This window comes from Caloenas nicobarica, chromosome 5, assembly GCF_036013445.1.
Source record: "Caloenas nicobarica isolate bCalNic1 chromosome 5, bCalNic1.hap1, whole genome shotgun sequence".
NCBI lineage: Eukaryota > Metazoa > Chordata > Aves > Columbiformes > Columbidae > Caloenas > Caloenas nicobarica.
The window spans coordinates 59,297,387-59,585,744 of NC_088249.1; the positions used below are offsets into that span (position 1 = coordinate 59,297,387).

The 288,358-nt window shown below is 38.1% G+C and overlaps 4 protein-coding genes across 18 annotated transcripts; 1 reads left to right on the forward strand and 3 right to left on the reverse strand.

Annotated features, from left to right (window-relative positions):
- The first annotated feature begins 1,142 nt into the window (after positions 1 to 1,142).
- Positions 1,143 to 22,534, forward strand: LOC135989592 (NADH-cytochrome b5 reductase 2). The gene is made up of 10 exons (XM_065636540.1): positions 1,143 to 1,205; positions 1,289 to 1,435; positions 3,265 to 3,337; positions 5,097 to 5,203; positions 6,251 to 6,380; positions 7,169 to 7,252; positions 7,793 to 7,878; positions 8,722 to 8,821; positions 10,585 to 10,782; positions 22,448 to 22,534. Exons 1-9 carry the CDS (start codon positions 1,191 to 1,193, stop codon positions 10,755 to 10,757), a joined length of 915 nt encoding a protein of 304 aa, XP_065492612.1. The 5' UTR covers positions 1,143 to 1,190; the 3' UTR covers positions 10,758 to 10,782; positions 22,448 to 22,534.
- Positions 11,854 to 120,275, reverse strand: PPFIBP2 (PPFIA binding protein 2). 14 transcript variants are annotated; one of them, XM_065636525.1, is made up of 32 exons: positions 120,197 to 120,275; positions 119,796 to 119,924; positions 99,776 to 99,873; positions 85,817 to 86,031; positions 61,781 to 61,870; positions 57,373 to 57,486; positions 47,654 to 47,785; positions 42,340 to 42,522; positions 40,239 to 40,331; positions 37,647 to 37,755; positions 36,100 to 36,132; positions 34,348 to 34,409; positions 32,447 to 32,522; positions 30,679 to 30,738; positions 28,757 to 28,854; positions 28,488 to 28,552; positions 28,159 to 28,227; positions 27,710 to 27,770; positions 25,846 to 25,887; positions 23,733 to 23,877; positions 23,161 to 23,193; positions 22,439 to 22,577; positions 21,630 to 21,758; positions 20,916 to 21,066; positions 20,632 to 20,743; positions 20,101 to 20,189; positions 19,064 to 19,186; positions 18,306 to 18,431; positions 17,267 to 17,455; positions 16,711 to 16,881; positions 15,000 to 15,065; positions 11,854 to 14,322 (listed from the first exon to the last, which is right to left on the reverse strand). In XM_065636525.1, exons 3-32 carry the CDS (start codon positions 99,840 to 99,842, stop codon positions 14,251 to 14,253), a joined length of 3,114 nt encoding a protein of 1,037 aa, XP_065492597.1. In that variant the 5' UTR covers positions 99,843 to 99,873; positions 119,796 to 119,924; positions 120,197 to 120,275; the 3' UTR covers positions 11,854 to 14,250. The 14 variants fall into 14 exon arrangements, with proteins under 14 accessions (XP_065492597.1, XP_065492596.1, XP_065492605.1 ...); XM_065636524.1 differs by having other exon boundaries at positions 19,058 to 19,186; XM_065636533.1 differs by lacking the exon at positions 42,340 to 42,522 and having other exon boundaries at positions 19,058 to 19,186.
- Positions 120,276 to 134,282: 14,007 nt separating this feature from the next.
- Positions 134,283 to 142,521, reverse strand: OLFML1 (olfactomedin like 1). 2 transcript variants are annotated; one of them, XM_065636196.1, is made up of 3 exons: positions 142,102 to 142,521; positions 139,761 to 140,049; positions 134,283 to 136,707 (listed from the first exon to the last, which is right to left on the reverse strand). In XM_065636196.1, the coding sequence occupies exons 1-3, from the start codon at positions 142,225 to 142,227 to the stop codon at positions 135,929 to 135,931; spliced, it is 1,194 nt and encodes a 397-aa protein (XP_065492268.1). In that variant the 5' UTR covers positions 142,228 to 142,521; the 3' UTR covers positions 134,283 to 135,928. The 2 variants fall into 2 exon arrangements, with proteins under 2 accessions (XP_065492268.1, XP_065492269.1); XM_065636197.1 differs by having other exon boundaries at positions 139,761 to 139,859; positions 142,102 to 142,188.
- Positions 142,522 to 212,635: 70,114 nt separating this feature from the next.
- SYT9 (synaptotagmin 9) lies at positions 212,636 to 279,466 on the reverse strand. The gene is made up of 7 exons (XM_065636752.1): positions 279,319 to 279,466; positions 245,152 to 245,503; positions 241,757 to 242,303; positions 215,633 to 215,753; positions 214,405 to 214,576; positions 213,634 to 213,763; positions 212,636 to 213,056 (listed from the first exon to the last, which is right to left on the reverse strand). Exons 1-7 carry the CDS (start codon positions 279,464 to 279,466, stop codon positions 212,949 to 212,951), a joined length of 1,578 nt encoding a protein of 525 aa, XP_065492824.1. The 3' UTR covers positions 212,636 to 212,948.
- Between the last annotated feature and the right edge of the window lie 8,892 nt (positions 279,467 to 288,358).

Genomic DNA, 288,358 nt, shown 5'->3' on the forward strand with positions numbered 1-288,358 from the left:
TATTTTCTTTTAACTGACTTTTGTGACTGTCCCAGACAGTGTGCTCCTGTCCTACACTCTGCAAAGGGAATAACGATACTTACTCTATTTTAGGGTGGTTGGTTTTTTTGGTTTTTGGGTTTTTTTTGTTGTCTGTGTGGGGGTGGGTTTGTTTGTTTCTGTTTGGTTGTTTTTTTTTCCCAAGCAATTTGAAGTCCATAGATACTGAATACTTTGTTAGAGCTGCTTGTCATGAAGTAAAATTTTGGCCCAGGGGATGGGGAAGAAATTGGGAAATAATTTCTGTTTCTCTACTTATTCTAGCTGAAGGTCAGCCTTCTTGCACCCCCTTTCCCTAGTTAATTAGTTGTTTGCCAGTATTTTGCAACACGGTCTATGCACTGTATGCACGGTCTGCAGAGAAAAGTCAGAAATGCAAAGCGAAGCCATCAGCAGTGCCTCTTTCTGGGGACACTGGCATTGTAATGCAGTCATTACCTGTGAGGTGCAGCTTTCATGGCCTTTCCTTAGGATTGTACCTATTGCAGGCTTCAGGGAGGTTGGTTGAGCATGAAAATGAAAAATGCCACTTCTACCTCTGTTGATAGATGATAAGGTTGCATGCTGCTTTTGCCCAGAGGACTTGAGCTTTGTTATTTTACAGGAGAGGCTGCGGCAACCTGGGACTGGAGGCCATGAGATCTGAGGTGGGGTGATGCAGGGGAGGAAAAGGACTGTAGCCAGTGGGTGTCCACCTGCGTAACTGGATTTTGCGGCTGTTTCTATCCCGCTGTTTTGTGCAAAAGGGGTCTGGTTGCTCGCAGTGGCGTGTGGTGTGACACGCTCCCAACCTGGGGACCTGCTGTCCAAAACAGTCCTGCAGTGAGATCTGTGCACAGGACACGTGAAATGCTGATACATCTTCTTAAATACGCCTTAGCTTCACGAAACAGACGCTCCACGTGTGACTTATTTCCCCAGGGTGCCCTGTTTCAGGCGGGGTTGTGGGAGGAGCGGCGCTTCGAGCAGCGTCGTGCCCGGCGCAGCCTCCGCCTTGCCCCCCGCCAGCGCCCTCCCCACGCGTGCCCGTGGCACCAGGAGGCGGAGCCGCGGCAACAGCGCAGCCCCGCGGGGCCGGGGCGGTGCGGGCTGCGGGGCGGAGGGTGAAGGTGGAGCGGTGGCTGCTCGCCGGGGAGCCGCTGTCGACCGGCATGGAGGCGCTTGCGGTGAGGAGCCAGGAGGGAGGCGGCGTGTGCGGGTCCGCGTGTGGCGGGCTGTTCCCCTGACCGCCTTGCCCTTCTCCTCGCAGGACGCCCCTGTGGCCATCGCCGTGGCCGTGGTAGCTGTGTCCGCCCTGCTGCTGCTGCTGCTCAGACGGACAGGGGGGAGGACGAGCGGCCCCGTCACGTTGCAGGACCCTGTCGCTAAATACCCGCTGCGGCTGGTGGACAAAGAGGTGACCAAGCTCCGCGGCTTCTCACGGGCCTGAGCCCCCACCTCGTGCCGGCTCTGCGGGGGGTCGGTGCTGCCCATCGGCCGGGGGGCGCGGCTGGCCCCTTGGTTTGGGGGTCTCTGAGGGGTGACTGGCCCCTTGGTTTGGGGGTCTGAGGGGCGGCTGGCCCCTTGGTTTGGGGGTCTGAGGGGCGGCTGGTCCGTTGGTTTGGGGGGGTCTGAGGGGCGGCTGGTCCCTTGGTTTGGGGGTCTGAGGGGCGGCTGGTCCGTTGGTTTGGGGGGGTCTGAGGGGTGGCTGGCCCCTTGGTTTGGGGGGGTCTGAGGGGTGGCTGGCCCCTTGGTTTGGGGGTCTCTGAGGGGTGACTGGCCCCTTGGTTTGGGGGGGTCTGAGGGGTGGCTGGCCCCTTGGTTTGGGGGTCTGAGGGGCGGCTGGCCCCTTGGTTTGGGGGTCTGAGGGGCGGCTGGGCCGTTGGTTTGGGGGGGTCTGAGGGGTGGCTGGCCCCTTGGTTTGGGGGTCTGAGGGGCGGCTGGTCCGTTGGTTTGGGGGGCTCTGAGGGGCGGCTGGTCCGTTGGTTTGGGGGGGTCTGAGGGGCGGCTGGTCCGTTGGTTTGAGGGGTCTGAGGGGCGGCTGGTCCGTTGGTTTGGGGGGGTCTGAGGGGCGGCTGGTCCCTTGCTTTGGGGGTCTGAGGGGCGGTTGGGCCGTTGGTTTGGGGGTCTCTGAGGGGCGGCTGGTCCGTTGGTTTAGGGGCTCTGAGGGGCGGCTGGTCCGTTGGTTTGGGGGGTCTCTGAGGGGCGGCTGGTCCGTTGGTTTGGGGGCTCTGAGGGGCGGTTGGGCCGTTGGTTTGCTGGGGGTCTGAGGGGCGGCTGGTCCCTTGGTTTGGGGGCTCTGAGGGGCGGTTGGGCCGTTGGTTTGGGGGGGGTCTGAGGGGCGGTTGGGCCGTTGGTTTGGGGGGGCTCTGAGGGGCGGCTGGTCCGTTGGTTTGCTGGGGGTCTGAGGGGCGGCTGGTCCCTTGGTTTGGGGGCTCTGAGGGGCGGTTGGGCCGTTGGTTTGGGGGGGGTCTGAGGGGCGGTTGGGCCGTTGGTTTGGGGGGGCTCTGAGGGGCGGCTGGCCCCTTGGTTTGGGGGCGGTCTGAGGGGCGGCTGGTCCCTTGGTTTGGGGGCTCTGAGGGGCGGTTGGTCTGGGGTGGGGGGTCTAGGGGGCGGTTGGCCATGAACTGCCTCAGGCTTCGGGGCCAGGGCAGAGCTCAGAGCCCTGGAGGGGCAGCTGTGACTCCCACAGCCATCTCGCAGTGTTTCCCTAGGGTAGAGCAGGATTCTTAAAAGCATTTACGCCTACAGTACCGTGTTACGCTTGTTTCAAGAGGAGGGTGGGCTCATTTCTTTGTGTGTTTAAATCCTAGTTTAGAGCTGTGCTTCTCTCTTGGTTTCTATCCAATGCGCATCAGTGAGAGGTAACCCAACAGCCTGTGCTGCTGCATGTGGTGTCTTGCCTGATCTTTGGACACACATTATGCAATGTGCTCACTGGCCTTGGGCAATAGAGGGTTTACAGATTTTCTTTATGTAAAGGTGCTCTAGGGATTGCACAGGCAGGCAGAAGTCACTTCTTGTGCAATTAATGAGGAAAAGACTGCTTCTAAAACTTCTGATCTAATTAAACTTTATTTTTCAATGCCATTTCTGCTTCCCTTCCTAGCATTTGGCTTGCATGCTGACAAAGAACAGGCTTACTAAAGAATATTGTGTTGAGCAGAGTTTGAAATTCAAAGCAGTGGGGATGTTGACTGTTGGCCTCATTCTGATTTTATTATTGTTGTTTTTTTTTTTTTTAAGGAAATCAGTCATGATACCAAGAAATTCCGATTTGGGCTACCTTCACCAGATCATGTATTGGGATTACCTGTAGGCAAGTACTGAAAACACTTAATTACATGTATTTCTGTTTTTAGGATTTACAACTCCTAGTTCTTGGACCTCTGACTGTTTGGGAATGTAATGCTCAGGAAAGCAAGGAGTTAAAAGCTGCATCTGAATGCTGCTAAGTCAGATTTCCTAAAGGGTTGTATTTCTGATCTTTTGTGTGTACTTTGTTCTGCTTGTGTTAAATTGTGTGGTGTAGTTTAGAACAAGAATAGTGAAACTGAACTGAGTCTGATGAAATTCACCACTGGTCAGGATATAAGCAGAATGGTACCTCTCAAAGCTTTTTCATGTTTCTTATTTGCAGTCTATTTCCACCTAGTGCCCTCAGTTTACTGTCAACTGCCCTCATGCTTTGACGAACATGGTCACACTTGTAGATGAGAAAGACGCTTCTGCTTGGGAAACCTGTAACTATTTTGTGTGGAACAAAGGGGAAAATACAACTACTGTATATAGAAAATGCTGCAATATTCAGAGCATTTTCTGTGGATGCACTTACCCCTGATTTACAAACATACGTGTACAAGTCTGTCTTGCTTTCTGTAGCATGAAGTGCAGTTCAGGTTAGGGTTGGCACAGCCTTCTTTCCTGTACCCTGCAAAACTGATGGCATTGAACCTTGGACCTTGAATTAATGGTAATCTATGCAGGGGAAAGTCTCCCTTTCTGATCTGCAGATGTGGCACATGTAGTCCTGTTCTGTACTGTGTTTGTTTCCTGTGCTGTATGGCAAGTGTCAGGGTCTTTCCCATTCCATGCTGTGAGCACGTGCTTCTCACATGCTGCCCGTCAAGGACAGCAGTCTTTCTCCTAGTTCTCTTCTGGCATGTGTGGGAAAGTGTACTTGAACTGTCCACATTAACTAGGCAAATGATAAATTCATTGAGATATGCCCTGCGGTGCCTGTGTTTATCTAGACTTTATTCTTAGGAATTTAAGAATAAGATCCTGAAACAGTGTGGGCCAGATTACCTCCTGCAAGATTCCTGCCTTCTGCTTTTTACTAGGATCATTTTGGTAAAAATAAATGTTTTCTGCCAGCACTGTTCCTGCTTTTTGTTTTTCCATACAACCCTGTAGGTTAGTGCTGTCTGGCTGAAGAGAGTACTCTTGGCAAGGAGTTTCAGTTCTTTTAATCAGCAGAAAGAAACAAGTGCCTTTCAGAGTCTGCCTCTTGGAGCCTTAAGTTGGGCAAAGAGCTCTCTGTGGGCAGCAGTGTCCAATGCTGTGGAAGCCACAGCATTATGGAGGCAGGAATTACGGAGGAGGAATATGGTCCAAGGCTTTGTTCTTGATGTCTTGGTGCAGAATCTCTGAGAAGTTTGCTCTGAGAGGTTGCTGCCATCAAACTGTAATCTATATTTTTTTCTTTGCCTATGTGAACTGGTGCATCCTTACTTTCACTTCATTAATGAACATGAGAACAGCAGAACCCAAAATACAGAGCACTTAAGAATCAGCAACAAACTTTCTATATCTATTTTACTATACATTTCCTATTCTCCTGTTATAGTATCTTAACCTTGATTCTGTAATGTAGCCAGTCTCTTCAGTTAATCTGTGCTCCAGAAACATTTGTTGAAAAAAGAGGCTAGATGTCTTATACAGCATTTTGATGGTAAAGATTTTCTCTTTCATTGCTTGTGTTTAATGGGTTATAATACCTGCTCCTTCAGGCCTGAGAAAAGTTAGAAACTGGGGATGAAAAAATAAATAATCAGATTGTAATTCCCTCTCCCTAGGCCAACATGTTTACCTTTCTGCCAAAATCGATGGTAATCTGGTGATTCGAGCCTATACCCCTGTTTCCAGTGATGAGACAAAAGGTTATGTTGATTTAATTATAAAGGTAATTTTTTGTTTCCTTTAATATAGATAAATTGCTAACTGGAAGGAAGTATTTCATTTTAGTGAAATATAGGGTTTATTTTGATTGATCTTTTTTTGAATAGAATGACTGCACGGCAAACAACTCGTTTCACGTTATCCTTGAATAGTAAGTTGTGTCCCGTGTATCTGCTGTGTGTCACTGAGATGTAGCTGAGGTAGGGAAGATGGAGAAAGGAATCACTTCTTTGGCAGTACTGCAGGAACCTCCCTAGTGTGTATGTGTGTGTGTGTATATATATATATTTTTTTTTTTTTTGGCAACACACAAATAGTGATCACTCCAGCTGCTTATGCTGGTACTTGTACTTAACTGCTAATAGCTCTAAGTAGAAAGGAAGTCGATAAGAACTGCTATCGTTGACCCTACAGAGTTTGCAATTTTACATCTGTAAGCATGAGAAGTTGTGCTAATGTGTTTATTGATTAAGAAAATGGTATACAAAAAACTGGGAAACCCTTTAAGCTAGGGAATGCAAGATGGTTTGATCCTCGTACTTCTGGATTTTCTAATCCTTTTCTACAATAGAGTTTATCCTTAGACAAAAATCTGGGCTTTTTTGCATGCTCTGTTCTTCATGTTACAAGTATGGTGAATTGTTATTAACCACTTAATACTATGTGCTTTGAAAGGTAAAAAATCCTGTCCTGTGGCTGAAGTCTCTTCTTACAAAGAAAAAAAAGAAATGCTATTTTCAGAAGGAGCAATTACAAAAATGGGGTAACATAAGGTTCTTGTCAAAGCATTAGTGAAATGAGTGTACCAGTACATAATTTGCCTGCCACCTATGCCTGTCAGCCTGGCTGTTTGCAGGGAGCGTAACAACATGTGCATGAGAGGAGGTTTTACTTGCTTTGGCAGCTTCCTGTTGCAAGGCACAACAGATAACTGAGAGCAAAGAATTGTCTCTTTCTCAGATGTTAACTTTCAGACCTGCAATATTACAGTTTGTAATACTGTCTGCAGCAAAACTAGTGGCTGATATCCTACAAATTATTGTATTTACAGGTCTACCACAAAAATGTAAATCCCAAGTTTCCAGAAGGTGGGAAGATGTCCCAGTACCTAGATGACATGAAGATTGGAGATGTTATTGACTTCAGAGGGCCAAATGGGCTCCTTGTCTACAAGGGGGCAGGTACTGTGACATGAAGGTGGGAGAGCAAAAGGGAGGAACTTTTATTGGTTGTTTTCAGAGGTGTTTTATAAAACTTGTCAACTTCATAGAGAATCCTTTATTTTTTTAAAATGGAAAAGAGAAAATCCACCTTTTCTGGTCTTGACCAAGAGCCCATCAGAGTTGATCTGATGGGAAAGAGTACTTTGTGTTTACTTTGTGTGAAGAATAGCAGGTTATTGTCTCACTCCTGGGACTGTATAATTAAATCTGAAAAAAATTTTATTGCATTATATTACTGAGAACGCTGCACTAGAAATAATACCTCAGCTATACATATGGAAGGAGATGTTCTAAATGCTTCTTAAACAAGTGAAGTTGTGGCCTAAAATGCGCTCTGGGAATCTCAGCGCTGTTACTGAATAACCTGCTGACTGAGAGCCAGCTCTCTTTCATGATTAAACCAAGTCTGAGGTGACTGGGAGGAAATAAGTTTAGAGAAGTAATCCTCTTTCAAGATATATGTGAAAGATTTTGCTTTGATCGTGACTGAGAGGGACTGTGCACTTAACTCACACTTCAGGGGGATAAAAGCCCAGTGCTCCTCTGGATCATGATGTTTTATGATGACTAATATACCAATGAATCTGTTGTATCTCAGATGCATGTTTTACAAATGTTCCTTTGTGCTCTGCCTGCTATAAACAGTAGTAGCTATGAAAGCTTGTTACCAATTACAGGTCTTTTAAGATTAGGGTATGTCAAGTGCTTTTCATACAGAATACTTTTCATAGAAATATTTCTTCTAGGTACCTTTCTTATCAAGCCTCAGAAGAAGGCTGAAGCTGAGAAAAAGTTCGCAAAGCATCTTGGGATGATAGCTGGAGGCACAGGTAAGGCTATTCTCATCGTATGGAATCTCTAGAGAAGAAAGATGGCTTTGTGGATGTGAGTGAGGAGTATCAGACACTGTACTTTCATAGCAGAGCACTTGCACTTGTATTTCCTTTCATGAGTGGCGACACTGAGGCTTCCCGGTGGCTTGAGCTCAGTCCTGGGAGCTAGAAACTTTCCAGTTTTAGTCTTGATTTACTGTGTGACCTCTGAGAAGTCACTTCATCTCTCTGAGCTTCGCTCTTGACAACAAAAAATACTGTAGGAGAATGTCTTGAGGGTAAAATTACTGTATGTGGTAGAGAATGCTAAAAAGGAAAGCCCCAGATACAAGTATCGTGGTTTTGTTTTGAAACTATGTGTAATAATAGAAACCTCCAGCCTCTGCATTCGGCATGGATTAGAAATTCAGAGATGTGTAGCCCTGTGCAGACTAAACTCCCACTGAAGACTGAAGACAGGCAGCATCGACATTGAAACTGCAGCCTTATGCTGGTTGAAAGAAATACCTGGTTTTTAACCACTTTGTTTTTTAACAGGAATAACTCCTATGTTGCAGCTGATACGTCATATCACAAATGATCCTAAGGACTCCACAAAATGTTACCTTCTCTTTGCTAATCAGGTGAGTATACTGACACATCTGTTTTCCTTTTTTAATGGCCTACCCTTTTGCTGGCCTCTGAGCTTTTTAAACTGATGGGACATTGACCCATGGAAAAAATACTGCTCTACATGTTTCACACTCTTCCAGTATCTTTGGGTTTGCATTGTCACCCAACCGTTTATGAGAAAATATTATTTGAGATAGCACATTTAAAAATGATCAGTATAGGAAGGAGCAGGAAATGGTTATTATGTAAGCTCTTAATGTATTGTCTTGTGTTAAAATGATTTAAGAAGGAAAAACTAAATAAAAAAACTACCCATAAGGCCCTGTATAAATATTTGTGTGGTGCTGTCATAGTTCCATGATTTTTTTTTTTTTTTTTTTTGTTTTGGAGATGGCTCCTCATAGTTTCACTTGTACTCCCTAATTCCTATATTAGGGATAAATAGTGGGAACAGATCCTGATCCTTCTAATAATTTTACTCCTTCACTGATTTCAAGGAAACAGGATTTTGTGCTGTTAATCTGTTTCTACAGTTAACCTTCACCATGTCTGTACAGGACTGTATTTGCCACGGTCAGAGACAAATCCAGCTGATTGTGACTTTAGTCTGGATTTAAAGTTGTTCAAATTGCCATCTTTAAGACAGTGTTTAGGTGGCTATTAAGTCTCATGGTTTGTTTCTCTTAATCTGAATTTACAGAAGCCTGTAATGATAATAGCTATCATGTAAGGGGAAAGGAAAATCACTTTCTTGGTTTGAATGAGTTACCATTGTACTTGCTGAATGCCAGATGAGCTCACGTTAGAGGGCATCTTGAGGTGGTTTGGAGCTAAACAGTGGTCTCATTTTGCAGACAGAAAAAGATATATTACTGAGAGCTGAGCTAGAAGACATTGCTAAGAGGCATCCTGATCAGTTCACATTTTGGTATACATTGGACAGACCTCCACAAGGTAGGCTGCTGGTACACACTGGAAATGCCTTTGCTCATCACTATACAACAGTTTCACTCTTGTTCCAGGGGCCATTAGTATGACATCAAGTCTTGTCTTACACTGTTTTAAACAACAAAGAAACCCCCCAGCTCCTCAGAAACAAGCCTTACCACACCACCTCTTTTGAAAACTGTTCTAAACCAGGTGGGCTTTAGAAAGTGTGAGCTAATAATTAATTCCTGTTGGGTCAGACATGTTACTCTGTGGATCTTCTGATGTATATCAGAGTGTGCCAATTTTGACTTTTCGGCAAAAGTTACAGCTCTGGCTTAGGCTCTCTACCAAATCAGGTTATGGTAGCATTTTGTTGGCATTAAATTGCTTAATATCTGTAAATAGTACATGCACCTCTTCATTTTGCAGCAGCTCTAGATTAGATTGTGGTAAAACAGAGCTGCGATGTGTATAGATTAAGGCATTAGCTGTAGCCTGGTGTAGCACTGAATTGGAAATGGAGGGAGAGGTTGAACTCTGCTGAATCTCCTGTGAAACTTGGGTATTCACATTTGCACATGTTGTAAGTGATCTGAGCTTTGATTTAACAGATGTAAGAGCCAAACTGAGTCAGGTCAAAGTCCTGTACCTGTTATCAGCAATAGCTGTGAGTAGATGGCCAGAGCAGAGTAATCAGCTTTGATACTCTTTCCAGTCTTTAATCAGTTCTGAACCAAATGTGTCCCTATGAATACAATAACCCTCAGTGGACTACTTCTGTATGAACTTACTGTGTCTCCTTGGAGCCCCTGTGAGTTCTTTGGCAGCCTGTTGGTTCCATAGGATTAGCACTTGTGTGTGAAGAATGACTTCCTGTGGTTTGCATTTACCTCAGTTTTTGTGTTGGAAGAGAGTGTGAACAGGTCTTCACGTTACTAATTTTACAGATGTATCAATCACGCCACTGCCCCATCTTCAGTATAGAGAAGATTGCTGCTCTTCCCCACGCAGCAGTGGTTACATACCTGTGCTCACATTCTCAAAGTTTTCCAACTCTGCTGTGTCCCTTTTTGAGCTGAGCAGATTGGAACTGAACAGCAGTACTCAAGATGTAGGCAAACTCTGTGTTTTCACTTTGACATGGTGTTCCCTTTTCCTTTCCTACTACTAAATACTAATATGCCTTTTGACTGCTGCTGTTTTCATAACCCCAATATCTTGCTCCTGATAAACGAGCAAAGCACGTATTTTTTTTTGGTATGCGAAGGCAGGATTATTTTTCCTACTTGGCTCACTTTAAATGGAAGATGTGTTCAATAATATTATTGCTTGAAATAATGTAGCTTTTTTTTTTTCTCTCATCATTTAATTACACAAGAGAACTTTCGTCATCAAACTTTGTCACCTCATCATTTGATCTCTTTGCCATTTTTTTTTTTTTAAGATGTTGGATGGCACAGGTCTCAATATCTCTCCCTGCACAACTGCCCCTGGGTGACCTCTCTTCACTGGAAAAGCTGATTTATTCTTCCCGTGTATTCCTACCTGCTGTCTAATTTCTTTTGAATGTCTGAAAGTCTATATAAAGCCTTATCAACCAGATCCATCCCTATCAAAGACAACCATTAGATTTGAGCTCAGTGATAGATTTAACCCTCTCTTTGCTTGCAGTGATGGTGGCAGACTTTGCTGATTCTTCAGCTACTTTGCAGTTTAAACACATGCAGTTTAAAAAGGCTTCGGGCTATAGAGAAATTGAAATTAATAGTTTATTTTCTTTATTTCAGATTGGAAGTACAGTTCTGGCTTCATCACTGCAGATATGATTAAAGCCCACCTCCCTTCCCCTGGCAGTGAGACACTCATTCTCATGTGTGGGCCACCACCTATGATTCAGTTTGCGTGTCAGCCCAACCTGGACAAACTCGGCTATCCCAAGAGCAGTACATTTGCTTATTAACAGCGATGTCGTCTCATACCTTTTTGTAAGTAAGTTCCTACAGGGACAACTGGTATGTAACCGTGCAGTATTTCTTATTTTTGTGTGTGTTTTTATAATTTCTGTGGTTTTATAACTTCATAAATACCTTTGCATGTTTTGATACTAAGACGTTGAGAGATCATCTTGAATTGTGTGGAAGTAACTTAGTCTAAAAAATTAAATGTAATTGGAGAAATAGACAGAAATAAAACTACTTGTTTGTCAACATGGGTATGGAATTTGGGAGAGGGTTATAAAACTGGACTAGGATTATTTGACTGTGCTCTATAGGTAATTCATTTAGTGCATCCTGGGGACGAGAGCACAACAACAGGCTTTTTTTTTTAAATGCTATTTTACAGCCCTTTACCAAGGGACTAAGAAAGAAGTCACCGTATGCTATTGAGAAAGCGAACAGAATTTGGGTAACATGCAAACTGCTTATTACTGTAATAGATATTCTCATCGGTGTGAAATTTATTCAGAAGGATTACATAACTTCATGCTGTCTTCTAATAGCCTTAGCTAAACTATCACTGCCAACTATACATGGAAGCTCTGGGCTGCGTATACAGATGTAAATATCCAGTGATGTCATTCTCCAAGTGTAGTGCTTGCTCTTTTGGCAGTTTCAGAAATTTCCTTTGTTTACAAGAAAACATGGCTTCTTACTTCCTTTTGCAAGCTATGCTGAGTCGATTTTAAACTCAGCTAATGCTTCATCTCAGTGTTTTTACCACATAGCATTTAATTCTTAATTCAGTGCCTGAAGTACTACATGTTCATTTCCAGGAATTAGTTTATGTTACATTTGTTTTAGGGTCTGACTAATCCCTGAGCCAGAAGACTTGTTTCTTCAGATACTAAAGAATATGTTTACTAAATATCTTTATTCATCTAAAGCAAAACTAAAGGAATCTACTAGTTAAAAATTGACATAGTGGGTTTGTACTTCATCTCGTACGTTTGTAGCTGGAATGCAAAGACAGACAGGGATTCTGACTGTGAAATCTATCCCTGCTGAGAAATCAACCACATGTATTCGTGTCAGAATCATTCCACAGTCAGCAAGAGATGGAGGAGCATTCAGAATTTATTCATAACAGTCAAAAAATAAGCATTTATGCTTGTATTATGCTAATTAGGATTTCATACTGTTATATATATTTTTTAAAAAACCAGTAATTTTGTAGATTGACTATTCACAGCCAAGTTGGCACAGCAACACACTGAGTTATAAATACATCATCAAAAGAAATCTGAAAATCTGCTTGAAATATCCCAATGGTACTAAGACTGCTTCTGTTGGAGCAGCTTGTCCTACTTGTAGTGCTGTAATAATTCTGCTGGCTACTTAACCTGACAAAGTATTGCAAATGCCTGTAGTACATGATCTGGTCACTAGTGTTGATTGTCCTGCCAGATTAGAGATGTACTTGACTGGTATGTTTTATACCTTTTATTAAGTATTTTTAGGTTGCTGATGTTCTCATACCTTTGGATTTGCCACTATCATTTAATTGTTTAGTGACTGAAAAAAGCTTGCCTTGGTTTTACCATTTTGGACAATAAAATAACGTGTTTAGCTTATAAAATCTGGCAATACAGAGCAGTGTCCCTCATAGAGTGAGGACCAGTGTAGGTCACCTTTGAAAAGTGCCACTGAGAGCTCTTGCAGAGCCCTTGCTGCACATTCCAGACAGTACCTGAGATTTCCCCTTCCTTTGGGAGGGTTGTGGCTGCGAGTGATCTGTCCTCAGGCTCTGTTAATATGTGAACCAACACCCTGCAGCCAGCAAGCAGAGAGTAATGCAAACCATCCATTTACAAACTACATCTTTTCATCACAATTGAGCAGATTTCTTTTCTGCCTTTTCTCTTGTTTACTAAAATATCTTGTTAATACATGAGAGGCATATGTCAACAGATGCCAAGTCATTGCAGTTGCAAAGGAGACACTATCACCCTTGAACAGCCCCTCAAGTAGTGAGAAACCATATTTCCCTCTGTTACAGTGCTGCAGTCCCACCTAGCTCAGTAGAGTAGCAACAGATCTATTTTGTCAGGTGTGTTAAACAAACAAAACTTGCTTTATTATGGTACTTGCCTGATATTCCTTAGTCACATTTTACACATCACAGAGCAGTAATGTTGGTCTCCTATTACTCAAAGTATTATATGAAAATTTATCTGTAGCTGAAAAGAGAACTGAAAGCAAACAGCAATATTGTTTACAACATCACCAGTTCTCATGCAAGCATTACAAAAATGTTTCTACTGCGATCTCCAGGCTTCAGGGCTGTTTATGTGGCCATATGTTTAATTAGGTGTACCTATGGAAAGAAAATAGGTTTACAACTGTCCCTGGCTTCCTGAGAGCCTGTACAATGTTTCAGAGCAGCCAGGTATGGGTCTCGGAAAACTTTGTCTGAACAATTTTGACTGTCCAGAAGAGGCTTCTGAGCATCCCAGTGTTTGCACATATGCATCAGTACTAGCCATTTTAGACAAAATGTCACTGTACAGAAAGAGCCCATTCAATAGCTCTAGTTAAAGACCTGTCATTTTAAACCAAACAATGGATCATGCTGGAAATCCTGTTGCGCTCACCCTGCAAAGTACAGTGAACACCATTCTTAAAGTTACATTTTAAATTAGTTGGTGTTGTGATTGCTCCTTGATTGTGAATATCTTAGTGCACATATAAAAATCACGCAATAATAAACTCCCTTTAAAGGAAGGACCAGCTTTTAAGTCTGATCTCAAAGTTACATTTCCTGCTGCAGTTGTTCAGCATCCTTTTGAGTTAGGTAAAGATTTGTGAATGTGCCATCTTGATTGTCATCCTCCTGATAAAAGCAAGGGCTTGATGGATAGTATTATGTGCCATTCTTCCCATTCTATACTGCACTTGGAGAAAAAGAGGGCAGGACATGTGCTAATAAAAGGGATGATAGATTAAAATCCTTTTACAGGAAACTGTCTTTGACAAGACTGCAGTAGTAGTTAGGGGGCCGTTATCACTGCACTCACCAGCATCCATCTGAATTTCTAGGTAGCTCTGATTAGTCCACATGGTACAACAGAATATTAATGATTCCTACATTACAAATTAATTATAAAAATTAAAAAAAAAAATTAACGAAAGAGTTTTCATATAATAGTATGTAAACATACCATGTAAAAGACAACTGAATAAAAGGGTAAAACATGGTTCCAGTCTTGGCTTTGCAGACTCTGGATACGAGTACCGCTTCTCTCTCAACACCTATTTTGCATTATGTAGTATGGAAAACAGTGCGGAGGAGAGCTACCTGTAAATGCGTTGCTACCTTGACAACATTAAATGTTTGTGTAGCAAGTGTCACTGACAGAAAAGAGGTAAAGCTTTTCTGCACCACAGCATTAAGCTTCTCCTGGCCACCTTTCTAGACAGGCATGAGGTATTAGTGTTCTTGGTCATGTTGAAACATCATCTCCAGTCATCAAAGGTAGGTGTTAAAAATCTGTTGTCATTCAGCATTTCATCTTGGCTTAACATAGTCTGAAAAAACAAGATGTGAACGAGTAAGCATATTCAGTTAGACCCAAAAAGAAATCCAACTGCAATGAGATCAGACTCACAACAGAGGGGGTTAGAGCCGCAGAAAATTAGTAAGAATTTCTCAAAGGCAGCTTTAGATAAACTTGTTTGGTTGAGAAAATTCTCACAGAGCTTGTGTGTGGCATGTGACTTCACAGTATTAATTCCTGACTCTATAGCAGCTGGTTTTTTTAAAGAGTTGACTGAAAGGTATAAGGAAGAAATATGTAACACAGTTTGGTGTGGTGTGGTTTTTCTTTGTTGGTTTTTTTTTGTTTGTTTGTTTTAGCTCATGTAAATTTTGAAGGCTTTACCTCTTCGCTAGACTTTGCTGTGACTGAGACATTCAAGTAGTGGTTGCTTGCAAAATCTTTGAATTGTTTTCGTTTAAGGGGATGAATATCTGTCACTGGGTCAAAGAGATATCAGAGTTCATGAAAACTTAAAATAGGCCTAAATGAAACTTAATTGCTAGTGCCATTTAAAAGCAGGGTTTCTTTGGGCTGTGAATTTGCAATTAGGCTACAAAGAGGTATTTAACAAGAATAGTGACTCACTTGCTCTTTAACTACTACCAGCAAGGACCAACTTTAACAGAATACATTTGTGTCTTTAAAATGAGTGAAATTAGTACGTACCGTAAGATGGCTTATGCCTTGAGAAAGAGCCCCTATTTGCATTACTGTTCCTTCTGAATGTTCCATCTGTAAAAGTATTCAGGAACTAGTTCAAATCAGACAGTATGTGCAACTTGATTCATTCTACATGCATCTTTGGGTGGTATCTGTGCCTGGACAAATGAAGTTGTGGTACGTTTAAAAGCTCCAATTTCTGCACATTAACAAACATGCCTCCATGCTATAAGGTATATGAAGACACTTAACAATAGGAAGAGTGAATCTTGATTAAGACTGATTCCATGAAACTTGAGCTGTAATTCACAAAAGAAAAAGCTTAACTGATACTATCAGTGAAGAGTAATATTTTCTAGATGGTGTAACACTTAAACTTCTGGTAGTCTTCTTCCACAGGCAAGTGGTAAGAGTTCTTCGTGATATAGTCTCACCTATTCTTATATAAAAGGATTATCAGTTCTAGGGCATAGAGCTTTTCACTGTCTGACCATGTGCTCCAATGTCATGCTTCATTCAAAGACCATGCTGCTAGGGAAAAATCTCATGTTGTTACAGTGCTTGAACAATGGCATAGTGCAAGCTGTTGGCTCAAAGTTAATACATTCACTTGCAACTCGTAACTGTGCAAGTGGACATCCGTACTAAATTAGAGTCACAATTTGGTATTGTCCCTGCTTAGGAACATTATTTTTTTGCTAAGGTTGGAAAGGAATTTGGTATTGTCCCTGCTTAGGAACATTATTTTTTTGCTAAGGTTGGAAAGGCAATGGTTAGATAATGAACACAAATGAGATGTTAAGGTGCAGTAAACCATGCAGATGAAAAAAATTAATTTCACAGTTAGTCTTTTCAATGTTGTGACACATTCTCTTATTGGGCTTAAAAAGTTTTATCTCAATTAAGGTCACTGGAGATAGGACAGTTTACCCCAACTGCTTCTGTCTGGCTCTTGTGTTTGCCAAAGCTCACACCAGCCTCCAGGAGCTCCATTTTTCAGGGTTTACATCCCTTTACACAACAGCAAAGTTGAATCAGATTTGATGGGTTTCAGTTTTCAGTCTTCATCATTTGCCTATATGATGTCTAGACACAGTTTCATTCACAAGTTCACTACTGCATAACAAAAGGAATTATTTAAGTATTGGTTTATTAATAATCTTGTTTATTACTGAGGCATTGTTTTCATGTACACTGTCTAAGCATAACTACTCCCCACTGTACATAATGAAAGAAATTCAGTTGGATTCTTCGATTAATTCCTGTTAAAATATACAATCCAGTTGTAATTTAATACATAATGTGATAGCTTTGTACAAATTAGACCAAATAAATTTATTACATTAAAAACCACCCATAAAGATAATGAAAAATGTAGTGAGCCATAGTCAGACTATGAAAGCTAGAAGTACAAAAGTCTTGTGTTTACTGTAACCTCCACCTTAATTGTCAAAATACATCGATCCTCATAGTGTAAAGGTGTTATATTCCTGAAAAAGGGCTTGAAGATGGATGAGTTTATTATTATGTTGATTAAAAAAAATTAACCTGACATTCTTAGTATAGAACAATTTTCCAGTGTCCATAGCCAATACTTTCTCAATGAGTTCATGCAGATGTAGCAAATACTTTGTTATGTGCTGATATTTGGTTATTTGCAAGCTTTGGGATGCATGGAGAGGATGAGATGAGAATGGCATCAGTCTGTCTGTCCCACCTGATCCAGTTCCTTATCCGTCAATGGACTAAGTCCTTTGTATCCACCGTAATTTTTCTGAGTACCGTTCGTAGCAGCTGGGGTGGTATCCATAGGACAAATGTAGTCTGTTGATTCGTCAAATTTCTTTTTTCGTAAGTTTCCAAAATGTGAAAATCCAAGTTTCTTTGGCTAAAATAAGATGACAACAAATTTTAAATAAAAAAATAAGGTTGTCCTTTAAATATTAAAAAACCTCTCCTTTTTGATTTACTGCCATACCCTCATCCTTTAATTTATTTAGTTCAGAATTACATACTTTAACTGTTTTCAAATTGGGAGTTACAACTGATTTTTAATACATTTACATAGCATTCTTTCTAGGAAAAGACAAAGTATTGCATGCATATTTTGGAAGCTGATTTAAATAGATACAAACTAGATGTTTTGGTATCTAGAATTAAGGAAAACATAAATACCTCTCCCTGCCTGTGTTTGTCTCTTTATTTTCTTTATAAGACAGGGGAGAGGAAGTCTGAAATTCTGAAATATCTCCTTTTTGAAAGCAGTAACATACCCGAACTTTGGCAGTGGTGGTCAGAGGTGTGTATGCTGTTGACTCTGTTATTTCTCTTTTTTCTTGTTGTACCTCTGGTCCAATTAATACATTAAAATTGGTTGTTAAGTGGCGTCGCAGCAGGGTCTTTTGAGGTGGAATATTCAGCAGCATTGCCAGTGTGTCACCATTGAAGCGAGGCTCGAGAATCTATTAAGAAGTAGCAGAATATTTATTTTTTTAATCCGGTTAAGTATTTGCAATAATAAACCATTTCAGTGCTTGTCAGAGGAATTTCTTATGCTTCCAAAGCTACATTAGACATTTTATAACTCACTCGTAGGGTACTCACTAGGGTCTGATTGGGAAATATGTGAAAGTAGGCACTAAAAAATGCAGAGTGATGAGGCAAATATTTAATTATGTTAATCATAACCTTACATTTGTTTGAACAAATTTGTTTTCAGAATTTTCTGTTCTACTTTTAGTGCTGTACCTGAGAGTATGAACTTAATCTTAGCACAATTTTTTCTATTTCCTTTTTGCAAAAATGCTACAGCACTAGAATCACAGTATTTCAGACCTCTGACTTTACTAAGTTGCAAATAGTTCTGAATGTTTCGAATTTAAAAAAAGTGATTCCTGATTAGTGGGCAAGACTGCTGCAAGTTCAAGACAGATACTTGCTGTGGCTCAGAACTCTACTGGAATCACTCAAAGCAGCACTCCGTGATGCCTTATGAGTAAATCACTTTCCCAAGGTACAGTTTGGGTTGTGGTGTGTTTTTTTTTTTTTTTAGGTACTGCTGTTAGACACTCATGCACAGCTCAACTTTGATTATAAAAATGTTTTAGCAGTTCCTTTTTAATTTTAATTTTCCTTTGTAAAATTAAGATGCATGGATCAGATAAAGAGGCTGTTTAGAAGGCCTAATCATGCTGTCATATTGAAAATGTATTTTTTTCCTTCTGCTTGACGAACACCAGACAAAAGATGTTTCACATTACAGCCTGGCAATTTTTAGTAGATATGTGGTAAAATGTTAAAAAGAATTCTTACAATCAGGCCACCATGTACTCCGCTTCCTCGAAGGTTTGGTGCATATTCTGCCAGATCGACTGATCTGAGCCATTCCATCACTCTGTGATTGGACCACTGAACTACTTCAGAAGGCGAAATGTTATTCTGTTAAAGTAACCAGAAAAGACGATGACAATATAGCCTGCACTGTTGCTAAGTGCAGTATTTTTTCCCAGATTCCAAGGAATAGTTTCTGTTCAAGGCCTCTTTCAAGACATCCTCTGATGAGATGGCAGGCATGGTGCAGTACAGATGAACCCCCCCCAACATTGCATCAAGTAGTATAACAATAGAGATTACAGATGCTGGGTGTAGAACAGAGCATTTTGAGAAGAGCATTACTGTCAGCCTTTAACACTAAGAGAATAAGCTATGCTGACCAGACCTTACAGTCTTTGAGTGTTAAAAATTAGGACAGGCAAAGAAAAAAACCCACATTCCAAATTATTCTTTCAGAAGCTGAATTAACTTCCTTAGACTAAGCAAATAATTTCAAAAGGAAGGTGTGTGAGATTCAACTAGTAAGTGTCTCAAGCACTTCAAGACACTTGATTTTTATTATTAGTGAGTACGCATTACGTTCCAGAGCTGGAAAGCAGCATAACTACTGCTTCAGACACAATTCCCTAGTAGCAGCGATTCTATTTTATCATGTAGACTGCTAACTTTCTATCCCCTTTGGCTGGAAGCAGGTAATTAGTACTTGTTTAAATTAATTTACTTAAACATACTTTTACCTCCTCAACTGGTCTCCTGCGTAGACAGTGGGGGTTAAAACCATTGACATGCAGCACATGAATGGCACATTTAATACTCAGATGATGCAGCTGACTGGTGACTTTCAGAAAGAGTAGGTCATTCTGTAAAGGAGAGAGCACAGGTTAGATACCAAAACAGGGAGTTTACCCAAGAAGATTTTAAGCTTGCTATGCAGTATTATATAAACCACAATAACTATAAAAGTTTTTATTTTAAAGAGGAATTGTTAGGGTGGGGGCTTTGGGGGCTCTTGTCTCTTTTTTTCTTTTTTTGTCTCTTTTGAACATTGCACCATAGCAAGACCTGGCTAAAAAAATTAAGAAGAACCTGTAGCCTATTAAGTAAAATCTGGCTCAAGGATAGTTTTAAAATATTTGGACTGGTTCTGATCTGGCTAAGATCATGTTGCGGGTATGATCAGTGGGTATGATCACTGCAGCTGGCAACACATACTTGACCATGGAGCAGTAGGGACCACGCTCCTATAACAAAGGCTCCTTAAGCAGCATAGACAAGGCTGTACTTTTGACAACAGTTAACTTAGGCATTTTTTTCATAGCACAGTTAACAAAAACAAACTTGATTATCTAAACTTGGGCAGCAAAACTATAAGAAAACACAGTGGCTATGTGTAGTGCATGGTTTGCTGCTATTGTGGTCAGAGCTGTACAAATAACTATTTGCTGCTTATCTTTAGTTTTCTGAATATTGTTGCTAACATGGTGTGGAGAACAACACACTCAGAAGCTGCATGCAAAATAGGTCATTTTACTTTTAATTGTGGTGTACTATGCGATATTGAAAGAAAGACTTGCAGAAGTTAAGCTATGACATGTCTTATTACTTAAGCACCTTAGGAATAGAAATTGTACACTAGACACCACAAGTGAGTTACTAAGTGCACTGTTTCCGTCTTGCAAAAAATTCTTTAACTGCTCACATTCAAAGGAAAATTGTAAAATTCTTTGCTCATTCTGAAGTTTGGTTAAATGGAGTAAAAAGGATTTTAACTTACCACAGTTAAGTACTGCAACATTCTCCCATCAACTCTGGATTCATGAAACTGGTCTTTGTACTGAGGTAAACCAATATCATCAAGCCATCCTGCAGGTACAAGAACAGTGGTGTACCCAAATCTGGAGCAGCGAGAATGAAGCCCTTCTCCCCTCCTTGTCTGGCCTGGCTGTTTCTACCTATTCACCTTTCCTGAGGACAGCCAGGAGCCTAAAAGCAGTTCTCAAACAGCTCTCTCCACAGACCCACTGTGATATATTTTACATACAGTGTGTGACTGAGCACATCCCTTCTGCAGCTTCATGGAGCTCTTGCTAGATCGAGTGCCTCCCTGCCATTTACTTCCCTGCAATCTGAATGACTGGAGTTTCCCTTAGGAGATCATACTGTATAGCTGTATATTTGGATGTCAAGAACAACACACAAATCCTCATTCTGTACAAAATTTTACTATGTTGAAACTTAGTGCTCTTAAAAAAAGATGTGGGGGAAATTCCTTTCCAAACAATTCCATGACAGTTCAAACACTTACGTGTCACCCAGATATGATCGAGTTGTGCAGACTTCTCATCTTGTTTTGCATTTATTGATTTAATGGCCAAAACTAATTTTTTCCTGTGCAGTGGATGCTTTATTCCCATTTCCTGCAACAACAACCATCAACAGTTTGCCTCTGGCTCTTTTCATCTCATTAGGCATCTACAGAAACATATACTACATATTTCAGAAAGGTACAACTGCCAATTGTTTGAAGGGGGCTGGCTGTACAGAAACAACATGTATGGATGCTTGAGAGAAACAGTTACAGAATATTACCTTTTCCATGTCCTGAGGCGTCGCAGTTAGCAGAGTGTGGCCTGAAGTCACCCACTGTCGTGCAAAAATGACGTACTGACCGAGACCAAAGTCCTCAAGCCAGTTACAAACTCTTTCAGTGCTCCACTGAGCAAATGGAGCATTGTAGTCACTGAAAAGTAAAATAAATATTTGAAAAAAATCTTAAAGGAAAGAACTATGCTTATAATCAGAAAGCTCATCACGTGCCAGAGGCAGTAATATCAGTGTGCTTTGTTCTGTGCAATAATAAAAGCCAGCAGCCATCCTTGCAGCACATGCTGTGGTACTGCTGTCCTGTTCATGTGGCTGCCCAGCTGCCACTTGTGAACAGTTGGTGGGGTGGGGAGGTGAATAAGAATTTTCTGATTTCTCTTTGAAATAAAGAGAAAGGGAATTGCCGAATCCTCATCTCTTTGCAGATATTCCCACAGGACGTAAGTTTTCTTCTTTAACAAGGTGAAATTTTTGATGCTTCAACAAACAGGTGGTGCTGCAACCTGCAGTTTAAGGAGTGCAGATAGGCAAGCTACTCAGGATATGTTTTCTACCAGAGAAATACTTTCCAGTTGTTGTGGAATCCCACGTCATTAATGAAGTATGTTGGGAAAAACGTACTCCACAAGAGGGTTTGGATGTTCAGCGTATTTAACAATACCGCATAAATGCTGTGCGAGGTAAAGAAGGAACCATTACCTTTTCTGGCCTTTGGTTTCCTTTGATCTGGATAAGCGAGGTCCAGCTGTTGCACGGAGACCACCTCTGCGAAACTCTGCCAAGCCCAGGTCGTCTGCAGGGAAGTTACCCGACTGAGTTCTTCTTATTCTTTCAAGACAAGAGTGCCAAGACAGTACTATTAGCTTGCAACAGAGAACATTTGTATCATATGGAAACTATAATGACAACTAGAAGCTCTATTCTCCCTGTAAACCACAAACATCTAATTCAAGTGGTAGCTGAGAAAGTTCCAGGCAAACACTATCTAGCCTCAGCTCTGAGAAAAGAGCTCTGCAGAACAGGCACAACCCTTCAGCCCCAGTAATAATCCACACTGAAGGCCAGAACTCAAATGTCTGCTGGCCTGAAGCTGATAAATAAAGCCAACCCAGTAAAACAGTCCCCCCCCATGCCCTTTGTTTCTTCTGTTCTCTCTCATTTTTTACCTGATAGCTTCTCCAATGAAAAACTTGCTATCATTTAATTTTTCATAGCTAATGAAACTGTTGGCATTCTAAATTAGTATTATAATAAACCAGCAGAGTGTATTATTTCTTTCAAGAGCATGATGCTGTGAACACCAACATCCATTTTCCTACACCCATGTGTGCATAGAAACACACCCGTACAATCATTGAGCTGCTTTCTCTCCTTTTCCTGAATTTTACTTTATTCTCGCTGTAGATATCGTAGCTTTTGCTGAGAACTGGATTCATTCTCAGGTGGAATGCTTTGACAGGGAACTAATAAATAAATAAATAAATGACTATTTTAAAAAGAAATCTTACTTTCCCCAGATTTTCTTGATCCCTTTTGGACTCTTTCTGTTTTCTGGAGACAATGGAGATTGTGGACCTGAATCTGTTCCCGAAGAAAGAGGTGAAAGCTCATCCATGACGACAGTACCAGCCCCGTTCTCTGTTTCTCCTAGGTTAAGAACAGTAACAGTCACATTTTATACTAATTATTAACAAAGTTGTTATCTGGGAGACTAATGTTTAAATGCAGAACATAATAAAAAAGTAAAGATATCTATAAAATTGTTCTTGTATAAAACAACACAACATGCTCAGAAGGTGAAAAATAGTAGCTGTACATTTGATACAAAAAAAAGAAAATAAATCTTTGGGTAGAACAGTATTGCTATTTCAGTCATTTGTATTTAAATACAGTATTTTAACTAATTCAAAGTCTTCAGACTGAAGCAGACTCTTCACATTCTTGCCTATTCTTAATGCCAAAACTCCTCCATGGAAATCGGTGAGAATTTTTCTGAGGACTTCAGTGAAAACAGAATGAAACAAGGAATAAGTATCTTAAAAAAAAAAAATCCCATCCACGTGCCATGGAGCAAAAGCTATTACTTTCCTTCAAGTACTACACTTAAGGAATTCAGTCTGCGTGGGCCACCTGTTATTAGTATTTCATGAAGAAAAGAAGGGAAAAAATGAAAGGAAAGAAAATAGGCAGCAAAATTTCTGTTAAATTTGCATCTTGTTTGATACAGTACCTAGCACTGGTGCACTGACACTCCTGATGCGATCTTCAGTCGTCCCGAGAAGCAGAAAGCCAGATGAAGAAGCAAAGAAGATATAAAACACCAGCAAAACAAAGTCACAGAAGAGCAAAGGAGTAAGCTAAGCACTAAAAGCAGAAACAAAAAGTCAAGAAGCAGTTATGCTTGACATGAAAGTGAATATGCATTGGGGTGCACAAGCCCCAGGAATTCTGTACAGGTCATCATTTATGTATTGTGGTCTTTTTTAACTATTCTTGGACAATTTTAACACATTAAGCAGGTACTACAGAGCTCCATAAAGCATGCAGAATATCTGAAATGCAGCAATGTCTAAGATTACATTGAATTCCTCTGAAATATAGAATTAGAGGTATAATGAGCTTACTGCACATGCATGAAACAAACCAACCTGTGTAAAGACTGTTAATTCAGTAGAACTTTCCCTAACTGAATCATGTGAACATGATAGTCGATTGTTCTGGCACAGCAGATGATGTACTGTGTCATGGCCCAATCCCTCCAGACCTTTCCACAGGAGCCTCTCGGGAGGCAGGGATACCTACTGAGGCCCTGGATGCTGTTGTCCTCCTGGTCAGTTGTGCCGCACCCATCCTGCAAATTACATGTTCCCTGCTCTCCGTTCTGCAAGGGTCGAGGCAGCTTTCCTGGCAAGGTTTGGTACTTGCTGCCTTTCACAACTGGCTTACTCTGTTTTTTTTTTAGAGAGGGAGGAAAAAAAGGAAAGGAAAAAAACCCGATCACTCATAGCATTTGCAATCCAGTACACAATATTTTAAGAGTTGAGAAAAAGTATCTGAAGTTTGTGATTCAAAACAACACCACTCCCTCCGTGTTCCCTCTTACAGATAATTCAATTTCTATCCAGTAGTCAGGTGACAAAGTTTTCTAGCTAAGACAGAGCCTTCTTTTCTCATATGCCACTTCCACTTCACCCAGACTGTACATTACATTAAAATATAGTATATATTGAATATTACATGGTCTTCTCACAAGAATGTTTCTAGGTGTCTCCCTAGGACTCTGGCACTGGATAATAATTTGGTCCTTCCAAGGTCAACTTTGATAGTGCCAGAAATGCGTTTAGTTACTTCTCAGCCGATTCTTTGTGCTCTCAATTTTTCCCCCTTTATTTCACCAGACTGTCTGTGTTTCTGCCTCACAATTGTATCCAGCTGGAATTTAAGCCAAAAGTATTTGTAGAACTCAAATTGGGTCAAATATATTTGCCCACCACTGTTAATAACAATAAAAGAATCAACAATGAAGTCAGGCTACAGAAATTTCACTTTTCTAAGTATTAAGATCTCTTTGTATAGGTAACATTACAAATGTAAGGTTTTAAAAAAAGCTATAGCTGAATATACAGTTGCCAAATATATAGCTAAATATAAAATTGCCAATTCTGTTATAGTACCTAAGCATAAAGTTTACTTTTGATATATACTGGGGAAAAAAAGCATAGACTGACGTGTATTTTAGGGTAAGTCTGAACAGCTGCTGACTCTCATTTTTGTCCATGTGAGGCTGCCATACTCTCTTGCCTGTTTGCCCACAGCGATGGGACACGCACACAGCGTCACTGGCATCAGTCAGATTACTTTGCTGGAAGGACCTTCCTCCAGCAACAGAGCTCAGAAGAGCTGGTCCTCAGAGTCTCAGTGCATTGTATTGAAAGGGAACTGGTGTGGAGGGTTTGCTAAAACTAGAATATCTCTTGATTTTCCTTGCATTTAGTTTTTCAGTGATCAGTTACTTGGGGACATTGCTTTTTGTACAAGGGTAGATTAGAACTTGTATATAAATCAGATTGTTTTGAGCCTAACAAGATACTTTTCCAGCCAAAGCATGTGTTTCGCAGAGGTACTTGACTACAGTTTTGGAAATGGCACGCTGAGACTTCTTCAAGACTGAATCCAAATGAACAGATGAAGGAGCTATCACTCTGGACAAAAATGTATATCCCACAACTGTCGAACCTGTAGGGATATAGAGGCTTTTCCAGAGAAGCAATGAACCTGCAGCTCCAACTGACTTTAGTGGGAGTGGTGTACATTCAGTGTGTGTTTTGGAATAAGCTCATATCAGTAGATGTTGCAGTATCAGAAAGGAGGTTATGTAGGAAAACATGTACCAAAAATGTACAAAACATTTAGTATACAGAAACATATAGTATGCTCCTATTTAGTAAGCCCATTCCAACAAAATTGTTTTAAAACAAATAAAACGTCGTCTGTGACAAAATGATACATGAAATATTTAATGAGATAACCACTGGTTCATTTATTCTTATTTCAAGGCCTAAAGGGATCTTTGTAATACTATAACTGCAGTCCAGATTCCTCAATTCCTGCTCCTGTTTTGTCAACTGCAGGAGCTCATCCTGACTTGTGCCAAAAATCAGATGAGTAGAGAAATTGCTTATTACATTAGCACTGTGTTTTCTGAAACTGATAGACTTCAGCTTCTAACCTCACACAAAAGCTTTTAGATAAAAAAAGATTCCCATCTCAAATCCTTTCCCATGTTCTCAGAGTTTGTCAGTACTTGAACTATGCAAACATTTTAAAAAGAAAGTGAATATAAAATTTAAACACAGCCATACCATCGCAGCACATCACAACAGAGAAATGTTAAGAGAGTTCACAGTTAATATACCTCTTGTTCTACAACAGGCCGTACTGGTTTTCCGTCTACATACTACAGAGTTGCAGGGAGGGTAATTTCAATGTTTTATGGAAAAAAGCAACAGACAAATGTTAGTATTAACATACATACGCAGAACATCAATTGTTGTCTTATTACTATAATGATGCTACTTAATGCATTGACAATATATTACATGGTCTGTTATCTCTTTGTTTCAATAAAATACTTAATACTGTGTTTGTTCAAACCACTCTACAAAATTTGGGCCCTGTTTAGGTTCTGTTGTGATAAGGAATTTTTCTATTTTTCAGGCTTCTGGGTGGTCCCTTTAGACTGACTTTAAGTAAGGAATGTAACAGTTGTTTAACAGTTCAAACAATATGAACATGACAGACACAGAAAAAGAACATACACAATATTGTATGTATCCAGCTGCAACCATAAAGACTTGTGATAGAAATTATGCGATAAAAATACCAGCACGGCTAGGTCAGAGACACCAATGCATTTTATTATTATTATTGCTAGGCGTAATTGGAATGTGAGTTTTGTGCAAAGTAAAATAGCTCGAGTAAACCATGCTGCTAGCACAGGTTGTCTTGGCCTCAAAGAAACAAAGTCTTGTCGTGCTGAGCCAGCAAAACAGTTTTCTTGGTCTTAGTTTTGGTTGTAACTAATTCACATTTAGCTACTCACTCGCACACACAGGGAGGTCTCATTTATTTCACTAAGCAGCTTCATGCCTAAATTAGGGCATACAATTTAAATGCCTTCCTACAATTCTGTCATATCCTTGGTAGTTTCTTGTTCCTCTATGGACTCCAATTTAACAGGTAGAGCAGATTTACAGCCTAAATGTGTAGGTACAGCCTTGTCTCATCGTATCATAGAGACAAATTAAGTTTTTGAATGTAAGGAAGATAATTTAGAAGTTATGAAAAGAAAACAGACCTTCATAAAGTCCACATGGAATGAAATGTTAGTTCTGAACTGATTTGTCGCATGTATGACCACAATCAAATAAGTGCAACACAAATTTCAAACATTCTATTTGGTCGCTGACATCTTCAGAGATTTAAGAAAAATTTGAGAAAATTTGAAGAATGGAACAATCATATTACCCATTTCCATTATAAATGGCATTAGGGTGTGGGTAATCTAGTAGTAAGCCTAATCTGAGTATATGAAATGTCAATAACAGTCTCACAAAGCATAATTACAAGTGCAGAACAATTTCAGTGTACATAATGACAGAACAAGACTCTGGACCATAAGGTAATAAGACTTTGTAAAGTGGAAAGTCTTTATTCTGGAATGGAGTTAAGCCTTTCAGTTAATAACAGTGCTCCGGCTGTTAACTAAGGCAGCATCATTACCATCTTCAAGAATGTCACTTATATCAGAAGTATAAGTTAGGGAATGATACTCATTTTGAGATGCAAACATTCCAATGTGGAAATACCCAGTCCCAATATCTAATTAGATTCAGGATTTGCTGCCTTAACATTAGCAATTTGGGAGTCAAAAATATTTTTAAAACACCCATACACAAAATAATACTGCAGTTCAATAATCACTCCTCATTGACATGATTTGTTGTATTTCTCTTGAATATTTTTCTTCGCTTTCAGCTGAAAAGATGAATTTGAGGATGTGTATATATAGGTGTGCCATCTAGTTCGTTTATTCTAAAATTGGCAATGGGGTTAAAAAAGAACCTGAACTGTTTCATCATTAGGGCTTTTTTCTCCCACATCCGTTGTTAGTGGCAGTTAGGGTTACTATATGTGCAACAAAAAGAATATTTATACTTGACCTTTATCTTTTAGTCATGATATTAAACACCAGAAATTGTGATTACAAATAAACCAACCTTTTCCAGGGATTCACTCTGCAAGTCTTCTAAACTACTTGACTTTTTTTTCTGTGGAGCCCTTAGAATAATGGCAGGCAAAAAACCAACAGTTAATACAACATAGTGTGTTTGCATATGCCACAACTGCGTCATACAACAGCTGTATATGTCACATAATGTCTAATTCAGAATTAGGAGATTCTTTTGTTATATTTTTTGGCCTAAAACTGCAACAGAAGTTGCAGTGTCAGAAACAGCAACAAGAGGTCCCTTGATCAACAATGGAAAGGCAACAAGGTGACATTTTAGAAGCTCTCAACATGCAAAAGTAGAGAGTAATAACTATCTGTGGACAGAGTGCAACATTAAGGGCTTTTAAAAAGATTTTTTTAAATGGAAAAAAGCAGAATTATTTAAAAAATTCTGGATATATGTTTAATATTTCAATTAAAGTTACTCATTCTTACCTATTTGTGATTTCCAAAGATTCTTCTTGTGGAGAAGTTAAATTGGTTGAAGATACTGGAGTGCTTCCACTTTAAATCAGAATAAAACATACTGGTTTAAGTACTACAATACATAGATCTTCTGACATAGAAAAGTGCTCATTTTTTCCTGTAATTCAAACCTTATACAACTAACTATTGTAAGCTCCCACGGCAAACACTGTTTTCACAACTACTCAAAAGTTCTTGCAAAGCCAAGAAAAGCCAAGACAAGATGTCAACAGTTAAACAGATGAAGTAATACAGACTTCAGACAACTGACACAAAAAACCAAGAAGCAAAGGTCTTGCCTGATTTCCATGGCTGTGTGAGGCACTGGAGACAGCATGGCTGGTGACAGTTCTCCTGAAGAGGCCTATGTAAAATATGTAAAGTATAAGAGTTTCAAGCCTGTAGCTCTAGTGCCTGATTCTGAATCTATAGTGCCTATACCAAGAGTCACAAAAATTCAGCGAGGGCCAAACTCTCATCTACATTACTTCAGCTACTACAGAGAAACCAAAACAAACAAATCATGTATACAGCAGAACTTGCTTCTAAGCCATCCTTGACTAAGTACCTCTGTTTTAAATGATTCTCCTTGAGGATTATTCAAAATATTCCACTTCCTTATAGTTGTCTCGAGTTCCTCTTCACTGCCACCAGAGATGGAAGAGCCTGTGAGCATTAAAGGTTAGAATCACAGAATCATAGAAGTAGAAAGGGAGAGAAAGAGGCCAAAAGAAATAACATTTAGGATGATATCAGACAGCCTCAATACTTTTGTATATAAATTCCCCTTCAGTCTTCATCTGATGGGTGTAGTTCACCAGCCTCTCTGCTCCCACCCCGCCTTCAGCTATGACTTACAAGTGAGTGGATTTATACTAGACCAACAACCTTACCACTTCTAGTTACACGCTGTGCTCTGTTGTGAGTAGCTGAGCTGCTTATGGGCACTTCTGAACCATCTAATTCATCATTTGGTGTTCTGAGGCAAGTTCAAGTTGGTACCATTTTTATACTTGCAGTCCATCGCTTTACAGGGAGTATATGCATGTTTGACATCATCTGTGTCATAATGCAGTGCCCTATGCTCAGTTCAAGGATGAACATCCTAAATACACTCCGGGTTTTTCTGGATCTAAACAAATACCGAAATACTCCATTATTTAGTAGGATTTTTATTCTGAAATTGTCCAAGCTGCAATACTAAATCAGGGTCTGAATATTTAGTGTTCAGCAAACTTCCAGAGTATTTTGGATGGAAAATTTTTTCTGAAGATCTCTTATGCATAGGGTTGCATACAGGATGTGGAACGGCTGCTATGCCACGATGAGGAAATTTAGACTGACCTTTAAGCACATTAGTAATTCCTAATTTATGTGATAGAGGTGCAACAGCTCCAAGCAGTGATGAAAACCCACCAAATCTTATGGTTTAGCTTTGGCACTATTAGAAGAGACATCACTTGATGACTCATTAGACATGAGCTTGGTTATCAGGCTGCTCAGCTCGCAAGGCTGCCGACAAACCTGATACTGAGGATCTGAAGTGAACCATATGCTGTGGTTCCCGGTACACAGCCCTGCAGTTGCACAGATCACTAACACCAAAAGAGCTGCCCGTAGTCAAGTTCAGGATAGTGCCTTTACGTTTCACTCAACTGTCAGTGGCTGTTCAAGCAGCTGCCCTATTTTAATCCAAAGCAGATTTTTTTTTAAAAAAATGTATGCGCTACCTATGGTGAAGAGTCAGTTACCTTCTGTCAACGTGATTTGTAGCTTGCCTTAGCAGAAGTAAGAAATGCTTACAATATATTGTGCTTCTGTCAATTATTTGAAACAGTTATCAGAGACAGAAGATTTCAGCCCATGGATTTTACCAAGTTTTCAAGCAGGGATTACACTTCAAAGGGAACCTTTAAAACATACTTCTAGAGATTAAAAAAAAAAAAAACAGGGAGCTATTTCTTGGCAACCTAAACATGAGACACACCTAAGGTAACAAGCTCATTTGGGCTGTGATAATATTGTAGCCATCACAGATGCACCTCACTGTGGGCAAGCTCTGTATATACTCTAGTTCCTATGCAGATTTTGGGGTTGTTTTTTGTTTTCTAATTATGAGCCTCACTGTTTATTTACACTGTACTGAATATCTCTCCTAGCATACAGCAACACTTTCATACTCCCTGCAGTATCAGTTCAACAATCCAGAGCATCATGGCTTGCTCCTTGCTCATGCACACAAGTGTCCTCCAGAAGCCACGTCTCATGGGGTGGTGCACCCAAACGTGTACAACCAGGATGTGGCCACTGGGAATGGAACTGCGGGCTTTACTGTTGAGAGCACCTACTCTCAGGGTAACAGTGGTGTAGCTACCTGGGGAGTTAACATCAATAGGTATCTAAAAGCTACAATCACGCCTTTGGATTTCCTTGCAGAACACTTTCAAGTGAGAGACTTTTTTTAAAAGGAACATTCAGAAAGAGAATTACCTGTCTCTTGTTCACTATTCTTGTGTGTTAAATACAAGTTTCCATTCTGCCGTACAAGACCTGAAAACATTGTGTTTGTTAATGTTATCATCTATGTTGAAGAAAACTCTCAGAAGGTCAAGTTTGCCAGACTAAATTTACTACTGAAAACTATGGTGGCAACTTAAAATGAGATACTCCTAAAACCCACTCCAATCACTGCAGCAAAACTGATAAATGGGATAAAGATTCTTCCCCAGATTTTGAAAGTTAAATATATAATATTGTGTGCACCAAAGCAACCATCAGTTTTCCGTTGTTTCCTCCAAACCAGAACTTGCCCGGTCAGCTGTCAGGACTTTTCTTAGTTGGATAGAAAGGCAACAGGAATTATTATATTCATTGCAACTCTTTTTAACAAAGAAGAAAAGTCCTCCTAACAGTATCAAATTGCACCCAAGATCAGCTTCCCTTTTATGAATGCCGTATAAAAGCATGAGATAAAAGGAAAACCTTATGTCATTAACACTAGCTGGCTGGCAGCTGATCGTTACTGCCATTCATGAATTGAACTGTGATATAGGAAATCTGAATGTAGGATGGATTTAATTAATTAATGTTCATCATCTGCTAAGGTCTCCGGATATCATTTTACACTATAAAAAGCGGTTACTCATAATGGTCACAGGAAATGCCATACAAACTTAATACCTATCTGTATGCTTAATTCATCTCCTAAAGATGAATTAATTTAAATCAAACTTAATATCATTTTAATTTTGGATAATAGATTCTTCAGAGGGATATAATGCAATTTAATAAGAATACTGTGAACTCATACCTTTAGCTAATTTGGATGAACTTTCCCAAGTGCCCCCCAAATTCTGTCTGCATGAGTGTCCTGCTATTTGCTCTCTCCTTTTCACCTTTTGCTGTAATTCCTTTTGCTCTGGCCTCTATAACCCATGTACAACAGAGGGGATGGCAACCAGCAGCAGTGCAGGTGGAAGTATGAAGCTCTGGCCAGGAACGACATATATCGTAGGCCCGCACTGTGGGAGACTTGCAGGAGTCCCAGCCGTGAGGGACAGGACTGTATGAAGTTGCTAATAAAACCATGGCCCCAGCTGCCCCCCGGCCCTCGCTCTGTGGCTGTAGGGATTCTGCAACCAACACTCCTGCCCCACTGCAGGACACAGCAAAGTGTTTTAAGGAAGCAGCCGCTGGTGTCATATTGCTTGGCATTGTAAGGAGGTAACTGCAGAGCTTCAGACAGTGCACACAGCTGTGCAGCCAGAGCTGTATCGCATCAGTCATCCTTCCTTATCAATCAGAATCCTTAACGACACCATCTCAACATGTGGCACCAAAATAAGCCTCCAAGGAGGGATTTACTATTAACTGATGAAGAACAAATTTTAGGTTATGACTTATGGAGTCAAGCATAAGACTCAGTCACAGAAGTCTTGCTGAATAGTAATACTGTAACTAAATCTCCAGACAGATTTGACCCTATTTTTTTGTATTGCCTACAGCATAGGAAACAAAAAGGAAATCTCCACAAACTACAGGCAATAACACACAAGCCTTGTCAAGACATATTGTGGTTCTCTCTGTATCTTAAAGAGCGTATACTTACTCTTACAGCACTCCAGCATGATACAAATATATGCATAATGAAATATATATTACTTATATACATATATTTAAAAGGACAACAAACAGCAGTTGTAGCACATGCAGTTTTTAAAAGACCTTATATCAGGAAATTATTCACAAGACATTTTACCGTGAGCTGCAATCATTATCTCTTTGACCCTCCTGTACTGGCTTAGCAATAGTGTTAACTCCTCTATTCGACGGTCCTGTGAAAAGCATTAAATAATATTTAAAATCCTACAATTTTAGCCTGCAGAAACACTGTATTGCACAATAATTTCTGTGATTTTGGCCTGGTCATTTCCCAGAAAGCAGGAACAGGTACTACTCACATGCCTTGTAAAGAACATTTCTTGTCTTTAATTTGCCATTGTACATAGTATCTGCTGGACAGTGTGAAATTATGGCTATAGGGAAACCAGAGGAGTTTGACGTTACTAGTAAAGTTGTTATTTGCAGAAGCATAATCTGGAAATCTGCTTTCACTTCTAAGAGTCAAGGGAATATTCTGGAGTTGAACCTCAGTTGCCTAAATTGGGCAGTGTTTGTTTTTTGCTAGCATCCTACCTGTAATCGTAAAGTAAATAATGTTTATGTTTTGTATAGTCTAGTCAAGATCTCTAATCCTCTCCTGCAGGGTATCTTCTGCATTCCCACGTCTACGCTTAGTCCAGTTTTGGACACACCTGTTTGAACTGAGGCAGTCAAACCTGTAGCGTACCCAAGAAATGAGGTCTCATGAATGTCTGATGCATTATCCCACTCTGCTCTTTCTCTTACACCCAACGCTTTCCTTTTATGTACAGAAAGCATCTTGATTCATGTATTCAGGCAGCGCACTTGTGTTTTGTACAGATACAACACAGCGATGGGTAGTAACCATAGCGGATTGGATCTGTCATTTCTCTCTCTATACAATATTGTGTCCCTGATTACAATGAATTCTTGCTGTCTGTCGCTAAGTGTGCGATCTTACAATCGGCACTCTTACAGTTTGTCCTGTTTCTTTGACCCCAGTTCAAACAAACAAAACAAACCAACCCCAGAAAACATGAACCCATCTCTCCCTGTGAGTATATCCACATATTAGGACATTAGCAACAATATTTTGTGTTCTCCTCAAATGCAAAAATCTTACACAGACTAGAATAACTTTGGTAAGAGATAATGCCACATCTTTTAGTTTCCAGATGTAAGTTTTGGCTTTTTGAGTTTTTAAGAACTAAAGGTTGTTACGAGTCACATGAACGTTCTCCAGAATTAACACTGCCCTGTACAAATTCCTCACATACTAAAGGAAGCTTTTAGGGATGTATATTATTGTCTGTTTGATCATACATGAGTGTGTAACCATAAAGATAAATCCAGTAACCTGGCTTATTATCTTAAATCAAGAATTACAATTTCCTCAATAATTAATCCCTCTCACCCCCCACCTCCAAAAAATAAGGGACCAAGACCGAGCCCTTAACCCTGCACTTGAATTGTCCAATCAACAGGTAAACAGCACACAGGTGATAAGAGACAAAACTCATATTTACCATTTAAAAGGGTGTAATTTCACTCCTCCTCCCTCTTTTTTTTAAATTTTTTTTTTAGCCTTTGTCTCTTTAAGTCCTGGTCCTTTTCTCCCAAAGTTTGTGTCTAATTCAAAGGTCAGTTTGACTTCATTCTAATATCATAATCTAAACTGGGGATATCAATGCACTTCAGATTAGGTTGGCAGATGAAGAGCTGCCAGAGATGACCAAACCTTAGTGATCTTTTCAACAGCACAAACCAGGAGATGCTGCTCATTACAGCCTCGGCTTTCTGCTCCCCTCTGGAATCAAATGAGCCTCCCAAGTTTTGCAGCCAGGTTAGCAAGGGCAGCCACACTTTCCACTTCAGAACCAACCTTCTGTCACAATCTCATGGGATAATCAGAAAATCAGAGCAATACTACACTTACAGAAAGGTTATTCAGATAATTTCAGAGATTCAAACCCATAATTTCATTCTTGCTATGTAGAACGAAGTTTATTTTCTCACCTTTTCTTCATTTGCAGCCAATAATGATTCCATTCCTATCTTCAACCGTTGAACTTCTTGATCTAGAAATGTTTTAAAGATATTACAAGAAAAATATACTTGCTATATTTAGTGTAAACAATAGATATTTTGTGTTACTCTCCCTATGTTCCTATGAGTAACCAAAACCATGTCAGTGGCATGGCAAATGCACTATTAAACTACATTTAAATTAGAGCTTTTAAAAAGCTGAAATATTAAAAGCATCACACAACACAAATGTGCTGGTTTTGCTCATAAAAGCATACATAATATTATTTTATACTCTAAAAGTTAATTAATAAAAAAGGGAAACATTGAAACTTATTTTGCAAAATAAGAAAGTGCATTTTCTGTTATACATTGAAGGAAATAATTTCAAGTATGATTGAAAAATTAATTAAATTCCATCTGGGAAAAATATTCGCCAGCTTATGAGAAGTAGTTCAAGGACATTCATGAAGCTTGAAAATGAAAAATAACAAAACCTAATTTGATATGAGGATTTTTTTTTTCCTTAAAGCATTTCAGTATGGGTAACTGAGTTAAAATCTACATCGAGAGCTAATACAGAATTGCCTTCCGCACAATTTAGTGTTACAAGATAGAGGTTATTCAGGAATGTTATAGCCAAAACCAATTAAAACACACTCTGAAAATTTATAAGGTGTTTAATCATGTCATCGTAGCTTTGCTGAACCCAGTCTTTCATTTCTTCTGTACACACTATTCCTAGCAAGTCCTTCAGTAACAGCCCACACCAAATAAAGTCTAGATGATGGAGATAGAACCTGAAATAGTTTATCTTGTAACTGCCACTCAAGGAATTCATGTTTTGACATTAAAACAGACCCACTTGTTTCACAAAAGACTATGAAAACCAGATGTGGCAGGCATGAAGTGAGAGAGAAGGCAAAAAATCAATAGTGCTAAAGCGCATCTTTAAAAAAATGTTTTACAACTAAATGTTGAACGTAAAATGTCTTATCTACACTATTGGCAAAAACTATAATTAGATTTTTTTTTTAAAATACACACCTTGTAATTATTAAGTTTTAAAACATGTAAAAGAACTTGCAAACATTTCTCTCACTGAAGAAAATACTTAGTAACAGAAGACATGCACAGACACAGCCAAATCAAAAATTAAACCAGCAGGCAGTGGGCAAGCAAGTGAAGGATTTTTAAAGAGCCATTAAAAATCACAGTCCTACTAATTTCTCTTTATAAATTTTAGACTTCAAAGAGAACTGGTGTCAAGGTATTTTAAAGCACATTAAAGCAAACCTTACTTACAGTATTTATACCAACATCAATATGGAAACATTTCTATTCAGACTGGGTTTTTTTAATTTAGTGCATTGATTGAAAAAAAAAAGCCCAAATCCTTCCCCTCCAAGGAAGGAGGCTTTCCATTAAAACCATCATTCCAGACAGTATATGTACAAATAAAATGAGGTAAAGGTTAAGTTTGGGCTTTGTTAACCTTGACAATGGCCCTTTGAAGTCCACCTATCTGATTTGTAAACCTCTGATTTTTTGTTTTCTGAAGTGAAATCTTACTAAACAGGGCAAGTAGCTGTCTCCTTGCTGCAAGCAATGAAAGCAATGCCTCATGTATTTTAAATTAGACAGCCAAATCTAAACAAACATTGAATTATTGCTGCAGAATGCATTTATGATTCGTGTGAAAGGAACAGTGAGATAAAGCCAAAAGTGAATTGCAAGGCTTACGTTTTTCTTTTAGCCTTCTCCTATAAACTTCCTCTACGATGGTAAATGGTGAGGGTCAAATAATGCAGAAAAAGCACACATTAGATAAATTTTGCAATTAATTAGAATAGGCATTCTAGCGTACAAGTACATTGATATTCTTTTTCAACTTTATTTGAGAAGACCACCTAAAAATCTGATAAATCAGTATTTTTTTGCAGAAGAATTATTACTGTGGCATACTGTTTCCATTCAAATATAGTCTAAGTGGTTTCCTTAAATGTAGCCTAAGGAGTCTGTACAGGGTTTGATTCTTCTCCCACTGGAATCAGGGAGAGTTTTGCTCATCTTCAGCCTGAACAGGAACAGACACACTACTAGAAGTTGAAAGATGCTGCGCTCTTGATTTATTGTCATACCACTTCCTTTCCCTTGAAATATCATACATTATTTGGGAATATCATAGAAAATACGAAGTTCTATTAGTAGAAGAGTTCCTCCACAAAACACTGCTGTTAGAAAAACTAATTTTCTAGTTAGACATGCAGTTCTCCACATGCACAAGCTCTACAGCTGAGTGAAATCAGCACCAAGTATATATGTTAAGTTGCTTCTTTGGAATAAACCACAGTCACAATACAGAGTCTTCTAGAAAAGACACATCTACATTAATTCCTGTAAGAGGATTCTTGGTAAGCACCAAGCACCTGTAAATGTCACATCTCAACAAGGGCTCTCTTTGGAAGCGTTAGTTAACACCCACAAAATAAGTTAGTGCAGCTAAGCTGATGCACTGTGGTAAACTACACACAAATATTCCTGCACAGGTAAGTGTCGGTATTGTGGAAGAAAAAGGTCACCAGTACCATACTGCTCACAGCCCAGCCATTGACAGAAGCTCCAGGCGCTCAGTATTTGAGAGAACTGTGACATGACTGGTTGAGACCAAAGGCTAAACAAATTGGGGGTTTTTGCCACTGACCTGTACCAACACTGCAGATTTAAGACAGAAACCTGCAATAGCATAAAATCATAGAACAGCCAAGGCTGGAAGAGACCTTGCTAGACCTCTGGTCCAACCTTTCACAGGAGAGGGAGCCTAAATGAGATCTAGTCCCAAAGAAAGGAAAGATGCAAATCAACAACTGCATTTTAGAATGTTTGGACATTAAACCATGATGCTTTGCTACTACCATGACAGGGGGTTTTTTCTTAAAAAATTGAAGCTGTAACGATTTTGCAAAGAAATTTTGAAGGTATACACAAAAAATATATTCCCACTGAACTACAATGACTCTTTCAAATTATAAATAAAGTTCCAGTAGAAAAAGTTTCAGTGCTCTTAGGATACTTATTGCAATTTGTGCTACCTCTGGATGGAGAATTTCGCACATTAAAGGCCTCTACCAGAAGACAAAATAAATTTGCACCATTTTTCCTTCAAAAATAAATTCTGTAAGTCTGTTCTTGCATCTCCTTGTGTTACTTTGAAATACTGACCCAAGCTGTTACCAAAGTGAAGTTAAAGCAGCGTTTGGGATTTTTAATTTTAATTCCCCTCCTCTTACCTCTTTCTGCCACTTCACTGTGGGATGAGGTCCTAGACAGTTGACACTGTAAGCGTTCTATTTCTGCATCTTTGAGAGCTAATTCCTCTTGAAGCTGGGCTATCTCAGCCTGAAAGAGAGAACAACAAATTCACAATAACATCGTCACCGATTCTCTGTCATTCCTTCCCATGAACCAGAGACTTCCAAGCAGAGCACTTTACTTTGACTGATGTCCTACTCCCAATTCATAAACACTGATTTCATAAAACCAGTTTCATAAACACTATAACAACCTTACATGTTTCATGGGGCTATTATCCTGTTCCTTATACAAAAGCTCACTTTGTCCAATGCAATTATCTCTTGGAGGAGAGAGACTTAACAGAAAGGTAAATTTTTTCAAGGATTCATGTAGGTAAAGAAACTCTGGAAAGCTCTCAATGCTACAATACTGGTCACATAATAATGACTATTACAGGACAATTCTGGAGTTTTGCATTAAGACCACTAAAAGATAACAAAGCATTTTTTTAAAAGATTTTTTAAAATCCTAATTATTACTTATTAATATAAATGAGAATCTATTAAGCTGAGCCCTCAGGAGCATGACAAAACCATTCTCCCTCACATTGGATCATGCCCCAAATAGGCCAGAAGCAAAGCGTGGCTTGGAAAACCTCCACATACACGCAACAAAATATCAGGGGTTCATTTACACTTCCTGCAGTTTGTGTTGCTGCCAGGTTGGGACAGAACATCACACAGAAAAGACATCGACAATTCTGTGATTGTCCAGCTTGAGATACAGTGACTTTCATCTCTTTTCTGTATTTATGAGAAAAACTGTCACCAGCATACTTTACTAAGTCAGTAGCTTCATTAGCGTTTTCTTCAGCAGCCTTAAAGCCTTTGTGTATCAATATTCTGCATTTCCCCCAGCAAAAGCATAACCAAACCTTGCAGTTGGAGAAAACAAACAAACAAAAAAATCAGTAATGTGACTAGTTTCTCAAAATACTAAAATAAAGCAGGAAAAAATGTAAAACACTGAACAACATTATCCAAACAGGGGAAAACATGGACTAAGCTACTCTAAGACACAAACTTATTTTCACCAGGAATCAAGCAGCTGGATGGCAGCAGCAGATCACCCTCTGCCTGCAATTCCATATGGAATAGAAGAATCTGCCTTGTTGCATCTCTGAAGGGCTCCTAGACTCCCCAGTGACTAATATGCTTTTTATATCCAGCCATGGAAATATTCCAATTTCTCATCTAAGAAGCTGGAACAACAGGAAGACAAAAGCTGCAGATCTCTTTATGCCAGATTTGGATTTGCCTCCCCTGGTCTATTTGATCTCATAGCTCTTTTAAATGCCCTCTTTGCCTTTCATGTCCATTCCTGTCATCTCTACAATTATTTTTTCTTCTTCTCTCTTTCCCTGTACTTTTCTTCCTTTCTAGTCCTGTAGTCTCATGCAATGGTTTTTACAATTCTTCTTTCTTATTTTCATTCTGCTTATACACTTTCCATAATCATTATCTGTCTTGGCAGCTGGCCACATACTGCTTGAGAAAATATTTTCGCAAAGACTGTTCATTTCCACCACGTCAGAGAAAACATTTTCATGGATACAAGAGCTATTATCTTAATAGGAAAAAAGACACGATAGCAACATTTCAAAATTCATCTAAGAATTCTCAAAATAAAGAAATGCTAATACAAATAATAGCTGTCATTCCTGGATCAAGCTATAAAGTATTAAAAAGAAAACTCAGTTTAATAATTTGAAATGTTTTTCCAATATCCAGCTATGACTCAAAAAAAAAAAAAAGTCAGTCGTTTATATGAACAAGGATTATAGCACTACACAAACAAAAGGAGGTGTGATTGCAGCACAAAAGCGTCCCTCAGCAGGGGAAAATAATAAAGTGCTTTTTAATCTAGTGGAAAAAGACTAAAAATTCAAACTAGAAATAAAGTGCAACTGTTTAACAATGAGAATGTTCAACTACAAAAATTAATTCCTGAGGAAAATGATGAAAAGTTTCAAAAGTTGAGTTTCTCCAGATTACGATCCAACAGCTTTCCAGGATTTAAGGTCAACAGAAGGGTAAGGCAGCTATGCACTTTCACATACACACAGTCAAAGCAGATGATCTAATGGTGTATTTTGGGCTTAATGTCTATTAAAATAAATTCCATAGTAAGTGAACACCCAACCAACTTTGCATGTCTCAGTCTGGAAAGCATATTCCACAGAGGCTTGTCACCATTACACAAATAAAAGACAGAAAACCTTCAAAGAGGCCTTGCCTCAGAACAGGTCTTTTGTAAGTCAAAACAACCCTTTTTTTAAAGAAAAAAAAAATTACAAAAAGCTAGAAGACTGGAAACAGCAGGGAGGGAGCTGTAGGAACAAAAAAGAAGCTACAAAAACTTCAACCATAAGTATGGAATAAGTATTTTGGTTTAAAGAAGACTCGACTTTAAAGTAGGCCCTGACACAAGGCAATTGTAAGAAAGGTAAATATTGATGAGAAGTGGAACATGGCTCTTTCCAGCTGAAGTATGTCTTGTCATTAGTAAATGCCAAGTATTCTGCTTACTTTGGTTGCTTTTAATTTCCACTCATATTGATTTCTTTCATTTTCCAGTTCTTCCACTTTAATTTTGAGATGTCTAAGTTCCTGTAGTAAACCCTGCAAAGGAAGAATAACAGCTGAAAGTAAGATTACTGTGGTAGACTTTAATTTTCCATAGTCTTCAATTAAAGCTCATGCATGAACCATACAGTAAGGAACACTGAACCAACACCTTAAAAACTGGTGTAAGAAGACAAAAACTATTTTGAATTGAGAGATAAGGACAACTTTCTCAAACTCTCCACCTGAAATTACGAGCAAATTTCTTAGTCACATTAAGGAAGAGAGCTGAGCCTGGTAAAATCATGTGTGTCTCAGGGAAAATGGGCCAAAACTGCCACAACTGCAGTCTCATATAACATTAACTATTGGGGTTTGGGGGGGCGGGTGTTGGGGTTTTTTTTGTCATTGTTTTGTTTGGGGTTTTTTGGTTTGGTTTGGTTTTCAGCCTTCTCAGAAAATAAGTGGAAACATGCAGTGCTAAAAGATTACTAACTTTCATTAAAGTGACGGTCCTCTCCTGAAACAAATGTTTAAGCTGCTTACCAAGAAAAATAACACTCGGATTAAATAGTATCTAGGCAAGTTACAGGCATTTAATACTGCACACATTCAGTCCAATATGATTACAAATATGGCACTTTGAGCACTGATGTTTGGCACTTCGCAAACTGAGATGCTGCAGCCAGCCAGGGCTCCAACATTCTCCATCTGTTCCTCTGATAATGCTGTCTCTTAAACGTCCCTTCTCCCTTTCCTTGATAGAACCATATCTTATTGTTCATTCTGAAGGACGACACTACTACATCCTTGATGGAGCTCTGATGAGACCAAATGTCTTCAAATGAACTGAGGAGAGGAAAAATTTGGAAGCGTAACCCAATTTCGGAATCCTGTGCACTGTAAGCAACCATACTAATATCTTGGATTAAATTAATGTTGATTTTGAATGACTCCCATATTTGATTGTCAGATTATTTTTCCAAAATGCAACTTGTGCTGTAGTCTAATAGTTCAATAATTAGTTCTAGACAGAGGCAAGCCCAGAAACAAAAGCAGTATTTTCAAAATAAGAATCATACCCAGAGGAGTTATTTTTGTAAAATAAACCTATTAGAAAAATTACTGAAAAACTCCCTCACAATATAAGCAGATTATTTATAAAATGAGTTCTAGGGATCCAAGATTTAACCAAAGAAATGTGGCAACTAAAGCAAACTAACTTAAACGCAAATATTAAAAAGGACTTTTTTAGACATACCAGTATCATTCCACCTTCAGCAAATTTAAGCAGTTTATGCAGAGTAGCTTTTGTTTTGACATGTGACACAGTTTTGATCAATTACAACTAGGATCTGTAATGTTAATTCAAAAATGCTTTTCTGGCAACTGCTAATGTGAGAGAATAAAAACAAATGTGTTGCATTTGCTGTTTTAAAGGTACAAGCAGATTATTTTTTATTATGGCTTTTTTCATTCACTTTAACATTATCATTCTAACAGAATACATTTCAGATACTTGAAACTGTGTTTTATACTTGTGTTAAGCTTTTAAGATATTCAGGAATTAATCTGTGATCAGAGGACTGGTAGGGGTGCACCATCATGCACAGCTAGGGTGACATTGTGAGGAAGATTAGCAAACTACCAAACCATGCCAGCATGCTGCATATCACACAGACAAATCTCAACTAAGGGAAAAAAAACCCCAAACCCCAAAGTAAGAAAACCAAACAAACAAAACAACCACACCACACCAGCAGTGCAGACCTACCAGTAAAATTAAAACCATTAAAAAAAAAAACCTGAAAGAGGTGACTGAGTCTTAGAGATATCTGTGCTTTTGTAGACAGATATCAATGGAGAACAAATTGGTCTCAGTAAGCAGGGGTGGGGTGTCTGTTGTTTTGTTTTTAATTTTTATGACCACCTCACTCTTTGCTAATGAAAGCCACAAAGATTAATGCCAATAATTCACAACATAGCTCTGGTTAGTGGAATTTAGTTTCTGCAAGAGGAGAGAAGAGGCAATACACAGGCTTCTGCTAAGGTGTACTGCTCGTACATCACACTGAGAACAGTTGTTCTGGCTGAGAGTCTCTACCACTGATCTTGAACTTGACTGAGGACCATTAGGTGTCAAGTCTGGTTTCCTATCTTGAGACTTTCTTTCTTGGATTCTACTATTAATTTCCAGCTGCAGTCTACACATCTGCTCCTGTAGCTCACTGATCAGGTTCACTACTGACTGAAAACATGGGAAGAAAAGGAAAAAAAAGAAAAAACAACAACAACAAAACATGTGAGAAAGAAAATGACACAAATAAGATATTTCTGTAGTTGCAGCCCAAAGAAATACATGAAGCACATAAAAAGCAAACTAAAAAGAGCCAGGTTATGTGTTTCTCTTCTGATAAAGTAAATGTAAACAGGTATAAATCTGGAATACTGCAGAAGGCTACAGTTTAAATAGAACAGAATCTATATTCCAGACTAATTCATGATTCTGATTCTAATGTGAAGATCAGAATTTGGCCCCTCATTTTTGGAAACGTACACGGTCACATGAAGTCAGATATGAGAAAAAATTGGAACATATTTTAATATGCTGGCTCAGAGGCACACTTTTGCTGAAATGGGACTTGTTACATTCATTTACACCTCCAAATCATCCACTAGGAAGAAATTGCTAAGTGCTCAGCTGAGGCCATAGCCGACTCTTTCACAATTTATACACAGAATTTACTAGTAAAATAGTTCTGTTTCCAGGTCTAGCATGGGTCAGAAGAATGACTCCATTACCCAGCTTGTCAGCTGGGCAGCATCTTGACATGGAGAAAGAATTAAGCAATATACATAGGAGAAATCAAAGGATACTGCAGAAGAAAAAGTAATGACTTTAAAGTGCACTGAATTGCTGGCCAGCTTTTTGGATTTGTGTGCATCAGTGACACACACACAAAATCCAGCTGTATAAAGCAGACCAAAGGCAAGTATTAAAATCTATCTAACATTTCACTTAAATTCCATAACTCATTAGCAAATAGCTCTGAGTATTTTCCCAGGTATTACAGGTTTGGAGTGCCTTTCTCTTAATTTTCATGTACATTAACAATATGTTTACATGTACATTAACAATATGTTTTATTCCTCAAGTGGAATAAATTTGATGAGATTAATCCGTCTCCCATAATAGTGTAAAAGTCTTTAGTGGACAGAAGAACATAATTTTTTTGTTGTTGTTTTCTTCATTACAATGCACAACTGTGCTCCTGTAACCACAACTCCCTGGCTGGAGACTTATATGTATAAATATGTGTGTATATTTATATAAATATATATATGTATAAATAATCTCAAAGCTAGGGAACGGCTACTGCCTCACTGAGATTGGAATCAGCAGGACACACATCCATCTCTTGCTTTCTTAGGCAGCACGGTTTTAGTCTCTGCTCATCTTTGACAGAGAACACTGATAACCCATTCGAGGTTCTGGAGAACCACTGCTCAAACAAGCTGCACAAACTGGCAGCTGCTCCAGCTGTGGCAACGTGGGAGAGTTCAGAAACGCTTGTGCTGCCACCTTGTAATTCTCTTCTGGTTTGCCTTACATTAAAAACAGGAATGAGAAACACTCTGTGTCCACACAGACTTCCCTCAGGGCAAACTCAGGAGTACAGAAGTGGCAGAAATTCTTATTCCAGTGAAAGATAAGAGGTTGATGGTGGAGAAACAGTTGAATTCCAGCTGCACAACTGCCTGACAGTTGTTTATAGTTTCAAGGTAGAAAAGGCTTCTCATGTTCAAGATGCTTTCACAGCATGAGAACTTACTAACACAAACATACTATATGTTGAATTTGATTCAGGTGAGACAACACACCAACCTCCCGAGTGGGAGTCAGTGGCTCCAGTTTCTTTGAGATTACAAGTAACTACGCACTAGGTACTTAATTCAGAGGCGTCCACACAAGAGTCACAAAACATTTCCCAGCAGCTTATAGCAAACTTCAGATCCTCAGTATGAAAAAGCAAAACCCACAAAACTTATCCCATGCTAGGAAAGAAAAAGTAGGGGAGAAGAAGGGCTGTTAAGCAAGTTGAAATGAACAATTAATCCCCCAGTCTCCTGATAGTGACAGGTGTTTCTTTTGTCTGTGTTCAGGTAGAGCAGGCATCTGGGCTGCCATTAATCACTCCATAATACTGCTCTCTCATACATCACTACATCAAGAAAACGCATTTCCAAAATTTCTAAGGTTTCTCAAGTAAGAGAAAAGCTACACAAACTTCCTCAGGTGGGATTTCAGAAACCAACCTTTACCGCATCGTTGTGGTGAAAGTAGATTATAAAAAAAAAAAAGGAATTAAAATGAGAAAGCCAAGAGCGAGACTGTCCATTTACGACCAACTGTTCTCCTGGCCCCTGTGTTATATGTATAAATAAATGGCACTTTAAATTTAGCATGTGCTTTTGAAGAGCCAGAGACAAGTGGCATCCAGTGTGAAACTGATACCTTAGAGAGGAGGTTAGAGATGCTTGATAAACTCTTTGCTGCTAAGTAAAACCAAAACTAAACCACAGCTGCACAAGATAAAGTGAAATGAATCTTGAAATTGAAACTTGCTCATATTTAGAAGGATATCTTAATTTGCTTTATTTCCTCCCAACCCAACCAGAGAAATAATTCTACAGATAAATTCTATATGACTGGAAACAGCTGCTGTGATATAAGCTGACACAAAATGAGAGTACAGAGCAAATATGTTTTAGCTGAATTATTCTGCAATGTCACATTTAATTTTAAACATTTTAGAGCCTGTTATTATATTTAGAAATGGCAGGGTCAGCTATGAAGTATAATTAGCAGGCTGTTTAAAATGGTTTAACTACTGGATGCCTCTGTAACAAACGCACTAGGGTGAAAACTGAGGACTATTACTTCTGACAGTAGGAAGTATATCAAATCACTCTTCTGCTCACCTCTGTGAGCAGACAACTCAGTCTTGAAAACAGCAATTGGCCAGCTACAGTCTCTGTTCTAGTTCTGTCACCCACAGCTTTGTTCCACTTATGTAAAAATACTAATTGAAATTTTGAGGCATTACATATATACTGTAAGAGCAAGCTGTAGTAGCCATGACATTGAGAGATACAAGTACAGCAAGATTAATGTCATTCAGTCACTGTCAGTTTGGAGAACTGTCTCACTTGAAGCAATTAGGTTACCACAACACAACTGTGTATGTATGAACAAGAACAAACTAATGGTAAACTCTGCACATACATAAGATCTTTCACTAGAAAGATCTAGTTGGGCAGTGGAGGCAAGGAGTTCAGGAAGACACGCGAAGATATTACCAAATTTAAGTAGCAGTTGTTGTCTAATAGTATAAAGAAAATATATTAATAAATTTCATTCTGTTGTTTGAAATTATGCTTGTATTGAAAATTAGTAAAATTTACAGTAAAAGAAGTTGAAATAGGGTTAAAACATAGAATTCAAGTAGGCATCCAGTTTGACTGAAAACAAGCCCTATTTATCTTGACAAGCTGGATTAAGGTTTATTCAGGACAATCTGAAATAATTTGGAAAATGGCTCAACGAGCAAATCAACAATGCTGCTTATTTCCCACAGTTTTACTTAAAACATACATTTTCCCCGCTTTGTATACACAGGTTTGTGACTTTCAACAGGCCAGAAATCTAATCACATCTTGGGGTAGTTAATAATTCAGGGCACACTTAACACAATGATTCTCAACTTTTCCATCAGATTAGAGTCGTTTTCCATCTCAGCAGGAATGTTTCCTATCACTTAGCAATACAACAAAGGCTTCCAGGCCAGTAAAACTCAACTTTTCCATCCAAGGGGGCCACACACCTTGTTGCAGCAGGTCATAGCCTCACCCTCATCACAGGCCCAGACCTACGGGGCGCTTAAAAGTCCTGTTAGTGCAAATACACTCAAAAGCTTTGCTGCTTTCCAGGAGCCAGGCTGACTGTGCATGTCCTATGAGAATTTAAGCAGCCCGGTCCCAGTTTTCGACAGGTAATGAATGGGAGGTGCTGAAGGCCCCTCCAGAAGGTGGCTGCTGGGAGCAGGCTGCCATCTGCACAGACCTGTTTAGATTTTCAGGTAGTATGAGAGTGAGTGCTTAGGCTTTCTGTACACAAGACACTGACAATTGTGGGGGAAAGAGCATCAGAAGGCCGCAGCTGGTAAAAACAGCAGCTGGTGCAAACAGCAGCTGGTGCCTCTCTGGCTTGCAACCTCTGCCAGAAATTGCACTCTTCAAGCTATCTTTTAATCTCTAAAGAAAACTTCAGAGGATAAATAAGTCAAAAAAACCCAAACACACCCCAAACATATTATGTCACTGCAGGTAAATTACTTATGCATAGATATCAAATATTCCACTAGCAACATTATGGAGGGCAAACATTTTTCTAACACTGCCTGGATTTCAAATTTTCCTAAGTCAATGTGGAAAGTGGTTTTTTTTGGTCAACAACATATAAATCTTGGACCAAGCCACAGCCCTAGTAGTCCTCCCTGGCCAGGTAATCCTTCGTGCTAGTTGGTCCCTGTACAGGACCACTGAGTAGGGCAACACATGACAATTCGTGTGAATTACTGTTGATCATAATCACTTTCCTTCCCAGCTCCCACCTGCTGTTCACTACCATTAAATGGATGTTGTTCATACGATTCCCTGTTTCACGCTGTCTTTCTTAACAAGCACCGTAAAAACCAAAGCTGTTTTGATGTCCAGAACTCACCACATCTGAAGGGGAGTAAAGATTAGAATTTCCTCTAATGCAAGTAACTTTTTTTTTTTTTTTCCACTATTTATTATGTAACCACAAGGGGAAAGGCTCAGTTGGGGAAAATGCCCTGCCTCTCACCTTTCCTTCCCAAGTGCCATGAACGCATTAAAATGAGAAAGGGTCTCTACACCCTGCAGCACCCCTGACACTACTGAGCTGACAGTCTTCTCTGCCACATGAAGAAGGAAAGAGAAGAGCTCTGGAAGGCCTCACACGGCCAGGCCAGTGCAGCTGCTGTGGAAAGGAAAGGGTTAAGTGAACACCACTTGTAACTTATGCTTCTGGAAGGGACTTTGTGCCTTGATTAAAGTCAAACAGCAACCTCTGAAGTATAATGAGAGAGGGGAAAAGAAACCACATCCCAAAAATGCATAATCATATTCCTCATTGAATTCACAGCACCAGTGATACAGACTGTGCTGTAAGCACAGAAAATGCTATTGCATGCTGATGATTTCAGCCTAAAGTCCAGGTGTATGACAGCATACCATGGACATATGATATAAAGAAAAAAAAGAAATAAAACAAGCTAATGAAAGAAACTTACCTCAGCTTTGTTCTGTTTCTCTTCATATTCACTCTGTTCCTTTTCCATACCAACCAGCTTAATCTTCAGGTCTGAAACTTCAGCCATTAGATCTAATTTCTGAGTCTCCAGTGATGTTCGGCTTAGCAACTCCTGAAACCAAAGCAGAACATTTTCTCCGGTTACTTATTTGAACACAAACAGAATGCTATGTGATTTACTGGCAGACCCCTAGAAAAGTCTCTACCCCAGTGTTTAATGCGTTCAATGCAAAAGCAAAATTATTATCTTTTTCAAAATTCACACTTGCTAGTTCTTTACAGTGCAACAAAACACCACAGCAAGATATTTAAGCGCTTACTGCAAGAAGAAAAACTAACTAAAATCTAAATAATTGAGTGATTGGCAAATTCATGTGAAAGCAAAGTTCTCTACCTCTCTTCACGGTGTGTACACTTGGAACTGTTTGAACTCAGGTTCTGCAGATATTTTCACCTAAGTGGTCTCCTGTGTTAATCACTAAACCACTGTGTCTCACTCCCCATTTCAAGAACATGTGGCAAAGTTAATCCCTGGGTGCGACATTAAATCAGAAAACAATACTAAGGCTGAACAAACATAAACTGCATAACACCGTAGAGACCTTCACGTGACACATTACAAACCGGTTCACTACTTCCTAAAATACTCATCAGACAAAGCAACATTTTAGTATTACAATGAAACATTTTAGAACTTTTTATCATATGTTATTCAAGGAAGTATGTACTACAGAATGAGCACCCTAACCAAAACAGAGTGCCAAAGACAAGCAACATTTCTTCAGTCATGCTAATAGTACATGAGAGTTTACACCATGTAGTACTTGTTAACTTTTGAAGGCTACACACCATGGAGAGAACAGCAGTGACTGAACAGTGTATGCCCTAACTGGACTCTAAAAGGCAGTGTCTAAACTGAGTAACAGTGTAAAGGAGGAGCAAGTGGCCATGACTTTTGCTTGTGTGAACCAAGACTGTGTTTCAGATTGCAGAGAAAGGCACACTTTGGACAGAGCGATATCACTGTATTTGGAAAACATTCAAGTCACACTTTCATTGTGTCTTTCAGTTTTCAGAAAGCAAAAAATCTTCCAAAATTTAACAGAGTGTATTAGATATGTAAAATGCTTCTGTTGGCCTCTGTTTTCAAAGAGGAAAAAAAAAAAAAGCCATTCGGGAGTTTAAGCCTTACTAAAAAAATCAATATGTAACTTTCCAAGTGCTTAATTAATTTTTGCAAAAGAATGTAGGTTTCTAAATGGTTGCAAAATTTTATGGCAACTCATAACTCACAGTGGTGTTTTGATCATATGAAATGCACTGAGGAATCACAGCAGATTCTGCTTTGAATTACATGGAAATGACTTAACGGAAGTTATTCTGGATCTATGCTGATGTTATTGAGTGATCAGAAACTGCCTCGTCCATCACCCTTTTCTCAACTCTTCCACAAACTGTATCATATGTTGTAGACTATGGCTTAGAGCCAAGGAAGCCACAAAGTAAATTTTAAAAATTATACGGTTAAAGTTTATTTGGAACCCAAATCTGCTTTACATGTAAATTGTTTCAGTCTGGTGGGGAATACTGTCCAAATTAAAAATAGTGCTAAACTTGCATCTGCATTGCAACACCAATTATCTAAGCCACCCACTATTCCCAGTGCCATGCCCATTCCTGCTGACATTGACAATTATATTTGCGTATGGATGGGAAAATAAACAGAAATGTAGCCTCTCTGTTCTTTTTTCCTGAATGAAATAAATCAAGCACTAATCAGGAAAGATAGCGCACTGACTTTTTTATTGAGACACTCGAAGTAGCAGTCACCTAATGAAATCTCACTAGTAGCTGCTTTCTACAAATTACAATTAAAAATACAAATAACTCCTCTATCTTCCAGAAACACACCAATTTGCATGAGTTCCAGAAGCCCATTCCATTCCAGATTGAAACAGGAACCATACAGCTGTTAACGTAGCAGACTTTGCCAATGAAGACATAGCTATAAATGAGAACTTTGACGTGAAATAAGGCTGCTGAACATCAGAAAGGTGAGCAGGATGAAGTGACTTTGGCCACATGGACCAACTCCATGCGTTGTTGAACTGAAACAACATGTAGAATTTTTTTCTGACACTGACATGGTGTTCCATGATACAACAGGAAGATTTCTTAATAAGGCAAAGAGACATGGAATCCCCTAGGGATTTTTAACAGAAGATCTATCCTTTGCGTGCACCATCTTGTGTTACCCCTTATTTTTTCTATAGGCTCCCAAATTACACTTCGTTATGCAATGGAGAGTAACACCTTACTCCTCTCATTTCGAGTTCGGTAGTTCCATGTGAACAATAAGGTGCTGCCTGGTATAAATGAGCACAAAAAGGCAGCTGACTTTTTTTTTTTACCAAGTCAAACAAATTTTTACTGTTTTCTCTGCAGCTGGAGAATCAGATTCCCAGCTAGTGTAAACTGGCATAAAACTCTTGCCTTAAAATAGACAAAATAGCTAACTATCCCTTGTTTGTTTTCCAGGGAGCTACACTGATTTAAAACAGCTGACAATGTCTCTTACATCTAGAGAGTCTAACTTTTGCTTTGAAAGAAAGTGCCCTTTAAAGTAAATGTCCCCTCTTGAAATGGTAACATCTGGAAGCAATTATTTTCATCTTCAAGCAGATGCTCACAGTGAAGAGCTCATTAAGAATGTGACCCATTTTGTTACAGAGAAATTATAGTGTATTTCAGTGGTATGATGCAACTTGAATTCAGCCAGAATAAATATGCAATTGTACAGAAAGAAAATACAAATTTATGTTATTGGTTTTAAAGCAAAAAGGATAATATAAGACATGCAAAATGGTAATTTGGACTGTAGCAGCTTTAGGGGAATCTTAAAGAGCTTAAATACAGAACAGAAATAGAACATATTCTAGGGAATCTTATTTATAAACAAGATACTTGGTTTTAATTTTAAAATGTATTATAAATTAATTTGTCAAAGTTCTTTTTTCTTTTTTTTTTTTAAATCAACTTTTGACTTTGAAAACTAAAGAAAAAAGCTATTTTAGAGTAGAATAAATACAAAGATAAGTCACGCAGAAGCTACAATATGCAGGTACCAGACACATGAATAAACAGTAAACTATTTGTAAACACAACTGTAGTTTTAAAATTCACACTATATACTTTTAAAATATTTAATCATGCTTTTCAATATTCTCAATGAAACTGAAGCACGTGCTGTATATCTCACTTTCACATTTTGTTGTCTTGGAAATACATAACTCTTATAAAATTTAGTACGACAGAAAATAGCTGAAGAATAGGACACTGCACTATTCTAGGCTGCCAGCTGCAAGCACAGAAGATTCCAGGATATTCAGCACTCCACAAAACAGAAGAAACAATCATGCCATACACAGATTGAGAAACCATAAGTAAGATTTTAGTCAAGTAGGAGAAAAAATACCCCAAAGATCCCATTTTGCACTTGTGCACCGTATAAAACGCAACACTCAAAGAATTTCATACTTTTCACCCTTATTAAAATAGTAGAGACAGACAGACAGACCGACCAACCAAGCTACCTACCTGGTAAGCAAAATTCAGCAAGAACCACCACTAATGAGGACTGCACTTTTCAAGTGCTGTGTGTCAGCTGTGGTAGAAACAAGATATTTGCTTAACTGAAAACACAGCTGAGAGCAATGTCCATGTGTAATCACCATGAAGTGGTGCAAGTCAGTGGCACAGAGTGAATTACAGCCCTCCAAATCATCATTTGCCCATTATATAGTTAAGCAACAGAAAGGACAGAATTTCCCATTGCGCTGCCAATTTGAACAGCCCTTTGCGTACGCCCGATGAGCAGATTCATGCCTCCGTTAACTGTAAAATAACAAAGCAGTGTAATGCTCACCTGTATAGATAAGCTGTACGACTTGAGAGCACACTCAGAACCTGAACGCCTCACAGCCAGAGCGGCATGGAGCACACTTCAAAATCTGAAACACTGAGCTAGCTGCTGGAAAGAAGTTACTGCATGCTATAAACAAGTGCTGAAATTCATCTAAGATCAGATAACTCAGGCAATTGAAAGCTGAAGGAATGATCTTTGCCAGCCAGCGAAGTTCCTGAGAAGCAAACAGATACATACCAGATTTATACTCTCCAACCAAGATAGAATTCTGGCTCCCCTGAGTATCAGACAACTGCAAAACCAGAACAGGTACACACTAGAACGCATTGGATTCAAGTTCCTACTCTTGTACAGCTCCTCCCTGCATTCTTTTAACCTGCTGGTTTTTAAATAGTTCTCCACTGTGCCTCACAAAGGGCACTGGCTGCCACAGTGTCCCCTACTCCTTGCACCCAGACAGAAGTTGGCCATGAACTGATGTGAGAAACAGAAATTCACTCCTGTTTGCGAGCATTTTAGTTTCCGTGTGTGTTTTTAAGACAGAAGGAAGCCTAAAGCCAAGTGCTTTGTACTTTGCAATAGAATTTACTTGATAGAGGACACAATCATGTTTACACAATGCAGCCATCAGACAAGAGTCCCCTGGATTGCTTCTTGCAACTATGTGTCAGAAATAAGATGGAAACACAGAGTACAATCACATGTAGGATTTGGTACAGGTCAGGTACAGGAGAGACATTTCCACATAGACCAGCATTCTAACCAGCAAAGTGTCTGCTGTTACATGTTATGCCACAGAGCTTTCATGGGAACTAGTATCTGCTAAATAAATCCAATGTAGCGCTGGAGTAGCAAAGAGGTAACTAACTATTCTAACTCGGGAGAATTACCATAACAAATGCACTCAAAAGAACTGTGGAGTGAAATCTGTATGTGCAGGAAATTCACTTTTCAACCTGACTTAACACAGCTGCCAAGATTGACAGCACAGACTCCATAACACCAATGCGTTTACATTATGCATGGCTGGTACTTTCTGTTATGGGACAATTTAGGCTACTTTATAGAGCAAAAGTCACTTTTGCTTTCCAATTCTGTTCTACATTTGTACATGGTACACATGAAAGAAAAGTTGATAGCAAGTTGATGCGAGGTTTCCCTAAGGCTAACATAGCAGATGTTCAAAATCCTCTCTTCTCTTAAAAAAATATTTCTTTCTTAAAATTGACTGGAAGAAAGTACTTAGAAATACCACAAACTAACTTAGAACAAGACATGTAGACATCATTCTCTCTAAAATTGGCTGTAATTTTACATTTTAAAGCAGCTGATATACTTCAAATGGACTGTGACAGCAGAAATTGTTTTCATAGGGTAATTCTAGTTTGCTTGTGTTTTTTTTCTCTCTTTTTTTTTTGTTTTGTTTTGTTTGGTTTGTTTTATTTCAAGACATTAATTACAATATGCTAAGGTGCAAGGCAGGAACTTATTCACACAGGCTGGCATTTCCATATACTTTACACATTCGATGTGTGATGGAGATCCCACCGGAAGGCAATTCAGTGAGATGTCTTGCTCCCAGTCATGCTCCAGAAAATTTTCTCTTAACATTTACTATGAAGTGTGACCAGGGAAACGTGTTTCTTGTCCCAAGGAGGAACTATACTTAAGGACTGATTTAAAATTTTACCATTGACTTTCACAAGTTTTCGAAATACCTACTTTGTTTAAAAGAAAGCAAATGCAAATGCCTTCAAGGTGAAAAATGCCTTTTCTTCATTAGAGTCTGTAGTGGAACAAATATCCTTACAAAAGCAAAGTGTTGAGTTTGACACCATAAGCACCATATCTCATGAAAACACACAAGCATTATCTGTAGCTGTGCACACCAGGGCATCTCTGCATCTGTTACACAGGATTCTTTTGTTTCTCAAATGCTGCTGAGCTGTATTTTCTTTGGCTGTGGTTTCATAAACAGCCAGGTCAAATGCACATCTCACCATCGTCCTTATGCCACACCTTGACCTCTTCTGTGAGCTGTTTCAGCTCACTAACCCAGCAGGAAAACATCCACTTCTTTTTAAACCCAAAGTTAATTTTCTCCTAGACATTGAGGAAAAAGTCTGATGAGCATGAGAGTCAGTATAAAATAAGTTGCAGAAGCAGATGGTCAAGAACAGGTAGAAGGATGAAAGGAGAATGAGGCCTTCTCCTTTTTGTAGCAGTAGCCTTTAGATTGGCTCAACCCATTTCTTGGAAGCTCACATTTCGACCAAGGGACACTGCGCTGTTCTCTGAGAGTGATGAAGAACCAAGATTTTCTGCAAAGAAGCAACAGTGCCTGCTGCTACTATTTCTCACTCAGGATGTCCACCCTAAATGCTGAACAGCCATTTTATGTAATTTGCATAAAGTTTATTTTAGCTGTTGCTTCCGGAGTGTTTCCATGATCACTTTGTAGCAGGGTTCAAAACAACTGTGCATAAATCATAAGCCAGAAGAGTTTTAGCCAGTAACCCCACCCTGACAAAGTGGACAAGTCTCTGCTAGCACAGATTCAGCAAAAACTGTATTGCAGGGTAGCATTACATATCTGGCAGTTCCGCAACAGAAAGGGTATCTTAATTAAATGATCTCAACAAAATGTATGATTTTTGTTTTTATTGTAGCATTTTGGGCATAGAATTAATTAAGAGTCACTTTTCTTATAGTTCCCAAAATTTAAAAGACAAAGCTTATCCTGGACTCAAGTATATGGTTTCCCAGATAAGTAAACAATATGCACATCCATACTGCAGTTACCTTAGTTCTACCAATATACATTAGAGATTTTTCAAGCTAGGGCAATTATCTTTATTGTTCCATTTTCCATCTAGAAGAAGCAGTTGACTTAAGTTCACAAAGGTAAAAAAAAGAGTTTCTCCCTTTTTAGAAGTGGGGTAGGGGGGAGGTGACGGGGGGTGATCAGCAAGTGGCTATCATGGTTTCGATTGCTAGCTCAGGTTAAACCATGACATACATGGACCTCAGGAAGATAATAGAAGTCTTTCTGAAAAGAAAGATGATTTGTGTAAGCACATAGCACTAGGTTATTTTTTCTTATTAGAAATACATTTGTTTATGGTAAAAATAAATAAATACTGTCTTGAGAGACCCACTAGATACTTTTGACTGGAAAAACTCAGTGACAACTGCAGTATGTTTTATCTCTCTGTTAAGCATCATGAGCACTTGTACAGGACATTGGCAACTGCTGGCTGAGAAGGTCTGAACCCAACTCTCACCAAAACCTGACTGATCCATCAATCTGTCGAAGTCCCTGAGGCCAGATACTCACTCCACTTTTGACAAATTAACTGCAAGAAGGCTTGTTGGCCACATATCTCACATGAACGTCATCATCCTCACATTATCAAGTCATTCTTTTCTCTCCAAATCTCAACTCATTCCCTGCAGATGATAATCTTTTCAACAAGATGAACTGAGGAAAGAACCTTGAAAATAAATTAAAGGAGATAGGGCCCTCTTTTGAGCAATAATAAATGTGTAATTTCTCTGACTTGAGATTTTGAGGGACCTAACTTGGGTTTTCCATATCTCACTGTCTACTGGGAGATGTAAGCCATGTGAGAAAGACACCATAACTACCTGTCCCTCATCATCCTCTACTATTTCACTTAATTTTATCTTCTTACTGTTCACAAAACTAAAATTTTAACTCAACATCATTTTTTGTCATTCCAGTGAGAACATAAATTTAAATACATTCAGTTTAGAACTGAGGTATTTTTTAATTTTGGCTCAGTTATTGAAAATACATCATTCACACTAAAATTAAAATCCTAAGCGTATGTGTTTGTTTATGTCTGTCTCTGCGCAAAGTTCAAATGGACAAACTCATAGGATTAAAATGAAACACAAATCTTTGCCAAGTTGTGGCCTAGATAATTCTTTCTTTTAAAAAACCAAACCAAACCAAACGTTGAGCTATCATATATGCTGTAAGCATGACAGATCAGTCACTCAGGAATTTAGCAATCAACAAGCACGCTTGTCAATATTTCTGTAAGTTATGTTCAAATGTAAGACCTCAAAACTATGACACAAAAAAATCAACAAATTTGAGCTTATTGCTAATATGTGTACAGAAAATAATATAATTTGAAATTACTTCGATTTGACAAAAATTACAACCTCTCAAAGTGATCTCAAAATACAGATTTAAGGTTTATGTTAAACATATTTGGAGATTCTCTGACTTTCTTAGCTTTAGTACAGACTTTTGTAGCTTATCCCTTTAGGATCAGCTTTGTCAGCAATTTGTGCATGTGGTTAATGCCAGACAGGTAGATTCAAACGTTTTCACTGAAACAGCAATGTACATGTATATTATATTCTATTTTCAGATGCTTCAGTGTTCTGTTAAATCGAGCTTTAAATTCACAGTTTCCTCAGAAGACTATCAGAGCAGAAAATTTTAAGTCAGAGAAACAATAAACAGTTTTAGCAGAAGTCACAGAAAAACTATTTAGTTTTAGACTGAAATAGGAAACTTCTACACTCTATTGTGAATGCCTTCCTGAAGTTTGAAAGCAGATTTTCATAATTTAAACAGTTACTTTTCTTTGATTTTCACTTCAGATCTCACTGAAAAACTAAATGCACTCGCTATTTGCATTTTTTAAAAATGTCCCCTCATTTGAGAATAAAGCTTTTCCCAGCTGGAGGCATTTTGGGCTGCAAAAGTTGTATAAGAACAAGTTCTTTTGTAGAGAAGCTTGGAGAACTATAACTTTAAAAGATTTAGGATACAAGTTTATCTTATAGAAACTGCTACTTTTACATACACAGACCCTTACCATAGTAAAATAAGTTTTGTAGATTAACGCAACTATAATTTAAAGCTATGAATAGTTCATAGAAAGAAGTGTCTCTTACACATAGACTAAAAGAGTAAATTTATAACACATTTTGGGTGGCGGGAAGAAGTTCATCAAGAGCAATATCTATCTTGCAAGTTTCTGGCGTAAATTTTGAGGGATCTATGTACTGTATTACCAGTGGATGATCTGCACCTGTAATAACAGAAAAATGCACCAGGAAAGTTCTTGTGCATCAACAGACCCACGAGCTCTGCAGTAACACGTGCAATGTGAGGTATTTAATTTATCATTTGTTGTGCTCCCTCAACATATAACATGAAAGAGCAAAAATTAAATCTCATAGCCTGAAACTGTGATTGAAACAAAGAAAAATACATCTTTATATCTTAATTTTCTTTCAAAAATAAGGGGAAACCTTTTAAATTAAGCAAAAATGGTTATCGAACCAAACCTGAGACAGTAGTTAATTTCAACTTTGTACCCGTTCAGCTTCAAAGTCATATGAAAACAGAAGATGTTTAAATAAAACTTCTTAATTCTATAACTCCTGCATATATTGGATACATTTAACCTGTCTAACCAGTTACTCAACCATGTCCAAACTTAATTCGTCAGCACAGTACAAATAAGACACAATAGTTTCATTTTACATGCTGCCACGTAGAGTATTATGCAACCAGGCAGTAAAATGTCTCTGCAACAAGAAAACAAAGAAACATTTCTTGCAAAAAAAAAAAAAGTGCAAAGCGGCAAGAGAACAATAAAAGAGGCTTTTTTTTCCCTCTTTTATCTTGTTGCCAAAGTCACTCAGACATGCAGGCAAGCTGACCATGTATGTTCACCCTCTGTTGGAGAAGATTATGCAATAATTTTTCCAATACAGATTTTTACCTGTTGAAGCATTTCTTCTGTAGCGTTCAGTTTCAGCTGATGCCCCTCAAGACAGATTTCTAAGTCCCGGATTTTCTCTCCTTGAGCTTCCACCTGGTCTGTAAGAACGCTCACCTGTAATTTGAGAAGAGAAGCACAATGCTACTGAACTGACTGTAAATAAGTTTCAATTACCTTATACAATCAACATCCAAATGCACATTTTTAAAAGCAAGTTCTTCTTTAAAGTCCTTAGTGGTTTAATAATTTTGTGCACTGAACAACCTGTTCTATCAAGATAGACAATTTTTCAGTCTTACCTATGTTTTGCTTCAACCCCGCCTTCTGCCCCTCCCCACCCGCCAATTATTTTGTTTTAATATAAAAAAAGAGGAGCATTTCTAGAAGAGATGGAAGACTACTTATATGTAGCCCGAGTCAGTTCATGCAAAAGTCTGAAAAATTACAATGCAACAAACAAGAACATAGGATACTAAAAATATTTTAAGTGGCTTTGGAGCATGCATTGCCATTTCAGGTTCCATTGGCATTTCACTCCCTAAAACGGATAAACAATAAAACTGCTCATTCGGAAACCAACCAATTACTTTACTTCTTACAAGAACAGAAATACAGCTTACCTATCAATAAAGCGTTCTGAAGTTACAAAGAATGCAATGAGTAAAAGGCATGTTTTAGCAGAGGCAAAGTTCTATTCCAAGAAAAATTCCCAGGCTTTGCAAGCCAAAACATGAAAGCAAAAGAAGTGAGATACAGACAATGAATCCCAGGAAAAGAAACAATAAGCAATACTGGTAAAGAACTGTGGGAATGGTGGTACAGACCAGTGAGGACGTAATAAGAAAAGCCCAGCAGCTGAACTCAAAGCTTGCAAAGCTGAAAAAACTACACTCAGGGTGACATTAGAAAGATGTGAAGAAAAACAAGTATTAATTCCTATGTTAAGCAGCACATACACTTTGTATATTCATTGTTACTATTTATTTATCTAAAAGCCTTGATTATACTAGGAAAATGTTATCTCAAACAAAAAAGCAACCTTAGGTGTTTAAACTCCGAATGAAATGCCTTAACAAAACCTTATCTATGCTCTCACATCCAACCCTGCAACACCTTTATTTAGAGTTAAAAAAACAAGTACAATATGTGGAAGTGAAACCTTTAAGATGTACCCACTATGCAGCATTTCTAAAACCCAACTGATGAACAACCGAGTTCACTTCAGGGAAGCTGCAGAGGGTGTGACTGGGTGATCTGTATTTGTTTTACCTGCAAACATAATCAAAAGCATGCCTGGGAAAGAAACAGAGAAATGGGGGGAGGGGGGGAGAAAGGTCTATTTATTTTTATGCCTTTAAAGTAGTTGGCTCTAGGGCTGAGTACAGATGAATGCAGGAGAGAGATGATAGGAAGGAGTGGGTGGACACAGATGGCAGGAGGACACATCCGAGCTGGGGCAGGGGAAGAACTCCCCGCAAGGAAGTCTGTTGTTTATCTACTTTTTTGTTTTGCTCCCATTAAATAAGTGATGGTACACACACAAACTCTGCGAGGTCAGAAAGCAAGAAGAAACAAACTGAATTCTCTCCTTCAGTCTGATGCAGGTTTCAGAGAAAGAAAACAAGCTCTACTTAAAGGGTCCTGTAAGGGAAACTCTGTATCTTAAATGTGACCTGCAAAGGAATTTAGTAAAACCTTAGCAGCTTTAGAAGCATGTGCTAGATGTTCCAGTAGTTGGGCTGAGAGGCACATTAGCCACTTTGAGCTCATATTTTCCCCTTTGTTCAGGATCACATCTGCCAGACTCTTCAGCAGGCTGTACACACAACATAACCTCAGCGTACGCTACGCTGGCAAGTCCGTCTTGCCTATAATAGTGCAACACCCACAAAAGTCAGCCCACAGATAACACTTTTTCTGTAAGTATCTATAAAAGTGGGGCATATTGAACAATTCGCTAAGAATCAAGTAGTATAAGGATTTAAAACATCTTTGTGAAAAAACAACAACAACGAAAACAAACAAAACCAAACCAAACACCTAAAGAAGTATATTAGCTCCTCTATGCAGGCGCTGAGCTGTAAGAAGGCATCCCAGCTGATCCCCGCTGCTGTACCATTTCCAGCCTCCACTACAGACTGAGGAGTGGACACAGGTTTCAAGGTGCAGTTTGACACATTCCTGGGGGACAAAGATCGCGGGCACTATCTGTGCCCATGACAAGGTGCCTTGTACTGCAGCTTCTGCAGCAAGTCTGATGCAGGATTGGAGTGTTCCCAGCCCCGTACTCCCTACAGGTTCCAGCTGTGGACCACAGGCACTGGCACAACACAGCACGAGCTATAGAATAAAGGTGCCCTGTTTCCCATCACTTTCTCATCCTTCATGCCAATGGTCACACCCAGAAGCCAGGTTTGTACCCGTAGACTCCCTCAGGCCACAGTAACCTCATTGTGAGACTTGCCTGTGTTCCTCATATTCCACTGCCTAGATAGCATATACAGAACTGGTGTGAACCAGGTTCTGACCCCAGCTCCACCTTGGCACCTTGTTGTTGATGTTCATCTACCAGACTGAGGTTTTCATCTATCTTATTTGCCTGGGGTTTTTAGAGTTCTACTTCAACACTGTGCAGTGGAACAGGAAAATGCATAACTATTGGCTAAGCCTCTTGATTTGATGGGGGTGTGATGGGAGTAAAAGGCAAGAAAGACACGATTTCTACATCTGATTTTACTCCACTTCTTTTGAAAAAAAACTAGGCAAATCTTCAGTCTATGTTATAAAAACCCCTTCTTTGTGAGCTTGGCTGGCTGCACTTTTTGGGTACATACCTGGTTGGATAGTTACTAAAAATCAGCAGCACAAAGACAGGAAAAGTACATACTGAGCCATAGCCTGGAACAGTCTTCAGGAACTTAAAAGCACTGGAGAGTAGCTGTCCTGTTAAATCCACAAAAGCTGATACACTTTGAGCACCAAGATTCTGCCAAATCTGTACAAGCCCACCAGCACACATGACCACCACCAACCAGCTGTATAGCATGAACCACATCCAAGATGACAGTGGCTGCTATCCGCAGACAAAGATTACAGGACTGTACACACATGTGATGAAACAAAGGCCTTCAGGGACACAGCCACAGGTGCATCAGTACAACCTTCTGCTTCTGAGTAAACACTTGGGTTTGGCCTCCTAATTGTTGCTCCAATTATGAGTTGCTCATGTGTGAGTGAACTGTGTGAGAAGTGAATGTACTGTGTGAATCAAGACATGACAGTTAATAACCGCTTGATTAATAAAAGGTGTTCTAATAAATCACAGTTGTGACATTGTCTCTCCGAACCTGATTCTCCATCAGAAAAAAGGGAATTTGCAGCACACACTTAAACACTCAAATTCCAACCATAAGTTTGTTTTTCATTCAGGACTTTTTTTTTTTTTTCTAAATTTGGTAATAACAATTTTAGTTTAACAGTAACAAAAAATCCAACCAAGCCTAACCTTATGTTTCACAAACCATTTATTGTTTGTTTAAAAACAGCAGTGAGAATTCTGCTCAGTAAATTAACACAAGTGAGAACAGAACATACAGGATAAAACATGCTTACAGAAACTAGTAACTGAAAGTAGGGAGGACACCTACCCAGTATAGTTTTGTTTGATATAAACATATATGCCTATAATATGCTTTTGTAAGTGTAAAAAGAAAGTATATGGAAAGACCATTTAAAGAATCTCCACCTTCAGTTTTAAAAAGCATTTAACATACAGTTTAATAATAGTGAAAATATGCAGAAAAAAATAATTAAGTTTTATTATTTTAAGTTGTACAACATACATTTTCTACAGGAGGAAAAATTACATGGGACACGGCATCTGTTTGAAAAAGGCTTGGTAAACTGAGAAATGGGAAACCTGGAAGAGCTTAGATATGCGTTTTACTGTCAAATTTTCTTTTTACCCATTTACTTCCCCTTAACCTTTTTGATGATGTAAAGCAACTTTGGTATAGTATACAAGCAGGAAAAATATCAGCTCTATCTGCCTACCAGTCTTCCGGTTAATTAAAAATGGTGGCATGCAGAACCCAGAAACTCAGCTGGTACAACCTAGCAAACCTAGAATGAGAACCACTGCCACAGCACTGTCTTGGGACTTCACAGCTTTATTTTTAAGTTGTTTTTCTTCCCTTGTCATTTTTCTCACTCTTATTGTTGTTACTCCCTGCTCCTTTGCCCAGTTACGCCACCGCGAAAACAATCACATAGATTATAAAAATTATAAATTAATTCCTGATTGAATATCAGTTAGATTTGGTGACTGCTAACATTTATTTAACAGAAAATACACTTGTCACTTCAGCTTTTATTCACTGAATACCAACTACATAGCTTTAAGACATACCTGCAATATGAGCGACTCTTTATCACCTTCTAATCGTGCCAGTCTTTCCTGATAGGTTTCATGATTAGATGAATGATGATTCGCCTGTGACTGAGGGGAAAAAAAGTGCTATAAGAATTTTTGCAGTTAATATTAAAAATTCAAGTAATAGTTAATAAAAATTGACGTAAAAATGTGTCTATGGATCAAAACTGTATTTCCTATGCATGAACCCTTTTGTAGTACCTTTTTTAGATGGATTTTGATTACTTTCTCATTTCCAGTAATCAATAATGATACAAGAATAGATTTAATATTTTCTAGCAAATTATCACTTAATTAGGAAATACCATCTTATCAAGACATAAAACATTTAATTTGAAATACCTGGTCTCAACAGTGTTTTGCCAACATCAAGGAATCTTAATGTTTATTTTTAAATGGTAAAGATCGTCATATGTATTATACTATTCCTAGAAATTAGGAAAGAAAAGTCTAATTTTTTTTGTTAGCAGTTAACAAATTATTTAAATTATCAAATTCAGGAGCTACTCTAGCCATGTAATCACTTATGGATTTCTAAATGGCTCTAAGGAGCAAGATCTTCTAAAACATAGCCCGTTCCTGACTACTATGTCCCATTTCCTATGAATTTTAATACTCCAGAGACTAACACCACAATTAAAAAAACAAAGCAAAAGTGCAAACGAAAACCAAACCAAACAAACAACACCTCCCCAGAACAACAAACAAAACTGCCGATTTATTTTAAAAAGTTTAGAAGAGTCCCACCGCTTCATCCTGATACTAAAACATTGTGCAGCTGTGGGAAGGGAGCTCTTTGCTTAAAGCATCAAAAGTAACATGAGCCCTTAGTGGTTCATTTCCCAGCTCCATCGCAGGCAAAGCATTTCTGCCAGGGAATAAACCACTTTGGCTGACTTTTCAGCCAATGCAAGTATCCAACTTCACTGAGTTCTCTTCAACTACAGCAGTCTGCAGCTGACTACTCATTTATAGTTGTTTGTACAATGGCACCAATATAATCATAATCCTCCTTTCCCAACTGTCTATTTTTTTCCAGCTGAACATTTGTGAATAGTATGTTTTTAATATTAAATATATTAATGGCTTCTTAATCTCCACTGAGGTCTACAGGCTCAAATGTAAAACAGATGATGAAAATAAACATGATGTTAATTAACATAAATCAAGAGATCAAATATTTATCCAACCAAAAGCCATAAAGTGCTGAACTAGATCTAAGTGTGACATCTTTATAAGCTGAGCTGTGAGGAGCTGGGCACCCTTATCTCTGATGTTTTTGAAAGGAATTGAGAGAATCACAAAGACATCAACAAACAGGACTGAAAGGTGCCTGAAGAGGTCATCTGGTTCGTTATTCCATCCTAGGACAGATGATTATTTGCAATATTCTTGTCATGCCCACTCCTAAAGACCTCCAGAAACGGATTACACAGCCTCCCCAGATAATCTACTTCTTAGCTACCCATCATTAGAACATTTTTCTTAATGTTTAACCTGAATCATCATCTGTTCAGCTTCAACCTACCATTTCTTATACCACCACAGACAAGAAAAAGGTCCTTCACTTCAGAAATTTTTTACATATTTGAAGACTGTAGATGTCTAAATTAGCAAGTCCGTCTTTGGGCTAAAGAAACATGAGTTTTCCTGTCTTCCTCACAGGCTAATTTTTCAGCATCTCTTTTGTTGCTTTCCTTTGGTTCCTCTTTACCAATTTTTCTTTGACTTTTGAAATTAAGTGCCTAAGAGTAAACAGAGGAGTCTAGCTGAAAATAGCAAGAGTGGAAAAAAACCTATTCACAGACCCTTGGGCATATTTATTTTTGTGCCAGCCATATATTAACACTGATATATTTTCAGTCTAGGACCCATAACTTCCAGATCCCTTTTTAATACTCTTATTTAGCCAGCATCCTGTTCTTCATCCTGTGTTTACTTATTGTTTCCGCTTAAATGTATAACCTTGCACTAGTCTATACTGAATAGCATCCTATTATTTATACTGTTTTCCTGTGTATCGGGCTCTTCTTAGGTTTTCATCATGTCCTTTAGCGTGGCTGAAAGGCTCTGCTTAACTAGAATCACCTACAAATTTACTACGCTTGGTCCTTATTCACTGTTTTAGAGGGTCAACGAGAACACTGAAGAACAGAATGTGTAGAACCTCACTCCACAACTTACCAGCATTGATCAAAAGAATATCTTTAATCAGAATGTACTTTTCTCACTAGCTTTTGACCAATTTATAGCAGGTCCAACTAAGATTCAAGACCTTACAGAAATGGCTCTAAATATGCACGTCTGAGTGCATAAGTTATACACAGAGGTGTCAGACAAATTAATACATTTTACAGTGGCACTGTGTAACTACATAATGCCCTTAAAGGAATTGTGATTTTACTCCCTCTTCCTCTCCTGACTAGTTTTCATTTTGCATAATTTCTGTCTCGTAGTATTTATTTCCATATTTCCTAGAATGTGAATGTAATTTTTATTTAAAAAATTAACTTTTATTTAGAAAATGCTACACCCAGACATACCCCCCCCACACACACACTGTGTTTATTAAACATGCACCTTCAGTTTAACCTTTTATATTAAAAGTTGGTCAGTCTATCAGTCCATATGGTCTTAAGAGTTCATTCCTTATTAACTTTTGTGGTACTATAATGAAAATAAAGAATGCCCATAAGTAAACAACATGCATGTCTGTAAGTCTGCCTAGGTAATTCTTTGAGCTCAGCTATGCATCCTTAATCGTACTGCCAGCCACTCTGCCTGAGTTGTTAATCCACGTGCAGAGCAAATTCTTATACTGTACTTTAGAATCCAAAATCTTTAGCCTTGCCAGTTAGGTTTCCATTAGGGTTAAAACTCCATTACACACCATTAAATGAGTTTTCTCAATGGAGAGCCCACAGGCTTTCCCCAGTATGTCTCTGGCTCATATGATGGTAACGAAAACTATCTTGCACCTAAAACATCAGGCATTCAGGGAAGAACGGCACACTGCTAGGCAGGAAAATATCTTCTTAATGACAAAAGCTAGTGATGAAGATCGTCTAGCCAGGCAGATTTGGCACCCATTCTGCTGCTGTCATTTGCTGTTTTCCTATGCCAGATTTAAGAAATATACCTGTAACCACTTGTGTAACCATTCCCCCCCCCAGCCTTACAAGCATAGCGAGTTAACTTACTGCCAGCACATTTTTATGTAACCAATCTGTCATGAACGCAAAACAAGAGTTCAGCATCTTATATAATCAGTAATTAAGGATTAGTTCAACACCCAATCACAAATAACATATTTTACTACACTCACATTTACCAAAGGTATAGCCTCCAATGATGTCTGCTGCACTGACTGACTGTGAAATATCCTCTGCTGGAACTCCAGTACTCAATACCCATGTAAAGCCCACTGAATCACACTTGTGTGAACAGTAAATGGGGAAGAAAAAAAAAAAAAAATCAACGCTGCCAGTAGATCAGCCAGAGCGTGCTCAGATAAGTACAACAAAGTACAGTAGACAGAAAATGATCTGCTAAATAAAAGTGGCTGATTGACACGCAGCAGTTGTTTAAGACTTGGGAAATCTTTGTGGCACGCATAAGACAAGATAAAACAACGTAACATGAACCAAGGCCATCTGTGGATGGTTGGAGTGCATTCTGCAGTTGTGAAAGTCCATACCGAGAGGAAACCGAGCAAGTGTAGTTAGATATCGCACGTACCAGCAGCAACTAAATATATGACCTATAACACTAAAGTCATAAGACTACAGACGACTCAAGTTGGTGTAAGAGCTCACAAACAACAAACATTAGGCTTGTGCAACCACATGATCAAAAGGCTGAGTCACCAAGATTTTCCACAGATATGTTATTTCAGAAGATGTGGCCTTAAAGACCCAAAATCATTACCTTGGCTCCACAAATCTAAGCTAAATATGTTGATTATATTTCTTACAAAGAAAGAGAGAAATTGCATAAAACATGTAAAAAAGTTTATGATATCATATGATAACAAAGTAGAAGAAAAGATATGCTGGGGCAAGGTGGTTGAAACTACGTTGATGGTAGTACCACTGCAGATGAAAAGTCACATGTATACCATAAATATTTGTTCTAAGGGAGCTGCAAAGCAATTTCTTGAAGTACCTCTATTGTAGTCTCCATAGAGATTTTGGATACAGTTTAATGCCCATCAGATTGCATCAGATATTAACATAAAATGTTTCCTGAAACAATTCCAAATAAATGGTTGCTCCTAATTCTATTAAAAAAAAAAAGAAACAAACAAACAAAAAAGGCTTTTGCATTCCATAACCTGCTTCAATTTCTTCTTCATCTTTAGTTTCCAAATCTCTCTCTGGAACATGCTCTTTACCCCAACCCAAACATAATATAGCTAGCTGCTGGGAACTTGACTGCTCAAGTATCGCATACATGACCCAGTCATTACAGAGTCATTTTCCAAGAAAAAGGCTTAAATATTCCTCCAGAATATAGGACACAAAAAAATCAGACTTCAGAGTATGATTCAACAGTTTTAATTTAAAATAGGGAAAATGAGTAAAAATATAAAAGCCTATGCCAAGGAAGGGAAGAAAAGTTTGATCGACTCAGCTCTTTTTATTTTCAACAGCCTTCTCAGAGAATAGTAAGAACGGAAAGTTAACTTTTCTTGCATGTTATTTTAATAGGAAACAATTCAGAATATAGCTTGTTGTCAGAACAGAACTACACTAATTGTATAGTGCTTCTGCACAGATGTTCTGTTCAGAAGCTTCTGTAACAGAACTTGTAGCTCAATCTTGATAGCCTCTAAAAGTAAGCCCCTTAAAGCAAGTCCATACGCAAGATAATAAAATCAAATGCAGCCCAGTTTATGTTCTTCTCACGTGTGCTGTTTCAGTTTCAGCTCAAAGAATCTCCAATACAGCTAATTTTAAAACAAAAAATACCAACTTCTGAAGTTGATCAGCAAGCTGTTACACTGAAATCTGTCACCAGTACCATGGATCTCGTGTTGTGCTGTGGAGAGGGGAGGAGCTGGGAAAACAAATCTGGCAGTCAGTTCGAGTGGTGATTTGTGAGCTTTTTCAACAAGTCGCTTGCCTCTTTTAGAAGACAGATTATGTCATAACCCTCCTCTCTTCTTATTCAGTCACATGAATCACCTTCAGTTCCACTGATAATTGCCTGTGGCAACTATAATACTTGCATTAATTGGAAAAATTACGGACATGCTTGGTGCATTGTCTTTTGTTGCAGTTTAGAAACTGAAAATAAGGCGTATAGCTACAGAGTCCAACCAGTCAGTTTTCCCACAAACTACTAGCAGCACAGAGATCATAGTATTATATTTCTGAACAAGAAAATGTACACTACAAGACTTTTTATAGCCTATTTGGAGTTGATAACATTTAGAAGAGTATGAACTCTTCATCTCTTTATTAGTCTTTTGGGTCAGCAGAATTGATGTTATGAGTCACAGTAGTTGCTATTGTGTAGTGATGAGTGAGTGGCCTGCACAGTAAACATTTTTATTTTGGCTTCTGACTATGGATGTATAATACAACAACTTTAATCTCTTGACATGTTAGAGCTACCTCAGATACACACCCATCTCAATATACTCAGTGTACTTGAGGAGGAAGAGAAGGCTGGAACATGATTTCTGAATCTATAATTCTTGCCTTTCATCTGAAGGCAATTAATAATGCAACGACAGGATTTTCTATTTGCTGTTATTCCTTGTTGGTTCACTGACAGTGGCAGTCACTTTGAAGAAGCTAAGAGCATAAAGTCTGAAATTACTTAATTTACTGAATTTACTTAAAGACAGAGCCAGGTAAATTTCTGTAGCCCTTAAAAGAATTTTGATCAAACATTTATATTTTATCTGGATAATTTTTCCCAATACTAATACCTATTTTCTCCTCCAGTTACATTACTTAAAGGAAGATACCCTTACCAAAGTCATAAGATTCATCTTCAATATCATGAGTTTAATGGCTACAGCATGGGTTTGATTGCTCCACCTCTTGCTAGTACAGGTTATGAACAGCATCCAGAAAAAAGGGAAGAAAAGCATAAGAATAATGTATACCTGTCTCAGGTCAGCCATCAGCTCTGTGCTGCATGCCCTTCACAAACTAAGTCTAAAGCAAGCTACAAGAGCCCTCAGTTGCCTTCCATTTCATATGAAGGCATCTTTCAAAACAAGACACCTTACCACTGTACAAAGTTTCCAGAGGCAAGAGACCTTCCATTTTGCTACAGACCATTCACTGTAGTTCCAACAGCACAGTTAATTTACAGTGTCCTTAGAGAGCCTGTAATACTGTCTGTAGTAAATATTACATTTGTGATGTTTGTTAATTATTTGTGGCTATACCTACATGCCTAAGTACCAAAATGGTGGTTGTGCCATTTTTATTCGGAATGGTGTGTTCCAATTAAGGCCAGATAGAAAGATAAGAATAAAGCAACAGAAAACAGAAGAAATTTTATGTGACCCCTCTAACCCAAATCTTTTGGGAGAACCAAAGAAAATTTGCTAAAGATGACACACTTTCAGCTGCAGGTGTGGAGAGCATCTCAGGTTGCTTAGCTTGCAACAGACACTTTTGACAGTGACAGATTTATGCTCAGGCCCTGTAAAAGAACCCAACACCAGTTATCTGCAAAACGCTTCCCACAAACTGCCCACCAACTGCTTCAAGAGAACTGTAGGGGAAACTGTATGAGGAGCAGCTAAAGTCACCTGGTTTGTTCAGCCTGCAGAAGAGGAGACTGAGGGGAGACCTCATCGCTGCCTACAGCTTCCTCACAAGGGGAGGAGGAGGGGCAGGGCTGAGCTCTTCTGTCTGGTGACCAGTGACAGAACCCGACGGAATGGCACAAAGATGTGTCAGGGGAGGTTCAGGTTGGACATTAGGAAAAGGTTCTTCCCCCAGAGGGTGGTGGAGCACTGGAACAGGCTCCCCAGAGAGGTGTCACGGCCCCAAGCCTGACAGTGTTCAAGAAGAGACTGGACAACACCCTCAGACACACGGTGTGAACTGTGGGGTTGTCATATCAGGGACAGGAGTTGGACTCGATGATCCTTGTGGGTCCCTTCCAACTCAGGACATTCTATGATTCTGTGAACTACACAAGAACTTTTCCATATCCTCCTAGAAACAGACTGCTGAGAGATGTGCCTTCCTTAATTTAAATTCAGGGACCTCCTTAGCTGCGCTTTGTGTCTTACTAATAACGTATCCTTGAATATCTGCATTGTTACAAACTCTTACAACACTGCATGAAACCAGGGCAGTACTATGTGCCTATGTCAGATCTCATTTAGCTTCTCAGCCAGAATAAGCTATGACAGTTCTGAAATTGTCATCAAAGTATCCCATGCCAAGAAATACAGTACAGTTGTACCCATTGCATAGTTTTGTCTTTCTGATATTAGGTAAGATATTATCAGAGAAAGTTCTTTCCCTTGTGAGAAATACTGCTCCAGACTAATCATCTTTATTACTGTCAAAAGGCAGAAAAAAGTAAAATGAAGAAAAAACAGTAAGCAAAGGAAAATACATTAACTGTGCTTCATATACAACCAAGAAAAGGCTAACTTGTTTATTGGCTCTGTCCATCTGCTATTACATTTTGTTGCCTACTCTGTCCATATCTATGGCCATTCTTGGCACAGCTCTTTTCACAGGTCATGTTAATATCAAGAAAGAGCTGAAGTGTGGTGGAGAAGCAACTGGCTGAATGGTCACACTCAAGCAGTTGCGGTCAATGGCTTGATGGAGACCAGTAACCAGTGACAAGTGGCGTTCCTCAGGGGCTGGTATTGGGACAGGCGCTGTTAAACATTTCTGTTGGGGCATGGACAGTTGAACTGAGTGCATCCTCAGCACGTTTGCCAATGACATCAAGCTGTGTGGTGTGGTTGACATGCTGGAGGGAAGGGATGCCATCCAGACGGACCATGACTGGATTGAGAGGTGGGCCTGTGCAAACCTCATGAAGTTCAAAAACACCATGTGCAAGGTCCTGCACATGGGCTGGGACAATCCCAAGCACAAATGCAGACTGGGCAGAGAATGGATTGAGAGCAGCCCTGAGGAGAAGGACTGTGGGGAGTTAGTTGATGAGAAGCTCAACATGAGCTGGCAATGTGCGCTTGCAGCCCAGAAAGCCAACTGTATCCCGGGCTGCATCAAAAAAAGCGTGACCAGTAGGTCAAAAGTGATGATTCTGCCCCTCTGGTCTGGTGAGACCCCACCTGCAGTACTGCATTCAGCTCTGGGGCCTCCAACATAAGTCGGGCCACGAAGATGATTAGAGGGTTGGAGCACCTCTCCTATGAAGACAAGCTGAGATAGTTGGGGTTGTTCAGTCTGGAGAAGAGAAGGCTCCAGGGTGACCTTACAGCAACCTTCCGGTACCTAAAGGGGACATCCAAGAAAGCTGGAAAGGGAGTTTTTACAAGGGCATATAGTGATATGACAAGGGGTAATGGCTTAAAACTGAAAGAGGGGAGATTTAGATTAGATATAGGAAGAAATTCTTTACCATGAGGGTGGTGAGACACTGGAACAGGTTGCCCTGAGAAATTGTGGAGGCCTCATCCCTGGAATTGTTCAAGGCCAGGTTGGATAGGGCTTTCAGCAATCTGGACAAGTTTCTACTAGGTGTCTCTGCCCACGGCAGGGGGCTTGGAACTACACGACCTTTAAGGTCTCTTCCAACCCAAACCATTCTAAGATTCTATGACAACTTATTTCTATTTAATCTAAATATTGCTTTGTCCCTGCTGTTGTTTCATGATGCTACTAGATACATTATGTTACAAGACTACTACTTAAAACCAGATCCTCTATTCTAAGCATCTGAAAATAGCAGTTGTATCTTTCCTTTTGCCCAACTGGATCTCATGATTTTTTTGTTTGCTGTCCTAACCCAGTCCAAGCCGCAGATACCATACAAATCTAGCTTAGCCAACCAATTTCAACATCAAAACTGATTCTGGTCTCTGAAGTGATTTCTGCTAATGATGAAATCGGAGCCAGCTTCGGCAGATTTCATCAAGGGTTTATGTAAGTCTGTTGCAGTTACTCTCTGTTAAGTGCCATTTGTTACTCTGGAGGGTACTCATACTTTCATTATCAGCCAAAGAGCAACAGTTTATGACTGCAGGGCCTGAAATCTTCATATGCTATCACAATCAGAGCCAGACATGTGACATTAGGATTCTTGAACATGAGAATTAAATAAGCAACTTAGATTGTTCCATTTTTTTTTTTTTTTAAAATCACTTGTCAAAGGAATTTGGGAGCAAACTGCTTAAGTTCCCCTGTGAACAATGCAAGATCATTTTCGGTTCTTCCCTTCCCCCATGTGCTCACCCCCTTGAAGAGCTTGCAAGGAAAAGCAGCTGTATTGATATTGTCCTTTGTGTACCCTACAGAAAAAGAACTACATGCGACTATAGTAATATTATTAATTTCTGTAAAAGCCTGTGCTACATTTGAACACAGTATTATTTCTAAACACAGTACTTGAAAATCATCTCAAAGACACCCTGTATTACTGAAGGTATTTCTTGAAGGTACTTGAAGGTATTTCTCATGTTATTGACCTCAGTGCACTCTGAATGCTACACAACCTGATAACAGCACACCTTAGCCTTTTGTTAGCGAACCTATCTTTTTAGAAATGAAATTTTAACCGGGAAGCAGAGGTGGCAGACATACTATAGTCAAAACCTCATTTAAATAACAAATTAATATGTGATGTAAAAAACACTAAGAGTTATTTAACTATAAGTGTACAGAGCACAGGTTAAACTAATAGTACAGTGTTACCAACTGCTACTGCCTATTGTCTCTTCTCTTTCACTGTCCCACTCACTCCCCATTTATCCCCTCCCCATCTACACTCCAGAAATGTAAGAGCTTCCAGAACCTGATGTAAATATTTTGTAAATTAACATCAAGAGTCTCAAGCTTTTACTAAAGACTAACATTATATCATTAATATTTTATATTCATTCAAGAAACTACCCAAATTAAAGTTCTAACCACATTTCATGTAAGTATTTACCTACACTTTATGTTTCTACTGCTAGTAAAAAACCAGATTGCATATGCATATATATACGTGTGTTTTTAATCCAGTGCCACACAGAAACACTAACATAAATGGCATGCGTAGAATTTGCAAGTACACACAGGTTCATACAGATTTTAAAAGTATAATGAGAGGGTGTGCTGCTTACACGACAATTAAATTAATATTATAATTTAATAAACAGAATACTGTGAAGGATCTATTCACATTGCATTCACGTATTTTTCGAACACTGAAAATTAAATAAATACTTAGAATCTAAAAAATCTAAAAGCTGACAAAGATGAAGTGATTTTTCCAAGGTGACAATACAACTGCACAAACCTACTTTTTTCTTTTACAGGAAGACAAAAACAATCTCAGGCAGTTAATTCATGTCCAGACAGTTCATCACAAAATTATGATTTTAATAGCACTGTGTCTTTTTAAAAAAAATAATTTTGTCAGAGTAACATGCGCAGGAAAAATGTACCAGCATTTTCATCCAAAACAAAGGCATCCTAAAAGGTCTCATACACTTACTGTGATGAAGAGTTGATTAAGTGAACTAGCGCAAATCATTTTTCATTTTAAAGCACAACGTGGTAAACAACATATTCTCCTTTTTTTGCTATACATTCCCATGCAGGATTTGCTTTGTTGTATTACAATCTCAGGCAAGCACGAGCACTTGCTAGAATCTATTGCCATTTGTTCAAAGTTTAATCCTAGAGTTTCATTTTTAAAGACAAAGACAGCTGATTCTCTCCCCCCTCCCTAAGCCTCTTCCTCCTACATGAAGAAAAGTCTTTAATTCATTTCTCATGAAGAAACTTACAGTATTTTATGTCTGAGGCACTCGACACGTTCCCTTTCGCAAAGCTGAGAATTCTGACTAAGATTTGTTAAAGTGCATTTACAAAGAGAAAACAAAGCCCAGCAAATCACTTACCCTCTTTAGCCACGTGAAGTGCTTGTAGATATCAATCTCACCATCCATGCTTTGGGCCCATTGCAGCAGTCACATTCCCAGGGTTAAAAGAAACTTTTGGAAGCAAGCACACCGCTTTGTTCTAAAGAATATCGCTGTGACTTCACCCCCTTTCAACCCTCAATTTCTAAAATCTTAAATGTGTGTTCGCATTTTAAGCTAAATCTGCCTCTGTCCCACACTCTTATCCCAAATGCTTCCCACAGATGTATATATAAAACACAACTGTATAAACTTCAGACTCTCCTCCAAACATCTGGTTTTTTTAAACAGCAGATTGGTTAGCAACAAGAACAATGTAACTCTAAAAACGTCAAAAATTTAACTTGCTAAATGATCTTTTAAAAAGGATCTTTCAAAAATAGTATAAATCCACAGAAACTGTTCCCTTTTAATGTTGAATAACAAGCTAAAAATTATTAAACTGTCACTGAGAAACTATTTTCAAGTAATGCCTTCTCTGGCTTTCTGTTTCAAGAGTGCCTGGAACTCATTACTAAGACCCCCTATTTCCTGTCTCTGTTTTACTCCCTGTTTATCGTAACGCTACTCAGCCTTCTCAGTTTATTTCAGGCTCAGACTAAACCTAAAAATAAGTTTTGCTCTTTGAATTACTTGCCTGTTGTCTCAAAAGACATTATAAAAGAGGAGGAATTCAAGGACGAGTCTGTGGATAAGTTAATTATCCCATAAATACTGCTATTGCCAAAGAGGCAATTTTCCATCTTAACAGAAGATGATGATACCCTTCGAAGATTTTTGTCTGCCTCTGCTGAAGCTGAAGTCTCACAGCATGGCAACTTTTCAAACTTGCAACACCAAGATAAATGCTTATGCAAAGCAATGCTCTGGCAAGAAAGGAAGTTTAAAAGTATTGCCTGTTACTGGGGTGTCCTCTAGTGCCTCCGCACAGTAATTATGATTAAGTTTTATTTTCTCCTAATAAACTCCAGTTTTAATGTGGTATCTCCCACTGGTTAAAAGTGACTTTGGTCTTAAACTGGGAACAGATTGTTGCACACACAAGGACTGACTGCTTGGACAATGCCTAGTAAGAGCAAACCACAACTGTCCCCATGGGATTTTTGTGATGATGTCAGAAAATTTACTTATCTCCCTGTTTTCTTCAGCTTCTACAGCCAAACTCACTCCTGCATTTAAGGCGAAATAAAACAGCAATTTGGAAGAGCCAGTGTCAAACCTGCCCATCATACTAATGATCTATGTAATATAAAGAACGCAAAGTCTGAAGCTGTTTAATACCCTGAAAAGCAGTTCTTATAGGGACCCGCCTCAGCCATCTACTCACATTCCAAACTGTGAAAGTCACAGATACATGAAAGAGTTTCTGTAAGGGATGTGGGGTTTTATTATCTCAACCATTCTCAAAAAGTAAGAGGGAAGGATATAAACCTAGACTTCCAGCTTTCTTCATGTATTAATTACCTGTTGTTACTTAAAGTCACGTGACAAGAAAAATATGAATGCTTTTTAGAAAGCTAGTCCTGCAAGGCGTCTAAAGGTGCTAGGATACCTAAAATCCTCAGTAAATGTGACAGGATAAAAGAGCAGTCAGTTTCCAAAAGTAGACCATGCCTCAAGACTGATATGAAGAGGACTTGTGTTGCTCTATACATAGAATGTACTTATTCTACGCTAGTCGTACAAGTTTTTATGCTATCTTAAAGTTGATGAGAACAGCTATTGCTTGGATAGCTCACACCATCTGGCAAAAGCTTTAGCATACTGTCAATGGTCCATTCTTAAAAAAGAAAATTATAAAAATTAAGATGTACTTAATATAGTACACTTCTCTATGCACAACAGCCTCTGTCATGGCTGACAAACTGAAGACTGAATAGGGGTTTTCTTGACATTAAAACATGAACTCCCTACACCTAAAGGCCTTTTTCTTTTTTTCACCGGCCAGAAAATAAGTTAGCTAATTATAGAGAACAGCAAATACATAAAACTTTATCTCCAAGTACTGCATATCCTATAGCACCCCCACTACAGAGCCACAAGTTCCACATTTCACCCATTTCGAAATACAGGCTCTACGATTCATTTCAGGCTTATTTAATGAAGGAGGAAACATACCTGTCTTAAAACATTCCACCACACATTATCTCTTAATGATTTTGCTTTCAATTTTAAAAAAAGCTACAGGAAAACTATAGCATTCCACTTATTAGTGCCTCAGTGTAGTGTCTGCAGCTCGGTGAGTATCCATTTCTCCTCTTAAAAGTATATAAAATGACAAACATACCTTATTTCTGCCTTGTCATTTATCCTGGATTTCAGGCAAGGGCCTCTTGATTCTGTTACAGTCATTCTTCCTGATTAAAAGGTAAACGTGTCTGAATTTTCTGCATCTTATCAGCCATGAATGTTGACAGCATACATTCCAGACAGTCACATGTTCACTTCTAGCCTGTCACCTGCATGCTGAACTTTACGGCCTGTTTGAGCTTTGGACTGAGAAAGTTTCAGACATCACCTGAATGCAAATCCATTGTCCCAGATTTGCTTAGTATACTTTTCCGTTTCGCTGGAAAAGCAGGTTAGCTTCTCTGGGCAGTGTGAAAATATGGAAAATATGTTGCAATCTGGGGATTGCTTCATCGGGTTACCACTATTTTTTTTCTTATTTTTGGAATTCTACGTCTGTGTTTAGTTCTTCACTAACTTCTGGTTCAACGGAGAATTAAAAAAGAAACAAAAATCCCCCACGATCACTGCAGTACCACCATCCTCAAGTGTTACCCCAGAGAGAAGGATCTACCTATTACTCCCCCCACCAAATAGTTTGTTTTCTTCAGTTCCATCTCCAAAAATAAATCAAAATACACATTATGGCAATATAAATGCCATGTTGAATGTCTGCTGATATATAACCCATAAATACACTCAGCTAAGCAACCCATTACTTTATTAGTCAGAATGTCAAGTATTTCAAACGAGATTTTAAATCTGTTTCAACTAGTAAACAAACATGCTGTAACTGCTTTGAAACTGAAAGTAACAGAATGCTTTAAACAAGCAGTTGCCCTTCTCGCATCCCTCTACACCAGACCTATGAAGAGGCAAGGGAAACATCCACAAATCCTCTTAGAACTGTGAAGGAAAGAGCAACCTGACTCTCCAGTGTTTTCCCCTTCTCCTACCAACACTGGAGCTGAAGAAGCACAGAGCTGTTTGCTTTTCCACTGGCTCTCCCACCAAGCTAAGGCCCTATGGACACTATGAAATTATATTTATTACTGTTATTCTAGCAATTTTACCTTTTATTCACTTAAATTTGTGCTAAAACACAGGTTTTTGTGATCTTTCAGAGCAGCACAAATGCAAACTGTCAATAGGGTTCTGGTGTTGGCACTGCCTTGTCTGGGAGGTTGGAGGGCAGGGGATCAGGCAGCAGAGCAGAAGCTCTTCAGCCTCCACCAGGTCCAGGTCTGTGTGCACAGCACCTCTCTTCCTTTCAGCAATGACTTCTGGGTTATTTTGGTTCCAAACCCATCAGTGTCTGAAAACACCAAAAGAATGTACACTTGGGCTTTTCAGGCCAGGAATTGAAATGACCCACTATGCATATTTCCAACCTCATCAGGAGAGAGTCCAGTATGGACATACAAAAAAAAAATTACTCATTACCGAGAAGTAGTATCAACTTTTCCTACATCCATTACTCTGTGCTCTTCCCAAGCCTAGTGTTTGGACTGCTTTGGAAACAAAGGGAATAGGACCAGATTTTAAAAGGGAAAAATTTCCTCAGCATGTCAATTCACACACCTGTCATTCTCATGCAGCAGAAAAAGGAGAGAGTTTCAGAGTGATGAAAGAGAGAGAGAATATGAGAATATGCCTGCACAGGAATACTTGTGTAAAACGAAATCCAGGCCATTTGCGTAAAAGACAATGGATGAAGAAATCCTTTCTACATAGTGAAGAATGGCTTCAGAAGTCTAGATTAAGCATTTCCAGCAAGATAATTTCTCTTAATCATGACTAGCTGATAATGCCTAAGTGACAAAGAAAGATGAAACTCTTGGAGGAAAAGGAAAAAAAATACTGCATTCTGTATATGGGCACATTTGCTTTATTTGTGATAATTTAAAAAGCAAACCACAACAAATATCCTGGGAAACGGACGAGAAATAATGTTATGTAGAACCATGAACAAATATTCCTTTCCCGGCATAAAATGCGCTCAATCCAAATGGCTTAATTCTTTGATTAAAATCTGTATTTCAGAAATAATCAGACTTAAATGGCCATTAGTTCCAAGCCAGCACGGTCAGCCCTCACCCTTGTTGCGTATTTGGGGGTGGTGGAGGGGTGGGTAATACTTCAAACAGCTGCTGACATCTTTGGAGTCATCCCCATCTGCAGGCTGTGTGAGATCACGGATCTCTAGCTCTACTGTTCCTCTCTGGTCATTGCTCAAATAATAAGTAGGTTTCTTCCCTTGGCTTGCATAAAGAATGTATTACCAATACTTAGATGAAGTTACTGTTTATTAATTCATCCACAGACATTTGCACATTCTTGGCCGTTTCAAACATTCCTTGCCATATGCTGAAATACTTTTTCCAGCCCAAGTTCTAGAAGAACTGTAAGTTTTTGCATGAAACTTATTTAGAAGAAAATGTAGATTGTAAGAAACTTGAGTACTATGTTTTTGCACAAAAACTAAGAAATATTTTGTACTTAACAGAACAACAAAATGACTGTGAACACTCCCATCCCAGCTGCTGTAGGCAAGGAAAGAGTATACTTATATGTAAAGGAAATATTTAAAGAAATATGTTTACGTTCTACCAGACAACATATTAAAATAATTCAGTCTGAAAGGTTTCAAAGAAATGCTGAAATTACTAAGTAAACAGTAAATAAGTATAAGAAATATTTGAAACAGGATATTTACCAAATATTTGCACATACATTAATCACATTACGAGGTAATATTTTGCCCCTCCTCAATATGACACACATCAGATTTTCTCTTTTAAATTTCAGAACAAGAAAAATTATTAAACAAACAAACCACAAAAAGCCCAAAACCAAAACAAAGAAACAAAACAAAAGCAACAAACCAAACCAGAGTAAGCTGCAGATAAACCTTTACAATCCCTTATTTCTGATGAGGAATAGACAACCATTATTTTCTTAAGCTTTTCATTATTTCAAGAAAATTGTGCACATGTTTATCTACATATGAAAAAGAATAGCATGCCAACATCTTGAATACTATGTCTAAAATAGGCATGATTTGTTTTCATTTTTGAAAGATCACAAAAACTGAAAAGTATATTTACTAATAGTTGCATTTTAAGTAAATACGGGTCTGTTTACCACTAGTATTAGCATACTATTCAGAAAAAGAACAAAATATTTTTGTTGTGAATTATATTATTGCTATGTTTGTCATAACAGATAATATTTAGCAAATGAGAAAGGTTGACCTATGCAAATTCTGTGAAATCTGAATAAAGGTTACAGACAGAAATACTTCAAAATTATGCCCTTCTTTTAACATTCAAGTAAGGCCTCCAAATTCATACAAGACCTTTAAGAAGAAAATTTTGCCCCTAGCTTCTTTACATGACCATTACCTTTATACCTTATCTGTTAGCACCATTGCTTAATGAAATAATTCTCTTACCATACCTGTTAGCATCACCGTTTAATGAAATAATTCTCTCTTACCAATCCCTCTGTTAATTACTTTATGGAAAACATTTTCCAATGTTTCTTCTAGCTACAGTTAAAAAAGCAGATACTTTATAGCACTTACTTTTATACATTTATGCTTGTTAAATTAATCACAGAACGTTAGGAATTGGAAGGGACCTCAAAAGATCATCTAGTCCAATCCCCCTGCCAGAGCAGGAACACCCAGATGAGGTTACACAGCAACATGTCCAGGCAGGTTTTTATTGTCTCCAGAGAAGGAGACTCCACAACTCCCCTTGGCAGCCCGTTCCAGTGTTCTGTTACCCTCACTGAGAAGAAGTTTCTTCTCATATTTAGGTCAAATCTCCTGTGTTCCAGTTTGTACCCATTGCCCCTTGCCTTATGATTGGTTGTCACCAAGAAGAGCCTGGCACCATCCTCATGACACTCACCCTTTACATATTTATAAACATTCATGAGGTCGCCCCTCAGTCTCCTCCAAGCTAAAGAGACCCAGCTCCCTCAGCCTTTCCTCATAAGGGAGATGCTCCACTCCCTTCATCATCTTTGTGGATCTGCACTGGACTCTCTCCAGCAGTTCCCTGTCCTTCTTGAACTGAGGGGCCCAGAACTGGACACAATATTCCAGATGAGGTCTCACCGGGGCAGAGTAGAGGGGGAGGAGAACCTCTCTCGACCTAATAACCACAGTCCTTCTAATACACCTCAGGATGCCACTGGCCTTCCTGGACACAGGGGCACAGTGCTGCCTCATGGTCATCCTGCTGTCCACCAGGACCCCCAGGTCCCTTTCCCCTACACTGCTCTCTAACAGGTTGTTCCACAACTTATACTGGAACCTGGGGTTGTTCCTGCCCAGATGCAAGACTCTACACTTGCCCTTGTTATATTTCTTTAAATTTTTCCCCGCCCAACTCTCCAGCCTGTTGAGGTCTCGCTGGATGGCAGCACAGCCTTCTGGTGTGCCAGCCACTCCTCCCAGTTTGGTGTCATCAGCAAACTTGCTGACAGTGCACTCTATTCCCTCATCCAAGTCGTTGATGAATATATTGAATAGTACTGGTCCCAGTACTGACCCTTGAGGCACTCCACTAGATACAGGTTTCCAACCAGACTCTGCCCCATTGACCACAACTCTCTGGCTTCTTTCCTTCAGCCAGTTCCCAGTCCACCTCACTACCCGATCATCCAGACCACACTTCCTCAGTTTAGCAGCGAGGATGCTGTGGGAGACTGTGTCAAATGCTTTACTGAAATCAGGGTAGACCACATTCACCTGGTTATGTCCTCAGAAAAGGCTATGAGGTTGGTCAAGCATGACTTCTCCTTGGTGAAGCCATGTTGACTGCCCCTAATGACCCTCTTATCCTTGATATGCCTTGGACACCAAGAATAAGGTGTTCCATCACCTTTCCAGGGATGGAGGTGAGGCTGACTGGTCTATAGTTAACTGAGTCCTCCTTCTTGCCCTTTTTGAAGACTGGAGTGACATTTGCTTTGCTCCAGTCCTCAGGCACCTCTCCCATTCCCCACGACTTAGCAAAGATGATGGGGAGTGGCCTAGCAATAACTTCAGCCAGCTCCCTCAGCACCCGCGGATGCACCCCATCTGGATCCATGGATTTATGTATATCCAGATTGCTTAATTGCTCCCTAACCCAGTCCTCATCAACCAAGGCAGACTCCTCCATTGTCCTGACTTCCTCTGGGGCCTCAGGGGTACGGGGCTCCTCAGGACAGCCTCCGGCAATGCAGAGACAAAGAAGGCATTCAGTAACTCTGCTTTCTCTGTATCTTCTGTCACCAGGGCACCCACCCCATTCATCAGTGGGCCTACATTGCCTCTGGTGTTAGTTTTATCTGCCATGTATTTGAAAAAGCTCTTTCTGTTGTTCTTGACCCCTCTCACCAGGTTTAATTCTAAGGAGGCCTTAGCTTTCCTAGTTGCCTCCCTACATCCTCTGACAACAGCCTTATATACTTCCCAAGTGGCCAGCCCCTCCTTCCATGATTTGTAAACTCTCCTCTTCCACTTGAGCTTACCCAGCAGTTCCCTGTTTAACCACGCAGATCTCCTGGCTCCCTTCCTTGACTTCCTACGTGTCAGGATGCTCTGATCTTGAGCTTGGTAGAAGCAGTCCTTGAATGCTAACCAACTATCTTGGAACCCTTTACCTTCAAATATCCTTGCCCATGGGATTTCCCCTAGTAATTGTTTGAAAAGGCCAAAGTTCACCCTGCTGAAGTCCAGGGTTGCGATTCTGCTTGGTATTCTGTTCCTGCCACATGAGATCCTGAACTCCACCATCTCATGGTCGCTGCAACCAAGGCAGCCCTCAACCTTCGCTGCTTCAACCAGACCGTCTTTGTTAGTGAGGATGAGATCCAGCAGTGCTCCTCTCCTAGTTGGCTCATCCACCATTTGCATAAGGAAGTTATCGTCAGTGCACTGGAGGAACCTCCTGGACTGTGGATGGCTGTCTGAGTTGTCCTTCCAGCAAACATCAGGGTAGTTAAAATCCCCCATGACAACCAGGGCCTGTGACTGTGAGGCTGCTCTCAGCTGCCTGTAGAAGGCCTCATCAACTTCCTTAATAATACAGGGTATTATATTTAAATCAGTGAAAAGCAATGCAGCTAGAAATCCTAGTGACAGATCATAGTGTGAAATGAAAAAGGGACACCATGCATAACCTTAGACACAAAAGGAAAGACGAACTAATGCGATATTCAGTCACTTAGTGTGAAAGAAAGCACTGAAGCCAACAGCTGAAAGAGTCTTAGATAAATGGAACTGAATAAATTGTATTAATCCTTGTGAAGGCTAACATGGAATTTCTGTATACAATCATGGCTTCCTACAGAGCAGTCCTCTATTTCCTCTGCCAGTATCAAGATGTGGACAGCCCAGGTAGGTGAGGATTGCCTCCTGGGCTAAACTTCACAATATGTTGGTAGACAACCTTGAAATCTTGGAAAACAACATATAAAAATACAGGCCCTGCTATTATAACAGGAATAACACCTTTCTCCCATGAGCACTCTAAGCCTAAGGCCATAACATAATTCTGTTTAATCACTTCTGGTCGTTGTAGTTTAAAGGTGGCATTACTGATCACCACATTGGTGAAAGAAAATGCTGAAAACCAATCTCACCATGTCATTTGAAGAAGGAAACCTAAATCAGCCCTACTCACTTTTAAGCTTCTATTAGTTCTTCATGCAGAGAAGATTTTCCCACCTCTGCTGTCATAGTCAGAGATATTAGGGTTGACTCCCAGACAAAGCAACCCCACAGGACATTAACAAAAATAGGCCTGGTTCAGAAAAATCCCATGCAAGCTGTGTACACCCCTTTTCCACTGGCTCCAAGACACTCTCTAGTATTCATAAATAGCTGCACACACGACGGACACTTCTCCGATATCTCTTGTGCGCTGTGAATTGCTCCAACATGCTTGGGGAACTCTGAGAGGACCAGATCTCCCAGTTCAGGCCTTGCATCATCAACTCATTGAAAAGGAGCTGAAGCACAGTGGAGACCTGGGTCATACAACTTTCAACTCTGACTACTGCTCAGAAAACACATCCATCTAATGTTTCAAGTTGGCAAAAATAAACACGAATGCTTGCAGAATGACGACTTTTCTGCACTGTCCCAAGCAGGCTCTACTGGTCCATTTTCAATTTAACATGTGTTAATACCACTTGGCAATAGGAAGATTCAGCTATATATAGCTCCATCGCGGCTCTCAACAGTTGACTAGTTCCACAGTCAAATCGACCAGCAGATAAGTGTACTGGCTCTAACTGGCTTTGCTCAGAATATATTCTCTTCCCACTCAGCTGTTGCTGAAAAATTCTACTGATACTTTCATAAAAGCAAGTTTGCAAGTTTATCGAAGTGCCCTGTATTGCAGTCATTTTCTGTCTCTGTTCTGCACAGATAACTCTGTAAAACGAATCTTAGACAAAAGTGAAATAAAGAGACCAGTGATTATGTTTGAGCGGAGCGCTTTAACACATGCTTAACAGAAAGCTTTGAAGTAATTTCAAAATTCACAAGCTCCACTTAAGTCAGAGTTCTGAACTGGAGTTTCCTGGCCCTGTGAAGCCACTGGAGGGGTGGGAAATTCCTTGATTTTAACACGCAGTGGAAACGATCTCTTCTGAATGTTAATTGTGACCAAATGGCAATAAAGACTCTAAGAAACTTATCATATTTCTGCTAAAAAGCCTGGTTTTACCACTTCAAAAACACAGAGAATGAAATCAGACAAAGCAAAGCATATATCATAAGGCAAATAAAATTATTTTAACAAACTACCTCTAGAACACATTCCTCTACTGTTTTTTCTGCTCTTCTCTCTGTTTCTTCAAATTTAGAACACTTAGAAAGGTTTTCAGAATTAGGCTTCCAAGAAAAAACATGATCAGGAAAATACTAATGAGGTTTCAAGAATCAGCACTTTAAGGGTCAGTATATAAAGATACATGGTGAAGTGACTTGCTTTAAATATAAATGTTCTGCTGGAAGGAAGATCATGTTTTGTGATCCTGGAAATGAGGCTTTCACTCAGGTTTAAAATAATTTTAGGACCACTGTAAGAACATTAGGGTTCCTCTTTACTCAGAAAAGGGTTCCATAAAGATGTATAGCATAAAAAAAAAAAGGGGCTAGAGTTATGAAATTAAACTATAACTAAATACATTCTCTCATAGCTCATTGCGTCAAACACAGTCAGTTGTTACTGCAGCAGTTAATTTTTAATGCTGAAATTACTACCTGCTTTGTGATATGTCCTGTGGTGACTTGCAATACTAAAATATTTAACAAGAAGCATTGAAACTGTAAACAAAACCGTTTTATATGAACTCTCCATAATAATCCTCAGGTATTTTTGTTCTGTTTTTAAGGCCAAAGAATTTACAATTGTAAAGCATGTAAAACACTCCAGACATTCACTTCGAGGCAAAAATTTCAGTACAGTTCTTAAGTAGTTAAAAGTCTATAATTAAATGATGCAAATACAATGTTGCTTTATTGCATTTTAGCTTTGTTGAAAGATTTGTGCAGTTCCAGCAACTATTAAATCCTCATTCTATGATATTTAGTAATTATCTTTCTAAATTCAGTGCTAACCTTGTCAAATCCATTTCATCTATCTGAAAGCAGTGGCAGCACAGTTACTGTGCCTAGTTATACTGTAAACTCAAGAACCTGATACATTCACAGATCCCAGACCACAGAAACGCAAAAAGAAGCCTTTTTGAGTAGCACACCTTTAGTTCCACAAATGGTGTTCCTTTTCCCTTAGAGGATTGTAGATGATAAGAACAAAATCCAACTCCACCAAATCACAAACACCAAATGCCTATCAATGGTTCCATAAAAAAAGGAATGAAGCCGATGTTTTCAAAAGAGGGAATAATCAGGGTAGTATCAGGTATGAAACACAATGTCTAAAATTTTCACAATCTAGGCATATGTAAATTTTCCCACATCTTTGGTATTCACACCTATAACAGACAGACCAAATAACATAACAGTTACAATTGTTTTAAAAAACCCAACCAGCCAAAAACCAACCCAGCTCTCACCAAAAAACAAATCAAATCATACAAATAAAAACTAAAAAACCCCCACCTAAACCCCAAACAAAACCAAACAAACACCACCCCCGACCACCCCCACCTCCCCCCCATAAAACAGAAACAAACCAAAAAAAACCCCACAAAACACAACTTGGTGATATTTAATGTCTGAAAAATTCCAGCGTTTGGTACTATGGAACTGAAGGAAGGTAAGACTCTAGTGAGACCAGCTATGGCATCTGTCATCATCGCAGAAGTTCCTGACTGAGCAGTAAAAAGCCAATGTGCCTCAAAGCTGACCAGATGGATAAACTCCGCAGTCTGGTTTATTTAAACATTAGGTGTAGTTCAGCACATTTAAGTGGCAATTACCAAAGCTGCTTGAATTATAAGGCCAAGAGGCACTTTTCTGTAGAAGTTATTTTTCCCATTCTAGTACAATTGAACTCTAGTTTCTAGATGATACTCCAATACAAACAAACAATATAAAGAAGGTTCAGTCATCTTCTGTCCTCAAAACTGCAATCCCAACTATGACTGTGTGCTCATACTCTGCCTCAGAGACCTCCCAGGGCTTCCAGACTCAAAATTTAATACTATAAATCAGAATTTAACATTGCCTCCACCTTTTGCTTTCAAAGCTGGTACCAAACTCTCATTCCTTTCTCTTATATGGTCCCAAACAGGACTTCGCAGCCATAGACCAGCGCTCTGTGGAGAATGCCAACAAACCAGCAGTTGACAAGTAAAAGCAAAAGCAGAAGCTACAGACACGATTACATACAAGTAACATGCATTGAGAAAGCCAGAAGAAAATCCATTCATCTAGAAAACTTATGTGAAGTTGAGAAAGTGATAAGTAGCTTTTACTCTTTAGGAAACCACCATTCACTTGCAAAGGCAGGTTTGGTGCAGAGGAGTGTTCTGGCAGGACCTGCTGTTTCTCCTCCTTTGCATCCAATAGGTCTTTTCTTTGTAAGGCCTGTCTGTTTAAAGATTTGCTTTTCACCTGGTGAGCCTCCATCTTTTCCAATATAGTCAGATGTTTATTCCTCATCTATCTCAATATGAATGTCTCAGAAGTTAGAGCTTTACTGCTACCACTGCCTGGTGTACAAGGTACTCTGGAGATTCATACTGATAGTTATGGTAAAAGAAACGTAGCAAGGAAAAGCACAGGAGAATGATCCATGTTTTTCCTACTTGTCCCTTCAACAGACAATGCCACTATATTCCAGATGGGTAGTTTTAAAACGAAAAGTTATAGAACAGTCTGTTATCTCCAGCAAAGGTCCAACAAACCAAAACCAAACAACCAACCAACAAACCCTACAGAAAATGTGACTTTTTTTAGTAGTTCATTTTTACTGTATTTTCTCTCACCAAGGAAACATAAGGTCTGTTACCAACTTCTTATACTCCTATATCTGCATTGTTTTAGTAATCAGCACATGAAGTGGTAATATCTTCAGCTTTCTATGATTGCTTGCCATCCCCTGCAGTTCCCTAAGGATGCAGATTTCAGTTATTACAAAAATAACAGAAGTATCAAAATGCTTGAATCAATTGTGTTTGCAAACAAAATGGAAAAATTATAAGTTACTACTCACCAGATTATCTTCAAGCCATTCCCGTATACACACTGCTGTGGCCCCTGGAATTTGATTCCGCAGGGCTTCTTTCTCTTGAGGATCCTCTAGCATTTCCAATGCCATCTTTAGATCTTCCAGGAGATGCAAAATTTGAAATGTGCCCAAGTATACTGATGGAGCAGGTGACACAATATCATAACCACTATTAGCATACTCTGTAGCTGACTTTGTACCTAAAATAAATAAAAACAGGAGAGACAATAATATTAAATAATTGTTTTGTAAGTGGCAAATATATAGGTTCCACACACTACAACTTTTGGGCTTCAGATGCTGACAAATGTCTGTATTTCAGGCTTGGAAATACTTGAGTTAGTCTCTAGATATTTAACAAATACTGGAGAATTCAATGTCAGAGGTACATACAAGCATATTAAAAAAATATTGTTGAGTTAGGGAACATTTGCAATGTCCGTTAAATTACAAATACAAAACCCTTACCACAAATCACCTGTAATTTTCCATGGTTACCATGAGATGTCACTAACTTCTCAGCTACATAGTTACAAGTCCCCACACAGAGCAGTGTTAAGCAATGTAAGGAAGATTGATGCAGTCCTTTGACAAGAAACTTAGATGAAAATAGATTGTGTTACCAGAACTAGAAAAATATGTGACCTTGAGTAGTTTTAAACCCCTCCCACAGAGAACAAAATCCAAAAAGTTAGCAATAAAAAAGGTTCATGAGAGTTTGCTAGCTCTCTAAATTACAAATAGCTCTCTAAATTACACCACCTCCCTCCCGCCAGCACTCCAGCACCAATATTATTTTCTTGAGAACAATAAGCACAGCAAACATATCTCACTTGATGGAAGAATGATAAATAACATAAATTCTAACATCACCAAATCTTTTTGTCTTAATAATCTGTGTTTCAATGAACTTCATGCTACAATGAACCATCTTTTCTCAGTCCTGAATTTCAGATCTTGATTCCATTTAATATCCCTTTGTTTCTTTAAGAACTAGTCAGATGGAAAACTTCTATTTGGTCTATTTTTTACAGTTTTTATTTACAATTCATTGCCTCAGGTACATAATAGATTGTACTCACGTCTTCATTCCTGTTCCTCTGGCATAAACAGTCAAATTTTTCCTCTTTATTTGACTTCATGCAAGATTTTTTCTGAGGATTTTGATCATTCTTATTGTACTTGTCACATCCTTTTATTTTGTAACATATTTTATAGGAGTATGTTGGATCCGCACAGCATATAGCATTCCTTAGAAGACCGTATCATTTATCTACACAAGGGGATTATAATAATCTCCACACTATTCTTCATTTTACTCCTGTGTTTAATGTTATTTACATCTTAGTTATGAAAGGAACAGAAATCTTCACCTTTTAAAATTATTTGCTAAGATTTTTCCTGAGCAGAAGTATCTAATGTGAAGCCCAAATGTAGAATTCAAATTTTCCTCTTGAATGAACACTACTTTGAATTAATCAATGTTAGTTTGCCTGCTATAGTTGTTTATCTATCACAATTTGGACATTACAAATTATGTTTGAACCCAGTGGTTCATTTTATGTATAGTCTGATACACAACAAATACCTGCGTATCACTCCTGAATACTCTACTCTAGGTCTCAGTACACTGGAATGCCTTCAGCACCTAGATGAGCTTTTAACCAAAATGCTAACTGATCATTTAATCCTGTTTCCCATCTCAATCAGTTTTTGATCCAAGACCATATTCTGTCTCTCATTTTGTGAACACTTTATGCAAAATTTTTGGGAAAATTCTAAATAATATTAACCAGGTGTTCTTGAACTACTGTCTTAATGACACCAAGAATTCTGTCAGATCATTTATCTTTGCAAAAAAATGTGTGGTTTGAATTCTACTCTATGATTTATATTTTGTTTGTTTTAAGCATTGAAAAACCATCCCTAGAAATTTCCAATGTTTTGCAAGGCACTGTAGTAGGGATTTTATTTTTTTTTTAAATTTTTTTTTAAAGCAACACTCTTTGTTTTCTCTACTGGAGCGTTTCATATAGTCTTAACCTCTTTTCAAACTCAGAATATTCCCTGTTTGGTCCTGTTGATTTCTGCTGCTTACGAGTTTATTTTAATACCTCAAGTGTGAGATCTCATCTTAATTTCTGGCTAAGACCATGTCTGAGATAAAGTTTCTTCAATATCCGGTGCTACAAAGACTGCTACACAAGACAACTTCACCTCGTAAACCACCTTGTCTTCCTGACTTTTTTTCCTTTTGGGAAGAGGATCAACTGACTGGCTTGCTGCATTTGAGTATTCTAAGCACTAAGAAGATGTTTTCTTGTGTATTTCTATACTCCCAGCTACTTATGCCAGCTTTGTTGTTTCTGTTTATTTACTTCCTAATGCAGATTAATGTTAAACTCTAGCAACTAAAAATAGCACATTTCCAGATTGTGTAAGAGCTATTTGGATCATATAACCTCATAAATCTTTTCATTCACTCAGAGTGGCTCACTACTTTCCAAAAGAGATACATACACAAACCGAAATCTGGCATTGCCTTCTCAAGTAGCATTGCTGCCATGTTTAAGGATGTGTAGTGCTTGGTTATTGTGACATTACGGCTTTTAAACTAGTATTCTCACTCTTTTTTTTTGAAAACTCTGTGCTATTTTTTTCTGTTTGCTCAGCAAGTACTTTTCACGTCAGAAAAGCAGACATGATCCAGAGTTACTACATGATCAGCTTTGCTAGCTACCCTTCCAATGAACTGACAATTTAAAAAAAGATAGGAATGGGGAAAACTTAATGGAGCATTCTGCTATAGCATTCTTCATGTTATTTATGTGAATACTCTTTATATACAGATGAAAGAAAGAAAGAAACAAACAAACAAAAATCCACACAATCCAAACAAACCGCACAAACTTTCAGGCCCACAACCAATACTTCAGGTATGAAGTAAAAGTCATAATCTTTAATATTTTCTTCCATTCAAGTTTTTATGAAATAAGAAATAAAAAAGAAGTCAGAAGAAGGAAATATTTTTCTATTCATTGCTAACAAAAAGAGATGCAATCAGAAAATAATGAAAGACATCCTTATGGCAAACTCATGTTCCCTGAACTACCTAAAAACACACAAAAGTTGGTGTATCTGATGACTTACCCCATACTTATGACTGGGAATTCATTTTGAGCATAAATAGTAGAGGATTTTAAACTGCAGAAGTCAGTAAAGATACTTCAAAATTTTCTTAGCTAATAATAGTAAACGGACAGCACAGTGTTTGCTTACATGAATAAAGATGCAATGATCGTACAAGTGAACTGTCTGTAAATTCTTACATGCACTAGTTCCATTAAACCTTGAAAGGAAAAACATCTCTGATTAATACCAACTAAAGTTAAATGAAGGAAGTAGAGACTGAAAGGCTTGATTTAATTCATAATTTTAAATCTTTAACTGAGGTTATTATCCATGAAAGAAATGATTAAATATATATATATATATCAGTACTATCCAAGATTTGTGTTTAGACTTCGAAAAGCAGGCACTGCTGAGAGAAGAATGTACCCACATCTGATGCCATCAGAAAGAAAACCAACCAAAAACTCAAACCATATCTATACCCTTATCATGCCGAGAATAGAAGGCAGAATTCTGACAAGTGCTAAATGTTCTAACTTTCAGCAATCAAAATTCCACTGGTTTCAAGTCACTGGGATCCAAAATATTAAGCAAGGACTTAAAAGTGCTTTGCTTTGCTGGGTTGGTGCCAGAGTACTCAACAAAAGTTACAAAGCCCTCCCCTTGAGTAACTCTCCTTGTCTGGAACAGGAGCTGCCCACAGGCCTCAGTGCATCGCTGAGAGAACATGACCCTTAACACCTCCCCATCACACACCTGCATACATTTCTTTGTGAAATTATTTTTAAACTGGTTTGCCTTGGGTTGCCACTGTAGTCTCTTTTATTCTCCTCGCTGAAAATGAGAATGAAGAATTCCTCTGAACACAATAACTAAAGCACAGGGTAAAGAAGTGATATAAAAGCAGAAATGCAGAGTTCAACTCAGCATTTTAATTCAGACAGCTTCCTGTTTCACTGCTTAAATTCAAATGAATCACAGGCTTGCTTCTCTTATTTGCTTTCCATGTAGTTTCATATTAAGTAGAATATATATTGCTCGCCAGAAGAACAAGAACACACCCTGAAAAACAGAAGTAAAAGTGCATAGGAGTAAATCATTATATTTCTTTGCGTTAGTTGAAACCTTTACATCATCATGCTACAAAGCACATTAAGTTTTAGCACCAGACAGTAAGAATTTGGATCTTCTTGCAGACTGATACAAAAAAAGCCATGCCACAGTGCAAACAGAACACTACAGGTTACCAGTATAATCTACCATTAACAATGATTAATTTGTGTAGCTTGATTATAGATAGTTGAAGTGGAGAAGAACGTGGTTCAAGCAGTAGAATTTTATACTCAGGAAAAATGAGTGCAGTTTGGAACCCTTGAAAAAAGACTCACTGTATATCCTTGAGCAAGTCACAATCTTCCTGTGCCTCATTTTTTTCCAGGGGTAAACAAGACATGGGGGAATCTTTTGTCATTATGTTTATACAATACTCAACACCATGGTTTCCTAGTGTACAACTGGAATACAATTAATCAAAGAAAGAAAGAAAGAAAGAAAGGAAGGTAGATATTGGAACCAAGACATTCCAATCAGCTCAAGAAGCTCTGGTTTCCACATACAGACAGCAAATGAAAGAGGTTAAGTGTTGCTGCACGGTATATGTATCGTAGAAAGAATAATGAAAGTAATAAAAAAAGGAAAACAAAACAAAAAAATTTACACATTTCCTACACCCTGACCACACAAGCACCTTTTGAGTTCAAAGTTCCTTGCAATTAGCTGAACGGCTTCCAAGAAATGTTCCTTTTAAGCACATACATAATCTATTCAGAAAACAGTACTACTAGTAACTCGCAAAAAGAAAAGAAAGAAACAGAAACCCTTGCCAGTCTGAAAATCCACTCTCCTCAGCTTACATTCATCCGTTGCCCATCTAAACCCACTCTCCTCAGCTTACATTCATCCATCGCCCAACTTTCATCACTTTAGCAATTGATATCGTTTCTGATCTGTCACCTTTCTTGCCCCTTAACTTCTGATCCCCTGCATTCATCCTTACTATCTCAGTCTTCTCACTCTAAAACTGGCTAAGTTTTAGAAAAAAAATGCCTGGTAATACACAACTCAGCCATCGGTGGTTAAAAAGAGATTTTCCTAAAACTGCTGACTCCTTTAATCTAGACAACAGCAAAAAAGCAACAAATGCCCACAATAACCCCCAAAAGCTACTTCTACGCTGGAGTAAGGAAGACTTTCTGTAAAGCTGAAATACTCAAGCATAACAGTTTTGATATCTGACCAACAGTGGTTAGAAGAAAATTTTAAACATGCATTTTCTCTGGCCTTTCAGCCAATCATTATACTGCTAGAAAACTTTTTTGTTTGTTTTTGTTTTGTTTTTTACCTGAGTTTTTACTCAATGAGCATATAGGTTGTCCAAGTTCTTCCTCTCTCCTTGAAGACTACAATGTGTAATTTTCTTTGAAGTACAAGTCTCTCTTTCTCGTGAAGATAGCCTTGAAAATGTGAATTTATGTAAACTAGTAGTAAGGTCTGGATGGGACATAATTCAGCCTCCTTGTCCCTTTGCCTTCTGTCAAAGGAGTGAAGAGGTAGCTCACACAATCCTTCCTTTTAATAGTGTAATGCAAAATACATCACAACTGGTGTGTTTTGAATCATAGCTCATATTAGCTTCTTCTCAAATCTCAGCTTTTAGATCTTTAACTACAGGGAACAGTAACTGTTGAGCTGGATTAGCAGGAAGCCCTAGGAAAAAATTTCCAAGACTAGAAAAATTAATGACCACATTCAGGTGCAAGTTTCATGCAGCCTGGATGATTTTCAACTGAACTTCATTTACAACCACACGTGGAATCTTTGAGACAGTTTTCAAGACCTGTCTATAATTTCTTATGCAAATTATGTGATTACTCAACCTTTTTTCTTTTACATGCTTATAGACTGTAAGCTGTGATGTGCAGCACATTAGGTACTGTATATACAACCGCAACAAAGAGATCTCTCTTATCCAGAAACACAAGCTAAGCAGCCTTACAGCTGATGAAAAAAGGAAAATGGATTATGCAGCTATGATGTGGAGATTCGAGGCAGATTCTCAATCACACGGGAAAAACAGGATCAACACATTTTATTAAAGACAAAGAAGAACAAATACTTGCACCAATTTTCTACTCCTTTTTTTTTTTAAAAAAATGTATTTACGCACACAGAGAAAAGCATATTTAGGGCTAGCAAAACAAGTAGTCTAAAGCAGTGTTGTGAGACAACAAATACATCTTTTTAGTAAAAAAATCCAGAATAGTTTGTAGTATGCAGTAGTAAGCTACTGGTAACATGCATACTGTTTAACGAAAAAAAAAAAATCTCTGAAAGCATTGGGAAGATAAGAGCATTCAGTTTGTGAGGAAATAAAGGCATCTTGTTTTATAAAAATTACACTATTTTCATTTTTTTAAAAGACTCTTTCGAATCAATTTCATTGCCTTAAAGTAGGAAGTTGAGAAGCTATGATTTTGAATTTAAAGAAATCTTGTCTAGTTCATGCTTTTGCCAGGAAAGGCTGGACCAGATGATCCTTGTGGTTCTTTCCAACCTCGTATTCTACGTTTTGTGCTTGATAAAATTTTCTTAAATTTAAACCTCAGAAATCTGTCCACTAGTCTGTTAAACAACTGAGTGACTCATGTACTGAAAAACAGATCATGTCATAAGCCACAAAAGAACCTTTGTGTCTCAGATTTTCAGTCCTATGGGATTATAGCCATCATGGTTTAATCACCTTTCTTTGCTACAAATTGTATCTGCAGCTTTCTACAGTTCTGTTTCTCTTCCATCCTTTTTCAAAACTTAATACAAATACCTATGATGTATGGATTTTGTTTTGCATAAACACAATGCAGTACTGCATTTTAGGTATGTTGATGTAGATGTCTAGGACATGACTATTTTTTAGTTTTATACTGACAGAACTGTTTATCTCTAGTCAGAGATAAAGAATTTAAAGAAACATATTTCAGTTGCAAAGATTTCTCCATTTTGAATTAATCTTAAATGTTATTTTCAAGAAAACTTCTAATTCTTTTGTTTTGCTGGAAAGGCAGGAACACAGGTAAGGGAAGTCGAAGACCAACTTGATCAGTACACCGTTTGACTTGGACCTTCGAAGGACAACTTTGTCTTATACAAAACAACGTTAAGCAACTATTTTTGTAAAAGATCATTAAGTGTTTATAGAAAACAAGTTCTCAATGCTTTTCAGCATAAGATTCTGTAGTACTGCCCTGCTTACAGAGGGAATCCGTCAATACTACAAACAGAATTCAGGCAGTCTTCACTCTATCTTGTGCTCAGACCGCCACTATCTATGAGAAAATATGCTTGGGATAGTGAAAGTATGGGAAGCATGTTTTGGAACAGTAGCCCAAATAGCTATAATGACCTCTTGCAAGGTTAAGCACTCAAAATTGAGGAAATTCCAAACTTCAGGTTGCTCTGGTAACCCTGGGTAAGGAATGAGTAGAAAATGCTTGCACACACGCAATCAACATGCAAGTTGCCATGATTTCCACATGCTTTTAAAACACAGATCAAACCTGCACCTGAACAGTTACACAAAGTCTTAACCTGAAGGCTATGGTCTGTGTAAAGCCCCTGCAAAATATAGTATCAAATGGCTGTAAAGGTTATTCAAGTGTGCACATAGTTTGTGAGGCCATGTCTTAGATGTTGTTAACAAATGTAAAATAAAGACCACAGACAGCTGACATGAAAATATATGGATTAAATACATAGAAAGGCAGTGAACTGCAATATTTTCAAAGTTTGAATTTGATTTTAAATTGTTATAAATCTGTTATTGCTGCAACATCTAAGGAATTAGCTAATTAGCTTTTCCAAAGTTGAGTATCTGAAACTAAATGTCAGCACCTAACAAGCTATGAGAAATGTTATAAAATAAATGTAAATGTTGAACTACAAATTACAAACCTTAAATGTTTGTGGTTTTATATTTTCCCCTTTAATTTCCAGGATAGTTAAAGGTTGCCACTTTTGTACTTTTTTTTCCCTCACAATATTCTTGATACATAATTTTCTGGAACTATTATGACAGAAAGTTACTTATTTCTTTATGAAAGACCTGATTTAAAGTAATTTATTATTTAATTTCCTTTTTCATATCTCTACTGCTATAAGCTTTATGCATAGATATGCTCTAGATAATGGTTTCAAAAAGTCACTATAGTATTTGGTATAGTAGAACTTCACAAATGCTCACCTTAATGCATAGCAGTTACAAGACAGATGACAAGATAGATATAGATATTTTATTTCTTTTGTTCAGAAAAAAAAGCTTAAATTACTGATTGAAAAAGGGAAAATAAAACCAAAATACACTAATCAGAACTGAAGCACAGCTCACCAACACAATTACAATTTATTTAGAATATACACAAAACCCACTGCACCTGTTGCTGTTCAGTTACTCTGATCTATAATGAAAGCAATTGCTCATTATTTAAATTATTCGGTTTCTCTCATCTTTATTTTAACTAAGGTCTGTGTCAATTCAGTCGTCTAAAAGGAAATTCTACAAAGATCTCTGTATTAAAATTATAAAAAGTTATACACTTTTACTATAGAAACTTTAGAATTTTGAATTTGAAAGCACTGTGAACCTTGAATAGGACACAAATGATAAAAATATAAAGCCATCTGGAAGTATACAAATCGAAAATACAGAAGCTATTCTGTAAAATTCTACACAATCACAAGAGGCTTGTACTGCTCATCAGCTGCATGTCACCCAGCGTGTATTTCAAATAAGACCCACTAACCCCCGCAACACACACCACAAAAAACAGGATTAAGTGCTCTCTGTCTGTTCTGGACAATTTCAGCCCCTTATGAAGCAGGACAGATTTGTCTATCTTCTTCACTTGAAGTGCTGTGAGACCAGTCCTTACATTCTGAATGAATCCTGTGATGATGTGTAATGACTATTCACAGGTAAAGGATGAGGCCACTAGGAAATATTTTGATTTCCTATTATTTAGGTAGGAACTCAGGGAAAACCTTATTCCACAAAACCTAAAAATCATCCAAAGGGGTTCAAATGAGAGTATTAGTATTTTTGTCCACTCCTACATTTGTAATCCAAGTTCTAACTACTTAACTAGAGGTGACTTAGTAATCTAACACATTCAAGAACATAGCATAGCTCTGGAGCTTGAACTCTATAGTTTTCATAGTAAAATTATGAACAAAAAAACAATGAAAGAAAAAAAAAACACCAAACCAAACACAAACAGGTTCTCCTTCAAATTCTGGCAAATAGATCCCATGAGGAAAATATATTAAACTTGAATTCAAATCTTGTTATTCTCTTAAGTATAATTTCCTGTTAAGGCCCGTTTTTCAGCAAGGGTGTGAGAAGTGGTTGGGTTTGTAGCACACAGCCAAAGCCATGAACTGGACACAAGCGTTCTGCCACCTCAAGAGAAGGGAATTTTAACATGCATAGTTTTTGGACAGCTTCTTGAAAAACTTTTAAATTGTTTATAGTTTTTAATCTTTCAGTACTAATATGGAAATATCAGTACACACCCATGTGATAACACATTCAAATTTCTCATTATTTTTCAGTAGGCAACAACTGCAGGAGCTCTGGTTAAAAGGAAGCTCAATAATTACACTGATTACTTAGTGAATTTGAAGAGACTCTGGAGCTGCACCAGGCTGTAATATTGTGACAGGATTTTTTAGATCTTACCATCATGGTAATTATTGACAAAAGGAAATACGGGATTTCCAGATTCCTGACAGAGAAAAGCAGTTTGATATAAAATACAAGTAAAATAAAAATTATTTTAATTCATTAGGATATATTGCAAAGAAAAAATAATCAAAATCTATAGTCCTATAAAGAAACACATTTTAATAAATGGGTACAAGCTGAATAAAAGGGAAAGTAATGACTTGGTCCAGCCTCAGAGGGAAGCAACACCCAAGTCACGCACCTCAAATAAAGAATACGTAGACAGGTCTGACATACGAGTGCTTTCTTTAGAGAAAGCCTCTGTTTGGAGTGCAAGTCATTCTAGCTAATGGATAAGTCATGTTCACTGACAATCACATTAGCCCTTTTTGCTATTTTAGTCAAATAAGGCTAATCATTTACCATGCCTAATTTATGTAGCTATGAGGGTGGGTTATCAGTACAGATGTACTGAAGCATAAAAGACTTGGGAACACTGACCTATCTGTCAAATTTGATCAAGCCAAATGAAATTCAATTTGTTCATCTTGCTTCACAATCCTACTCTCATGCACTCTAACAGTAATATATTTTGTATTGCACTGAGATGAACAGTCTACAGTGAAACTTTTTATTTGGATTAATGAGAATCATGTATAAGCTACAATAATTTGGAATAAGGAGTATGACTTTTAGAATTAGAAGACAAAGTAGGACTGCAAATCCGTAAATATTTGTAATATGTATTTGCATGCCCAGTTCTTACCTTAAAGGACAAGACCACAATCTCATATTTTAATAACTACAGCTAATAAAAAAAAAAAAATGAGGACTGTTTTCTCATTAAACGGAGAGAATGCTGGTTTTGCATGTGTATGTGTACACATCTACTCAAGCTTCAAAAATTAACCAATGCAAGTTACACCTCTCTGGACTTCTCACTTTTCTAAAATAGTGATTAATGCTCATTTTGTGCCTAAAACAAAGGTTTCTGAGGGCAAGAGAAGAGCATAACTCTCCTAGTATCCACTCATGCCTCACGCTAGAGGAAACATATTTTTCATCAGCTACGTAAGTTTCCAAAACTCCTTCTGAAGGAGTTTCCTACCTTATTTAGTTCTCTCACCACACAGGACAAGAGAACATTCCTGGTTTCCAGTTCCTTCCCAAATTGCATACAGAAGCTTAGTGGATTGAATTAGAGAGAATCAAACTTGAATAATTACTGTGTTCCTCAATTTGAGATGAATTGGGATAATAAACATATCCAAGTATAGGCTCCAGCAGATAGATTTGGTCCTTCAATCATAACAGAATGTTCAAGAAACAGTTCTGGAACACACAGAACATTAGCTAGAGGAACATGACAGCAACAGACTTCAGTCAACCTGTCTTAAAATGTCTTATCTGTTCCTAATAATGGAAAATAATAAATAAATAAACAAGGTAAACAACCTTCCCACTCAATCGAGCTTTTACTTTATAACTATAACTAAGTAAAGGAATAAAGCAATTTGATTTTTTATTGCTACAGGTAAATATAACTCTGAAATCATATGGGAAGTATTCAATTAACATTCATGAGACTTGACAGATGCACTGTCTGGGAAACATCTTGGTTCTTTTTCCCACTAGGTACCTCTATATAAGACTGTTTTCTGTATTATACTGAATATCAGTGGATATTAAAGTAAGTAATGCGAAGTCATAAGGTGAAGTCTCTTGAAGAGGTTGTGAATTTGTTCATGGCCTTTCCATGCACTGTGGAAACAAACTCTATAGATGATTAGCATGCCTGAATCTTTTTGTTTTAGAGCTTGGGCACCAACACCACCACAAAACACTTGTGAATGGGATGTGCAATCTGCTGATTCACACACAATATTTCTTACATCATTTGCTTTGCTTCCCTTTATCACTGTCTTCACCATCATGGCAACTAAGCGAGGAAAGTAAAAGCGACACTGTTTGGAAGCCTGGAAAAAATTTATTCTCTTGCTTATTTATCAAGTTTAAACCCTAAAAAGTTATGGACACAAGCAATCTAAAAAAGGAATGGGGGAAAAGAATATTAAAAACAACAAAAGATCAAACGTGTCTTCTGAACTTAATTATTTTTCTATGAAACTAGAAGAAATAAGTTATTTTCTTAGGCAGTAATATATTGCCATTTAATCAGTTATGCAATATATTACAAGGCTATCTTTCCATTCTGTGAAAAAATACCCAACAGTAAACACCTATTGTCTTACCCTGAACTAGCTTCACAACCACCATTTTTCAGAGCCTCCATTCACGGAAGTGCTACTGAGTAGCAATGTTAACCTTTTATTGGAAAAAACATACAGACTGTAAGTCTGCAAAACTTTTTCAAGGGAATATGAAATGGCATCTTCAAATAAAACTGATTTTTTTTTCTAAAAGAAACATAGCACTGCTCAGATAAGAAAGTGATAGACCTGTTTGTTAAATACATGGTCTTTTATTGCTCATAAGAGGAAATACTGGACAATTTGAGATATGTTGGAAACACAATCTATCCTATGGAATGCCCAACCTGAAAATCCTCAAAATCATTAAAAGTTTTTTAACCCTTTCCTTCAAATGAAAACATACCACAAAAACTCTGACAACTCCTGGAAGAAAATAAGTGTCTAATCTGAAAATCAATTTAAATAGAATATGTCTGGTTTTCTTTCTCTTGATTTTTCTGAAGAATAGAAGCATTAGTGCATCCATGGTATCACCAGTGTGTGCTGGGCTATATATATGTCATCACAGAAGACAGACATGGAGTTAAAATTTCCAGATGTATGCAGGTGATTTATGAGCACAGGTTCCATAGCATAATTAAAGGGACATGAACTTCTATGTTACTTTGTCTCTTTTATAGCACTAACCAGGATCATAACCCAATGTTTACAATGGCTAAGAAATTATTTCAGTTTCTCAGTTTATGAATTATAGTTTGGGACTTGTTTTTCTTGTTCTCTCTACATAACTGAGGGAAGTCCAAGGCTTCCCTGTCTGTTTACATGTTTTATAAGAGGTGAAAAAATAAAATCCCAATTAACTTCTGTTGGTTAAAATATCGTTTGAATGAGGTTTTGCTTTCAGGAAAAGAAAGAAGAAAGCTGATGTAATCTTCATCATTGGGGGAAAAAAAATGAAGGCACAGCATGGGTGTCACTATTTAAATTTGTAAAGCTTTAGTGAATACTTTCCCATTGCGTACAAGTGAGATCATGGCCCTACCCAGATACTTCTTTTAGGAGCTCATACTGAATGGTGTGTGAGCACAAACCTCAAGGCTACCGAGTCCTAACCACAGAAATCAACTTCTCTTCTTGGATGCTGCAATGTTGAGAGAATGTTTTTTTAATTGCTTTACCATGAGAGCACAGCAAATTCTGTCTTGCATCATATGCCTTTCTAGTGGACAGCTGTGTAAAAAGAAATTCATAGTTCCATTCCTAGATATAAATGCCAACAAAAAGATCCGCATTCTAACTCATTAGGTCATAAAGGCAATTAATAGCTATGCTATTTTAAATATATACATCATAAATAAAGAAAATTATGTATATTTTTAAATACAGACATACTTATGTATATCTATCTGTGTGCGTGTAAAACATAGATATATACTATCCAGCTGACTGGAAGCCTTGGTGAAAACCTTTTTCAAAGATAAACTAAAACAAAAACCTAACACATACAATATAGAATGTTACCATGTGAATTAGGATGTTTAAGATACCGTATTGCATTAGAGCAAAGTAACTCTGTCTTAGTTCAATGTTCATATGTTTGAGGCGGGATTGTGAGTTTTCTTCCTTTATTTTACTTTACATTTTCTTCACATAACTGTTGAACCACAGAAATCTGTGTGTCACAGAGAACTTGACAAATAGAGCATAATAATTAAAAAGTAAAAAACAAGCAAACAAACAAAACCAAACAGGAATATTGCAGGAAGGAAGACAAATGCAGTTAAATCTCAAAATAGTTTGTTGTAAAATAAAACATTATTATACCTGCAATGATGTCATCCATCTGCTCCAAAGCTGCTTCCAGCATATGACTAGCATCAGAAGCCATCATCTGTGATTTCTTCAGACTTTTACTGTTTCTACTGAAAAGACAGATGAAACCATGTATATTACACTAAACCAGACCTGATAGAAAATATATGTTCCTGTTACATTGTAAATTAAGCCACACAAGCAAAAGTCCACACTAGCAAAAATACAGCCTAGTAATGTGAAAACTAACAAAATTGTTCCTATTCTCAATAAATGACTTGGGATTTCTGAGGTTCTCATTCATCATGGCTTTTTTTTTTTTTTCTTTTTTTTTTTAAGAGATTTTACTAACACAAGGAAATGCAGATTAAAAAAAAAAAAATCTAAAATTCTGGAAGCTTGTGATTCCCATACACTTCATTGCTACCAATGATATTCTACAAAGTTCAGTGCATTTCGACCTTTTGCAGTGTGGGGGAAATGAACACAGTGGAAAAAAATGCTTTACCTATAAGCAGAACTCTGTAGGAGCTCTGCTTATTGATTACTGCCATAAGAGTAAAGAATGAACAGATACAAACCTGTTGCTGGCTCAACTCTAAGAGTAACTGTATCTCACTTCCTTTCATGTCCAACCTCTACGTTATAGCACCTCAGGTCCAGTAATTCTGAAATAATTTTTACTCCTCCTTCCCTCATGCAATCTTTCTACCACTTATTTCATGACACTGAAAATACAATTCTTTCTGTTCCAATAACCAAAATGCCACAAGTATGAAATTCTTGTTTCATACTTCCAAGTATGAAAGTTACTGCTGCCTCTTTAAAACAGGATTAAAGACATTCATGTTGCCATCTGACATTAAGGATAACATAATTTTCCAAAATTAGTCTCTGCATGTGAGTTGGTTTTGCTGGACTCTTAGTCAAGTAGCAGTCACTATTGTCAACAGATGACATTTCAAAGAGTAAAAGAAATTACGCTGTCTATTTCACTGCCAGTGAGAAAATTCTCTCTCTGAACTAAGGCCCTTTTACACATCACTTCATCGCTGAAGTATGAAATCAGTGCCCACACAGCAATGAACAGGGATCGTACATGTGCATATCTTTTGCAGTGCTCCAATACACCACTCAAAATACTGACAGAGCCTTTAAAGGGTCGAAGAATTTAATTTCTCTTCCATGAAGGGTGCAATTCAGTCTTTTGACATCTAATCTCCTGATACAGCGACTTTTTATATCTGTGATTCAAAACTGCTGAATTTTGACAGCTTTATGAGGACCACAAGACACCTCTGACAATGGCTAGAGATACCCTTCAAATGATGCATGTTGTAGGTAGGTGTATAGACAATGGTCATGTTTGCGGGGCCGATTATTCTAATGCCACTGAAATTTCACTATCTGTATTTATCATGCAATTACCTATGGTAAGAATTCAATTATTTTGAATTTAAATAAATATTAAAATAATTTCTAATGGCAATTCACATAGATGAAAATATTTTTGTATGGTGTTCATCAAGTGACAGAACAGACACTGGCCACCACGACCAATGACATGACTGGTAGTTAAACCACCCATATTTACTCTCTCAGTTGGAGTCTGCCTAAGGACTAGAATGTAGAATCAGCAGCCACAGGATAAAGTCAGCTTTAAAATAAAAGCCTAGCCATTTTTTGTTTCAGAGGGTTCATCAGAGAGAAAAAAAAAAAAAAAAAATCCCTAAAAGTACACTTAAGGCTAAGTCCAAATTACTGCATTATAAAAAAACCTCAATCTGAGAAGTAAGCCCAGTGCAATGGGAAATTTTTACTAACAAGTCAAAACTACTTTCATTCTCATACAAACTAAGAATCCTGAGACACACGCTTTTTCTCCATGGTGCTGGTGAAATATACACAAAGAATGATAATTTACTAATAACCTCTATGTTATCAGTAAGGTGTGTGGCATATGTCCGTTCCAGTCAATGTGTACAGCACCACTATCTAGAGGGGCAGATGCAGGAACAAGAGTCAGAAACTACTATGTTCTACTTTGAGCTCTGCTATTTATAGCTTGTCATAATGGGAAAGCCATTATTTAACTTCAGATCAAATTGATCTGAAGAGCAATATGAGAATGCCTTATCAGAAAATGGAAGAAAAATCTTTAGTGTCACCCAAGACAAAGATTAATGTAAATTAATAGTTGGGTTTGGTCTCTCCATTTTTGTCAAAACAATAACTGAAGTATGAACAATGCTTAATGTGACTGAATTTCACCAAAATGCACCAAACCCAAATATTTCATTTAATGGTAATGCAAATAACACAAATTATGCCCAGAATAATCTGGAAAGTCATTATGTCAGCTGACATAAACCTTAAAATTTCAGAATGCTTATACGTGAACTTTACAGATACTCCCTCTGATTCTGTTGCTTTGATTTGTTGGGTTTGGCAGACTTCCATCTCCTGTTGTCACATTTACCTACCAGTAGCTTAGTAGACTCACTAAATACTTTAAAGATAACTCATTCTCAAGTGCAATAAACCTCTTTCCTTGCAATACTTCCCCTAGTTCAAAGTAACAATGACATTGTTAACAATCACCGTAGTGAAAGGAAATTCCCCTCCACTAAGCAGCTGCCAAAGAGACACCGTGGCTACCTTGCTGCTTTGGCAAATGTGGCCACCAGGCACTCCCCCAGAAACCTATGGCCACCAGCTGTGTTGGTAACTCAGGACAGCAGACTGGCTCAAAATTAGAAAGGAGAAAAAGATTGAAAAATACCAAAAAGAGCATAGAGCTCCTATTGCTATTGCATGCTCTTATTTGTGCTGTAAACTACTGCTCCCCATGCCTAAAGCAGCTGGAGCAATACACAGTTGTTATTAACAAGAAATGCAGGACTACCATTACTTCTAAACATCAAATATAGTATTTGACCATCTCTAGTGAAAAAGATACTGAAAATGCCGATATTACAAACTTGATATTACATTACAAACTTGACATTTTACCTATAGAAAAACCTTCAATCAAGACCTTGGCACAAACCAGAAAGTTTTTCTGTAAAATGGCACCAGAATTAAGTCTTCTATCTCCTCCCATCCTCCACACTCTGCCTGTTTTCTCAGCTGTACCCACAGTGGTTTTGCTGCTTAACTGCATTAAGCTGGAGTAAAACCTGCTGGTCAAACAACAATTTATTAAAAGCAATGTTCTTTGCTCCAGAGCGATAATGTAATATTACTTGCTTGACATCTTTTTCTAGACAGACCTGTTGCTACTGCTTCAGGCGAGTCTTACTTTCCCAGACACTCCCTTCTTACAGTTTGACTGTTCTGAGCAGTATTATGAAAAGAGCTTGTTAGATCTCATATGCTTTCAGTTACCATTTCTGATCTAGTTCTATAGAAATACCTGCAATGGTGGATTCTTTTTTTTTTATTATGATTAAATAACAAGACACCTGTATCAATCCCAAATCATGCCGAGTGCCTCAAACAAGATCCAGATAATTGCTGGTATTTTAATTGCAATTCCTTTTACATCAAAAGATGCAGAGCACCACGACTTACCTATCTATATAAAAATATACATATATTTTGAAAAACATTTTTTTCAGCTTTGGTAAGCACTGAACAAAAACTATCTCTAACATTACAATACAACCTTTAATATTAGCAAATTTTAAATTCAGGATTTGTTAAATTAATTTATATACTCGCAAAATAGAAGAACCAATCTACTCACCTTTTCAGGTCCCTAAGAAGAAAATAATTTACTTTTTTGCCTGATGAGTAAAAATTGCTCACTACTAATAGCCAAATTTTACTGTTAAGCAGACATAAGTCTAAATTATTATCATCACTTCTAAGCCACACACTCATACTAATTTAGAGCCCAGCCCACAGACAAAGATATTGCAACTCTGTTTGGTATAATTACCTAAGTAATAAGATCTTCCAGGAAGTGCAGACAGAGCAAACTGGTATGAATGCCATAAATTTATTTTGCTCAGATAGCTTTACCCTATAAATCCCAATCTGAGATTTGCATTTCAAATAAAATGAAAAAATCTCTGGTAGAACTATTGTGCTCAGAGCCAATATCCCTTGCAAATTTCTTAACCTACTTTCTGCATATATAGCTTATTGTGTCCAAAACCAACATAATAGTTAACAGACGTATTCACTATGTGCAAGATATTCTTCAGAATTATGAAAAGCCTTAATTAAATTCTAAACTTTCATAGCTGCCTTGAACAAGCAGCTGTCTAGAGATAAGAATGTGAACATTTAGACAACTCACAAGTCAGATGTTTTTCCAAGGTTGCTCCTAATAATGAGATTGCCAACCTTATCCATTATGGAGAGGGGTGTGGTTTTTGAGAGGAACTCTTACAATCCAGATCTTGCCTTAATATCAATGTTTTGGGTGGCCTACAAATTCCTCTTACATTTAGAAGACACACCTATTAATTAACTACCACCACTTATTTTTTGGGGATGAATAAGTATATGTTTGCAAACAGTTTAAAGATTCAAATTCAAGTATCACATTGCTTTGTACTTAATGGTATAATGAAATATCAAGTGGCTTGGGTAAGCTTCAGAAGGCCTCCACGCTTTTTTCAGCTGCAAGATGACTCCTGAGCTGGAATGAACAAATGTGCACAATTTACACCCCCACCATTTCCCATCTTGCTTCTCCCCAGCCACATGCTATATTGTATCTGGTCACCCCACAGGAACACAACGGCTGATTATTCTCTCCAACCTGGCTCAGTAGTTCTCATGACACCATCAAATACAAAAGTTATAAATACATATTTGGATCCTAGCCTTTTGGAATCTGGCATACCTCTCTAATTAAGTTAATCCTTAGTTCTAAATAACCATCCACAGCTGCTGCGAACAGAAGAGTTTCTGATGATCACTAAAATGACTGCCTAAGGAACCCTACTTGTACGGCATCCTCCAGAACTATCCAGCCAGAAATCCTATTCATGTGATTATAGCTTAAATTTAATTTATTTTTTAATACAGACACTACTTGCTCTATTTCTGCTTCATATGCTTCATTGGAATAGGCAGAAGCGTAAATAGAATCCTTCCTTCATTGATTACCCTTTATGTAATAGATAAAAACAAGAATAGAGAAGTTTTTTTTAAGAATAAGAAGAATGGGAATAATAAAAAAAAATTACTTCTTTTCAGCTAGGAAGTGTAAAGGGTCCACAATAAAGTGGGGGGAACTCTAGAGAGAAATATAGATCAGTCAAACTTGAACAGATTGATACTAACCTACTGCAGGTAGATGGTAGAAGAACTGGTAAAGTCTCTAGTCAACATATTGTGGGAGTCCTTATATGAAGGGACATCCTTCAGTGAAGCACAGTACTAGCACAATACCTCCATGATGAAAATGAGCTAACTAAGCTCATTAACTAAATAAGCTAAACTAACTTATGCAGGCAGCTGGGTATTACTCGGGCACTGTAAAACCATGTCTGTGTGCTGCTGATAGAAGAGTGACAAGCAGTAAGAACTATGTCACTTTTAAGCATATTATACTAAATAATTTGATTTAAAATATGAAAGGAACTGAATGTAGTTAAATTTACTGCATTATGAAACAGAAAAGTCAAAGCCAAACATCTGTTTTCAAAAATAAACCCATTAAGTTTGCTAATATGAGTCTGAATTGTGATTTTGGGGGAAGGAATGGGGAAGAAAAAAGAAAGCACCTTAAAAGATGCTAAATTATTTGACTGATACTTTATGATGCTTTAAGAACACAAATCACCTCATAGTAACTCCTCCACAGGACCCATGGATATTAAGTTACAGTTGCTATTGGTACCATAACCGAATTTCCTGACTCATGTTTGTACAAAGTCTTGTCCTTACATATAAAAGCTGACGCTGATAGAATGGCATGTGCAAAGGGAGATTTCTTCAGCTCTTCTCTATAGCAGTTCTATCCACTGCAAAAAGCCCTTCATTCCTTCAGTGTTGTTTAAAACATTCTTCATAAAATCTTGAAAAAGCATTTCATAATTTAATTTTAAATTGTTATCTGATATTTTATTTTTTCAGTATAAAGGAAAATGTTGTAGCTTCCAACTTTGCAAATCTTTAAACCAGAACTGCATTCATTATATATTTTCATATTAAGTGAGGAAAAAACAAAACAAACCCACAACTAATTATTTTAGTTCAGTTGTCACCTATCTAGTTCCAATTTCTAGCTAGTTTAATTAAAACCAACACACACACAATCAAAACAACCCACAATGAATAAATGTTTTTGATTTAAACTTCAACTGAACCAAGCATTAACTGGTAAAATACATCAGAAGAACATTTCTGAACCAAAACATGGACATTTCTGGTCTTAAAATAAATGCAAAGATGAATGGCATGCAAAAGTCAGATTTGGTACTACAGTTCACATTTAGTTATAAAAGCATTACAGTTAAGAAGAGCCGGACCCCCAAAATTCTGACATTTAAATAAACTATGGTTGGTTTTGTTTATTTGGGGGTTTTTTGTTTGGCTGGTTTGGGTTGGTTTGGTTTTTTTTTCCCCTTCTAATCTCAGGTATTCGATGCCCTCAAAGTCACAGCTTCAAATATTCTTCCACAAAGCTAGGTCTTCAAATTTACTTAATTCCAGCTCCAATGCCTGGGAAACTGCATGCATCCCTCCCTCTCCCTTGGCAACTCTTCCCCCCCCCCCCCCCCAAAAAAAACCCCCAAAACAAAACACCAAAACAAACCAACAAAACCATGCAAGAGTTAAAAAAATTAAGCTGGGAAATTATATAATGAATGATCCTATGAAAGTAAATTCATGCTCTAGTAAACTGAAAGGTGAGAAATAGTAATAAAAGTAAACACAGAATTACAGAATTAATGCATGAATGAACTCTTTGCCCTAAAGTAAAACAGAGGATATGACCTTGACAGAAATTAAGACATTAGGTATATATGATTAACAAAAGTATTCAAAGTTATCGTTTATAAAAATCCTAAAAGTTTAGACAATCTATACTGCTGGAAATTTAAAAAAAAAAAAAAATCTTTAAAACCTGAAAATTAGGAACATTTATGGTTCATAAATAGTTCTCAGGCTTTTTCAAATCTCTCTGTAACAAACGCTTCTTAGCCTGGCCATGACAACTTACTAGGTCAGGCCAGCCCCTTATGGAAAATCCTAGTGTTTAATTTTTGTTTGCCTTTCTGCATTTCAGTAAGTTTTGTAAAGGGAAATAATTCTTCTTGCCCAGAAGCTGTTATAGAACCAGCTCAGCAGAATAAGCACTACTAAAAACTTACCTTATTAGTCTATTAAGTACGTGTATAAATCCCACTAGGGATACAGAAGGGTATATGAGCATGGTGAAACAGATTTTGCATTACCTTATGCAGGTACCATTTGTAATATTAGTCTCAAAACACAGATGTTTGATTGAAGGAGGCCAGTGCTAACATAGGGCCAGAAGATCTGATATCTCAAAGAAATGTAAGTAGGTCCAATTTTCAAATCTGCTCACAGCATCCATTTTCTTCAGTTCCTTGATATACACAGAAGCCTGCTGTAAAAATCAGCTGCTTTGACAAAGAGCAAACAGCCAACTGACTTAGTTTGTAGAACCCGTACAGCCCTTGGTCCTAGTGCCTCTGTTTATTATTGCCTGTACTGTAATCAAGACAGATATCCATCAAATTCATATGACTCAGAGGCAGAAAACAGCTATGTATTTCTGGAACTCTTGCACCATAAGAACAGTCATGCTTGTTCAGACTAAAAGTCTGTCTGGCCCAGTGCTCTGTCTCTGATGATGTTCAGTTCAACACAGGTGCATAGTGATCAGTCTCCTGCTCCACCTTTCCTAATAATCAGCAAGTATGAGACTTCATGAAACACAGACTGGACAGGAACCATCATGTTTCACAGATGTTGAAGTACCTACCCTCTGTAGATTTACCTAGTTTATTTTCAAACCCATTTTGTATATTTTTTCAGTGAATGCTCCGACATAATAGAAAAAAAAAAAGCAAAGTGTTTAGTCACTGCTCACTTTTTCATGCCACTATCTTATGGTCCCTTTCCACTCCTATTCCCCTTTCTCCCCAACAACACCCCCGTTTAACTAAAGTTGTTATCCTGCAAGTCACTCACTCCTCAGAGTAAACCCAGTCCACACTTTCCAGTGTGCTGCTTCTCTATATACTTTTTCCTGTTTTATTATACCATTGTTGAGATGAGTTGACCAAGGTTACATGTGGCATTCAAGTCGCAGGGCATTTCTGACCTTTAGAACAAGGTCACAAAAGAAATACATGATGACATAAGTGAATATGTGAATGTTTCCATGCAGACTAAAAGCAATGAAACTTTACAGAAATAACTCTCTTTGGAGGATTAGAAGATTGGAGAGCACTGAGCATTCCTTAAAATGGACAGACACTAAAGCAGGTGAGGATTGGTAGAGGAATTGGCACCAGTGGACACTGAGATACCCAAGATCTGTTTTTCTGCAATAGAACCTCAGAACAAAGAAGAGGGTTAACAAGCTAGAAAACTGATTTCCTTTAATCAAGAGAGACAATTTTCATCCACAAGATCTGTAAGGTAAAAAGCTGAGGTCTAGGTGACACTACATAGAGAAACAGTCCAACCCAGACACAACTTAAAGGGATATTTCTTCTTATCATCTCTCATTATGAAATGATCTACTCTTGGGTTACTCAGGTTATAAAACTCTGTCCTGAATTTGCCTCAACTTTAGTAATGTGATATGAAGATTTCTGTGAAGTCTAAACTCAGCTTTATACATAAGGCTTAAAAACTAATACTAAAACGAGATTTTTTTACTTGCTAAAATTTAATTTCATATTAATATTTTCCCCTCTTTGAAACATTTTGTGCAGCAATTTACAAATTACTGGAAACATCACTAGGCTGGTTCAATATGACCCACCCTGCATCTGTGAACACAAACATGCTGAATTCATACTAACGGGAACTGGCAGTATCAAGTACTTCTGTATAAACTTAAGCTTCAGTAGCTATTTTGAGGAAAGTGTCTGTGGGAAACAAAGAAAGGAAAAATATACTTCTGCTAGAAACAGCAAATTCAACATAAGTGAATCTGCTTGGATTAAAAGCATTAAAGTAGGAACAACAAATGGATCACTATGAAAAGCACCATATCCCACATTACTCATCACATCAATGAAAATATAAATTCTAACAGCTATGTCAGTTTAATGCTTATAAACAAAACATTCTTATATTGATTGCTTCCTGAAGATTAATGAAAATATGTTTGGAAAAAGTCATCTTCAAGCTTTTCTCTTTCTCTGCCTAAAGAACAGGTATAAGCAAGAGGCAAAAATTCTCCATGGCAAGTTAAATTCTGATCTAAAATGACACATTTTGTTGATTTTGCTCGTCTGTTATCAGAATATGGGACATTGTACTCCTTGCAGAACTGGTCAACAAGTAGGGAAGTAGCTGTATCAAACATTGTGCCACAGCTGATTTCTAAATCAGAGAATGACATTCTTTTATCATATTTACTTTCCATACTTAATGGATTAATATAATTTTCTAATTATGAGAAAAAGCATTATACAGAGAGGCAATGTTGCAAGACAGACACAATATTACCTTGACATCCAAAAGCAACATTTAATATTTTTAAGATTCGCATAGGTGATAGAAAATTGTAGTATCTCCCAGCTGAAGAAACATTATTACAGGTGGCAAGAAAAATGTGACATCCTTTATTCTTGTTTTTCCAGTGGATACTAGGAGAAAAATTAATACCAATATGACTAGAGACAGATTAAGCACCCACTGAAAGCAGAGGCTGACTTTAGAGGGAACACGAAGCAGCCCGTAATGCACATGTAGCTAAATATATAGGTCCCCTATATGACCTATTCTATGGAGAAGCTGTATTTGCTCACAGGAAAACACATTTACCTAGCAAAGGACCTTAAGAGAATCACCACACTGAAAACTCACTCAAGAGCTCAGCTTTTGTGTTTCGCATACATCTGTGCATGCTGTCACTGTTTCCACTCTATTGCCTCAACTGAAACAAGTAAGTTTCAGGTAACTGTATATCCAGTTTTGAGTATTTGATGCAAACTTTTCGTAGGCTTTCAAAAGAGTGCTGAAGTGCCCAGCATGCTGCTTCCATAAAGTGATGGCATAGGATACAAAAGAGATCCTGGAAGTCTACTGTTATTTATAGCACCTTTTATTATCAACCATGCTAGGCATTCTCAGGTTCTTAACAACCACAAAGCCCATCATGCCATGTCTGCTAATCATTTCAAGGCATTTATTCTCAGTTCTATACAAATGTAAAGCAAACAAGTTTCTGTGTCAAATCATGTTAAAGGGTAAGTCAAGTCTATTTGAATTTCTCATTATACAATATACATGACATGTAGGACTAAGAAAGAGATAAGAAAATGCAGTTCCATGGATCAGAATGCCTATTTGAATTTGCAAAACTTAAAAAGTATACATTGTTTCCAGAATGAGACTAATTGCTCAGTAAAACTTGTTCCATGTACAAGCCTCCAAAGCTACCATATTCCAGTCTAGTCATTCTGGCTTCCAGGTTTGCTAGGACACTTAATTCAAAAAGCTTTTAGAAGATTTGCAAATCAAAAACCGCCTTTCTTAACACAAACTGAATGCAAGAACTGGACCTAGAAACAGACTCGTTCATAAACCCAGTATTCTTCAGTGGTTTATACACAGATTTACATCTGAAGTACAGGATGCTGTCAGCATAATTCATCAGTGGGGTATGTATAAAAGATCACTTTTGTTCTCTTTTAATAGTTAATTCCCGTTACTTTTAAGGCATGAAACAATATCAGTTAAACCGTTACAATGAATATACATAGGATTTCTCTAGATTCATTTTCAGATAAGTATTTTACTTAACTACTTGAACACCACTAATGACCCACAAGTATTTGCCAAAAAAATAAAGCTGTAGCCTAAAGTTTGTGCTACTATGTGTTACTTCCAGTTCAAAGAAAAGTTCTTTCATATGATTGAAATAAATAGAAAAATTGCAGTTCTTACTGCAAATGGTGGAGTATAACACTACCTGAAGCCATCTATTATTAGAAAGTTAGTCAAATTTTACTGGCTCTGAAATAAATGAATTAGAAACATCTGTACTGACCTAGAAGAAAAGTGAAACAGAATTATTATATGACTTTAAAGGGCCCAAGTGTCTCCATAGTACAGCCAGAAGTCCTAAAGTGCACTGTCACAGTCCCCAAGAGCAATGAACCTGAGGGGATGCTGTGTCAGGCTTTGACACATCCTATCTTACTGCATTTCAGGTTAGGACTCAGAGACGCTTTTCAGAACTGTTTGAAAGGCTTACTACTCATATTTGGTCTGACTGTGAATAAACCTACGGAGTTTCCTGAGGTAATAACTTAATCATGTATTTTACTGTTTGATAACAATGTCTTTATTGAACCTGTTTATTAAAACAAAGTGAAATTATTTCAGGCTAATGACTTGCAAAGTCCTTTAGTCCCTAACAGCAACAAGAAGATTTGTCTTTATGAAAACTATCTCAGAAGTTTCTTACATCCAGGGCCAAGTGACAGTGCATTAAAATAAAATAACACCAAAACCCCAAATAAACATAACAAAACCCCTCCCACAACAATAGAACAAAAGACTGAACTATTCAAATGACCCTCTGTTGGATGAAATTAATTTTTTTCTTCTATTTCAGGAGAGAAAAGGAAATCAGAGTCCACTGTCAGTTTCTTCAGTTTATTTCATTTTCCAGAAAATGGATCTAAGTCTGCTCCCGTATTGGCGATCATGATATATACTTTCATACTAAATTTGTAAGTAAAATTTGATTTGGTATTATATACAAGAGAGATTTAGTCCCCTGTGTTACAGTGGTCTTCAAAAACTCCAAGTGGAAATATTCAAGACGGTTTTATTAATTTAAAAAAAAAAAATCATAATCATAGAATCATTTCAGTTGGAAGAGACCCTCAGGATCATTGAGCCCAATCATAACCTAACCTAACTCTAGCACTAAATATGTCCCTAAGAGAATATATCCAGTCTTTTCCTACATGAAAAGAAAAATATAGTTATGTTAACAAACACTGAAACACTCTCATGAGGAAATTGTTTCTTCTCTATTAGTCCTTATTGATAAGGGATAGCTTTGCTTCATGACATAAACAGTACTGTTTACTTTGCTAGTTAAGAAAAGCAAATAAATTGCATTCACTATACAATGATATTTACAGGCACACTACCTAGCAAACTAGGCAGCTTGCCTAGCATGGCAGTTTTATCTGTCTCAACTAATTTGGAACCTCTGCTTGTAAGCACCCAAATCTGGGTTTCCAGAGGAAAAGAGCAGCTGCTAGTCCTGTTCTTCTGAATTAGTCCCTGGATAATCATCAGCTGTGATTAAAAAAACCAACCAAACCAACCCCAGAACCAACCAACCAATCCCCAAACTACTAATGACTGGTGAACCCAAACTAAATCCATTCTAAAGCACGAGTTCTCTTTGTACCAAATAATTCACTGTGAACACAAACTCCTCTCCACATATTACCAAAAAAAAAAATTTAAAAATTGAGCCTTCTACAGTCTGTCCTTTTGCAAGTAGTTTATGTGAAATGAGAACCAGGTTGGCCTCATAATCTATAAGCAAAACTGAAGATGTTACCAAATTTCCTAATTAGAATGGAGATTACAATCAAAGCAAACCAGATTCAGACCACAATTCTTGCAACAGTTTTTTTAATCCTTAGCCTAATCTACAACTGTTATGAAACATAGTATGCACTTGACAAAGTACAGGTGAGTAACTATTCTGGACTGGTAAGTATTTTTCAGAGCACCACAGTATGTTCTCCAAAGCAGGCCAGAACAGATCTTTTTCTTGCACAAAAGCTTGTTGTAACAACTCTCCCTTCTTCTGGTAACGAAAGGTTCTAATATGATTTTCCTTTTGTACATCTAAAGTTTGCCAGATCAGACCATTAATCGCTCTTTTCAGTTTCAGGTAAAATTACTACTTTAGATACATTCAGCTTACTACATTGAAGAACACTTTAATTCAATAAATACATAGCTAACCATTTACAACTGAGACTTTTAGGTTTAAAATAATCTGTACTAAAATATTTATATATATACTTTTTATTATAGAAGACTACTTTAAAGAAAACTATTTATTTGACTAATTTTGATTTTTTCAGACGCAATTAACACATTCTTTAAGAGAATTACATATCCTGCTTTAATCGACAGTTTACAACCAGTCTGCATTTCTGGTCAATGTAAGGAGCTCTGAATTTTAAGATTTGTTCTTCCCTTCTTGAAACAATTACTAAAGTACGTATTACAAAAGAGCTTACAAAACGTGCATTACTTCTATATGTATATGTGCTTACATAGCACTTGAATAAACGTATCTTAAGTTCAGCTAGAGGAGTTTTTATTGTTTGGAAGGGGTGGTGTTATTTTGTTTTGATTTTTTTTTGCATGTTTGTTTTTAGTAGTAAGTACATTTAATGCACAATCAACAAGGGTAGCTGGGGTCTTTGAGTACCTCAGTTGAAGCTCTTACCACATTTCCTATGGTCTCACTGTTTCTGAAGTTACTTATGCGTGTCCTGAATCAACCTCAAGACCCAGTGACTTGTTTTGCCATTTTTTCTCCTGGTCTGCTGAGTGACCATAATCTGCCAGTGAAACTGTTTAGGGAATGATGGTACAGCCAGTGGAAAAAGACCCATGTGTATGTGATGTTTCACTTGTACCCTCACTGCAAAGTATATAGAGAGGTTACAATCATAAATAAACCAAAGCACAACTTCATACCTTTGGTTGGGCATAAAACCTTGAAAAAATAAGTTTTCCACATGAAAGAAATTAATGGAATTAATACTAAACTTCAGCTAAGAGCTTACGTTAACTGTATTGTGAAGATCTGCACTTAAACCTAATGAGAATAGTTTTATAAAGCATATCTGAGTGTTATCACAGAATAATTGAGTCACAGAACAGCTGAGATTGGAAGGCACCTCTTCAGATCACCTACTTCAATTTCTAAGAGCTTGTTTTTGTTAGTATATAGGTTAACATTTGCTGGAATGTCACCAAGACACTGAATGTATAGGACAAAGATGGTTTAACAGAAATTTCATTATGAACTACAGAATGATAGAACATTTTAAGTAAAAGACAGAGAAGTCTTATGCAAGAAAATCTTACTACATCCCCTGTCTAATACTCCACACAGCAAATACCATCCAGGTGAAATGCAAAAACTTTGCTTTCCAGGATGGTTTATGCTGGTGTTCTATCTATTTAAGATGTTGGATTTACCTCCCCAAGGTTTTTGCTAGAGAAATTTTTTTCTCCAGAGAGAAACATCAAAATACTTCCATTTAGGAGCTGACTGGATGACATGCATAGTTTATCATCATCACAGAAACACATTCATAAATCTTACTGGAATGTCATTAGAATAAGATGTTCAGATTACGAGTTATTAAAGCAGATGCTACCATCTGTGCTGTATGGTAGTGGAATAAAAATATGATTCACCATATTCAAGGGACACCTGACAAATATTTTCCCCTGTCAAACTACGGCTTCCAAAATGAACTTTGGGTTGAAAATAGTGCAAATTGAAAACAAAATTACTTCTTTGTATGAGCAGATAGAAACAAGAAGGTAGCCCCAGCTAAGCCACCTCTGAATGTGGAGACCAACCAGACTTGTTTTCAGAAAAGGACAAAGTGAAACAGCAATTCCCATACTGTCAGTGCTTGAAATCCAGATCAGAATTCAGCATCTTAGATTTATCTTTAGCAATTACTTTAACTGGCAAACAATCTGTTGATCTTAAAGAGTATGAAGACATAGCCAACAAGTGAATCATTCTCTATGAATATTCATACATATTACATCATTGCTTTAATGAAAACAAAACTCCCAGTCGGCATTTGATAAGCAGGGCTTGTAACAGAGCCAGGCTTTGGACCTTTCTACTCCATCCAGCATGTCTTGACTTTGAGCCTTTGGTTTTATTTCACCCCTCCAGTCTAATTAAAGATTTTGCCGAAGGAGAATCAGGCCCGCTGATCTGTTTTCTCCAAATTCACATCTGCTTCAGGAAACCATCATCAACTTGGAACCACATCACTGGGTAATGTGCAAAAGACTTCTCATACAATCAGCAGTTCACACTCTGTCATTGCAACTTTTTGGAAGTCAGATCCACCATTGACCATTCCAGGCATGTTGTCTGTCACATACTATCTGGTCACCATCACGTTTCTTATCTTTTTCCCTTTCTAAACCACAAAGAGCTCTATTTTCCCCTGTATTCAATTATCAACTTTTATTTCAGTTACTTCAGGTTTTACCTGGATAATTCAGTTAAACAGATGAATGTATATTTTTATGTGGATATAAAATAAACATAAGAATATGTTTTATTTATCACATAAAGCCGAGAAAAACACTAATGGCTCCCTATTAGTTTACTGATTTTTATGGGTTATTCTTTGGACAAAACTCATCATGATAATTTTGAAGAGCATCATCATTATCTCTTGTTCAGTTTGAAACAGCCATAGTAAGAGCTTTAAGAAAATATGCATTCACACACTGAGCATCTGTGCTACTTCCATTTTTCTGTATAAATATTAAGGAGTATGTGAAATCTCGTCAGTACAGGATATGGAAATTTCACTTTACTAGTGGAAGGAAAAAAAACCCCACCAACAAAAAAACTTAAGAAATTAATTAAGAAAAAATGAAAAACACAACAGAAAAACACCTAGAATGTCAAGAATAATTTTCACAGTTCCATCTGTTAGTATGGGAACTTTGGTTGTTATTCCTTCTATAAATCAAAACACTTATCTATGAATTTCATTTAGGATACCGTACTACTTTACAACTGTAAGGGCAAGAAACTGATCTAGATTCAGTGCACTTAGGAACATATTTAGTAAATAATTAAACTGACTCATGCTCCCAACAAGAAAGCTATAAAAAACTTCAGAATGGGAGTGCACTGTGGCCTTGGAAATGGACTATTTGTCCTAAATAAGAATAGCATTCTCTCCAAGACTATGCTGAAAGATGCATCCTACATAACTGAGATTGTATTATTTCTTTGATGAATTTGAGAAGCATGAAAGGGAAACTGCATGTAAATACTGTCTTCTGCATGTGAAGATACCAAATGTTCCTCTTTAATCACTACAAAAATATACATCTCTTCCTGCTCAGCAGCTTTGAGTTACAGGTCTTCCAGAAATACTAAGTAAGGTACACAATATTCATATCAATCTGGCTCTACAGGTTATCAAATTAGAGTTTAAAATCCAGCTCATGATTACGGTCCTTTAAACCACTACATTGTAACTTGGCAGATGCACAGTATAAACATAAATTCCACAAATTGACCTAGACTGGCAACAGTACCATTAGGATTGACTTTTTATGTTTCTTTCAGAAAGGAATTATCTTTGTAATTTAACTTCTTTGTTCTCTGCATCAATGAATTGCCAAATAAGAGCCAAGTGCTATTAGGAAATGGTTTTATAGTAAATAAACACATGAAGATGCAGGGAAACAACAATAACACAAGACTTGAAAAAAAATGTTGCGCTAAAGCGTATAGGTAGAGGCATCTAGCTACAAAAAAGTATCTTTATTTTGTTGTTTAATGTGCATCTATTTAAATGTCGAACTATACAATACTGAAAAGGGGTGGCAGGAAGAATTCCAAGCTGTCACAGTTTATCAAAGTCTCAAAGACTTTATCACCTCAGAGCTGGTGCTTAGACAAAGTTAAAGAACAGATTGCCCAAAGGTAGGAGTCTCAGCTTCTTTCTCTCTTTGAAGTAACAGGTGAGTTGACAGTACAGAAGAGACAAGAGCAAACGAGAAAATTTAGAGAACTTAAAGTAGTTCATGGCTTAAACTTTCCACTTTTTGAGAGATCACATTACTGAAGCTAAATGATTTCATATGCATCTACAGAACTCTGGTGATTGATCATGTGTGCCTCCAAGGGCAGCCACTGCTGGCAAAACTTTGTTCGGTAGCTTAGGAGAATTTCCAGACTATTTCTTGAGAAGTTGAATTCACTGAACTCTGAGCATGAGGTAGCAAACTGACATGATAAACATCTCCAAAAATTTGAATGATACAGCTTCAGTACCAAACAAATTACTTCTGAAGGTTGTCACCTACTGCCCTAAATAATGTCATCTTCTGTCACATTACTATTTCTACACTATTAGGTATTTCTGGAAAATGAAGAAAAGCTTTGCTTGGTACAGTACGTTGAATGATAACATGTTTGCATCTATCCTGAGTGATCATTATCACAAAATGCATTTCCTTATGCATCATTTCTCTGCTTCGATAAAAACTAAATCCTCTGAAACATAGTAGAGATATCTAAAGCAAGAAGTGGTTTCATCCTATTCCTGTAAATATCTTTTTTGGGGAGAGGTGGAAAGGGGGAAGGTAGATTTTTGCTAAGTAGCAAAGCTCCACTGAGGCTCTGCATCACCTACATGAGCATAGTCCTTTGCTGATCTTAGCAGGTCAAGGCCCTCATTTGTTTGAGCAGAAAGGCTCAAACACATCCCTAGGTGTGGGGAAAGGGAACTAACTATCTGGACTGTCTCTGAACAGTCTAATAAGAGTGAGAGGAGTGTCTAGGGATAAGTTCTGTACAGGCTTCTGTGGGAGTTTGTTTGTTTGTTTGTTTGTTTTGAAGAGAGAGAGACACCAGAATGAGGCAAACAGGAAACAAGTAAATGAGGGCTAGAAGCAGAGCTGCACCTGGGAAAAAAAGGTGGGTCACTGTCTTTTGGCCTTTTTCATTTTCCCATGTTTTGCACTCATAGCACATTCTCACTCTGACTTTGCCCCTTCTTTGCTGACTTTATCAAAGTGTTCAGGGAAGGTGATTCCTAAGATCTTCACTTACTCTTTCCCATCTGTTCTCTTCTCACCCTCCATTCAAACACACTCTACCACATTAAGTCACATTACGCTGTCTTAGCACCTGCGTGGACAGTCTAGAAAAGCACTTCTCTAGTCTATGCCTACACTACTGTATTCTCCCTTTGTTTACAGATACAGACACTCTGATCACTTTTCCACACAGCTGTTACCACCTTAACAAAGATGAAATAAGATACAGGAGGAGTGAGAGGAGGATAGTGCGTATTATCTCATCTCTAGTTATTCCTTCCCTACTTCCTTCCTGTCCCCCATGCTTCTAGCATAATCCTAAATGTATGAGATTGCTGGAGTGAAATAAAGATGGTAGCAGCAGTGCCCTCTGCCACCATTCCTCTAATTCCATAACTTCCTGGGGCAGGAGATGAAAGCACAAGGGAACACGGAGCCAGGGAGCAATGCTCCCAGCTCAATTCCTACCACGCTTCAGCCACACAGATTAATCAGTTTCTGCCCCCTCCCTTTAATTTGTCGCTTTTCATAGGGCAGAGTCCTAGATGTATAATAGATAAACTGCTATAAGTTTTGCCAAGACACTTCATCATTACCTGGCTTAGGTAAACAAAGCATTTAAGTTTTCAAAAGTGATGCTAACATTAGTTTGAAACAGGCATATCATGCATGTCTATGACAGATACAAACAGCAGCAGCCAGTGGCAAGATCAGTCTTGAGCTATCCCTCAGCTTAAGGGTTATTATTTGGGACTTGAAATTATGTTGTACATTACAAATTATATCATAACTTTTTTTACATACTATTTTCCTCTCATATTCTGGTACCAAGCTATACTTGTCCTGAAGACAAACCTAAGGTTATTTTGAGTTCTTCCTCTAACTCATACTGGGTTTCCTTTAGGTTCAAGAGGCCCTTACAATTGCCTCCAACTGAAACTATCAGCAAATAGAGGGTAAATCCATATCATTTAAAATCAACCCATATGTGCTTAGGTTTGTCACAATTTGTCCTTTCACCCTCCTGGTATACTGAGTTATATATACTCCAAGCATTTCTGCGTTTGGGAGATACAAGGAAGCATAAAGATTTATTGGTTTTACCTAAGTTCATACAGCAGATCCAAGTCAAAGTCAGGAACTCAAGCAAATATCTCAGTTAACCTTGAAAGCTGAAATTCAGCCTTTTTTGCTCTCCCATCTACTCTTTCCACATTTCCATACAAGTTTCAGAATGAAGCCGTTCATACACCTGTTCACATATTGCTCTTTAAAAAAAAAAACCAAAACGAACACAAAACAAAAACAAGGAAACCCCTCCCGCCCCCCAACCCACAGAAAAGTGCCCCTTACTGTTCCCCCTCCTGCCAAAACCCTGCAATTAAAATCTGAAATTACAGGAGACCTTTATGACACCATGTGTTGTGCATGCAAATCTTTAAAAGCACGAATAGCAATGCATCTATATACAGCCAGATCCACGGTTACTGACCTACCAAATTAATACTTAACATCTTATTTTGCCCCATGCAAAAGTGAACAAGTGATCACACACAAAGGGGTCTTATTCCTTATCATTCTTGTAAATGTTGAGGGGGAGGTATTTTTATCATAGTAGCATGATAACGTGAGTGCTGAATGATGAAACTGGAGATCACTTGACATCTCCTCATACTTTTACCTCCCTTATCTCTGTGCTGGTAAAACCGCCCATAAAGTCACTTTCATCTTCCAGCTGTTCTTTTCTCATCAGCCTATTAAATATCTTATTTCTCCCACATACCTCTTTTCTGCACTAATTTTCAATTACAAACCTGGGAGAGAACAGCTGGCTTCCCCTTCAGAAACCTGGCTGCAGCTGGATGTCATTACTGACAGCTGAGTTTCTGAATCGACTGCTCTATGTCAATAAACCGGTTTATTTACTGAGCTCAAGTTTCAAAGCTTTGCTCACTGGGAGAATAAATATTTAACTTACAGGAGCCGCGTGTATTTAAGTGTCTTCTCAACGGTATGGAGTCCTTAACTCTCACAGCGATACCAAAGTATGTAAAAAGGAGAAGCAACAGGCGTCGCAGTCACATCCGCAGCAGCGTTCAAGGATCCCCTTTTAAAAAACAACCCGAGCGCCTCAGAACCCGCCAGGAGCCTCAGTGCCCCGCTGCCCTGCCCGCCGCTGCCCTCGACCCAACCGCCGCGCCGCCTCAGGACAGCCCGGCCCGGCGCTCCGCCGCCTCCCCGCCGAGCCCGCGCCCGAAGGGACACCCGAAACGCCCGAGCAGCGGCGCAAACCCTGCCCGCGGAGGCAGGACCCTTCCGCCCCGCACCCTCCCACGCAGCGCCGCCCCCGCCTCGCACCGCCCGCCCGCGGGGACCGACCTTGGCGGCGGCAGCGCCCGCCGGGCTCCGCTCCGCTCCCCCCGCGCTCCGCCAGGTGCGCCGCGCGGCGGTTGGCGCTGGGCGCGCGCCCCCAACCGCCCTCTCAGGCGCGCGAGGGCCGCGGCTCGCGCAGCCCCCCCGCGCCATTGGCTGCGGACACGGGGACCGGCGCTGCCACCCCCACGTGACAGGAGCGGCGCGGGGCAGAGAGGGCGCGCGGGCAGGTGCGCAGGGGCCGCGGCCGGAGCGCGCGGGGGCGGGATCCGCTCAGAGCCGCCCGGGGCGCCCCCTCGCCGCGGCTTGGGCCCGGTGGCAGCTCACGGGGCGCTTCGGGACAGCCGCAGCAGGTCTGGCCCGCGCAAAGACGCGCCCCTGCGGAGCGCAGGGCGGGAGCGGGAGGCTGGCAGGCAGGTGCGTACCCTCCGGTTCCCCGCAGCACCGTCGGGGCGGGCGCGGCGGCACCTCAGCCCGGGTGCGCGCACCTGTAGCCGCGCTCCGCCAAGCCCTCAAGTGAGCGTAAAACCAAGGCTGCCCCGAGGCTCCGCAGCACGGCCCCGTCCCTGGCAGGACGGACAGTGGTGGCGAATCCTTTTTCAGGGTTTGTGGTGGGTTCCTGGCCGGCACCCCATGGCCTCCTACCCTGCAGCACGTCCGCTGTGCAGCTGCGGCGGTCCCTGGTTCCCCGCAGGGACTGCTGGGCTCTGTCTGGCCGAGCTGCCGCCTTCCAGCCCTGCTGCACGGGAGTCTTTCCGAACACCTCATTGCAGAGGTGAAAACGGGTGTTATCAGCCCTTCGGGGAATTTCAGTGTGAAGAGAAGAGTTTGGACAGCTTGCCCCACCCCTGAACCTCCCCAATTTCCCATTTTTATTCTTTCTGTCGTTATTTACTGGAAGTAGAACAGTTGATTAAAACTATGTTGTTTTGCCTAGTGCTACCAGACGTATTTTTGGTGCATATTTCTACATACCAGGGATTTGCTAGGTTAACAAAAGTGTTATTGAGAAAAGCAATACTCTTTCTCTAAAGATTTCAAAGGTATTTTCATACTTAAAGCACTTATCTATTTTAATTCTATTACTAAAACAACAGCACAGACTATTTATATAAGTCTTGTGTTGTATTTCTGCTTACTCCTGTTTTAAAAACATTCTCTGATGCTGTGCTTATGATTGCAAAAATGTCAAGTAGAGGAAGTCTCCAAGGAAGCAAAAACATAAAACAAAGACTCGCACCTTTCCCAAAAGGTGCAGATTTTTCTTCTGTCTGTAAAGATTCCAGGATTGCTTCTGGAAATGTGAAAAGTGCTGCAAGTTATGGTCATTGGGAGTTTACTGGTCACTTTGAGTACCTTGCTGATCCAAAATCTGATGAGGGTTCCTGTTTTGTTTTCACCTAGACCCATCATCCCACTTGTGTGATATCGACACAGCTCTTTCACAGCACTTATGTGCTGAGTACTTCTGATTGTGTCAGTTTTCTAGGGAGTTGGCTAAACAGCAGCAAACATTTAGCAGAAAGTGAGATAAAGAGTTTCGAGTACTTGTAACATTGTCAATGTAATTAAAACACACTTTTCGCTGTTTGTGGAGTGGTTGTATATCAACCATCACTGTTTACTGTCTTCCCTCTGCGATGATGTTGACTTCCATCTAAACAGTCTAAGCATGTTTAAGATACACGATGTTTTAATGTAATTCTATTACTTATGACAATTGTTCTCAATTTTAGAATTTCCTTTTGCCTAGTGTCAGTTCGTACTGGATTTGGAATGTTGAAACATTTTATTCCCTGTTACTAACTGACGTACTCTGTGACCTCGTGAAGGGTTATGTGTGATTTCAGTTGTCTTTTAAGCTTATGCATGAGACTTAAGACCATGAATCACATAGCAGATATTCCAGATAAAGAATTGGACCTCATTTTTACAGAGCAAATATGCCTCAGGTGCACGAGGGAGAAAATGGGAAGTGAAGTAGAACGCCTTTGAAACATCCCTGAACATGCTAAAGAATAATTAAAACTGGCGAGAATCCAGAGGCTGTGTATTAATTTGGCTTGCTTTTGGTTTTTTCTTGTCTTTCCTCTCAGCTTTGAGGTAGTCACCTTACACAGGTCACATAGAGGAGTGGTCAAAATTACAATGGTTGGTAACATTTGCATCTTTTGTGATACTGATACAAAAAAGTGTTACTATAGCACTGCTTGTTGCAGTATCATTAAACCATTTGGGAAAAGGGTCAGTGGAATTTGTAACAGTCTGGGAGTGTTTTTCAACCCCAGACTGGTTTCTTCTCCTTTTCCCCACCCAGCCTCAGTGGTGGTCTAGGACAGCTGTCTGGGTGGCTTTATACAGCATGGAAGCAGCATCTGGGATCCCGTTTACTCCTTTATGGCCGTCTAGGGTTGTTACCCTCTTTCTTGTTTATTCCTGACCTGGAATAGTCAAGACTCTGCTGGCACGCGCTGTAGTCCAGTGTTTTGCTGGGAAAAGCAGTGTCAGCCAGTGCATGGGAAGGTGAGCGTGGCCCTGCCCTGATTTTACAGTTTTACAGTTCCGTTTCTGTATTGTTTGATATACAGTGTGCTGATACTACTATAATATTATTGTACCACCAGAATGGGGAGAGAATCGTAATTTGCAAGTACCTTTAGCTTGTTCATCCTGTCTATCCTGTTTAATATAATTTTAACTGAGGTGGATTAATTCTGCATTTTATTTTTTCAGTGTAGCAGGTTTCAGCAGCACTCCCTCAGCTGTCCTGGCCTCTTGGCTAATTACGATTCCAGCAGTCCCCCCTTCCATAAGAGTGGTTTGTTTCTTTCCTGCAGTAGTGCAGACACATTACTGTCACAAAGCTGGCATTGTGTTAAGTCTTTGCCTCTCTTATATAACAATGAAGCTTATTCAGGGAGAGCAGAATCATCCTTCTCAGAAAAGACCTATTAAAAGAATGAGTTAGGAACCCCAAAAGAGAACACTGCTGGACACTGCTTTACTGACCATCTTCATTTCTTTCATCTCAAAAATCAGTGGAAAGTTATCTGTGAGATCACATATTTTGCTCTTAACTGTTTATCTCAACTAGATGTAATGACCAGGGTATATTTTAATTTTGTTAAAAATTATTGAGCAGGACTGAGTTTGTCTTCCTCAGTGTCACTGTCACTGTATGGGTCATGCCAACAGGCCCTGTATTTGAGTTCAGGGCATGTTCCTCATCCTGCAAGTATGCCTGAATGGTGCTTGGGCTTACGCATATTAGTGGTTCTTTCATAGTGCACTGCTTGGTCTGTTACTGGCTTATACAGAAAAGTGGCAAAATGGTTCGTAGTCACTGAAGGGGAAGGACCAAACCAGACACTTAGATCAAGGCTCTAAATGGCAATACTCCTTAGATAGAAGCTCATGGATATAAGGCAGGAAAAAACATTTGTGTTTTGATACACCACTTCAAAGTATGTTCCAAATTACTGATTCATTTGCTGAGAAGTTTTTATAAAGCTTTAATTTTACTGTTTATAAAGAAGAGTAAAATAGCTGCAACTAACGCAGTCTAAATTCAGTCCCAACCTTTCTGATTTTTCATTATCAATTTACTCAAGATTTCTCATAAGAGATACTTAAGGCCTCATGTCCTTCTAATCAAAAGCTTTACTCCAAGAAGACAACAGCAAAGGTTAGTCACAGTGGGATTTCCCTGCTTTGCCCAAATCACGGTACTCATATTCATAGACTGTTCTGGCTGTGAAACACCAGCATTAAAACAATCAATAAACATTGTGATGCAGAACTGTGAAAGTTGCAAGTACTGTGTAATCTCTTGTTTGTGAAGAAAACGATCCATTTAAGTACTCAGAGATTTCCTTTCATGTAAATTTGGTTAAATCAGCTGTACACAGGAAATAATGGGTTGGAGAATCCTTCCCCATTGACTCCATACAGCTAATCCATTATGTCCTATTAGGAAGTTAGGAAGTGTAGCCTACCTTATCTTTGACAGAGATTTGTGGCCAGTCACGTTACCATTTTCCTCTAGTAAGGTGGACAACTTTCTCTTATCCTCTGAAACTTTTTTTTTTTTAAAAAACCCATATGTGGTATGTTTTTTTTTTTTAATGGATAAGATTTTGTGGGTTTTTCCCCTGTCATTATTTGGTGGAGTTAATGTGAAATATTCAAGATGTCTCTACAAAAAAATTACACTTAAAACTTGCTTGGACTCTTACAGGACAGCTACAGCTACTTGATACTAATTTATTATTTTTTTCTCTCTCACAGTTTAGACCTTAACTGTTTTATAGCAGTATGTATTAAAAAAAAAGTCGTTCATATATCTCTTACTAGGACAGAAGAATACACTTTAAAAAAATCACTTAATATATAGATAGTTTTCTTAGAGAGTACTACACTTCTTGAGCTGTTTTTTCCCAGTCTATCGCTTAAATTCCAGAAGTTTTAATGGACATTTGCTGTTCTTAAAAAAGGCTTTCAGGAGCGTACTGTGACTTTCGTTCAGCATTTTGAGCCATTGATCTGGCCACTTGCATGCAACTAGTTGGAATTATATCTGAGACAGCTGTAACTATCTAAATTTAGGTAGCCGTGCTGCAAGGCTACAGCTCCATCTAGTGCTCACCTTTTAAATCCGGCATGAGTGAGCTGGGGACTATTTGTAATTAACGTACTTGGCTCCCAGGTAAATACCAGCTCCATATGTTGAGACATTTTATAAATTTCTGGGTTGGCAAGCCTATCGTAGTAAATTAAAAGCTAGTGGAAGGCAAGTGCAGTCTTTTTAGGCAGACACAGCTGTTTAAAACATCTGCATTTGTTCTAACCATCAGGCAAAAGCCTTCTTATTGCAGCTTGGAAAATAAAACTTATACTGTAAGCTACTGCATGCTTATGTATAGAGAATACAGTATCATATAAGCTGTTATTCCATCTCCTTTACTGAGGCAATTTTGAGTCACAGGACGCGTTTCAGTCAGGCTGAACTCATAACATCAGGGGATTTGGCATTTGTCTAAATTTGTTGCATTAAGAACTGGTAGAAAAACACATGCTAGAAAGTATCATGAATCACATAAGATATTATTAAGCTGTTTCTTGACTCAAAAGATATCCATTGTTCTGTTATCTTTTCGTAAAAGCTTCTAGCCAGTGTTTAGGTTTGATTCAAGGAAGTTTGTTTGTTTTTTTTTTTTTTGTAAGATCTTTCTGATTTAAAAGATACACACAGACTCCTGTACCTTCAAACTCAGGAGAGACTATAGCAGCAGAAAAATTCCAAGTTTGTCTTACCTGTAAGTTTTGAGCCAGGCAACAAGGGTCTCTGACCGCTCTTTTTTCCAGCTAACGCTCTCGATTGCTTTGTCTTTGTTATGGTTGCTATCACACAGTTCTTTTTCTCATCACACATAGAGCTGCAATAAGTCATGCCTTTGTTTTCGAGGCAGACCTTAGGCAGCTCCAGCCAATGTTGTTTGGTATCATGATTCAGTTAGTGTGAAATAACAAAATGCTCAGTGCTTGCTTAGCTGCAGGAATGAGCCGTGGTGTGTGACCTGTTGCAACTGTCAGGCAGCAGAGATTAACTTAAGCCACTTTCATCTGACCTCTACATGAGCAAGAGCAGGCAAGGTCAGTCGTTGTGACTCAGCTGATACGCAGGAACTTGGTCACATGCCTGAGCTCTTGATTTGTTTACTGATCGGCTTTCTTTTGTAGTTTTCTGACGTTTGCCAAAATGTGACTTCACAGAAGATGAACGATACTTTCTGTGGAGGTTAAAGAAGACTAGGCAACGTATCAGTCAACTGTAACTGAGTCTTTGGTGATACACATCTTAAAATAATCTTAATGGTCAGCCTGCAAGCAGTCACTAAGATCTATTGCACAAAATCCACATAACAACCCAACCCCCAAACTCAAGTGAACAACAGAAAAAAAAGCATCAGGTCACTTTCTCTAATAATTGTCTTAGATCCAGTAGCTGATAACCTATATGTGTACACCATAATGTGTGTAGCTTGGAAATTATGCCTAATTGACTGTGATTGACATATGCAATGGGAACTCCTAGGTTTACCAATTCTCTGGGGGCAGGTATCCTGTTTCTACACAGTACAGGTTTCCTGTTAAGCAGCCTTTCTTGACTCTTTCTGTAGTCTGACTTTCAGCTATTTCCCTGTTGCCTGTTACCTTTATTCCTCTCTCTGCCTTCAGAGATAAGCTTTGTGGTTTTCAGCAACTTGATCTGTCACCTAAGACCTATTTTGTCTGTCTGCAGGACTGCAAGTTTTCAGCAATTCTTCACTCACATTTATTTATTTATTTATTTTAATCTTAGGCTAATGAGTCTCCTTCCTCTGCCCTGGCTTTGAGTTATAAGCCTGATTTGTAGATGACTGTGCACATCCCGGTCAGTATACTTTCATTAGGTTTTAGAAGTTAACCAGAAAAATGTCTCCTGACATGTTATTTTTTAAATTAACTAGCGTAGGGATCTAAAATCTCACAAAGCCTGACTACAACCATGTTAATAAATTTTCTAATGTATTGCCTATAAAATTAAAGCTAATGATTAAGAAAGAAAGTCAGTATAAGTTGATGAATATCTGAATCCTTGGCATATTTTATGTAAATTTGAAAGTATTACTAGGGGATGACAAATATTAATAGTATCAAGCCACTTTAAAATCTTCCTTTCCGTTCTATGGCCAAAACAAATCATCTTGCCCTCTTCACTGAAGCTGAGACACATGGCTAGTGTACTTCATGGTCTCTGCACAGATGCATGGATCTTGCCACAGACTAAAGTCTTAGGGTCTATCTCCACAGTTGCAGGTACACAAATCCAAAACAAAGTCTTCAATGTGAGCTCCAATATGTACATTTCCAGTTAGGAAATCAAAGAGACATTCTTTATGAATCATGCATTTCTTGTCCCTCCCTTACTCGTACCATTCTGGGAGAAGAACTGGACTACAGCTTGGAGGTAGAAGCTGTACAGACTTTGTGCACCTTTAAACCCCCATGGGGACTGGAGCTGGTAGGGAACCAAGTACCAGGATGAGTCCTCTCAGACTCTCAAGTTTTTCACTTGATCACAGTGCCAGAGCTGCAGGAGTTCTGGTTGATTCTGAGAAAACCCGCGTTTCATTACAAATTACCTCTAAATCCTGTAGTGATTTCTGTTTAAAAACTAAAACAATTTCTTCTATGCTTACCATAATTTCCATTAGTCTAATTAAAAACAGAACTTATAATGGAAACAGTTATGAGCACTGTGAATTTTGACACTTGGGCAGTTAGCAAGCCTTTTCAGGTAATTTGTGGTTTAATTTTATTATACACATTCAAACTTAGCTAAGGCGTTTATTTTCCTGTGTGTTATCATAACATATGGTTTTATTCTTTGCAGCTTCTCCATATGAACTATATTTGACTTGTTATGTTAATATATAGTTAAGATTTTCTGTCTCCCAAAAAGTCCTCTCTGAACAGGAAATAATTATGGTCAGTCATCTTTGTTGTGGCTCTGATATCTGTTTTAGCAGAAGTTCTCTGTTCTTGTTATGGAACTAAATTTCTTCGCATATTTATAATCATCATGATCCTTAGTTTTTTTCCTAAATATGAATTTGTGTCAAACCAAAAGGACTACTGCAGTATTGAAAACTTGCTGGTATGATAATGACACTATTTCTGTCAAAACTGTAGGTTAAGACAGTGGCTCTTTGCATCCAGACCTGAATTGTGACTCACAGGTTCAGCCTGAGAAATGTTTCATTTTTTGCTATTGGAAATGATTTTTTTTTTCTTGCTGTTAAGATTTGTCATGTGTTTTTTAGCTGATATATTCAGAAGAAAGGTTTACTTCTTTTAAGCTCCTGTAAAAAACACAGCTGTATTGTTTGATCTTAAAGCCTAGTTCACCATTCGTAGAGAACCTAAAATGCTGGCTTTATTCAGTACAATTGTACGCAGATGAAATATTTGTTTCCCTGAAGCAATGGAATGAATAAAGATATGAATTTAGCTTCTCCTTTATCTTGCGTGTGCCTTCTTCACGTGTCAGGATTGTATTTCTGTGAACACACTGCCTTCCTTTTTAAAAAGTATTCATATCTTATTTATGAACATTCCTTATTGTTTTTCTTGGATAGTCATGTGATGTAGTTCCTCACTGAACGGTCAAGCTAATTCTTTTAGCATAAACACAAACAAGGGTGAAATTAAAATATGATTTTTATGAATACTAATATTTACTATACTACTTATACTGTAACACTTATAGTATAATACTATATATGTGCTCTCTATATATACTATAATACTTATAGTGTTTAAGTTAATTTGACATTGTGAGTAATATCAGACAAATATCATGACAGCAAATGTTAATACAAGTACTTCACCAAAAAGTTTGCTTTAGGTAGAAGGATGTGATAAGCAGCACCTTCCTTGTCTTATAGCTCCATTAGAGGGAGTCACTAAATCACAGCTGGTAAAATCAACTGCAACTCAGCTGTGCCACCTGGATTTCAGTGCTGTACTGTGTCTGATAAACATATGGAGGTTTATGTTGCAGGAGTAGCTGGATGGTTGTGGGTGGCGAGATCTCAAATGTTTTCATTTAAAAAAAATTAGATCTCTTCTGCTCTTCAAGAAGAAGGTGCTTTGTTTCAGGTTATGAAGTAGACTTAAGATACATGGGTGTATGGTTCCGATTTCACCTGGAAAACTACAATGGCATATATGAATTGTTATATATTTGTACAGTTATGTGCCCTTGTTTTTTTCCTCTTTATGTATGTGCACTTGTACATGTCAAAACATGAACGTACAAGTATATGATTGTTGCTAACATCTTTTAAATTGCTTAGATAAAAGAAGTATACATCCTTTATATCTATTGGTTAGTAAAACAAAACATTGTTTTCAGTACAAATTTGATTAGAAAAAGATTTATTTGAAATATATATATAATAAGTTATGGTTTTAGTAAGTTGGGGAATAAATGATATTTATTTGAAATTTAAGAAGAAATCATTTGTTGACAAGACCGACTAGGAATGTAGTTGTATCAAATGTGGAACAAGGATGGGAATGTGTTATTTTTCTTACGATACTAATGCCACGAAAAGAAAAGGATGCAGGGTAGCCTGGAGGCTGTTCAAGTTTGTCTACGTGCGAGTCCTGTAAACTTAGAGCAATACATTTTGACTTTTCTGCCATTGTTCATCTTGCAAGTTTATGTTTGCATTTTGTTGCCAAACAATTAAATAGGAAATGTTTTTTTTCTGGACGTAGTCACTAGCTTCCAAAATGATGGAGAAAACAAGCAAATTTTAGCATTCAGCAAAATTGCTTCTGCTAAAAAGATTACTGAAATAGATTTTTTTTTTTTTTGAGATCCTGATAAGAGATAACATCTTCCACAGCGATATGAGTTCTGCACACACTTCAGAGCTGATTGCCTCTGGGACTGGAATATCTGATTTCAGATGGTTCCCTTAGTTTTCTGTATAGAGAAGAGCTAAGGCTTTAAATTGGATTTTGGACCTGTTCTAACAAAAACATTTTCTGTGAAAGTTGTTTTTACCAACTGCACATGTGGCATTGGAAAGCTGGCATTAGATCAGCATGCATCTTGCAGACACATTAAAATTACTTTTGGAAAAATAATGTGTGAGCATAAAGCCAAAGTAAATCTTTGTAGCTCTTAAAGGGAGAGCTATCCGTCCACATGGCATGGTATCAATTTCAAATTGAGTGTGCACACAGGAAATTACATTGACACTTTATCTTCTAATCCTCAGTTGAAGGAAATGGACAGTGATAGTGCAAGCAGTGTAAGACTAGGCCTTTAAATGAAGAAGCAATTTGACATATGTGTTGTTTAAATATTCTGATAAACACATATGTTGTTTAAATTAAATATTCTGCTAAAACTATATTTAAAAACCTACAAAAGTGCTTAATTCTTCTTGGATATTTGTTAATGGTTACAGATAATTTCAGGCATTACAAAGGAAGACTGAGTAATCCCCAGATATCACCAACAGAAATGTTTTAAAACTATATATGTATGTATATGTGTGTGTGCACAGCACATACATTTGCATGTCATTTGGAAAATGTTAGGAAAGTCATAAATTAAACCCGCTTATAGTGAGAATCCTGCCATACTGGGCATGTTTGTGAGCTCCCTTTATACTTTGTATATAACCACCAGATTACCTTATTTTCATGTCACTGAGTACAATATTTTTATTTGAAATAAACTGTTACTTTCAAGCACAAGAAAATATTTTTACTTTCAAGATACTAACAAAATTAACAAAGCTTCAATATTTGTCTTGTCATACATGTTTTACAGTAACTCACTGTAAGAGGTTTCTTACAGACTTTGTTTCTTAGGGAAACTTTTTTTGTGATTTGCTAATTATTTTGCAGGGTCAGTTTTCCATTATTATCCCTTAAAACATGGGCAACTATTAGGAATGTTTTGTTTTTCTAAATGCCCTGTGTAGTTGCAGTAATGACATAATAGAAATTTATGGTACATTTAATAGATAAGGTCAACTTCTTCACTGATAGACATTTTAGATACTGCTTTTAGTGTGAACAAGGCTTCATGGGATGTACATAAGAGGAAAATTTGGCCTCTCATCCGTATCAGCTTTCCAAAGTATTCATGACAATACTGCCCGATTTTTGAGATCCAAATAAGCCCACATTTAAACAAAGATAGACAAGAAGCCATTAGGACTGTTGTAGAGATATCCAAGTATGGCATTATGGAGACACAACAGAGGTTGCAAAGAAACTTTCAGTTACACCAGCAGGCTTTGGATTAGGCCCTAAATCAAAATAAATGGATGAAAATGTCATTGTGAAGAAATCTGCACATAAATCAGGCTGTTTAAGAGAGAAACAAATAGTGTGGACAGAATTTTTACCAACATTATGCAATGTAAGCAATGATCATCACAGTCTAGCCATGACTACACAGATCTATTGCTCGCCCGAAGTGATGCCAAGCAGCACACCAATTGTCTGGCAAGAAATTGCCCTACTGCCATTCCTCAGCATACACTACTGCCTTGCCTGCATGCTGGAGTTCCTCTACATCTGTAAATGGAGTTTGTTTGCACTTTTCTTTGATTTTCTGTAGCTGCACTCCTTGGATTGTATATTCCTTTTTCTGGCCTTACGGCTCAATATAGTGCAAGTACAATAGAAAAGTGTTAGCTTCTTATATGCAATGCAAACACATGAAAAGTTCAAGTAACTTAAAGAGCCACAGGTCCTAGTTTTTGGCTTCAGGAGGAGCTATTTCTTAAGTATTAGGAAAGCTGTATCTTAATGGTTTCGGTTCTGCAGTTTCTTTTCTGAGCTTCCATGCACACCTTTGCAGCAGCTCTGACTGGTGACATGCACACAGGGTGGGAAACAACACATGGGGAAAAACATGCATTGTTACATAGCAGGATGGCAGTAAGCATGTAATAGTTGCATTGCTTAGTGATAAACCCATCCATAAAAAACACGTGTGTGTTTTTCTTAGGTGGTGGCTGCATGCATGAATGCTAAAAGAGGCTCTCATCCTCCAGATCCAGGCAGATCTAGATGAAGAAAACCAGAAAATAAGATTATTTTCTGAGAAACAAACATATTTCTAATGGGCACTGTAAAAATAAACCTAGTTTTACTGGGAGCTATCTCTAGTTGTGAGGATGATGGGAGAGTGGAGCAGGTTGACTAGAGAAGTAGTGGGTGCACCATCTGTGGAAGTCTTCGAGGTCAGGTTGGCTGGGGCTTTGAGCAACCTGATTTAGTGAAAGATACCTGTCAGCCTCACCACTGTGCCTGGGAAGATCATGGAACAGGTCCTACTAGAAGCTATGTTAATGATAATTAACAGGAAGGTGATTTGAGACTGCCAACGTGGCTTCACCAAAGCCAAATCTTGCCTGACCAGCCTAGTGGCCTTCTATGATGGAGTGACTGCACCAGTGGACAAGGGAAGAGCTATGGGTGTCATCTATCTGGACTTCTATGAGGTCTTTGACACGGTCCCCCAGAACATCCTTCTCTCTAAATTGGGGCAGTATGGATTTGACATATGGACTGTTGGGTGGATAAGGAATTGGTTGGATGGTTGCATCCAGAGAGCAGTGGTCAATGTCTCAATGTCTGGATGGAGATCAGTGTTGAGTGGTGGCCCTCAGGGGACCCATATTGGAACCAGTACTGTTTAGTATCTTCATCAACAGCTTAGATGGTGGAATTGAGTGTACCCTCAGCAAGTTTGCAGAGGAGTTCAATGTGAGTGGTGCAGTTAACACACCTGAGGGACAGGATGCCATTCAGAAGGACCTGGACAAATTCAAGAAGTGGACCCCTATGAACATTGTGAGGTTCAATAAGGCCAAGTGCAAGGTCCTGCACCTGGGTCAAGTCATCCCCCGGTATCAATACAGGCTGTGGGACGAAGGGATTGAGAGCAGCCCTGCGGAGAAGGACTTCTGGGTACTGGTGAATGAAAGACTGGACATGAGTTGGAAATGTGCACTTGCAGCCCAGAAAGCCAATCGTATCCTGGGCTGCATCAAAAGGAGTGTGGCCAGGAGGGTGAGGGAGGTGGTTCTGTCCTTCTACTCTGGTCTAGTGAGACCCCACCTGGAGTACTGCATCCAGCTCTGGCGTCCTCAGTACAGGAAACACAAGGACCTGTTGGAGAGGGGCCAGAGGAGGCCACAAAAGTGATCAGAGAGATGGAGCACCTCTCGTATGAAGATGAGCTGAGAGGGTTGGGGTTGTTCAGCCTGGAGAGAAAAGAAGGCTTCAGGGAGACCTTATTGTGATATTTCAATACTTAAAGGGGGCTTATATTAATAAGAAAGATGGGACAGACTTTTTAATAGTGCAAGGGGTAATGGTTTTAAACTCTAAGCGGGGAGATTCAGAGTAGATATAGGGAAGAAATACTGGTAAAGCACTGTCACAGGTTGCCCAGAAAGGTGGCAGATGCCCCATCCCTGGACATGTTCAAGACCAGGCTGGACTGGGCTCTGAGCAACCTGAGCTAATTGAAGATATTCCTGCTTGTGGCAGAGGGGTTGGCCTAGATGACCTTTTGAAGGTCCCTTCTGACCCAAACCGTTCTATGAAATTCATGAAAGAAAAGTCTTCAGTGATACAAAGCACAAAGACAGTGCCTCTGGCATGAATCATTAAAGGGAGGGATACATGTTTGTACCTTTCTTGTGCTCTTTCATATGTATTCTTGGTACCTCTTTGAGGTTGGCTATTAGGTTGGATAACTCTCAGATTAAATAAGGCTACTCCTGTGTCCCTAGGCTTGACAAGACAAAAAATCAAAGGGGTTGCATTGTGGCAAGGAAAACTGAAGTTGCGCTTTAGGAACAATGTTACAGCAGCTGGCTTGTGAACTGATGGAGTAAATCCCTGGGAAATTGTGGAGTCCCTACTATTAAAGGCTATAAAGAATAGTTAAGAGAGGGTAATTCAAAAATGCCCCCTTCTGTCCTTGTTCTCTTCTGATTGTACATAAATAGTTTGCCAACAAATCAGCATCAGGATTAACATCTGAGAATTCCAGCTCTTCAAATTGTTTGATTGTTCATATACATTTTTGAAAGTAGAAGGCTTGAAAATTTGCCCCTCCTTGTAACTGTACCTCAGTTTTGAGATCTATGAAAACTTTGTTATTCTGTTTTGTTTTCATTTCTTTTACATTTTGTAAGATATGAAATAATCTAGTGAAACTTACCCATGCAAAACTTTCTCCTTTTATCAAAACTAGTCAGTACCTTTAATTCATGATGAAGCTTGGATTTCCAAGGCAGCGAGGTTTAAAGGCGATCCTGCCTGAACTTTTGAGGATTGCTCATTGAAATCTCTATGTAGAATAATAACGTAGGCTTTCTCTGCTGTGTGTTAGTGTGGCACATAGCATGTTCCAAGAATACTTTTTCTAAAGAGCAGACTCAATTCATATTTACATTAAAAGCCTTTATTTGTTAAGTAAAGAAAATTAGATGTTCTTTTGCAGTAAAAGATGCTAAAGCATTTCAAAGTGGCTAACATGGTTTTGTATTTTTGTGTTTGTAAAATTACAAACAGATGAGAAAAAAAAGGCCAAATAGTTGGATGTGCCTTTGACCCATGATCACACGGTAAATCAGTGCCAGCTCACTTTACTTGCAGTGTGAGGATGTCTTTAGTTGTGCTTCCTATGGCTTCTGTAACACTGAAGTGATGCTATAGTTAAGGCTGCTTAGAATGATACAGTTTATTTTGCTAAAAGCAGAGTAGCAGTGTTCAACTGAAGCAGTCCATACGCTCTTGGTTATATTCTGGAACTCTTTTTCAGAATCTTTCTCTGATGTTTGGCTGTTCTGTTGAAGCTATTTTTAAACCAAACAACAGCTCTTTCAGTGTAAAGAACAAAACAGTCTTTCTGTAGAAACAGCTGTGGATTGCTTTTCAAGCACTTTGTGTGTGTGTGTGTTATTAAACAAAAATGCAGCTGTCACTAAAATCCAAAAACTACAGCCAGTACCTGTATTTCACAAGTAAAATCTAGGGCTTGGTGTTGTGTTGCTGTTTGTTTGTTTCTTTGTTTGTTTTTACATATTATTTTTGACACAAAAATGTGTTTGGATTTACCTGGAGTTTATCTGTCACTCACAAACCCAGGACTGACCGGTGGCATGCCCTCACTTGCACTGTTCTGCTCAGCAGGGCCACATTTTCTGTACAGGTATTTTGCTGGAGTCAGAGGATAAGATGAGAAAGATTCCGCTGTGAGCAATGGAAGTGATTTGAAGTATTGAGAAAATGCCTCACAACTAGATGCTGAAAGAGCACTGATAAGAAAGGAAACAGTGATATGTAAAACATTTTAAAATAGTTTATGATACAGAAGAGATAATCTAGGAACTTTCCTTCTGACACACAAGAAGTGATACACTGAAAAAAATTGAAAGGTGGCAAATTAAAGCTGATAAAAACAGATATTTAGCTGTAGCTAATGTATTATCAGGATCAAAAGTGAACTGTACAGCTATATGGATAACAAAAATGTGGAAATTTCATGGAAATAGACTAGAAGTTCAATGAGTAGGAATAGCCTTGATGTAATGTACAAGAACTACATGTTAAAAATAAACCATGAGGATATATACTCTTATGCTTTGTGATATAATAAACCTCTCCTGTTAAATTTTTATAGTTTCTTTGGAAGCATGTGATTTTATAGTACTCGCAAGAAGGCTTCCTACAGTGAGTTCAGGGTAGTGAAGGTTGTCAGATACTGTGTACTGGACAGGAAGGACGTATTATTTTATTTCCATGGCACTGAAGCAGGATACATAGTTTTGATAGGCAGAGAACATGTCAGAGATGGATTATTATTTTTTTAATTAACTGTAGCCTTTAAGAATAATTTATGTGTGTGTGTGTGAGTTGTACATGAGTGGTATTTAGTCATCATGTAATTCATATTAATGGCGTCTTTACATATTCTTAATTGGACATTAGTTTAAGATCACTGGGGTATGTAAGCCTAAATTTGTGTAAAATAGATTAAAGTTGTAACAGATGGGAATAATGTAATTTTAATACACTTTAATGGCTATGTTGACATGGGACTGGTAGCTTATAAGTGTGTTTGAAAATTTGATAATGATTTTAAACTTTTTGCTTTGTGTGAAGCTTGTAAATGATCTGGGATCCATCACTCCAAGCAAAGAGTTGCATTTCTTTAGGATTGTAATGTATAGTGGAATGGCTACCCTGGCGTTTTGGAAAATGCAATACTGGGATTTCCTGAGTATTTACAGCACCCAGAATGTCATAAACGCATCGTATGCGAGAGGTGCCTCCGCTAGGAGAGTTGTAGACAACATAGAGTGTGTTGCATGCCATGAAAGCTGCTTCAGCGTCCTTGCTGCTGCATGATGTGTCCCAAGTGTGCTCTACTGCCATGGTTATGTGGTTAATTTTAGTAATTACAATGTTCCCTCCAGTGTCTGGCTCTGCATGGATTGCCCAGAGCCCTTGCTCATCAATGGCAAGATCTATTTTTGTAGAGGGAGAAAGCTGATAGGCAGGAATCCTTCCAGCCCCTGGCAGTAGCATTTGGTCAGTTATATTTCTTTTCTGGATATTGAATTTCATTATCTCATTTAGGGAGCCATATCTATGATAGAACAGGAAACCCTGGTATATTATATGGCCAGTTCCTTCCCAGGGAAATGGCAAGGTGACTCTGCGAGCTTTCAGTGTATGATTGCTTTCTGTGAATGTCATGATATTTGCAAATTCCAAAATGACATTATTTACAGAACCATTCAATAAATAAATCTTGGTATGCTTTTTGCCAGGATCTTTCATCCAAGAGCCATGCTTATCTCCAGTCTTCTTAACGATCTTTAGGGACTTAATACCTGCAAGCATGTGGTCACAACCTGCAAGGAAACACCCAAAGAAAAAACAAGAGAGATGAATTTTCTAGTTTCCTTTCTTTGAATTACTTAGTTTCCTTTTAATTGAACTATAAGGCCAGGTCAATATACTGGCAAGGGTGTCGGCAGCATGGCTTTGGTAAGTAGTGTTGAATCTAATTTAATAAAATATATTCAACATCTCCTGCTAAGGAAGCTGCGTATTTTCAACTACACATAGTGTTTTTTCTGTTCGATTAGACCGGTGTTGTCCAAAAGTGATTCTCTTTGTGTACCTGAGAGGAGACCAAGAGCATTTAGTGATTCTCTGATTATTCTTGTCAGTTCTTTTACAAGGCTGTACTTTTTACTTCAGAGAAGTGACTTTTGTTTTAGACCAACACAGTCAAATAATTAAACTTATTTCTTATTGAAGGCATATCAATTAAAATAAATTTTCCTGATACATCTTGTGGACAGTATTTTTGTTTCAGGAATTCTCTTATCCTCTCTTAGCCTCCTACTTTGCATTTATAATAAAGACAAATAAAAACAGATCATCCAACCAGAAAGCCAAAACACTGGGTTATCTTCCCGTTCCCCTTTCCAACACCTGCAGCACAAAGGAACTAGAACAAATATATAGATCACAAAATCAGGAATGTCCATACATTAAAGTGGTCTTTAAATGAACTGATATGATGTCTATATTATCAATTCTTATGCTAGAAGCATGGCTGGTGGAATTACACAGTCATTTACCTCACTACAGGGATAAAATTTGTACCAGCAGAGAGCGAGTCATAGTCTTGGCTTAATTATATTTTGTATGCACTTTGCACAGATTTTTAAGACCAAAAAGCGCCAAACTTGTAGAGACTCAGGCATTTAGACTCTAAGATCTCTATCAAGGACCATTCTTCCCAGAAAAAACTCTACTGCAACGCATATTAACAAGTGTGTTTACCAAATGCAATAATAAATTACAAGATATGCTATTTGGAGTTTAAAGAATTGCCATAAAGAAGTGCAGCCATTTTAGTAAACAGAACAGAGCCCTAAGGCAGGAAGTTCTGGCAACAGCTGAAATGGAGAAAGCAAAACCAGCCTTCCTACTTGGCCTGAAATGAACCTATTGAAGTCTGTGGCAAGATGCCAGTTGCCTGTAGAAAACAACCTTTATGTCATTTGTGTGTGCTGATACCCTTTATCCAAAGCATTTGAGTATTGCTGCTCCAGCATGGATTTTTTTCTTGGAAGTCCTCACTCTGGGTGCACATTTCCTGAGCAAGCCCAAATAGCTTTCCGAAAACTAACATTTATTGATTAGATAGATTCTAAAAACTTAAAACTGTTGAATCAAAATATGTAGCCAGCTTTAGCAACATCTTCCTCTGCAGGAGAAATAACCAGATTACTATCCGAAGTCTGTGAATAGTGTCTCTCTTCTTCAGAATATTTTTAACCCTCCTTGGCTTTCATAACAGCTTGGAGGAAGACTGAAAGGCTGAAACATTTACAGCGAGCAACAAGTTTACTGAAATTTTTCTGCACTCTCCACAATGATACCTTCAAAGCCCAGTGTTTCTTATCATACCCCAAAATGTGCAGAAGATAATTTCCCGTTTCCCTCCCGAAGCAGGATGAGATATCAACTACTGCGTATAAAAAAAAGTCCATGTGAACTTGAGCCAAAACCAGTAACAAAGTTGGACTTAAACATTTTTTGCTAGAGTTTTGGAGTGACTCAGCTAGAGTTGAGGGCCTTGCCAGCTACTTAGAAATTTCTAAGTGCTGTAAAATCTACACAGGGACTAGTTTTGCCATTGACTTCAATGGGACAAGCATCTGACTAGTAGTGACAAAAGTAAAGTTGCTATGAACTGCTGCAATAAAATTGGAAGTATTAATTTCCAGCGAGGGAAAATGGAAATTAATTTTTTCCTGTCTGAAACTCTCAGAAAGATATAATTTTCAAAATGTCCTTATCACAGGCAGTTAAAAAATACCCATTTTTTTCTGACTCTCAAAAAAATGCCTCATGTTCAAAAAATCTATACATGGAAAACAGAAATCTTGACATTCAGAGCACTCGGCTGTGGTGTAGGATTAGAGCTTAGACACAGAAAAGGTGATTGCTCTGTTACCATCTGCCTTAATGCTCTTTTGCAGGAAAAGTTAAAGGAAAAAATTGTAAACTTATTTGTAAAATTAAATCAGTCCAATTCCATTGAAGTTAGAACTATATGATTGATCATGTTAAAGATCTTTCACCTGGCTTTTTAAAATAATGGCAGTTTATATTTCTCATTGTTTATTTTTCATTTCTTACTACTTTTGGAAGAAAATAAACCAGACTACTTCAAAGATGTCTATAATACATAATTTACATTTATAGCTCAACTTTCCTAAGTTAAGCAGACTTATAAAATTTAATTTGCTTTAAAAAAGTATACATTGTATATATATTCTTCATAGAAAGTACCTTAACACTCAATTTTCAAATCAAAACTGAGCTTCACTTGCAGCTGAGCCAGCGTGCTCTCTTGCTAAAGGACATGGAGGGGAGAGGGAGAGAAGGAGCAACAGAGGAGGACGGTAAAAAGGATACAAATTGTAGAAGTGAATTGTGTCTTCTTATTAACTTGTGAGTTCCCCTTTGAGTTGAGGTTTTGACCCCTGCCCACTCCAAAAAACAAAGACTACCATTAATTCTTTGGTATAACTGCAATACTCAGAAATGCACTGGCATTTTTTCTGGGACCTTGCAAGGGCATACTTTCAGAGGCTTTTTACATTACTTTATAATAAAAAGCAGCTTCCAAAGAATCAATTTGATATGCAGTAGAGTATCTGCAAAATAAATGTTTGAATTGTATTTTCTTCCCTCCCTCTCCCATATATATATATAATTTTTTTTTTTTTAAGTCTACTATTTACACAGCCAAAACCCCCATGGAATCATCTGTGGTATTCACATAACTTGTGAAAATCTATTATCCCTATATCAGCATGCATGCATTGGCTAGGGGACTGGCTCATTCACATCAAAGTTCTGAAAAAGAAACTATTCTTACTTGCATTAAGCATGAGTTTAAGTTTCTTTTTTTCTTCTGCTTCTTCAAATAGCTGCTGTTTCACCAGGTCTTCATGTACTTCTATACATGTATGAGAATCTGTGACAGATCCAAAATAGTCAATGTCCCTTTGTGCTCGTTCAATTCTTGTTAGCAAATTCTCTACTTCACTTTTAACCTCAGCCTTATAATTGTTCAGTCCTGCCAGGCGCGACAGTACCATCTTTGAAAAGTCTCGGAATTCTTCCACGTAATCCAGTATGTCTTGGTTGCATTTTTCCAGCCTCTTCTTGAGTTAGAACACAGGAAGAAAATACATGGATATACATGTATATTCTGTATAGATTACAACCTCATTTATGTTTACTTTAAAAATTGTGCTGTTCTCTCTGGTCCCGCTGCCCCCCATCTGTTTCAAATTGATGGTCTGTTGCTGTATATCTATGTGAAGAGGACGTATCAGACTGGTACTAGCATTCACAGTTCTGGACAAAAATACACTTTTTTTTTTTTTTTTCCTTGATCTGGTTACTGACAACCAGATACTTCATTTTACTGTCCGAAGGGGGAAAGTGCTCTGGTGGAAACAGCTGGTGATACTTAATGGCACATGATCTCTGATTACTTGCTTTCCAGAAACTTTTGTGAACTCCTCCTGTAGGACCACTGGTGGAACAGTCTCAAAAAGTTTTCTACAGGAAATCTACAAATGTGAACATTTTGCATAAATACACCTCTTCTGACCAAGACAATGTCTACTGTGGCTATTTTTCATCCATTTAAAATGGAAAATAGAAATACTGATGTTTCTATGTTTGAGGAGTATTGTTGTTGTTGGTTTGTTTGGTTTTTTGTTTTCCAAATTGTTGGCTGTATTTAAGAAAGAATACAGATATTTATTTATAACTAGATTAAAATTGTAAACATTGTTAAAGGTGAGGAAAGTGATTTCTCTGCTGTAATGCAGCTGCTTCTGTAAATATCTTAGGTGGCCTGAAAATAGAAGCCCAACTACCACTTTGGGAAATGGAGCCAATATTTAAGCCTAAGCACACAATCACAGTAGATCTGACTGCCAGACTGGGTGTTCTGAGTCGGTGCTTTACGCACAGATTTCAGGTATTTTGTTCTAAGGTGGTGTTTGGGGAACGTCTGAGTTTACTGGATGATTAGTGCAGTATGCGTGTGTTCCTTGTAAACTTGGTGGTGGTGTTTTTTTGTTTGTTTTGTGAGGTGTGGTTTTCGTGTGGGTCTCCTCCCTCCCCCATTTATACATGACCATAAGCCCCCAGGAACCTGTTTAATTACTCTCTACAAAAACTTTCTTTTAAATGTTTTCAAGTGTTCTCTTCAATGTCAGCCTCACCCTTTTCCCTGTTCTTTGTTTGGTACCCCTTGCACTAAATGCCACAGGTGGACTTGCATGATTTTTAACGTGTGCCAAATTAATGGAAATTATCATGTGAAGTTATTCCTATGGTGATTAATAAAATTTAAATCTCAGTCTACACAATGGGAACAGAATACCAGGCTAATCCTTTAGTTCTTTCTGTGTTGTACGGTTAAGACCAGTGAAACCTTTGTACCAAAAGGGAATGCAAGATCAGACAAGTTAAAGCTTCTCTAAAGTCTGCCAATGCAAGCCAGGAGGCAAGGACATGTGAATGATTTAAGATAAACTATCTATGATTACAACATGCCAATACTGAAAAGGTATTTTGCAGTACTGCTAGTTTTTCACTGCAGAAAAAGCAGCATGTACCGGTGCTTTTATATTATTAATTGAAAGCTGTAAGGGGATTATTTCAACTCCCAGTTAAAGTGCAGATACCTTGCTAGTTTACACAAATGTGTCTTAAACTGCCCTTCCGGGTAGGTTCATCTGTACATAGAAAAAATACCTGGTAAATTTTTATCTCCTTGTTAATACTTGACAGCCCTTCTACTGGTGAAAATATAGCTGTACTGTTCCCTAGGATTGACTGTGACAGTACTATAAACATTTGCATATTTAGCTAAATTTATGTCATTAAAAAATTCAAGTGATAACAGAATAAAAATATAACATTCTGAAATTATATGCTGCAATATATAATGAAGTGATAATTAGGAATCACTGTAGTTAAAGGTTTAGCTACAATTTTACTTATTTATTAATTTATTATTAATTATTAATTAATATTAATTTATTATTATTTACTTATTGAAAAATCTGGAAATTTATCTTCCTGACATTGTTTAGCATACAAACTGTTCTGTGTTCACACCCAGAGAAGAACATCCGTACATTTTCAAACCCCTTTGCAGTCAGGCAGTACAGACTGGTACAGACAGCACATACCTCTAGAGACAGGAGACGCCGATCAATGTAGTTCATCAGTGCTGCATCTTGCATCATATATTGTGCTGCTCCCATGATGCTTGCGAGTAATGGAACTAATAACAATTGGAGTTGCAAGACTACCATTGTTTCATAAAATTTTGAAGCAAAAAAGTAGTGAATTAATTGTGCACGTGTGTGTGTGAAAGGCAATCCCAAACACTACTGCCAGTTCAGGATTAAATGAAATTTAACAGTTCTCTGATGCTGTGATGTGAAAAAGTAATACTAAAACTTACTAAAAAGTTTAAAAAACTGTGGCTGCAAGTATTAGAAGTACTTAAAATGGCTGTTGCAGTTTATCGTTAAAAAAATAAAGTTGTGGAAGAGGAACTGAATGTGTTTATTTCTCTAAGCCAGATGACTGCTTTCCAGTTTGTGATCCTCTGATCAGTCCCAGATGTTCAGTACTGAGTCACATAAAGCCCGTAGGCCAAATTTTATTAAATACAAATAATTTATTTTCCCTCTTTTCTCCTCCCATCTCCTTTCCCATGTGACCAGTGTATACTTGGTGTAAGTCAGCATAGATGGAAAGTCAGTAGAGCACTGGTTATTTTTTCACAGGAAGATCCGATGCGTAATGTCTGTAGTTATTTCAATAACCACAGTTGTTACCGTAAAACAGTCTAAAGCAATTGTTTTCACTTCCAATATTCAGCCTATTTACAGTAGGACTGAAAATCATAGATAAAATTATTTTAAAAAAAAATCTTTTTCCTTCCCCTCTTGTCTTGCCAGTACTTTTCTAGCTATTAACAAAATCAATATCCTTGACATAGTTCTGTGTCAATTTAATGGAGGTCTTGATAGATCTCTTCTTTCAGAATAGTAATTCTACTTAAGATGACTTAAAAATTAATTATAATTAACTTACATGAGTCTGTTGCATTTCAGGCAATTGCTATTTATTGTTTTTGATAATTTCCATGACTGAATGCCATGTCTGGGAATATATGTGGCTATGCTAACGTTGTATTTGCTAGGAAGCCACGTATTAAGATGTTAGAAAGCTCCCTTTGTGTCTGAAGCCAAACTGGATGTTTCTATTTCCCTTTCTCAGAATTCTCCACCTCTTCACTTCCCCCCCACCCTCCCAATTTTCTTTCTGTACATTTTTTTTTCCCCTCACATTTACACAGCTTTCCTTTTCTTTCTGACTGCCTTGTGTGTAAGTTTGTGACTTGGGACAGAATTCATGCAAACATGTCACAGCAGGCAGATTGTTACCTCCATTCGCTTGATTGTTGTGAGGTGCAGTTATGCGTGCTTTACAGCCAAATCTCACAGAGATGGACAGATAAGTATTCTTTTCTTTTAATGTTACTTTATCCTAAGAGGAATAAACATTTTGCCAGCTCCTATTTACAGGCAAAGTCAGTGCCGCACAGAGACTAATACCTGGTTCTCCACTCCAGTGTCATTTCACTTTACTCCAGAACTCCTGCCTGGGAGGATGGAAAGCTTGTGTGCTTGGAACCTTGAAGGGTCATGCACTGAGAACAGACGCCCTAGGAAGTGTGCAGTCTTCCTTGATTAAGTCCCATCGAACATCTTGACATAGTGCTTTGTCTTTTCCACAAAATAATCAGCTTCAACACTGGGGAAGAACACAGAAAAATGATCTCTTTTCTAACCTTCTAGGTGAACCTGGAATTCTTCAGAATTGTTCTCTGAGTTTAGTATGTCTGTCACAATAATCTAAGGCAATGATCAGGAGAAGAAGACTGTGGGATTCCATAGGTTAATTTCTTCATTTAGTGATGGGAGAAATCATGCATCTGTATAAAACAAAATCTATCATGTTTTGCCTGCAGTTTGGAACATGCTTGACTCAAGTTATGTCTGTAAGTTCTAGTTTAAGGTAATATGAAGAAGCATCTTATCTTTATGACTTTAAATTTTCTTTTTCTTTGAAGTCTGTAGTCTGGGTTTCCCTCTAAAATTAGGCAGTAGCCTCTTTGGAGATTTTTATTGGATTAGTCACAGTATCAGTCATAGCAGAACTCCTTATGGAAAGTTTTTCCTCAGAAAGGGTGTTACAGGGTGTGTCTGAATTTTTGATAATCACAGACAATTGTTCAGACTTCGCTTGATGAACACCACCAATTGTCAGCTTCACAGCAACCTTATTTCTGTTTGAATCCAAACCACCTAAGCAGATAAAATATCCTAAGCAAAATATTACAAACTTATTATCAAGAAAGTATACTTAAAATTTATTATATAGATACATAATTTGTTTTCTTCATCTTAACATAGGGACAAACCATCTACAAATCAAAATATCTTGAACTGCTAAACATCCTATATTAGCGTAAGCATGTTGTATAAGAAACTGGATTTTGTAGTGTTACTCCATCATTTCTCAAAATTGCCAGCAGCTGAAAGACCAGAAGCTTCCAAGGATTTCATTTAGTGAGACTTTCTCAAGTTTATTAAACCATAATCTCATTGTAAATGGCAGTGATGACCATGTCAGAAGCAATATTCTGGGAGGGCATGCTATAGCATCTGGTTAACAACAGAGCTTGCTTTTTTTTTTCCTTTTTCTTCTTTACTTGTTATGTATTTTGCAGCTCTGTTCTGCCTAGATTTATACATGTACATGTTGTTTGTTTGTTTTTCAGCTACATATTAGCTGTATCTGTAATGAATAAATAAATATATGTATATATTTATTTAAAATTTAAAGCAGTTTTTCTTGGCATGCCTGGGAAGACATTGGTCTCAGCGCACAGAATGTTATACACTAACAGAGCAGAAAGATTGTCCTTATCTCAAGGAACACTTTTTCTCTTGTGAACTACTCCTGGAATAGGTTTCCTATTACTGTCTTGATTTGAAGAAAGCCTCTAAAAGGAAACAACTATATTGATGTAAGTGTATATGCTTTTTCGTTGTTCTTATCCTTCTCTCTCTGGGTAAGATGCTATTCTTTTCTTGTCAGCTGCTTTGCTGCACTTATTCCACCTTTCTACCATTTGGTGTCTCTGTTTTGACAGTTGTTTGAGGTTTCAAAATAAAAAATAGACATTTTCAGCTCCTTGTCTGTGTTTGTGGTTTTGATTTCAGATGCTAGAGGAGTTTTCTGTGTTTTAAAATTGATGTTGACATTCATTCAGAGTGGATACTAGATTTGGGGAAGAAATGACATTTCTTCAAGGTATTATTTCACTCTTATACCATTGCATGCTATGTTTTGTTAGGCTTTTTAAGTCAGTTTCTTTCTGGCATTTCAGTTGGTAAAATCAGAGCAGTGCCACAGTAAGTCAGGCTCTGTGCAGTAATTTGCAGCACTGTATTGTACCTACAAACCTTGTTACAGTGAAGGGGAAGTTGTGTAAATTGTAAGTTTATTTCTTCACAGAAACTCATTTTTCCACTGCACTCATGACAGAGAGATCTTATCTATCATGAGACAGGACCTCAGCCATGGAGACCTTGAGCTTGCTGTTCAAAGGCACATCCCTGCCTTGTCTGAGATGAGTCTGATTTTTAGTAGATCTCCAGCACTTCCAGATCACTGTTGTAGCTTGCTGTTCCAGGTCTTCCTCAGTTCTTTGACTTGCCTCCAGTCCCATTGTGGCTTCTTGTAGGCATGCCTTAGTTCCTCACAGGAATCACAGGACATGTTTGTTGTCCCACCAGTGCCATAACACATAAACCACATGTGTCATTGATGGATCTGTCCACACTTGTGACTCTATTAGACTCCCAATGTGCTCTGTAAACCCAGCATACCATTCTTCTTTCTGGGCTTTGGAAATACCCCCAGCTCCCAAGCTCCCTTGCTCTTCTTCCTTGGCTTTTGCTGAGCAACAGATGCTCTGCTAATGCCATGCCCTATGCTATTACAACCCTGAGAAATGTGGGAAGCCCATACTCCTGTCTCTTAGATCTAAATAATACACATATACATCAGATTTTACTCCTGAAGTCCAGACTGGCTTAAAACTGGGTTCATTATGTTTTTCATCTTTAGTTAACCTCTACATATAAAGAGATAACAGATAGAAGAAAATAAAACATCAGAGACGTAGTCTGATTTACAGCTTTCTATGTTACTGACTTTATACACACATGTATTACAGTAACTGTTGTTCAGCCTGATGCATCGGTGATACATCAGTGCATGTGTGCCTTGAGGTTTGGCATCTCATGATCATTAATCAAATGTGTTGTAAGCAAAACAAGAGGAAAAGAGATAACTATCTGAAATAATGGGATTTTGTTTGTGATTGCAATTGTGTTTATTTTATGGTTGCCTAATTTTGTAGGTTTTGGTGCTGATGAATCCTGATGATGTATTATACTAATAATATACAGCATATCATTGTATTCTTGTGTATTTTCTGATTTTGTTCAGACTTGGGTCTACAGAATTAAGTTCCTTGTTAGTACTGCCTACTATCTGATGAGATTGTCTAGAAAAGATTTTTGTCATAGTGGGAAATCAACACTTAAGTAAAATTCTGCCTTTTTTTTTTTTTAAACCACTTTCAGTTTTATCTCTTAGAGAGTGATTCACATTTCTGTGAAAAAGACAAACATATGAAATCCAACTAAAGTCCTTATGTGGTGTTCAGCTATAAGAACAGTGTCAGGAGTGACACCAATAGGGGATGTAATACACTGGGATAAAAAGGAGACTTTGCTGAATTTTGGGATTCGGACAGAGGCTTCCACTAGGCGGCTCTCAAGTCCTTAGCATCAAAAGGCGAACTTCACTGAAACACACCATTTCCAAACTCTCTGAATGACATAAAACATACAGAAGGAAGCATGGGTCAGGTAGTCCAAAATGATAGGGAGACACATGAATGGGAAGCTCTTCATAAGCCAGTTGCTGGTGGGCTTTAGCCATCTGCTGCTGCAGTGACAAGTGTTAGGGGTCTGCACCTTCCAAAATGGTGAAAGCCAGACCTCCCTTCCTTGAATCAGCAGGGACTCGGGATGTCCAGTACCTGCACAAAAAACCAATAATCTCATGAGGACTGGCTCTAAAAATGGAATCACAAAGGCACAAAATTTAAGCTTGACTTAAACCTGGGTAAAAAACCCCTGAGAAATGGCTTCTAGATTTTAATAGAATCATAGAATGGTTTGGGTTGGAAGTGACCGTCAAAAGGTCATTTAGTCCAACCTGCCTGCCATGAGCAGGGACATCTTCAACTAGACCAGGTTGCTCAGAGCCCTGTCCAGCCTGGCCTTGAATGTTTCCAGGGATGGAGAATCTACCACTTCCCTGGGCAACCTGGGCCAGTGTTTCACCCTCACTGTAAAAAGTTTCTTCCTTATATCTGCTCTGAATCTCCTCTCTTTTAATTTAAAACCATTACCTCTTTTCCTATCACTACAGGCCCTTCCAAAAAAATCCGTCCCCATCTCTCTTACAAGCCCCCTTTAAGTATTGAAATAGTCCACAGAACTTCATCTGGACACAGATCATGAAATAGTCTGCCATAAAATCAACCATGTGTAAGTATTTTGAATGGTCTGTTTGTTTGTTGTAAAACTCAGACTTACATGTTCTGTTGATCAAAGACAATTCCCTATGCCTTGAAGCTTAAATTTGTATAACCTTGAAGCTAAACAAACTTTGAATTGTACAACTTGAAACCTTTTCACATGAGTACAGTAGTCAAAATGACTTTGTTTTAAAACCTTTTCACACGAGTACAGTAGTCAAAATGACTTTGTTTTAAATTCAGAGAATTTACAGGAAATTCCTATGACACTTGCCCAGCTCAGTTCAGTTGACAATGCTAATCGTGGTTTTTTTGGTTATGTTTATTTTTGAAACAGATGTTTTAGGTGTGATGCATGACTTCTGTTTATTAAATACCATAATACAGCTTACCAGGGTGAAAACCTGAAAAGATTTTTTTAAAAATTCTAAATGCTCATGATGATATGGTGTTTTTTTTTTTTTGAGGGGGGGCGGTTAGTAGACACTGACATGATAACATTTTGTTGTATTTCAGTGTTGTTTCATTTATTGTTGCACTGAAGAGATGTATTCATATCCTGTACACCTACGTGTTGCAAAGAAAAGGGATCTGTATATACCTGGCAAAGCTGTTAAAACTTATTAAGTAACTTTCCCTTTGAGATGACTAAATGTCACTAACTGGTAGAAAAATTATGTTTACTGATAATGAATAATGCATTCTGTTGTAGTTCATTGGCAGATATGAAAAGAGTTTGTAACAGGATGATGTGCTCTGAGACTACAGCAGTGAATTCAGGACTCTTCAGTTATATTGTTTAAAACTAAAACTCTGACCCTACATTAATTTTCCAAGTGCTCGCTGATGACATGTTCAGAGATTATGGTGATAGCTACTTTACCAGAAACTTGAGCTGAATCGAATGGAGTCGTGCTAGCAAGTGTCTAATTAAATCTTCCCAAAACCTAGAAGATAGGAAAATGTCTGTGAACTGGGGGAAGTAGGACATAAAAGGCCCTGAAGGGGCCATGCAGAAGTTGATGAGGATGGCTGAGATTTGTTGTGCTCTTTTTTCATGTTACCAACAAAAATGAGTCCTAAAAAGGAAGAGGGACTAAGCCCAAACTCACGAGTCGTGCTTAAAACTAAGGACTGGTTTTTAATACCTTTAAAAATAAAGATCAGAATATGATTAAAGGAGAAAATATCTGTGATTATCTTTCTTGCTATTTATATCTGTGTGCTGTCAGCTGAATCCTGGTCTCAAGGTAAGATTAATGAGGCCTGGTGTGTTCTCAGATTTCTACACAGGAGTCTTGAGAGTTCTACTTCTGGAAAATTGGTTAAATTTTTACACTGTTCAAGCATACTTCTCTGGATGAATTCAAAACTAAGAATTGCATTCAGGAATTGAGTTGGGGGCTTATACTCTGACTTCAAATGGAGATCCATGGGTATAGATTTCTGTCTCTAATGTGGTATGAAAAATAAATTTCATCACTTCAGTCTTTTTTATTTCTAATTTTTATTTCTGCCAACCTATTTATCATCTCAAAATTTTTCCTGATGCATGCCAGAGAGTCTAAGCAAAATAAAATCTTAGTAATTATGGTGTAAAGCAGGGTAATCTGAGCTAATAAGTACATGAAGGTACATAATAGGAGAGAATGTTTATTTGATGCACATTAATCTGAGCATTGGTTCAGAGAAATCTCCTGACAGACAAGCCCCAGGTCAGGAGAGGACGGATCAGGTGGGCCTGCAGAGCAGTCAGCTGTACAGCTTTTAAAATTGGCATTTTTCGGAGCGTCATCATGTCAAGACACTTTCCTATTTTCATTTAATGTCGGTTTCATATTATGCTGCACCCAATCTCTGAAAATGAATAAAAAAATCAGACATTCACAAAAGTCTCCAGATTAGAAATAGCATCTTCCAAACCAACAGAGAGTGAACTCTAAGCATGACATATATGCAAGAAATGGTTTTTGTGGCCTTTATTCTCTTGCTAAGGTTACAGCTATCACATCTGAAAGCCAGCGTATCAGATGAAGTGGCCCTAGTGCCAGTTCATGATGAATAATAAAGCACATGCACAGTGCCGATTGAAAAGGACATAAACATGTTAAGCTCTCATGAATAATAGATAACCATTTCTTTAATTCCTCTTTGAAGTCAGCCTGTTGTTTAGCAGTGCTATCATTGTTATACTGAGTCTATCCTCAAGCTTTGTTATATCACTGAAATTAATTATCTCCATCCAGGAAAAAGGTCACATATATCTGTGCACAGCATATAACATTCTGCAATGTTGTATCAAGTGGATTTGATGTGTTCCCTTTGACCTGTCAGGGCTCAGTACATGCTGAATTTATATGGTTTGAAATGCGAGTTTCTGCTCAAGACAATTCAGCCTTGTCATAAAAATATGCAACCAATAGAATCTTCTGTTAGGAAAAAAGCAGAACGCTTGTCTTAAGAAGAAAGCTGAAAAGGACCGAATCCATTCAGTAATACCTAATATGTGGTAAAATTTTCCATCTCTCTAGCCCTCACTTGGTCAGGCAATCAGAAACTGTTTCTATTAACTGATTAAAATAGAAATTCAGTGCCACCATCATGGCCTTTTACTGCGTTGTGGGGGGAAAAAAAAAAAAAGCTGTTCTGCCCTGCAAGCTATCCAGCCTGGCTCTGTTTGTTTCTGTGAGTAGATAGGGCATGACTAACTCGTCCATATGTTCAAACATAAAATTCCTGCTGTGCTTCTCTGCAACAGAGGGCAAGCAGCATCTGTACATAGGGGATATCTTTTCTGCACTTGAGTCAGTGTAGTCCTCCAACAGGATATTTATTCCTGGCACTTGGGAGCTAGCACACTGCTGCATCTTTTAGGCCTGCTGGTATAATAGCAAGATATTCCCTTTTCTGCATATGATATGCGAGTATTGCATCCAAATGCTCTACCGCAAACTCGCTCTGCCCTGTTCACTTCTACCTCTGGCAGAAGATTGTACAGTCTCTGCAGTATTGTCATTGCACTTGGCCCATGACCACAGATGGGTTAATTTTGAAAATCATCTGGGCTAAGCAATCACTGCAGTCATTCTCGAATGCTGTGCTGCCTTGGCAGAGTTAGGGAGAAAATTTGTGGGTCTTTCTGTGGACGATGTTAGTGTTCATACATAAATGGTTGTTAGGTATATTCTTTTAGATTCTTTGACAAAATTATCTCTGTATGTCTGCCCGAAAGGTGATTTAAAAAGATGCTACTGCCTGGCATGGCATAATTATAAGGGACAAACTAGACCTGGCCACTAGCTTCTTTTTTGTGACTTTCTTCCTGGTCTTTGTTACAAGGTAGTTCCTGGTCTGCCAGACTCTTCAGTACATTTGTCATTTACTGATGTCACACAGAATGAAATCTCATAGAATGTACGAAAAATCCTATGGCATGTTTCTGCAGACACAGTTTTCTTTTATTGGAATGCCCTCTTAAGGAAACAGTGTAAGTTTTGTCCGTGTTTGACAAGTACCAGGTATTAGAAAGTATAGACAGCTTTGTAATCTGTTTTGAATGATATCCTTGTGTACTCCCATTTGTTACATGTATTATTCTTAACTCCTGAGGGCCAAAGTTGTGACACAGCTGAGGCTGTTAATTATAGATTAGGATCTCAAACTGCCTTTTCCTGCCTCCGTGCAGGACCACATATGTCCTGCTTGTGTTTATGTTTCACACAGGGAACACGAATAATCATCTTTAGCTGGCTTCTCTCTCTAGCAACTCTTCCTTTTTCTTTCTTCTTTATTTTTTTTTCTTTCATGTAATGACAGTTTTACAAATACCTTTTCCTTTCAAAACAACTGAATCATGTTTGACCCATTTGTTTGTTTGTTTTCCTCCATGTGTTTGAAGTATCTATACCTAGTATACAGACAGCAGACAACGTGGACCAACTGGAAAGTGATGTTGATATGGGAATTGTTGCTTTACCAACCTGTTGGAAGCTGATGAGCTCTTCTTTCTAGTGCTAGGCACTTCCAAAGCTATATCTATGTAATGGTTTTAACTCGAGTATCAAGTGAATGAATATGATATAACACATGTGGAGAAATATATAGGATAAGCTTTAGCTCCTTATTAGACCTTTACCAAACCAATACAGTTGTACATAGTCTTACAAACAAAGAAAATGCTAGGTACTTAGATATGAATCGTAAGAAGGCAATGCAAGAAAGATCTGGCAGCCCAGTTAACACATCTGTAGCCCTGCCATATAACAGGTTCAAAACTGCAAACGCACTGATTTTTGTAGAGAAACTAGGTACTGCCACTGGAAAATGTCTTAGTTTAACATCTATGGCCACAAGTTCAAACCTGTGCCCTCTGTATATTGTAATGCATGCAGATAATTCTGCCAAGTGTAGAAAAACAGGAATATGATCCAGTGATTGTCAGCAGTTAAACAGAATTACAGCAAATTCTTGCATGTGCAGCCAAGGGACATCAAGTTGTTGGTGATTGTTTACGCTGCATGTGTGACCTAATTGCGAGATCTAAGCTTTGGCTCAGCAATGGTCCTGACCTTCAGCAGCTGTTTCAGTTTAGGATGGGCAGGTACTTGTCTCAGGAGGGAAGTAACAGACACTGGACCTGTATCTGTGGCCTCTCAGTTGCTACTGACAATGGATTTCATTGTTCCTCTTTTGTTCTGCTCAGTGTACAGCCAAAGAGACTGAAACCATCCACAAATTTGGCTTTGAAATAGAAACAGGAACAGTTTATGATAGCATGTAGCGGCAGGAACTGAAAGCCCTGCCTCTTAAAACCCATTCACTGCATAGAAACTTGAACGCCTGTTGAGTTTGTGGTGCTCTCTCCTGAGCAAACAATACTGTGAAGCCATGGGTGCAGTAAACAGAGCTGCTGAAGTAGGCTGTGAGTTAGGGTACAAACCTGGTCTCAAATCCAGACTAAGTAAGTATATGGATAACCCCAGTTATTTTAAATGGGGATATGCACACCTGTAAACTGTCTTGAGCTGGTATGACAGCTATTGGGGATGGTATGACATCAAAAGAGAGAGCTCTTGGATAAAACTAGTTGACTAGTTAGAAATGTTTACAGATCCAACTGTACGCTTTGTAACATGGAGAGCGACTCCAGCTGGATGGGCTGGTAAAAGTGAACACTAAATAATTTCCTTCGTCTTGAAGCTGCCGTTGACTAAAATGAGTGGAAACCCATTTTCCATTCTCCCTCTAAATGTTACCTGGTTGCTTGGCATTACTATGCAGTTGTTATGTTTTTCACAGTTACTGCATTTCTGTTGTAAACATGATAGGTAAAATACACTTTGGATGAAAGATGCCATGGACCACTGAGTGCTGTTACGGGACTTGTTTCCAAAGTAGTTATTGGGAATGCAATTGTACACTTGAGAGTCTTTTTACCTACCTAATTACCTAGTGTTTCTGTCTACAACTAAGCTAATAAACTTTAAAGCCATGCAAAGATTTTATAATGCTACTGATAGAAACAGAACATTTACCTTTATTCTTACCGCTCAAAAGCTTCACAAGCTGTGCTATCCCAATTACTTTTTTTCAATGAACATCATCCCATGAGAAATTTCAAATCTCCTACAGTCTAGCTGAATGTAGGCAAGATGGAAAATGCACATGGAAAAATCAGTTTGCCCAGCAGGACTTTTGCACAGACTAATTCTTAGAGAAGAATTTTAATTTACTCCAAAACACCTAGGGTGATTCCTTTGGGTAGCAATTGCCAATTTATGCTCATGAGAAACACAGTTTCCACAACTACCTGATTAGTATGATATACTTCTTTTCTCTACAGCAGTATCCTTGATACTGTAGAATAGCTGTAAACCACCTTTTTTTCCAGATTGTGACACAGAGGTGTTGGTTGGCTGCTGTAATTCTTCTGATAGCATCAGATGGGATTTCCGTAGAGCAGCATTTGGGGTGGGGGAAAGTTCTGCAACCTCATAGTCGAGGTTACAGTCAAGCACGAAATGATAATGGAATTCTGCTGTCTTAAGCAGACCGTTGCAGACTGCAAGAGTTAACCGGTGATTAGTTATTCAGAAAATATGGTTCTATGTCATAAATGTATGTACATGATTGATCTCTGGTTTGAACTGTTCACATGCATGTGGAAAAAACTTAGCTAAGTGGTTCAATATAGAGCAATGTTCAGATAATTTGTGCTGGATTTAGATCCTTAGGGTAAGCAATCCTTGCATGGAATTGTATTTATAAGGAGCTGTCCGAAATTAGGAAACATTCCTAAGATGGTAAAGTATTCCCCAGAAATCTATAGAAATGGTGACTAAATTTGGATTTATTTATATGAATTCTATCCCACCACTACTTTTTCAGGACTAGTGTCCTTTCTCCATAGTCCTTTCTCCAGTCCTTTAGGATCTTGAGAACCAAGTTAAGGAACTAGTGCAAACTTGCCAAGGTTTCAATTGTCCACTTACTTTTGTATTCACATAACACATTCATGAGAATGATGCAACTAGAAATGATATGGGGAAGAGTGTTGATGACTATTAACTATATAATTATGCCAATATATTGGCATTGTAGAAGTAACTTTTTATCTGAAAGCAGCAAAATTTTATTTATTTATTTATTTTTTTTTTCCTGAATAGTATCCAATACAGAATGATTTTTCAATTGAATTTTAAAAGCCTCTTTATGAAATTTATGCTTACCTATTTTGGAATATCCTGGTGCTTTGCATGTTCTGATTTCTTTTTTCTTCTCTTTCATAGCTGCTTGTAATATTAACTATACACTCATAAATAAAAAACCAGCTCTCTTGCCTGAAGGAAGTTTATTGTGTGTTTGTAAAAGATTGGTTCAGGGAGTTGAATTCCACTGGACCACACACACTTGCAAGAGCAGTCATAAATTTTGCAGTCGCAAGCATGGTTAAATCTTTTATTTATAAGTTAATGTACTTTTTATACTGTCAGAAAATAGTGAGCAGAATGTACTTCTGGTGCATCTGTCTTAATGTCAGGAATGTCTGCCAGTTTACAATTTTCAAACAAATAGTTTGTTGTAATCTCAAACATCAGTCTTCAGCATGAACTCTTGGGTACTAAATTAAACAAACGGAAGCCCTCTCTTACTATAAATAGAAGGCAAACATGTTTTGATGAGTTAATCTTAAAAGAACCTTAACTGTATGCAAAATATTGTGGAGAAAATAGAGATTGTGAAGGTCTATTTAATTACAACTGGCAAACAGAGGGAGATGGACAGATTGTGGCTTTTAATTCTCAGCACCGCCTATGGGGGCTAAGGAATCTCACTTCTCCCAGAGCTGATTATAATACATCTGATGTAGCACTGCCATCTCGGAGATTTCTGAAAGATGTGCATTTTGCAGTAAAATTGGAACAGAAAAGACTAAATTTGGACATAGGTCTGTGTTCTGTGGGTTTTTAAACTCCATCTGCTTGGCCTGTGTGCATATGTATATACACATTAATTAACTTAGAAGGAAGCTTTGTGTGCTTGAAAGCTTGCTTGTTTTTTTCCACCTGCATCACTTGATCTAATAAAAGGTATTACGTCTCCCAGTAAAACTTGCTTGGCTTATATCCTTAGGTTAGTGTAGCTACAGTAATGCTAGTTAATTTGCCAGCTTTTGCACATATATTGCAGCCAGGTTGTGGAGAAGCATAGCATCAGATAGACAGAATTTGATACATTAGGCGATCAACTGCATGCTAGTATTTAGATTATTTTTAGTCTGACTCCTGTAAAGAGTTGGCAGCCCGAACAGAGCAGGAGTAGCTGGGGGAGCTGCACAGCAGAACTGATGAGTAGGAAGACTACTTGTTTATTCCTTAGCAAATAAATGTGCAATTTTGCAATTTAATTTTGCATTCTGCACATAAAACAATCAAATTCTAAAAAGCTGTCTCTTCACAGCTTTCTGCATTGAGTAGTTTTCAAATTATTAATTAATAGAATAGGAAATGTTTCTGGAATGCTTAATCTGAATAATAAATAAGCAGAATCATCTCACTCTTTGCTAAACACAGTCTCAACAATTCCAGTTAAAAGCTACATTCTACTACTGTTCAGTGAAGACTGCATTATATGATGTTTTGACAATAGAAATTACTAGCAGGAAATTCAAAAAGCATTCAGTAGCTCCATTTTTGTATTACATACAATTTATTGTTTTACTAATAATCTGAAATAAAATAAAATTCCAGTCAGGTATTAGGCTTAATGTCCCTGAAGACAAAGACAGAACTGAATTTAATTGTTTGCTTTCATATATAACAATATTTATTATATTAATTCATTATTGGTTGAAGTGAGGGATACCAAATCTTGTCCAAGATTTTTAGATCACATGAATTTAAATGCAGTTAACACCACAATATGGAATCAGCGATACAACAACCAAACAGTAATGGGCAGGGATATTTTCCAGATTTATAGGAATGCAATGCTTTTTTGCACTGTTTTACTTTTGTTTTTTTAATGCGTTATCAGGGAATATGGATACAAGATGTAGAAATCAGACAGCAGTCACAGCCCTGAAACAACTGAACAACAGAGAAACGATTGTGTTTGCTTTCTCAGGGCTGAATGCCTGATTTCTCCTCTTTGCCATGCCTTTGTTTTGGCTTTGCTGCATGGTTGATTATCACAGCAGTGCACCAGCATGGCCCATCTTTTCTAGTTCGGGAACTGGACCTTGTTCTGGGCTCCAGGCATGGGCTGCACCACAACCTTCTGGGGCTGAGCGCTTGTTCATGGGCTGCACCTCCACGTTCTTCTGTCCAACCTCATCTGCTGCCTCCTTGGAGATGGAAGTGGTGAGCCAGGTTGGCCTGCCCTATGGACACTCTTGGCTGCCAGTTGGACCAGCCTGCTCTATCAAAGTGGTTCCACATATGAACTTAGATTACTAAAGAATGCTTCTCTGCTGCTGAGCCAGGAAGAACAGCCACTTTCTTCTCTCACTTTTTAAAGTTTTAGCATAAATCTCCAAACTACTTTCTGTTTGCTTTCGTTTTTCAGGGAATGCCATAGACAAATCAGAGTAGAACATCTGTCATGGGATAGACCCTGGTGATCTTTTACTTCTCAGATGTCCTTCAAACTAATTTGGACAAAAATAAACACTGGAATTTTCTGTCCTGAGTGCTTCAGAAAATGATTGGTCACCGGCTACCTCAAATGGATATTTTGTTATTTGGCTTCTTCAAGTCAGGAGGATAAAAAATGAACACTGTCAGTTGAAAGCCCTCTAAATAGCTTAATAGCCATTACCTTAGGTAGTACCTTTTACTCTCCATTTTGTCTTGATTCCAAAATATGACTCTATCATTTGTTGACTACTTTTTCAGATTTGCAGTCTCAGAAGATGAAGGTGCCTTTCTGTAACCAGAATAGCTCCTAAAAATCTGTTTGAAAAAGTATTTTAGAAATGCATCACTATAAATCATCAAATATTTGTACCAGGGGGTCATACGTAACCACCCATTAAGTGAATGATACTTCTGTTCAGTGTTTGGCTTGGAAAAGATATGAGTATATTGATGCTGTTAAATGGAGTACTGATCTTTGGTTTCTATTATTTTCACTGTGATATATGCAAATATAACCCATTCCTTCAGAAGGTGAATGCATAGCAATGTGATTAAAAGCAGTTAGTGTCCGAACATGTTATTTTCTCAGAATCTCTCCCACATGGTATTTAATAACCACAACAGATTGCACGTAAGTGCACCACGTGTCTGCCCGCTTATAGCCAGGAATCTAAAAATGTTATATGGACCATATTTTGTGAACAATATGCAATAACACATATAGAGGAACGCATTTTATTTTCATTTTAATTAATATTTCTCTGAGTTTGAAAATACTTTTATTTTTTTCACAAACATTTGGAGGTATTAGGAGCAAGTTCTAGTGGCTGAGATATTAAATCTCCGAGGACACAAATCACCTTGTTTTATAACTTGAAAGTTAGTGTCCAAGGCTTGACTCTCAAATCCCATTTTAAAAACTAGAGTGGAAAAACTGAATTCCTAATTTAAGGCACTTTGTCAAAGATGCTAGAGTTCAAATAATAAACCAAAATTTTATAATTTTATATTCTTAGATTTCTAGTGGTATACTTCCTTAGCAAAAAGATGGAGTATTGAAGTGGCCTTCCTGAAGTGCTTAAAAATTACAGGAATTAGAGCTGCAATTCAGTGATTGAACTGGCTTTTGAGAGATTGAAAGTGTCCTGGAAGCTGTCTTGAGCAAGACTTTCACGTTTTAAACTGTACTAATCCTTTCTGGACACTTGCAATGCCCAGTCTCAGAGCTGTTTATCAGATCATATGGAACATTGAAGAGGAATTTTCTGTGATTTTCATGCCGAGTTGAGTAACTTGCTGCTTACTTTGGTCATGCACTGAATAGAAATGGCTCTTTTTAAGTCAAAACTATAAAATGGGCTGACTCGCAGGTGCACCTGTGTGAGCAGGTACCTGCATCCACTCACAGATGGTTGGGTGGAGCTCTATGTGGCATTCATGGTCATCCAAACCATCCTGTGCAGAAGTGCTAGGACTTCATATAATGGTGCAGAGCGATTTTTACTTATTTATTGTGACAACTCAGTATTTTTTCTCTATATAAAAGTAATAGAGCTGGCATGGCTTGCTGAGGAAAAAGACATCAGTATGGTAGAGACAGAAAATTCTTGAGAAAAGGCTGTGGTCAGCCAGGCTTGAAGAATATGGTTTTTGTTTGTTTCTTCGGGTTGTTTGAGGGAGTAGTTAGTACAAGCTCTGAAAAGGCAGTCTGTGCAAAATTAAATGTATGAATACTTTGTGCAAGGCAAGCTGGGAGTTGCACTAATTTACATATGAAACCAAGAAAGGGATTGAGTGCCTGTGCATCACGCACAGAAAAACAATTGGCTGAAAGTCACCTAAAATGTATACTGTGTGCTGGAACAATAGAGACAGAAGCAACAGACTGTGCTACATGTACATTATCTGCACCAATCCTAGTGCCGTTATGATGTGTATACCATTAGAGGAGTGAGCGATAGCTTCTGTGTATGACCAGATGTTTTATTTGAAAACCATTAATCAAATTTCCCAAGGCAAAAGAAACATTAGGCAATTAATTAAGATATAACACTAGTCTTGTAAGAGGTTTCTGACTACTCTAATTAATCAAGGCAAGTTGGAAGATTTTGCTCAAGGAGCTCTGAAACACTTTCTGATATACTTCAGAGAAAGGAGCTGTGAGTATTGCAGAGGAGATGTGAACCCATTTTGCTCTCATGTCTGCTGCTGATGTGATGGATTGTGTGTTAGAATGGCATGGTGAAATCAAGATTTTTTTATAGTCACAAAGGCCTTTGTAATGAGCTGCAGCTGAGTGAGACAAGGAAGCCCATCTTTCTCTGCTGAAATAGAAAAAAAATGCTTTGAATTTTGCAGGTGAAGCCAGGCTGCTGTTTTAATTATTCATTTGCGGTGAGTATGGGAAGAAAATATGGTCAGGTAGAGCTTTAGCAATGATTATACTAATTATTTTTTAAAAAGTTTAACGCAACAGCATCTAGGATCCATAGGTTGAAGGCCTTTTCTAGTGGACATTGTACACTTCCTGATGAAGGAAATGTTCTCGTGTCACTAACAGAATTTTAAACCTGCAGAAGATTCTGAAAAAAAAGTCAAAATCAGACAGTAGTGGAGCAGTAACTAACAAAGATTACTGTCTTGAAGGACAAGCCCTTCTTAGATTCCTTTGTTGCATTATAGTAGGAACAGAAGCTTTGTATGACGAGAATCTGTTCCCACATTGCCATATGACAAGGATGTTAACTTCACGAGAAGGGAGGCATGGATCCACTGTTGTGTCTTCTTGGCAGTCCTGCCAAGGGGAAGAGTGTTCTTGGCCGCTAGACAGCCTGTGGGAACTTCCCCATATGTTTTGAGAACTGAAGGGGACTCATGTCAGTAGTTACTTGAAAATTTTGGCCTCAGTGATCCAGGAGGACACTACATGCACTACACTACTCTGCACAGGCAGACTCTTCGAAGGCCAAAGGGAGAGGTTCTTCAGGTTGATAAGTGTGTGATAGCAACCTTCGTCTGGTGCTGAAGGTAACAAGGGCAGTTCTATTAGTTATTTTTTACTTGAAAGCTTTTGAAACCAGCTCTAATTAGAACTCCTGTTCCTCAGTGTGGTGTCTGAAGAGCCTAGACAGTTTATGAGAAGCCTCCTGTGGTCAGTCATGCAGTAAATAAAGTATTTGGAAATAGATGATCAGATGAGTTGAAGATGATGTTTAAGAAAATTAACCATTAAGTATGAAAATAAGTGAAAAAATTTCTCTTTTGACACATTATAAACCATATCAGTAAGGAAAATTAATGAAATATTGGTTTAAATTTTCAGACTAACAGTTAATAAACAAATAGGTGTACTTGTTTCCTTGGTTATTGAAGCACATTTTGGTTGATATGTCAAATGACTTCCCAGAAACTGGCCTGACTGTTTGGATAGGCATTGTCTGGAGCTCGCTCCAGAGAATATGCCTATGTAGGATCTAGAGAAAAAGTTAATTAATCAAAAGGATCTAATGCACTTAAAAATGAAAATGATAGCCTGCAGTTATTAAAAAATAAGAAGTAAAAAGTTTCAATGTCATGGAAGATCTTTGACAACTAAGGTAGCAAAATGGACAGGGTTTTGACAGACTGAGTCAGATAAGAGGTTGGGAACTGTGTTGTGTGGGGTTTATGTGATGAACTGTGGCTGTCAACCAAAATCTGCTAACTCAATCGAGGTTAAACAAATACCAATCAGAACTAAAGGGCAATGAGTGACTGTAGCATAGTGTTTCCAAAAGAGACGGGCATGATTGTAAAATATGTTATGGTGGTTAAGGGGAAGATACTAAAAGAAAAGAACATGACTGAGAAGCTAACTTGACTATTAGCTTGGGGAAGTTGCAAGATGTATGTTTCCATAGAAACAAAAAAGAGAGATTTGTTTAAATGGTTGCTCCATGGACCAGAGTCTTTCCTTACTGCCTAGAGAGGGATCATTGGCAATGGGAACAACAGGCAGGTGCCAAACTGGTGAAATCATCACTCGTAATGAAGCTATTAATTGAGATGGAAATCTTGCAGGGGGAGGTATTACAGTAGCTGATACATATGGAAATATAAACATTCTATCATGCAATGCTCACACTTTTTGAGTCTGTCTTTTTTAACTGTGTTAATTGGTCTAATAAAAGATGTTACATCTTCCCACAAACTTTATCTTTGTTCTCTTATTAGGTTATCATGGACTGAATGTTACCATTTGAAAAATATAGTTGCTATTTAGTTATAGGTGTTACAGTTATTTATAGCACCTCTTTTTTTTTTTTTTTTTTTCCCTGAGCTCTTTCACGAAAATGAAAATAAATGCTGATTTTTCTTGAGAACACAACAAGAAAGTGCAAAAGAATAGAAAATACATGTACACAAGTATCTGTGAGGAAGAAGCTCCTATAGGTTATTGAAAACTTTAAAAAATTTGTACTGATTTTTGAATACATATTAAGATGGCAGAAAGACATTTCTAGGGCTTAGATGTATAGCATAGGATTAAAAGATTGGGGAAAATGTAAAAGAATATGTGGCAATTTTTTTTAGGAATCTGTGCCAGCGACATTGTATCATTTATATCATCATCTGATGAGAACGTGAAATTATTCTTAGCATTTTCAAACTTAGGGTTGTGAATATTCTAAGTTTTTCTTGAGATTGTCTCTTCTGTACTGGATCTTCTAGGTACTTCTAGAGAATAAAATAACCTGAAAGCAAAAGTGTTTCATTTGGGTCCCAGTGGCAATATAACTATTATAAGAAGAAATTGTTTTAATTTTTCTTAATTCTTTTTTTTCTTAGGGTGGATGCCTGGATAAGATTACACTAAAAGGAGATTTTAGGGTAGTTTAGTAAACTGGCTCACTTGTTAACAGTAAACTTCCATGGAAAAAAAGTAAATCTTCTCTGTTCAATTAATTTATGTGTAGTTGAATTTACTCAGACAAGTGAGATATTTTAAAAAAATAGATTATTGTTTCATGTCCATTTATGTAGTTTTATTTACACAGAGCAATACGTGAAATTCCTGAGATCCCATTTTGATGTTGGACACCAATGGGAAGACAAGGGGGCTGGTTCTACAGTCACTAAGCACCATACATATATATATATATATACTGCACCCATGTTAAGGCTTAGTACCAGTATCCTCTCTTGGAAGAAAGCAATGCAGTTCACTGAAACAGTGACCCCAGTGGATCTTTTCTAGAGAGTTAATGTCTAAGAATTGCTCTGGCAGCACAGAAGGTATTCTAAAGCAGGCATGAATTTTTGTGCTTAACTGCAGTGCAACTGCAAAATACAGAGAAAATGAGAAAAAAATAAGAATAACATCCTAAATCACAAAAGAGGGGAAAATATGCTGAATGAAGAACCTGATGAAATTGGAAGTACAGGTATTTGGCCAGAATTTCACATTATATCTGTGTACAACTAATGTAACCAGAAAAACATATAGTAGGGTTTTTGATGATATTCCATCACCATTTTCTTCCAGGTTCCTGTAGTGTAGTTTTTTCAATATCTTTCTAAAAGCTTGGCAAACTGTGTGTCATGGCTGCTCTGCTTCTATTACTGAATAACTTGCTAACCATGGAATAATGATCAGACAGAAAAAGATATTCTGAGGTTTTTGCTTGTTTTTCACAAGTAGAACTTAAATCCTATCATTTAGCAACTAAACAAAAATAGAAATCATTTGAAGTCAGTTTTGATATGTGACTAATACTTTGGACACTAATACTCATGAACCAACTCAAATTGTGACCAGACCATAGCAGGGTTGTTAGAATTTATATTGTTAGAATATGACTGAAAACCAACCAAACAAACATATATTTTTACACAGAAAGAACTAATGCCACCCTTACTCTGTTTAATAGTTAATGATTTCAGGTTATACAATCTCAAGCAATTTTTTCTCACATAAATTGTATAATCTCTTTGACAAATTCTTTTTAAGATTGATAGTTGATAGGGCAGATCATTTTGTCTTCATTGTTCTGATTAAATAATGTTGGGTTTTTTATCATCTAGGTCTGCAGTATTCCAAACTTAGAAACATGCTACTGCCGCATTTGAGGAAGGATTACAGCATGCCACCCAATATATGCAGGTCTGAAATGAGAGAAGATTGCATCAGGATATTGTTGGCAAGGTAATTTTTATCATAGCCCGATATACCTGTCTATATAGCTTACTCCAATTAGTGTTTATGAGTTGATTTGTTAAAGGTCATGCATGTTGCATTCTTGTTATGAAGCTAAATGGTAGATAAAAGGTACTGTATGAAGCTACAGTGTTCATTATTTCACACTGAAGGGTTTTTTTTCATTTTTAATTAATCTGTATGTCACTGGAATACATTGTCTCTCCTCTGACTTGGAGTATTTTTCAGACTAAATGGGCAATATTGTCACATGCTTAAGTAGTTTTATTTTTACACTTCAGAAATGTATACATTATTATTTGATAAAATCAATAATCCTGTAATTCTGACTGAAGCAAAGCTTCAATATATACAGTTATTTCTTTGAAGTCCATGGAGTCAAGATATCATGGATATTTATCTTTGTCTTTCTGGGAAACTGGTGAGACTGAAGAGGAGGAGAAAGAAAACAAGGAAAGCCAAATCTGGACTCGTCAAAGCTTGCAGCAAAACTTTCATTCACAACTGAGACCACAGTTTCATGAAAGGGTCTAGCAACATTATTAATAACTGAATATTACACCTTTTCATACTGTTTCTATGCAAAACTATACCACCTTGATGCTGTCACTTTCTGCTTTCTCTTGTCTTTGATACCCTAATGATTTATGGAATACACTTGACTTTAAATTCGTGTACAGTCAAGTTGAATTGATTTATTTTACTATATGAGTAGTAAACTTGTCCCACATATCCTTGCAATATATGATGTTTATGTATTTTAAATGTACACAACTAATACAGGAATGTACTTAAAAACATTACTATCCAGAAAAACAAACAGGTATATGTACCGAGGACTCACTGAATTTATAAATTGGATCACATGTTTAAATATTTACTTCTTTCCACCTTTGAATATGGATGGACTTAGACACATCCATAAATGTTTCCTTTTAGCCATGCCCCAACACAGTGTAAATTAAGGTATGTAGGTAATAGACTTTCTAATGCTATGTCTAAATTGTGGGTCTAGGTGTTTACGTGATTCCCTGTTAAGACAGGGCTCAAGTGCAAGCCAGGTTTCCCTTTCCTCTATTTCTTGCTTTCCATGGGAAGGAAACACACAGAAAGACCAGAGGACAGTTGAGGCACGTGTCAGCCTCGGTGGTATAGTGTGTCAGGGAGCATCTCTATCTGTCTTGTGGCTGTATGAAGTAAGATAGTTCAGGTGTTCATCTACAAAAGTGTATGATCAATTTACTAACCCAGGAATATCTGCAGATTACTTGGTGGAAATGTGAAAGGAAGTCTGACTTCAGAAAAGCCTAAAGAAATGCATGGTTGGATAATGAATAATTCTAATCGTGAAATTGTTCAGAATAAAAGCTTTTTGTGAATTCCAGTGTGAACATCAAGAAATTCTGTTTTATGATTAAAGACTGAGATAACCAAGCCAAAATGTAACTACTGCTAGATTATTTATCCTTGTTCAGTAAGCCTCTTCCATCATTCTCCAAGTATTTTTGTGTCACTGTTTTCAGAGTCCTTATTTCAGTATAAATGGAAATGAAATTTAGTTGTGTGAAGTTGCTTTGCTTTCATTTTCTGTGATGACACCGGTTACAAAATTTATTATTTGTCTCTTGTTAATTTGCATCCATTCTCAGCTTTGCTACAGTTGAAGTAATTTAGTGCAGTAACTGACACAGAAGTTGGCCTTTACAGGGTATATTGTGCATGCAAAGACAATCCTGCTAGTTCAGAGACCACTATGAAATTGAGACGTGATCCGAAGCCCACATTTTCTCTAGAGTCCTTCTCTCAGGCACAATCACATCAGTCAGATCAGTACCAGTGTATTGATGTAGGTAGCAAGCCAGCTAATAGATCTTAAATGTCTTCCTTTGTCATTAGATGTGAGCTTTTTACCCTACGTAGCATGCCCAACCTTTCCAGTAGGAAGAAGCATGCTATAAGGGACATGAATCAGTATAAAATCAAGGAATTTGCATTATAGTCTCAGTTTGGACACTGGCTTTCTTATGATTTTGGCATACCATTTTATTTTGACCTCTTATCATCTTTCACAAATACCTGTATGCACCACAGTCAGATATTAGAACAGGAAACACATCAGGGCTTTGGCTGGGAAAGGCATGTACTTTATGTACATTATGGTAGATCTCTTTATAGTCTTTGATATCTAGTATTAACAAGGATGCAAGTTATTTTGGAGTATATGAGGTTTCACTTGGCTTAATCTGTTTGTTCCGTCATTTGGCCCTTTATCACGATGACTTCCAGTTGACTTTTTGCTTTTTTCAGCCTGTATGTGGCCCAGAATGAAGCGTTTGAGTTTCCATGGGCCCTTTCACTAGAGCAAGCAGAAGTCCCCTTTGTTCCCTGCTGCTCTGCTGGAGCAATGCACTGTGCCTCTGCCTTGTAAGGACACACTTTAGCATCAAGAAACTTCCTGAGATGAGGAAACTTTGAAGTCACTCTTGATATTCTGTCACTGGAGAAAAAGGAAATAGTGACAGCCTATGATATGTCACAAGACAAGAAATAACCTTTGAATAATTGGTCTCATTAGAAGGAGGCTTGCTGTTATGATAATATTATCATTCCAGCTGATGCAGAAAACTGAACAGGGTCACAAAATAGCAATTATGAGACATGTCATAGTGAAAGAATTGGGTAAGAAATAGTCTTTCAGGGAGTGATTGTTGGCTGGTTTCCCAGGAAGCTTCTAACCCAGAGATGCCTGATTCACCTAATCTCTTGCTGCAGTCCACACAGCTCAGCAGTAATTACCTGTTACTGAATGACGATCTTGAGATCAAGACCATTCACCAAATCCTGAATGCTCCACATTGAGCTAGGAGATTCTTTTCTCTACCTGTCCCATTCAGGGACAGATTGACTTTATCCTGCAAGCCCTTAGGGCTCCGATTATGACACTGAAACCCTTAAAAATGTTCAGAATTTTGTGAATGATGTGATCATTCTGTGCATATGCAGTGCATAGTATGTGCAGAAAGATGGTTGCAGAAGGGAAGATTTTGAAGTTGGTGTATTTGAAAAGCTCACTAGAAACAGTGAAAAGCAAGAATGTTTTTTAAAAAGAGATGGAAGATTAGGGCTGTTGTTAGTATGGAAAATACTTTGCTGTGCTAAGATGAACTTTGTTAAATTAGATATTATTTTTTTTAAAACACATTTAATGGGCAAAGAGAAAGCTTAATTAAAACAAACAGCATGGTTTAACTGTGGAGAGTAAAATTTAACAGTAAGATAAATAATATCGATAGGTTGCTTGGATGTTTATGAAGGCAAAATTCTCTCTATCCTCTTACCTCTTATTTAGCCCATGAATGTTCTTGTGTTAAATCTATACTTTCATGTCATACAACATTTAGGAGCTGTTACATATTATAGATTGCAGATAGATCACCAGCCGTTTTGCTGAAGTGCTGCACATGAGACACTCCGATTTCTGTGCTGATACTGTGCAGAACCTTTCATTTACATGGAAAGAGAAAGAATAGCCCAGTGACTGGAGTTCTGGACAAGGGCTGAAGAACACTGCTTCTGACCTCTGTGGGAATCAGGCCAATCTAGGAGACTTTGGATTGGCTGCATATACAGAACTGTAATATCTGAAGACTTCACATCATCTTTCAGTCTGAAAGGCTTGCCCTGGAAAGCATTTCTGCTTTTTGTTTGTTTCCCTGAAGAGAAAACCTTGCCTTTAAACCTCTTTAACATGTTCATCCTTGTAGCACTGCTGTGAAATGTAGAAGTGCTGTTTACCCATTTTAGAAGAAAAAAAACAGACTTGAGGGCTATTGAGAAAGATTAATTTTCGCTAGAGAAGTTTAATTTTAGCAGTGCAATCTCTGGAGGCTGGCTTCCTGGAAAGAGAGAAACTTCTCCAGTGATTATCCCGCAAGAAAAGCCTAGTTTAGCCACTCTTGGTCATCTTCTAGAAGGACCCCTCTTTCATTCTCCAGTTATTTTTGGATTCTGTGAAGCGAGGATAAGAGGACTTTTACATTTTACAGCACTGTGTTGGCAAAAAAAATGATTAAGCTTGCATGGTGCTCACATACTTTGTTTCAAAAGTCTTAGATGTTTAATAGAGCTACAGCATCTCTAAAGCATTTGTCTGATGAGTCACGTGAGGAACTTGATCACTTATTCATCGTGGGTCTCAGGGTCTCACTGTACACTGTGCCAGTTCACAGGAACGCAAATCTAAGTGTGTAAGCTGAAGTTTGTTGAATGATCTTGCTTCAGCCCTTTAATGAGCTGTTTTATCTGGTGTTGCAAGCGGCTATAGAAAAAGCAGACATAGGTATTTTGTGGCACTCTGGAGATCTTATAGGTACTTTTGGAAAAGTTACGAGTGACCTTGCGTTTCATCGGTTATGACAATATGTCGTAAAGCTCAGTGCATCAATGGTAATGCTGAAATACCTAGAAGCTGGATCCCACCCTCACTGTCAGGTTTATAGGTAGCCAAAACTAAGAAGCAGCAGTCACTCTTTCTTCCTTATGGCAGGCACCCGCAGCATTCTCAGGTTTTGCAGAAGACTAAATGTTTTTCTGCCCTTCAGTAAACAAGAAAATGTTTCTAGAGTTTAAAACCAGGTTTAGCTCAACTGTAGAACATCCTTCTTAGGATAACAGTCCTGCGACTCAAAATCGCTAGCAGAAGCATCATACTTACCTTCATGCCCTCTGTTTGATTCAAAAGATAACAATGATTTGCACTGATATAATCAGTACAGCAATTTTGGTGCTCTTAGCTGACTACTGTTTCCTCATTTTGTTAAAAAGCACTGTAATAAAACTGTTAGGACTAGCACGCGAGGAAGCAAAGTAAGAGAGCTGCTGTGTTGCCATTCTCCCTTGTCCGACCCTTCATCATGAGACAGGATGTTTAAAATGAAATTATTAAGGCACTTGAGACCAAAACTGATACTTAATGTTAGCAAATATATATATTTATAGTTGTGTATAAAATATATAGCTATGTGCAGTTCTGGGCCCCACAATTTAAGAAGGGTGTGAGGATCCTTGAATGCGTCCAGAATAGGGCAGCAAAGCTGGTGAAAGGGCTGGGAGGAATGTCCTGTGAGGAGTGGCTGAGGACTTTTGGCTTGTCTGGTTTGCAGAAAAAGAGGCTGAGGGGCGACCTCATGGCTCTCTACAGCTTCCTGAGGAGGGGACGTGGAGAGGGAGGTGCTGGTCTCTTCTCCCTGGGATCCAGCAATAGGATGCATGGGGAACGGTTCAAAGCTGTGCTAGGGGAGGTTTAGACTGGACATTAGGAAGCATTTCTTTACTGAGAGGGTGGTGAGACACTGGAACAGGCTTCCTAGAGAGGTGGAAGTACAACGTCTGCCAGTACTGTATATACAATATTTGTCTGTTGATTTAAATGGCAGCTAGGTAGGTAGGTAGATGCATGTGTGATCTTTTTCAATATTCTGAATGTTTAAGGATGTTACTATAAATCCCTTTTTTTCCTTTACTTTTTATTTTTACAACCTTGACTTTACCATTTAGTGTAATAACAGATGTGGAAAAAATTGTGGATTTTCAAATAGAACAGATAGAATGTTAGTTGCAATTTAAAGAATGTATTCATGATTTGGTTTAGGCTTTTTGAAACACAGTTTATCCATTTTTCTTCTTTTTAATTAAACTCTCTGTGAAAAAAATGCATTAACTTGAGAAGGAAAACCAGTTTTAGTTAAGGGATTTATATAATGTTTTATTATATTTATTTTTAAACTTTCTTACTGGTACAAACTAATGATAGCTTCTCAATTTCACCAGAGTGATGATGTGTTAAAACAGAATTGCTCAAATCTTCTGTGCTAAGGCATATGTGTTCCTGAGATATCCACATACTCTTTAACTCTTTTGTTGCTAACAAATATTGCATATTATCCAGAACTCACAGTGAAGACATTTTGGGGTACAGGTGCTAATTATAGTATCTGCAAATTAAGGTACTTACATATTTGCATATAGGTACAATATGTGAGTACCTGTAACTAGACATATAAGAAAGAAACAGTCCTTCCTGTTCATAATTTGTTGTATGGAGTAATGAAAAAAGAATAACTTTTTTCTATGGTTTCTGTAACACTGATCATTAGTAAAATGACAAATCCAGAAACATATTAATAGTCTGATGAAATAACAGACAGATTGCAGGGAAGCAGCAGAAGCCGGACTACTGAAACAACCAAAGAACATGACAGAAATAGAGGTTGCGTCTGATTAACCCAATGTCTGAGAGGGGGAATGATGTTAAAACTGGTGGAATCATGTCAGTGATGCTTAGGTAGGGCACAAGGACACAGTAATTGGAATTGATACTTGTTGGTAATTGATGATGATGATAACTTATGACTTGATAAACAGCATCAGCATGTACACAAACATGTGCAGACATCCAGGTTCTGCAATATGACCCTGTTTTTGTGAAGTTAGAATAAAAAGTTTGTCTCTGCCCAAAAAAATGCTTCTTTCTGTCAGGCAAGAGCTGACAGATGCAGAAGGATAAGATAAGTTAAAAGTCCACTAATTAAAATTTTTATAACAAAGAACAGTGAATCCCTTTGCTCTTAGAATTTTAGGAGTTTTAGTGAGCCAGATCCTAGAGTGTGGCAGAACCTTCATCTCCAGGGAGTGGAGCAGAGTCCTAAATATAGCTTAGTCTGGAAATTATTTGGATGGCACTGGAGTAGGGAATGTTTTGTGAGGTTTCCATATATAAATAAAAGATGAATGCAATTAGTGCTCACCATAGGATACTTCCTTCTATGTGACCCAAATTTGTTTTTTTCTATGGTTTTCAGCAGGACATGTGTCATCAAATGCCTTTTGAATATCAAACAGTTTGAAAGAGCTGCCATAATCAGCTCCATAACCTTTTATAACTGTCTTTGTAGATGAAAATTTTCCCTTTGAAATCCAGATTGGCTATTCTCTTTCAGGTTATTACTTGAAATATGCTCTGCAACTCTCTTCTAATTAGTGATTCCATCTTCTTTGTAAGCTACAGATGAGCAGTGCTATTCCGGTTTCTGCAGGTCAGGACTGTGTACACTTTATAAACACTGAGGCCTCATCTTTGTACTTTTGGACTCTTCACACTTTATGTCTACTAGCTATTTTTTCATGGTGATTGCCACAACCTCTGAATCCACCTGGGGCTGAATCTTGACCGTCAGAATAACTTGGAGCCTGTGGCTTCCATGAAGCTCTTGGGAGTTAGATCTGCTCAGTAGCTCCAGTGGTCACACCTCATTTCCTTCGGAACTCTAGAATGAGATCTACAGTGTTCTGAACATTAGTAAACTACTTGTGTAAATTAATATTTTTGCTCCTGTTGATCATAAAATCACTGGCATCAATATTCACTTAGAAGTGAGTCCACACTCAAGCCCAGTAACTTGTCTATGAGGTAACAGTTTGAATGAACACCAACGAACAATGAGGGTGATTCGGAGGGATGTTCTTAACACTGCACTACTCTGCAGTCAATTAATTTCAATGAAGTTGTCTACCATCACCCTTCTAGAAGTTTCAAATGCCCCATTAATGATACAGTGCACAGAGTAAAGGACACTTGTTTGCTCCAGAAGGGACAGAGCCTGTCTTAGAGTTCAAGTGCAAAACTAGTATCTTTGTTCCTTCAGAATTTATCTCTTCCTGATGCTAATTCCCTACTCAAATCAATAATTACCTGTTTCTGGTATTGCTGCATCAGAGGTATGAGGTTATTACAAGAAAGAAGTATAGAGGCAAAGGCACTTCATATTAGGGAATTAAAAAATTGTGTGGTTTTATATTACCAAATAACATAGTGAAGACCGAAATAGCAAGTCAGTGCTTGCTCAAGATATGAAAATTTTGAGATAATTTTTCCACTATATTTATTTCCACATGCCTTGTATTCCCAGGAACAATTCGAGCTTGGAAATAGAATTTATGAAGCCCCTTGAAAGTGTCTCTTCCATACGGTATTTCCAGCCTGACCAGAAGCAAATTTTATTAAACATCTGGAGAAGAAATCTGTTCTCAAAACCTACTCTTTAATCAGACAAAACCCACTGTTTTGTTAGTAAGGTTGTCCAGTTGACCAAACTTTGCGAACTTGTGACAGGATTTTGCTCTTTTCTGGTGTCAGGCAATTTTTTTATTGTTCTCAGCCCTCTTCTTTCTAGCAGTTGATGATTAGTTTGAGCTCTGATAAACTTCTGAACTTTTACAGTTCTGTTAATGTTTTTGAATATTTCCCATCATGCTAGAATCTTTAGTGTGGTTCCTCTCACATGCATTCAGTGTGAATCCTTGATGCTTAGTACCTCGATACAGTAGTTTACATGACTGTCTCCTCTCTTTGTAAAGGTGTCTGAGAGAATGTATTTTCTAGTGAGGACATGCTGCACTTTGTGCTGGTCCGACAGACACAGGCATCCTAGTTGAACAATGTACTCCTGTACCAGCCCATAATATGCAGACAGAGTGGATGGGGGGGGTGGGGAAAAGTGACATTCAAAATATACACGTCTCCCCTCAATTTTCTCTCTATATTCTTCCAATTTTCTCAGTAACATCAAAGCTAAGAACTGAGATACTTGATTAAGTTGCAACATGTCAGCTGACCAGTTGTAAGAGATAATGTACATGTTTTTAGCCTGTAGCAGTGAAAGAAATGCAAAGTGATCTATTTTACCTCACAGTCCATTACTGCAACTAACTGAGAACCTGCAATAAATCAGTCTTGTGTCCAAGCTCTAGCCCAGCTTAGTGTCCTTAGTTACAAACTGAATGCTTATAGAAAATGTGTAGAAATCTCTAGTGCCTGTAGAAAACCCACTAAATTCTCCATATTCTTATGGTTGAATTCTGGCAAATTAAAAAAAACAAAACAAAACAAAACAACAAAACCCCAAAAATATTAAAAACCAGCCAGCTGTGATGTTACTACTTTTTTTTAAAAAAAATTATTTTCGTCCCTCAGTGTTTTGCAATTGCAGTTACAAAATCATGTATATGGTACTCTAGAAATGGAACGATGTTATAGCCCTTGCTTTTGAGGAGCTTCTGGGATAAAGTAGACAAAAACTCAGTGAGGTAAACAGGCAGGAGGCACGAAGTCATGACAGAGTGGCTCTGAATGGGTTGATAAGTGCTGGTCAACACAGACCAAAGCTTGGCCATGCTGTTCTTGACATTGCAGGAAAAGAAAATTTGAATGAGATTTTTTGAAGGAAAACAATAGGATTATTTTTGCCCAGATTAGAAAATTAGTACACTGCTGCTTGAGAGAGAACAGGTAGCAGACAAGACTGCACAGATACTTATTTTATATGATACAACCTAAGCTATCGTGCACGTCACTGTATTCTTTAGCCTGGTTATGTATAGGAAGAGTAGTTGGGTGCTGCTGTCCCTGTGTGTGGTTTTAGGAATGCAATTATTCAGTTTTACAGTTGGAAAACACCATTTTATGGTGTTCTTTGTCTAAGAAGCAATCTTCATAGCAGCATTACTTAGTAAGGCTATGAAGTGCAGTAGAAGTCTGTTGTACTGCTTCAGATTTCCACTAATTGTTGTGCTACAGTGGTGGAACAGTTCAGTCTTTGTGTCTGTAAATAGTGTTGTCTGATTAATAATCTCAGTAGTTATGATCTTCAAAAATCCCTCAGGCAAACCAAGGAGAAAATAATTCATTCTGAAGTGTTGAATAAAAGGGACTTGAACAGGGAAAGTGAAAAAAACTCTATATAAAGTAGAATCATCGTCAAGTGAAGAAAGAACATTTGTCAAAAAGGAAAATTTTTTAAGTGCTCAAGTTTTCGGTATGTTGCACTCATTGCATCTTTCTAGTACTGGAATCCTTTATATACTTATGAGTAAATAATGAATTTTTATTTGATTTGCATTTTATTACAATGCATTATGTTGTGTATCTTAGTCATCATAAAAAAATGTTTCTGAATATCCACAGTGTCTTAATGTTCTTAAGAAAAGACAAGAGAGTTGTAGGTCAACAGTATCGAACCCAGCTGAAAAATCCCAAGTATTTAGGTGTCATAGAAACCAGATCGGGACATGTCTTGCGGTTTCTGTGGAGGCAGGAGAGAAAGAGGGTATTCAGCCTGTGACTTGCTGGGACAAGTTAGAGGAGCTAGAGGAGGGCATGTTGCAGAAATAAACTTTGAATAAGTGTAGAATGTGTAGGTCATAAACTTTCTTTGCAGGTAAAATAAATGGTCCTGCAAGGTGTCCTTCCGTAGTACCAGTTCTAGCTGGAAGCACTTGTAGATTACAGCGAGTTTAGATTTTCTGATAGAGTAATAAAATAATTTTATCTTGATTTTTCCAAAGTAAAACTCAACTTTATATAGAGACAGGAATTCTCAGTTGAGTGAGGTTTTAGCTCAACTTTGGAGCATCAAGTGTTAAAAGTTCCCCATCAGTTGTGATTGTCTTCATTGAATGTCACATTATTAATATCATATGATTTATCCAATTTATCTGTAACATCTTGGGTTGGGGTCCTTTCCTAAAAGTGCTTGCAATTCTATTTCATTTCATTAGAACATGTTGACAACTTTAGAAAAAAACGTTTTTTGGTTTGTTTGGTTGGGTTTTTTGTGGGTGAAGGAAAGCTCTTTTTTTGGCAAATATTTTGTGGAAATGCTGTCAATCACTTATGCTTCACACTGTTGTGGGTGAAGCTGGAATTTTATGCAGGGGATTCCTGCTGGTTTGTGTTTGTTTGTTTGGGGGTTTTTGGTTTTGTTTGTTTTGTTTTGTGATTGTTGTTTTAAAAATCAGTAAAAAGCATTAAAGACTTCTAAGCTTATGGCTTTTTAATATAAGCTGCTGATTCAAAACTAATTTCTGGTACCTGCTCTATGTTCCACTTTCCCACTGGCTCTAATACAGAGATGGCTTTTTTTCATTTGACTCTGCTTAAAATAGCTGTGTACATTGCTGGTGAGCAGCACTTCCAGATGTGTTAGAGATGTCTGTAACTACTTAATGTCTATGGTGCTCCTGTAAAATAACCCACCAGGCTGGCCAAAATCTGCTTTCGAATTCCTTTCCCAAACCTACTTTTTTGCTCAGGTCTTTATACAATAACCAGATCCAGATTATCTATAACTGCTGAGGGAAAGAAATGCTAAGTAATTTGCCAGTCTTATGAGAGACATTGTGTACAATGTATATAAATAATGACTATTCCGTGCTATGATACCGGGTTGTCAAAGCACCTCAAAACACTTTTAGATGGAAAATAGATAGATTCTGCTTTTTGGATGTTGAACTGAGTGAATCTAATAATGTCTCTTTTGCATGATGAAATTTGTGTTATCTTTCCCGTCATTAAATATGGTATTTCAGCTAGTAGGATTTTGATACTATTTTCAGGACGGAATTAGTAACTTCTTTAGTGCCATTTGATAAGCAGACATCCAAGCAGACTAAAAGATACAGTGGCATGAACTCTTTTACAGTTTTCAGTGTTTCCTCAAAAAATACATAAAGAATTTCACAGCTCTGAGCATCTTGTTCTTATGTACAGCCAGCATCCCATTGAGATTTCCAGAGTAAGTTAGAATCTTGAGTACAAACGGTGTAGCTGAAATGGCATTTGATATGTTCATGTTGAAGTGCAGTAATTTGGTGCACTACTTCTGCAAGTTTCTTCAAGTTTGACATGTTCTGGCATTTGATATGTTTATTTTAAAGTGTAGTAATTTGGTGCACTTCTGCAAGTTTCTGCAAGTGTTCTTCTGCAAGCCTGCAAGTTTCCTTTCCTAATTTAATTTCTCTCCCACGTAAACTCCAGGATCTCTTTAAAGAGTATTTTTTCTGTGAGCTTTTAAGAGAATTGCTACACAACAACATTGAACTGTAGTCCTCCTTTTATTTTAGTAAATCTAAATAAATTAAGGTATAATTCCTTCCTGCATCATCTTTTTCCATCCAATTAATGGCAATTCAAAATTTAGATTATTATCTATATATATGTCTCTTAAGCCTGGATTCATCTTAGTGCTATGTTGTAGTGAACTAATTTTGTATTGTTTAAAAAAAAATAGAAGTGATCTCAGAAGGCCTCAGTTTTGAACCTCAGCAATGATGGAGCATCCCCGATTTCCCCTTTCTTTTAAAAAGGGAAGTTTTTATTTTAATTTTACCTTCTCACTTGCTGTCTCTGTACATTTAACTTTGGAAAGGTTAATTGCTAACATTGTGAGGTTCAAGAGTGCCTTAGTTTTATTATTATTTGTTTTTTTAGCCCAAGTTGGTAGGTGCTACATTCATTAATTTTTCTGAGAGATAGTATGATCATTCTCATTCTGGGAGGTAGCCTGTTGTGCAGTTTGTATGGAAGCATCGTGTGTTAACTGTGCCATTCAGAGTCTTTAATGGCTCCAGGAGGGCACAGTTTAGCATCTTCTCTATCAAATAAGAGAATATCTTTATTTCTTCCCCAGTCAGGATGTTGATTCATGAGAAGTCTTCATTCCAGAGCCTGTATGCATCTGCCTGTTTTCTGTCACAAATGCCAGAGTTCTCATCCTTCCTTCCTTTCTTTCTTCCTTCCTTCTGTCAAAGGACATCAGAGAACCATAAGTCTCATTGAGGACCGCGGAGAAAGAAACGCATGCGTAAGTGCCAGTATCAGAAGTCCTGAATATATCTAGATTTATGTGACACAGGATTGTGTGTTTCAGTGAGCCTGAGTTACAGGGAAGGATAAAATGGCACTGGGGTTCCTGAGGTGTGTGATCAGAAAATAGTGGTCAAACGTTCTTGTTGGGGGTAGGAAGAATCACTGATCTTATTTTGTGACCAGTAGACCCAAGGAGAATAATTTTGGTGAACTACTATATATTAAAAATTCCTATGGTGGGACGTGTGAAGTGGCTTGCCTGTGTGGTACAGTCTACCACAACTGGTAGGTGCAGAGAAGCTTCCTAACGATCTGCAAGAATCTTTTTTCTACCAGTTACCAATACAGAATTTCTACCACCTGATACATACTTCTGAATTTGAACTGATAGATTAAATGTTTTAAAACATAATGAGATAAATAAACTGCCATCATATGTATATACCATATATCTTGAGATTACCAATGCACTGTCTTGTCTCATGTGGCATAGATCTGTCATTGGCTTTGCTTTCTTGTACTATTTCTAGTACGATCCTGTAGCAACTACAGTTAAGGTGCCTTCCATCACCTCTAGATTCCACCGCAACATTTGCTCACTTCTGTGTTAAAAAACTTGAACAGCAGAAGCGTATTAAGAATTATAAATGAAATTAAGTGAAATTACGATAAATTAAAAAGAAAGCTTCTGAACCACTTTCATCCAGGAAGCAGATATAAGTGTCTTAAGTTCTGTTCACCACTGAGTACAGAAATCTAGTCAATAAATCCCTGTCCTAGCTGTTCTCAACACTGTCATAAATGATGGGTTCTTTGGGGGTCTTAAGTGTATGTTATAAAACAAGGCAGAAGAGGTTATGCAAGTGAACTATCAGAAATGTTGTCGGCTATAAAAATCTTGGCACAGAAACCCCCAAGGATTTCAAAGTCAGAGGGGCCATGACAACACAGTCTGAACAAATATTTGAGCTAGAAATTCACAGATTTAGGGGACTAATAAATAAGTTGAAGGGGTTATCACACCAGCTGTATAAACATCACAGATGAGCAGGTTCATCTCTCAAATTCTTGATGACTACATCAGACCTTATGGTATTCATATATCCATATGCCTTCTTTTTGTGCATTGTTTTTCAGCATGCAAAATACTTTATATTTTTACTCACATTGCCCAATGAGAAAATGTGTTTAAAAAGAATGAAAAAAACAAACAAACCCAAACCAATCACAGAGGTTTATTCTCAAATGTTTAATTCAACTCCATTTGATGCTAAAGATGGTGCTATGAAGTACTTGGGGAGAATGCTTTAAAGCTCAAATTTGCAATAAAAAGAAAAATGGAAATTATTGAAGGTTGCATTTTACTTTTATTGAGAATAACAAAGGAAAAAGGCCAAAATTAAAGGGTTCTGTGAAAAAAGAACGAGCATTTGTCTGAGCGAGTTAGTCTCTGCTTGTGTATATCCTTTGAGACAACCTGCATCTGGGCACAAAACAGTAGCTACATTTGTTGCAGGGATGTGAGAAAATACTTTCCATTTAAAAATTCATCATCAGAGAGTAACAAAAAATTACATAATCACATCAGTTTTAGAAACTATAGATTATTTAGTGATTGTTTGCTTTTATGCTGGCTGAATCTCTGTTCACTGAAGATCTAGTAGAAGTGTGTAGTTCACTCTAATTTACTTCTTAGTGGTCGTAACTGTTTTCCCCATTCTTTATATTACATACCAATGATGAGGAGTAATACACTTGTAAATAGTGTTCTCAGTAATGAGTTTTGCTGAAAACTGAGATATCACAGAATAATCTGCAATTCTGGATGGTAATCTCAGCATTTTCAGAACTGTTAATTTTTTCTTTTCCTGCACAGCTGTGTTGTTATCTCTGCTCTTGTGAGATAAAGAGAAAACTGAAGAACATGGAGATTAAGAGCAAAACCTGAGAAACGAGCTTCTTCCTTATGCGCTCTTTGCCTCAAAACCACTTTTCCAGCTGACTTACCCAACATTCACCTTCATCTCTAACTGCGGGGCTTTGCGATGCTCCATGTGTCATTGTATTTGTTTCCACATTATCTCACAAGAAAAAGGTGTACATTGGCAAATTTTCTGTCAATCAGTGTAAACTTCACGGCAGCTGGGCATCCGCCTGTGCAAAACACGGCGGGTGGGGAGGCTGGTGTTGCTGACAAACTGCTATGGCCATATGGGGTCTTCTGGGGAAATGAAGGCAGGAGCAGGTGTGCTGTTGCAAACACTTAAAAACTGATCGGGCTGTTTTTGTGGGTGACTGGAGGAAAGCGAACAGCGGTTTTATCTCTGCGTGTGTTTGCCTGTGAGGTGCAGAAAAATGGGTAATTGAATTATGGTACTGGTCAGGAAAGCTGTGTTTCTTAGACACTCTAGAAGAGATTGGTAGTGGATTGCGATTAGAAAAGGTGCTCCTAAAATCAGTGAGATTAACATGGAAAGCTGATAGTCAGGGGTGTGAGCCTTTTCTCCCAAAGGCTGTGGGAGACAAAGCTTAGGGACAGTGATGCTTCTGCAGGTGTCTATCTGGGGAAAGCTAAGGGAAATTGAATTTGGAACTGGGTACAGGAAATAAGGACTGGTGTTCAATGTGATTTCTGAGTATTTTGCAGAAAAGCTAACAACTAGTAGCTTTTAGCGGACTTCTGGAGATCAGATGGAAGGTGATATCCTTGATTAGGGAGGGCATGACAGAAGGCGTCTTGGGAGTTTGAGCCTTTGCATCTTCGGAGAATATTGGGATTCTTGTTCATCATGTGGCACAGAGGCCCGAGGTGGCTGTAGCCGCGATTGGAGACCTGTCCCAGAGCTGGTCTGAGCTCTGCTGGAGTTGCAGGAGTAGCTGAAGTGAGCCTGTGACATATGACAGTTTGCAGATCTGGGTAAAGTATTATAACACTGACAGCTGAAATAATAAAGTGGGTTCCAACTGTGTTTACAGTTAGATTGTGAAGACGACATAGCCAATTCCCCCACCTTGCCTGGAATACTTCTTGTACTCAGTGAGAATTTATATTAGATGAGATTTCAGACATAAAAGCCCAGATGATTTTTATTACAAATTTAGAAAATGTTTTCTGAAATTACTGGAGTTCTGATGTCCTCTGCTTATTTTGGAGGCTATAAAGATTCTGGCATATTCAACTTCATAACTACTGTTTGAACTTGTTGAAATCAACAGCAACATTTTTTAGCTTGGTGTTTGTTGCCCTTGTCTAAATTGAAAGTTATATTAGAATTCCAAAAACTCTGCAAATAATATTCCTGTGAATGTTTAATTTGCATTTGTTGCTGTCTGGTCTCAGTCTATGCATAATCTACTGCAGATTCCTTTAAAAATAAATTCCTTTTATGTAAAAAGGATCTTGGGGAAAAAAAATCCTGTAAGATGCTAAACATTTTTATACCATCTGAGTGAAACACTTTGTAACACATGTGCAGACTGTATGAAGATCTACTTGCATTTTTGTGATGGGTTGGATAAAGGCCACAGGTTATCACCTTGCAGGATCCGTCCTTGTGTTTGCGTAGAGCATTCCTGAGCAATTCAAACAACAAAAACATTGATGACAGCCTGCAGAAAGTCAATTAAAAATACCCCAAACCCAATAATCAGCCACATCTGTTCATGTATCCTGTCTTCTAAAGATTTCTGGTAGCATTAATGAAAAAGTGATTAGGACAAAAAAATGAGACCATTGTTCAAATGTGTGCTGCACCCTTCATGTGCTGCAGGTTTTTAATGCTGCAGGTCTGAATTCCTGCAGGAAAATCACTTTCAAGAAGACAGGAAGGTGCTTGCAGTGTTTTAAGTTTCTGGACCTTCCTCTTCCCCTCTGTGAAAGCACTTCCTTAGAAAATGACAACCATAAAGGCTTGTGAAGGGCTCAGGAACTACTATCATAAGGGTTATCTTGGTACACTTTCTTATATGTTTTGAAACAAAACCATATGTGATGGGGAGATGATTTAGGTGCACACTAGAAAGTTTCATGTTACTGCAATGCATACTGAAGTTTTGGCTGACTTAGAACTGCTGACTGCTCTGATGTCTTCTCTAGCGATTTGTGTTTTATTTACTTAAAGGCTCATAAGATTTTTCCATCCTCTGGACACTGAGGCCTTCAGGCTGGTTCATACAAACCTCTGCTTTTTGTTGAATTTACAGAGCGAAATTTACTTTTTAAAATATGGTTGTGAGGAAGCATGCGGTTGAAAGTAATGAGAAATTAATTAAATGGGAAGCTCATTTTAAAGATAAGAGAATGTGTACCTGACTAAATATGTACTGTAAATAATTAATCTTGCATGTATTGCATAAATAATAATGTATATCAGACTGAGCTAGCCTGAGAGTTCTGTAAGTGTTATGCTGTGTGTGGATCCCATAGGGGCAGGAGAAACCAGCAAAGGTTTCACATTTCATTAAACATTTAGACAATTTTGTAGATTTCGGGCCTCCTGGGAGAAGAGCTTGGCCTTATGTGACTTTCTCAGATGAGATGTAGTGTAAACACTTTTCTTGTGCTACAGTTTTCAAAGTGTTTTATGTGATACCAGATACTTGTGTGGATGAGCAGACAGCTGGCAACTTGTGTCTGCTGTGAGCAAATGAACTGCAAGGCATCATCAGCCCTGCTGTGTACTCATATAGGTCAAATGTAACAATGGTAACATTCTGAGGACAGGAAAGAGGTTTTGGGTTTGTTTCTATCCAAACAAGATGCTGTAGATAGTCTGTCCTGCATTTAGGCAGTTGATGAAATAATTCATGTAATACATGTGCTGAAAATCTGTCAAGCACTGTAAGACCTAGAATCTAGTGTCCTGATTTCACTCTTTTACTTACTCGTACATGTAATCAGTAGAACTTTATACATTTTTCATTATCCTGTATTAGCAGGATCTGTCATATTAAAGAACATCTGAAAAAGATCAGTAACTCAGGATTAGTTTAGGTAATTACTCTGATTATTTCATGAAGAAGATAGTAATCGAAGAGAGCTTTTTTCCATGAGCAATAAAAATACAGTAGCAACTAATATCAACATTTTATTTTTATAGCAGACAAATGGAGAGACAGCTTCACTACAGCTGGTGAATATGCTTGAGCTAAAATATTTAGTTGCCTGTTTTCTTCAGTTTTCACTCGAAGCCATGACTTGGCAGTTTCCATGTCTGAGGATGTCCACAGTGCTAATGGTATTTGGCACTAAATAAAGCTAAGGTCCTCTTGATGTCTTTCTTGTAGGTGGTTGTAAATGTTTTGTTCATTCTAGAGAAATGGTTCTGAAATCAAGAAATAAACTTTAAATTCTACTGATACACTTTCTTTGGGTCCCCTACTCTTCAAAATTAAGGAATTGTTCAATAGTATTTTTCAGTGATTACAAGTATCTCCTTCCATGTTTTAAAATAAATACTAATAAAAGAATAATTGAAATTACATACTTATATATAAGTAACTCTGTAGCAGATGTTACAATAGTCCTTTAAAATTGCTATCAGTGATGTACACTTTGCTTTATTGCTTTGCTCCTTCATGTATCAGTTCCCTAAGCTTTCAAGATTCAGAGGGTAGAATTATGCACTAACAGTGCTCAAGGGGCTCCTGCTAGTCTTTGATTATGATCTTTTCTGGGCCAGATTAATAATTCATACAATATTTCTCTGTGAAAAGAGATATGTTGCCTGTCATCTTCTGTCATCTTTTTAAGGTTTCTTTCAGGCCTCTAACAGGACTGAGGCCAGATAAGTTCATTTGAGGCTTAAACTTCAGAAAAAGCATAATTACTACGTTATATGAACAGGCATCAATTGAAGAGCATTGTTAACTTGGATGTGTTTTCTGGATCTTCGTTACATGAGGCACTTAAAATGGAATTGATAACTCCTGATGGGGAAAAAAAAATCACCGTGGGGAATAATTTTGTTCTGTGTAAGAGCTGTAGATACAGATAAATTTTGCAACATTTTTGAGGGAAGGGATACATTTCTCATGCATCCTTCGGTTCCTTAGGTCATTTTGTTACTCTTAACATTTTGTTCATGTTCTTTGGGATACAAAAGGCATTTGATGAAGATGTTAGGCATTTTAGATTTAAAAAATCGTATTTAAGAAAAAATGGATCATTTTACCTCTAATTTTTGACCGAGGAAATGATTTTCAGGAGAGAGACTCTAGCATTTCCTAAACATGGATTTGAACTGAACAATTCAGAACAGAAGGTGATGCTCAGGGACTTTGATTAGCTTTACAATATTTTTTTTTTTTCCAGTAACACTCAGTTTCCTGTAATACTTGGGACACAGATAGTTTTTTCTGTCACTTTTCCTGTTGCCTACTTTCAAAGAAAAAGAGGCAAAGTGTCGTTTGACAGTCTCGTTAGACTCCTTATGCCTTGAAATGAGGTTGAAGGAGAACTCTGGAAAGGGATGAGGTGAACCTCCCTGTGTAGATATCCATGGCTTCCTTCCCGTAGAGCTGTGGAACAGATGGAGAGAAAGCCTTGTCTAGCCCAAGACATGGCAATGCTGGTTGAAATCCTCGTCAGGTGACGGACTTTCTGTATGACTGTGGGAAAGTTGTCCTGCTTCCCTGCCCACTCATAGAATGGCCTAATGTGAGGATACATTTCTTAATGTGACATACTCTGTAATAGAAAAATAGGACCGTAGAAAAATGGGAACGTTCTTGTTCTCCTAGAACCATGCTGTAAGATGACCCAGGCAGGGAAGGAGAAGGCTTCTGCTTCAAAAACAGTCACGATTAATCCTTTTACAAAAGAACGTGATCATTCAGCCTCATGTTAAATCTGAGTATCCAACTCTAAAATGGTCTGGAACACTTTACATTAAATTGAATCAAATAATTGAAGTGTGATTAATATTGCAGTTCCAAGATAAGGTCTTGATGATCTTTTGTTTGAAAGATAAATGAACATATAGAAGAGTAATAAAGTTAATATTTTCGGCACATATAATAGATGACAACCATGGTTTTTTCACATTCCATAAGCCTGGGAAAGATTAATTTCTAAAATATCAGCAGAGATTACAGGATGAAATAGAATGACATAGGAGAGGCATAGTATACCTATATTTTCAAATGGTACAGATAGGATTAAATTGCAGGTGAGAGACTAAAACTTTTTATTATAGCAGTGTAAAAGGGCAGATGAAGTTAAATTAGTCTTTGAGGCACAGATTTTAAGAACGTTGCACAATCACATTGAGAGAATAAAAATATAACATGCAAGGAAAGTGTTAAGGACAAAGAAATTTGTGCAGAGATTTGAAGGTCTAATCACATATGTAAGTACTTAATCTATGACAAAGCTTGAGACAGTTTAAATTTCATCTGGAAGAAAAGGAGGTAGGTTTTCAGATTTTCTGTGTTACAGCTTCTAAGTAGAACCCAGGACTTTTTTTGAACGCTAAAACTACATTTTCTTTACCAGCAGCATCTGGTTAACATGAGCTGGAATTAAAGGTATCCTTTACCACAATCTCCAAAGCATTGACTCAGGGAGAACTGTCAGAGTTTTCTGTGCTCCCAGCTCCAATTACTTTACCCTGCTCTTAAATTCTTACTTTAGTAGAAGGACAAGAAATGACTGTCGTGAGATTTACCCTGCCAGTTTTCCATCCTCTGAGGATTTCTTCAAGCTGAGAGAATCCTGTCATTCTCAGACAGGTTTGAAAGCTTTCTGGAGGTATTTAACTCAGACGTTTTTGCCTCAAACAGCAAAACTTGTGATGTACTGTGATTGTTTGCTGCCTGTCTCAACTAGCAGCAAGAGGAAGGCTCGTGTTTGTAATAGTAAAGCAGGCTGTAGATCAGATCCCTTATGATTCATCAGAGCACATATTTCTGTCTGTGGACTGGAACAACTGTAGTTTTATGGCTACAACCCACTGTGTCTTTGTTACTTCCTCTAATTCTTGTGAATAACTACAATTACAATCAGTGTAGAGTTAACGTACACAATGGAAAAGCACAAAGCCCTCTCTCTACTGTTCTTGGTCCTCTCCTATACAAATATTTCTACAATATTTTATGTTTTATAGCATATAATATTGTTTAGAAAATAACAAAGTAATTAATACTATCTAATTTTATTTCTGTCACTAGAGCTTCTGGATATATTATTATAATATTTTATATAAAAATGCAAACAGGAACAAAATAAAGTCAAACATTTTTACTTTGTCAGAAGAAAGTGCCAGTATCTTACTGAAATAATTACCTAGACACCACATAAAAGAAATGAAGTAGCTTATGCTGTAACTATCACCAATCCAGTTTATTCAAAATCAAATATTTCAATAAAAATATGTAAAAGTATGTACTAGAACAGTAATTCTTGTATGTAAAGCAGTATTGTCAAAAAAATCTGAGCTAACCAATCTTAGGTGTAATGGCTGAATGACTTTCTTCGCTGCTTAGAATACTAGATCCACTTTCAGAAGAGCTCTAAGGATTATCAGTAGAATACCATCACACATTTCAGAAAAGGAAAGAACACAGCAACACAAGATTTCTATCCTGTTGTGAATTTTTCTGACATTTAGTATGCTTCATACATTATACATTTAGTATGCTTCAAGAGGATTTTGCCACGTGGCTATTAATATAATTTCTAAATTTCACAGTCAAATCCACGAGGTTCATGCAGTAAATTCACCCTTTGTGTTATTTTTATGTAGTTTCCCAGGAAGAAGCTGCCTTGCTGTCATATTTAACAAAACCCCAAACAAAGAAACAAATGAGCTAGGAGAAAAAAAAAAAAAAAGAAGAAGAAGAAAAAAAATGAATGAGAGGCTGGAGATGGTCACAGTTGTCTCATAGGAGACCTATCAATTTTTTAAGTGTAGACTCACAATCTTTTCCAAACCTTTCTATAAATTTACTCATTGAGTAGCTCTTTAGTTTTCAAAGAATTCAGTCATTTGTGCATGGCAAAGCACTAGACTCTCTGGCAAACACTGAGAGATTCTTTTGAAGGTAGTTAGGTATGTGATGGTTTATGTTTTCTTCAGAAAACACTCTGAGATGGAGTTGGAACCTAGAGTCAACTATTAATAAGCCTGTTACAAATACATTTTTATACGGAGACACAGTAAGAACGTGAAGAAGCATTCAGAGGAGGGAAATGCAAGCCCATCTCAGCTGGCAACCTGAAAGAAAACCTGAAGAGAAGAAGTGTGAATACCAGTAAGCTATTTTCCAATTGATAGCTTGGAAGTACAACTGTCATTCAAGGAGAAAGATTAAAGCTTTCAGAACAGGATTTTCTCACTGATAAGTTCCTACAGAGCATGCAAATTCCCATGTTTCTCCCAGGGAATGTTGTCAATGCATCATGAGGAAACTTGACTTCAGCAGGAATATGGAGGAATAATTTTTTGAGGAGGCTATTGATGAGGAGTTGGAATTAATTTACAGTGCTCCCTGTCTATATGTTATGAAGCAAGTTCTTGAGCAAACCTCTCATCTGTTAGATTAACTATCACCAAGTCTAGCAATCAGCATTGCATGATTTAAGACCAGGCCTGTTGGTAAGTGAGCAGGCTATGTAATAGCTTATGCTTTTAGCTATTACTTAACATTGTCATCTAATTAATAAATCCTATTTTAAAGATTCAGTTTGGTGCATATTTTGTTTGTACTTGTCTGATGGCCATAGTAAGCTAAATTAAGATAGTGGCATAGCTGGTGCCCTAGTTCAGGAGGTTTCTCTGGTTTTAAACTTTTCTTGGTGGCAGTTAAACAGCAGGCATCCTTTGTGAGACAAAACAATTTTATTTATAATTCTAAAGATTGTCACTTAAAACCGTGGCTTGTTACGTTCTAGAATATTTTTGTCAGATTTTACAAATGTTGATATGATCATACCGAAAAAGAAGGCTAAGAGGTACTATATAGCATCACAAGGAAAAAATTTAGTAGGTAATATGCAGTCATAGATGAAAAGAGAGCTACTATTTATTTGGCAATTATTACTATATTGTAAGAACTGGACTGTGCTCAAAAATTAATTACTGCTAGAATTTACACATTTTTGTTTTTATTTCACTTCAATCAGAATGTCATTTTGTGAAATTATTTTTATTTAATGCTTTATTTAATGCTATGTTCTCTTTGCACATTATTTTCTGTTTGGACTCACAAATTGACTTTTCAAAATTTCATAGCTATAAATTTAGGATCAAAGCTTTAAAAGAGTAAGACAAATAAAAATAAGATGTGAATGCCTTAAATGCACTTTTAAATTATCTGACACTCTTCATCAATGCTGGTATCATTGATGACTAAGTGTAATAGCTTGTTAGATAATGTCTTGAAAAGGGTTTGGAATTACCTTTTTATTCACATTCTAAAATGATCAGATACAGTTTTCTGTTTTATGAAAAACCTGCTGAAATGGTAGTAAATTATAAATGTGTAAAATAATTTTAATTATAATATTTAAAAATAGCATTAACCAACAAAGTAGAATGCATGGATTGTCACATTCCAGAATTTACTTTAACTGTTCTATGGTTTAAGTATAGCAAATAATGTCTCAGAAGGAGTCAAGTCATCATGCATATATGAAATTTTAGTACACAGAATCTCTCTTAAACTGTGAAGCACACTGAAGAAAACTGTTGATAGGAAAGAAGAAAACCCGTTACTTAAATCATACAGTATGGCTGGATCACCCATTAAAATTACACTTCCAACCCTGTCCAACTTCATTAAAGGTTTTAGTATTTCCCAGTTCAGTTCTTCTCTCTCCCCTTGTTATGCCTTTCTTTGTTGATTTTTCTGAAGACTTTAAAATGGGTATAAATTTAATATAAGTTAATATGCTTTCATACGTTGCAGGAGTGTGCTACATGGTTGAATGGTTGTAGGTTTAGGAGAGAAAATGATCAACATAAGAAAAATCTAATTTTCCCAGGTTCAGCCTCATGGAATCTCATTATAGGACTATGGCAGTGTTCTCAGGGAGTCCTTCTTAAAATGTCCTACCACTCAACTTCTGTTGTGGAGAAGAAACATCTAATGAGTTTGATAGACTAAGGAGGAAGATATCTCTCCCGTCCAACTGCTAAGAGATGAAAAAGTGTATTTTAAAGATGTTTGATCTAATTTATCTTAAAACATATATCAGTTTAGAAAAGATGACATGTCCATTAAAGAGGATATCCAAATTGCTGTTTGCAATATTAACTCCACAGTTCTGTTCCAGCATATCAGATTAATATCTTTTTCAAATAATATTTCAAGAATCAGATCTTTCCTCTCAAAGAGAGAAATATTTGGTAGGTTCATAGTAGACATTTTACTAGAAGAAATAGCTAAGGGAGGTGTGTGTAAGGCAAGCAGAGCTCAGTTGGCAAACCCAGGACATATTCTGCAGAGCACTCATTCCTTGCAGGCTCAGCCCCGATGATGTACATTACAGCAGTGGGGGGCTAGACAGAAACAGGGCTAAAAACCCCACCACAGTGGGAGTAACTGTTAGTTACTACTGATGTTTGACTGGGTACAATGGTCATCTGTGACATCCTGCATATGTGTCACTCGGATAGGGAAGAAGCTAGTAGCCATCAAGGTATAAAGTGGTATATTTTTACTCTTTACTGAATTTTTGATAAACTCTATTCTTCCGGACTCCTGAGCTGTTCATTCCCTCTTTGCCAACTTAGTGAAACTTTGTTCAGCTTCTGCTAATAAGTAGAATAGTTTTTAAATTGCAGACTTGGCAGTGATTATGATTGTCAACACTGAATGCTGCGATTCAGTGCAACTCTAAGAAGCTATTTGGGGTATCAGGAATGGGTTAGTCACAGAAGCACAGAGACTGTTTGATCCTTAAATCACACACACTCAAATGCATGTGGTTAACTGTTTATTGTTTTAAAATAATTTTTACTGTTAACAAACAATTGTGTAGTGCCGTTACTAATGATCATCTGAGATTACATTGCACTTCAAAAGTAATAATTGCAAAATTAGTACTGTTTTCCTGGGTACGATCTCAAAACATTTTGTAACATGACATTATTCTGATGCACAAATTGAAAATTTATCTGTATTTCTCCTAATCATAATCATTTCTGGAGACCTGTGCATATTCCTATCAAAGCATTGGTCTCCAATATGGCCTACCAGATTGTTTTAAAGGAAAGATGGGGGAAAATGAGATGCTGTTCCCATTACATTGAAAACCTACCAAGAAATATGTGTTTCTTTTATTTATATTAAATGATATGCAAAGTTGCATTGAAGATAATTGGATTCCTTTGAGAAATAGGTTCACATGATTAAAGGCAAGTGTAAATTATTAGAAATACAAAGATTTTAGGTAGATCTAACAGTCAGGAATAGCCCATATCATCTGAGGTGTTAAAAGCACATAACAGCTTTTAGCCTGAGTGATTAATCTCTGGAGGTTTCTGTTTGGAAGCAAATATTCTTTCCATAAGACTTTGCATGCTATTAGATCTGCACCTCAACACAGAGATGTATGTTAGAAAGTTATCTGAACTACTTCCATGCATCCCTTAATGAAGGAAAGATGCACAGATATCCTGAAGGCTACAGAGTTCAGCTTCAGTCTGTATAATGGTGAACAGGGAGTACTGTAAAATCAGAAACAGAGTGTTTATCTGCTGGAAATATACTCATTCACAAATCCTTGATTACTCTTCTCTAATGAGAGCTGACTTGGGAGAACAGCCAAGAAAAAATATTGTTTTCTTCACTGAAAGTTTAGATAGAAGCAGTAAATGTCTTAATTCAAATCCATTTATGGCGGAGTTTTTTTGTGCTTTACTTTTCACTACCAAGTACCTTTGTCACAGGATATGATCTCAGTGTGGAAATGAACATCTGTTATTTGATGCTGGACATATAGCAAGTGCTAAGTTCAAAGGCATCATCTGTGGAAGGCTGAAATCAGCATGCAGAGAGCCCCTGTATGGTAACAGTGGGGGCAGAGATGGCATATTAAAAATATCATTTAAAATCATGTGAAATTCACCTGAGATCTCAGTGCTTGTTCTGCGCCTGCTTGCTTTCCCATAATGAAAATACAGAGCTAAAGTACTCTAAGATTATCATATTTAAACGAATACCATTGTTGAATCAGTTTAAATGTGTATTTTTCTAATGGCTTTTGGTAAAAATGAGAAAATCTATCCTAAGGAAGGTTATTTTTAGAGTGCTTTAAATAAACATAATGCTTAATAAAATAAAAGAGCAGGATATTTAAATCTATTGGTCTTTCTACACAGGAGCATTACTGCTGTTTATATTCGTCAGCTTTGACTTTCCTTAATATATTCTATCCATATCTTTCCCTTATATTCAGTTCAGTCCTACTTGGACAATTTCTTTTAATGCTTTGACAATTGTACATCTCTCTTGTAGCTATAATTTTTTACAGGTAGTTTCATTGATCAGACTTTTAATTGCTGATTTGTTGTATTTTTTTCAGGTTGCCATCTAAATCAGCTAATAGCCTTCTCTGTCTGCAAAAGCAGAATATAGGTAGGAATACATTTGAACATGATTCTATACTCGGTATCACTTTATGAGGAGATTGTGATGTATTACTTTTTACATGCTGATATTATACAGGTGCAAAGGGAATCTAAAGCAAAGGGAGCACAAGTGTATGTATGTGTGAAAGATGTCATGAAGAACAGAACCCAAATGACTGCCAAAGAGCGTAGGTTTCAGGTTCCCAGCAGTAGCTTTTGCTATACAAAACTGGTCCTATGGAGCCTCACTAATGCTGTGCATGTTGAAGGTCCCATGGTTACAAAATCCCTTTCTTCCAAAGCGGTAAATTATGAATTACATGGGCCTTGGCAGAGCTGTGAGGGACCGGGGACAGATAGCCACTGCCAGCCCACAATCAAAACAAGCTTGATGAGCCCAGTTGTGCCCTCCAAAGCCTCAGAAACTAGAAATTTACTCTCCCTGACTCAATTTCAAATAATGAGAAGCTGGACAGTTTGGTCCATTGGTCTCCATGTACACTGGCCTGGTGAGCTTAGGACATCGGCTCAATTTGTGATACAATTTAAGGTAACTCTTTCTAGAACTAGTACTATTATCTCTATAGCATCTTCATCCTACTATTATTGTACAGCACCTTTGTGTGTGAAGACCCTGCAAGGTGACAGTCCTCTTGTGCACCCTCAGAAATGTTCTCGGCTCTTGTGCTGAAATAGTCCTCTCCAGCCAGATTCTGAGCTCTGAGAATTATGGTCCTTTCACACACCTTACAGTGGCCATAGTGAGAGACAAGAATTTGACACAAGATGTGGCATAAACAAGATGAAGGATGGAGGAATTGTGTTTGAATGTTAAATGTTGCACAGACTTTTCATAGGTGAGTAGATGTATAAACAGATTTGCAGGTGTCAGAAGATCTGAGAAAGGCACATCCCTAACTTTCCAGGTTAATCTGACAATGTGGCTTGTTAGTGAGTACTGGATTAAACTTTCTGTTATTCGCTTCCTTTTATACGTACGAGTGCCTGTGTGCTTACTGAATTTGGGTGCAGGTCACATTGTGTTAGAAATCCCAACTAGATCATTTGCAATGGACATCTTAGAATCACAGAATCATTGAGGATGTAAATGACCTCTTGAGAACATCTAGTCCAATCTCTATTTTTTAAAAACAAAGTTACTAAGTTTTATAAATGTGAAAGTTGCAAACATTTCTGATAAATAATGCCTTTAGCACGTGGAATTTACAAGACACCTTTTACAGAACTCCTGTTTTTCTGTTGCCCATTGTTGCATCCTGTTGACCAAGGATTGTGACTCACAGACTGAAAATTAGCAGCAATTTTTCAGGTAATATTTGAATCAGTATGGACTGCTAGGAGCAGTCTATGTAAAAGAAAAATTAATTTGCATGGTTGCAAAATCAGAAAGGTTTGAAGAGAAAAGAAGATTTCTGTGCTAATTGTATTTTTTTTGTCCAATATTAAAACCTCAAAGCTGAAGGTTTCTATTGTATAAATTAAATTTAAAATATCAGAATGAAAATATATTCCTCCATAATCATTACCTTTGAACACACGGTAATACATATTGGCTGAAAAAATACAGAGAGCACAAATAATTATTTCAGCAGATCACTGCATTGCTGAAGCTCCAAAAGGTTCAAATTAAATTGTTTGAAAGCTATCCTGTAGGCTAATTGTGTTTCCTCAGGCCCCAAGGCAACTCATGATGTCTCCATGGCAACTGTTCTTTACTTTTTTATTTAGAAAACTGTTTATGCTTCATACTTCACATATTAATTGGTATAACGAAAACCTAATACTGGGGGAGTTTAATAGTCAGCAGCTTTTTCTTTTGCAGGATTTCTCTTAGTGCAGATATTACACTTGTGACTTCTGATCTTAGCTAGATTTTTATAATCAGCAATCATTATATTTTAGTTTTGCACTGCAAAATTCTTATTTGATAAATAAAATGATGTCGTATTTTCTTACGTTATTGTAGTGGCAGTTCAGCAGATTCTGCCCTTCATTTGCATGCAATTTTCATGTTAATATAGCACAGGTACCACAGCTGTGGTAGTGATTGACATCAATACCAAATCTGAGCATGACAAACCAGATTCCTTTTGGTTTTTCAATCCAGTTCATGTGTCTTGTACCTGGCTATGTCACTCATCATAAAGTGGTGCAGAATTAGGACTAATATACTGAAATTGAAAATGGAACCCAATTTACTGAGTGTGAATAGGAACCTGCAAAATCTCTCTCTGGTATTCAGGCTGCCATATTCAGGAGATGAACACCTAGAGTATATTCGCCTTCCAAACAAACTTGCTAAATGACTGCAGAGCACTGATTTCACCCCTGTAACTCAGTTCCTGCACCTACAGCTGGTATTAATGATTTGTTTCTGCAAAACACTGCAATATCTGCACTTTTGGAGAGAAATGCATCATATAATAGCTCAAGTTTTTCACTCTTACTGAATACTAACCAACTTGCTTTCTGGCAATATTTTGCCATTGTCAGTTCTTGCCCATTAGTGTTTATCTACATCAACGATGCCAAGACTCCGTGGCTATTTCAGTCACCTTCACAGCTTTTGTAGTCACAGTTGTTGTAGAGAGCTACCCAGCAATTTGAGTTCTGTCTTCCTGCTCATTTTTGTCCTCACAGTATTTTTGCTAGGGCTACCTGACTGGATTTCTTTACATTTGACAAAGACGTGGTTGGAGAGCTTCTGGCCAACTGTTACTACTTGTACTTTTACCTCACGGCTAAAATTTGTGCCAACATGTCTCATATCATGCAAGCTTAAAGTGGTTGGGAGGGATTATATGTTCTGTGTGTAGTCTCCAGAAGGGACTGTGGTACGAACTGAATGAAGAGGGATAACTGAGAGTGACTCCTGGTCTTGTGGTGGTTCTGGAGCTCATAGCAGGACTCCACTGAATTTAATAATCAGTTTAGGGAGGCCGTGGCAGTGAGACCTGGGCAAATATCTGTCAAGGACATTTATTAATAGATATGGTTGAATTTCTTGCATAAATGACGATGGGCAAGAGATCTGTTGGACCTCTTGGGGTCCCCTCCACACCTATTTCTAGAGTTTTATGGTACTTCTCAATAAGGAGATTTTTTTTTAAAAAAAATTAATTCTTGTTTTAGTATTTACTGAGAGTTTGTTTTCCTTCAAAGATTTAAATTTAAAATTTGTATGAGTAAAACTCCACTTAATGAGAGGCTTAAATGTTAGCACTTATTTAGATGCTTTCTTGAGGTTTGTCCTCTCAGTGTCCCATTCTGCCTTCTTTACCCTCTCCTTAAGAAATATGAGACCAGCATGGTGCTGACTAATCCTGCTGCTATTGTTGTGGTAGTGTTTAGATGCATCGGTGCAGAATATTTTTAAGAACATTTCCTATTGTTTGAATTAATCCTTAATAAATCAGGGAGCAGCAAAACTGCTGTGTGACCTTGAACAAAAATAACACAATTCAGATACCTAATATAGAGGAAACAGTTCCAAAGCAACTTAGAGAGTATAATTTGTTGGCCCAGAGTAATCATCCAGTAATGATGACATCTATAAAGCATTTGTAATTTGTTTTTATGGAAAATATACAAACATACTTCCCCCAACTGTCTAATAGTAATAATTCATTTATCAGTAGTAGCTTGATAATAACAAGCTGCCAGTCTATATTCTAGCTTGTACTAATAAGATATTTCAGTCTCCTGTGCTAGTTCTAGGGAAGTATAGTGTAAAGCAGAATTAGACGTGCATTGTATATGCCTGAATGCCAGTTGATTACAATACTTCAATTAAAGTGAGTAAACAACCTGCTTGTGGTTTTTATTTGCACATATAGCACAGTTATGAATGTGCGCATTTCCATGAAACTGAACAGAAACTAGTTGTTAAACATCTGGCAGGAGATAAAAGTATTGGCTTAAAACATGCTTATTGTACTCTTCTTTGATTTTTTTTTTTCTAATAGCAGTAATAAGCAAGAACATGCGTACCATTCATGATGGCTTTGCTTTTTCTAAAACCTAGTAACAATAGCTTTGGTGGTATTTACTTAATGTTTACATTTAATATCACCAAAGAGGTGAGCTCTAATGTTCTAGGAATACTACAAATACATAACAAACAATAGTCCCTTCTTGAGACTCTTGGATGGTCTATTTTGTCTAATTGTGATTTGTTCATATGCCCGATTTATTACAAATGACATTTCTTATAATTGACATCTCCGTCTCAAAAGTCTTCCTTTAGATCAGGAGCATTCAGAGCTGTAGCATCAGGTTTTTTTAAAATCAAAAAAATGAAGCGTAATCTGCTTTAGGAGCTTTTGGACCTCCTAAAGAAAAAAGAATGGGGGAATTGCACACTATTCGTCAGAGGGGTAATTGTAGAAATCAAAATACTAACTATATACCTCCTAAAGACTCACCTCTGCAGACAGAAATCCTGGTAGAAAAAAACCTTTCTGCTTTCTGGTGTGTTTTCAGTGCTTTTATGGCACAAGATAACAATAAAGAATCCGCTTTCAGAATTAGTAATAATATCAATTTCAGATATTTTCAGTGATCTTAATTGATTCTACATCTATAGAAATGCTGTGTTTTGTCCCTGATATTATACAGGATATTTCCAAAAAGAAAGGAAAAATGAAACAGTATAAAACAGAAATTAAAATGAAAAGCATTCAAGAATGCATAATCCTCTCCTAATAGTAATTTTAACCCCTTTGGAGAAAGTCCAGTCTCAGAAACACAAACGTTGACTTCAGTAAGCATTTTGAGCACGGCTCTTACATTGTGTTGAGCCCTCTAGGCCTAATATGAAATGAATAGAAGTTGAATAGTCAGTGGAAATCTATCTTTCTTAAGTAATATTTGCATCAGGAAGGATGTTTCAAATTAATAATTTAGATACCAGTTAAAACATAAATATGCAGGGCACAGGCAACAATGATCATTGACCAATAATCTAAGTATAAAATGATGGGATTGAGCTTAGAGATACTGAATAAATTAACGTGATCCTAAATAAGAGTATAACCTCCTTTTTTCCTAAGCAAAAACTTATGTGGAATAGAAACAAACAAACAAGCAGTTAATCAGCACTCATTTGGTAATATTCATGGCCTAGAGGTCTTTGTGTAACTTGTCTACAGGATTCTTAACTGTTAAAAGTCTCAAAGTCAGTTTAAACAAACAAAGAAACAAATAAAGAAACAACAAAACACAAAACCATGGTGTAAGTAATGTCTCACATAGGTTGGTAGGGTTTTTTTATTTTTTACAGAGCTTGAATGCAAGCAAAAATCATAAAATTTTGCTGGCACAAGCATCAAAATAGCAGATCTCATATGCAGCATCTACCACATTTTATTGACCCCATTTATCAGTATAGCACTAAACTTGGGGGCAGTAATGGTGGGAGGGTTGTAAAAGACGGAAACAGAAGAAAATGCAGAAAAGTAAGAACAAAGAGGTACAATTTTTTTTCTTCATATTTTTGTAGTTTTCCATTCCTTTTGTCCGTGTGCCAAAATGAAGAGATAATTTGTATGATTGACATTAATTGACCTTAAAAGTAAAGAGCCTTGTTAATGTTAGGTGTAAGAGGAAGTTTATGAAAGAAATGTAGTTATGTGGTAACCTCTGGGTGTGGGCTTGGGAACAGAACCTCTGCTGGACCTTCAGTTTTATGGCTGATACCCCATACAATTCACTGATGCAGAAATACCATGTAATGTAGAGATTGAAATCAAAGATAGGGAAGGAGCAGTAGGAATAGATTAACTCCTAAGAAAAAAAAATCCAGCTTCCATAAAAAGATCTTAATTAAAAAAAAAAAAAAGGTAGAAAAGAGGGAGGAAGGGAAGCGTAGAACCACAGGGACAGATTGCTTTTTATGGCTGTATTTTTAGCACTTTTCACGGGTGACAATTACTGTGGCAAAAGAACTTTTTAATACATTTTTTTCCAATACTGAGTATGGTACATTGTGTGTATGAGTACAAATATGAATAGATACAGGACTAATAGGGAAAGATTTCAAGCATGGCTTCAGTCATTTAGTACATATATTAATTCCCATTTAAACTTTATCTGATCTTGTCTTTTAAAGCTAAATTTCTCTAGAAAGGTAATGGAAAATAACTGATATTGTTTTTTTCATTAGTTACAAATATCATCTGCTAATTTAAATCTACCTGGAGCTGGTTATTTTGTACCACAGAGGCACATAAAAGCAGATGTGATTTTCAGAGAAATAAGCATTCTTCTCTTGGGTAACGAAACAAGCATATTCCTTCTGATATGCCTGAGGATGTAATGAAGTATCAGAAGACCCAGTCAGTCCCACATTCCTCTGATGGTGTAACATCATCTTGATGTAGGTCAGGGTTTAAGGACCACAGCACAGTCCTCAATGCATAATTTGCACTTTTCACTTCTTCTGAAATGTTATTTGGTGTTGTAGATATAGTGATTACAACTGATAATATTAAGAAAACATACTCCTCCTGCTTACCAGCACGGGAAGAAGCCCTACATGCCTGTGCACTCACATGCATGCACATTTGCTGTATGTAGTGCAGTTAAACAGAATAATTAATCAACTTCATTGTATCCAAGAAAGATGGAAAGTGTAGCATGATTATGGTTTCTTAGCATCAGAGACCGTGGAGGCTGAGAACATTTTCCAGGAGAAAGAGACAAGAGAGATTTTGATGGAGGTTCATCTTTAGAACCAATACAGACTGCAGGTGTGATCAACTAAAGCAGCATTTTTAGTTTATTAGGTAGAGTAGCTTGATTTTGGCATCCTGATATAACAGATGAGATACTTTGCTCCCTTTTCATTTCTATATATATTTATATGGCCCTGCTTTTTCATTTGCATTTGTTCTGGAACCTTTGGAGTTCTGCTTTGACAACCCATTAAAGTTGTCAGGAATTTTTCTACACCATTGCCTTTAATTCTGGTCCTGTCTCATTTTTTCCATCATCCTCTCTCCTCTCCTCTCCTCTCCTCTCCTCTCCTCTCCTCTCCTCTCCTCTCCTCTCCTCTCCTCTCCTCTCCTCTCCTCTCCTCTCCTCTCCTCTCCTCTCCTCTCCTCTCCCCCTACTTTTTTTTCCCCTCCAGCTCTTTTGCTGCTTTTCTTTCTGATTTGTTATTTGAAATAATTTTTTTTCTTAATATTATGAAGAATAACTGGCATGATTTACATGATGTTTGCTTTCTTCAAATACAGACATTTATTCCAAATTGTGGGCAGGAGCTTCTGAGTAATGTGGTTTAAGAGTATCTGTTGAATCCCTGGAGCTTCAGCAGAACACTGATTACTACTCTCATAATGTTGTTCAAAGTTAAAAAGACTGTCACTAATGTAGAAAAGACCATTCTGAATTTGATGTGAGGAGAAAGCACACTGGAACAAAATAAAATCCCTAATAGCAAAGCCTTGTAAAAATAAACAAGACTTAAAGCCGGGGGTGTATTTATTATGGCATGTGTTGCAGAAGCTCAACACTTAGATATTTTTACTCATGATCTCTTGAGTAACTGGGAAATATATCAAATGAATACTGTTTATGTATAATATAGACAGACAGATAGATATAAAAGATCTTGAGCAACAAGAGCTGTTTAAAATCATGCCCCCAAATCTGTTGTACTTAGATGGGACAAGATTTTCAGAAGTGATGAGTAACCTTCAGTGTCTAAGTTCTCATGTCTCAAAGGGACTTGTGCTAAGGCCTTGCTGCAAATTATATTTATCTCTCCTCCTAAGTATATTCCCAGCTGGGCACACCAAAAATGGAAGCACACTGAATCAGTAAAAACTATTAATTTTGCTTTAAAAGGAATTCTGATAGAGAAAATTCTCAGCCTCTTCACCTGGGGGCTTCTGATGCAGAAAGGTCAGGACAATAAAGGGGTCTATAATGAGAGAACAAGACTAGTAAGAATCATTGTTAGCAGTATTAATTACTGCTCCTTTAGTGTTATCCACAGACTGGCTTGGCAGGATATGCGCAAAATGTTTCCATTTAATAATATGTTATTAATGGGATGAAAGGACAAGAGGGTTCTGCAGTATAGTCCTCATATGATTGCAGTGTAACTCATCTGAAAATGCAAATGAATTAATTGTAGAACGACTGCTTAATAATAACATCGCTGTTTTCATTAGATTGTACTGTAAGTCACATTTACTAACTCTTGAATTATAAGCCCTTGGGTAAGTTAATAATTTGTTGTTGAACACTGTCATTCCAGTCCGATGGGCTGAGGCAACAGAATATAGATGTTGAACGGTTAAAATGTGAGGTGGCAGAAATTGCCTGTGGTTCATGATGGATCTGACAGGGACTATTGAAACTTTCCTACCATTCAGTCATTCTGCTTCTATTCTGACATCCATGAGTGCAACATATCCATCCAAAAAGGATGGCTTGCAAACTACCGAGTTAATAGTATCAAGTTAATAATATCCTTAAACCACAATTTAATTTTTAAAATATTGAAGAAGAAGGAGCACTGACGTCTTTTGTTAATGTCCTAGTTCTGTCTACTTTATGTGTTCAGGTCCTTGTATTTTATGTATAAAAATAAATGAACAGATATGCACCATATTAAGCAACTTGTCGACTTACTATTTTATAAACTGAAGCATATATTAAATTAGGTATTCTTTTTCCTCACTGTAGGCAATGGCAATACTCCTGGTAGAGTTAGTGAGAGCAAGAATAGTCCAGAAAGCGGGTTTTGCTTGAATTAAATTAAGGTACAATAGATTATTCTTTCAAGAAGTTGGAGCCTATGTAAAACATTTGTGGGTTGTTTTTGAATTTTTTTTTTCTTTTTAATGAGAGAGCAACATGCAGTCATTATTTACATGAAAAGTGCACTAAAACTTGACTAAAATGTTTTAATGAGTCACTGAGGGACTGTACTAATGCCTTCATCTGTTAGGTTATATGCAAAACGAAGGACAGTATCATTCAAGCTCAGCGCTCTGAAACAGGATGTAAACCTCTAACAGGGACTGTTCACTGCAATTAGGAAGCAGCAACAGTTGTTTGAAAGACAGAGATTCTATGTTAGTCTAGGCTAAAGGCCTTCTAGCAAAGACAATGAAAAGTTTCCTTCAGAAACTAGATGGAGTCAGTAGCACTTTGCGTTTTTTCATTTTCTCGGCAGATGGTCAGAAGGTCTCCAAAAACTAAGTATGAAAGAAGAGCTCTAATTCTGCCATTTCAAAGGACTTGACTTGGCATTTCAAAGTTATGACTGTGACAAGGTTACAGCAGCACAGCCCACAGAATCCACCATGAGAACTCCACACCCACCAGATACTTAAAACTGTGCCAACAGAGAAGTCACAAATTGAAAAATCATAGATCATGTGCAAATCACATGAAAAGCACTTGAAGTCTAGAAGTAACTAATATAGGTGCCTTAATTTACTCTGATTTTTGAACACAAGTGTCTTGAAATACCTTCTCAGAAAGTAAGTGAAAGATGAGATACTTGTTCAGTGTCTTGGTTCTACCTGTGATTTTAAGAAAAAATGCCAAATGTGTAACTCTGATGAAAAAATTGTGATCTTTTGTGTCACTATTGATCAAAATAGATTTCTAGGCATAAAGTAGGCATTTGGATGGAATTCAGGTGCCTAAATCCAAAGCTGCAGTTTTGAATATTTTTGCTCTATTGTGATAATCATGTGAGGTTTGCAAAAGCATTTGATCCGTGAGATACCAAAGTTTTAAGTGACTTGCCAAAATTGTATGTAGAGAACCAATGGCTGAAGAACATCGGTATATGCAGTTATATTTTGTATCAAGAAAGTAATGAACAAAATACAGAAACAGCCTTGGACCAGATCATGGACCAAAACATGGGTTTGACTCTTCTAGTTAACATACACAACCTTACCTGTGCTTTTTTTCCTTTCACTTATTCGGACATCCCATTTCACACCATTTCTTCCCTGCAAACTTCAGAAAAATGGAGGGTGTCACCACACTCTTGTCACATAACCTGTTACCGCACTAAGGTTCAACTTATTACCACATTAGTGGCTTTGATTTCTTTTGGGAGGTGGTAGGAGTTGGTTTGAAACCCTCAGCTGACAAAGGACTTGCAAACACTAGATACATCTTTTATTACTCTGCTATCTACTCCAATTAAAAAAGAGTATGGCCATTGAATCAGATCACAAGTTCATGTTTTCTTCATAACATCTGGCTATAGCTAGTTAATATCTACCATTATTGCAAAATCTACTTTTTGTCTGGCTTGTTTGAATCATCTCCAACTGGCATCCCATTGTGATGCTAATAGATGCTGATAGACAACAGAAATGTATTGACTTCGACAACGCTATCCTTTATAATTATTTTTCTCCCTTCGCTGTACAATACAGGTTAGGTAGCTGAAAACCCAGACCACCTTGTCATATGACTTCCCAGGCTCTCTTTCTCATGTTATTGAAAAGTATACAATGTAGCTGGGTCTATCTTATCTGAATTAATAAAAAAATGTATGCATAGTTGAAATTTTTTGGCAGATTTCTTGCTGCAATCTAATTGCAGCATAATTGGAGTCAGTAAAATGACACTAAGGGAAGCTCGGTAACAGTTCCCTTTCTAGATACCTTCCTTTGGCCATCAGTAAAGGGACAAAGAATTATTTCCATTTGAGAAAAAAAGGTATTTGTGTCAGAGATGGTCTTTATTTAAGACATTGCAGCATAAGGAAAAAAAAAAAAAGAAAAAAAGCTCTCACACAGCTTTCCCAGCAGCTTCTAGGCACAAAGAGTGGTATGAAGGCTTTGAAGGCCCATCAGATAAGAATAAATGCCTCTTCCACCTACTCTAGTCTGGTGGTTCTTTCCTCAAGTTCCCCAAAAGGGAACATTGAGTTCTCTGCTGACTCCCTGCAGAGCATCCCTGGCATTATGCTGGTTTTGAGCTGTCACATTTGGCAAGGAAATTGTGTCAGTAGGTGGAGGGAGATCAAGAAGAGACCAAGCATATTTTTCAGACTCTTCAAATATATATTGGCCCCTTGAGTTTGTTTGGCACACAGAAGCGCAAAGATGATGCGTGGTTCTGCTGCCATTCTGCTGTTCTGTTCCTCCATATCAGAATGAAGAACTGGGCTCAAAAGTTTTGAGTTTCAGATGTGTGTGGCTACTTGCGGGAAAAAAAAGTTGACATCATTGAAGGTAGAAACTGGGAAGTCTGGGCAAAGTTCTGGAGGACAAAAGCTGTGCTGCCAGACTGAGGTTGTGATGGTGGATGTAGCTGGGATTTGTGTGATACCCGACAAAACTCAGCATTGCACAGAGGTTTGAGTTGAATTGGCCTTTATCTCACCTACCTGGAGTGGATAAACAAGACTTGATTTTACTCCTCAATTAGCAACTTGGCAACTGCATGTCCTTTTATTAAGAAAAGAGATAAAAGGCTCTGCTTGCAGCCCTGATCTCCATGGAAGAAGTATGCTTTTCTTAAGTCGTTCAATAAAAGTGGTAATTTTTCACTTGGAAACAAATTTTTGTAGGTTCAGAAATATGGCAGTCCGTGAAATTCCATTTATGAGCAAAATTAGATGGTAATGATTTAATTGATGGTTGAGCATGCGGACAAACTATGCATACAAGATCTTTTCGATAATGAAATCTTTTCATGGTGCGACAGGTTTTTGTCATTTAGGTCTCAGACAGTAATTACAAACCAGATGCTATTTTAGGCACAGTCTGCAGCACACCCATGGTACTTATTTTGGAATTCAAAACAAACACAAAACCACTGTTGAAGTACTTAAGGCAGAAAGTTGAATTCAAGTGACTTAGAGTAAAATGGCATCATGCATAGATACAGGAATTGCTATAGGACTACTTTATATATTATTATCATAATCTCTATCAAGGTTCACTGTCATGGAGCATGACAGTATTTTTGGTGAAGTTATTTTTTTAAGTTTCATGTTGAATCTTCTGGGTCAAAAAACTCAGCTTTCATTTGCAGACCGTGCTGGATAAACATCACTATATGTTGGTATTCGGTGGCTTGGAAGAGTCAGGGTGAATTGCTTCCTGATAAAAACTGAGGCTTGCTAACACACTGTGAAAGCCAGTATGAGACATAATGCAGTTTAGGAACAAGATAATGTCATATGCTGTCTCTGCTGCCATGTTCTTGCCATATTCAAAGCAGACTACGTTCTCGGGAATGAGGAGGGATGTGTGGTACTCTGTGTCTATCAGATGGCTGCCTTGTTCATTGAGGCAACAGGAAGACCGTGGTGTATCAGGCTGGGAATTGTCCACAGAGAAAGCAGGGTCTCGTGGCTGAAGGCAGTAACTTGGGGGCTCTGTGCCTGCATTTCACATGGAGTTCCTATACAAAACTAATCAAGTTATTTATGTTGCAGATTTCATGATTCATCATGCCTTGTATTCTGTCTGTGTCCAGAGTGCTTTCCTTAGAGGGATGATACCAAACTCTTAGCATGATATCTGGGCTTGTTCAGAACTCTGTTTTAGGAAATAGCCTGCTCCAAGATGCTCATTACTGCAAACTCACACTCTTAGTTTTTGAATTGGCCCCTGAATTAATATGTTAATATTATTTTTTCTGTGCTTCTGCTCTCCATATATAAAATGGAGATGATATACCAAGGTACTTTCATCCTTCCTTTACAGCAGCTCATTTTATAACTATTGCTTTAAGTATAAGACAAGTGAAATACCTGTTCTGGAGAGCCATGTAGGAGAATTCTCTCAGAATGTGCTATAGAAATTTGTTATGAACTTAAAAGATGGGTCGTTTCTGTGCAGCTGAGGCTGATTATAGAGCCAGCTCATGTGGGATTTGCTTTAAATTTCTTTCCTTCATTGGCCTATTGTGCATGGCACAGAATTGAGGGGAAGCTAATCCAATATGCCAGTTACTAAAGACATAGGAAGATTTTCTTTCACTCCTATATCTTTCTTTATCATCATCTGTTTCTCTTAATGATGTAGAAAGAAACTACTGAGATGCATTTTTCTTTATAGTAATATGTTTCTGTCCATAAAACAAAGGAGTAAATGACAGGACATGTGAGCAAAGGTCTGATACCATATTTTTGTTCCTACAGGAAACCTATTTAGGAGAGAAAGGCAGTGGTCGCTGTAATCTGGTTTGATGTTTCTCATATTATACAGGAGCTATAGTTTTGTCCAGAACAAAACAGACCTAGCCTTCCTGACTTGGGATTTCCCTAGTTCTGCTTTCCATGACTTACTATGTACCCAAATATTTCTCATATGTACATATGGGATGTATTTGTATGGCAAATGAGCATGCATATTGTACATATGTTGTTTCTATGCATGTTTTCAAGAAGTTATTCAGAAGGATATACCTAAATTCTGTGTAATGGGATCTTGACGGCAGAACAGAAAAACAGCTAATTCTTTTACTTCTGTTAGTACTAAGTGCATGATGTTTTGCATTCCTCACACATTGAAGAGCTCCTGACTCGTCTTACCCCCAGTAATGTGCTTGAATAAAGCATCCCAAAAAAACCTAACAATTTAGAGGTTTCAATTTTTTTCTGTGTCTCATGTTAGTACCCTGTATGAAAAAGTTCATAGAAGGTACAGGATATGGGAAAGAGGAAAGGAAATTAATATAGAGCAATAAATCCAAATCTTCTTGCTTTAGAGGTTCTTTCTCTCAAGTAACATTAGAAGTTTGCTGTGCCTTTGGTTTAAATAAAACTTCTACAAGGTATTTCTCAATTAATTGTTTCTATTTGGGCAGTTGGCTAGCATAAATATTATGCCAGTTCACCTGAATCCTATAGTAACACCTTTTCTAAATGCAGCTCTCTTACCTGTCCATTCGCTCTCTGTGTTCTCGAACATTACTTTGAACAAGTGTCAGAATGCTCTGATGTTTCAGGCTATGTTATGGCCTAAAACATTATATTGATGTACTTTTTCAAACTCCACATGCATTGACAAATATTTGATGTCTTTAGGAACAGGCATGAGTAGCTATTGATTTTGTGATTTACTGTCATCTTGGATTTTGCAACATTCATCAAAAGTATTTCTGGCCTGGCTATTACAATAAACTCATTAAATTTCAATCTGGCAATTTATCCTACCATGTTCTGACATTCTGTAGCAGCCCTTTTGTCCCTACACTTTTGGTTTGTTACCTAAAGGCAAAACACACACCTTTCTAATGAAAATGTTATTGCTGTCGGGTAATAGCAGATGAAACGTGAGTAAAAGTTGAAACAGCTTGTTACCTGCCTTGTTTGTTGGACCTGGTCTTGCTGGGAAAACTGCAGGAAAAATCAACATGTTCAGAAAAGCTTTCTCATATAGGAAGAATGAGAATGATTGAAGCCACCTATCTAGTAAAAATCACTGAGGGAAAGATGATGAGGGAAAGATTTTGAGGAAAGAATAGGAGGAGAAGAAAAGGCAGATATCAAAATTGGAGAAAAAAAGCGAAAAGAGTAGGCAATTAAAATGAAAATCTTTTAGGCAGATATCCAGATGCAACTTAGATGTTATTTCTACTTGCAAGGGAATTTCCAAGACAAAGCATCTCAGATTTTGTCTGAAAAGCTCCAGCCATGTTGAAGGTTTTGCTGAAACGCACTCTTCTGCCTGAGCGGGTGAGAGCGGGAAGGGGAGTGGGAGAGAACGGCGCTCCAGGTCTCTGACAGGCTGGGAGAAACAAAAAAGCCATTCAGTCGAGCCCCACAACCAAACCTAAGGGAATTTCTTCTTCGAGTGAGCTCAACCTATTATTTGGCAGTGTTTGGAACAATTAATTTTAAATTAAACTAGATTTAAATTAATAATTAAATTAAGAATACTTAATGTTGAAACATGGTATATATAAAACCACTTCGAACTGAAAGTAAAATGTCATCAGGTTTGGAGAGCTGTGGTTTTGAAGTGAGGAAATAACCAGTAGTATGATCAAAAGATTGTTTTCTGGAAGAAGAAAGAGGTATTTCTACTAGAACAGGAACAGTAAATATTTGGAATTGAGTTTCACTAAGGTACAAGAACTAATTGATGACTTTGGAATTGTTTTCAAACTAAGTTACAAGATTATTCATCAAATGTTATTTAGTGATTTATTTTTTAATTTTATGTAGTGAACTATCACTTTTTTTTTTTCTTTTAAAGGTGAAAGTAATTCAAACGGTCCAAAATTGTTGTGTTTTTTAAGGATGTGTTGTAAAATTATATTTCATTTTTTGGAGTCCTAATGTAGCTGAACCCTATAATCTATTGTTTTAGGAATATTTTCATGTCAGTTCCCAGTATACAAATAATATGGTTATAGTAAAATTCTAGAAAGAGAATTCTGCTTGCTAAACTGAAAATTACAAAACTTTATAAAGGTTCAGTATAGAATTTTGTTGTTATTAGTAAGAATGATTTCCCCAACAAAAATATTTTTGTTTATAGTTTTTCCTTTGCATAAGGATCTAACACCAGCAGGCTTATTGATATTTGGCTTATTGATATTTCTAACAGTTCTAAATTATTTTTTAATATTAAAGCTGCTTTAGTTAGGGTCTTTGAACCAGACTGTCTGTTCAGGCACATCTTACGTCATGGAACATTTACAGTTTTTCCCATTTGTGCTTGTATTGGAACATAAATTCACTGAATGTTATTTGCAAGTTATTAAGTGGTTTAAGGCCATGACCTTTTGGATGGTGTGGTGGACCAAACTAAAGTGTGTGGTTAATTAATTTGGAGATGATAAATGCATAATTATAGCCAGTGAATTATTTACTGCTGTTTAAATAGCAATATTAGAATACTGATCAGGGTGATAAAAACAATGGCTTGAAATAGACTTTGTTCTTGTCACTACTAAGGGATAATTTTTCTCTCATTTCTGAGTGTTGGAACTTCGTATTTGCAAAAGCCAGGAAGAGGAAGGATTCAGCCCCAATCAATCTACTGATTTCTGTTTCAGGGTAGAGGTGTTTCTTTATTTTGCCTGGAATTTACACCACAAGTCTAATAAAAATTTTCATTTTGCTTACATTAGAAATCACTGTTAGGGCCCACCTTGACAAATTTCAGCAACAATATTGTGAGACGTGAATGGGATTAGTTCGTGGTACAAAACGTTACGTCCTTTCCTTCCCTAGAAAGGTTACTTTTGGAGTCACGAAGTTTGCCAACTTGGTCATGTCTTTAGGTACAAAGGTTTGGCCCTGTTCTGCGTCCCCGCTCCTTTTTGAATTCCTGACTTCTGACTGTGGCCGATGCCTTCAGCTCTTCAGGGACATTGATCTGTGCTCGCACTCCTGGTCTGTCACTTCAGGCGCTTTTTAGAATTCTTTGCATGTCCTAACTAGGCATTCCCTTGTGAAAAGTCATAGTCAGCTGCTAGTAAAGCTTGTTATTAACAAGGTATCTCCCTTAATTTTCATCTCGCTGCATATTAGCTGCGCAGGATCACTAGGCTTCTCAGGTTTAACATTATGTGGGATGTCTTATTTGCTATTGATTATGCTTTTTCAGTGAGGATTCTCAACCTTTAGCTTTTCACTTTCAGTTTGGTAACAGGCTGTTGCAGTCAGTCTTTCAGCTGTCCCAGTCTTAATGGAGTTTTTTTTCAACTCTGTAGGCTACATATAAATGCTTAAAGGATGGTTCTGCTGGAAAAGTGTCTTGAAAGGAGAAATGTGTGGGCCTATTTTGACAGAGGAAAAGGCTTTTGCTTGTTTTTTAATAAAGAAACAGAAACATGCAAACCAGTATTTTTGAAAGACATTAAAAATAATTTTGAAGTTCATACACCTCCTCTGCTGTAGTATATAGTGGCTTATGGGACAGAGAGGGATAATTAGCACTACATTCATTGCCAGGAACAAAATGCCTATACACGTGTCCTTCATTAATCTTCCGTCTCTCTTGCTATCCTAGCATGCCAGCTGTCTGGAGCACCATTTGCTGTGCATGTACTTGTATGTCATGCAGACAAACAGGACTCTATATAGGCCCTAAAGGTGTTACCATTATTAAAGACAATATCAACTTCAAAAGTACAGGCATGTTTTCATTTCTTTTCCATGTGCATGTGATATCAAATAATTCCAAGAAGAGAACAGAACTATATTAAATTCTTTCTTATTTGAATGAAATTATTTTTTTGTGCCACGTTTTGTATGTCAGCGGCCCTTTATGAATGCAGTACGTGCAAGCAGGCTGGATCTTCCAAATGAGAGGAGACTGAGCTTATCCCTAAAGAGACAGAGAAGCTCTTAATTAGATGCCATGCACATGTAGAACTCTTGCTGATGGATATGTAATTTCAGTTGGTGTGAAAAAAAGACAAGAAAAAAAGACAGGGATATCAGCTTTTTAGGTGCAGTTTGTGTGGTCACACCAGATACATCTGTGTTCTCGTCTCCATTTGTTTCTGGGTTCTGCCTGAGGACCCCTGGGAATTTCCCTGAGCTACATGTCAGGTGTTGACAGGAGGATTGCTAATTTTGCTAGCCTGCCATGCTGAATACTAATTTTGGCAATTTAACACACTGTCGCTTGATAGAAGCATTTTTGTAGCATCTTGTTTTTCTTCTTAATGTTAAGTATATACGAGATTCAGGTTTGATTTCTCTACAAATCTTTCTGTAATGATGATTGTGGCCATGGGACGAAATAAGAGGAGGTTTCCATATCAAAACCCCCAAATTATGTTCAAGTGCTGTAAGGTAACTGTTATTTTAGCAGCTTTTTATCTCTGGTTTCATTTATTTCATGAAAACACAACATCTACAGAGAAGAATTGACTTAAAACATTTCCAAGGTGGTTGTTGTCTTTCTGAATAATGAATTGAACTTTAATATATTAAATACAAAATAGTAATAAATTACAATTGCACAATTTCTTACAGAGTTTTTATTAAGATCAAAACTTATTTGTTCAGACTAGATTTATATAAATAAATCACAGTACATTTTTACTTGTGTTTAGAAGATTGTAATACATATTATAAAATTAAGAAATTTTTTGTCCCTCATACCATCACTGTGAAAGTAATCATGCATTATTTCTACTAAACGAACAAAATGCCCACTTATTTGAGAGAGCCTCGATACGGATATGGCTCTACTCTCCAAAATTAGACATGAAACATAGAGATACCAGGACTATTTATTGAACAAGAAATAATAAAGCATAGTACAATGTTTATGTGTTATTAAAAACAAAAGTATACCAAAACAACACACCTCTCTTCACGTGCCTTTGCAATGGGTATTAAAAATGACAGCTGGCCAGCATGCAACTGAGTAAAACATTCGAGTTTTACAATGTCTACGTTTGAGCAAAAGAAGGAGGAACTAAAAAACCCAGACAAAACAAACAAATGAACAGCCCGGATGCTTACAAGTCCTCATGTCATCTTCCCCTCTGTGCCACGGGTGCCGTGTTCGGTCAGCAGGTGAGGTATGTCCTGGCGGTACCTTTCCTGAATAGTGTCCGTCACTGCCATCTGGATTAGTGCACTTTACGGACCTTCAAGGAGATGGAGGTCCTTTCAGAGAACTGCAGGACCTTGGAGAACTTCTACCTGTAGTTCCTGCTCCTTGCCCAACCCACTGTATTAGGAATTAACTGTAAATGCAGATCTTAAAACCCCTTAGCCCTGAACGTGCAGTGCCCTTACAAGATAACTCCCATCTTGCACAGCCTGGTTCACATACTGTGAGGCTGTCACTTCTGAACAGAATGATGGTTGCGAGCAAGGCCTTGCACTAATTACAGCAAGATTTAAGGTGATGCTGTTACCAAGTCTGTCCTGCTGCCATTTTTCCCAGCACAGAGGGCGTCTATGAAATCCTACAGTATTGTGGGTTAGTTTCTCTACATACTTTTTTCCTTGTAGATGAGAAAGACACTGTTTCCTCGCTGATACTGAGATGTAATCGTTTGACAACACACTGTTCTAAAGTGAAGAAATCATTTAACTGATGACATGTCAGGCTGACTCAGCTAGCTATGTTTTTTTTTCACTTCTGTCTGTTCAAACAAAATGCATTAAAAAGAAAGAAATTTCAGATAGATTTTTAACTGGGTCAAACAGATTTTTCAACAAATTTCTAGTCCTCTTCCCATTTATTATTTATTATTTTTAAACTGAAAGAGAGTTTGCAGCTGTTTTTTTTTTTAATTATTTTTAATGGCAAATAGGTCCCCTCAGTGCTCTAATGTTGCCAGGTGATAAACATGTAAATATGTAAATATGTCTCTTGTACCTCTGACTTGGTGCTTATGTTAATATAGCTATGTATCAGGCTTTGTGTTTAAAAACACACAAATGAAACCAAATCAAACAAACAAAGAAAAAGAACTAAAATAACTAAAATCCCCTCAACAGCTATCCCCTCAAGCCAAGAAGGGTGGAATAAAATAACCTCTTATTTTTCATTATTTTGTGTTTGGATTGAACCAGCAGCTCTGCTACTGGTAGTTAAATTGAACCTGTATGTAACATGCTTCCCATATGTACTGCTTTGGTGTTTCGTGAGTCTGTTGGCATGGAAAGCTGAAGTGTGCACTGACTGGTGGGAACGGTTTGAGTACTGGGTTTTTTATACTATATGTTTGCTTTCTCTTCTGGTAGTTCCTGCTTCCCCAGATTGAGATGCTTGTGTGTTTGTCCACTGCCAGGATTATTTACAGGGAAAAATGAAACAAAAGACAGCAGAATGCTTTTAATGTCTTGTGATTTCAGTGGAAACAGATAAAGAAATATTTCAGCACTCAACTGCTGAAGGATTGTGCTGTATTTTGGCATGGGAGTATCACATAACTGCCCATTCTACTCTGCCTCAGTGTCAGTAGCCTGGAACCTCCCATTGATACTCAACTGCTTTTTGATAAAACATCTGAAATGGTGGCCTGTTATGGAAAACTAAAAGTAACAGTTTAATAGCACATTGTTAATGAGTGAAGTGGGATTAAAATCCTGCTGAGATGCATTTCTAAGGGATTTTCTTTTCTGTTTTAGAATTACAATATTTGTCATATGGTGTAATTATGCATTCACAGGAAATAAGAAAATGAATGAGAGTTGTGGGTTTGGAATTATTCTTGTGAGCCTTCTACTAATTTATGTCTGAGAATCATAGTTCAGAAAAGAAAAACTGGACAGTATTGGGATCACAGTTTTCTCTGGGTTTCCAGGTGATCTCGCAGCAGTAGATCTCTTTTCCTTCTAATGTCCTGTTGTATTATTTTAGTACAGTCCAACAGTCCAAAGACAACAGCAGTGTACTGGCTCACCAGAACCATAACATGAAAATATCTCAGGTCTAGGGCATAGCACTGGTTAAGTGGAGTACAATGGTGAAGAATGAAGTATCCAAATACAGAAAATAGCTATCATTCCATATACGCACTGCTATGATAAGGCAGATATTTGTAAGAAAGCACATAGTTAATGCCACAGCCTGAGTAACACTTTGCCAGTCATGAGTCAGCAAGAGTTACGAGAATTTAATAAAAAATTAGGTTTTCTTCTTCATCCCTAAGCCTTTGAAGTGTGCTAGATTCCACTTTAAATGCTCACTGTGTTCAAAATAATTCTCTTGATGCCAGACCCTTGAGCATTAAATAAACTGAGTATCGTAATAAAATAAAATAAAAAACCACTGGCAATTATAATGATACTGCTTTTCAGATGATGTCCCTTTGAGGTGCTAGAGACACATCTTAGGCTTCTGCACTCTTCCACAAGCACGAAATGAGCCTGCTGCACTGGTGTTTTCATTTTTACAGAAGTTACCATTGCCAGCATTGCAGTGGGAAGGCATGCAGCTGCCCGCTCTGCATTCCAGGCAGGGATGCGTGTAGAATGATTTCTCCAGGAAATCAAAGAACTCCCCTCCAGAGGAACAGGTTTTCCTCCTTTGCCCAGGCGCATCTCCCCTTGTTGACTCCTGGGAGATGGGCCTGAGTGAAGAGTATAAGATTTTGCCTGAAGTGAGGATCATGCATGAACAGATATGAACATCGGATTGTGTCATTGCCCTGCTGATACAAAGCTTCAGTAGAAAATGTAGTAAAATACTTTTGTCAGGGCAACTTTATATCTATATTCTTCATTCTTCTGGAAATGCTCAGTTATCCATCTGAAATACTGCTTGGGCAGGTTTTGAAGAGCTGTTTAGTTGGCCAGGGGTATCCTTGTATGTGGTAGCTGTATTCTCCAGAGCATGGCATGAGATTTTTGAAAACCATTTTCTGCAAGATCCTCAGTTGATAGGTTATAAAGCTAATTTTTCAGATTTTGGATCAAAATTTCAATTATTTTCTTCAATCTGTGCATGCACATTTGTGTCAGCAAAATTGCAAACCCAAAACGCTTGGTGAACATTCAACAAATACAAGATATGAAGCAATGCTTGTGCACATAAACTTATCTGAAATACATATGAAGACAAGGGTTCCTATCTGTAAGTATGTAGCAGGCAACTAGATTGTATAAAACACCCATACTTTGCATTTGCATTTTTAAAATAAAATTCTCCATGCAAAAGCTTGAATCAAATTCTCCTAGAAAAGTCTGAAGGAAGAGAGAACTCCATGCATGGCTAAATAAGTGGCAAAAATTGATCACAGGGCTCTTGGTCTGGGGCATAGATTTCATCATGTGAAAGAGTTCTGTGCTTCATTTTTTTTTTTTTAATGGTCAGAATTTGTCAGCATTTATGATATACCATCATGTAAGATAGCCCTGTTAATTTTGCTACAAATAATAAAGACTTCACAGGCACTACATATTTGGAACAGCATTTAAAAATGACATTAGTTGTGTGTGCTTGTGTATATGATAGAGTATAGCTGCCTGTGATATGCTGCTAACTTTTTGCAGTCTCATGGACACAACTAAGAAACATTGAATGGAAAATAATCTACAAAGGTTAAGGACTAGCAGCCTCCATAATATACAGATGGTTATCTTCTTTCTAAAAGAACATACTGTCATTACACATACCATATGTATCTTGTTCTCACTTAACAGAACTTTTTTTCAGATTTGGAGGATTTCTACAAAGAACCATATTAATTCGTTTACATGTAAGGTGAAAAGAGGCACCGAGACTGAGGACGCAACTTGTCATCAAAAAATAAACGTCTGATGACAATCATTCTTGAAAAAAAAATATTTAGAAAGCTTTCAATTCACAATACTGCACCTTTTTGAAAATTCAAGAACCATATTTGTTGCTCCTTCCCGTATTTGTTTGTTTTCATTGCTATCATGTTGCTTGTAAAACCTGGGTTACTCTAATGAACAGAAAATGACTTGAATTTGGGTAATGCTTACGACCATACAAGTAATCTATCAGTAGCAATAGTGTCAGCTGGAGAATTAATGCTACAAGTGGATAACATTACACTACTTGAGACCAATAGCTCTTCACACAGTAGAAGACTGAGGGTCCTATTCAGCAAATATTCAGGGTCCTATGGCTGTGGCCACAGAGGTTCCAGAAGCTCTCGCTGAGTCTAATCCTGATTCAGGAACCAAAATGATATGCTGTGTATATATTTCTCTGCACAGCCTGGATGCGCTGGACACCCTCCCCCACTTGATTCCTGGGAAGGAAAAAAATATGTCTCTGTTTAGCTCAGTGACATGAAAAGCAATCCACAGTAATGAAATCTAAAGAAGTTAGTCAGGCATGTATGAAAAGAACAGGATGCCTGTAAAAAGGGAAGAGCTGTCAAAATCTAATTGTGGGCTCTGGCTGCAATAAAATTCATCAAAGAGGGAAGACAGGTCGGATGTAAGGATGTAGACAACTTCTGCTAAGAGACACCTCTCATATTCTGGGAAATACACCATTACGCTACTCCTTACGTGCTTTGTCAAGCCGTTCCTATCAATGCTTGGCTACAGCTGAGACCTTGGTGATGTATTTTCTAAACCTAACTCCCAAATGCCCAGGGCGCAAACACATAGGCAGAGCTCCCGCACTTAGCTTCATCTTCTTTCACAGCACACTTGCATGTGTGCAGCACCCATGCTCTGAAAAGGCACGGGGGGGTCCCACCGCGACAGAGCCTGGGAGCCCTCTGAGGGCTCCCTGCTGACACCGTGCTACTGTGGTCCCTGGCTACCGGTAAATGGAATCGCTTATGGACACAGGGCAAGGTGTTTTTGTCAGTTTGTAGCATCTTCCTATTGCCTGACAATTATTTCTGGAACTGCCTAGGATTATTACTTATAACCAAGTAGGTAAAGCCCTCAGCGGCGTTCTAGTAACGTGGCTGCTCTCTGATGCATAAAGTATACTCAGAGAGGCTGCCTCTGTATGTTAGGTACTTACGGCATTATTTGTGGCTTGATATGGATATGATGGGCTTTCCTGTCTTTCAGCATTGGGGGTAACATTGTGGCTGTTCATAAACATCGTATTTTCTTTTGACTGGGATTACTGTCTGACTTCAGCTAGTGATAGCAACAATAAAAGTCAGTCGTAACTTTTAGGAAGCAATTCAGTTAGATCTTTGATGAATTTTTGTGTCTCATGAATCAGGATTAGCATTCCCTGTATTGGGGAGGGGATTAGACAGAGGGATTAAAAGGACATCTTTACCCCACTGGACTCTGTGGAATAGCCCCTGAGGATATGGCTAAGAAAGAGTTCAACAGGAATGCCAAATTTCTGCTGAATAGGTTAAAAGGGTGAGGAAGCCTCTTCGGCAGCCATCCAAGCGCAGAAGACCTGCATAACATTTCTGCTCAATAGGGCCCTAAAGACAAAAAACAAAACAAAACAAAACAAAAAAAACATAGGAACCTTGAAAAGCTTTTCTGATTGTGTGGCTTCTTATCAATGCCTCAGATCTCCAGAGACACTTAAACATTTTTTTTTTCCAGTGCAGTTAGGTATCCTTTGACATGTGTAGTGGAATGGATGATATATTCTTACAAGAGAAGAAGTCAAATTAGGTTGTTATACATATAAAAAAATAGGTCTTGGTTGTTCTGTAAACAAGGTCCATTTCTTTATATCAATTATCAGTGAAAATTACCCAAGATCCTATTTAAAAAACAAAACCAAACCCTTAATCCAGTTTATAATGTTTTGTGTTTCCATGTATACATTAAAGCCATTAATTACTTTCTGTCACCCTAAAATTGAAAGGAGTAGACTTAACTTGTGTGTTATGTTTGACTTCTAATATTGCTGTTTCTGGGCCCTTTTCTAGTATTTAGTGCATGCATGTGGATCTTGGTTTTGTCCATAAAACTTTATCCGACTTCTAATGCCATATGGAAGAATTTTCACAATTATAGTAATGGGGAAGCAGGAAATAAAAGTCTTACCTCCACAAGAGGATGCCAGTGAGCAATGGGTTTCCGAGGGTATGAGAGCATTTCATTCCAGTGGTCGCGACCCAGACTTTCTGCATCGTTGCCTACTTGACATACTCCGATGACCTCATTGTGACCTACACTGTGAAAATGTTCCATAATATTTTTTTTCTTAAAATTTTACCTTTAGAAACACGCCATTTACTTATTTCATTACAAACATTAATCATAGTTTTTAAGAGTGATTTCTTGCCTGAAAAATGTAATGAATTATAAAATACTTAAGTTTGCTCTTTGCATTTCCTACTAATCAGAAGAATTTAGTACTTTCCCCATTATAGTATACACTGTATGGCTGTGTGTATTTGTTTCTTATTTTTGCATAAAGAATAGAAAGAGTTCTTTGCCTGTGTTCTGTAATTAGTTGCAAATACAAGTAAACTCAGTTTTAGAATGGAGGCACGTGTCTAGGAGGTTAGCTTAATTGAGCACAAACAGAACATCAGTGTATGGACTGTTTGAATATATGTTTAGTTATTTTGGTTCTGGTAAGCGTATATGCAGCTTAGTTATGTCAGTAATGGATGCAAATCTATATTTTAAAATTTAGAAAGGAAATTCTGCCTGGCAATGCAAGAAATTTTAGTCTTCTACCAAAGTCAACATGACATGAATTTCCCATTTATTTGTAAAAAATGATAACTTAGTTTCTGGATGCAAATCTACTGTGAAAGATTTTATAAGCCAATAGACAATGTTATTTTACAGCTACAGATATCTCACCGGTCATAATCCATAACAGCTATCGACAAGTTAATTTGGTCAATATTTTCTGGAGGGACGTCAAAGACTATGGCTTCATTGTAAACGGGATTAAGGGTATTCCTCTTGGTGGAAGTTTTTCGTTTCTTTAGTCGCCTTCCTTCACACATTAAAGAAACCTTCACGTAGGGATCTGTGTGAATCATAAGAACAACGTTGGTTTTCTGATGTTGTTTTTAAGGAAACATAAATGGAAAGTGAAGGGAGAAGCCTTCTTGTATGCCCATACCTGCTTGCAGAATTATTCACCTGGACCTGACTGGAATTTGAGCTTCTTTACTACCATGGAATGCCTGGGAGGCAGCGGAGCTTTGAAAGCTTTACCTGGTTGACTGCTTATAATGAACAATTTAGGATCAAGAAGCTCCTTGTTGTGTACAAACTTTTCAAAGGGTATTAAAATATCCACTGAACCGTGTTATACATGACTGTTTTATACAACAGCCTGTGTATCAGCCTATTTATAACAGCCTAATTACTTGTACGGATTTGTAGGACAGACAGAAGATGACAACATTTTACACAGTGGGATTTACTGATGTGTGGTTAAATATAATTCAAAGTGTAACAATTAGTGGCTTGTATTTCTCAAGAGAATTATGATTAGTTTTATACTCCTGAATGTAGTAAAAAAAGCTATTACTTTGTAGCTCCTTTCTGGGAGATCTACAACTCCCTGCTAGTATTTAAAAGTCATCTGTGAACTCTTATTTACATTAGTTTCTTGCTTTCATCGTCAAATTTTGAAAGGGTTGCTGAAAGGGGTGTGGGATGATCCCTGTTCTGTCCATATGCCAACAACAGCAGAATTGGCTCAGTGGCTCCTGGGCATGGTCAGAGAGGGTCAGTGTGTCTCTGTGCCACAGCCCTGGCAAATAGTCTGCTGGACAAATTCTCAGTATTATGAATGAAGTTGGGCCAACTCACGCTGTTCCGAATCACAGTGACTTTAGAAATAATAATCTTGCTGCATTTTTAAAAGCAGATTGTTTAAAACTTTTGGTTGCAACAGAACAAACTAAAATATATGTTTTACTTCTCAGAAATTCCTGTACTCAAGTAACTCAAGAGCATGCAGTGTAAGAACCCTCTTCTCAAAAATCATTCTGGTAATTGACATTGCTGAGTTCTGTGACGCAGGAAGGAGATGGGACAGGAAATCCACATTGGGCATTAAATTTATTCCTACCTGATGCTCCTGTGATATCCATTGCCTTTAAATTTCTTGCCTTTATTATTGTAATAGTTAGTCTACCAGCTGTTGGAAGGTAGCAGAGTGAAAACATCAGGTCACCAAGATCCACATTATCCTGTTCCAAGGAAAGAGAGATAATGTGAAGCAATAATAGCAATTTTCCCTGCCCATAACAGGAGCTAAACTATACCTTTAGGGATCTACAGTTATGCAAGCAAAAGCTGAATTCTCCTTCTGAAACATATCTGAAAAAATAGATAACCACCCCCATACCAGAGTCAAGCCACTACAGTTGTTGCTACATCACCAAAGTTCTGAAGTGTAAATATGGTTATAGTTCCTAGCACTCAGTTCCTGGAGATGAAACATATTCAAGCGATGAGGTACAGTGTGAGGCACTGGAATACCTTTGTTTTATTTTATGTTTTGTAGTGATTTGCATTATCATTCACAAGTTGCAATGGATCTCTGTGCCTTCCCTTCTGCTCTGCAGGATAACCATAGAGAAGTTCACAGAAAGAACCTTGGTTGGGCAGGGGAAAGTTTTATGCAGCTCTCAGGCTGGCATAAACTGGGGTGTGATGGGTGTGCAGTCACTATCGTACTGGGGCAGTCTCTACTGGAAGCAGAGTAAGGACATTTCCTTCCTGTGCCTTGTGCAGACAAGCTCCCTCAGGTCACCTTATCCACCTGCTTCACTGACAGAATGATTTGCAACCCTTTCCTGTGTCAATGGCATCAGGGTTTCAGAAAGGTAGTAGAAAATGAGCAAACCCTGTTTGCAGTTACAAAGCATCTTTTTTTTTTTTTTTTTTAAGGAAATCCAGCTGTTTTATAAAAAATATAGTGAATAAAGGATTGTAGTAAAAGATATGTGAGATTTAATTTACATTTTTTTGTCTGAGCTGTGAACTGGTACCTTTGTAGACTCATCTCCTGTAACCTAATATTTCATTCTTAAATGAAAAAAGTTATCCTGTCCAGCAAATTCAAAGCTACATTCTAAGTTTTATAGGACAGAGAAATACAGCTGTTGAGTAATGTGTGTATCTTGCCCACTTTGCTTTGTGCAATAGCTTCTCTCCTTTCCCAGGTTGGCTCCTTCTGCATTAGTCACCAAAAAATGAAAGGTGATGAATGACATAGAAGGTGAGTGAAAATGGCCTGAAACAGCCGCTAACAGGTGTTTGCCTCTGAGCCAGCTGCTGTCTAGAGCAATGCCCAGATCCTGAGCAGCCACTTCACGTAGCTTCATGAGTTGGCCAGGGAGACATGCAGGACAGAAAGAATTTATTTCACAGAGCTGTAGAAAACTATTATGTCGGAAGGGATTTCTAGAGGTCACTTGACCCAACCTCTTGCTCAAGAGAGGCATTTCTGCTTTATTTCTTCTCAGCTTATGCAAGGGGAAAAAAAATCATGTACATTCATTCAGAAACAGGTTCTTTCCTTATGCTGTTATTGGAGAGGGCTGCTGTCAAAGAAGGAAAAAGCTGATATGGGTCCTTTGTCAGTAATAACTAGCTTTTAACCCTGACTTGACTTCATCACTATCACCTTTTTCATTCTAAAGAGCAGTGTTTCATGGTAGCTGTAAAGCTATTAAAGGCTGTGACAATATCAAGATAGCTGATAGGAGTCACCCTTTTTAGTGTCTCTTGATGGTTCATACTTGGAAGCAAACCTGCTGCAACAAACTGTGTCACTGATTCACTTGGACTGTGGGAGGATCCAAGTGTTGTTTGAGAAGGTGATGCTGTAAGAAGTCCTACAGGCTAAACAGATGTCAGCACATCCAGGAGAAATTTCTCTTGGCGAACACCTGCACTTAGCATTACAGGAGGAATAACTGACCTCTGGAACTTTCCCCGTGGTCAGCTGAAGTGGGGAACAGGAAGCAAAGATTTCACTTGTCCTTCCCATTGTGAGGAAGAAAATCTGTTTTAACTGCGCATCTTGGTATTAGATATTGTCAATCACGTCATTCTGTATTCAACCCCAGTGCTCCACCTGGTGACCAGGTAATTAATTATGTGAGTACCGTGAATGCTTTACTGTTACTACCAAATACAAGAGTTTTCATTCCAGACTTGATCATCCTGAGTGAACACTTTAAAACGTTTTATCAGTTCTTATCAAGAAATTAATAGGTAAATTAATTACTATACAATTGTTTTAGTTACAAATTCCAAGAAACATTTTATCTCTCTGCATAAATAAACTCCTTAGGAAAGAAGAAATCACGTATGTTGAATGCAGTATTAGGAATTATGACATAATGTACTTATTCACAAATTTTGCGTTATGTTTGAAAAGTAATCTTCACCTACACTGTGATATATTTTTCATCAAATGCTACAATGGCAAAAATACTTTGTTAATGCTTTTCTAAAAATTGCACGGGAGATCATACAGAAAAACATTGTTAAACTGGAAACTGCAACTTCTTCAGTCTTTTCCAGTTCTAGAAGTTGGAGGTGTTGTAGCAATAGATCACAGATGATTGTGAGATTCAGTCTGCTAGTAGTAATCTAACCACGGCAGTCTGAGAATGTAATTGAAGGAAAGCTTGCAGGCAGAAGCAGGAAAGATGTGCTTTTGGCATGCAAATCCTCCCGAGTCTGAAAAAGAAAGCCCGTCTTCTCTCACTTTCGTTTTGATTTGTAGGGAATTAACTACTACTCTGTAATACTGGTTACTTGTAAATGTTTTCTTAATTTGGGAAAGATAGATTTTCTAACAGAGTGAGCTTTGCCCAGTGCCCTGGCTGCTCCAGCCCGCTTCTCTCTACTTTCTGCAATCGAAGGGCAACATTTTTAACTGTTCCAAACACTGTAAATTTTGCTGTTGGGGCTTCATGGTTTGACTTAGTAAGGGAATGTTCTTTAAAGAGTGCTGTAATCTGTGATGGCACCACAGAATGTGCCTGTGTGTGTTCATCTGTCTGGGTAACTACAGTGACTGGAGATCAGTGGTGTCACAGGCATGACCCTGACATCCAGCAAACACAGATCCTGACTGTAAATTCAGTTTCTTAACAGAACCAAGGTCTATGTAACAGAGCATAGAGAGGATTATTGCACATCTGCATTAGTTTAAAATCACTGAGCCATATGGCTTAAGCCATGGATTGTCACGGAAGGTGTACTGTGCTATCAAGAAATAGCTTTAAGGAACAGAATTAACAAGCAGGGAGGGCAGGATCCTCTGCAAGGCTTCCGTTTCTCTTTGAATTGAGTGCTTATGTGTTACTATATATGCTTGACAAAATGTGATGATATAAATATTACACTGCCGGAGATATTTTTAAAGCCCTGTTTAGGAAAAGATTTCATAATATTGCAGGTTATCCAGTCATGCATTTTGTGCAATCCAAATTTATGTCTAACTTTATTTAGTGGGGTAGTAATACCATATTGTCCAAGTTGCAGTGCAACCAAGATAGCCCTAACATAATCAGACCAAAAGGCTGGTTAATATTTGAAAGATAATTAAATTACAATAATAATTTATCTATAGCAGTATAGCCTACATAATTTTTATTTTGGTCCTGTTCAGCAGGAAAGATATTGTAAGAATTGATCAAATATGCTGTGATAAACACACCTAAGGTCCAAGCTCCTCTCCCATTGTCCTCAAAAACTGTCCATGATTGAAAAAGAAAGCACTGCCTCCATTTTTAATCTGTAACCTGCTGATTCCTGTATTCTAAAAAAGGCAGAACAAGATTGGTGTCTGTTTTGCTTTTCCAGTGCCCCAGGCTTCAGCTTCAGGCTTGGGCTGATGAGTGACAGCCTTGATGTTGTCAGTTGTGCCTCACAGTGAGCTGCACAACCTCTCCAGTGGCTGTTGCTGATAACCCTGCCTGGATTTCTCTCTGAGGCCACATTCTGTTAACGTAATCCTTTATTCAAGAGGACAAGAGCATGAAGCTTCTTCCTTAAAAAACTGCCCAGTGTTACCTGGGAGAGTTAGGTGTATTCAGTACTGGGTAAGCAGTCAGCTGGAGGGTTCAAACCAGAGGTGAAAATCACAAGGTTCACCTGAAAACTGTGTTTTCACAAAGGCAAGGAATCCTTCACTGGAACCTCAAGATAAAAAAGACCCTTTCATTGCTGTTAGGAGCATGGAAATACAACCTCCCTCACATTATGCTTCCTCCTTGCTACATTTCTGCTGGAAATATTTGATATATCACAAAAATAATATTATTTTAATAATTTTCAGTGGCTTCTACTGAAAGGTTTATTGTTCTGGCTTTCTCAGAAAATATTTCTAGTTTGCTCGCTGTAAAACTAACAAGGCGATAATATATCTTTTAAAATGCTGAATTCCAGCAGTAATGTTAATAGCTTGTTAGTCTATAGTCATGCAGTATTTATAGATTTTAAAATTATTACTTTTGTTAGAGATTAACCTGCAGGATAATTCACTTCCTAGCACTGTGTCAACAGCTCCATGCTGGTGCTTTGGTGAGCATAACTCAGCATATTAAACAGGGAGATGTGTAATTTTAAGAGGACTGTGATGATGGGCCATTAAGTGGCTTCACATTTGATTCCTCGGAGGCTGCATTAAGAAGCTCGGGCTGGATCAAACCTTCTCAGTGAAACCTGGAAGTTACCTTGTAGTTAGAGAGTTTCTGACAAATGGGAATGACATTTGGGATGAGATTTCTCTGCTGGATGGGTTATCCCTTCTCATAAATACATTTGGGTGCAGAGAACGGCAACGTAAAATCATGCAAAACAGTAAGGGATGGAAATAAACAAGACAAATTACAGGTTACAACTTCTGCTTTTGCCTCCAGTCTAGAAAAAACTATGCTGTCCTTGAGTTAGGCCTTCATAAGTTTTGAGCCCATTTCTTCGGAAATTTGTGTTTTGTATTTCTGGAGCAGACAAGCTATGAGGCAGTGCCTGTGCGACTCTAATTAAAGCATATATCTCAATTACACCAGGTTCCTCAGCTCCCCATCTATAAAAAGACAGACATTAGTTTTTTACTTTTCTGGTAGGTTGCAAAAAATACTCTAATTATGGATTGTGAGGTGCTCAGATGTATTTTTATGCATTTCATCAATTTACCATTAATGGGAGCACTTACAGGCGGTGAGATGCCCTTGCTTATTTCTTTTAAAGTTGCCAACTGTTGAAAGAGGTTTTCAAGGCACTAGTGATTACACAGATTTTATAAATTCTGATTGCTATGTCAGAGCTGTACAGCCCAGGCACTGGTAACTTTGCACACTACCTCCTTTAACAGTTATACATGTCTCTGCAAAGGTCTCCGGAAAAGAGAAAAATAGCAGAGGTTTCATGAAATGAGATGATGTCATTTGAGCTTCTGAAGCACAGAAAGGATCAATTACCAGAATTTAATTAAATTATCCCTTTTTTTTTCCCCTCCTAGCTGAGGAAGATTAGTTGTATTTTAAACAACAACAACAAGTCTTCCTAGTTATTTCATAATGTTTACTGGAATTAATGGAATTACGCTTCTATAATGCAAGACAAATCTTACTGTACGTAATTTTAATATTTGATAATGTGAGGTTTTGAATTTTGCAGGTATTTATTTTAGAGGAGGTTCACTCTGCTAAGATGAGGATAATTTAAGTCAACTAGGTATATGTGTTAAGTCTAAATGAATTAAAACTACTTTAAGAAGTGCTGTCTGCTTTTTGGGATATACATTTCTAAATTGTTCATCTGTGTTGAGAAGAAGTCTGGATTCAGATTTCACAGAATCAAAGAATGGTTGGGGTTGGAAGGGACCTCTGGAGATCATCTAGTCCAACCCACCTGCCAAAGCAGGTTCACTCAGAGCAGATCGCACAGGAACGTGTCCAGGCAGGTCTTGAATGTCTCCAGAGAAGGAGACTCCCCAGCCTCTCTGGGCAGCCTGTTCCAGGGCTCTGGCACCCTCAGAGTAAAGAAGTTTCTCCTCATGTTTAGAGGGAATCTTCTATGCTTCAGTCTGTGCCTGTTGCCCCTTATCCTATTGTTGGGCACCACTGAAAAGAGTCTGGTCCCATCCTCTTGGCATCCCCCCTTGAGATATTTATAAGCATTGATGAGATCCCCTCTCAGCCTTCTCTCTTCCAGGCTGAACAGACCCAGCTCTCTCAGTCTCTCCCAATAAGAAATGTGCTCCAGATCCCTCATCATCTTTGTAGCCTGCCGCTGGACTCCCTCCAGTAATTCCTTGTCCTTCTTAAACTGGGGAGCCCAGAACTAGATGCAGTACTCCAGATGCAGCCCCACCAGGGCAGTCAAGGGGGAGGAGAACCTCCCTCGACCTGCTGGTCACACTCTTCTTAATGCACCCCAGGATACCACTGGCCTTCTTGGCCACAAGGGCACATTGTTGACTCATGGTCAGCCTGTTGTCGACCAGAACTCTCAGGTCCTTCTCTGCAATGCTGCTTTCCAGCAGGTCCACCCCTAACCCGTACTGGTGCCTGGGGTTATTCCTCCCCAGGTGCAGGACCCTACACTTGCCCTTGAATTTGAGTGAGCTAAGATATTAATTCAGTTCAGGTATATGTCCAGGACAGAAATATTATGCAAATACCATACTAAATAAATTTTAGACTCTAATGAGTTTGAGAAGGATTGTAAATCTAAAATATCTAACATTATGAACTCATGAAGTTAGCTCTACATTTTTGATTATTTAGTCATAGAATTATTTTGAGTTATATGTATAAGAAATGCATGTTCAGAAAAACTCTTTAGAAATGTCTGATTTTAATTGAATTTGCACATGACTAGAAGAGTGCCAGCTGCCTTCTCATTACACATTTTAAGATGGATATACAAGATATGACTGGAAAATTCTATTTTTATGACATCTTAAATCAAAGAAATGAACTCTAGTAAAGTAGGCATTTATTAATGCCTCAATCAAACTGTTTCTATAGAGATATGATTAAGTAAAGTTTGTGGAAAATGAGAATGGCCTATCTTTTAGTTATTATTTCAATACATCAATGTCAGGCTATATTTCATTTTTTAAGTTAATCGCGGATTGTATTAATTTCTCAGTATGATTCAATTTTTTGCACTTGATTGTCTATTTTTTTTATTCTTGATTTTCTTGAAAGCAAATAAGTAAAGAAACTTCTAGAGCTACGTATGCAAAAATGAGTCTGATTTCATTTCCCAGAAAAGAACATTAAAAATCAATTCTGAAGCTTGGTTTCACTACAGTGAAAGAATATAAGAAAGCTGAAGTGTTTGCATGCCATTCACTCTGGATTTTATATTGCTTTTTGTATACAATATAATTTTCATGTCATGTCCCAGCCTGGCTAACACCTTCTATGCCTATACAACGGTACAAAGTATATATATAGAAGCTGGTCTGATGGGATGCACAAAAAGGCAGGATAAGAAAGGGCACCTTTGAATATCTCCATGGGCTTGTCTATGGCACAGCATTTGCTCCTTAGCACACATCGATAAAAATGAGAGATTCTTGCATAACTAATACAGGGGAAAGCACCACCAGCTAAAGAATTTAAGTGAAAAAGCCTTACAAGGGCAAAAGAAAGCACTTATGCCAGACAGCCAACAGAAGGTGTTTCATAATCCTCTGACAACTAAGTTCAATGTTGTTGCTGAACTAAATATGTAGCTTGATTTTTCCTCCATTAGGATTTATATTAGGAATGCCAAGATGATACCACCCCACAGTTTCTACTGAATTTTCTCTGTGGTATTCTGGAGCACATTGTAGTCAGATAGATGTGTTGCCCGACAGACCAATTCTGAATACCACAACTGTGTGCTGTACTTCACAGAGACTGAAAGAAGTCAGAATCCTTCCTGCAGACTGGGTCGTAGAGAGCTGCTACGATTATCAACTCAGGGAGAGTATGTTCTTATTTTAACTTACTCATAGTTTTGTCTGGCATCTTGGCAATTTCTGTATAAAGACAGTATCAAAAGTAAAGCATCCAGCAGACAGCATATCCTTCATCTCTGCTTCAGAGCCTGGAGATCTTTCGATGTACTTTTTTTTTTTTCTTCTTTCTCTCCTTTTTCCATCATCATTGTGTCATGACTACTTTTCTTTAAAGTAGATCCCTGCAGATCCCTGCAGCCCACACAAGGAGGATCCTTCAGACACAACTTTATGTTGTGCCACTCAGTCAAGGGTAGCTGGAGTCAAAGGATAAGCCTTTCACTTTCATAGACTTCAGAAAAAATCCATATCTTTGGGAAGAACATGCACGTAACTTACCCTTGCCACAATGCCCTTCGTAAGTGAAGGGCAGAGGCCTTTTCCTGTAGGCAGTCTATGTACTTATCTCTCTAAAGACCCAACATCTCCATTGTCATAATTTATATCCTATAAATAGGCAGACAGTGATTAACTGAAACTGCCTTTCCAATCGGTTAACTTCATACTGTCCTCAGTTATCTGAATGCATTTACAGAATATATTTGGTATTACTGAGTCATTTAAGACTTTATAGATAAATTATTCTGTAATAAGATCCTCACTTTAAAACCGCCTCCATTCAGTGAACTTCATACACATACTTATTTTTAAAATATGCTTAAATCTTATAGATTTTACTGTCTTTGAATCCTCTACATAGATTTTCAGCTCCCAACAACTAAAGTGCTTTGCTGAATGTGGGCATAAGAGTGAATCTAGTAAATTATCCTGTAGCTATTGAGATCGAGATAATGTCTTAATTTGTTCCAAACTAAATTGATGAACTAGGGAGACAGTCTGAATTGAGCTAATGAAAATTAGCAGAGACATGATTGGAAAAGCTGGAGTACTTGTCCTGTTTATATGTATGTGGCTGTGTTGGAAATTGATTTCACAGGAAAAGCAGAAATGAGGAATTCTGAAAATGAAACTTCTGTAGGAAGTTCATGTAAGTAATTGTTAACTTCATTGTCAGTTATTAAGAGGAGGAAAGAGTGTATACACAGTTGTTTCTGAAGGCTTGCTATATGGCATTGTTGATCAGAGAAACAAGTAGTTAATTGAAGTTCAAACTTCTCCTTGCAAGTTAACCCATTCCTCTGAAAACGATTCTGTATTCTTGAATTGTTTCTGTTTTATGCAACTGTTCTATGGCTTCTTGCTTTTTATAAAGGACAAAGTTCAGTACAGATCTAGTAATACAAAAAAGTCTTAATAATACAAAAAACTCTTCCAGGCATTGCAGGCTGCTTTTTACCATTTTGATTGTTACTGGGAAGCAGGAGGTGTGTGTGTACCAGTGTGGAGGATGGGCAATGCTTCAGAGCTAGAGAAGATAATTGCACCTTCCTGGTCTAATGCTTAAAAATGAAAATATCATAACCTGTAAGACGTGAGTTTATAATTGAGGTGCTGTGGACAGATTTGCTACTCCTTTTCTTCCAGTATATCCCACTTCAGTGTATCCCACCTTGTCACCGTTTACAGGTTGCCACCTTTGGTACTGTGCTTCAAAAGTCTTCTGAAAAGGAAGCCTCTTGAGGGTGGGTTTGATTTCACAATGCTAAAGCTTTAATGAGAGTGCTCCAGCACAGAGCTGGCTCAGACCTTTCTGCAGAGGAAACAGTGGTGCTTTGGAAATGTTGACAAGCTCGGGAAAAGCAATGAAATGTAAATTGCTCTATATAGGAATAGATGTTTGAAGGGCAACTGTTTACTCGAAAGGAAATGTAAGGAAGAGCTTCAGCTGGGAAACATAACAGCTTTGATGTTAGGTGAAGATGGTAAAAATGGAAGGACAAGTAGGTCAGGCAGACAGAGGATGCCTTAAAGAGGGAAGGTTCGCAAAACAATCTAACAGTGTAAAACTGTGGACCTAAGCTTTTAATGAACGTCCAATGAACTGCCATGCCAAACGAAATAATTTTTCAACAAGCTGTAATCCATTTGGATTAGACCTCAATTTATTCAGAAATACTGAGACTGAAAAAAGAAAACCAGAGGTTAATGGCATTGTAGTGTGCAGTATCTTACAATACAACCTAATCTGGGTGGGCTAACCTTGCTGACTTAAAAGAAAACTCTTGATGACCATCATGCAGATGGAAAGAGATGAGAAAATAAACCCTCATGGTTTCAAGGCTAAATATTGGCTTATTGTAAGAAGAACAGGCTAAATTACATGTTAAGAGTTCACTATCTCTAGGCAAACGTGAGCTTGAAGAAAATGAAGCAGCAAATCCATTCTAATGCATATTATTATTTCTGCCATGAATTATTTTTCAGTTACCTCTTGCTTCCATTCTGTCATAAGTAGAAAGTAATGTTTAATTATCTCAATGTCCCACTAATAATGAAAACTTCAAATACATCCCAGAAAAATTGCAAGGGAGAAAGCTGGTTTTAAAAATAAGTTAACTACTCAAAATATTTTAATCCAAAATGCCTTGCCTGTTAATACTTTTTTTTTTCATAGTGTGTTAAAATGAAAATGTCAATTTAAACTAAATCTGTATGCAAATTAATGGATTGGCCTTTCACTCTGCCTTGAGCTACAATGGGGCTAGATTTGCACTTACAGCTCCACCAAAATATCAAAAGATGCTCTCTCTTCTAACCCCACTCAGTTATCTGTTGGTGTACAGGGACTGAAAGCAATCAGTATGTCAGGGCCCCCGGCGCATCCTCCCACCTTGCCCATGGCCCAGGACCCCACTCCAGCCCAGCCCAGGGCTGACGATCTCTGCCCCAGTGACACCGTGGGCTGCTGGTCTCAGATATTAAAGGTTTGGGCCCCACCACCAGTTTTCCACCTGTCCTTAGCACTGAATGTCATTCTCAGTGTAGAAATTTGGTGCTGTGTAAAGCAGCTGTCTTTAATCTCCTGCATTCTGAGCACATCATTCTGCAAAGGAGAGAAACTAAGTATCTGGGTAGAGCTGGAAAAAGATGGAGAGTGTCACAGTATCAGGAAAAAAGAAAAAAATATGTTCTTTTCAGTCTGTGTAAGCACCTATAATGTTTTGTGGACACATTCATTATACCTACAATAGGTGCTCTGTACTGACTTCCTTGCTACTCAGGCTTAGCACAGGTTGTATACAAAATGGATAATGAAGAAAGGTCATTTTTGTAAATCTGAATCTACTTTCAGTCTAAATAAAAGTTTGCTCTACAATTTTGCTTTTGAAGAAGTTGATATGAAAAGGAGAATGGTCCAAATAACTTAGTGTGCTTGAAAAATAGAAAGCTAATGTCAAACTCTATGTTGCAGTAGCATGTCTTTCTTGCCATTCCAGAGCTTTGTTCTGATATATGCTTAATTTTTAATTTTCTTCGAAATCAGATATCTCTTGTTGGATTTTGCCACCTGCTGTGTAACTCCATGCCAGGTCCAATTTCGGTAGAGAAGACACGGTGGGCTGCTATACATGTGTCTGGGTATGTGCCCTGGGAAGGGCAGGAGGGATCATCCTGCTCAGGGCTCTCGTGTAACGAATGCAGAAGCTGGAGAAGCGCGTGTGCATTCTTCATTGTAAATAGGCAGCGAAGAAGCACTTTGCCCCTAGATTTTGACCACTTGGATATAATGGACTCCTTACACAGACAACTAAAATAACTGTTAGTGAACAGTGCATTGCCATGAATCCAAACTCTGTCAAATAACTTAAAAATTCTTGTGATATCTGGAAATCAAATCCAATTTCAGTGAAATCCCTGGTGTACCTTTTCTCTCTCTCTCTGTCTCTTTCTGATCCTTTTTGGCTTCTCATTGCACTAAAAAGTAATAAAAGAATTATTACCTCTGTTAATAAGGTATACCTAAGGCAGACTTTTCAAAAGCACTGTTTTCTATGTGTAGCTCCTTTTAAGTTCAGTGCCCATTTAGCAAGTGGGGATAGAAGCATGGTTTTATGAATCTATTTCTCCTATTTTTTTTTCCTATGAGTTACACAAAGATTTTCTTCATCATGATTTAAAGTTATTTTTTCTTTCAAATGGGTACCTTTCCTGGGTTTTCTTGTGATTTTAAAGCCAAGGATCAAGTATGTTTCTGCTGAAGTTTCTCCATGTATTTTGTTTCTCTAGAGACAATTCTGTTGTGTACTGTCCTGCTCTCCCTCAGGTCAGGAATCACTGAGAATACTTCAAGCTTTTTGTCTGGTAGAAAGTAGCTTTTTTCTAGAGCTCCCTGATGCTGAAATCCTGTTACCTTTGAAATGGACCTGGTTACTATTAAGTGGTGAAAATAAATACAAAAAGTTGTCTTGTGATCTGTCACCTGTATAAACCATAACATTGGTGCCCTGCCAGACTCAAATGCACCATCCGCAGAAAGTATCAATATAAGAGAATGGTGAAAAGGGATCATTATGGCTTAAAAACATGTCTGAGAGCATTACACATAACCTTCCATTAAACTGAAAGCACACCTAAATTTCACAACATGCATTTTACTAGTAACACTTCTCTATAAAATTACCCACTTTAACAATAGTAAAGCAATTTCAATAGAACTTTCATTTACTTCTTAGTAATTTATTTAAAGGGGTCATATAGAAAAGAAAATCACTGCCAATTTCAAAGCAGAGCAGCCAACGTAAAGAGACTACTTCACTGCTGGCAATATTCTGTTAATGGATTGGGTGAAAAGGTGAGCTGTTGTACTGCTTTGATTGTCCTTGCACAGCAATTTCATCTTAATTGCAAGTTAAATGGAAGGCTAATATAATCACGACACTAAGGTTAAACCTACAAAACACATTTATTAAATATGTCAAAATAGACAAAAGCCCTATATCTTCAATGCTGTAAAATTGTCTCATTTTTACTTTAGAATATCTCTGGTTTTCAAATACAAAAGGAATTAAAATAATAGAAGGAGGAAGGAAGAATGAGAACGGCAATAAAACTAATGATAGCAAGGCAGCATCATTCCAGAGATGTGAAAAAGAGGACCGCTTTCATCCTTCATTTCTCAAAGCATGCTACAAAGAAAACTTCACATGTGAATCAGGAGAGAAGTTGGGGCTTGGATGGTTCTTTTTTTGAGGTGGGGGAACACGGGAGAGAAGGGAGGCCCTTTGGTGTCCTCCCAGAGATGCTACTAACTATTTCCTAGCAGATTGCTATGTAAAATTTGCCGACTGTGTAACACGCAGGTACGCTGTCGGTGTAGAACCCTCTCAGGGGTATGTAACCCTCCCTGACTCACCTCCTGGATCAGTGCCGTGGAATCTGTGGTGATCTAGCCACAAGGGGTTACTTTTGCCACTTCTCTTTGGCGATGCCAGGAACATTTCAGTGTTTCGCAGTATCATAGCTGCTGATGCTGCCCAAAAGCTTTCGCAAATCCAGCTATGCTCTTATCTTTGCAGACATTTCTGGACTATCGCCATTAGGACACTTAGGCTACACGGATATGGTGAAAGGAGAACTTGTGCTGTTGCTGTGTATCATTCACCTACCTTGCAAACAAACAGAATATTTAAATCCTGAAGCTGTTAAGCAGTTTAGCAATCCAGTATTACATCTACTTTGAAGCTGTACAGAAAACAGCTTTACAATAAAGACTGCAGAAGCTGAAGGAAGGACAACGAAGAAGGCAGAAATCCATTTTAGAAAATGCATACTCTAAAATCAAGTGTATCATCCAGGTGTCCACAGCGTGAGCAGGAGATGTGATCGTGTTGAGTGTGATAGGAGTTTTTCTGTCATACTTGTTTTCTGTCAGATATGCTTATGCCTCCCTATTTTATATAGCTGGGTACTGTGGGCAATTTTAGGACGACTTTAGTGAGCATGTTTTCTCTTAAAGAATGCACAGAGGGTAATGTAAGATATGAGATAAAGAAAGCACTCAATACAGAAGTGATTTAGTGCTTTAAGTCCAAAAATGTCAGTCAACAGAACTTCTTCTTAGAAGACTTTTCTTCTAACTTGTTTTACTTTACACATGCTCCATATGAAATGTACCCAGATAGGAAAAGGATTTTTTCTGTGGCTTGTTCTACCCCTTTCCTGATGGCATCGTGTATTTGTGTGAGGTGAGTCTGGGTGAGCTGCTCAGACTTTTAGTTGGTTATATTTATGTTCAGAATAACTAGTGTTACCATGTACATACTACCCTATGGGTAGGAAAAAAAGTTGCATTTTTAGAAAGTCTGTGAGTGACTTAGTAATCAGTACTTCACAGTCATTTAGGTGCCTTCTCAAATATTGGTTTCGTTGTTTATAATTTAAATAATCTGATAGTTTGAAATGAAAGAAAAGTGAGTTGGCTTGTCCTAAATGGTGAGTTCACTTTAGAACTTTGTTACTTTGAGAATGATCAAGGATTTTGAGTACTCAATTTGACACCTTAAAAGGGCCTGACTTCAATTTTTTTGAAGTATGATTTTGAAAGAATTTAATGTACTTATCTCTGACCATACTGACTCATAACTTTTGGAGCAAGACTGTCTGAAAAGAAGATAATATCCTTTTTGTGTGTGTGTGTGTGCTGCTTTAGCACTGAAAGGTTTCCTGGGATAAATTATTTTTGAGAAGAACAAGAGTGGCTGGACGGGGGTGAAAAGAGTAAACATCTACTGCTGTATTGGTTTGTTTTTAAAAAAAATCTATATTTTCCTGAAAAAAAATATTGTGGTTATAGATAGCATGAAAAGCTTTTTGTATATTGTTTTATAATAAAAGATTTGTGTTGAATGAAGTTTTTCTCATGGCCTTCCCAAGAATGCTGAATCTCTATATACTCAGTAAAGTGAAGAATTTGGAAAAGGAGCTGGCAAATGAGAAACACCACTGAGCTACTGAAAGGAATGAGTCAGGGGTCCTCAATGCAGAAACCTTGAGGAAAAATAATCTATTCTGTTTTCATTCTATTAGGACTGCTGCAGCCAGGCAAAAATTCAAGATGTGGATGTAGAACATGGGTCATTTCTGATGGAGACATTTCTATTTGCTTTCTCCAGGACCAAATTTGATAACTCATTCATATTTTAGCCATCAAATTTTGGGAGAGGGGTAGAAGATCTAAATCTTTGCTGAGCAGGTCGTTGTCATGTATTTATTTTGCAGAGAGGAATAAAAGGATAGTAATTTACTCGTTCTGCTGTTTTAGTGATTTTTTTGTTGTACACCTCAGGTGATTTATTTACATTATTCCATGTGGCTTTTTGTACTGTTTACAAGATACTGTTTCCCAACTACAGTAGGAGGATATGCATGAAATCTGAACCTCAGTGGAATTCATGACCTGACTTTACAGTAGAGTCAAGATCTCATCCTGAATTCTCCTCATTTCTACCTGCATAAAATGTTGTGGTCCCAATAGAGTGAAGTTTATTGTTAGATTAGCATTTACTGTAAGATTCTGTGCTCAGTGGAGTACAGACATTGAAAGGTTTTCACTATTTTAAAGTGAATTCTTTCTTCCCAATGATCATAAATAACTCTCTAGGGGGCTTGAAACCAAAGTCTGCTGTTTTCTTCCTATTTTTTTCTGTACACACTTTTGTTTCCCTTTACTGCATACTTATTTATTTTATTGTTGGGGTTGCTCTGAAGAGTTATTGTAATATAGGTCAGATGGTTGATTAAACCACATTTGGCTTTTAAAAATATTTATAAAACCCCAGCATGCTTTTAAAAAGAAAACATGTAAAGAGTTCAATGAATTCTGAAAGAAAATATACAGAATACAGTGTGGGAGTTGTTCTTTTGCTCTTCTGTGTTAACTTTCACTGTGTTTGGGTAGCAGTTTCTATATGAATGGAAAATATTAGATATTCCACGATATTGCTAATCTCCTAATAATTTCTTCTTTTAAAGTAATTTTACTGCAGGAAATGGAAGAGGGAATGTTATGTAGGAGAAGCAGTGGATTTCAGCCACTCGTACTGTGGTTGCCTGACCAGCAAGGTTATATTTTCTGCTGTTGTGCTAAACTGCTATTTTTTAGATGCCAGACTTGGACCAAGAATCTGAGTGGGGAATTTTATCCCAATAGTTCATGTCATCAACTGTGAAAGCCTCCAGCTGTCAGTTGTTTTCTGCTTCCCTGCCTATCACTACCAAGATGCCATCACTAGTTGGAAATTTTCTTCCAGATGGTGTATGTAGCTTTAATTTTGAGTTGGTCTGATGAAAGGAGTAGCGAATGATTAAGCACTCACTAAGGTAGGCTGTAGCTTGTGACTAGCTTTCTTGAGTAAATAGAGCAAGGTGTTTAATCAAGCAAAGAAGTGCCAGAAACATGTTGTTATACCAATCTCAAATGTCATGATACCACAGACGTTGCTAATGCCGTCTTGTCATTTGAGCCTGTTGTCTCACCAAAGTAAATGGTGTGAAATACTCATTCTAATTCTCCGCTAGGGAGCCATGGGGAGGCTCAGACACTGCAAATGACTGTACGCCTCATTGACCTGTGTGAATACTTCCAGTGACTAAAGTGGGACTAACTACAGAAGTTACATCTGTAATTCTAGAATTTGAGCGTGCATTGCAAATTGCCCTTCAGTTTTGTGAGGACTGGTACTGAATTTGGAGGTTTGCATGTGTTTGTCATTTAATCCTACCCAGGCAAGCACAAAGTGATGTTGCAGTGGCCTGTTTGATTTTTTCAGGGCGCACTCTCCTTTATACATTGTTCCTGATACACATATTTCTTTCCAAATGTTTAGAGAAATGTATATGCGCATGAGGAGAAATTAAATAAAATAGTGAGTTACAATGAAGATCTCTGCTGTAAAAAGGTAGTAAACTTGGGACTAATAAATCTTAATAAAAAAGCTTGTAGTCAGGTTATAGGTCCCTCAGTTTTGCCATTGCCTCTTTAGCTCCACTCTCAGAAAAATAGCTCAATTGCTATGAAAAAAGATGCCTCTCTGTTCCTCTTCTCTCGGATAGTTTGGCTGCCAGGTAATCTATTTTTTATGAAGTGAAAGAATGGAAGAGTGTAGCTATGTATCCTTCTGCAATAATATGAGCAAGGTTCTCTACAGAGCTTCAGAAGGGCAGGGGACTGAAGAGAGAAAAGCTGTCATGTACATCTCTGAGCCCTCCCAGGGACAATTAGGGCCTCTACAATATCTGGTATTATACTTGTCGACCATATAACCAAATCTTAGAAAAATGTATTGTGTGCCTTTTAAAGTTTCTGCTCTCATTTATGTCAGTTCAGTTGTTTCATCTTTTATTTCTTTCAAACTACATGATCAGCTGCTAAAAGTCTCCTAGATTTTTAGGAGATAAGCTAGAAAAACTATGCATATATATATAGGACATATTGTTTCCCCAATACGTCCTTCTCCACCAGGCAGCTCAAACCTCAACTGCAACTTCTAATGTTCTCACAACAAAGACAGCGGAGAAGTCTGAACAGACCCCTTGTGTGATTATTTAGCAAACGGTATAGCCTTAATTTCGGCAAGCTCTATAATATAGCCTGTAAGCATAAAAAAACATGCCTCCAAAGCACTACAGTTATGGTCCAGTAATTCCTTCCTTCTGTACAGATGATGTTTTATCCTCTGTAACAGGATTCTGGAAAGATCCTGGAATTCCAGAAGGTTAAAGTGTGAGCCAGGCCACATCCTCTAACAAGAGTTTGAAAGGGGACAGACAAATCTTCTGGTGAGAGGAAGAGCGGCACTTTTCTACCTATTTGCCTGGGACACAAGTGAACTAGAAAAGATGAAGCAGATATTTGGGGTTGTGTTAGGATGCCAGCCTGTCAGGTACGATCTGCAGGAGCTGCTTCCCAAGCAGCTGGGCTACCCCTGCACAAAAATCCAGTGTGCCCTGGGAAGAGTTCGGAGCACAGTTACAGTTAATCCCTAAGTAAATAGTACACAATAACAAAAAAGTCCACTTACTGCTTAAATATAATACCATGGGAAAATAACATGAGAACTGGGTAAACAGACACAGAGGAGAACTGTAAAACTCTGAAATACCCTGGTTGGTGGAGAAAGATGCCTGGCGGCTGTGATATCTTGTGGGGATTAAAGACTAAAAATGGCTTGAGGCTTTTTCACATAAGCACAGTATGTTCAGAGGGAAGAATGCTTTCAAGTTTGGCTCCAAATATTGAAACTTAATTTAAAGAGTAGGATTTTTCAGAAATTTTGAGGAATCCATAAGCTACTGAAATGCTTTCTGTGACCTCTGATGGACAAAAAAAAGACAAACTAACCATTCCCCAAACTATTCAACAATTAAATGCGTGTTTGAAGCAATTTCTTTCCCTGGCTGGATAAATACATGTTGAAATTGAAAGTTATATAACCCTGTAGAAAAAAGGCTATGGCACAGTCTAATCTCGAATTGTGTGCAGAATGGTTACAGCCCAGATCACTGTAATACAGCTATTTTAGCCTTAACGCTGTACGAGTGCTCTTTGCTCATCTTGAAGAATTGCTGCCTATAAAGCGTAAAATACTAGAGCAATTTTTTTTTGTGTTTGCAGCTCCCACTAACAATTTTGGGATGTATAATTGAAGGACAGGCTTGGCTGACCGGGATCACATTTTGGCTTTGCTTTATGTGCAGCATGTTGTTACTGTGAGCTGTTTCACTGAAGGATATCTCTGAAAGCCGTGTTTAGACAGAGATTTCTGGAAAAAATAATTGCCAGAGGATTGTGAGAAGAAAGGAGAAGGGGGATGCGTAGAACAGGGATAGTTACAGACTCTTGCACTCATCTAGAAAAACAGGAATTTAGGATTTTTTAACATGCAGCTAATGTGTGAAGGAAAATATTCTTCATACACTATTGCTGTTCTGGGGCTGTTCCCCCACCAGGGGAACATGTATGATACAAAGACAAAAGAGAGAGCTCAAGAATATGCAGCATTGATGAGCAGGGGAAGAACCAGTGTGGAAACCAGGTTTTTACTTTCATAAGGAATTTTGAGTTATTTCCATTTTGAAGCAGAATATCCCTCACTTGACTTGAAACATTTTGCTTTGATTTTTAAAAAAGGATGTTTTGTTCCTATTTCAACTTTCAAATTATTTGAAAATATTGCAAAAGAAGGGCATTCCAAATGAGAAATCAAAACATCTTACTCTGATATTGTAGTCTTCTGAAAATACTGACTTAAAAATTTTTTTTCTTTTAAATTCTTTAACTGAAATGGTCCCATTTCTGCTACGTGTTTTGTTTGTTTGTTTGTTTCTTTGTTTTTCCCCATGCTTTAATTTTAAGTTTGATTTCTTTTGTTTGTTTGTTGGTATCTATGTATGTTTTTTTAAGAGAAATATCCAGACTGAAAAAGTTCACTTGGAAACTGGTGGCCGTACTCCCAGGTTCTGTAAACTTCACGTGGTACATACACATATACACAATTGCCTGAATTATCATTTTCTTAAGCTAGTCTCAAAACCCCAATAAACGTTAGCTGAGGCTTCAGTGATATTACAAGATTCATCCTGTTTCTGAATATGCTTGTGGAGCTACACAGTCACCATTATTTTTAGGGCCAAGCTCAGAGTGCTTGTACCACTGACTCGGGACCAGTTTAGCTGCATCTCAAACCATTTCTTTTCAAGGTATTTGATATTTTTTTATCTCAGACCCTTCCCCCGTTTTACTGAATATTGTTCTCACAATTACTCAGATCCTTCAAACAGAATTAGACATCTGCTGTCTTTATGTTTTCTGAAAACACGTCAATATTTTACCTCTCCCCTATATAATTGTATATAACTGTATCCGTCCTTTGTTTAGCCATGCTGAGTGCTGTTTCCTAATCATTTAAACAGATGTCATTTCTGACAAATCTTCTCCTACAAAGTAATTAGCAAAATTATTAGATTAAAAAGAGAAAACACAAAACGACAAAAGGAAAAGCCCAGTTTTGAAAATGAATCCATTTAAAAATGTGGTTATCAAAAAATGTAAAAACTGTAGGAAAAACACCGGCTGCAGCCATTCTCCATTGTATGATGACTGTTGTGCTGATGCTGAAGGCTAATTCATTTCTTTTTCATCCTTACTGTGATGATCCTTAGAAATAAGAAGGATTAAAGACCTATGACTTTTCAGCATCTTGTTGCTATGAAATGATTCATTACTCACAGACTTTTATTTTTTCTGTACATTTGATCGAGTAAAAATAGTCAGAGAAAAATAATGAAACAAAGAGTGACCTTTGTGACCTAGGAGAAGATGAACATCCACTGATCTGCCTCTTGAAGGCAATTCAAATTTCTGTATTTTTCTGAGTACTTCTGTGTTTGTTGTTTGTTGGGTTTTTTGGGCCTTTTTTTTTTTTTAAATATATCTAAAATTTAAGTGAGGTGAATTTTACCTCTTGCATTTACTGCCTCCATTTGTCTAGCCATGAAATAATTGTTGTTGAACCTTTTGGCATGCCTTAACATGGGCAAGAGAGATGGGTCTGCAAATCTGTCTTTTCTAGAGAGACTTGTATTTACAAGTCAATTAAATGGGTACATGTCCATATCAACAACTGATTGCCTCCCTGATGCCAAAGCTTACTCCTTTTAAAGAAAGGGTACATGAGGTTAATACTCTATATGTTTTCTATATTACTAAAAAAATCAACTAGTGTTTCCCATTTACTGCTACATTCCTAAAGAGTAGATATGGCACTTAACATCCATTGTTTGGATTTGAATTCATACATAGAGCCAGAGATCTGGGTTGTTTCTTTTCCTTCTCAAACTTTTGACTCAAAAATTTTTGTTGACCATTATAAACATTTTAAATGCTTTTCTGAGATCTTGCTCAATGCCCTTGCTTTTCTAAACCAAGCAGCTTGCCAGAACAGGAATTTTAGAAATACTGGCTAAAACATCTTGACAAGCTAAACATTTTTCAAAATGGGAGTAGGTGGACTTAGTTGACTGACTGCCAGCTACAGTATCTGTACGCTGTCGAAGAAGATAAGTGTTGCAACACAGAGTGGATTAAGGCTGGTGCCAGGAATCTGCAGATTTTGGACCCAGTCTCATTCCTGCTGTTAAGTTGTGTCGTGTCTTGAGCAAGTCACATCCTTTTTGTCCAAGTCTGTTCCACTGTCCATGAATTGGGGTCAGTGTTCACCTACTTCTTTCAAAGAAGGAAGTTAATTTTCCTCAAGTTTTGAGGATTTAAGCCCTGCACTTGTGCGTGTGCATTTGGCACACATTAAATTGCTCACAGCCTCTTAGTAGGAATGGTCCTGAGCAATGCAACCTTTGAGGACATTTTTTTTCAGTTTGAGGATGGAGTAGTTTTGAACTGCAAAAGTCCAGTATATTTGGTCAGATTTCAAAATTTTACACTTTTATTATGCTTCCCTTTAGTCTCTTTTTGTCTCTCTTCCAGACACACTCTGGTTGGCATTAACATCTCTGAAACAGGGAACCTGAAACTTCCTTCTGGTGATGTAATGATTCCAGTTGCATCTCAGTTATACAACATAAATGCCTAGAAAAACAAACTCTCAAATCTTTAGTTTTTGGGCAAACCTGAGAACAACATCAGTGAACAATTAGCATTTCTAGAATGCAGAATTTCAAATACTTATAACCATCCTACTTTTAAATTCTCTCTTTGTCAAAACACCAGTATGTATACTAACATGCAACTTTTTTTTTTTTTTAAATATAGTTTTGTTTACTGCTGTGCAAAAGGAACGCAGCATTATTTGACACACTGTTGTATTCTTGACCACTACATATGCCCTAAAAGAGCTTGAAGATTCTTAATAACAGATGCAATCAAATTCTTGTCTTTGCAACTTCCAGCACATGCTGGCTCTTTCTGAATGGCTAAGTGAACAACTTGATATACAGCTTGTGTTTCTTTACTGCTTCGAACTGCCCATAAGTATATTTTGGATTTTCAGTGAACCATACACATTCTCTAAAATCTGTGACGTTACTTCTCAAATTCTATATGTATTACCCAGGGTTTTCTTACTTTAATCCTTTTTTTCTTTCAGAAATATTTTTTTTCTATATTTTCACTCTACTTTTGTACCCTGATATATTGGTTTTTAATGTTGGGGGCTGGATGCTACACTCTTCAATGCTTACCTAGAAACAAAAGCAGAAGGACTTCAAAATAGGCACATTAAAAACAGAGGAACCTTTTGAATCCTTTCTAGTACTATGGTTTGGATCCGACCAACTGCTTTCACCTTTATCAGAGTTTCAATTTACTTCGCACCTTCACAGGAGGTGGATACAGCAAAGAGCCTCGAAGGAAGCCGAAGATAGGGATAAATGGTAGCAGTCAATATGGTAGCTACAACTTATAGAATATTAGGTGCACAACCACTGCAAATCTTATCGCAACTGTCCCTTGAGAACAGAATGTTACAGAAAGATTCACCAAAACAGGTTAGTCTGGGATGTTTAGCCTCAGGATGAGATGAGAGAAAGGCGCCAATGGGGTGTTATGAATAAGATTTTTTTTTTTAAGTGTATATATAAGTTTGGACATTCAGAAAAATTCATCGTACCATGCCTAGTTCTCAAGTGTAACTATATTTGACAACCAAATAGATAGCATCAGTGTCAAAAGCTATATGTACTATAAGACCAAAGTCACAAATTTGCCTCCTGAAATGAGTAGTCATTTTGGAAAATGCTGGCCCAGCTACGAACGGAAATTTACGTTGTTCTTTCTTACTCCAGTTATCTCCCTGATGTAACTGGAGGCCACTTTTAAATATTCCTCTCATCTAGAAAGATCACCTGCTTAGCAAGCGACAAAGGCTGAGTGTTTTGAGAATCCGAACGGGCAGGATGAACCAGAGCTGCATTTCCAGTTCACAGAAATCCTTCTCTGTGCCCAGTTGCCTGGTGCTGTTTAACATGCAATCCCTGAGAAAAGGTTTTCCCTTCTGGGTGCACAGCTAGTTATGCAAGTGGATACTTGGCATCTTCTGAAAGAGAAGTGTCTTCTTTACCTGAAATGGGCTGACGGCTTCTTGTCCTTCATAGTTGTTTATTTTATTTTGTGATAGAGCCATGTATTCTTGCGTGATGGCATTTGAGTTTGCAGATGGCAACCAAGGAAATATTAACAACTATTTTCTCTTCAAAACATGGCATCGGTTTATGAACATTACAAAAACAAACAAAAAAACCCCACCCCAAACCCTGACTATGTTTTAGAGGCTACTAAACAAAACATACCCACTACTGAAACCCAGCCTGAAAATAAAGAGCATGTTTTTTTCTTGATGAGCCAGAAACCACAGTAATCTGCCTGCTAGATATACGCTTATCTAGTTCATTTCGTGTTCATCTAAAGTTGATCCACTTAATTATTTCTTCCATTAAATAGTCCACTGCTGCTTTTTTCTGGTTGGAAAAAGTGTCAGCGTTACAGGAGAGATTTTATGCTCAGAGGGCATGGGATTAGAAGAACAATCATTTTGATATTGGAGATTTGTGTCTGGAGGCGGATTGCTTTTGAGCATGTAGAAAATTTTTATGCTGACAGGCATCTGTGTTATGAAATAATTTCAAATTCTGGGATGGCAGCAGATGTTATAGTCCAAAGAATCAAAACTCTTGGTTTTGGATAAAAAAAAAATCTGCCAGTGTTATTAGAAAACAGAAGAAAGCACATGGCATAATAGTTCAATTTAATGGCATTGTTTGCAGTAAAGCTGACGTTTCAGGCATAATCTGCAGTTCTCACTTGAAGTAGGGCATTTTGCTGGGCAGAGAAGGATTTGATACATTCTTTTATATTACTGTGTCAAATTGGATTAGAACATAAGAAAATGGAGCATTAAAGGCCTTTGGGACTGCTGGTTATGCATTGTAATAAAATGCACAAGGAATTAAAATGAATTTACTCTTCAGAAGTATGAGAAACTTGGCATTTGTAGTTGTGTAGACCTTCTCTTTTTCTGCTATAGTACATTACCTTGGTTTATCCCTCTGGTGCTGTACTCTCTGTTGATCGACACTGAGTGAATTTCCTTCAATAAATTAGCTCAGCATTTGAGTGTTTTGGAATTATCATTATTTGAAACAACAAGACATTCAAAGATAAAATGATTGAAAACCTGCTACAGTTGATACAGTTTCTGTTTGCAACCATAAATTGCCCAATGGTGCTCAAAACTTTTTTTCAGAGATGGACTAATTGTGCCTGCTGGCCTGGTTTGCAGTGCAGCCACAGGAGCGTTCACTTCAGCAGCTTCTCAGTTTCTGCTGTCAGTCTGCGAGATATCTAAGCTACACAGACAAGAAAATGTACGGGAACTTGGTTTCTTAAATGATGCTTGGAGGGTTTCTCATAACTTTATGGACTAAGTTCTAACCTTTAAAATTTTGGCGATGTTAATTAGTAAGCTGAGTACTCCACACTTTCATTTATCTGATACTCTTATCTCAGAATTCGCGTTAGCCAGAATTGGATTGTGTCTCCTATGTACTATGCGTCATTTGCTTTAAAAAGGTCTCTGTTAGCTGAAAACCCGGTGACAAGTCTAGATGGCAGGTCACGTGTTCTGTTTTGATAAACAGGGTTACACTTCACACAAGAATTAATATTAGTAGGAATTAATAACTGACTCATGCTTCAGTCCTGAATTTCATTTCAGAGATTACAGAAAATCTGAAGACAAACTATGTGCTGCATCCCTTTTGAAATTTGGAAGGGAAAGTGATTAGAAAGAAAAAAACAGAACCCATCTTTTGCCTAAGTTAAAGCATAGAAAGAGTACTGGTACACATCGAAGCAACTTCCACGTGCATGTCCATTCAACTTCCAGTGGATTGTAAAACTGAAAAGTTGAGCTTGGGACACTTAATGCTGTATGAAGGCAGGCTGTCGCTTGGAATGACTGTGATCTGCTCTGGCAGATTCTTCTCTTTCTCTTGTGGCTAGAGAGCAGTCACTTTTCACAGGAAAGGCAGGTTCATCCTTCTCTGACACCGAGTGTCCAAGCCCCTGCCTGTGCCTCGGGTGAGGAAGCTGCTAATGCTGCTATTGCAGTTCGTCCGTGTGTGGAAGAGGTTTGTGCAGTGGGTACACAGCACGTTCCACACACGGATACGTAACACTGACTAACAACACCGAGAAATCACCTTAAGACAAGAACAATATCAGTTTTCAAAAAGAAATTCCAAACAAAAATTTGGATTTAATCCATTTGGTCTGGATTCAGGAAAGTATTTGTCTCAGAACATCTTTAACTTTCCAATGGCTTCTTATACTCAGCTAAGCTTATGCTTAAATGCTTTCTTGAACCGAGCACTAACAAACTTACACTTTGATCTTAGTGCTAATGTTTGGTTTATTTGACTCTAAAATGTGTGCTCCATTTGAGTACAGTTTGATGCAGCAAATGAAATATTTACTGACTCTTGGCACTAGTAGCTTCACCTTTGTGGATTTCTGTAATGTACCATTCTCATTAAAGGTCTGTTCTCCATAGGATGCACATGATTAATTTCTAATAGCACTACAAGAAGGCTGGATCATGCTTTCAGAAGAAAGCTTTCTTTTCCAAAAGTGATTTTTGTGGCTTTGTACCTAATCACTGGTTGGATTCCTCCATCAAATCTGATACCAGAGACTGGAAAAACAGAAACATACACTTATTTTATAAGTTTCCCATCTCCCTATGTAACACAGTGATGCCAAACAAAGAGTTAAACCAATTCAGTGTGTTTCATTGTTTTCATGGAACAGTATTATTGGAACTCTGTTTGCCTGGATTATAGATGTAGTTTTATCTCACTGTATGACAGTAAAGTCTTTTAAAGGACTGAAGATCACTACATAAGAAATCTGGACTGTGCAGTTCTGGCTGATTGGTATGCTGTAATTTATGTGGCAAATCATGCAAAACATGGAAAGACAGGCAAAATAAGAATAGTAGTGTTTTCTTAACTAAATTTTAGATTCAGTAAGATTAAGAGAAAAACATTCTCCAGCTATTCCACCCTATCAGCAGGGCAATGACTAAACCCACTATCTCCTACATAAGACATTCTTTAATATATCCAAGGAATGAGAAATTAGGACTGAAAACGCACTGCCAGTTTCTGTGGATTAAGGTCAAAGCTTGAGAAAGAGAGAGAACAGAGTATTTTCCTTCATAAATTTACCAGATAATTTCAGTTATAATCAGATTAAAGAAACAAAAAAATCTCAAAAAGAAAAATGATAGTACTTACATTGGTGACATATTCAATATCCTTCCAAATATTACATTCCCTGGGAAAATCTGCCAAATCTAAAAAATTATCCACTATCACTTGGCCAATCAAGTCATGCCTGGAGAATCTGTCAAAGTCATACACAGAGAAATGAAGTTTCCTTGTGTTCAGATCATTGTATGGGACAGTAAATAAAAAAACTTCATCAAATACTGGATTTAGGGTCTTTCTGTGCACTTTAGTCTGGTGTTTTGTTTTCCTATCAGGAAGCAGATATATCTTCACGTATGGATCTGAAGTTCCAGAGAAGTCCTTTGCTGGCAGGTTGATGGCCTTGTGTATCTTCACTATCAGCTGCTCTAAATCACAATCATATTTCAGAATAAAGTTCAGTTTTCCACATGCCTTGCTATTACTTCTTCGGCCATCGTCTGTGTCCACTGATCTTTGCTTATAAAGCTCTGGCTTAATGCGGCCAATCCCCGTCAGTTGCTCCTGTTTCTGAACCTGCTGGATGTTGAAGTCAGGGTTGGAGAGGTTGAGCTGTCTTCGGATTGAGTTATGCCTTAAGTGAAAATGAAAGAATTTAAATAGATTGTATTGAAGATGACACAAATCAGTGTGCACACAAAAGATCCTGTTCTCATTCAACATGTTTTTGTAATGTACGATGGGGTCAGATTTTTACTCACACAAAGTGATAACGCATGATACCCAACAACCAAGAGCTCATCATCAGTATTAGACTGCTAATATCACATATTTTTCTGTTCCTACATTTCAAGCTAGTGGTAGGAACTCTCCAAACCTGGCTGGAGAAAGTAACACATGATATGATTAGTTACTATTTTCAAGTGATTCCTTTGGATTAAAGCCTATGAAATGAGCTACATCATGTGAATGGCAGCAGGATCTGTCCTATTCCACCAGCTGAACTTGCTGATTTCTGGTTCTAAGACAAAGCTGGACTAAGGAGGATACTTCCAGACATCTCTGCGTTTTAACTACTTGTTGATCTCTCTGACTACTTCATTTACAAGTGAGATGTTCTGGGCTGAAATGGTTTATTGACCACCGCAACAATTGTTTTCTTTTTTCTCTCATACTTGATGTAATAAGCTTTGTGGTACTTCAGCTGAAAATCTCCTTTAGTTTCATTACTCCTGGAAGAGAAAGTCGCTTTTAGCTTCGCTCCAGTGAAATTTATTACCTGGAGTCAGTCAGTTACTGTGATTGAAATTTCCACTTCATGAGATGATAACAGAAATAAAATTTGCAAACTCTGTCAGGGTGGTGGGATGTGAAAGTTGGATTAAGTAAAATCTTAATCTTATATGAGTCGGATTCCACTTTTTTGTGTTATTCATATGCATCAGTCAGTCAGTGTATTGGAGTACCATGAGCGGTGGTTGAACATAGAAAGGACATGTGGAAAATGCTAGCACAGGATTAATCCAAAGCTATTCATGTTGAATGTAATCAGCAATAGTTCCTCTGCTATCATTGTTCATTCATTCCTTGTATATATGTGTTTATGCATGCTTAAAACAGCAACAGCCTCTTATATACTATCCTATTTTTTTTCTCTTGTTGGATAATAAATACATAATTTTCTAGCTATACATTAGTCATTTCCATGATAAAATATTACCATGTCACAAAAAAAGAGATTTATATTGCTCAACCCTTAAGCTCCTCATAGCAGTGGGAGGTACAGAATATCCTGGGGAGAAATAAAAAGGAGGGCACTGGAGAGACAGCTTAACAAGGATTGTATAATAGCAGGGGCGGGTGCCTGGGCTCTGGGCCACACAGGGAAGCGACAGCTGGCCACCCAGGTATGCCAGAAAGCAGCAGAGACAAAGGTGAGCAAAAGAAGGATGCAGTACAAGGAAGACGAGCCCCTCCTGCTCAGTGAAAGAGTCTTTTGGAGAAGATCTGGGCAAAAGTAAGGGGCAATGAAAGAGAGGAGTAAAGAGCAAATCCTGTATCAGCAAATGGTACAGTGTAGAGGTGGGACCTGGACTAGTCATGCCCTTGCGGACAGAGAGAAGAAAGACCTGCAGAGATTCACAGGAGTGAAGACACTGTCCATGCACTCAGAATGCTGAGGCAAGTTCTTTTACAGGTTGGGATTGCTGCTGCTTCTTGTGAGATGACTCTGCTGTGGTGATACTGGGCATTTGTCATTTGATTAAGTACCAGAATTGCTCCCCTGGTGTAGCAGAGAAAGCCTGTCTCTAACTCAATACTTTTACAGTATCGAAGACACACATGAGAGCTCTTGGTGTTAGATGTCAGATATGAATCTTCTGTTCTTAATGAATCTCATGACCTGCTTAATTCCCAGCAGTTTGAAAACAGAGCAGCACCAGCCCTGTACTGTACTTCTGGGCTGCTGGTCCTTAGTTGGAATTCAAGGTTGTGTGTGGTAGGGTGCAAGCTTCAGTATTCTTAATTATGACTTTGACTTCCCCATAGATTCCTACAATATAAGCACAAGCCATCCTCATGCTAATCTAAGGAGGAAGGGCACCTGCAGCTTTTACTGCATAACGTTAACACTGTGCTGGGGAATCCTCAAATTCTCTCTAAGACATGTTTTGGACAACTGGCAGTTACTGAACTGGCTGCTAGCTCCTGTCATCTTGTTCAGGTGTTCCTGCAGGCCAGAGCCTTGCCTAAACTTGCTCTCCCCGATGGCCAGAAAGGAGCCCAACAAAGAGCAATGGGGCTAGTGCTGTACCTTCCCCAGCTGAAGTGCACCTGCTTTGACTCAGAAATGTACTGGCTTTTCACAAGCTGATCCTTTTTCTTACTGTGTAAAACATAATCCTTTTATAATATCGCCTATGCCTGCACACACTCCCACCCTCTCTCTTTCCTCTTCCCTCCTGTACTGGTTCTCCAGTTCCCCTGAAGACTTGACTGACTCTCGTTCAGTCACTTCTCTCCCCACAGTCATGACTGTGGCTAAAATATATGATTTTTAGCTCCTGCCAAGTGTTTTTTAGCTTGTCCTACTTTTCTTCTTTGGCTGTTTTAAAAATATTTGAGGAGATATTACTGAGTGTTCAGCATCGGTTCTGTGTGCAAATGAATATGCTTTACAAGCTAAATCTAGGCTGTTCTGGTGCTTTAAGGGACACACAGTGCTTTGTCTTGTCCGGCTTCTGACGGAGAGGCACAAATGAGACAGGAGTTGAGAGAAGAGTGGAATAGTGTTGTGATCCTGCCTTTTCAACCTAAGACATTTGTGCATCTCAAAGAATAACCTTTGTGTAATTTTTTTTAAAAAGAACGTGGCATGTGAATTATGCATTTTTAATAGATCGATGTACTGGATAACCAAGCTGTGCTCTTTTGACTGTATCTCTATTCATTAATATCAGAGAGAAATTGGAGTTACTGACCGAGCAGAAGACGTTGGTTCAGTGATCTGACGATGCATTCGCACATTGTGTACGCAGTTCTCCTTCGTTCCTGCCTGAGCATCTAATGGAATATCAGGGGAGGTGTGGCTGATCTTCATGGAGGACTCCGGATAGGCTGTAGGCTCACCCAGATAATCCTCACTGTAGTCACGGTCATTGGTCTCTGTATCTGTGTAGTTCAGTGATTCTTGTTTGTTGTCTTTGTTCCCAAACGGCAGACCACGCTCTCGCCAAGGGATCCAACAAAGCTTCCAGGACACGAACAAAGAGACACCAAACAGAGCAAGACCACAGGCTGTGACAACTAAGGATAGCAAGCTTATCGAGATATCTGCAAACAAGAAAAACACATGCATGTCACATCTTTGTGCTCTTCCGAGCTCTGCATCTCCAAGGCATACAATATGGGAAGCAAACATCTCTGGATTGCAGATCTACAAAAATTAAATTCTGGTCCCTGCAACAGTCATATAATAGAAACATATTAAATTTTCTAATCCTTCTTCCAGGCTCCCTCCAAGAAAATAATTTAACCTTGTTTGGAATTCTGTGTAAGGCTCATCTTGATATAACTTAGTTTATATTTTCCCTCCAAAAGCTAGGTGGGATGAAGGGTCATTCTAAATATGAAGAGCTGTTCACTTTTTCACTCAGCTTTCTACTGATGCAAGAGTAGTGCCTGCAGTACATTTTGGTTTTTCCTCATTTTCGTTTTATGTAGTGCAGTTTCCTCCATCTCCTTTAACAGATACACTATCTTCTCTTCCAGAGACTTTATTATAGTTACACAACCATGAACATATGCACACAAGCACATACATGGCATGAAATTTTTTTAGGTATTCAACTGAAGTATCTTGTTTCATTACTTTAATTCCCTTCCTTCTCATCATATCTTAGCAAATGATTATTTACTATCAATATGTCTTGCAGTTCACCATTTAGTTTAGGTACCAAATCTCTTAAAACCTGACATTTTTATGTTTTTTAACTCCAAAGGCTCTTTTTTATGTGACCAAACTGGTATAAAAGGAACGTGGAGATGAGTTTTCTGTTGTTTTCCCCCACATTCCTAGCATTATCCTATGCCATAATCATATCAACACAAGTTACAGCTGGGAGAGGCTTTTTCTCTGTTTTGTGTTGTTTTAAGTTGCACATTGGGAAAATGACTCAGTGGAACAGCTGGTTTTATGGTTACAGTGTTTTTGAAATGAGTTTATCAGTGGATTACACAATACATCATGCCTTAAACACAATTAGTAAGAATTCTATTTTACCGCCTCAAATTATAAACACAACCTGATCAAAGCGATTTTTCACACCGCGTGTAGGTTCAGCATGTCAGGCTGCATCTCTCTAGCCACCAGCTAGCCTAAATTTTCAAAGAATGGTATGAGGTTGAAATGTACTGCTCCTACTAGGACAATTATTTAAGACTGACAATTCAGATGAAACAGCCTCAGTCAATTTGAAAAAAGAAAAAAAAAGAATATTTTTCAAAAAATTGGAAAAGTCAATACCTTCTGCCCCTGTTGTGAGTCTCATTCTCACTAGCCAGACAGATTAAATTTCTGCAGAGAGGGGAGTGACACTACAATCAGTTTCATGCAGGAACGGTCCAGGTTATTTTGCATGCTGAAAACCAATTTTAAACAATTTTTGCCAGCATGGCCCTTTTTGTCCTTATCCCAGTTGCATGAAGACAAAGCTCATTAACAGTGGGGACAGCACAGCAGCTGTCTGGAATTATAGCAAAGAATTTCAGAGCTGAAAGTAATTAAAGAAATTCCTCCTGTGCATAAAAGGCAATGCAGGAGAAAGTAGAATGGTGGTTCTTAATATTTTTGGAATATTTGCTGGTAAACAAGTCTGGCAGTGGAGGCAAAACACAACCTCTCCATTTGATTAAAAAGCAGAGGAACTCCTATGCAGTAGTGAAAGAAGACCTTCAGAATAAAGCAATTTGTCTTGGATTCCCTGGGGGAGAGGGAGAAATACAGCAGAGGTCTGCAACAAGGTCACTTTTTCAAAGAACTGATTCAAACAAATGATCCAGCATTGAAAGACATGAGAAACTGGGAGTTGTCAGAACCAGCCAGAAGATTACAAGGTGAGAACTGGAGACTGCTCAATGCCAGGGATGTGTGAAGATGAGGAACAATTTGAAAGTTTGACCAACAGTCCCCTACCTTGAGGATGACTTTAGCAGAGGATGCAGTCATCTAGAGAACTGACGTCATGAGAAAAAATACATGAGAGCAAGATGAACTACTTTTCATTTGGAGAGTTTGAAGGGCTTTATATATACACCTTTGCATTTAATAACACTGAGAACCCTTATCTCACAGCTTACTTTCAAAGAAGCCTGGTAATAAACTGTTTGGGTAACTCGCCAAGTCACAGAATAAGAAGGGATTATTTTTCATCTTCTTGGTTTTACTTCCTTCTGACTCCTTAGGAACCATTTTCGTGTGAATTTTTTGTTTCTGTGGATGGAAAAGGGACAGTCATGTATCTGTCTTACTTCTATGAAAGACAGTGGGGCTAAAGAGCAGTGGCCTACACAATTCAATGAATTGCCAGGAATTTTCAGGTACTGCACACCTGGCTGGCAGTTTTCAGCAACTGGGCAGATCAGCGTGAATAGCTGCGCTGAGTGCAGTCCCAAGGGAAGAGATTTTTGGCCACATTGTGGAGCTGTTTTTACATTAGCCATTTGTACTGTTACCTACTGTATTTTCTGTATAATTTTTACTCCATCTTTCCAGATGTCTCAGTTTTTCTAAGCCTGTTTATCTGTATCCCCATGTGGCAGCAGTACTCATCTGATGCCAGCGATTTCCTCTGCTTTGGAATGAGAGCAAGATAAGTCTTTAGTTGTTTGTCCTTACAAAAAAACAGAACTGCAGCACAGAAAGTGTTCTTCAAAAATCCAGCTGCTTCTCAATTCACTCTGCTTCCACTGGAATTAGTGCAATATGTTTTCCAGAGCAGTATCTAAGTCTAAACTGCAAATGTGAATCCAAGTGCAGACAGGCACTATAGGCAAGGCTGAGCAGTTTACAGGTGAGCATGGACGTTGGGAACAGTGTGAAATGGTGCTGACTATTTCAGAAGAAACAGCTTTTTTTCAGTAGTGTTGCAACATGTAAATTCACTGTGCACATTTCGCCATGTTTTTGATGATCATCTGTGCTCATTTTTAGGATTTGGCCAGTTCCATTAGTGGCTAACTAATATATGTACCCTTTGTACCTACTCTACATTGATAACAAGCTCTTGATGCTTTGCAAAGGAGAATCTCAACACAAGAAAGGTCCCTGTGCCACAGGTACTTGCATTTATCTCTTTCCTGGTGCAACCATGGTGCCAGCCAAGTGTCCTGAGGTGTTGATATGAATCCAAGTCAGCTTCTTGATCATGGCTGTAGGGTGACCTGAGCTCCCAAGTTCCAGCATGTCAGAATACCTGGACAGTATTATAATAATTCTAATAATACCTAGACAGTGTTGATAATGGGTAGTGTGTTCCACAGAAAATAAGTCCAAAATTTTTGTTAAAACCACATACTTTTAAAGATTTCATTCAAATTCTGACAGTACAAAATTGCAGGAGAGTGACTTGGGTTTTTTTCTGGTTTAAATGGTTGTGCCTTACCCTCTAAAACTCTGATGTCGATAAAAATCACCAAATATTAAGACATGTGAAATAAAGAAATAATAGTGGTGGGTTTGTCTGTTCAAATGTGAAAAAGTAACAATTTTTTTTCCTTCCCGTATTTATCAAATTACCATTTGGATTCCTAAATATTACACAAAATCAAATAGCTAAATTAGCCAACAATGGGAGATATCAATAACTAAAGCAGATACATGCATGTGTTCGAATACGCAATAGGAGTTACAGAGTCAGAAGGCACAAGCTAAACTATTTGGATCCAACTCCAAAAGATGCAAATAAGAGAAAACTTATGAAGAAAAAACAACAACCAGGAATTTCTGATCAACTGGGCATAGACAGGACATTTGACCAAAGGAACTGCTGATCAATAATATAATTATCCGGGTAATCAAGCTGTTGGTTGCCTGGATGTGATCAGTGTTCTATTAAATGAACTCCTTTCCCAACAAACTGGCTGTAATCTGGTTTAACTTCAAGCCGAAAGAGTTTTACCAGAAATCACAGAATCATAGAATCATTTCAGTTGGAAGGGACCCTCAGGATCATCCAGTCCAACCATAACCTAACTCTGGCACTAAACCATGTCCCTAAGAACCTCATCTACGTGTCTTTTAAACATCTCCAGGGATGGTGACTTCACCACTTCCCTGGGCAGCCTGTTCCAATGACTGACAATCCTTTTCATGAATAATTTTTTCCTAATATCCAATCTAAACCTCCCCTGGTGCAATTTGAGGGCATTTCCTCGTGTCCTATCACTTGTTACTTGGGAGAAGAGATCAACACCCTGCATGCTACAACCTCCTTTCAGGTAGTTGTAGACAGCGATAAGGTCTCTCCTCAGCCTCCTTTTCTCCAGGCTAAACAGCCCCAGGTCCCTCAATCGCTCCTCATTAGACTTGTGCTCCAGACCCTTCACCAGCTTCATCGCCCTCCTCTGCACTCTCTCCAGCACCTTAAGGTCTTTCCTGTAGTGAGGAACCCAAAACTGAACACAGGATTTGAGCTGCGGCCTCACAAGTGCTGAGTACAGGGGGATGGTCACTGCCCTGGTCCTGCTGGCCGCACTATTTCTGATACAAGCCAGGATGCTGTTGGCATTTTTGGTGACCTGGGCACACTGCCGGCTCATGTTCAGCTGCTGCTGATCAACACCCCCAGATCTTCTTCCACCAGGCAGCTTTCCAGCCACTCTTCCCTGAGCCTGTAGTGCTGCCTGGGGTTGTTGTGACCCAAGGGCAGGACCCGGCACTTGGCCTTGTTGAACCTCATACACTTGGCCTCAGCCCATGGGTCCAGCTGGTCCAGATCCCTTTGTAGAACCTTCCTGCCCTCCAGCAGGTCAACACACCCACCCAACTTGGTATCATCTGCAAACTTACCGAGGGTGCAATTGATCCCCTCGTCCAGATCATTCATAAGGATATTAAACAGAACGGGCCTCAATACTGAGCCCTGGGGAACACCACTGATGACCAGCCACCAACTGGATTTGACTTCATTCACCACAACTCTTTGGGCCCGGCCCTCCAGCCAGTTCTTTACCCAGCAAAGAGAACACCTGTCCAATCCATGAGGTGCCAGCTTCTTCAGGAGAATGTTGTGGGAAACAGTGTCGAAGGCTTCACTGAAGTACCCTTGGGTGGATCCCATCTGGCCCCACAGACTTGCGTGTGTCTAAGTGGTGTGGCAGGTTGCCAACCATTTCCCTTTAGATTATTGGGGCTTCATCTTGCTCCCCATCCCTGTCTTCTGGCTCAGGAGGCTGGGTACCTGGAACACAACTGTTCTGACTATTAAAGACTGAGGCAAAGAAGTCATTTAGTACCTCAGCCTTTTCCTCATCTTCCATCACTATGTTTCCCCCTACATCCACCAGAGGGTGGAGATTCTCTTTAGCCTTCCTTTTGTTGCTGATGTATTTATAGAAACATTTTTTGTTCCCTTTACAGCAGTAACCAGGCTCAACTCCAGCTATCTCTTCATAACTGGAAGAGTCCTTTTAACAAGTTCTTATTGAAATAAAACAAGCTTTCTTCTCTATGCTTATTTATTTTTCTCTTTTTATTAAAATGAGGATTCAGATATTCCAGCACTATAGTAAGATACACATTGATCTATTAAGTGAAGTCTGGCTAGCAAGAAGTGAAATAAATCTTAGTAATTTAAGATCTTGCAATAAAGTTATTTTTAGTGCAATACAAGTAATCTTTTCTGATTTAAATCCCAACAAATTTCAAAAAGCATTCAATTCAACATTGCGGTCAAATAGAAAATTATAAAATTAACTTGTTCTGAACAATCATGTTACTAAACGTTAGGATATATTTGGACATAAAAGTCAATCTTAGTGAATACTATTCAGACCAAATTCAATGGTAACTTCAAGCTGTTATTTGCAGAGGGAGAAATGTTCCTCCTTTCATTGAGTACTCATTGCTTAGGGGAAGATTTTAAGGAATATGAAGTGGTTAGACATCTAACTTATTGAAAAACAATGGAAATATCGGTGCCTACTGCTTAAATCCTAGCTGTTGTTTTGAAAATCTAAATTGTCTTTCTTCCATGCAAACACATCTGCAAAGAGTTAGCCATAAATCAGCTCACTAATCATACTGTAAGAACAACTTTTTTTTAAAAACCTAGAAGTCTAAGACCCCAACTTTTCCAGAGGAGGAGTGTTGTTTGGATGAAGTATCTGGAGTACTTTGTGAAGCAGTTTTCACCTAATATTCCAGTGTAGTTTCATTTGTGCTTCACAAGTTTTTCTTAATTAACATAGCTGGTACTGTCTCAGGATGAAAGGTGCCTCTGCGAAGACTTACAGGACAAAGGAATAATTCTCAGTGAATATATTCTTCTCTGAAATATCCCTGAACAGAGTTAATTATCTTTAATACTGTGTTTAGAAACTTCCTGGGAAATTCTTTAAAGTAAGGCAGCTGAAAACCAAGAGAGTGAATCTCAGATTTTAGTAATATTATTATACATACATGCTCCAACTCTTATCTGTGTGACTCTGAAATTTCTGAATGTGGACCAACAAAAGAGGCCTAAGTGAGATCAGTGGCAAGTTTTCATATAGTAATAACATCTTCCATGATCTAAAAATGTATTCGTAACTGGCCTTTACTGGTATTTGAGGCTAATACTAGCTTTGAGTGGCTTTTTTCCTATAAGTTACGTGTTCTACATTTTACAGGGCATGTAAACCTCTTGTGTTGGTTAAGACACTGTTCTAATCCTCTGAGTGACTTGCATATATTTTTATTCCTAGATGGTGCTACAAATTCTAGTTTATCGGTTTGTGCTTCCTCTTCATCTGCTTTGCTTGGGTTATAAATTAGTGTAATGTTTTTTCCAGTTATTGCTTAAAATCAATGAAGTTTCATAATTGAACTAGACAAATGAAATGTAATCCTAGGACATCACCTAGGTAATTATCAATTGGTTTAAGTGTACATAATTTCCATAGCAAAATTTCAACATGAAATCAGAATTACTAAATGGCCATAGAAAATACACCAAAAAAGTGCATGAGCAATAGAGACTTGTTTGTTCAGAGTATTTTTCCAGCAGCAATTACTGTAACATAATTCAAAACTGGCACAAGACTGACAATACAGTTTATTGGTAAGATCGCAAAATTAGAGCTTTAAGCAAAAAAATCTTAAAGCAAATTGTTCATGGGCATTCATGAACAGGAAAAAATGGACTCAAAACATAATGTATTATTCTTCATTTTGTAGCAGCAGAAAGATTTTAGTTTTTCCTACTAATGAGAAACCTTATGTAAGCAGAATTTTTTTGTTTGTAACTGAGGTAAGAGACCTTCCTTTTGAGATAGTGTGTTAATTGCAATCCAAATTGTATGTGAGCATGACACTCAAATGTATGCTTCCCAAAGAAAACTGATCAGTCTCTATGATAAAGCTTATGTAATCCACTAAGTTAAACTTGTTCTTAAAAGAATTTCTTTTTGTCTGAACATCTATTTCCTCTTAAAATATTTAATCTGCATTAATGCAAATTTCCTTGACAGCTTAGCTGACATACAATACTCTGCTAGAGTTTGTAAGTGACAAAAAATTTCTTTACTAATCAGACAGCTGGCTGAATGAGCAATGATTCCTAAAGGCACAGTTGAGATGAGTCACATGTTTGAGGGCTTGTATTTTTCCTTCTGACATCTTGCAGTAGTATCTACTGACAAAGAATTAAGGTGTTCCACTTGTGAAAACCAAAGCTTCTGTTTCACAAGAAACATGGCTACAAACAAGGCATAGTCGAAAATAAAATTTTACATAACTCCATGTACACAACTGTACCAAGTTTTATCCAGGTTTCCATGCCTCAGACTTGGTTCTTTTGCGTTGTTACCATATTCTCTTTGAATACATGCTTTGCACAACTGATAAAATATGCGAAATTATTGTCTATATTGAGTGTTGTAATATCCAACAAAAAAGATATAGTATAATCTGGGAAAAAAACCCATAAATAATAACATAACAGAAGATAGAACACCAGTTCTAGAGATACCATGCCAGATTGTCAAGTACACTATGTGTAGCGTGACATGGAGACGGCTTAAACAGCCCTATTGCATCCTGTTAGGCAGAACCAGGGTGCTATATTTGCAGGACCAAAAATGTAGCTGGAGGGAATCACAGAATGTCAGGGATTGGAAGGGACCTCAAAGGATCATCTAGTCCAATCCCCCTGCCAGAGCAGGAACACCCAGATGAAGCTACACAGGAAGGTGGCCACGAGGGTTTTGAACGTCTCCAGAGAAGGAAACTCCACAACCTTCCTGGGCTGCCTGTTCTAGTGTTCTGTTACCCTCATTGAGAAGAAGTTTCTTCTCAAATTTAAGTGGAATCTCTTGTGTTCCAGTTTGAACCCATTACCCCTTGTCCTATCTTTGGTTGTCACCGAGAAGAGCCTGGCTCCATCCTCATGACACCCACCCTTTATATATTTATAAACATTAATGAGGTCACCCCTCAGTCTCCTCCAAGCTAAAGAGCCCCAGCTCCCTCAGCCTTTCCTCATAAGGGAGATGCTCCACTCCCTTAATCATCTTAGTTGCCCTGCGCTGGACTCTCTCCAGCAGTTCCCTGTCCTTCTTGAACTGAGGGGCCCAGAACTGGACACAATATTCCAGATGAGGTCTCACCAGGGCAGAGCAGAGGGGGAGGAGAACCTCTCTCGACCTGCTAACCACCCCTCTTCTAATACACCCCAGGATGCCATTGGCCTTCTTGGCCACTAGGGCACAGTGCTGGCTCATGGCCATCCTGCTGTTCACCAGGGCCCCCAGGTCCCTTTCCCCTACACTGCTCTCTAATAGGTCATTCCCCAACCTATACTGGAACCTGGGGTTGTTCCTACCCAGATGCAAGACTCTGCACCTTCTCTTGTTATATTTCATTAAATTTTTCCCCGTCCAACTCTCCAGCTTGTCCAAGTCTCACTGGATGGCGGCACAACCCTCTAGCATGTCAGCCACCCCTCCCAGCTTGGTGTCATGAATACGAAATTTTCTAAAAACCATTTGGCATTTGAGACATGGTTGTAGCTAGTTAGTTGAAAGGGGAAGCTGGTGATATGCTGAGTGGGAAAGAAATTTTTGAGGAATATATTTATACTGCGAATTCACATGACCATCAGGCCTGGTAGGTCCTTCATAGTGCAAAAACTGAGTAGCTGTGCTTTGTAAGAGTTACAGTTCCTGTGACTGTGGTCAAGAGCTGTAATGCATATTTCCACCCAGCCACTTTCTCTGCTGCTTCTTGGGATATGTTAAATAGCATCAGATGAATTATTTGATTGGAATAAATAATATGATACGCTTAGACTTCTTGTAGGATCATTTACAAAGCGAACTGAGTTGCTAATTAATAACTTGAAAATGTATAGCCGGTGTTTTCTTAGGGGATGGAAAACAGTACTTCACAGGGTTATTGAAGAATTTAACTTCTCATCTAATGTAGAGAGTGACTAGTCACTTTTGGCAGATACTGTGTATATTCCTTCACTGGCAGAATGAAAGGTTTCATAGACAAATGAATGATGAAGAATGAATAATGAACACCCATGCTTTCTAGCAGAAATTTTTGGACGAATTGTGTGTTAAAAAGTACGAAACTTTTGAAATTTGTGAACATTTTTATGAATAAGTCATCAGAGCAAACATTAATCTTAAATGTTATTGCCCTATGAATAACAATGAAGACAAATTGCCATTTACTTCTGCAATATATAGCCAGTAGCAGGAAGTCACCAGGTTACGGAAGAAGAGCAAACAGCTTATTTGAACCATGCCAGTAAGCTTTAAATTACATTATAGTCCTTGAAAGCCCAGTAAGTTGCAATAAATACTAAAGAAGCATTTGAGCGCACTAAAAGAAATGACACAAAAGCGTTTCGTTTCCCACTTGTATAAAACCGTACAGTAATATTGTACCACAGTGCTCAAAACAGTAGTTACGGAGGTATGTTATAAAAAATACTAAAGAATTAGCAGCATTTTCTGCAATTTTTTAACAAATTCCTTTTAATTTTGATCCCCTTTGGGGCGCAATCTTTCCAAGGGAAAAATAAGAAAAAATCTACTTACTCAAATGTTTCACTAAATGACATTCTTTTGGTGGGAAAATTTGTGGAATTAAATGAATTCAAAGGATGATGGGAGATGTAGACAGACCACTAAAGGGTTTAAAGGTCTGTCTGACCTTTAGCAAAGTTTAAGTTTCGCATTCATATCTAAAGATATGCATACGTGGCAATATATACATACACACACATCTATAATATGATATGATGTTATATGATGAAGAAATATTTTTGCAGAACTAGCCATAATGATTAATAGGAGTTGTGTCACTCATATATTATAGTTCTAGGACAAATCTGTTTAACATCTTTTTCTCTCAAATTTCCATTTTCTTTTCTATTGGAAGGACTGAATTTCATTCACCCATTGACTACTTGTCCCTTTAATATTCTTACACCCAGTGGAAACCATTAGCCTTTCTATTTTTGAACCTTACTTTCTTCTCTCTCTCTCTTTTCTCTTTTTTTTTTTTTCCCCAGGAAATAAATAGGTAAGAAATAAGAAGACAGTATTACTCTTCTGGGCAATTTATGTAGAATAAAAGTGAAAGCTTCTGTTTAAAGTCAAATTGCTTGGAATGGAAATGAGGTCAATTATTTCATTAGCTTCCTTTTTAGAATCAACTACTCTAAGCCTGTATTACGGGAGTTTGGCACATCTCAGTGGTTCAATATTTACCATCCTTGCTTTACATTGAAGGAAGTGCCAAAATTCATTTGCTTTCTGTACAGTGGCAGATCATAAAAAGGTTGCAACAAGTGTTGAAACCTCACGAAGGACTTCAAGAAAGTTGCCTTCATAAACTGATACGGATAAAGAGGAAATTTATCACTTATCTTGACCTTCATGAACCTAATTAGATGTTTGTATCTGTTTTTCAGTTTGGCTGGTGTTGTTTTTTCCTTTTTCCCACGAATGACTGCACTCTCATCCCTACACAATATCTCCACTAGAAAGATAGTTTACAATATTCTCAGACTGCTCTGGCTATGACTTCTTCACATTAACTGATTGTCCTGGACTTGTTACACATTATTCTTCCCGAAAAGTAAACTATCACAAACCACTAGCCTCTTAAACTGACTCAATAGTCTGATTTTTCTTTTAGGAGGGAGCTGTTGGCACAAAGGGAAATAAAGATTTGAAAGCATTTATCCTTCTCAGATGGAGCCTGATGTGCTGTAATGCTCACATTGACTTTTTTTTAAAAAGTATTACAGAAAATGAACCATGGTGAATGTATTATGTGTCTGTTGTTCTTTGTGAATTTGGGGTTCTCATTTTATAAAATGAAGCTTTTTGGCCTGGTCCATATGTATTAGGGTGTGATAGAAGTCTTATTGACAGAGATATTTACTACTAGGAAAGATAATGAATCAGTAATTTACAGTCAGATCAAGCTTACTATGAATTTACTGTTAGAAAACATATATGGAATATACTTCTTTCCCATGCATGCTCTCTTCATATCCAGATAGCAAAAGAAGCAAGTTTAAGGCTTCTACAGACTCTTACTAGTGGGTACTTCTGTAAATCCTGGCTGTCAAAAATACTACCTAAGAGAAAACTGTAGAATAGATATGAAAACAAAGAAACTAGGAGCAGAAAATCAAGAGAAATCTAAAGTGAAACAGCTTAAAAATGTAACAGCTAAAGAATAGAACTGAGAAACAGATTTGATAAATATTATCATTCAGAATGCTCTTCTGCTTTTTTTTTTTTTTCTAGGAAGCAACTATTTTAAAGCTGAAGTGCTTTTGGAAGCCTTCCTTATTTTGGCAAATCCAAATACATAGGAGAACTTCAACTTGCTTATTTTTGCACAGCATATAAAAACCAATATATGCTTTGGGTTAGAATTGAACATATCTGGATTTCTGCTTATCTGGGCATAATTGTACAGTTGTGCAAGACATTCCTTAATATTAAAAGGAATCAGTAAAAAGAACTAGTAGCAACATCTCTTTGAAGTTTTCTTATGAACTACACAATTTCATGCTGTACTTAGTTGTGAATGTTCAATTGAAACTGGAAAGATTGAGGGTTTTTTTCTTCTTGTATTTAACTAGTTTTATGGAGAGAAAAGCTGATATGCTGTAATTATGACCAACAAAGCTAATATTAAACACTGGGGAGTAGTGACAGACACCCACCCACCCCAGATTAATGGCCCCACCCTGATCAATATTTGTTCCCAAGAAGAAAGCAGTAGAGTCTAATCCTGTTATTCCAGCGAGTGTTCCCAAACCATGCACTGGTTACAGAAATTAATGCATTGAAGTTTTGATATTGAGAAGGATGGTAATGATCTTCACGCCCAACGTTCTGACACTTGTCAGTATTCTTACTCCATATCATGCAGAAAACATCAAAATATGTGGCTGAATAGCAAGCTAAATGATTGTAGGGATAAATTCAGGGCTTTACTCTCTACAGCTGCTGATATAAGCACTTTTATTGAGCTATGATAGATTTTTAAAAGTCAAGAAAATAATAAATCAGAACAGTGCATTTTAGCATTCATTTACTATCCGATCAGTGGAGTAATTGTGGGATTGCTACTCTCCGAAATCTAGATGTCAGTCTGAGTTGCAGATGTGATGTGAACTGTTGTCAGTGACTGCTGAAGATTCGTATATTAGCATGTCATTAAATTCCCTAAGGAAAACTGGGCAGAGTTACACCTGGAGAAGCTTGGCCCTACCACGTGGTTGAAGGGGCACGCTCAATAAATCAGTTACTGTGAAAGGTCAGGAGTTTCTGAGAACCTGTTGGATACTTAGGGAAAAGAAACCTTTGGAAGAAGATGGGTAGGGGATGAGGGACAAAGATGAAAGCTTGATATAACCCTATGTGCTGTTAAATTCTAATTTGCCAGTTCCTCTGGTACCTTCCTGTCAACAGCACCCATAGTTGTGTACTATAGAAACAATCAGATTATAGTAAAATATAAATGCCAAAGAACAGTATCAATAATAGAAATTCTGGCAACGATCAAGGTTAAGATGCTTCAGCTTTTATGGAAAACAGCTTATTTTTGCCCTTACACCTATATATAATAAAACCAGGGACATTTCCTAACAAACACAATCCTTCAGAAAGGCCTGCTGAGTCAGAAGTTGATTTGTTTTTCATTCATCTCGACATAAAGGTCAGGATACTAATGCTTCAGCATTTCAGGGTTTGAAGGCTAATAGTAACTTAACTGAATACATTAGCTTTGCATCTCTCTGAAGGTTTTAAAAGCTGCAAGGGGCCTCATGGTGCATTTTGCACCTAAGAAAAGCAGAAAGTGTTTTTATTTTAGATATTTAAGAAACACTGAGAGCCTTTTCGCATAGATAACGAAACATCCCTTGTGAGCACCACAGACCCTACGGTCAGTGAAAGGATCAGAAGCTCTTACATTTCATACAAGAAGTCATTTATAGCAATGACCCTGTTGAACCCTATTTACCAGTATCAACCACTGTGAACAAGCGTGTTACTGCAACGCATCTAAAAATGTTCAGCAATCAAAAAATTAACAGTTAATATTTTAAAAGTGTCCCAAAGCTTTTGATCTAATTCCTTCAACGATAATGGACAGGAGCACATCACACACTCTATTGGTCAAACACTGCAGACTCAGGCAGATGGCTCCACACCTATTTACATTGTTTTGTGCATTCAAAGGTTTCTCCTTTGCTTTCTCTTCTCCTTTACTCCATCCTTCCCCTCCGATACACTCACATGTACAGCCCAAGTCTAAGATATGTCAGTGTGGGTGGAAAAAGAAATTCTTAAGCATATATTGAATTCATAGGAAGCAACCACTGACATAAGCTTAATAAATGATGTTGCCTCTAGGGATTTTGTGTTTTAAAAACCTGATGTTCTGATGAATAAAATAGATATTGAGGGGAACATCAACTCTTGGTTCTGTAAGGATGGAGCCACAGTTTACTGTAGGGACCGTGCTCTGTTTTGACTGATTTGTGATGAGTTGTGTGAGAAAGTGTTGCCAAATGCAAGCGTCCCTCCTCCATCACACACGTACTGAGTCACCAGCCCTGGAGGTAGTGAAAAGATGTGTAGATGTGTTGCTTAGGGACGTGGTTTAGTGGTAGACTTGGCAGTGTTAGGTTAACAGCTGGACTCGATCATAAGGGTCTTTTCCAACCAAAACGATTCTATTCTGTGAAAAAGTCATCAGCTGATTACTCATCACAGTGACCACGGAATTACAAAAATAAATCCTCTGTGCACCTATGATACCCTGAATTTTACTAGCAGCTAGATACAGGCTTAGTGTCTGCCCAGGAGTGTAACTATGGAGGACTGATTAAGATAAGGGGTCATTTGACACCTTTCTTGTCAAAGTCTTCAGACTACCTCTCTGATGCACAATGTATTTATTCATCATTACTGTTCATCAACTAATACTATGCCTCCCACCCTCTTGGATGATTACAAGAACATCCATTCAAATAAATATTTCCCTCCAGTAATTTCAGGTATCGTACAAATGGGAAAAGAAATGCAAATCCAGATTTTTAAGAGAAAGATGTAATACAAAGAATTTTGGGGAGAAATTTGCTCAGATTTTGTCTTTATTTAACAGCTTAGCGACCTCTGCTATATATCTGAAACATAAATAATAGCTTTCTGCCCTTATTTAACTAATTAGTAATGTTGCCATTGTTGATGAGTATTTTTTTTATCAAGGTTTATTCATGAAAGCTATTATTAACAGAAAGCATTAAAATTTTGCATGTGTTCTCTCCAAGTGTCTGGACATACACAGTTAAAACCATTGGGTGTAAACCTGGATCTGACAAATGTTAATGGAATGTAAATAGTGCAACAAATGTGTTTAGAAACCCTAATGGATACTTAAAGAATTATTTGTGGTGTTTTTCTATCCACATTACCAAGAAGCTTGTAGAACAAAGCTGTTGACGTTAAACAATGATTAAACTGTTTATAACTAAGTAGCTTTTTTTCCTCCTTCTATAAATGTCAAAGTTATTTAAATGTCTTTTTACAAATAGGCAACAGAAATCAAGATGCAGCACAGTTGCTCAAGGTGAAATTAGGTAAATCAGCTGAAAAGTTAAAAATGGAACCTGGATCTTCTCACTTCTAATTTTGAGTTTAGCGACTTTCCAGTTGCTTCTAGTGAAACAGCATGGCAACTGAGTAGAAGGGATGCAGAAAGTTTAATAAGCATTGCTTAGCACACAAGCAAGATCTTGACCACTAAACAGATGGTATGGCTTTTTCAAATAATCGAGTCAGAAATGAGTTAATTAAATAATTGAGTTCTGAGAAAGCTGTCATCTCTCCAAATGCACCTGCTCTCTGGGAGACAGCAGGCATACTGCCAACACGTAAATACCGACACGAGGAACAGACAACTGAAAAGCCGTGTCACCGCACTCTGCAGCATAAAGGGATGGCTGAGCATCAATTCTTAGCTTATAAAACATTTTTTTTTTTTTTCAGAGTAGATCCCAGGAAGCTTGAAATACCACAGAAAGCAATTATGATCAACATCTGTAATAAAAAAAATGAAATGTAGGTTTTGATAAATGTAACAATGGTGGAAGATCTAAGCAGAAAATCAAAGCAATAGTATTTATGTACGATTCCCACAGTAAATTTTTGTAGTAGCCTTCCATACCTCATGTAATATAACCCATCTTCTTTTTGTACATACATGGACATGTAACTTCTGTCAAAGTTAATAGCCTCTTTTAACTTGAAATTCTGCAGATTTCAATCTTGCTATGCTTTCTGCTAAAGCAAACCCCACTGTATTTCTTTTATAATCTTTTATTATCAAAACATCATTTTACATATAATATAAGAACTTTAATCTGATAATTAATTAAATGGAGAATAGCAAAATAATTAACTGGATTAAAAGTAAGCTCTAAATTAGTTTGAATGTGCTGGAAATCAGTCCATGATATTTAGGCTTGTCTTTCCACTTAGAGTAGGTAAGAAATTCAAACCAAATAGTCTCTGTTTTCATCTTGCATTCTGACCGAAGATATTTCTTCTACTTTAAATGTACAATTATTGTCCTTATTTGTCATATCCAGAGTGTAAAGAGACATTTCGTGCTTGCAGCAAGTAGAATCTACACTCTCATTCTACTGGATTTGCATTTTCTTTAATGAAGTTAATTTAGCCAGATCTCTATCTTATCTCCTGAAATTATTTTCTCCAGAAAAATTAGAACAGATAGTTTTATAATATGAGGAACTAAAGTGTACCCTCTGCTTTAACAAGGGCAGCAAGGAAATTTATGATTAGCTGTTCCTTGAACAATCCACTATGAAATGAGAAGAGGAGGTGCTGTCAGTCTAAACTTGAAGAACAGAGCGCTCTGCTCCAACATCCAAACACTGGGTGATATCAGGAGACAATGTAGCAGATTCCTGTTCTTTATCTGTATGAAGGTCTTCGCATTTTGCTTAGACTGCTTCTTGGCAAAGTTCTTTCTTTTATTAAGGTTTCTAGACAGTCCATGTTAATTGTGGAGCTTTGGCTGTTTAAATAGAAAATATTGCCAGGTTAAACTGGCAGACGAATCCATGTGAGAAATTCAGTGCATCTTCCACATTGTAACCTAGAATATGTGGAGGAAATATATTCCTTTCAAGAATTGCTGTACAGTTCCATATACAGAAAACAACTGCCCTGTTTTACAGGCAGTATAACAATTTGTTTCAGCATCTTTAGCCAGAATCTGGTGATTTAGCATTGGAGAAAGGAGGGGGAAGGATTCTTTTTGCTGCAGTTTCGCTTTGTATCTGTACTTGGAGCCTGGCAGTACTCACTTGAGTGAGATACACCACTGGTGGGGTGTTTGAAGTTGTTTTCATCCTGGTGGAACCAAGGCTGATGCTGAACTCTGGGGTTCACCGCGGACGCAGGGTCCTCCTGTGGTTAGTGCTCTGGGCTTGCCTGATGCGCCCCTTGGACCGGCAACTGGCACAAGCTTCACTGCTGGTAGCAGCACACGGGGACGTTGGGTTCTACACCAGAATGGCGGGCAGCAAATCAAACTCCTCTTGTTGTGCCACACAAGTCGGTAATGGAGATTTACCTGTTCCGTCTTTAGGCACAAGTTACTCTCTCTGAAGTTAGTGAGATTTCAAGTACAGGAGGACTATGAGTTTGGAACATGACCTATGTTGAAATCTTCATATTGTTCTACTCTGAAAACATATCCCTCACCACAAAGATCACCTTATTTTGAATTGTATTTTTGTAAGCAATTAACTCCCCAGTTTTGAGATCCAAACAAAATAGTAATGTATTTTGCGCTTTAGAATAAATACAGTATAGCAATTACAATTAATTGCATATGAGATTATCAATGAGACCCAGGATGAAACAAAGGTGACAAGCAATTTACCAGCTTGCACTTCCAGTGCCAGAATCAATTACGACATTCCAAATCCTGTAAACATTAATAGTAATTGGTGAGCTATATGTCACTGTGCGTCTTTGACTGATGTCCAGCATGTACTATCTTGTGTTTAGCCACAGGGAAGACTTACCAACAAATCTTTTAAGAGTTGGTCTACAGCACACATTTATGCTACGACATAAATAACAAAACAAAATATCCTCATGTACATATCCTGCCACTGCTGCCACCAGCGGCTCGAGTGAGTTTAGGCCAGCCCCTGGGTGTCATTGATAGCATAAACTCCGAATAATAATTAATTACTAGGCAATGCTAACTAAAACAGAATGAGGCCAAATACGAAGCTGTGTTCATAGCACTGAGCTTATTATTCATTTTGGCTCATTATTAGATGATGTTGGTACCAGGGGATTACAAATCCCTTCAGGGGTTATTCCGCAGTGAAATACGACCAGTTGCACAGTATCTTACTTCTTCAAAAACATAATTTCAAATGTATTAGGTTCACTCAAGCAATAAATAAGAAAAAGAGGATAAACAACCTTACCGGAGAAAGAAATTATATGGTATATGGCATAGTATTTTTAAGACTAGTTCAATCATAATCACTGATATACCCTCCATGTTATACACTAGTGTCTGCAGGTGGGTGTCCATAAACACACGGGATGTAGAGAAGGGACTATCAACTTTGCAACATTCCTCTTGGAGACTCATGGCTGCTCTTCCTCCAGCCTGTTCCAAGGGAAGAACAAGTGCTCTCCTTACCTCCCTCTCAGAATTACAATGAGAATGTAAAGAGGAAAATGTTGGCAGCAGCCCCTCATTTCCAGAAACCGTAATACCACAGCAGTGAGAGAATTAAGGAAAGAGTGTGGAAACACTGAGCCACAGTTTTCATGTCTTCTCCTCCAAGAACTGCTCAGCTGGATTGCTCTCGGATCTGGGGAATTCCTTGGGTTTTACAGAACTCCAAGAATTCTGCTACTTCTAAGAGAAAAACAAACATGTAACAGAGTAAACTGATGGTAAATTTCTAGCCACCGTTTTGCCATCTTCTGGTCTCTACTTTTTTTATTCTTTCCCAGAAAAAGAAAATATAACTAAAAATAGTAATGTGGGTTTCTTCTCAGCTCCCCAGAGACAGCTACAACCCACTTTTCTCGCAAACTGGAATGCACTGATGGGATTTACTGATTTTTCAGCTACTTCAGCTGAATGATTATAGGATAACTCTTTTGAGCACTTAGTACTTTTTTCTTTGTCACCCAACATCATTAGGTAGACAGGACACCCATCGATTTCCACTACATGCCCTGATCCCACATGGCTCCCCAAAATAAATAAAGAAAATGAGATTAAGAAAAAAAAAATCACACTTCTGATAGTTTGACTATATTATAAAAAATATACCTAAAACTATATCACATTAACATTATTTTAAATCTTCTCTCTAGAGTCAGGTGCTTGTATACATCCTTCTGTCAGGAACTGTCTGGGATCCTATTTCCTTTAAAATAATACTATTCCCATGCTTGGGTTGACATTTAACAACCTATATTTGCCTCACTAATTTAGCCAAGATTATCCTTCACACCATAAATTTCAAACTTTTGCTGACAGTGTGTAGCATTCAGGGGAAAAATTGATCACATTCTTATATTTTTAAGGAACAATTTGTCAATTTCTTGTTATAGCAAACAGTTATTCAAGTAAGACAAAATGGAATAAATTAGATGAGACCATTCAAAATGGATCATTATAACTCTGGGATAAGTATTTTGTACAGAAGCAGCCATTTCTTATTTTATGCAAAAACTATAAGGCTCGGATTTTTAAAAATACATGAAGGGCCTATATATCAAATTCCCACTCAGTTCCAGTGTGGTACGAGTAGTTTCACTCATGTACGTTTCTTTGACAATTTTACTCTCAAAGTATTTTGAGTCAAAGTAGTATTATGGGAGTCATGAGGTCAGATTTAGCGGCTTTGGTTTAGTAGCTTTTGAAATCTGACTAACAGGAGGATTAAGTTTTGCCCCAAAATCACAGAAAATCAGATCAATGTAGGAAAGGGAATATTTTTTTTTTAATGACCAAAATGTGAACATCAAGAAAACAAAATATTTCACTAGTAAGGATAAGCTTATATTAACTTAAAAAACCAACCAACCAACCAACCAAACATTAAACCTGACAAAAAGGAAGAAAAAGGGAAAAGGACCATGCACTTCAAAGAGCTGCACATTCCTAACGTCCAGGCTTGTGAAAGTTGGCCTGTTAGCAGGTTGCTGAGTAGTTACCTCACTGGTAAACAATTTCTCTAGAGGACTTACACATAAAGGGTGGGTGGTTTGTTTTATAAGTTTCTTAAACATAAGCAAAACTTGCACCTTGAGGATTATGACTGAAATTAATAAACAAACATATATCCTTAATAACAAGTAAATTGAGTCAGTAAAAATACACTATTTAATCCCAAGCATGTATGTCTGGGGGGCAAACTGGAGAATGGGGGCACGTTAAAAAGGCCTCTCCCTCCAAGAAACATACTTTGTATTGTGCTTTTCTGCTACAATAATGTAAACAGGATTATCTTTATGGTAGTCCTTTCTGTTTCAGTCTCAAATGGTATTAGCCAGAGATGTGCATTTGCAATCTAGCCCAGGCCATTAAAGTAAATGTTTGAAACTCTTACACCGAAAAAGTGACAGTAAATGGCAAAACTCTGGGATATGCAAAAGATAACTAAAAGTTACCCTGTTAGTATTGCTGCACAGTCAGATGCAGGCTGGAGTGTGGGGTGGGATTTATGTCTGAAAACATAAATCTAAGCTTGCAAATAGATATCATGAATAAATTCCATAGCTAAACATTCAGATTAAGCTCAGCACAGAAATAGAGGTTTTGAAATCCTCCTTATGCTTTTATTTATTCCCATTTGAATGTGTATTCCATCAAATCTCTGCCTCTCAATTATGGCTTCCTCGCTGATAACAGAGGCACATTTCCATTTGCTAACGTACACAGGAGGAAAATATATTGTGTTTATTATTTATAAGAGTAAAGTGCTGAGCGGCTCCTACAAAGCACAGGCTCTTGTTGCCCGTTGACTATGAAAATAGAGAGAGCCATACTCAAGAAGACAACATTCCACCCAATTCCCCGGGCCTGACGCTTTCTCTTGGCTGATTTTAGGCAGTTTTCTGCTCAGTGCTTTACCGAGATCACACTTGAGACATGCCCTGCTTTCTCCACTGATTACAGACAGGGGATTAGCTGCAATTTTAATTGCGTATCAGTACTGAAAAGGCAACTGAAAGGGCAGGAGAAAAGCAGCAGTGAGAGATTTCCCCAAGATGACACCCCAACGACTGGCACAGTTAAGAAAAGAGCCTTGGTTTTCACAGTCCCCAACTAGTAATCTATTCCAGTCGACTAAACCACACAGCTGTCTCTAAACAACATCCCTGAATCAAACAAGTTTGCATGAACATATTGTCGAGTAATATTTGATTCGCAGGATTTACGGGCAGACATGACCTGTGCCGGTCATAGTGCTCCTTAGCTGGGCCAAGTCCTCCCTTCGTCTTGAACCAACCGTGTCTGCATCATTCCCTTCTTTCAGTCGCTGAGTCATGAATTACTGTAAAAGCTTGGGTTTTTTTCCCTTTTTTTTTTTTTCCCCGAAGGCTATCTAATAGGTAAAAGAATAAGCAACATTTGGGTTTTTAAACTCAACATTAATATTTATCTAAGTACTTAAGGATGTAGCACATCTGTGCTGACACTGGGGGCAGTACTGCCTGAAACATGGTAACACTTCTGTTATCTAACGTTTTTTAAATTCCTGTCCTAAGAAAACTACTTTTATTTATTATCAACATTTCTGGATTTAATAACCCTAGCATGTGCTCTACTATTTACAATGAATCTGAGATCTTATGTGAATACCCACTTTGAGGTGATGTTTCTTTTAACATCAGTGATGTTAGGATTGCATTAATTACACTGGAATGGCTGCCAACCATGTTTTGTAGTGCTGGGACTGCTACAAAAAAAGCAAGAATTGCTCCTCTTTCCCAGCTTTGGAGGGTTTATACTGTTGGAATCCAAGGAGTTGTGTTTCTCAGATGCAGGTGGCTGTTCATGCATTCTACTACACTCCTTTACTGATTGGTTTATCACATCTGGATTGATCATACATCTTTGAGATAGCATTTTAAGGCACTAATTTTACAGCTTTCTAATCTGTTTTGCTTACTGAGAAAATAAAAGGGATTATTACATGGTAAGCATGCTAGTCTTGATGCAGCAGTGATGATTTGAGAAGGGAAAATAGCAGAGGATGGAGGGACTGCACAACTTCTTTGCTCCTCCATGTCCTATATAGCATACATCATACTAAATACTGTTAATAGGGTTGGCGAGAAGGAATAGAGAACAGAGAGAGAAAAGCAAAGGGAAGAGAGAGGGCTGAACTCCTTTCTGTGCACTGTTAAATTTCCCCTTGGCAAAAACATCTCACAAAGTCAGCAAGACCATCCTGAGAGGAAACCCAGTGTGGGAGACAATTAGGGATGCTGCTCAAGAGAAAAGGGCCTGGTGAAATAAAAGGCAGTACTGATTTGGGGTTTTTGAATTCCCTAATTCCCCTCCCCTCCTCCCTGGCTCTCATGATTTTGAATGAAACATTAATACTGCTTCAGATGCTTCTTCCCTCCAAGGCCAATCAGCTGCTCGGCAGGGCGTGAAGCGGTTGTTCATTTGAACAGCTAACGAGGGAGTGGAAGGACAGAGCTAATTCTAAGGCTTTTCCAGCGCTGCTGAAGCTCACATTTGCTTTGACACATGGAGAATGACCTGAAGAGCCTTTCTCCACTTTGGAATAAGACAAGCGGTGCTGTATTAATTCTGTGTAAACAAGTCTGACTTGTCAGAAGAGATAATTTTTCACGATACAACCATAAACAGTTTTAAGATTGGAGCAGACACCTCGTCCTGCTTAGTACCATGGCAACGACTACCACTGGAGATCTTCCTCATAGGAGGGGTACAGAAAAAAGGAGGTAAAACAGCCAAACCACTGAAGATGTTAAATCCCAAGACTTTAATTTTAACAAAATTTCTGTTCCTTCTTCTCTCAGTACACAAAGTCTTTAGGATGAGAACTGAATCCTGAGACTGAATTTTAGATGTTCCTGAAGGTGAAAACTTGCTCCCCCCCCATTTCGGAAGGAAAAAAGTTGAGGTGGCTGAAGCTGTTGCTGGTTCTGTTGCTATTACGGTCTGTTCTGCTTTCCAGCTCCCAAGAAAAATGGAAAAGAAGCAAGAAAAATGCATCAAAGGAAGAAAGATCAGTTTTTGTTCACAGTGTTGGCTCTCTACCACACAAGGACAGACACAGTAATTCCTGTTAAATTGCTCTGGCAAACCTATACCTGTGCACTGCTATTTTGGGTTCTGCTTTTAGCTATTTTATCGTCACCGGCTCAAAGCAGCGGTATGTAAGAAATCATCTTGACTAGTCAAATCACTCTTGATAACATAATGACAACAGAACAAGGGACAGGTAGAGAATGAATAAGGTAGGCAGGAACAAGACATTAACTTGAGAATGAGCACAGATATAAAAATGTTACACCTTCTGCATTGAACAGGAACTGGCAGGAACAGTGATGCTGCTGCATAGGAAAGAGCTGAGGTGACAGGTTTTCCTTATTAGATGAAGCCAGGATGGCCAAGCTTTCTCTTTCCTGCTTAGCCACAGCCCTACTGTCACTGTCAAATCATGTCTTCTTACGCAGGCTTACCAAACAATGAACCCTCAAAAATTAAAAAAAAACCAATGAGCATCTGATGGGACCCCAAAACATTTAGACAGATCTGCTTTTATCTATTTCTACAGTGAACTCTCCAAAGGCTTTTAAATTCAGAAAAACAGGCAAATTTTACTGTAATAAAAATAGAAATATAACTTCGAACAAGAGATATAAAAAGATGTATCTGCAACTTTTCCTGTCCACTATGTCCCTGTAGGCAGGTCCTCAAAATCCCAACCTTCAATTCAGTTAACTCTAATTTCTGAGTGGCAGCAAATCTGCTCGGTGCTCTCTGGTCCCTTGGGAACACAAGTGATGTCTCCGTCTTCAGAGGCTGGGCCGCCTCTTCTGCTCCTCCTGTCCGTCTCCTGAGCAGCACAAGCAACAGGCTTCCAGCTCATGCCTACTGCACCAGGGGCACTCACGTCTCTTTCTTTGTGGAAACAAATCAGATGAAAAAAAAAAAAAAATAGGTCAACCCCTCCTCATCTTTCTTTTTACCTGCTAGGCCTAATTTCTGGTCTCTATTCATGGCTCGATACTTATTTTCTTCATTAAACATGATGATTTATCTCACAGTGCTTGACTTGTATGGAGACCATTTTTGTTTTGACTCCTTAGTTGTCATTAATATTCGTCAATTAACAACAACAAGAAATAAAGAGGAAAAGCTTAAGTTAGACTTTTATTACCATGGATGCCTTAGTGACATCTGCAGAAATAGGAGCCTTTCCTGATGGTATGATCTCCTGCAGAAGAGAAGGCAGTAATAGAATTAAACAAAATTGGAGCTGTTAGTTTAGATTTGTGTCTTACATTACTCCAACCGAATTGGTAAGGCTTCAAATAAAAAATAGTACTGATCAGATGATTTTCTGTTGAGAGCTTTCTGTATTTTTTAAGCAATATCAGATCTATTTCCTCTTGTATTTGGTTGCTAATGGACCTAAAAGCTCTTTTCAGCAGGTAAGAATTGCCATAATGCCACTGCTACGTATCCTACATCAGCCCTACTACTGGGAATAGAATAGCACTCAGCGAGAACCAACTCAATACCTGCTTTATTTCCCTGTAGCCAGACTCAGGAAACATTCCCTTTGTGCTGTGCAGAGATCTGAGCATAATGAATACTGGAGATCACCCTATTTATGGTACCCTTCCCCAAAAAGATAGAATAACTAGGAATTAATTTTATCCACTAAACTTCCCCAGGGAAAAAATATTAAAGAAACTTCACTTTTAAATGGGTAAAACATCTGCTACAAATGGAAGCATAAAATTATAAGACTGTTGGTCTCATTGATCATTTTCTAATTACCATTGTACATTCCTTTCTGTGTACTAGAGTAGGATAATTCTTACTGAATTATAAGTTGTAACTATGTATACAATTTGACGTGAGAAACACCTTCTGTAATATCTTAATATTTATTAGTGAAACCATTAACTTTATAGGCAGGAATCTCTTGCAAATTATGAAATAAGTAGGAAGTTTTAAAAGAGAACTCTAAACAGAACTTTATATAACTCTGGTCAGATGCCCAACGAGATAATCTGTGTGTAAGATGGGTCAAACATTATATATTGATTGATTAAACAGCAACACAATTACGTTCTCAAATTACACTAAATGCAGGAGAAGACCATGCTGTTGAGGTCAGAGAACTAAAACAGAGGTGAATTAAAAATACTGGAAATATGGGCAGAAATAAAATGAGATGCTGCTCGAGAAATGGAGAGGGAACACCAAGATGAAAAAACACGTGGAACACAAGTATAAACATACATAATCTGGAAAACAAATGGAGAAACCGGGAACAAAGTAACCTGCGTAGGAATGATGAAGGCTGGTTTACAAGAAGAGACTTAAAAAGATAAATATTTAGTGTTTCACCAGTAGTTGTATATACACTAAAGGGGTTCATCACATGGGGAAAGGAAATATTTGGGGAGTTTTACAGATAGTAAAACAGAATGAAGACATTTCGAACAAACTTCCTGATGGAAACATATTTCCAAGGGAAGTCAGGAAGGCTTTCTTTTTATGTGTGTGTAAAACTAAACTAGGGAGGAAAAAAATCAGAAAGTATACTGGAAGGAATGATCTTACTTCAATTCCTGATTCTTCTTATTTTATATGCCCTTTGAAAGTTTTAATTCCAAAGTCATAAATGCCTAACTTTTTTTTTTTTGTTAGTATGGTGGATTTACATCAATAATCTAAAAGCTTTTTCTGACAGATTATATATTCTTGACTCTTCCAATGTTTATCTTTGATAGACACACATCAGCTGTAATTGGACCAAGACATACAGGCTCGTGTGACAGTTTTGACTGCATCCACTATGTTTCTGAATTCCAACTGGCCATAGGAAGTATACAAGATAAAATCCTGTAGCGTACTTGTCTATCAAAAGAAGTCAAACTGATTTTACTTGGCTAATGAATGCCCAAATAAAAAAAAAAGCAGCTGAACATATTGAGCAACTTAAAACACACGATTCCGTGTCATTTCAATAGCTAATGTAACAAATGTGCAAACCACCAGCTGTTATACATAACATTTTCTTTGTGTGACAGATTTTTTTTTTTGTACTCTCCAAATAAATAGATCAAGTACTCGCGACTTAACAGTACTACAGAACATGCAAAAAGATTTGTAAGATGATGAACTTAATGAATTAATGATTTTATAAGTTGCAACTGGCAGCATTTTTTAGGAAAAATCTTTCCAACTCTAAGTAATTATTCTAAATTCTTATCCCTTGAACTAAAATTTTGTTAGCAATATGAAAATGACATAAAGCTTCAGACCAAAATAATCTCACTTTATCTCTTTGGTCTAAATAAAGCCACAAAAGGGCTTAAATTAATGACAAAATATAGCAAAACATGGACAATACAATTTTCTTGAGGACAGCTTTGCACTAAACCAAAAGTGATCATTATTTTCAGTGGGGGGAAGAACTAAAACCTAGAAATGTGTTTTCAACATAAATATGAATGCATAAATTACAATTTATGTTCAAACTCTACTTTTTTCACACCAAAGATGGTATAGTGCTCCACAGCCTCAAGACTGAATTTAACCGGATCTGCTGTTATGACAGCAATAATTTTGGACTTACATTTCTAGGTCTCTGAATTGTCAGTGTAATTAAACTCTCACAAATTAGTTTGTAAAGGAAACTTCCAGAAAGCTCTCTGAGCGGGACATCTGGCCAATCATTTGTACTTGGGTCACAAAATGTATGGATCACACAAAAATCTAACAACTGCAAATTCTATCAGTATTAAAAATGAGCATTATTGTAACACAGGTTCACATTTTTTTTAGGAATTAATGACCCATAAATCCATTACAGTAACACCTCTACTTGTAAAGTGATCAGAGCTTTGTGTCTCCAAATGTAAATGGTTGTCTGCAGAAAGCTTAAGGATATTTCTTAGGAAACTATAATCAGTAAATTACTTTCCCTAACCCCCCTATCTAGGAGGAATGCGCAAATCCCACTGAAACAAGAGTTACGACAAATGCCATGATAAAGTTTTAGTACAGTCATATGTACAAGGGCTAAATTTAGCCTACTGCTTTTCATCAGCAAAACTGGCATTTAAGATGAGAATTCAGGTGTAAAACAGACGGTATGCTATTTAGCCATCCTAATTTTTAAAAGGTTGATGTTTTTGTCATTACTCTTTAGGTTATTTTCAATTATACATATTTTCGTTACTCACAGTTCAAAACAACCATTTTCTTTAACATTCACCGCATGTTTGGAAGAGACTCGCATAAACTGTGGGATGACTGTAGAGATAACCGACTTCTGATTCAATTGGTATGTTATTCTCACTTTTAGGATTAAGTCAGTAATCTGCTCGCAATGACTTTGGTAAATAAATATTTTTTTCTATATATGCAATGAATATAGTATACAAGTATACTGTTTTTTTCATTAAATACAAAGGGTTGTAGTTGGCACTAGTCTAACACAAGCATAACGTTGTGTTATGCTATCATTCCAGTGCATCCTGTAAACAACAGACATTTGGAATAATTCCCATATAAGTGAGAAGTGAAACCAAAATGGAAGTGGAAGCCCCAGCGAGCTCTTGCTTTCCACACGTATATTGGATACGGATGCGGAGGCCAAGAGGGCTGGAAGCCACGTTCCTCCTGTCTTTTTGTCATGCAGTTAAACTTTCTTTCCTCCCCACAATGTCCAAGAGCAGCCACAGGACAGCACTGGCCTGAGTTGTGGTCAAAGGGACCACAGAAAACCTACGCACATTTATCTTCTCAACCCAGAGGAAAGTACTGCTGTTAATACACTGAAGTTGCTTTGCACCACTGAAAACTGTAAAGTAACTTCAGTGGTGCCAGGATCTGTCCTTTCATGCTGGAACAGTATTTAATATGATTATGTTCCAACCTGATCAAAGCTCAAGATCAGCTCTATCCTAAGAATTATCTTTGTCGTCTTCCTTTTGCCTGGTTCTGAAGGATGAATTATAACTTAAACATCTATACATCTTTAGGCTACCTGTAAAGAGAACAAAAATCTATTCTGGGAAAAAGTTATATGCAGTTACATCAAAGTAAAATCTAAATTAATTTACTTTCATTTAATTACACCTTCAAGACATTATTAAGCACACAGGTGGTCCCTTCTCTTTCTACATAAATTGCTCTTTTCTACACTTTGTTTCAAAGTTTAGAGTTACCTGTTTAAAATAGATTTCCCAACAAAACCCAATACTAAACTCTTTCGGTATGACAGGAAAATCTCTGAGAACCTATTTGTTTAGAGGGAAACCATCAGAGCATCTTAGAATACAAGCAACAGGAAATAATTATTTTTATCTTCTGCTAACTTGTTCCTGGCTTTTTAAAAGAGAAAAAGAATACATATTTGTAGTCTAAAATACATTACATCATTGTATTTTTTTAAACTGTTGAAATAGCACTTTAGCTCTTGAAACCCAAAGGAACTTGGGCCTCATACTTCATTCATTTGCCATCATGTCAGTGAATACGGTTCACACTTGTCCTGTGTCTTATGAAGAGTTTTGCACTAGTATGACATATGGAATACTATCATTCTGGAGTGGCAGCATTTTACATTCATTTTACAGGAGGAAAATAAAATTAAAAATATAGAAAGCGATGGCTCATAATGACTAAAATAAAAACCATACTGAAAGTTATTTCACCCACTCAAATCCTTTCCATGTCTTTACAACTGGTAAATGCTCTTTGTGTTTACCTAGATACATCTAGATGTACTTACCATCTTGATGAAACTGCAGCTTGAGATGTTCCTGGAAGTTTGGGGGAGGGAGGGTGGGATAACTGAGTAAATCATTTGAGTTACAAAAATTTAACACTGTCCTCTTAAGAAATTTAACTACTTTCTGCAGACAGGTTTTGGTTTTAAACTCAGTTGTGGATGAAAGGGAAGCTTGCTGGGATGCTGTTTAATTGCAAGTATTAGCTTCCTAGGGAGTGACCAGTCTATTGGAATGACAGTCTCCAAAAAAACCTTGACTCCCACATTCCACTGGTTGGCTGGGAGGCCACATTTATGCCAGTTCAGCCTTTTTGTTTCTTTGTACTTCTCTTTCCTGAAGTTGTAAGTATACATTAAAAAATAAAGATAAGATTCTTAAATACTACTGCAACACCATAACTGCACCTTCATGTTTCCATACCCCCATTTTTTTAGCTTCTTGATTGTCAACTATCTTTACCTCCATCAAGTACTAAAATCTGACTTTCTATCACTGTACAATATTGATCGCTTACGACCCGTAGCATACTTTATGCCTAATGGCCACCACTATACCCACACTATTCACCATGTATTGTGTTTTAGCGTATATTAGCCAATTTTAAAGCACATAATTAAGAATAGCTTAAGACCTTACTGGCTTATCCTCAAGATGTGCAATCCAACAGAACAGAAAAGGAGAACAAACTTTACTTTTTATTTCTTTTCATTTTTGCTGCTAAGACATTAATGAAAATTCATTATGAATTAGACTTTTTTTATATCCCTTATCTTCATAAGCATCTTTTTTATCCAGTCCTCAGGCTCCTCACAGCTTCCTCTGACCTTTTAAAAACTTTTATTCCAAGTTTTCAAGGGTTCCATACTTTTTAACTAAAGAAAGAAAAATCTATAGCATGTGCTAGGGAGATGAAGTTTTGTGTAAGGCAGTCTCGGTGTGCAACTCTTTTATACTTTTCCTCTATAAAGCTTAATTTACTGATATTCAGCAAACATCAGCAAATGTCAGCAAACATACAACTATGCATTAAGCACTTTGTTACTATATCTAGCAGTCACTGGAAGGTATGCAGGCAGCACAAGTTGCTGCAAAGTTGGCAAAACACTACAACAAAAGGCAGTGCAGAATTTCATCGGGTCTATGAAGAGCAATGGCAGCCTATCACTGCCATCTCTGGGAAGTTGTTTTTTTAAAAAGTAAAGAATCACTATAGAACAGCAAAAATCACCAGAAGAACCAGAATCACCTGCACCCAAGAACTACAACTAGTGGCAAAAGCTTTTAAGGCTGATTTCTGAAATGCAGCTCTAAAGCAGTCAAATCAGCTACAATGCAAGCGTAATTCACAGTCACGTACCACGCAGACTGAGAATGCAGCACTAGCTCCATCCACCAAAAGACTTTCTGTTCTATGCCAAACTCTAAACTGTGCTAAATCAAAACCATGTAAATCTTCCTCTTGATTCCCACCCTCCCTTTTCCCCCTCAAAAAAATGTCCATCTTTTCAAAAGTCCAAAGTCACATGTACAAAAGCATACACACCCTTTCTGGCAGGCTTGATTCATGCCACAACAAGTTTTTCAGTTAAAAAGTTGCAAGGTAAATCTATTATATAAAGAGAAATTTTGGTTTTGCCTTCATTTCTCTTTCATTGGTCAGTCTCTCAAGATTTTCTGTATTCGTGGTTTTATTTGTTTGTTTGTTTTCCATTTTAGTATCATTCTAGTCAAGCAACTTCCATTCTTCATCTACCGTATTTGCTTTATCTGTTGTCATGGGATGATATTACATGACCCTGTTTTCAAATGCTCATATGACTAACATGGTTTTCACTTGAGTATCTCTAAGAGGTCCATATGATTCTCCCTTATGAATGTATTACATAGTTAGTAGGCTCAGACTTAGCAATTTACCCTCGTAAAACCCTCTGTGATCTAGAAATATTATCAACATTTCACAAATAGGGAATGGAGGGATGGAACAGAAAAAGATCCAGCTTATTAAGGTATCGAAATGCTTAAGGATGCCTATTGGGATTTTCAAGGGCGCCCTGACATATAACTCTTACTGAACTAATTGAATATTTTTCACTAAATGGCTAATTTGCATTTTTAGTTTTCTGAAAACCTTTAAAATCTGACTCACTTATGTCACCCTTTAAATCCAGCAGACCAGTGTGTTAAACCTGGAACTCATTAGCCCTTAAACTTATGCTCTAAGCGCTGTGCAGTACTTCCCGCAGCAGGGCAAATTACACGAAAAATAAAGATGCTGTGCATACCGCAAGCATCCAGTCCCTCCTGTCCCCCTTCCTCCTGCCCTCCCGGGCTGAGTCACACACCAAATACTCAGACAGTGGGGAGCCACCTGCAACAGATGTCAGGCAAGTGCATCTCCAGGGATCTGGCTGTTCAGTGCTGAGACTGAAGGGTGACGTCAGCTTGAGCTTGTAGACAAACCCTGATATCTCACTCAGCAACCCCTCAGCTCACTTCCACCCACAATTAAGGTTTGATTTCCCCTCCCTTACCTACCAGTCACATAACAGAGCCAACATACATGAATGGCTCAAACCAAATTTGCTGTAAAATCATCTATATCCACCATGTAGTTTGCTTTAGGCAAGTAGCCACTTTATTGCAGAAAAACTTCTATAAGCTTGGGGAAATGCCTGAATTCCTGTACAACAGCTGATCATGTGTGTTTTCTAGCTGCACTTTTCTCAACTCTTAACAAAGTTGTACGTGTTTTCAGATAGCTCTTTTGTCTGGCCCAACAGAAAGATGTTCAGTTCAGCTAATGCACATCACCTTCATACAGGAAAAAAAAAAAAAAAAAAGGCTTATAACAAGTATAGCTTCATTTTTTGCCTAATTTTGCCAAGAAGATGCTTTTGGCACAGGTTTTCTTCACACCCTTATGTTTAGACCACTAGCAGCCGGGAAGTGAATGGATCAGCTGTCAGGGCTCTTCAATGTCATTGTTAAGTCAATGAAACTCACTATGTAAATGAAGCTGGATTTGGTCAATGTACCGCCCTGTGATTGTGAATCGTATTACTTCTTTTGGGGAGTCATGTACACTGTCTTCTTACAGCCCATGCCATCACATTGAAAGGCCAGCTAAACAAACCTGATGGGCAGCCAGTTTACTGGGAAAATACATGTGTTTTAATCAAAGAAATATAAGACAAGGTAAATTAATAAATTCCTGACATTGCTACCCTACAGAAGTCATTTCCGAGTCAGGGCTTATGGATAGCGTGTTGCCTGCTAGACCCTCTGAGACTGGCTGCAGCTGCAAAAAATATAAAATGTTAAAATTGAGGCCAATAGGAAGATGCTGCCTGCAGCATAATTGCTCACCGTTGTTGCACATTGGCTGGCGAAGGTCGGGGACTGCTGCTCTGTGTACTTGAGCAGGTTTGCAACAATACTGGAAGGCTGTTGTATAATAATGGTTTAAGCAAAACACGTAGAAATAAAAACAGATTTTTTTTCCCAATATTTAGGTAGAGCAGATAAATTTTTACTGAGCATACCATGTTTTAAAAATGTTCCCAAAAAGATGCCAGGTACTCTTTTAGCCTGAGGCTGAAGGGAAAAAAGCAGGTAGCTTCAGAAAGATATCTGAAAAACTGTTATCCAAGTAGCTGAAGTTAAAGTCCCATATGCATTTCAAGTGATTTAGTATTCAAAGTGAGCACTGATTTAAGTAGACATTTTCGGAATCATCACATGATATACAAATATGTGATTGATCCCTTGGTAAATGAAAATTATAGAAAATCACAGGTGTCTGTCACAAAAATTACTGCTTATATGAACAAAGCAATTAAATCTGCCTATATGAACAAAACAATTACATTTGCCTAATGTTAAAGAATCCTTATCAAACATTGCATGAATCACTTTAATTTGAATATTTTTAAGTGAGCAAGAAGCCAGAATGGCTGCAAATAGCTTTGGATACAAGAAAACTGAATGTCGGAAAATTCCATACTTATGTATTGTGACAGCAGATCTCTTTTCCCCCAATTTTTTTCTTTTTACTTGTTTACCCAGGCCTTTTAGCATATCCAAGCATTTGTCAGTAAGTTGCACTCTGAGTGTTACTTCAGACTCACCAAATTACAGAAAAATATTTAAGAATACAGTATCATTAAACTGCTCTATGCTACATTAACTAATTTATTTCAGAGAATATTAAAGAAATGAAGACTGTGCTGTGACGGTCAGCTGATCTAACAGCAAGCCTTTCCAGTACTGCAAACATTTATCAACTTCTCTTTTAACTCTGTAAATTTCTCCTCATACTGAGCAAACTCTACTTGATGGTGTAAAAATAAGTAAATGAACTCCTACTTCAAATTGCAATTTGCCTTTCCCTCATGGCCAGAGATGTACAGAACGTCAATCTTTCAACATTTTTGAGCAGCTGGAGCTCAGCTTCCTTATTAAAAAGCTTCCTTAAGGTAAAGTTTTTAAGCCAGAGTGTTATGCCAAGATATGAAAAGGAAGCCAGAATCCAGACACACACAAAACCACTCAGTGTACATCTTGTCAGAACTACAACCCCCACATCTGCTACAGACAGGCAAGCAATGTCTTTTCAGCTTGTGAAATACAGAACTGGAAAGTTTGGCTAAATTGTTTTGCTTTTAAACCGAGCTACACGCCCCCCCCCCCTCCCCCCCGTCTTTACAATTAAACCCAGAGTGATGGAGAGGGCCACAGGAGCCCAAGAGGAGCCCCCTTCGCCTTGTGACAGCAGCAAGCAGGGGAAGGCAGCTCTGGGCAGGGAGGCGCCGACCCGCGCCAGGGCTGGGCTGAGGCGAGCGGCGGGGACACGCTGCCCACCCCAGGGACAAAGTTGCCGCCACCCTGCCCGCAGCCGGGCAGTTCCCCCCGGCCCCGGCGGGGAGAGCTGCCGAGCGAGGGTTCGCATCTCCGCCAGCAGTTGGGCGCTGGACGCCGGTAACGGAGACCCGGCAGCACCGCCCGAAAGCACCGGGCGCAGCGGCGGGCAGCCGAGCCCGGACCAGCGTCCTCCCCTGGGCAGAGCGGGGCAAATCCCCCCACGCCCCGGGCTCCTGGGCGTCCCCCCCACCACCATAACCACTTCTTCCCTCCCCGGCCGCTCGCACCCCGGGGCAGCCCCCGCCGTGCCGGCAGGCCTCGCCCCGCGGCACCCGGCCTCCGCAGGATGCTCGGGGATGTTCGCCTTCCTCCTGTAGCCTGGGGACGGGGGAGGCCGCCGCTGCCCGCGCCCAGCCCGCACCCCTTGACGGCGGCGGCCGTACCTGAGTCGCTGAGGCGGGGCCGGGCTCTGTCCCGCAGGTAGTAGATGAAATCCCGGCAGTTCTCGTTCTCCACCGCCCCGACGGAGCACAGCTCGGCCAGCAGCTGCAGCGCTTTCTGGCAAATCTCGTCCTCCCTGTCGCCGGGCATCGCCCCCCAGCATCCTCGGGAGCGGAGCGGAGCCCTGCGCTCAGGCGCCGCGCCGCTGCCCGCCCGCCTGCAGCCGCCCGCGCCGCCGGGCCGCCGCCCGCATCCTCCGCCAGCGCCGCCCGCCCCGCCGGGCCGAGCCGGGCCGGGCCGGGCCGCCCGCCGCTGCCCCCCCGCCCGCTGCCGGCTTCGTCCCGCCGCCTCCTGCGCGCCGCGCCGCTACCGGGGGCGGAGGAGGGGGGGTCCCACCAGTTGAATGCGAGGGCGGGGAGGGCCGGCGCCGCGACCGCCCAGCCGCGCTGGCGCAGCTCTCCCCCGCGGCGGGAGCGGGCGGGGGGCCCGGCCGTGCCCCCGCCCCCGTCCTGCACCCCCCGAGCCGAGGTCCTCGGCCGTGTCCGAAAGGGAAGTGTTCGCGAAGGGAAACTTCAGAAGATGCGCACGGTCTGGTGAAGGACGGTCCTGAACGCAGGTGCTGATGGGCAGCTCCGCGTCCTCCTCCTCTCCATCACCGGCCAGGCCCAAACCTCCGCTTTGCTGGTCCGCGTTTAATGCCAACCAGCAGTTTGTTAAATACCGTGTGCTTTTTGTGTCTCACTGCCTACTCCTATTCAGAAATTATTCCATTCACTCAGCTCATTGTCTTGAAATTACTCTCTGTAAATAAGGCGTGCCCTCACTGTCGGGAACCTAGCGGAGGGGCAAATGTTAGAAATTTATTCTGGACAGAATGACATTCTTCAGCGAGTTCATACATTGGCCTGGGCGACGGATTAGAAAGAGTTACAGCACTGATGAGAAAACTCAGGCACCTGAGAACTGGCCATAGCTTGAGGGGAAGGCAGGAGAACCTTGGCTGGAGGAGGTGGAGGCTGAGTCGTCGTCTGCCATTGAGCGTGTTTATCCTGACAAGTAGGAGGTTTGTAAGGTTCTGCTTTGCTTTCTGGATTTGTAGGCAGGAAGGCTGGTGGGTGTCATGAGGGGAAAAGCTGATAACTGGATGTGCCATTTCACTTTATTTTCTTCTCTCTCTCTTTTATAATAGTTTAAGCAAATATCAGAGGCTGTGATGAGCTTGGAAAGTTCAGACTGGTGTGGATGTTCAGCCTACTGTGTAAAGACTGGTGATAACAGTTCTTTAAATAGCATAGACAGCAACATCTAGTAGAAGCTTTTTTCTTTTTTAGGGAAAAAAGTGTATTATTGAAGTAAGTTAAAATGTATTCTGCGATTGGAGTGAATGATAACAACAAAAGTTGTTTACTAGTGTAACTTGATGTCTCCTCATGCTGTGGCAGCATCTCCAATGTCTCAAAGGCATGACTTCTTTTTCCTCACTTTTAATAGAAAAATCATGTCTGTAAAACATGCCTGTATAAACAAGCATAATTCCATCAGTAAACAGGCAACTCTTTCATGCTGGCATGTTCTTATTAGGAATTAATAACAGATAATAAAATTGTATGTATCCGTTACAGTCGTCGAGGTCATATTTTTGACACCCAGAGATTTTTATGACATAAGCATATGTTTTCACATCTAAGCACAGGGAAACTTCCCACTAGTCTCAATAAATGCTGTACAAATATTTATCTTGGTGCTGGAAATACCAACGTGATTGCCTTGTTATTCCAAGGATGCATGGACAGGGTAGAGAGACAATTCTGAAGAGGTACTGCCAATCACAGCTCTTTCTCTGAAACTAAGGACCAGGCTTTAGCAGTGCTGTGGCTCTTCCTACTTCAGTGAAGAAGGGGTAAAATTTAAAGAACTTGGTAGAACCACATATACCAGAATCCCTTTTTCAGAAAAAGAGCTGCAAGATGTCTAGTGGATTATTCGTACGTAAGTTTTTCATCTCCGACACAACCAAGTCCTGGCCAATGCTGGCGCTATGTAATAAAGAGGAGGAAAGACAGAGGAACCAAGAAAGATCACCGACAGAGACATCAGTGAAATACACTCCAAGTAGTCCAGTGATGATATGTGGCTGGATTTTGAATTACTGTACAATTTGTGCATTGTGACTCATTTAGGCAGATTATTTGGCTATATTTTGCTAATTTGGCCCTGACCTAGCTGGCTGTACTATTGTGTAGTTTGTACTCCATCCAGGATGGTCAAATGTATCAAATGCAAAGTGATATTAATGCATTTACTGGAGTGTGGGTTTTATCCTGTGGGATCACAAGCTCATCAGTAGCCTAGGGTTCTAGCTTGCCACAAAGTGAACTCTGGACAGCCCGGTGATGAAGTGGTAATTTCTTTATCTTTCTTCTCTAACTAAAACACCTCACTTCATCTTTTAAATAACAGCAATTTGAGGGTGCTGAGATGTTTGTAATGCAGATGGTGAGGGTTGGAAATTTTTCAGACTGCTGGAGGAAAGACCATGAAATTATTTGGACATCACTACTGGTAAACAAAGGCATCTATTCTGAAAAGTTCTGAGCAATTACTAAGTGCACTGCATAAGCAAATGCCCATGTCTCTTTCTGGAGACAGCAGCAGTAAATGTAACCTGCTCTGTGTAAAGGCAAAGGCAACTCTTCCTTCCTGTGGTTCTTCGTGAAAACTGGATTATATCTGCCATTTTGTTGTCATTGATTGCACGTTTCTATTCTTGTAGGCACCCTTAGTTGTGATGAGTTTACTCATGCCAACTGCAGATTTTGCCCCTTCAGGACACTGTGTTATGTTTAAGATCCCTGGTGAATGTTGTACTAATTAACCTTGGTCCTAGAAGGGCATTGCATAATGCAGTGGGACACTCCTGTTAACCTTATCTTGAGAGTTACAACTTGTTCTAACCAGAAGTCTCATTTTTTTTCTGTTTAGCTCAGAGCTGCCCTCATACAGTACAGTGTACTCAGATATTAGAAAAAAAATCCTCAAGCCTGCTACATATGGAGTCAGAATAAGTTTAACTGTTTGACCTACAACAGTTCCGTCATCATCAGTTGACACGTTCTTCTTTCTTTTGTGGAAATAAAGCTTTTCCCCAGTGTTCTGGCAGCAACACAAGGGTTGCTTGGCAATGAAATAATCTTCAAAGCTAAAGTGTTCATGAAACGAATACCTTTCTGGGACAAAGTAAGGCAAGTTGCATTGGAATTTTTATTATGGCTATGCTGCAACCAGAACCTATCAAGTATTTGTATCAAGTATTTATAATTGTTTGAATGACATTTGGCCTCAAATGGGTGGATATAGCTCAGCATGTTAGTATATATATTTTATATATGTATATATATATAAAAAATATCTATATATATATTTTTTTTTAACAAAAGGGAAAAAAGAGGCCATGTGCATCTCAGGAAACCAAGGAAACATGTAGAGCAGTAAACTAACTAAATGCAACATGACAAAAAAGGAGGGGTTTTTTTTCATTTTTTGGTTGTTGTTGTTTGTTTGTTTGCTTGTTTTTCAAAATGCAAAGTGGGTGAAATTTGCAATTAGAGTAGGAAGGGAAGGCAGAGATCAAGGAGGACATTGCTGTGGTTAAAGGATGCCATTGTGCTTAAAGGCTGCCACCTGAAGTCCAGGCTGGAGACGGGAAATGCATCTGTAGGAACAGAGATTGATATATCTATCAAATCTTTCTGTTATTGGCTGTGCCAGGCCATTTGCCTCACTCTCATATGTGTATATACTCTTTGCCTTCTGTTCTGAACAGATATATCTTTTTACACTACTGAAAACTAGAAAATTCTTAGGTGAGCATATAAGAAATAGGAACATAGGTAACTGCTACTGAGTTTTTGTAAGGTGGTGCTTTTCTGGGCAGTTTCATTCTTGAGTTGCATTAATTGTTCTTCACAGAAGGATTTAAGAATGCTTTTAAGGGAAGGATAGTTAGAAAATAGATATGCCCTCATTTGGGCTTTTTACTCACCATTGACTGCTAGAGGTCATATGGAAACAGGTTAGTGTTAGCTAAAGGAAAGGTGATATCATCCTTTTGAGAATGTCTTATAAAACTTCAATAGCTCCTCTGGGGTGCAGCTAATAATATGTAGAAGTTTAAGGATTTTGAGATCAGTATTAAATATGGTGATGAAAGAACATGGTATTTATAAAATCTTATGGCTTTTTATGTGAAATCCCACGTCATTTATTGACATCTGTTCAGATTTATAAAACATAATGCATAAAAACAGTGTTAAACACTGGATAGTACAAAGCTTTGCTTTTCCTCTGCAGGAGGCCTGTAAGTTGTTTCTACATCAGAATTATTAAAAGGTCATTATGGAGTTTTCTGGCTGATGGTAGGTAGGTTGCATTCTCACAGCATGTCCTGAAGGAAGAGCAAAATGTCTATCCTGTACTGAGCAGAAAAAAAAAAGTGTTTCAAAATCTCTTAGATATCATCAAGCGTCACTAGAAGCTGGGCTTTATTAGAGGATTAGGGTTATTCATCTGACAGTCAATGCCCTGGTACAACTGGGGCTCAGCTACATTTTACGAAGTGAGTTGAGGGGCTGTAGATAATGAACGGGTTGATTGAGTGAAGGTTATGATAAAAAGCAAGACAGCTACTTTAAGTCTACTGTAGCTCATCAGTGGCATTTTTGTTTGTTTGGTTTGATTTGTTTTATTTCCCCTGTTGCCGTTGGACAAAGCTTTACTGCCCAGGGAAGAGGTGCAAACTCAAAGTAGAAGATAGTGCCCAGAAGACTGCAAACAGTGTAACATGAATACAAGCTATTTCAGGTGATTGATTACTTTTATGACCTCTTTATAGCAGATAACCAATTTTTTTCTTGAGCTTCGTTCCCTTCTTGTTGTTAATAGAGAGGACTCTGGCTGCTGTAGCTTGTCATCTGCTATTTCCATCTATCTTAAGAAAGTTTCCTCAAAACTAGAGAAAGAGGGAGGAAAACACATCTTCTCTTCTGATTTTACTTCAATTCTGATTTGATAATCTCTTCCTTGACAGCTCTTGCAAAGACTACTTGGAAAAAAACCCAACATTTACTGAATAATTCAGTCTTGAGAGTGAATTGAGCTTGAGGAGAGTTGTTGAATTCCCAGGTCTGTGGTCTGTGGTTTTTGTTATTGACTGCTCACTTGGATTTAAAGTCCTGTCTCTGCAGTCAGCGGTTTTTATCTCCTTTTTGGAGGCTGCAGTTTTGTCTAGCTTTCTGTCTCTCAATGCCAGCTCTCTGATTTTGCAAATAAAGGTATGAAGAATTATCGAAGGACCTTCCTGCTACCAAGAGGAGGCACAGCTAGTGTGCTACACTGAGCTCCTTTCTAGCTGCAGTTCTATGTATATTTATGCAGCTATAAATCAGAATTTGACCCTGGACCTGTGTGTTGAAGAGAGTCCAATGAAAGCTGATGGAGTCAGCATGCTGAGTATGAAGCCATCTTTTCTGATTTCTAAGGTCTGGTAATTCTTTTCCTCCTCTGTGGGGTATTATTTATGATACTTTCCCTTAGTGTTTGCCTGTTAGTTGATGCTGCTTTTGTTACTGAAGTTTTAATCTTACAAATACACATGAAGGTGTGGTGTACAAGAAGGAAATTGATATCCCAGACACAAACAATCAAATGAACACTTTAATTTTACCTTGGAAGTAAAGGATAGCCCAATAATCAAATCATGACCAGTGAGGTCTTTGTTTTACTGCTGAAGTGTGTTCCCTAAACTGCACTACAACTGTAGCTAGGTTGGAGGCATAACACCATCTTGGTCTCTAATAGCTAAGAGTTATTCTCAGATAAAGAGCAAAAGTGTTGACCTTTGCGTTACTGAATGGACTTCTATTTAAAAAAAGGAAATATGCTGAAAAGAGTGTTCCTACCTTAACCTGGACGACCATCGCACTGTTCTTTTCTGCAGTACTGTTTCTAGTATCCTCCCCCATGTGCTAAAACATTCAAATTCTTAAGGAAGATAAAAAGTTTATATCAAAGAAGAATCCCTTGAAAATGAAGTGTCTTACTTATTCCAGATATACCCACGAAGTCCGTTATTTATATTAACATGCTAATGGAAGCCAGATGATAATAAGATAGGAGTTGGTCCTGTGATTTATGCATCTAAGTCAACAAGTGACAAAAATATTTGTATCATTTGAGTATTTGTAAATGCATTACAAATAGAGCCCATTTTGTGCAAGGTGGAATGGTGATTTGATAAATGTCACTGAAAGTAGCTTGTCCAGAAAAAAATAATGATAAGAGTCTAGCTAATATTCAGAATTATATATAAAACCTGAACCAGGATTAGCAAACTTTAAAGCCACTGAATAAAGTAAATGTTATTATCTCTAAAGCATTTATTTCTAATTCAAGAAGCAGAATCATCTGGGACAAAAATGAGTCTCAAAATTGGTATCATACTGTCTAGTAGGACCTTTATATAATTAACTCTTATTGCTGGTCTCACTCAGTGGTACAGTTCGTGCAAGTAAATATATAAGAGCTCAGTCATAATGTGGACTGCAGGAAAGCTCTGCTAATGTATTTCTACTCAGCTGCTTACAGTCACGTTACTATTTCCTAACCAAAAGAAGGAATAAAAATGTTTTGTGGTTTTATGGCTTATAGCTTGATGAATTTGTAAGAGAATGCTAAGAAAGTAGCTTTCAGTGAGGAGGATGTAGTCTCTTACCTTTGAAACTTAAAAGGTTGCAGAACCTTCAACTAAAAAACAACAAAAAACATCCAAAAGAAAACCTTTTATTTTTAATTTCTGGTAATTTAATGCTTTGTAAATTATAGCTATCACCAGTATTTCTGTATTCGTGGCCTTATTTGAAAGGCAGTTAAATTTAGAAAACATTTTTAATTAAGTGAGAGATCAGATGGGATCTGCTTGCAAGAAAAATAAATCCACAAGTCCCCTCGTGGATTGATGAAAACTTTTATTTCTTTCAGATCTGCCTTTAGTTCTGGTTGTGTGCTCTATAAGTTATAATCAGGTAAGCTAGAGTCCATCCAGAAGGCAGTAGTTGTTGAAAATAGTCGATTAATTTCATCAAGAATATGCTTTCTGATAGATATTCTTGAAGTCGGAAGTACAGAAACTGTAACTGAAATAACGAAATTAATGAATTAACATTAGTGTGTTTTTGAGGATGCACTTGGACAGGAAGTTCAACTTTTGTATTAGAAGAATCAGAAAAGTCCAGGTGGCCTCATTTGTCATATTGTCTTTGGTAAAGAAAGTACATGGCTAGAGAGGGCAAGTGTTGATCTGTTCCTCTTCATGTCTGTTGAAAAGCAGCGTTTTCTTTCTTGAAGTTGTTCCTGTTGCTTTATTTGAAACAATAAAACTTCATGATGGTTTCTTTTCAGTCTCATTGGAGTTCTTCATTTTTTTAACGTGCATTTGCTGCTTTCTTTCTATATGTTCTGGACATACTTAAAAGAGGACAATCTGTAAGAAGTTATGAATTTGGGTTCTGGAAGTATATACCTGTATAACGCTTATACCTCTTATTTTTGTATGTTAACTAAATTTTGGAGAATATGTGAACACAGTAGCAATGTTGTTACAAGTGTGGTGTCCCAACAGGCTCACTGGACCTTTGGGATCAGGCCCTGACATTGCAGATAAAGGGTAATGGACTGGTTTCTTTAAAAGGTTACTCAATCTTCGTCTTTCATGATAAAAGAGCAATATAGAGCAGAACAGTGACATGGCTTTTGGCTACAATATAGGCAGTGTTTAATGCAAGCAAACATTTAATCTTCTTGAGAGCTACTCTTGACTGTTCTAAGGGTAATGGTGTTGGCCATGGCTCGTACAACATCGAGCATTGGTTTGTGTGTGTTTCAGAAATGGAGGAGTTCTGCACTGGAGTGAGCAGGGAGTGAGATGGTGCAGGGCTCTGTCTGGATTTCAGTAAGAAATGCCCAACAACAAATGGCTTAGTAAGATAACGACTTTAATAAGACAGAATAAGAAGAAGGATACAGATAGTCCTACATCCCTTTGTGCCGCAATGGATGGAGCCTGGATGGATTTTCCTGTGGTGTGCTGCATGGAGCAGAGCAGCTCCTGTCTGTGGAGAGAAGCTCTCCCTTTAGTTCATCTGAGCTATTATAGAATATCCTTACAACAAAACTGTTAATTGTGAAATGGATCACTGACTCCTAAACATGCAATGGCCTCTTGGTCGGGATGGGGAACATACTGCTGCTCTGCCTGTGTGTGTAATTTAAGCAGGATCTTAAATTGTGACCATCTCTAGTAGGGGACAGTATTTTGTTAAACTTTTCCTTTCTTCTAGGTATTCAATCAACACTTTCAAAATGTGTGTGGCCCATGAGCTGATGGCGTGTATGGAAGTGTAGGGACTTAAAAACCTCTTCACTTTTGGTGTGATATTATGCTGTTTTTTAGGAAAGGTTTTGTCTTATACATCCATTTTTCTTCTTTTTGGTGGTTTCCTTGGCTTGATTCTTTTTGTAAAATCTCTGGAGCATGTGTCACACCCACTGCTGTTCTGGGCTCAAGGCAGAGTTTGGGTGTGTAATCCCTTTTGCCACAGGCGTGGAGTCAAATCAGAATTGAAGCACACACATGTACATTGATTCGAGCACCAGAATACTTCTGGTTTTAATTAAATGGGATAATCCTTGTCCCTGAAGTTAGATGCTTCCCAAATATTTCTCTGAATCAGGGCTGCTTGTAGTAATGCTCCTGGACTGCTTGCTTGAGTAAAGATGGTAGGATCCTTTTCTCAAATCTCTGGCTAAAGATGAAAAACTTTATCCTGAAACTACCCAGCTTTTATGAAAGCCAAAGGTCAAAGTCAAAGGTCAAAGTCCTGTTACTAAGCAAGCAAATGACAGAACTAACTTTGTTGAATTTCCTCTTCTCTTTTGCTTGATTGACTTGAAGAAGCAGATTAAGGAATCCCAGCTGAAACATGATGT

Excerpts from the sequence above, each read along its gene's own strand:
- LOC135989592 (XM_065636540.1), top strand. Across the intron at positions 5,204-6,250 it reads ATGTTGATTTAATTATAAAG|GTCTACCACAAAAATGTAAA; the intron begins GTAATTTTTTGT and ends TTGTATTTACAG. Across the intron at positions 6,381-7,168 it reads CCTTGTCTACAAGGGGGCAG|GTACCTTTCTTATCAAGCCT; the intron begins GTACTGTGACAT and ends TATTTCTTCTAG.
- PPFIBP2 (XM_065636524.1), bottom strand. The coding sequence starts at position 99,842 with ATGATGGCTTCTGATGCTAGTCATATGCTGGAAGCAGCTTTGGAGCAG. Across the intron at positions 42,523-47,653 it reads AGAAACAGAACAAAGCTGAG|TCAGTAGTGAACCTGATCAG; the intron begins GTAAGTTTCTTT and ends CCATGTTTTCAG. Across the intron at positions 21,067-21,629 it reads GAAACCAAAGGCCAGAAAAG|TGACTACAATGCTCCATTTG; the intron begins GTAATGGTTCCT and ends TTTACTTTTCAG.
- OLFML1 (XM_065636196.1), bottom strand. The coding sequence starts at position 142,227 with ATGGTAGTCTTGCAACTCCAATTGTTATTAGTTCCATTACTCGCAAGC. Across the intron at positions 140,050-142,101 it reads GGCGTCTCCTGTCTCTAGAG|AAGAGGCTGGAAAAATGCAA; the intron begins GTATGTGCTGTC and ends TTCTAACTCAAG. Across the intron at positions 136,708-139,760 it reads TAAACTCATGCTTAATGCAA|GTTGTGACCACATGCTTGCA; the intron begins GTAAGAATAGTT and ends GTTTCCTTGCAG.
- SYT9 (XM_065636752.1), bottom strand. The coding sequence starts at position 279,466 with ATGCCCGGCGACAGGGAGGACGAGATTTGCCAGAAAGCGCTGCAGCTG. Across the intron at positions 242,304-245,151 it reads GAACCAACGTCTTCTGCTCG|GCATAACTCAATCCGAAGAC; the intron begins GTCAGTAACTCC and ends TTTTCACTTAAG. Across the intron at positions 215,754-241,756 it reads ATATTGAATATGTCACCAAT|GATAATGTGGATCTTGGTGA; the intron begins GTAAGTACTATC and ends TCCTTGGAACAG.